Source organism: Tursiops truncatus, chromosome 2, assembly GCF_011762595.2.
Source record: "Tursiops truncatus isolate mTurTru1 chromosome 2, mTurTru1.mat.Y, whole genome shotgun sequence".
Classification (NCBI taxonomy): Eukaryota; Metazoa; Chordata; class Mammalia; order Artiodactyla; family Delphinidae; genus Tursiops; species Tursiops truncatus.
Window position 1 is genome coordinate 3,088,013 of NC_047035.1, and position 284,772 is coordinate 3,372,784.

Below are 284,772 nucleotides of genomic sequence, written 5' to 3' on the forward strand. Positions count from 1 at the left end.
GCTGGCAGGCGGGGCCGCTGTTATCCTTAGGACTCATCTGAGCTGTGTGACCAGGGCCAGGCCTTAGTTTCCCCTGCTGACTCTCTTCACTGCAAACCACAACTGTTTACCGAAGGGGACAGTGGAAAAGAAAGTGGGAGGTGCAACGAAGTGGGGGGCTGCCCTTGGCCCGGCCCACCTCAGCTGTGCCCCCTTGGCACCCAGGGACGGGGTGCTGCCCGCTCTCCCCAGGGCAGCCCCAGGCCTGGGCATGGAGCCCCGCGGGGACAGCGATGCGCTCAAGGTGACACAGCCGGGCCGGCATCCAGCCCCTGCGTGCTGGGAGGCTCAGGGACAGGGCCAGCCGGCCTGCCCCGCCAGTGTCCTGCCCCTGCCAGAGCTGGCCTCCCCCAGGAGAAGCCAGGTCTGAGCTCTGCGGGCCCCTGCCTGGGTGGGCTGGAACCTGGGCTGGGCCACGGCCGGGTCCCCCTTGTGCTCAGGGCTCCTGGTGCCTGGGACTCTGGTGCAAAAGAGATGAATCATGTACTTCCTGCTCCCCGCCCTCCAGGGACCGGCCCACACTCCCCAGAGGGTGACCCCTAGCCTGGTCAACTCCTGCACTTAGTCATCAGCATTTATGGGGCACCTACTGCCCCCCGCAGGGACAGGCTGTGGGCAGAGGAGAAACCCCCAGGAGCGCAGGACGCTGTGGTGAAGCCCGGAGAGGCTGGGCGAGCTCCTTCAGCCACGTGGCGCCTGAGGTGAGTCCGTGTGGACTTCTGGGGATGGGCCGTCCAGGCGGAGGGCATGGCATGAGCCAGGGCTCGAGGCCCTGAGGCCTGAAGGCCAAGGTTCTCGTGGAACGTGAAGGGGTCTGGTCCTGAGGCAGAGCAGGGGTTTTCGACTCGGGTGGGTGGCATCTTTGAGCAGGGAGGGCTCCTAGCAGAAGGGCTGAGTTGACTTGGATTTGACGGGATCCCCTCAGGCTTCAAGAAGCTGGGGCTGAAGCTGGAGCCTGGAGAGTCCAGGGCAGCCTGGCCCTGGGAGGTGGGATGGAGTAGCGAGGGGGGCGGGGTGGGGCGTTTGGACACAGAGTCCAGGGCATGATGTGAGGGGTGCAGGTGACTCCTCTTCATCTCAGGTAGCCTCCTCCTCCAGGAAGCCTCGCCTGCCCACTCACCTGTGATCCTCAGGGCAGGCTGCAGGGGCTTGTTCGTTGAATTACCGAGTTAAGCTGCTCAGAAGGGCTGGCTGACCATCTGAGTCCCCTGGCGAGGGGGACCATCTGAGTCCCCAGCCCACCATCCCAACCTGCGTCTGAGGCCCCTCCATCCTGTGAGTGGGAGACATTTCTAGCAGAACTTTCCTCAGCTTTCACAAGGGGTTGGGAACTCACGAAACCAAAGCCTTCCCTTCCTAGGCCCGGACGAGGCTTATATGCTCCAGCCCTGTGGGCAAAGCCCCGTCCCTTCTCCGAGCTTGTTTCCCTACCTGTAAAGTGGGCTGACAATGCAGCCTGCCTCCCCTGCGAGCCCACGAGAGGACGGCTGGGAGAGCACTTTGCCCGCGGGACATGCCTCTTTAAAAACTCACCTTAATTATGCAAATAGTATTTGAATATGTGTCCCTTGTGAATGACTCAAACCATAAAGAAGGTACAGAGAATAAAAACTAAGAGCTCCTTCCTCCTCCCCCCTCCCCCTCCCTGATGCTCCCCCAGGAGGCCCTGCCCTCCACAGATCAGTGTGTGGCTTCCAGTATTTTTCAAACAATTTGGGGGCTTCCCTGGCGGTCCAGTGGTTAAGACACTGCGCTCCCAACACAAGGGGCACGGGTCTTTTAACACTTTTATGTTGAAGTATTGAAAATTAATCCTAGGAGCTCTTTACTGCCGTGTCCTGCAAGAACTCAGTGCCTTCTCAGGAAGGCTCTCTTATCTCCTCTTGACAGAGGAGGAAACTCAGGCTCTCTATTGCCGCCTGCGTCTGCATGATACCTGGGCTGTGCGTTAGTCACGTGGCAGCTGTAGGTTTTACCTCCTAAACCAGGACCTGTTGAGAGTGAGGGGGACACTATTATCATTATGCTGGGATGACAAGGGCTGTCCTGAGCAAATACTCTTAAGGAGCCAGGAAGTTTTCAAGTGATAAACCCCTGTCTCCAACTGGCCTAATCCCCAAACTGGATTATTTAAATATTAAATAAAATTATTAAAGACTAAATATACTTTAATATAAATATTAAATAAAACATTTATTTAATTAATTAAATATTAAATTAAAAAATAAACAATTCAACTGGCTCATTTAATGAGGAAGCCCGAGTCCTCAGGCACGGCTCTTTCCAGGATCCTACATGGACCCAGAGACACCAGCGAGAGTCTCACATTGGGTTGGTGGTGGGGGCGGGTTTGAGGGAGATGCTCCCTAGGCTCCAGGCCGACACAAGGTCCTATCCAAGAGCCAGGAGAGGAGCAGTGCCAGCTGGGAAGGATGCAAAAATCCCAGCTGGGATGGATGCATCATGATTATTTTTGGTGTTCCCCTTTGGATGGTCACCTAGGAGGTTTCCGTTTTTTGGGTTTTTTTTTAAGATTTTATTTTATTATTTATTTATTTATTTTATTATTTATTTTTGGCTGCATCAGGTCTTAGTTGCGGCAGGCGGGATCTTTCATTACAGCGCATGGGCTCTTCGTTGCGGTGCGCGGGCTTCTCTCTAGTTGTGGCGTGTGGGTTTTCTCTTCTCTAGTTGTGGCGCGCGGGCTCCAGAGCACGTGGGCCCTGTAGTTTGTGGCACACGGGCTCCCTAGTTGAGGCGCACGAGCTCAGTCATTGTGGCGCACCGGCTTAGTTGCTCCGTGGCACGTGGGATCTTAGTTCCCTAACCAGGGATCGAACACATGTCCCCTGCATTGGCAGGGGGATTCTTTACCACTGGACCACCAGGGAAGTCCCAGGTTTCCAGTTTTTTATTATTAAAAACACAGCAGGGACTGTACCTCCTTAACAGTTGGTAGTTAACCTGTATTCTCTTCAAAGGTTTTACTCTGAAATAGTTAGAAATAAAATATGCGGGCAGACCCTCATTTTATTGTACTTTACTGTGCTCCACAGATATTATGTTTTTCTCAAATTGAAGGTTTGTGGCAACCCTACGTCAAGCAAGTCTGTTACCGCCATATTTCCAACTGCATTTGCTCACTTCCTGTCTCTGTGTCACGTTCTGGTAATTCTTACAATATTTCGAATCTTTTCATTGTTATTATATTTGTTATGATGATGTATGATCAGTGACCTTTGATGTTACCACGACAACTCACTGAAGGCCCAGATAATACTTAGTATTTTTACCAATAAAGTTTTTTTTTGAATTAAGGTATGTGCCTTGTTTTTTTAGACATAGTGCTATTGCACACTTAATAGACTACAGTATAGAATGAATTTACTTTTATATGCCCGGGGAAACCACAATGACAATCTTTGCTTTATGACAATATTTGCTTTATTGTGGTGGTCTGGAACAGAACCTGCAATACCTCTGAGGTCTGCCTGTAAAATTAAGGTTGAATTCTTTCATAAAACTGTAAAGAATTAAACAAGTGAACAAAACCGTAGCAGTGAGCATCGTACATGGAATTTGGCACTTGGGCCAGTATTTATCTGGATAAGATACCTACAAAAGAAACTGGTGGACCCAAGAGCACAAGCATTTTCCTGCTGGTGGTGCCTTCCAAGGTGCCCTCCCCTTCTCTACATGAGAGTGAGGGCTTGATTCCTGACCTTGTCAGTACAGGCTGTTTTTGGGATCCTCAGTTTTTGCCAATAGGCAAAACAAGAGCTTGTACGTTTGCCTATTTCTTACAGAGCTGAGCGTCTTCATGGGTTTATCGGCCAACCTGTGAATTGCCTATTCATACCCCTTGCCCATTTTCCTGGGTTAGTCTTTCTAACAGGTGCAGGAGCTCCTTATACATTCTGAATGCAGACCCTTGGAGGCCAGGTGGGCTTTGGCCCCGTCCAGCCAGGTAGTGGTAGTGCAGGACCCAGGAGAGGTGGCGGTGGGTGAGGGATACCCCTCCCCCCTCCCCTGGTCCTGGCCACTTCCCATACTGGCCTTGGCTAATCCTGTCCCCTGGAACAACTTCCTTTTGAGATCCGAAAATCCACCTGACTCATGTCACAGATAGAGACTGGCACTCAGACAGGTGCAGTCACGCAGCCCAAGTCCCACAGCTGATGAGTAGTGATTAGAACCCAGCTTGTCTGGCGCCAGCTTCCTCCCCCAGGAAGCTGCCCTCCCTCCTCTCTACCTGCAGCACAAACCCCAAGCCGTGCTCCCAGTCCTGGGCCACCTGCCGGATCCCCCCTGCTCTGATGACAGGCTCTGCTGGGCTTGCTGGGGGCAGCTGGGGCTCAGGTCAGGGAGGATCTCCCTGTGGTCAATGAGCCGCTCTCCTCAAGCACCGCCCTCCACCCCTTGTCTCTCTAAGCGAATGACCTTGAAAATAGAAGCCATCTGAGTAGACTTCTCTGACTCACCTTTACCTGTGCTCTCATTGGCGTCCATGCCCAACCCTCTGCCCCTCAGGAAAAACTGTCCATGCCCGTGGCAGGGGCCTTCCTTCCGCTCGTGGCCGTGCAGTCCCTGCTGGCCTCCAGGTCATGGCTCCATAGGTCCTTCCTGCATCGGTGTTTTGGCGCATCAGTGTGCTGCACACATGCACACGTGTGCAAGATGCAGCACACTGCACGTGGACATGTGTACACGCGTGCATGCACAGATGCACACGTGCCTGCATGCACACACACACGTGGCTCCAGGGTTTTTTTTTATTATTTAAAATATTTATTTATTGAGGTTGCACCAGGTCTCAGGTGCAGCATGCGGAATCTAGTTTCCTGACCAGGGATCGAACCTGGGCCCTCTGCACTGGGACCCCGGAGTCTTATCCACTGGACCACCAGGGGTGTCTCTCTGCTCTTTTATTCTTTAACCCACTTACCTCCAGCCCCCCTTTCCTCCCTACACATCTTTCCCAGTCCCTCCCCTAGCGCTCCTCTCCACATAGGCTTCTCCTGCAGTCCCATGACCTTCTGTAAAGGGCACCATGACCTCCATGTAGCCAAATCCTCCTGACCCGCTGGTGGCACTTGTCCCAGGTGGCCACTCCCTCCTCCTCCGGACACCTGGGCTCTTTTGACTTCCAAGGGCCTCTCCCCATCCCTACATGCTAGATGTTCCAGCCTGGCCTCCCAGCCTTCACTCCATTTTGTTTTGTTTTGAATGTTTTATTTAATTAATTTATTTATTTGGCTGCGCTGGGTCTTAGTTGCGGCATGTGGGATCTTAGTTCCCTGACCAAGGATCGAACCTGGGCCCCCTGCATTGGGAGCGCAGAGTCTTAGCCACTGGACCACCAGGGCAGTCCCCGAGCCTTCACTCCGGGTGTCATGCTTTCAGTGCCTTCTCTCTCCTGTGACCCCCAGCTGTATGTCACCAGCAGGGCTTCTCCCTCCACCTCCCGTTATCATGGACACCCCAAGGTGGCTGACAGGCATCTTCAGGGATGCCCCACCCCCTGCTCCTGCCCGACCCGGGAGGCATTCTAGACTGTTCTCTCCCTCTCACACCCACCCTAGTTGGTCAGAGTCCACACAGAATTCGCTGCTTGTCCCAGTGCCCTCCATGCCGCTCGCCCTGCCACCCCTTCCCAGGCCAGTCAGCTACTGGGGCTTCCACCCTCTCTTCCTGGGGTTTGCTCCCCGTGGTGAGAGGGAGCCTTAGAAAACCCAAGGCAGCCCCTGCTCGGAGCCCTGGCTCCCCCGAAGTCCTCCCACTGACCTTGGGGTCCGTCTGTATTTGCAGCCTCGCCCACTACCCCTCCGACCTGGCCGCACACTGACGCCACGAGCCTGCGGGGGGGGGGGGGGCGGGACAAGCTCTCCCAGGAGAGAGGGGAGCATGACAGGGTCAAAGGTCAAAGCCATACTTAGAAGGCTGTGCTGGTGAGCCAGGCCTGAGCCGGGCAGTCCTCTCACTCCCAGGCCCCCTTAGTCTCTCTGGGAATTGAGCCCTCTGCCCCTCCTCCACCCACTCCCCACCCCCACCCCCGTTCGCAGCCTCAGCGGGCACAGGATGCTGCTTCCTTAGGGGGAGCACTTCCCCCCATCACCGCCCCAGACTCTGCCACAGCCCCATGGAGGCGCGGGCAGGCTGTTCACAGCAGCACTGGGGGACCACACACGTGCTGGGCACAGGGGACAGCTTTCACCAGCAGAAGACTCAACAGAGATGACGTGTGACCCAGAGCGGCGGGTACCCCAGAGCGTGAGTCTAAAAGTGACCGCGGGAGAAAAAGGCAAGCTGCTGAGAGGACGCGCTGACAGCGTGATGGGGAGGGTTACAGTGTCAGCTGCCACCGTGGGAAAGCGCCGGCGCTGGGACTGGGCAGCAGGACAGGCACGCAGGCCTTCAGATTTCCCCACATGTTAGTTCTTAAACTGGCTCATGGGCTCCCAGGCATTTCAAAGTTATATTATCGTTTTGTATGCCTGAAATAATCCACTAACTTCCAAACCTCCAGGTCCTTGGACACACCCAAGCTCCTTGTCTAGCCATTCAAGGCCCTATGCTTCCCGGTCCCTCCCAATTGACCTCTGGAGCCTCCCTCTGCCGCTTCCAGACCTTTGCTGCAGCCGTGTCCGGGCCAGGAATGCCTTTCCTCTGCCCCACTTGGTCTTTCTGGCTAAGCCCATGTCCATGGGAAGCTTTCTAAGTAGTGGAGAAATGGGGTTGAAACCGTGCAGCTTAGATTGGGACTTGGACCCACAGGCTGGAACTCGAACCCACGGTCTTTTAACTGAGATCACACACCTGGTCTCAGGACTTAATGAAGCTCAGGTTCTTGATGTCTCATCGCAGAAAGAATTCAGTCAGAGACAAAGTGATGGGTAAGAAGTGGATTTCTTTAGAGATAAACACACTCCACAAGACAGAGTGTGGGCCATCTCAGAAGGAGAGAGTGGCCCCAGGGTACAGGGTTGTCGGTTCTTATAGGGGTGGGTAGTTTCACAGGCTAATGAGTGGGAGGAGTATTCCAGCTATTTTAGGGAAGGGGCGGGATTTCCAGGAATTGGGCCACCGCCCACTTTTAGACCTTTATGGCTGGCCTTGGAACTGTCGTGGCGCCTGTGGGTGTGTCATTTAGCATATGCTAATATATTACAAGGAGCGTATACTGAGGCTCAAGGTCTAGTGGAAGTTGACTCGTTCACCATCCTGGACCTCTTTGGTCCTAATCAGTTTGTGTAGTGTCCTCGGGCTGTGTCATTCTTTTTTTTTTTTTTTTGTGTGTCATTCTTTTAAAGGTTGTGCCCTGCCCCTTCCCTCCTGTTTCAGGGTCGGACTTGATTCTGAGAGAGGGCTTCGGGAATCCCAGCGAAGAGTGACGAGGGCACATCAAAGGGGGAGGCGAGGAGGGTTCGAGGGGTGGAGAGAAAACTGCCCCGAGGCCAGCTGCACACCAGGCACCTACAGCCGATGCCCTGTCACCCTCATTCCACCAGCAGCCATGGAGATGCTGTGAGGTCTCACTGCAGCCCTTGAAGGATATAATGGGGACATGGGAGCAGGGCAGCTAGCGTCTTGAGCCACAGGTAGTTCACCTGGGACACCACCTCCCTACGTTGTCTCCCAGGGTCTGGGGGCTCCAGAAGGCCAGTGTCAACCGTGCAACCCCAGGATTTCCATTCACTTTGCCCCACCCATCAGAGAGGTCTGGAAAAGGACAGCTGGGAGAAATTGTAGGGAGACTGAGGACTAAAGCAGGGAGGAGAGGACAGGTGAGGTGGGGCAGAGATAGACCCTGGACTCCCAGCCCAGTGTTCCCTGTACCCCCCCACCCCTGGCCCATGATCGTTTTCTGTAAATCTGGTGGTGATCATGGACCCCCTGAGAGGTATGGTAGGGCCTGCAGGGCCATGTTGCACTGAGGTGGGTGGCATTTTGGGTGGGGGTATCTGGTGGCTCTCCGGCACGTGTGTGCTCCACACTTTGGCCCCCTTGTGGAGAGGCCGGGGTGGTCAGGGCCCCATCCACCACAAATGTCTGAAGGAAAGAAAGGGAAGCGCCCAGCTTCCCTTTTAGCTTCTCCTCACTTGGAGGTCACCTCCCAGTGAGCCCCGATTTCCTGGCCGGTGAATTAGGAGTCATAATTCCCACGGCTACCGGTTGCGAAAATGAATTGAAATCAAGTATGTTTAGCACAGAGACTGGTACACACTAGGCCCTCATAAATGGCTGTCTGCATCCGTTCATCCATTCGTACCCTGGGAAAGTCAGCATGGAGCAGGGGCTCGAGACGCCCCGACCCTCCCGGGCAGAAAGCGGCCAGGGCCCTTAGGGGTGACAGTTCCTACGCCCCGACCCCTCCACGTACAGTCCCAGAAAAGTCCCGGAGGAGGTCATCCCCAAGGTCACAGAGGGTCAGCGTAAAGGGGATGTGGAATACGACTCGTGGGGTGCCGAAGAAAGTCACGCTCGGCGGAGCCGGAGCGCCTAAGTGCGCGCCCAGTCTCCCACTGAGCCGGGGCACAGCAGGCGGGGCCCAGGGGCCCTTCCCGGCGCGGGTCTCCCGTCGCCGGGAGCTCGAAACCCGGAGCCTTTTCTCGCCGGCCACTCGGGTTTCCGGGAGCCCCGCCCCGTTCACTCCCCATCGCGGCCCCGCCCCCCGCGCGCCCTCAAGTTTCTCCCAACTTTTCCGCGGGTCCCCCTGGGCGCCCCGCCCGCCGACCGGTGACGTAACAATGGTGCAGCGCGGCGGCCAATGGGTGGTGGCGGGGGCCGGCAGTGCGGGCCAATGGCGGCGGCGGGCGGCCCCGCGGTCCTGCCCGGCCGGGGCCGCACTGCGCCGCCCGCCGCTCGCCCGCCCGCCGCCGGCGCCGGCACCGCCGCCCAGCGGTCTGGCCGCGGCGGCTCAGAGCGCGGCTGCGGCGGGCGCGGGCGCCGGCGGCACCCTCCCGTCCGTCTGTCCTGGGAGCTTCGCCTGCGCGCCGACCCGCGGGGGGCCAGCAAGCTTTCCGGCCCAAAGCGGGGGCGGGGACGCCAGGCCAGCGGCCCCTCCGACCCCCACGGTGAGTCCCCCTTCCTCGGCCGGCTCGGCGTGTAGCCGCCGCCCCCCTCATCCCCCCCAGACACACGCGCACGCAGGTGCAGCCCTCGCTGCGCCGGCCACCGACCCGCAGACACTCTGGCCTCGACCCGCGACCCGCGGCCACCCGGGATCCGGCCGTGCCGCCAGTAGGGGACGGGGAGAAACTGGCGGGCGGCCCTGGGCGCGCGGCCTTGCCCTCGGTGGCCCAACCCCCCATTCACTGAGCCGCGACCGTGACTCGCTGCCCGGTGACGTGGGGCGGCTCAACTTTACGTAACCTGCCCCGCTCCCAGTGTCCACACAGGGTGCACCCGGGGCGCGGAGACCCAGGCGTGGTGCTCCAGTTACGGTGTCCCCAGAAGGGTGCTGTGGCTCCAGCCCCCAACCCCTGTGCCCGTCTCTGTAACTTAGTTACCCAGTGTGTGTGGACGCAGCTTATCCGCTGACCCAGGTCCCTTGTGACCAAGGGCTTACCCTTGAGAAAACGCAGTGGGGAGCTTGGGCCAGGGCCAGGGGTTGGAGGTCAGGGCTCAGGTTGGCGCAGGGGGCTCAGAGGGCAAGGTTAGGGCTCAATCTGGGTTCCCTGTGGGTTGGGGGTCCCCCCACTTCTGGAATGAGCCCGATATAGGAGTTAGGAGATCTGGGTTCCAGGCCTGTCTCTACCATGACTTGCCGACTGACCTTGGACAAGTTTGTCCCTTACTGGAAAATGGGATGACAGTACCTGCTTCTTCTAGTCATTGGGAAGACTCAGGGAACTAGCAGACCTGGAGGGGATTTACAGACTGTGAAGAGTGTACACGCCAGTTTCTAGGTTGATTTCATCCTCTTGCCTCCTCCCAGGAGCTAGGGGCGGTGACATCCAGTAAACACCATGTTTGGGTGGAAGGCTAGAGGCCCCCACTTCCTGCTATGGCTCACAGACTGCCTTCCCTCTTTCTTACAGATGAGGAAGCTGAGGCTCAGGCAACAGTAATACACCCACCTACACAGAACTAGGTAATCGCGGTGCGCTAGCCAGGTAGGTCTGAGTCTAGAGCTCTGACCCTGCCTGGCCTGGGGTAGGGCCCTCGACCGCAGTCGGGGGTCAGATGACAGAGTCAAGGTTAGATGGGGCTGGGGATAGGGAGCTTGGGCTACAGAAAAGATTTGCCTCAGCTTGAGATGTGGGATGCAGCTTTCCTAGTCCCCTACCTGGCTTTCCCCTTGATTGGAGTTGGGTGCAGCTCTCACAGGTGGGAGCAGGAACTCTTCCAGTGGGTCCCTGGGCTGGACGGGGTGTGGGGTTTCTGTGTGGCCTTGACGGTAGCTGGGGCTGTGAGGGCAGGGACCGGGAAGGGCATCTTTAGCAGAGGTACCGGAGAACAAGACAGTTTTGGGGAGGGCGACCAGGCGCAGCAAGATCAAGGATGTGGGAGGTGGTTCAGGGCCTGGGAGAGAAGGGAAACTGTGAGGAGTGACTGGGAGGGCCGGTCGGAGGCTGGGGGCAGGTACGAGAGAGGGCCGGACAGGTGGGGCTGTGTGAAGATTGGACGGGAGACCCCTCTCCGCCCGGAACTTCAACCCTCAACCCTCACCGCGCTTCCCTCTGCCCGCAGGTGGTCGGCCCCAGGCCCATGCCGTGAGACCGGGAGGCGCCGCCAGCATGCCGTGGGACACGCGGCGGCCTGGGGGCGGCGCGAACGGCGGGCCCGAGGGCGCGGGCGCAGCGCGCTCGCGGGCGCAGAAGCAGTGTCGCAAGTCGTCGTTCGCTTTCTACCAGGCCGTTCGCGACCTGCTGCCCGTGTGGCTGCTGGAGGACATGCGCGCTAGCGAGGCCTTCCACTGGGACGAGCGCGGGCGCGCCGCCGCCTACTCGCCGTCGGAGGCGCTGCTCTACGCCCTCGTGCACGACCACCAGGCGTATGCGCACTACCTGCTGGCCACGTTCCCGCGGTGCGCGCTCGCGCCGCCCAGCGCCGGCTTCCGCTGCTGCGCGGCGCCCGGGCCGCACGTGGCGCTGGCCGTGCGCTACAACCGTGTGGGCATCCTGCGCCGCATTCTGCGCACCGTGCGCGACTTCCCGGCCGAGGAGCGCGCGCGCCTGCTCGACCGGCGAGGCTGTAGCCGCGTGGAGGGCGGCGGCACGTCGCTGCACGTGGCCTGCGAGCTGGCGCGCCCCGAGTGCCTCTTCCTGCTGCTCGGCCACGGCGCCTCGCCCGGCCTGCGCGACGGCGGCGGCCTCACGCCGCTCGAGCTGCTGCTGCGTCAGCTGGGCCGTGATGCCGGGGCCGCCCCCGCTGTCGGGGCGCCAGCGCCCGGGGAGCCGCGCCAGCGCCGCCTGCTGCTGCTTGACTTACTGGCGCTGTACACGCCGGCGGACGCAGCCGGCCCGGCCCGCCGCGAGCTGCTGGGCGACCGGCCGCGCTGGCAGCGGCTGCTGGGCGAGGACAAGTTCCAGTGGCTGGCGGGCCTGGCGCCACCCTCGCTCTTCGCGCGCGCCATGCAGGTGCTGGTCACCGCCATCTCGCCCGGCCGCTTCCCCGAGGCCCTGGACGAGCTGCCGCTGCCGCCCTTCCTACAGCCACTGGACCTCACGGGCAAGGGCTAGACCGCGGGGGCACCCCGTGTGCTGGATTTTTGGAGAATACTATTTTTCAGAGCGTTGTACCCGGCACTTTACATATATTGTTCTCTGGACAGCAGAATCTCTGCTTTGTCTGTAGCGTGCTTTGGGGGCTGGGCCAGGACGGGCAGGCGGACCCGGAGCTGCAGGTCCTCTGGATCCGGAGGTGCTCGGCTCCCCACCTCCCTGTGTGGATGGAGCTGGGCTACGGGGTCAGACGACGCCTGAGAGCCGGGCCCTGCCCTCAGCTCACTACCCAGACCCTGAGGAGCGGCCTCCCATCTTGATTTAGAGCCTCTGGGAAGGTGTCCCAGAGGGAGAGACAGCTGAGCTGGGCAGGTGCAGGGGGGTGGACTGACGTGTCCAGGCAGGGGGACGGCGGGTGCAAAGGCCTGGAGGCCGAGGGAACCGCCCGTGGGCGCTGGGTGGAGGTTCTCTGCCCCGTCAGCAGGTGGGGCCTCGACTCCCCTGTGGGGCTGGGCCTCAGGTCCCGAGGTGTGGAGGGCAGGACCCAGGCTGTGCCTCCTGTTTGCCCCCGTCCCGTACTGGCCACCTGCCTCCTCCTCGGCTGTCACTGGGACCGCCCCTCCCCAAAGAAGCCCAGGCCTGGACTTGTCGCAGTCGCCCCATTGGCTCTCTCTGGCGACTAGCAGGTACCTAATCCTGGGGCTCCTGACGGGGGTGGCTGCGTCATCCCGTGGGTGGGCCCTCCAGCCTCAGCCAGTAGACCTGGTTTCCGCAGGAAGGCTTTGAAGATGGAGACTGGTTGACCCTTCAGGACAGAGGGACCCTGGCTGAGAAGCTGGGTCCGTGCCCCGAGGAGCCGTGGGATCAGGGATGGCCAGGCTGTCCTGCCCGGGAATTCTGCTGGGCCGTGAAATTCAACCCGCGCCGGCATGGGCTGGAGGGCCACGATGTTCTGCCAGGAGCAGAGGGCTAACGATCTGCCCGATGAACAGTGACCGCCTGGCTGGGGGCGCCCACTGCCCACCCTGCCCCCTGTGTCCCCGAGGGGGGCATGCCTGGGGGCCAAAGGGGCTTTGGGTGGTGGTGGCAGAGTCCAGGGTGATGGGCCGTCAGAGGGGGGCTGTGGAAGGGGCCTGGGCAGCGGGAAGCTCTGCCAGGGGGCCTGGTTCTGGTCTGCACCTGCCACCCACTCTGAGGGTGACCTTGGAGAAACCCCTGCCTTGGGCTTCAGTGTCCCCAACTGCTTACAAAGGGGCTTTGGAGCATCTCCAAGCCCCCTACCTGCCCTGGCAAGGATGTGACCCCCGTTGCTGGGAAGCGTGGGGTGGGTGGGCACACAGCCCTGGTGGGGAGGAGGGGGGGATGGAGGGGTGTACGGCCCGGTGCTGATCCTAGATTCTGGGTGGCAGCGAGGGCTTCTCCCCTCCTGCTGTGTGTCCTGGCCCAGTTAAACAGCGTTTCTGAACCTTGACACTTGGGGGCAGTGGATACTAGCATCTCTAGCTTAAAACTTGGGACATCAGGAGTCCCCTGGTTCTTAACCGGGGATGCGTTGCTGGGGGAGGGTGCATTCCTTTGGAGGAGGTGGAAAGGGCAGACCAGAGCAGCAGGTCTCCGTGGCTTCTGGGCTCTGGGCTTAGGGAGATGTTGGGAACTCTTGGTGCCCTCGTGCCCAAGCAGCTTCTGCCTGGAAAGAACCTGGGCACCCGACGGGGGACCTGGGCATGCGGACTTCCCCTCACGTCTCTCAGGTCCCAGCTCTGTCCTCTGTGGGGTCAGCCCTCCTGGCCCAAGGCCCAGGGCTAGGCCCCCATCCGCTTCCCTGCTAGACATACAGCTGCCCCTTTGGTGATGAACTCCTTTGAGCCCCCTGGGCTGGGGATGGGGTGATGCAAGGTTGGGGGGGCTCCCTGGCGGGGACCCCACAGAACCCATTGTCCGGGGAGCAGGAGGCAGCCCCTGGGCTGGTCCTGGCACGCAGGGCAGGATCCGGGCAGGAGTTGTTGTGGGCACCACAGCAGGGGGCCCAGCCCCGGAGCACAGCTCATAGCTTGGAGGGGTGCAGGGCAGGACGGCAGCGGGGGGCGTCAGCCCCGGGTGTCCTGGCCGCGGCCGGGTGGGACAGGGAGCCACAGGGAAGGCTGAGGAAGCCCTGTGGCAGCAGAGCGGGGCCTGAGTCCCACTGGGGACCCCTGGCCCAGGGCACCCCAGGCGTCCGTGGGAGCAGAGAACCCAGGGCAACAGTGCAGGGCGAGAAGCCTCAGGGTTATCTGGCCGCTGCTGCCGGCCGGCCGAGTGAGGGCGGGCAGGCGGGCCTCAGCACTGGCCTTATCGCTCCCCTGGGCCCTCCAGCACCCCGTCACCACGTCGCCCTGGCGATGAGCAGGGAGGCCTGGGGAGGGCGAGTCCGCCAGGAGACTCAGCTCTTGGCTGCTGGCAGGCGGCCTTGATGGCTCCTCAAAGGCAGTGGCTCTGCCTGGGACAAGGCCCACGTGTCTGGGGCAAAGCGCCTTGGTTCGTTTGTTCACTTCCTTCATTCCATGAACCTTGTCTAAGGAAAGCCCCACTCCTGCCAGTACTGCCCCTGCCATGCCCACCCAGGGGCCCAGTGAACTTCCAACTCTGGAGAGCTCGGGGGCCAGAATCCCTGCACCCCAGACACCTGTCGGGGAGGACAGAGAAGGCTGGGCCACTCGTCCCCAAGGTACTGTGACCCTGTGCCTGGAGCCCAAAAGGGACACACAGCCCTGTGATGGCCTGTGGCCACAAGGCCCCTGCTCTGCCCCCACTTTGGCCGTGTTGTGTGCTAACTTACCCCACTACCTCGATATTCCCACTGATTTCCTTTCCTGTCAGTTTCTTCAACTTTAAAATACTGTATTGAGAGCAGTTTCCTAAGTTACCTGAAATCCTGTTCAGAACAAGGGTGCTTCCTGAAGTCGGGATGGAGGGGAAACAGGCACGGCTGGGGAAGGCTTCTGCTCCAGAAGTGTGTGGGTGTGAAGCAGCCCTGCTCCACGGTGACTGGTTTTGTCCTGCTACGGTTTAACATTGAGGCATACTTGACATAACAAACGCACAGCCTTTGAGCGTGTGGTTTGAGGGTCGTGACCATGTCCACACGCGTGTAAGCATCCCAGCCAAGGCAGAGGCTGAAGAGATTTCTATCCTCAGTGATTTTTTTTTTTTTTTTTGCGGTACGCGGGCCTCTCACTGCCGTGGCCTCTCCCGCCACGGAGCACAGGCTCCGGACGCGCAGGCTCAGCGGCCATGGCCCACGGGCCCAGCCGCTCCGCGGCATGTGGGATCCTCCCGGACCGGGGCACGAACCCACGTCCCCTGCATCGGCAGGCGGACTCCCAACCATTGCGCCACCAGGGAAGCCCCTCAGTGATTTTTTTTTTTTTAAGCCACACCGTGCGGCTTGCGGGATCTTAGTTCCCCGACCAGGGACTGAATCCGGGGCCCAGGCAGTGAAAGCGAGGAGTCCTAACCGCTGGACCGCCAGGGAATTCCCACATCTTCAGTGACTTTTATAAAGAATTTCTGCTGATAGAATGCATGCTCATGGTAGAACGCTCGGACTGTGCAGAGAAATCCAGGGCAGGATGTGGCAGGGGCCCCTCCATGCAGCTCCCAGGTAAAGAGGCTGCCCGCCTGCCTGGAGGCATCCCACCACCCAGACAACCACTGCTACTAGCATTTGGTGTATTTTCTTCTGTTTTTCTCTATGTACATATATACATATGTTCAAATTTTTTTTCTATGCATACTTTTTCACATGACATCAGCTCAAATCTAGTATTTAAAAACTTACTGTAGAGTAAGCATTTCCGTTCACTGTAAAACATTGTGTAAATACGATTTTTGGGAAGCCTCTGGTGTTTACTCTGTGACATCTGATTCAGCTGGCGCTGATACGATAGAGCTGACGTTAGAGAGAACTGAGGCTTTAAAATGTGAACTTTATTTCTTTTTGGAATAAATAACACATTTACATGGCTCAAATTCAAAAGATACAAAAAGGTGCACACTACAGGGGACCACCATGACCAGCTGCTTGGGTAGTGTCTTTCCGCCCCTCCTCTGCGCCCTGGAATTATGAAAAAGATTGCAAACCCACCAAAAGTTAGCAGAGTACACCGTGTCCACTGGCATCATCTACCTCTCCCTGTAGGTATGATCGCCTACAAACTCACGTGATCATTACCACGCCCAAGAGACTTAACGCTGCTATGATGAAACTGCATGACAGACTGCTCAGAACGTACATCCCCCGGGAAGACACGTGCTTTCTAACATCTGCATATGGTTTCATGAGAGGAATGCTCCCGAATGTCAGTTGTTTTTAGTGTTTCACAATTACAAACGATGCTGCGCCGTATGTTTAACCCTGACTTAGGATTTGTTCTTGAGGACAGGCTTCCAGAAGTAGGAGTTCCGGGACTTGAGGGTTTTAAGGCTGCTGCTGGACCCAGTGGCTTTCCCAGAAGGGCCGTGCCAACGGGGGCTCCCCGCTTGCTCCATGTGCACGCCTGCCCTGGGTGTGCACTAAGCAGTGCCCTTTCATCTCCTTTGTCCATATGTGTGTCTTCGGTGTTCCTCCGACTTGTTGCAACTATTTCCCCTTCTAGTTTTATGCGGGGTTTTTAATTCACGGCATCTTTATATTTTGAAGAAATCAAATCTATATAGTATTTTCCTCTGACTTTTCCCACTACTTTTGAGTTTAGAAAGTGCTTGCCATCCAGAAATCAGATAGTTTTTTGCCCCCTAGTTTTAAGACTCTTTAATCCACTTAATGTTTGTCTGAATGGTTAAGTAGCGGGCCGCATCAGTTAACTGTGAAGTCACTGTCCCGTCCTCTCACCTGCGTGCCGCCTTCACCTTGTTAACTCCCCGTGGACCTCGCTGGGCTGCCTGACGTCACTGGCCCTTCCATCCACATCCCACTTCGTTTGCTGGCCCCTGTCATCGCTCCTGGCAATCCTCATCTGTTTCTTCTTCTCAAGACAGTGAGGTGGCATCAGACAGCGCAGGTCTGGAGTCCCACCGAGCTGGGCTCCAATCCCAGCGCTCCTTGTGCTGACTTAAGCAAGTTACTTCTCCTCTCTGGGTCTCACTGGGGCTAATGGTACTGACCTCTCAGGGCCCTACTGAGGACGTGAAGCTGCACGCGTGAGACCCTCACAGCATATCTGGCACAGTCAAGGGGGGTGTCGGTGGGTATGAACATTATTTTATGGGTTCTTCTCTGCCTACCCCCAACAAAGAAAATCCCAGTGGGGATTTTGACAAATTGAGGGAAAGCCATAAATGCCTCTGGGAGGACTGGTGTCTTTCTTTGCACAATGGCTGTGGTCTTCCATCAGGAACGTCAACTGCCTTCCCAATTCGGGCTCTCTTGGAAGTCTTCAGTAGAGCTTGGCCAGCTCTCGACCGAGTCTGACATTTCTTGTTCAGGCTGTTTCCCGGCACGTGACACATCCCGCTGCTGTCGTGAACGTGATCTTTTTTCCACGTGCTGGTTTCCACTAGGGCACTTCTGGTGTCTGGTTTTGTGTCCTGGATGAAGACTCAGGCCCAGGGTCTCGAGCCCCCAGAGCCTGCCCACAGCGGCCCTGTGCTCTGCCTCACGGTACAGTGTCCTCCCCAGGGCCACCTCTGCAGTGGCACTCCCCCAGGACAGCCCCCGGGCAAACTGGTCACGAAATGACGTCTGCCCACACCCTCCTGGCCGTGGGGCTGGGCTGGCAACACCAGCAGCAGATTCTTTGCAGCACCAGTGGGAACAGCCTTCCTGAGTGCCCACTCAGGGCACCTTCTCACCACTCAGACATCAGACTCGACTAGGCTCGGAAAAGTCTAGTTTATTGCACTGTCTCAAAGCACAACTTAAAAAAGAAAAAAGAAAAAAAAAAAAACTGTACAAAGCACTGAGGCTACAAGTAGTTTAAAAGTATCAAACTAACTAGACTGGGTTAATTGCACTAAAGTCCCGTGGGTTCAGGAGAGCTCTGCCATCTGAGGAGCCCGGCAAAAGGCACAACATACGCAGAAGAGGAGCCTCAGCCGCCTGCGCTCCCTCTGCTGTCACCAGACTTCTGAAAAAACGCATTCTATAAAAGTGAAGTAGTAAGTAAGGTCTGGGATTTCAGCATCTTGTCCTCATTTAGACCTGGAAAACCTCCATCCTCATGGCTAGCTGGGTCCTGTCAGAGAACAAATCTTATCGCTCTTCACCTGTGGCCTGGGGGCTCCCGGACACACCTGCTTAGTAGCAAACAGGCATTGAGTAACTGGGCCCCGGGCCAAGGGCAGGCTAAAAAAAGCAGCCAGGCTGGAGTCCTTCCGTGGGGCTGCCTCCAAGAGGGAGGGGTGGCGGGCTCAGGGCGGATGCCTGGCTGGGCTGCAGAGTCCTACAGCTCAGATGCCAGCGACAAGGGTAGGCACTGCAGGCCGAGCCCATGGACTGAAGTCTGACGTGGCCACAGCAGGCCCCAGTTTCAACCTCGCTGGGCACCCACCCAGATGCCCGCTGACAATGTCTGGCTGCCACTCGCAGCCAGCAGGCAGGTCCCGTGGCTGCCCCACACATCGAGGACACGCAGGGCGGTGTCCATCCTCTGAAGCTGCAGCCGAGAACAGTGCAGGCTCAGGATAAACCAGGGGAAGGAATCAAAGGCCTTCCCCTGGTTTCAGAAAATACATTTCTCTTCTAAATTTGTAAGATCTGATTTCAAGTGAGGTATCTCATGTAGGTTTGTAATACAACAAACAAAAAAGGCAAGAATTAGTAGATTCATCCTCTGAAGGTGCTTCTGGTTTTCACGACGTCGCCAGCAGCAGGGCTGAGTGTCACCCTATGACATTCCTATGTCACTAACATGGCTAAGGTTCCCACGCCCCACCACACCTGCCTCGGATACACACGCACACTTCCGTATTCCGGGTCACCCACTGGCCTTTCCTGTTCTGCTGGAGGCGAGCCCGGCCCCCTGGGAGCGGGCGGGGAGGGTGTGTGTGGCGTGTGCATGTCGCTATGCGTGTGTCCTCGTCCTGGCACAGCTGGCTTCCCATCTGGTGTGGCCAGCAGGGAATGGGCGCTGGGGCCTGCGTCTCAGAGAGGAGGTGGGGGGACCCTGTGGTGGAGACGAAGCCATCCCAGGAACACATTCGGCGGATGGACGGCACTGACCTTGGGCTCCACGGGCCCGGGAGCGGTCAGCGAGGGGAAGGTGACCACAGCAGACGGCGGTACCACAGTGCATGCAACTGGAGCAGCCGCCGTCCCACCTGGGGACGGCCTCAGCGCGAGTCAGAGGCCCTGCTGCTGCAGCAACGGCTCCGCACCTCTCGGCCAAGGCTGTGGGTTCTGGAATGAGACGGAAACAAATACGGAGGAAAGCAAGAGCGGAGCGTCCCACCTGGCTAGACGTGCCCGACAAGAGCGGGCGAGGCACGTCCAAGGGCAAGCGACTCAAAACCGCCCGTGTCCGCCACACGGGTCTCGGTGGCCCCCCTGCCGAGAGCTCCTTCAGATGACCTCCCACTCGTCGTCCAGGTCCTCGGGGTGGGGGGCGGTGGCCTGGCTGCTCGAGGCGCCGTGGGAGTGGCTGAAAGTCCTAGTCAGCCGCTGCAGGAGGGAGCCGGCGGGGCCCACTGCCCACAGCTCATCTGACAAGGTCACTGCAGGGACAAGAGCCAGCCGCACGCCTGTTACTCCCCAGCCCGGCTCCACGTCTGCACGCGCGCTGCCTAGCGGTGGGGCCCCGGGCACGCCCCGACCGGCACCTCGGCTTCCCTGGCCTTCAAGGGAGCGGCCCGGCGCCCCGTCCTCTTCCCGGGAGACCCTGGCAGAGTCCGGGTGCTGCGTGGCCCCCGGCAGGTGTGACCCTGGGATGGGCTCCCGTGTGGGTGAACCAGCCCTGTGGGAGCAGCACCGCCCCAGCCCCCGGCCAGAGCCCCACCCCACGGCCAGAGCCCCACCGACGCCATCCACGGGAGCGCCAGCGCCCTGGCACCTGCCTGTGAAACACGTCACGTGCCCGGGAATCTTCTTCCAGTAGTCTCCGGCAGGGTTTCTGTCGGTGACGCCGTACCGTCGGGCGAGATCCCCGTTGGGGCAGCGGGCCCACACGGTCCTGGCGCTCAGGGCCAGCTGGCAGGCTTGCAACCCTGCAGGCAAACGGAGCGTCTGTCTGCCCTCAGCCCCGGCCGCGGAAGGGACGGACCGACCCTCCCCGCAAGCCTGCTCTCGCCCTGGCTGGGCACCGAGTGGGAGCCCAGGGAAAGGACGCCCTGTCTGCAGGGCCGGCAAGGCTGCAAGAGCCCAAGACCCGAGGACCAGAGCCCAGGCGGTCCGGAAACGGTCATCCGACAAGGAACCCCAAGGACACGGGGCTGGCGCTCTGCTTGTGGGGTGCCCACGCTGGGGAACACTGAGGTAGACGCTTGCTGTCACCTGCCTCCCCAGAGCCTCAGAAACAAACCAGGCCCCAGTGTGGCCGCAGTGGCCACCGCCCACCCAGCGCCTCTACCTGGCACGTGCTCCCAGTCGGTCCCCACCGGCATCTCCTCGGTGATCCCAACTCGGACGTGCACGTTCCACCTGCTGTCCAGGGCCCACAGCATCTGGTCGCTGGGGCTGGAGTGGACGCTGACCAGGGCGACCCCGGCGGGCTGGAAGCAGGAAGGGCCTTTCCTCAGGGAAGGAGGTGGGCGCACATGATTGGGGAGGGCAGTTCCCGCACAGCCCAGGGCAGCCCGGCACGGCAGGAGCGGCGGGCAAAGGGGTGGGGGGACCAGGCCTGTCCCCAGAGCACAGCCTCACAGGGATAGAAACGCCCCGAAGACCCAGACTGAGGGACCTCCCACCAAGCAGGGAGCCCCAACTCTTCAGTGCTGCATGTCCTGGGGAACAAAGATAGGCCAGGTGACAGGAGAAGGAAAGGACATGGGGAGACCTGCGGGATGCCGGGCCAGGAGGGGAGGGCTGCGTTAACGGGCAGCGACAGACGGCAGGTGCCACAGGGGAAGGGGAGGTGGCCGGGGGCCTGGCCTGAGGGTCCTCACAAGCCCCTGTTCACAGCTTCATGCTCGGAGAGAAGGCAAACGTGGCCCAGTGTTGGCAGTGGGTGACTCTGGGTGGACCTGAGGCTATGGGAGTTACTGAAATCTGCAAGTTTTCCGTTGGTCTGAAGTTTTTCAAAATGAAAAGTTAAATTTTATAAGTTATGAAGGTAAAAGACACCAAAAAACGCAGTTGCCATTGAGAGTGTTGGGACAGAGGGTCCGCGGGGAGAAGGTGTGTGGACCGGCCCGGGAGCTCGATCAAGGGTGGCTGGGCAGCCTGGGGAGGGGTCGAGGTGGGTGTCTGTGGACATGGGTCTCCCCACTCACGCCCCCGAGCCCCCCTCTTCTGCTCTGCTTGGCATACAGACAGGGCCAGGCCGAGAGCCAGGCCGACTGTGCACAGCTGCCACGAGCTTCGCAGGAAACAGGAACCGGCAGGCAAGGCGGCCAGTGAGCCCGCTCGGCCTCGCGTGCGGGGAGGGGTGCCCTAGGCCCAGCATCCCCCCCCCCCCCCACCGCTCCAGAGAGGATGAGGGGCTGCGGGGAGCGGATGGACGGCCCTGCGATCGATCGGCACACCACGCTGGGCACAGACGCGGCTGACACGCCCTGTGTGCCTGTGGGAGATGCGATCAGAACTCATGGGCGCTCTCAGCTGAGGAGCATCCTAAATGCTTTCCAGGCAAGAACACAGGTTCTGAAAGCGCTCTCTGCTTTCCCATGGCTGGTGCGGCTGTGACTTCCGCTCTACGGAGACGGAGACGGGGGTCTGTGCCCCTCCCCTGGAATCCGCCCTCTCACTTTGACCAAAACAACATGGCGGAAGCATCCAGCTGGCAGGGCCGAGCCTGGTCTCGAGGAGCAGGCAGCGTCAGCTTCTCCTCTCAGAACTCAGCCGGCATGGAGAAGTCTGCGGTGCGGAGGCCCCGCGGAGGGGACAGAGGTGTGCGGGGCCCAAAGGCCCGGCCGTGGTGAAGCAGGGAGGAGCCGTCCATGCTGGACTCCGCCCGCATCCCAGCCCCAGAGTCCTGAGAGGTACGAGTAGTAAAGCGCTGCTCGAAGCCACGAAGTTTCCGGGCAGTGGTGCAGTGGGAAGACAGAGAAGACACTGTGATGCGGAGGCAGGGAAGAGCCGGCGGGCGGGGAGAAGCCCTCGGAGGAGGAGGAGGGCCGGGAGGAGAACCGCCACTGGGCGGCCAGGGCGGGTCGGCGCCCCTTCTCTCTCCTCTCCCTCCTTGGGCGCCCGTCATCTCCTGGACAGCTCTGAACCTGGACCCCCTCGGTCCCCCGGCCCCACTGCCCGGTTTGGGCACGGTCCTGCCTGCCACCCGCCAGTCACCAGGGTGCCCAGACACTGTGGGACCCCTCCTGCCTGCCCGCCTGCCTCGCTGCCACGTCTCCCGACTGCCCAGAGTACAGCGGGAACTCCTCGGCGTGACGCCCCTGCCTCCTCGGGGCCTCGGCCGGCCTGCCCTCCCCCCACACGCCCTCGTGCACAGGGCAGGCTGCAACCCACCCTGCACAACCCCACACAGCTCCTGGCCGGGGGAGCTACACCTGCCCGGGCTGAGGGGGGCATGGACACGAGGCTCCCTGCTTCCCTCTGAGGGAAGCCCAGCCCTTCACTTATTCTCATCCAATAAAAAGATAGCTTTTTACTGAAGGGTCACACACCTTTAAAAAACAACACAAACCCTAAGTGTACAGCTCGGCGGGCTTTCAGGGCATGAGGGCAGCCGCTGCCCCCCACCCCCAAACTCGATGATGTCAGGACGGGACTTGAACCTCACTCCCAGGGGAGGCAGCAGGAGGGGCAAGGACATAAGCCAGTTCTCAAAGGACAGGAGAGCAGAAGCAGCTGGAATACAAGCAGGGACGTTGCTGACTGCACATTACGAGGATGAGCAAGGCACCCGTATGGACACATCCTACGAGGGGTGTCATCCTGCAGCATTTCCCAGGCTGGGTTCCGCGGGACACCATGCCACCCCCGCAGCTCTCGGGTCGGCTGCTTCCTGGACACACACCTCCCCGTGAAGCCACGCGGTCATTTGCTCAGCAAACGCCGAGCACCTCAGATGCTGGGTGCCGGGGAAACCTCCCCGCATACAAACCACGCGCCTCTGTCCTCACAGAGCCTCCATTTCACCGGGGGTGGGCCAGGCAAACACACCAGGGCTGCGTCACGTGACGGGGAGAGAGGGGCCAGGGGAACACCACGGCAATGGGGTGGGGGTGGGGGTCCTTGACCCTGCCGCCCCAGCAGGGGCACGCCAGCCTGGAGGCCGGTGAGTGAGGAGGCGGAGGCGAGAAGGCAGCAGACGTGCTAAGGGAGGTGTGGAGAGAGAAGTGATGTGAGCGGACACCGCTGCTGCGAGGACCGCCCTCAGGGAAGCTGGAAGGAGCGGCGTCCCGTGCTGGAAGCCGGTGGAATAATCCAGGTGAGAGACAGCTCGGCTGGGGGCGCTGGGCAGGACCCAGGAGACGCTGTCCCCACTCTGATTCTCAGCACGGGCTGCTCACGCCAACCACCCGGAGGGCCCAGGCCTCGGCATTTGAGATGCCCCACTGGTCACTCTGGCGTCCAGTGGTGGTGGGCAGGTGGGGGCGGGGCTCTTTGAAAACACTTTAACTAACAGGATAATAAAGAAGCGGCGGGAAGGGCTGGGCAGTGGTAGCAGGTGTTACTCAGAGGTCAGGAGGAACACAAAATGAGCCCATTAGCAGCCCCTGGAAGTCTGCAGAGGGGCGGTGGAGGGCACAGCCAGGGCCGTTGAACCAGACTGCTAAGGGTTAAGAGGAGAAGAGGCCACAGGGCAGAACAAGGCTGCTGGGGCGCTACCTGAACAAGTCAGCTCGTGGGAGAGGGAGGGACGCAGGGAGGCGGGCTGTTAAGGTTCCAGGAGGGGAGGAGGGGCCGGTGAAGTCCTGGAGTCGCTGGGGGGTGGGAGGCAGGGAGAGGAGCAGAGGACTTCTTCCTCAGAGAAGGTCTTGTCCCGGGAGGGGAGAGGCGGCACAGAAGAGTTGTCAGGCGCCCCCGCCAGCCCCACACGCTGCCACCATCCTCTGGGACACTGGGTCCCAGCCCTGGCGATGTTCTGTGTCTTTTCCAGGTGTCTCAGTCACCTGTGTGTCCTGAAGGACAGTCACACAACAGGTCCCAAGGAGTGTTTGTCTGATAAAGTGGAGAGGAAGGAGGTTCTGGAAACTCACTGACTGGTGCTTCCCCGCCAGCCAGCCAGCCAGCCAGCCAGCCCGCCACTCAGCCATCATCCATCTACCTGTCACTGCCCACCCCGCCCACCCATCACCGCACCCGCCCATCCGCGCCTCCACCGCCCTCCCACCAGCCCCAACCACCCAGCAGGCGTTAGGCTGAGCGCCTGCCCCGTGCCGGGCACGGTGCTGGGTGCCGGGGATCAGTCTTCTTGACTCCTGGATTTTCAAGTCTGGTGAGAGACACGTCGTTAATCAGACAGTCACACGAGGACATGTAAGGCTGCCACAGGTAAGGGGAGCTACAGCGGTGAAGAACGTGGTGCTCTGAGCACGTACCTGGGGTCAGACAGGCGGTCAGGCAGAGCTGCCCTAGGAGCTGTCGGCGAGGTGAGACTGAAGGATGATCAGGAAAGAACCAGGAGAGGAGGGCAGGGAGGCGTGTGCCGGGGGGCAAGAGCGTATGCACAGGAGGGAGCGCGGCCTGAAGGGCCGAGGCTGGAGCGGGCAGGGCAGGGCCGGGCGCCACCTGCAAGGTCTGTCTCCTCAGCAGATCCCAGCAAGGGCTCTGAGATCAGAGGTGCTCAGACAGAGAGAGGTTTGGAAATGTATCCGAGGTCTGATGGCAAGAAACAAGACGCAATGAACAAGAGGACCTCCCAGCCGAGTCGAGGACTCAGTGCAGGTCAGACAGGCACACCACCCTGGCCTCCGGGAGAAGAGGCAGTATGGAAAAGACAGGGAGATTCCATAAATGTCACCCACCCTCTGCCACCCCGAGAGCTCCTGAACTCGGCCCAAGAAATGCTGCTTCACGAAAGTCGACTGGAACACATTCCAATGACCTTACTCCCAGAGGTCAAGCAGGGCCAAAATGCCAAGAGGGGGCTGAACAGGAAGTAGCTGTGAAGACTGCTCCTGCCCACGAACTGGCCATTTTCAAACTGGGAAACTCGCTCTTGCTGAACCCCAGACCCCTCCCTAGGGAAGGTGGGTAAGGCCAGAGTGGTTCTCAAACCTTGGAGTCCCTGGGACTCGTGGGGGACCTTGTTAAACTGGCACATTCTTGGGCTTGGGGCCAGACCTTCCACATCAGACTTTGGGGCTGGAGCCCAGAAGTGACTGAACAAGCCCTCCTTCTGTGCGCTCCCTTCTGTAAGACAGTGCTCTACACTGTGAAGTAGACAAGGCAATACTGCCCAAAGCGATCTGCAGATTTCAATGAAATCCCTACCAAAATCCCAGCTGGTATTCTTACAGAAATGGAAGAGCTGATCCTAAAATTCGTATGGAATTACAAGGGACCCTGAACAGCCAAAACAATCCTGAAATAAAAAACACAGTTGGAAGACTCACACTGCCTGATTTCAGAACTGTTACAAAGCTACAGTAACCAAACAGTGTGATGCTGACATAAGGACAGACATAGAAATCAGTGGGATAGAACTGAGGGTTCAGAAATAAATCTGTACAGCCAAGTAATTGTTGACAAGGTTGCCAAGATCATTCAATGAGAAAAGAGCAGTCTTCAACAAATGGTGCTAGGAAAACTGGACAGCACACACATAAGGGAATGAGGCTGGACCCTTAACTCACATGGTATATAAAATTAACCTGAAATGGATCAAAAATAAATGTAAGGGCTTCCCTGGTGGCACAGTGGTTAAGAATCTGCCTGCCAACGCAGGGGACACGGGTTCAAGCCCTGGTCCGGGAAGATCGACATGCCGCAGAGCAACTAAGCCTGTGTGCCACGACTACCGAGCCTGCACTCTAGAGACCACAAGGCACAACTACTGAGCCCACATGCCACAACTACTGAAGCCCAAGTGCCTAGAGCCCATGCTCTGCAACAAGAGAAGCCACCACAATGAGAAGTCCGCGCACCGCAACGAAGAATAGCTCCCGCTCGCCACAACTAGAGAAAGCTCACGCGCAGCAACGAAAAACAAAAACACAGCCAATAAATAAATAAATAAATAATAAATAAATGTAAGAGCTAAATCTGGCAATGGTTTCTTAGATATGGCACCAATAACAAAAAAGATAAATTGGACCTCATCAAAATTAAAAACTTTTGTACATCAAAGGACACCATAAAGAAAGTGAAAAAACCCATAGAATAGGAGAAAATATCTCCAAATCATATATCTGATAAAGGTCTAGTATCCAGAATTAAAAACTCTTTAAAAATCCAACAAAAACAACAACAAAAATAAAATAAAATCCAATAACAAAAAGACACCTGAACTTTAAAAAGGTCAAAGGACTTGAATGGACATTTCTCTGAAGACGTACACATGGCCAACAAACATATGGAAAGATGTTCAATGTCATTAGTCATTAGGGAAATATAAATGAAAACCACAGTGAGGCATCATTTCACACCCACTAGGATGGCTAAAAAAAGAAAATGGGAAACAAGTATTGGTAAGGATATGGAGAAACAGGAATTCTCACATATGCTGCTGGGGACGTCAAATGGTGCAGCTGTTGTGGAAAACAGTTCGGCAGTTCCTCCAAGGTTAAACATAGAATTACCATACGACCCAGAAATTCCACTCCTAGATATATACCTAAGGAATTGGAACAGATGTCCAAACAGAAGCTACACGAATGTTCATGACAACGCCCTTAACAATAGCCAAAAAGTGGAAACAATCCACATGTCCACCAACTGATGAGTGGGTAAACAAAATGTGGTCTTATCCATACAATGGAATAGCATTCAGCAATAAAAAGGAATGAAGAGGGCTTCCTGGTGGCGCAGTGGTTGAGAGTCTGCCTGCCGATGCAGGGGACATGGGTTCGTGCCCCGGTCCGGGAAGGTCCCACATGCCGCGGAGCGGCTGGGCCCGTGAGCCATGGCCACTGAGCCTGCGCGTCCGGAGCCTGTGCTCCGCAATGGGAGAGGCCACAGCACTGAGAGGCCCGTGTACCGCAAAAAAGAAAAAAAAAAGGAATGAAGTACTGATACTGATACAACATGGATGAACCTCAAAAACATGATGCTCAGGGCTTCCCTGGTGGTCTAGTGGTTAAGAATGTCTTGCAATACAGGGGACGCCGGTTCAATCCCCGGTTGGGGAACTAAGATCCCACATGCCGTGAGGCAACTAAGCCCACGCCTCTCAACTAGAGAGCCAACGAAAGATCCCACGTGCTGCAACTAAGACCCGACGCAGCCAATAAATAAATAAATAGTTTTTAAAAAAATGATGCTCAGTGAACGAAGCCAATCACAAAAGACCACATATTGTATGACTCTACTTATATGAAACATCCAGGAGAGAAAAATCCATACAGAGAGAAGGCAGATTAGTGGTTGCCAGGGGTTGCGGGGCGGGAGGAACCGAGAGGGACGCTACTGGGTGCAGGGCTTCCTTCTGGGATGATGAAACTGCTCTGCAATCACACAGTGATAAAAGGTACACAACGCTGTGAATGCACTGAGTGCCACTGATGGTAAATTTTATGTGTGCGTATTTTACCACAATTTTTTTTCTTTTAAATAAATTTATTTACTTATTTATTTTTGGCTGCGTTGGGTCTTCGTTGCTGTGCTGGACTTTCTCTAGTTGCCGCAAGCGGGGACTACTCTTTGTTGTGGTGTGCGGGCTTCTCACTGCGGTGGCTTCTCTTATTGCGGAGCACGGGCTCTAGGTGCGTGGGCTCAGTAGTTGTGGCATGTGGGCTCAGTAGTTGTGGCATGCGGGCTCAGTAGTTGTGGCTCGCAGGCTCTAGAGCGCAGGCTCAGTAGTTGTGGTACACGGGCTTAGTTGCTCCACGGCATGTGGGATCTTCCCGGACCAGGGCTTGAACCCGTGTCCCCTGCGTTGGCAGGTGGATTCTTAACCACTGCGCCACCAGGGAAGCCCCTACCACAATTTTTTAAAAAACAAAAAGTAGACAGGCTTGGTTGTGACAATGTACTATTGTTTTGCAAGATGTCATCACTGGGGGAGACTGGGTAAAAGGTACACAGGGTTTCTATTATTTCCTACAAATGCAAGTGAATCTGCAGTTTTCACAATAAAAATCTCAATGAGAAAAAGAAGCAGGCAGGCTAGAATTTTGGTTTATTCATATTCAAAACTTCATAAAAATGAAAAAAAGAAAGAAGGATGCAATTTGTAAAATGGAATAAATAAGGAATTTAAGATTTAACATCATTTGGAAATGCTAAAAAAATTATGTATAATCTTGGTGTGCTTCCAAAGTCTGTAGACAGTATGTGTGTGTGTGTGTGTGTACACGTGTGCAAGTGTGTGAGTGTGTGTGGGTGTGTGCCTATTCCTGCTTATTTTTAAGTGTCCTTTAAAGATAAGCTGCAGTGCAGGTGATGGGGAGGGAGCCACACCCCCTTTCTGGAAGCACCCAGATCACAGCCACCAACCTGCTTTGATATTTACAAATCAAAGGGGCTGTTCGTGACTATAAACACCCCATGTTCTCAAAAGATAAGCACTCAGTTACTCATTACTATGAACAAGTAACACCAGTGTTACAGGATATACCATTACTCTCTCCCATTAACTGAGAGACTCTCCACAATTTATAAACTGAGATCTTGACTAGACATGATGTTGAAGTTAAGGGGTGAAGTTTTCACGTGATGGACTGTTCCCAAACTGGGACTCCAAAGGTTCTGCTGCTGTGCACACCGGCCTGGGGGCCCAGAGTGACCGTTCTCAGGTTAAGGGATTCATCTTAGCTGCCAGATGCAGCAAAAATACAGCTGAGTTTAGATAACGTGAGCTGGAAATGTGGCAGGTTCCGTGTTTCCTGGAATCAAGACAAGCTTGTTTTCGAGTTACATACAGTACTTGTTAACTCTGACTCCAAGCTTCTCGTCTCGTATATTCCCCCAAGAATTCGGACTACAGTCACTAAGTTAGTTGTGGTAAGACCACACACTCTGAAGACCACACATACAGATGGCCAAAAAGCACATGAAAAGATGCTCAAAATCACTAATTATTAGAGAAATGCAAATCAAAACGACAATGAGGTATCACCTCACACCGGTCAGAATGGCCATCATCAAAAAGTCTACAAACAATAAATGCTGGAGAGGGTGTGGAGAAAAGGGAAGCCTCTTGCACTGTTGGTGGGAATGTAAATTGGTGCAGCCACTATGGAGAACAGTATGGAGTTTCCTCAGAAAACTAAAAGCAGAACTACCATATGACCCAGCAATCCCACTCCTAGGCATATCTGGAGAAAACCATAATTTGAAAGGATGCATGCACCCCGGTGTTCACTGCAGCACTATTTATAATAGCCAGGACATGGGAAGCAACCTAAAGGTCCATTGACAGAGGAATGGATAAAGAAGATGTGGTGCATATATACAATGGAATGTTACTCGGCCATAAAAAGAACAAAATAATGTCATTTGCAGCAACATGGATGGACCTAGAGATTGTCATACTGAGTGAAGTATGTCAGACACAGAAAGACAAATATCATATGATATCGCTTATATGTGGAATCTAAAAAAAGGATGCACATGAACTTAATTACAAAACAGAAATAGAGTCACAGATGTAGAAAACAAACCTGTGGTTACCAGGGGACGGGGGGAGAGATAAATTGGGAGATTGGGATTGACATATACACACTACTATATATAAAATAGATAACTAAGAAGAACCTACTGTATAGCCCAGGGAACTCTACTCAGTGCTCTCTAATGGCCTGTATGGGAACAGAATCCAAAAAAGAGTGGATATATGTATATGTATAACTGATTCACTTTGCTGTACAGAAGAAACTAACACAGCATTTGTAAATCAACTATACTCCAATAAAAAAAAAAAAAGACCACACACTCATAGGATAAATGACTCTGGTAATCACAGACAATGGAGAGATACAGCTGATGGCTCTGGTCACCGGTCACCTGCCCTCCGCTGGTGGCAGCTGAGGCAGGCAGAAGTGTGCAACCCAGAAGTTGTCCAGCCCTCCCTCAGCTATTTTCACTAACATTGGTTTTCTACCCAATTTCGTGAGACTGCAAGCTTGGCCCCTGTGGTGTGTGGCCTCAGTTGCTTCAGGGGCCTCCGAACTGGTCTCCATCCTACCTGGGGCTGCAGGATAGTCTGCACTGGGCATCTAACTGTCTTGCACTGTTGGCCACGGTCCCTGCTACCTGCAGGGTAACCCCCACCCCCCCACAGCCCTGCACCCTCTCCCAGCAGCACCCCCTTTCTGGCCTCACGGTTGGCCAGGCCCAACCGCGCTGGGCTTTGGCTCTAAGCAAACAGGACTTTGCACCCCACCTCTGGATTCCCCTTTGCAAGACTGCTGCGAAAACCCTCCCTGCTCACAAACTGCCTGCTTCGCTGGCCTCCTGAAGGACCCCCTGCCCCATCTCCCAGCCCAAAGGGGCCCCATCCAGGCTCATCCCACCAGGCCTTCCCCAGTGTGCCCCCCATACTCCACTCCCCTAGGGGCTGGGCAGACTCGGAATCCGTCACGCTTTTCCATTTTCACAGCCCGCAGAGCTCCAAGCGTGCCTGGTCTCACAGAGCCTCTGCTCAAGAAACCCTCATGCAACTGGCATATCGGGGGGCAGCAAGGCTCAGGAACCCCACGTGAGGAGAGGGAAGGCAGCACAAGCAACTCCAGCTCAAAAGAAAACACAGCCTCTTACTAAAAAGCTCTGGCTTTTCTGAATCAAGGTCTCACCAAAACCGATTTGGGGCTGGAAAGGATGCAGGAGACCGGCTAAGCCCAACCCCTTCATATCCTGGGTGAGAAAACTGACAAAACTAAGGCTGAGAAGTGAGGGTCCTGCCCATGGCTCTGGGGCTCAGACCAGAGTTCTCCAGACTTGTAGCAGACTGAGCCTTTGTCCCAAGAAACACACACACACACACACACACATACACACCTCCCTCAGCCAGAATGTGAATAAATCCAGGAGAAAAGAAAAAAAATTGAAAATTTTGCAACCAAAGGTAATGTTTATCTAGACAGATCCTTCTGGTATGGACTTTATGTGACCTTGGATAAAATGCAGCAGGAATGTTTCAGGAACACCAAGGCGGATGAATCGGAGAGCCTGCAGAGCAGCACAGACCACACCACAAAAGACGCCTTCTGGAGAGAAACCCTAACCCCTCACGGTGGCCAGTCCCACTTCCTTCCCCTCCAAGTTGTGCCCTCCCTCTGTCCTAATGAACCTTGAATCCACCTAACATTTGTGACACACGGTGAACTCTGCCTTTCCTTGAGGATTTGGGGTCTGGACCGAGCACCCCGAGGCCGCTGTAGGGAAGCCCTCAGGCTGTCCCTGGGCACGTGGCCCCAGAGTTGTTGCACTTTCTGAGGTCTGTCGGGTCATTTTAGTTCTTCCGCGTTTTCTCCTGTAGGGGATCCTTGTGCTGCCTCTGGTCTATTCCTTCTCATTTCACAAAAGCTTCAAACCTGGATACCAGTGTTAACAGCCTGTATTTAAAGTACCAGCAGGCTCTCAGACACTCTGGCCTTCAACTCAGCACGTGACCCGGGGCACACCCCCTCCTCCTCGGGCTCTGTGTCCTCAGCTGGAGGATGAGCAGGTGACCTGCGAGGCTCCCCTACCAGGTTTTCACGCTCTGAGTCTGCGACATGGCAGTTCTGGCTGCCCTGGGCCTGCTGTGCCGCCCAGTGGTCTCCCCCGAGACCTGCGAGCCCCGCTCTGCGAGCTGCCTTGGACCCCTGTGGCAGGCACCCAGGGCAGGTGCACGGGGGCAGCTCTGCCAGTACTGGTGGAACACGTTTGGCTGAAGTATAGGATTTTATCTGGAGAATGAGTTGCACTGCTAAAACTGCTGACCCAGCTGAGCGAGGCCACCAGATGCCAGGCTCTGGATGGGAGCAAAGTTCCTCTGCTTCTTTCTTCCTCTAGCTGGCCGACTGCAAAGCCAGAGGACCTCCCCCCTGGGGATTCCTGCGCCAGCTCCTGCAGTCTCCTTGGCCCCCGCATCTGGTCTGAATCCAGCAAGACACAGCATCTGCTAATTGCAGGGGGATGTGCTAAAGAAAAACACTCAGAAACAGGTTTTCTGGGCAGCTGTTATGTTCCGTTCTTCCTGAGCAGGGGCTGGTGAGGTCGGCCGTGATCACTCTTTCTGTTCACCACTGGGGAGTGGACCCCAGCCCGGATGGCTGTGCCCGTGGTCAGCAGCAGGGCTCCAGCGTTGCTGTGATACGAGGTCTGCAGAAACTCTATCCCAGGGTGCAGGTGCCTCCAAGAGCTTCTCACATTCAGCGGCTCGACTGAATGCCTGGTGCTGGGGCCCTGCTCACCGGCTGCTGCCCAGGCAGCCTGGGGCTGGCCGTCCAGAGCAGCAAAGCCCAGAAGGGAAAGGTCCCTGGAGGTGACCCTATGGTTTGCTCCCCTGGGACCGCATGCAGACCCTTCCTGGTACTAGCACACACCTGTCAGCTGGGACAGATCCCTGGGTGTTTTTGTTTTAATCTCTGGGTCATCGGGTGTTAGAGACTGGTGAGCGGACTGCTGCAGGGCTGGGGAGGGCCATCCGTACCCTGGCGGCCCTGGACTGGGGGTCACAGCCTTCCGGAATGAGAAGAAAGGTTTAGGGACAAATACCCCAGGGAAGGCTAATGTTTCTTAGGAACAGGGCTTGAAGGGATGAAAGCTCAAAACAACAGGTGTTCAAATGGAGCCATGGGAAAAATGGCGACGTGGGGAAAAAAGTAAAGAAGTGGCAGAAACCAATTGCCCTCAGAGTGGGGCCGCTCCGTCCAACAGCGTTAGACTCCATTTCTGGAGGTCTTCTCCCTCACCTGCAGGCAGCACCACTGTGTTCGTCAGCGACTCAGTGTGTAACAGAGAGCTCCACCGATACCTCGACACCACTCAGAGATGCTCAGAGGATTAAAGGAAAATGGACAGGAGGGAGGGGGCATCCTCTGAGGAGCCCTACCACCACGAGTGCGGAGTTGGAAGGGAGGACCTACACCATGGCTCTCAGCACTGGGTGTGTGTCCGAATCACCTGCAGAGCTTTGAAAAGTCCACAGCCTCCTGGGCAATCATAACAGAAGGAACACACGCATCTATCCTTGCAGTCCCTTCTGAAAGAAACAACACTACAGCGAGAGTGGAAGAGGTTTTTTTGTTGTTGTTTAAGTTCAGATCTCACAAGGATAATGACAAGAGGAGAAAACTGCCACACAATTTTGGAGGCTGGAAAGTGGAGAATGAGCAGGAAAGGACTCAGCAGCTGAGAGCAGGGACCCCCCCCCCCCCCGGCAAACCACACAGCCCGATCGCCGCGCAGAGACCGCAGCCAGCACGTCTCATGCACGCTCAGGGGCCCCAGCCAGGCTTGTGGGCCCCCCGCTTACACCAAGGTCACCGACGTCTACAGAAAGCCCCTGCGTGGAGAAGACAGCGGAGAGACAGAAAGCAGGCAACTCAAGGGACACGGAGACCACGCATGGGAATAAACTTCAAAAACGTCCTTGAGGGCAAGAGAAGACTCGACCACTGTGAAACAGCAAAAGGAGTGTTCAGAAATTTAAAATATAATCACAGAGGAATTCCCTGGCGGTCCAGTGATTAGGACTCCATGCTCTTACTCCCGAGGGCCTGGGTTCAACCCTGGTCAGGGAACTAAGATCCCACAAGCCTCACAGTGTGGTCCAAAAAAAAAAAAAGTGTATGTTTGTGTGTGTGTGTGTATGTATGTGTGTGTGTGTATATTTTTATAGAAATAACCCAATAGAGGGGTTGCAGGATAAAGAAGAAAGATAAAAACATAAAGAAAATAGAGAAAAGGTAAGAAAAGTAGAGGCCACTTTAGGAAGTCCACAGTACGAAAGCAGGACGCCCAGAAAGAGGACACAGAAATGGAAGGGGCAGAGGCCAGAAGGTGACTGCCAGCATGGGAACAGGACACATCCCAGAACAAACACCGTGAGCTCCAGGCTGAAAGGGCTCCTGGCATGAAGGATAAAACAGGCTCCCCCAGGCACATATCACTCTCTGCTCTCAGAACGCTGGGAACAAACAGATCTTACAAACTTCCAGAGAGAAAAAGCAGGTCAAATATCAAGGATCAGGTATCAGAATGGCTTCAAACTTCTCAACAGCAATACTGGACACCAGGAGATGACGGAAGAAGACCTTAAAATTCTAAAGGAAGTCTATTTCCAACCTAGACTGCTATACTCATACAAGGTCACGGATAAACGTGGGCAAAGACTTTCAGACACACAACGCGTCCAAAAGTTACCTCTACAGACCCTTCTCAGGAACCGACCGGAGGATAAACTCCACCAAAAAAAAGAGACAGAAAGAGGAAGACACAGGATCCAGGAGAGAAGGGATCCAAAGCACGAGCAAGGCAAAGGGGGCCCAGGAGGACAGAGTGATCAGGCCAGAGGGCCGGCCAGAGCATCCAGGACAGATGACTCCAAGAATGGGATGGAGCCCACACGCCCAAGTGTACGGAAGGGAAACGGACACAGCTGGCAGGGAGAGCCTGGGGTTGAATGTGTAAAACACAGAAAACCAGATGGGAAAAAAGACTACGATCGAGCCCAGGGAAAACAGAGAGTCGTGTGGACAAGCAAACGGAGTGCAGTTTACTGCCCGGCTCAGCTCTGAAGGGTGTGCGCCCCATCACAGCACCGCAGCTCCCGAGGATGGAAGCAGGGAGACGGGCGCATGGCTGGGGGGACAGGCACCCTTCCCTTCCAGCAGGAGTCAACCGAAAACCTCTAGAGCTAGAAGGACAGAGACGCAGCTCCCTATGAAGTTACTCAGGGAGATGACGCCAAAAGAAAGGAGTTCTCTAGACGGGGGATGACGGGCGGGTAGACGCGTTTCCTGTAGCACACCTGTAGAACCAGCTGACGTGTAGCCTGTATAGTTACGTGTGTGACTCTGATAAAAATAAGAACCAACCAACCAAGATGCCTGAGCCCCATCCCGCTGAGCTGATCTCCAGGGGAGGGACCCCGGCCTGGACATTCTCAGCAAGTACCTCAGCCGGTCCCCAGGTGGATGTGATTCTTCACTTTACTGGTCAGGAGATGAAGGGCCAGTGAGTTTGGACAACGTGCCCAAGGTCATTTGGTCTCATATGGAAAAAAATAACTTTTAGTTCAGGTTCTTTTTTTTTTTTTGCGGTACGCAGGCCTCTCACTGTTGTTGTGGCCTCTCCTGTTGCGGAGCACAGGCTCCGGACGCGCAGGCCCAGCGGCCATGGCTCACGGGTCCAGCTGCTCCGCGGCATGTGGGATCCTCCCGGACCGGGGCACGAACCCGCGTCCCCTGCATCAGCAGGCGGACTCTCAACCACTGCGCCACCAGGGAAGCCCAGTTCAGGTTCTTTTGACTTCAAATAGCAGACTCTGACACTGAAGGTCCTGGCTGGCAGAGCCCCAGGGGCCGCTGTGTCCCCTGCTGCTGAGGGGGAAATGCCGCCACACCCTCCCGCCATGTCAGCGAGACCTGATGCATCAGCAACAGAGCTGGCAGGCACAACGAGGGCAGCCAGTCTCGTCACCGAGAGAAGGCCTGGACCCCAACACACACTGGCTTCCTGTGCCCCAAACATTCGGCGTCAGGGTCCCCACTCACCTGCCACCCCAGCCCTGCGTCTCACAGATGTGCACTCTGGATTCAGGGAGCCAGGCCGAAGAGTTTCACGGCTCACTGCAGGCCTTCCTCGCCTAGAGCCTGTCGGGTCCCAGCCGTCGGGGACGCCCACTGCCCCTGGGGTCAACGGCAAACTCTCCAGGCCAAGGGCCAACTCCCCCAGAACCTGAGCCCGAGGACCTCTTGAGTCTCCTGTCACACGATGCCCTTCCTGCATCCTACCCTCCCAGAGGGTCTTGCTGGGTACGACTAGGATTTAGAGCCGAGAGGCACAAGAAACTGATGTCTCACCAGGCTGAGGATGGTCCCCAAGAATGGACCCCAACAACGAACTGTCCTGCCCAAAGCACCAAGGAGCAGCACTTTTCCCTACTCAGAAACACTGGGCCAAATGAATTATCTGCTGGTCACTGGAAGTGCCCACTGGGTCTGCCAGGCCCAGTTCAAGGACTACATCGTCCACAGGAGCCAGAGCTGGCAACCCTTGGTGACCTGGGTCTCCTTCCTGGCTGCTCCCCTGACCTACTGCCCCCTCTGCCTTTGGTCACCGAGCTTTCATCTCCCTCCAGGGGCGGCCTCCCTCACCCCTGCTCCCCGGCAGCGCCCAGCACAGCCCCGCGCACTCTCGCATTCCTTTACAATTTTTTACTGTCTGATACATTTTAAACAGCTCTGCAGGGGTGTGACTCACATATAATAAAACGCACACATTTAAAGCGTATGGTTTGTGGGAACTCCCTGGCGGTCCAGTGGTTAGGACTCCGCATTTTCACTGCTGGGACCTGGGTTCAATCCCTGGTTGGGGAACTAAGATCCTATAAACCGCGTGGCACAGCCAAAAAGGAAAAAGGGGTACAATTTGATCCCTGTTGCCATATGCCTACACTGCTGACACCACCCCGCACCCCTCCTTCATAACCCCTTCCAATCCTGCTGCCCTCACAGGTCCCCAAGCAACCACTGCTCTCTGGAACTACAGATGAGTCAGCATTCTCTAAATGTCATGTAAATTAATCATTATAATATGTATTATTTTTCCACCTGACTTCTTCACTCAACATAATAATCTCATCAAGTTCGGGTTATTTTCAGCCATATTTCCTCAAGTATTTTTCCTGTCACCTCCCCCTCTCTCTTCTCCTTTGGAACTCTGACTATACTTCTATTAGGCCACGTGAAGCTGTCCTGTGCTCACTCATGCCCTGCATTTTGTTTCCAGTCTCTTTTCTCTCTGTTTCAGTTTGGAAGCTTTTAATCACTGTGTCTTCGAGCTCACCAATCTTTTCTCCTGCGATGTCTACACTGCCGCTGATCACCCAGGGATTTGCATCTCAGGGATTTTACAATTTTTATCCCTGAAAGTTTGATTTGGGTCTTTTTTACGGCTCCCATTTTTCTACCTACCGTGTGCAATCTTTCCCCAGCTTCTAGAACATAAAGGATAAAGCCATAACAACTGTTATAATGCCCTGCCCATGCATTTTATTTATTTTTTGGCTGCTCTGCGTGGCTTGCAGGATCTTAGCTCCCCAACCAGGGACTGAATCCGGGCCCTCGGCAATGAAAGCACCAAGTCTTAACCCCTGGACCGCCAGGGAAGCCCCCATCCGTAATTATTATAATAACTGTCATTGTAATAATCTGCTAAGCAGACTCTTCACAAGGGCGGGTGCCACCCCTGCCTTACTGCCCTACGCAGCCTCGCTGTCTGCACTGCACACAGTCAAGCTTCCACTGTCATAAACAGCATCAAAACAAAGAGCTTTGGGAACATTTCTGATTATTTCCCAAGACTGATTCTTATTAGATTATTCAGTTATGAACTTACTCCATAAGTAATGTAAGTTCATTGCAAGATATTCACAAAATAGAAGTGAATTAAAGGAAGAAAAGCAATCAGGCACAACAGCACCACACAGCTATAACCACTGCTATCATTTTGCTGTATATCTTTATAGATTTTTTTCAATGTACACACAATTTTTAAAAAATATTTATTTACTTATTTTTGGCTGTGTTGGGTCTTACTTGTGGCACATGGGATCTTCTGTTGTGGAGCGTAGGCTCTTTGTTGCAGCATGCAGGATCCAGAGCACGTGGGCTCTGTAGTTGCAGCACACGGGCTCTCTAGTTGTGGCCTGCAGGCTCCATAGTTGTGGCACACAGGCCCAGTTGCCCCACGGCATGTGGGATCTTAGTTCCCTGACCAGGGATCAAACCCACGTCCCCTGCACTGGAAGGCAGATTCTTAACCATTGGACCACCACGGAAGTCCCGCACATAATTTTATTTTTTTTTAAACAAAAACAGAATCATCAGACATACTTGGTAACTGAGATTTTTATTCTCCATGGGAAGAAAAACCTCCTCTGGGAAGCATAGTTCAGGGGATGTCGCTGCCCATGCTGCACGCATCCTGCAGAACTCAACTTGGGCCTCAGCATGAACCCCTGGCAACATCCTCAGGAGCAGGGACCTCCTACACACGAAGCACGTAACTAGCAACGCTGCTCTCTTTCTCTTATTAAAAAAGCGGTACTGTCAGATGCAACTGTGTCTCATGTTTGGCACGCGGAGCTCTGAGCTCCCTGTCCCAGGATGCCGTGTCGTGTCTCCGTGTGGTATCGCTCACTGGGATGTGAGGAGGGATTTAACCCATGGTGCCCCAAATGCAGTGAGAGGAATCTGGTTTAATTACCCCCAAGGTCTTGTACTTTTATGTCAGGAGGGAACACGAGTCTTCAGAACACCCCAAAATTCTTAGAAGCAGGCAGCTGGTTGGACCTGCAGAGCTGGGCTTTGGGGTGTGGGTGCCCCGCTCCTTCTGCCATCCCCATCCCCTGTGTTTGTGACCTATGCCAGCTGCGGAGGAAGTATGAGCAGCATCCAGTGTTGCCCAGAGCCGCCCTGGACGGGAGCAGAGAGTGAGAGCCACTCTCCCTGCGCCCTGTGCGCTCCCGGTGCCCCGAGACAAGTCAGTGGAAGGCCTAGCAGGGGTGGGGGACTGCTCTAACCCTAACGCCTCTCCAACGCAAGCCTTCCTGACGCTAGCTGTGAACTTCTCTAAAGATCTGGACGTGTAAAGCAGCATCAAGTTCTGTGCCCGCTGGCAGCATCTGCGAGCACGGCATTCTCATGGGATTACCTGTTACCATGTTTGCATATTTATTTTGGGGTTTTTCTGTTCATATAGCTAAAAATACCCAAAGCAGCTGAGTTTAAAGTAAGTTTTTAAGTGTTCGTTTGGCCACTTACCAGTCATATTAGTCTTAGTTTTCCTAGTTTCTCTCTTTTCCAGGAAAAGCTATAATCCAGGCAGAGTAAACGACCACGGAGACCAGATGGGCCAGTCCACACAGGAAGAGTCAGCTGGAGGCTCCCATAGGGGAGGCCAGGACACTGGGCGGGCTAGGGAAGAGCAGGGGCTGCTCTGGAGGCGGAGGGGGCAGAGGGAGGGCAGAGAGGGTCCTCTGAAGGAAGAGGTGGGACCAGTGCGGGTGGGGCTAGCTGGACGATCCTCTTCCCCTCGGGCATACAGTGCCCCCAGTGCAGCGAATCACAGCATCAACTGTGCTCGCTTTACACACACCTCTACTATGGACAGAAAATTCTCCCACTGAAGCAGCAAACTCCAAAGAAAAGATGCTAAACATAACTATAAATATTTTCTCCAAATCCTTCCAAATGTTGGCAAGTCTGAAAACTGAGTCATTCGTTTTGAGTACTTTGTTAAAACTTCACCCCAAAACTCCTACAGGAGGGATGTTTTACCAGAGAAGAGAAAGGGACACAGAAATTGAGAAACCGCTGCTAATTTCAGAAGATCCCTGTGACTTCACTTCTCTGTGCCCTTTAGCATCTGTTACCGCTTCAGCTGCACACATCCTACCTGTAGACCAGGATGTGCATGCCCAAGAAGAAATAAAACAAACTAGAAAGAGGTCGAGGACTTCCCTGGCGGCGCAGTGGTGAAGAATCCACCTGCCAATACAGCAGACACGGGTTCGAGCCCTGGTCCAGGAAGATCCCACATGCCGCGGAGCAACTAAGCCCATGCGCCACAACTACTGAAGCCCGCGCTCCTCAACAAGAGAAGCCACCGCAATGAGAAACCTGCGCACTGCAACGAAGAGTAGCCCCCCACTCGCCGCAACTAGAGAAAGCCCGTGCATAGCGACGAAGACCTGAAGCAGCCAAAAACAATTAATAAATAAATTTTAAAAAAAAGAAGTCGATTATGATCAAAACATGGAAACCCCATTTACATTCTGATACTTGAATTCAACCAAACTGTCTTGATTTTCTAAATCTTTTTTTAAAAATAAATTTATTTACTTTTGGCTGCGTCGGGTCTTCGTTGCTTCACATGGGCTTTCTCTAGTTGCGGCTAGCAGGAGCTACTCTTTGTTGTGGTGCGTGGGCTTCCCATTGCGGTGGCTTCCCTTGTTGCAGAGCACGGGCTCTAGGCACGCAGGCTTCAGTAGTTGTGGCACACGGGCTCAGCAGTTGTGGCTGGCGGGTTCTAGAGCACAGGCTCAGTAGTTGTGACACACGGGCTTAGTTGCTCCGCGTCATGTGGGATCTTCCCGGACCAGGGCTCGAACCCGTGTCCCCTGCATTGGCAGGCGGATTCTTAACCACTGCGCCACCAGGGAAGCCCCTTTCTAAATCTTTTAACAAGGCCTCAACCCACCCCACTCTCACCCCGCCACTGAACTAGTCTTCTCAGGACCCTCTGCAACTTTAAGGTTAATTTGAAATTCAATTTAAAGGTAGGCTTTGTCCTAAAACACTGAGTGTGAGGCCACCGAGCATGTGACACGCTGCCTGGACACAGCGTTCCATCGCAGCTCCAGCAGACAGTGGCTGGCCCAGGCCTTGGTCCTCAGCAGGGCTTGGAAGAGTGCAGCAAAGGGCCTGTGCAAATGTAAGGCCTGTTTTTTGTCCCTACAGGAACCAACTCTCTATCTACAAATTCCACGGCCAAGTGCATTTCTTCTACAGCGCACTGAAGCTACTGAATAAGAAAATGTGGTCTCATTTAGTGGAACTACCTGAAATAGTTAATGTTTAACAGCCTATTTAGCAATCACTACTTTATTCAAAGCACAGCTTTGAGGCCCTTTCATGTGAATTTGTTCTATTTTGGCCATTTTCCTGGGCAAAGCTGTAGATCACCACAGTCAATAGAGTACTGCAAGTAAAGCTTTCTTCCCCCAGTTTTAGCTTTGCTTCCTAGAGGTTATTCTAGAATCTAAATGTTGAAAGGAAGAGGAATTCGCAGTTTCATGCAGTCCTTGATGTGACACCAAAAGCATAAACAACTAAAGGAAAACATAGATAAAATGGACTTCATCAAAATAAGAAACTTTTGTGCATCAAAGGACACCATAAAGAAAGTGAAAAGACAATCCAGAGAATGGGAGAAAACATTTGTAAATCATAATTCTTAAAAGGGTCTAGTATCCAGAATATATAAAGAAGTCTTACAACTCAATAATAAAAAGACAATCCAATTACAAAATGAGCAAAGTATGTGAATATTTTAGTTCTCCAAATAAGATATACAAATGACCAATAAGCACATGAAAAGATGCTCATTAGTCATTAGGGAAATGCAAATCAAAATCACAAGGACATGGGGATGTAATGTACAGTATGGTGACTATAGTTAATACTGTATTGCATATTTGAAAGCTGCTAAGAGAGTAGATCGTCAAAGTTCTCATCACAAGAAAAAAAAAATTCGTAACTACGTATCATGACAGATGTTTACTAGACTTATTGTGGTGATTATTTTGCAAGATATACAAATACTGAATCATTATGTTGTACATGTGAAACTAATACAGTGCCATACGTCAATTATATCTAAATTTTTTAAAACCCTATTGAGGGACTTCCCTGGCGGTCCAATGGTTAAGAATCCTCCTTCCAATGCAGGGGACGCGGGTTCGAGCCCTGGTCAGGGACCTAAGATCCCACATCCCCTGTGGCCAAAAAACCAAAACATAAAACAGAAGCAGTATTGTAACAAATTCAATAAAGACTTCAAAAATGGTCCACATCAAAAAAATCTTAAAAAAACAAACAAACCACAAAAACCAAATGAATTATAACAAAAAGTGCCAAGTTGGATCAGATCAGCTTTCCTTTCTCTACAGGTCTGTTCTAATATAAATCAGAACATTCAGTAACCCACACAAAAATTAATTTTTCCTGTTTCAATAAACTTTTTTACCCTGTTTTTTAAAAGAAGCCCACAATGAGATACTATTTTACAACTATTAAGGTGGCTAGAATTTAAAAACTGGGCAAGAGAAATTTTGCAGTGAGGATGTAGAGAAATTGGAATCCTCATACATTGCTGGTAGAATGTAGAAAGGTGCAGCCACTGTGGCAAACAGTGTCTGGCGGTTCCTTAAGAAGTTAAACATACGATCACCATATGACCCCACAATTCCACTTAAAGTTATACACCCAGCAGAATTGAAAACGCATGTCCACATAGTCTTGTACACGAATGTTCACAGCAGCATTATTCATAGTAGCCAAAAAGTAGGAACAACCCAAATGTCAATCAACTGATGAATGGATAAGCAAAATGTGGTCTATGCACACAATGGAATATTATTGAGTCATAAAAAGGAATAAAGTACTGACACACGTTACAACATGGATGAACTTTGAAAACATGAAGCCAAGTGAAAGATGGCAGATGAAAAGGCCACATATTATATGATTCCATTTATATGAAAAAGGAAAATCCAGAATAGGCAAGTGCACAGAAACACAAAGTAGATTAGTGGCTGCCAGGGGCTGAGGAGACAGGGGTTCCGGAAGAAAAGGGAGTGTCTACCAATGGGTAGGGGGCTTCTTTTCGGGGTGGTGAAGAAGTTCTAGAATTGGATAGCAGTGATGGTTGCACAACTTTTCGAATACACTAAAAACCACTGAGTTGTATTGCTGTAAAATGGTGAATTACAACTCTTTAAGAAATAACATAAAGCCGTCCGAGGCTGACAGCGCCATACCACAGGAGCAGGCAACAAGAGGGCGCCTCGTCTGAGGGGGCTTCACATCAGCAATGAAACCAGCTAGAGGTCGGCTTGCCTTCACCCTCGCTGCGCACCAGCAGAGCCCACAGTGCCCGCGACAACGCCTGCCCCCGTCGCCTGACCGTGGCTGTCAGCGCACCGCCGTGTGCAGACGAATGCGGAGCGGGCGTCTGCACGGCGCTTTCTAACTCACAGACGCGATTCTACTCGCTCTTCGCGGGACCCTGTGAGGAGGAGGATCCACGTGCAGCCAGCCTCCCCGTGGCCATGAGCGCTGACCGATGACCTCAAAGAACTCGGGACCGGACTCCTGCCCAACTGTAGGGTCTCCCAGCACAGGCCCCGTGTCCCGTGGGCAGGACTGGTGGTCCTCATGACCAGCCCTGCACCTTGACCTCAGCTGCCCCATCCCTGAGGGTTCAGATGCCCAAAATGTAGACAGTCATGAACACAGGCATTCACCCAAACACCTGATTTCCTTCTTGTCCCCGTTGAGCACGTTTTGTTCAAGGACTAACCACTCCTGCCACACTGCCACCTCTGCATATGGTAACTCTGCATATGGTAACTTCATTTTCTTCCCCAACAAAGTCACAAAGTGGAGACTAGCAACAGTTAGAGCAAATAACTCTCACTAAATCACAGCCCCCCATTTATAAATTTTAGCAGAAATATATTTAACATAGCAACCAGGCCCATCAGGTATTTAAGGGTAACTAAATAGTACACTAAAATCACACTCCCGCTTCTGATTCGAGTGGTGGAACAGTCAAAAAAAAAAGGAAAAACATTTAGGATACATGGTAAACTGAAATATGGCCGGGGTCGGGGGAGGGGACGGGGCGCACGAGGAGAAGAATTTCTTCAACAAACCAGGAAAGGCACTCACAAAATAATAATACATTATCTCTATGACAAGGTTTTAAAATGACTTTTACTTTCTTCTCTATACTTTTGGATATTGTTTGATGTTTTCAAAAATAATGTTCATTCTGTAAAAAGTTAGAAACGAAACACTTTGAGAAAGAAAAAAAGCAGCATTGGCTCAGATAATTGTTAATCTGTCCAGCCCTAAACTTCACAAATATCAAATTCCGGGTGTGGGATGCCAGTGAATGAGCGTGTGTTGACCTGGGGCACACCTTAGTCCCCAGGCTCCCTGACACGCCCCTCCTCCCCCAGTTGCTGGGAGGCCAACCTAGCAGGCACGGTCCTCTCCCCAACACCAGCACCCGAGCAGCTTACTGACGAGCAAGTTGGTATCAGTTAACTTTTGCTTACCTGGACAGGCGGTTCAATCGTTATCCAGGCTGGAAGCATCAGACTGGGATTCAGAGGCTGGGTACCCACGCGGAAGTAAACTCCACCCCTGGAATCACAGGCCCAGACGTGCTGATTTCCACATGCCAGGCTCATCAGTTTTACAGCTCCTATAGACAAATAGAGAAAAAGTACACACGTTAATTACTCTTATAAGATGACTCACGTTTCATTTAATCTATGAACTTTGATTTTATACTTCAAAGAAAGAGATGATGCTGCCTTTGCAGGTGAACTCTGTTGCTTGAGAACATTACAGTGCACGGGAGTCACCAACGCCTCTGGCTGCCCCGGCACCTGCCCCGCGCCACAGAGCAGCCCTTGCACACCACGGGCAAAATAATCAAGATGCCATCCGGACAGTGCCCTGAGCCACCAAGCCCGGCAATTAATATCTCAGTATGGGCCCCGTCATTAGCTTCATCAGATATGTGACTATTACCAGCAAATTCTGGATTTGGGGCAAGGGAATTCATCTTTTAGGTAATCTTTTTTTTTTTTGGCTGCGTAGGATCTTAGTGGCAACACGCGGTATCTTCATTGTGGTGCGTGGGCTTCTCTCTAGTTGCAGCGTGTGGGTTTTCTCTTTGGCTGTGGCGTGCAGGCTCCAGGGCACGCAGGGTCTCTCGCTGAGGCGCGAGAGATCAATAGTTGTGGCACGCGGGCTTAGTTGCCCCGCGGCATGTGAGATCTTAGTTCCCCAACCAGGGATCAAACCCGTGTCCCCTGCAGTGGCAGGCGGATTCTTTACCCCTGGACCACCTGGGAAGTCCCTCTTTCAGGTAATCTTGATCCTAATTAGAATTAAAATTAACTAAGCCTCCCAGGATCTTCATTTTTCTTTTTACATTTCTCCTTGTTTATTAAACCAATTTTAAGAGGAAAGGAAATGGGAGGAGTCTTCAAAGAGAAACTTGATTAATAGTTTATCTGGCAGAAAGAGCAACAGCCCATAGTTACTGACCTGCGCGACAGTGATGCACGGCTCTTGCCGCCCCAGCTCATGTGTGAGGCCGTCAGGACGCAGACCCCGGAAAAGAACGTGGAGAAGCCGGGAGGCAAAGGGCAGGCCGCGGCTTGAACCCAGGCCTGCCTGACCCTCCCCGCCAGCCACCTCTGACCTCCAGGGCCCCACATCCCGTGAACACACAGATCTTACACGGTCAGTTCCCTCGCTTTTGACAGATGAACATGCCTGGGCAACCCATGGCTTATCAAGTTATGGAATGTTTTCATTGCCCCAGAAAGTTCCCTCAAGCCCCTTCCTCAAGAAAGTTCTGCCCCTCTGCCCCAAGGCAGCCACTCTTCTGACTTCTATCGCCATGTATCTGTTCAGTCTGGTCTAGATGACTGTAGAAACAGAATCACAGGTATGCACTCCCTGGGCCTGGCTTCTTTCACTCAGCGTGATGTTCTGTTCATGACATTCATCCAGTCACTCCTTTTTACTGCTGAGTATGAGTCCACTGCATGTAAACACCACAGTTACTGGTGTATCCTGCTGATGGGCATTTGGGCCATTTCCACTTTTTGCTATTAGGAGTAAAGCCGCTATCATCATTCCTGCAGAAGACTTTTTTTTGTGAACATGTGTTGTTTTTCTTGAATAACACCTGAGAGTGGAGCTCTGGGCTATAGGGTAGGTATCTGTTTAACGTGGAAAGAGACCACCAGCCTTCCCATTTTACACGCCCACCAGCGGTGTGTGCTGGTGGCTCACACCCTCACGAGCATCCACTTCTGGCACCTCTGTCAGCCATTCTAGCAGGTGTAAAGTGGCATCATGGTTTTATTTGCATTTCCCTGGTAACTAGTGATGCTGAGAATCTTTTAATGTGCTTATGGGGGGCATCTGTATACCTTCTTTTGTGAAGCATCTGTCAAGTCTTTTGCCTGTTTTTTCAAGGTGAACGGTTTGTCTTCTGATGACTAAGTTAGAGGATGACTCATTTTGACTGTAAGGCAGGGGAAAAAGGCGGTGCGGCTACATTCACTGGCAGTGCTGCTCGTGGCCACCTCACACAGTTGTCACCGGTATCAGATGACAGCCCATGTGTCTACACCAAAACGTACAGGCGCGGATCCTGCTATGGGGAAATCTCGCCACATGTGTTTAGCTTAAAAGTATCAACCCACTACTACTGGAAAAATTCTTAGTATCCCTTTGTACATTTCCTGAAGATGATGATTTCTCTTATACTGAAATTAGCTGTATTTTTAAAATCTTTTATAGAATGTCTTACCGGGGAGTTAAAATAGACATCCTAGAGCTCTAACATTACCCATGAAAAGATTTGTAGCGATCCAAATAAAGGACTTTCAGCAGTAAATTCCAGAAACGGCTGAGAAACAAATTCTAATTTTAAAATGCTAATTAAAAATAATGTTATGTTGGAGTCGTCAACCTGCCCTAACAGGAACTACAGGTGGTAGCTGCTCACGTGAAGAGAGTTACATGGTGACAAAAACACACTGGGTCAGCATCTCAGAATTAGCAGCGAATAACACCACCACCAGTGAAACACGGAGTTCATATTACAAGGCAAGCGTTCTTTTAAAACAAACATAAAAGGTTGCTAGAATATACACTTCAGTGTATAAATCAGCTTATTCTGAATTGAAGAGACAGGTCAAAGAAGAAAACGTTTAATCGAGGGCTTTTCCGTAGTCTCCTACTTCACAGAGGGTCTCCCAGGCTGCCTGGGTGCAGGTGTATGAGGTCAGGGCAGGTGGCAGAGAACACTGGCCCCCCCAGCACCCCCTGGCTCGTCAGTGTCCCTTGGAGTTAAGCGGGGCCCTATCACTGGTTCTGGACAATGGGCTGTGGGCAGAAGGGATCTGTCACTTCTGAACTGAACCATAAAAGAGCTGGCAAGAGGGCCTTGCCTTTCGGCTGTCTCCTGCCACAGTGACCAGAGGGGCAGAGCCACAGAGCACCGCAGGGGGTCAGTAAGCCACCACCTGGGAACCACTACCACAACCATCGAAAGACTGACAGGTCAAGAGTCAACTTCGCGGGAGCAGAAAGCAACCTTCACTGTGTTACATGGCTGGTATTTGGGACTCGTTACTGTAACAGTATTAGTCTGACTAACACAGACATACTGCGATTTTCCTGTCTTCCCCCTATTTTGTTCTTCCCTCCCATTAAAAAGAAAAGTTTTAATTACTTTATTCAACAGATGAGACATTTTCCCTTTAGGATTACTTTTTAAACATATATTTTAGACAAAAAGTGGCATTTATTTGGTGTTTTACTATTTATAAGACACTTCTCTGCATAAATTACTATATAAGCCTATTTGTTATCTAAAGGCACGAACCGACACTGAGCATTTCTTCATTAAATGCTGTGACCGGATGTATTCAATTACAAATTGCATTAGTTTGCTAAACATTCCAATGCCTGGCATATGCATATTTATGCGTACTGGGAAATCAAACGTTATGAGCATATTAAGTATCTGCTAAATGACACAAATTTTCTTCCAAAAACTAGGATGGTCATAAATCATAAAATTCCATATTCAGTCTCTATAACTGGGTTCAGTAGCTAGACATTTAATTGAAGAATTCTCTTAATCTAAGAAATGGAAATCAAAACTACAATGAGATACCACCTCCCACCAGTCAGAATGGCCATGATTTTTAAAAATCTACAAAAAAACCCCACAAATAACAAATACTGGAAAGGATGTAGAGAAAAGGGAACCCTCCTACACTGCCGGTGGGAATGTAAGTTGGTGCAGCCACTATGGAGAACAGTATGGAGGTTCCTCAGAAAACTAAAAATAGAGCTCATATGATCCAGCAATCCCACTTCTGGGCATATATCTGGACAAAATTATAATTCAAAAAGACACATGCACCTCTATGTTCACAGCAGCACTATTCACAATAGCCAAGACACGGAAACAACCTAAATGTCCATCGACAGATGAATGGATAAAGAAGATGCGGTACATGTATATAATGGAATAGTACCCAGCCATAAAAAGACAAAATAATGCCATCTGCAGCAACATGGATGCAACTAGAGATGATCATACTAAGTGAAGTTAGAAAGAGAAAGACAAATACCATATGATATCACTTATACGTGGAATCTAAAATATGACACAAATGAACCTATCTATGAAATAGAAACAGAATCACGGACGTAGAGAACAGATGGATGGAGTGGGAGGTTGGGCTAGCAGATGTAAACTATTATATATAGACTGGATGGACAACAAGGTCCTACTGGATAGCACAGAGAACTATATTCAATATCCTGTGATAAACCGTAATGGAAAAGAATATTTAAAAGAAGAACGTAGGGCTTCCCTGGTGGTGCAGTGCTTAAGAATCCACCTGCCAATGCAGGGGACACAGGTTCGAGCCCCGTGTCCATCATCAAAAAGACAACAAGGGACTTCCCTGGTGGTCCAGTGGCTAAGACTCCGAGCTCCCAATGCTGGGGGCCCAGGTTCGATCCTGGTCAGGGAACTAGATCCCACAAGCATTGCACCAACTAAAGATCCTGCATGCCACAACGAAGGTCCCACACGTGGCAACAAAGATCCTGCATGCTGCAACTAAAACCTGGTGCAGCCAAAAAAAAAAAGATTTAAAAAGACAACAAATAACAAGTGTTGACAAGAATGTGGAGGAAAGGGAACCCTGCTGGTAGGAATGTAAACTGGTACAGCCACTACGGAAAACATTATGGAGGTTCCTCAAAAAATTAAAAATAGGACTATCATCTGATCCAGCAATTCCACTCTTGGGTATTCATCTGAAAAAAACGAAAACACTAATTTGGAAAGATACATGCCCCCCAGCATGCTGTTCACTGCAGCATTATTTACAACAGGCAAGATATGCAAGAAACACAAGTGTCCATCAACAAATGAATGGATAAAGAAGATGTGGGGTGTATGTGTGTGTGTGTGTACACACACACACAATGGAATATTACTCAGCCTTAAAAAAGAATGAAATCCTGCCATCTGCAACAATGTGGATTGATCTGAAGAGTGTTACACCTAGTGAAATGTCAGAGAAAGACAAATACTGTATGTTTCACTTATATGTGGAATCTAAAAAACCAAAATAAATGAACAAATACAACAAAACAGAAATAGACTCACAGATTCAGAAAACAAACTAGTGGTTACCAGAGGGGAGTAGGAAGGGGGGGAGGGGCAAAACAGATGAAGGGGATTAAGGGATACAAACTACCATTTAAAAAGCAAATAAGGACTTCCCTGGTGGCGCAGTGGTTAAGAACCCACCTGCCAATGCAGGGGCCATGGATTCGAGCCCCAGTCCAGGAAGATCCCACATGCTGCGGAGCAACTAAGCCTGTGCGCCACAACTACTGAGCCTGTGCTCTAGAGCCCGCAAGCCACAACTACTGAGCCCGTGTGCCACAACTACTGAAGCCCACACGCCACAACTACTGAAGCCTGCGCGCCTAGAGCTCATGCTTCGCAACAAGAGAAGCCACCGCAATGAGAAGCCCACACACCGCAATGAAGAGTAGCCCCTGCTCGTCGCAACTAGAGAGAGCCCGCGCACAGCAACGAAGACCCAACGCAGCCAAAAATGAATAAATAGATTTATAAAATTTTTTTTAATTTAAATAAAATAAAATAAAAAGCAAATTAATTACAAAGATGTAACATACAGCACAGGGAATATAAACAATAATAATAACTTTGTATGGTGTGTAATCTATAAAAATATCAAATCACTATATTGTACACCTGAAGCTAATATAATATTGTATGTCAACTATACTTCCAAAAAAAAAAAGTGCATCTGGGAAAGAGAAGTTTGCTACTGCACAGAACACTCACATGTAGAACCACAGTCTTGAAAAGGCTGTGCTTCCTTTCACTGCTGTGAGCACCACCATGGCCAACTTTTAAAAGAACAATGCAGCACCCCAGGTAACCCCAGGCAAGTAAGCAAGGCAGCATTAACGTTACCTGCGTTACTACACTCTGTTCACTACTCCCCAGTGAGTGCTGCCAGATGACAGCCTGCCATGGACACTGGCAGGGAGCACACACCTGAACTCAAAATCTGCATCCCCTAATATAAATAATACTTTTTTAAGAAACCTTGATTCACCGGTTTGTCCCACAGGCTACACAGACCATCCCTGGAAAGAGCCAAACAACAGAGTAGCTGGTGGCCCTGACCTGCCTTCCGCCGCCCCCCCACCCTGGCACGTGGAAGGCCAGCACCCCTCCTGCTGTTCCCTGCACGCCTCCCCGGCCTACCAACTCTGGACTTGCTTCGTTCTCCCAGGACGTTCAGAATATCGTAAAAGAAGTCTTTATCCATCCTCTCAGCAACGGCCAGTAACCCGGATAAACAAAATCCAGAGCTCAGGGCAGGAAAAAGACTAAGCGAGGCAGAGCTTCCTGGACTCGGCCCCCGTCATGCACGGCGCCAGACCCGAGCGAGCACCACCCCTCCCCCAGCAGCTTGAGGAGCTGGGCAGCTTTCAGGCCGTCACACCTGCCTGAGACAGGTTCCGTTTGCACATGATGCTTACTTGCATCACCTCTCTGGGGCGGGGATTGCCGTTACCATCAGAAAGGTGAGGACTGATGTTTCAAGGTAACCTGGCTAGCACTGCTCCCGCTGCCGCCCTGCCTCTGCCGGGAGCCCCAGTGAGGTGGTGAGGGCCCAACCACCTCACCTGCGGTCTGTGTGAGCCACTCCAGGCCTGGCTGGACTGCGGACGATTCTGCAGGCAAGAGGCAGGGCAGCTCTGTGAAAGCCTGCCGTTCTCGGCTCCTGCAGCCCTGCCCCCAGCACGCAGGGGGAGCCAAAGCACAACCTGGACTCAGGGTGGCCCTGCCTGGCCCCTCCCACTCTGAAAGGGAGACTCAATCCCACCGAAGCCCAGTCACTCCCCTTGAAAGAACGGCCACCGACCCCAGGGAAACCCAGCCAGCCGCCTCAGAGGCCTGTAACACTCTGGCTAGCGCACCAGCGCGCCAGCGCGGGAGGACTGGACTGAACGGAAGGGAGGCGTGAGCTGTGCGCCGGAGCCCGGAGGCCAAGCCGCGCTCGAGGCCGTTCTCTCGGCACGTGGTGCAGCACAGAGGCCTCCTCTGGGCGGTGGTACCGGGCAGAGCTCTGCTTCTGCCCCAGAGGGGGCAAGGGCAGGGCCCCCAGCGCTCCCAGGATCCTGTAGCAAGGAGGACACCAACCTCGCCCTGGCCTTTTTACCTCCAGAAACTCCCAAACTGCTCTGCTTGGGGGCCAAAGGAGGATGGCTCAGGCCCACAGGATCTCTGAACCAAGGAAAGGCTCCCTGGGGCAGGCGGGAAGACGGCCCCGCACTGGCAGGCAGAGCCATGGCCAGCTGCAGCCTCTCTGGTCCATCACCGTTGACGATGGCGGCTGGCAGGCACTCTCAGAAGCTGGACTGTGACCGGCCTTGGGGCTGGGATTAGGTTCAAAACACGGTGCGAGTGAGGCCAAAAGCATGATCAAAATGACCCTGGAAAATTCCTAGCTTTGGAACAAAGCTTACTTCTTTAGTGGAGAACCAACCTGCTTCTTTAGCTAAGCTGGGTTGTATTTGGGGGCCTTGTGGGACAAAAGAATGACGATACCTCTGCACGTCATGGGATGGTGAGAGGCCGTCAGCTGGAGACGCAGCCGGGGGCTGCCAGGGCGGGAGGTGGACAAGGCGTCCTCCCTTCCCTTCTGCCTTCTTTGTCCTTTTTTTCCCAAACGAGTACATGTGGTTGAATTCTCAAATGTTAACTGCTTGTAAAATTCAATTCTACCACCTAACAAACAAAACACTGGTTATCAGTTCACCAGAACGGGAAACTGCTGGGCATGGAAGTATTCCTAAGGCTCGCATGGACTCCGGAGCTGCCTGGCGCAGCCTGAACCTTCTGACAGCCACACCTGCCCATCTGCCCAGAGGATAACCTAAGGGCGTGGGCTCATTCCATCATCGTATTCCTTGGAACAGGAATGAATTATTTATAAATGGCCTCATGCTGCTTGGCTGCCCTGCAGCCCTGTAGGGGAGACTCAGGGAAGGGCGGCAGCGGGAGGCGGCACACACCCCTCCAGCAGAGGGAGAACTGGGCCCTCTCCAGGCTGCGGGCCGCGGACCCTGCGTCGGAAAGGGCACAAAGCAACTGCCACATTCAGACAGACCAGCAGAGGCAGCTGCATCCACAGCATCATCTCGAGCGTGTCTTACAGCAGCCTTCTCTGAGTTCACGCTCCTCCTGGGTTCCGAAAACCCTGTGATGTGTAAAGCGTGGGAAGAAAAGCTCCTCACAGGATTCTGAAGAGGCCCATTACCCTGCAAGAGCGGCTAGTCGACCTCCTGAAATCCAGCAACCGACCAAGCAGCCTACAAGAATTCACGAGGGTTGGACACAGGGCCCCGGGAAGCAGGTGAGACACCCCTCCTGATGAGGCCGGAAGGCAGGGCCCGGCGGCGGGGGTGGGCATACCTAGCTGCGAGAGGTCCAGCCTCGTCCAGTGCATGCCCGTGGGGCAGCTCGCGGACAGCGTCCGGATGAACACCTGGCCGAGGCTGTCCAGGGCCCACAGGGCGTCTTGGCAGGCGGCGTAGGCCCTCATCTCGGCGTCGGGGGGCAGCTGCACGGTGGACGGGCGTGACTGGGCGTGCTGGGCGCTGACGCGGCACAGGTCCTTGCTGCTCTGGCAGAGCCACAGGGAGCTTCCTGCGGAGAGGGCATGGCGTCACCGGCGAGCCTCTCGGGGCAGCCTTTGCCTTCAGAGGCTGGCTGCCCAGCTCCCACCCTCACTCCCCACCTCGGGGAAGGAGCAGCCAGGACTCAGGGGGACACACCGGGACCAGCCAGTTCGTAGGAAACAAGTCCGACACATTTAAAGAAATGAAAGGAAGCTGGGCTAACGAGACCTTAGGAGGCCCACAACGTTGCCTCAGAGGCCCGGACCTTGGACGTTGTATAATGGACTGGGAAGCGTTCAACTTGGTGTGTTAACTAGTGTCCTAGAGGGAGCAAGGTCAGCAATGCCTCAGAAGGACAGCACCGAGGACCCTCCCCTGTCCTGGGGGCAGGATGAGGGGAGGTCTGGCGGGGTGGAGGCTGCTGGAAAAGGCCCGGAAAGCTGGAAAGCCTTTTCCTCCCATCCTCACCTCAAAATTGCATGCTTTCATTCTCTCCCCCGTTTTTAGAGTCCTTCAGGTTTAATTCACTTTAAAATGCAAACCACACTTGGGGAAATTAAAACCTCAGTCAGAATATATTATCTAAAGTATATCGAAAACTTGGGACCAGTTATGGTCTGGAATTCAAAATTACCCTGGACCTTGAAAACATACGGTAATGGGTATGCCATACGTTTACGAAACAGCCTGGGAGCCAGGCAATACCCGCCCCCCACCTGCCCCCGCAAGAAGTGCAGCAACGTTCCTGCAACAAAACACGTCACAGTCGCAGGCAGCAGGACAGATGGAGGCAATAAGGAGCCTCCCATCAGCTCAGGTCAGGTTTTGCTGCCGAATGATTTGTGCCAAGCTTGGGAAAGAACCTATGGTTTGCAGAGCTTACTTATTGCACAACTGCGGTCAGAACGATCTGGGGAGGAAGCATTTTATTGTACTGACCAAGTTCTGCACATCCTAGTGGGACTACGAGCTCGAACTCACCAACTGCAGAGACCCCCGACATCTTCTCATCTGACTCTCAGCGTGATCCTGGGAGGCGGCTTCGGCCTCCGCTGGGGCCGCCTGACTGCCCCAGCTCTCATCTCCTGGGGTAGCTGCACTGCCTCTCCTGGCTCCAAACCCCGAGCTGTGGTCAGGGCTTTGGGAGGTCTGCCCTACCAGGGGCATGACAGTGGGACTTAGGCCAGCCAGAGGCTGTAAACCAGCCTGTGAGGAGGTGACAGAATTCACAGGGGAAATGGCCAGGCACCCAGAGAAGCCTGGTGCCTACTGGCCCTGTGCTATGGCCCTGAGACATGTCACTGAAGTCAGCAGCTGCTGGCCTCAGAGGTCACACTGTACACTCCCCTCCTTCGGAAGGACAGCTCACCTCCAGACCCACTCAGATCACCACACCAGACCCTTCTCTCCTGGGCAGGCCTATCCAGCTTCGGGGGCCCTCAGCTCAGCCAACGAGGGCTGCTGGCCTGTGACACCACCGCATCCAGTCCCTGAGGGCCCCACGGCCATGCTCCCGCCCCAACTAGGCCACGGCAGACCACAGTTTTAACTGTTCAGCTGCCAACCTGTGCACTGCACTCCCCAACCAACCTTCCTTTGTGGGAGCAGTGGAAGCCAACACAAAGGCCCACTTTGTGGCAGAAGCTGTCCCCCGGGGAACAACATTATTCCAGTAAGTGCCTAGAAAGAATAATGGGAAGAGTACGTTAAAGAAAGAAGAAAGAAAAACCATACATGCTTCAGAACTTTAGTTCTAGACCAACTGGTCTTCAAAACCCCTTACAGTTGGTTCTAGACTGTCCTCAAAGTAGGAGACCCAAGCCAGCACTGCAAGAGCCAGCCCGACAAGCAGAGCACCATCTAGCCCAGGGTCGGGGGAGGCCACGCAGGGGGAGAAGAGCTGGAGAAAATTCACAAAGCAGGGTTCACTCACAGAAATGAAGCCCCAGTGGGTAAATGTGGATTTACACCTACGTTTACAGATCTGGCCAGAGCCTTGCATGTTCAACAGTGTGGTCATTTTTTCTACTAGGCTCTTTAGGAATGGGAGGATTTTTTCATTTAGCTGGAAATTATTAACATAAAAATGAGCTCCATGTGCTCTTCTTGTAGCCTAATCGGTTCCTAATGGAAACTGATCGCACACCATCCAGACGCTGGTATCCAAGTCGTAGGAATGACAGACTAAAAGGAGGGAACTGATAGAAAGCAGAGGGAATGCCTCCATTCCAGACACTTCATACCACTGGCACTAAATTATCTTTTCCACTTGAGCTCATAAGGCTTTTCCTTAAATGCTGCCTCTAAGAGGAGCTGCCTATCAAGCCGGCGTGGAAATGAAGTGATTCACCCACCGATGAGGCTTCCTCTAGAGACGTGGATTTCATTCTTGCCCGAGGAGATCCAGACGCCGCTGCTGTTGACCCCTAGGAGGCTCGGCTGGCACTGGAGCTGCTGAGACCACAACGCCATGCGCAGTTTATCCGCCACCTTCTCCACAGGCACCTGGGCTGCTGTGGCCACCGAGTGTGTGGCGTGGATTATGGTCTGGAACAAGCTGCACTGGTCAAACACCACATAGTCTGTGATGCTCGCCTGCAGGGGAGACGGGCAGACACCCTGTCTCAGCGCAGCTACAAGCGCCTTCTGTATGCTCCCTGCCTGAGAGGTAAGGGCCCGACCCCACCCGTCAAACACCCAGATACCCACGTGCACATTTGTGTGAGGACTGGAGAGGAGTGTGGCAGGGCACCCCCCACTGCTGACTGTGATTACTTCCGAGGGGTGGACTCAGAGGGATGTAAGAAAATGTTCACCTTTTATTTTATACACTTTTCTATCACATGGACCTGTTACAAAGAGCATGTATTATTTTTATGATTATCACCCCCTCGCACCCTATAAGTCTTTCATTCTAATCAGTGAGAAACGATTATTTTGTTTTTAAAATTTAGGAATTTCTCATGGACAAGTGTACAATACTCAGGATCATAATACGGGTTTAAAAAGAAGCAATTCATGCCCTAACTGGGCCTGTTACTAATCAGGCCAGAAGGACAGCACAGACGGGAGCTGCCCTGGACGTGCAGAGTGCACCTGGGCTCAGACTCGAGACACGCTGCTCTCACGTTCCCGCAAGACGTCTTTCTCCAGGGTGCGCCCTCTGAGGAAGCCTCCCCCTTGCCGCCAGCGCCGGCTGTTAGAAAGCTCTGACTCTGCGGGACTCTCCACGCACTTCTGCCCTGCCGGTTGGGTTACAGAGAACGTCACCGCCCTCCGCCTAGGACAGCCCGTGCAGGCCACACTCCCAGGTCACGCACAGCGAAGTGCTGAGTGAAAGTGACACCACCTAGCATAGGGAACTTAACATATAATAAACAAAACACACAGAAAGGAAACTATCACAAAACCCAGCACTGTAGTGCATGTGCGATGCGGCCCTTCTTTTCTGTGAAAGGGCTCGCACTGACTGTGAGCTTCTGCCTGCACTGAGGCTTAAGCAAACGGTGTCAGCACGTCAACCCCGCGGCCCTGCTGCGGAGCCCGCGGCCCCGCTTCTCTTGAAGAGCAGAGCACGTGCCAGCCTGGCTAGGCGGACTCCATCAGAGCCCACAGGACACTGGGCAGGTACCTGGGGACCAGTGCCACGCTGCCGTGTGATGGCCCAGGAGCTCTGCCCTTGCTCGGGGTGTATGATGCCAGGCCACACAGAAAGTCGGTGACAGGCTCAGTCCCAGCACCCAGCATTGGCAGATAAGCAGGATGCAAATTAACAGAAAGAAAAGGAAGGTTTAACAGCCAAACATAATGCTGGCTCTAGCACTACAGAGAAATCAATCTTACAGTAAATAAAATAACTCTGTTTCCAAACACCTCAGAGATGATTCTGTCAAATTTCTCTGAAGACAATGTTCTAAATATTATGATAAAATGATAACTAGTTTTCTTTAGGTTACTTAAAGACAGAATTTAGTACATACGCTACACTTGAGTGTGTGTGTGTGTGTGTGTGTGTAAAACCATACAATACGGTTACAAATACAGGGAGGATACTTTTGAATCAATTGTATAACTTTTCAAATAGTACCTGGCATATTAAATTAGAGACTGTGTATATACACACATATTCATCAAAGAGCAAACACAACTTACTTTTCCACATCCTCATGTGAAAGACCTGAGAGCGGCCACTGGAAGACCTGCCCTCGATGAGGCAAGTCTAAGGCGACAATAACACCTGAACCAATCAATGGAGACAGAACACTCGAGAGCTGCTGTGTACCCCACAGCCGCCGATGCCAGCACAGCCTTACCTGCCACGCTGGGGAACCACGGGCGCTACGTTTACACTGAATGGTACCAAAAGGGCAAAAGTTAGCTTGATTATACCTTACTACTTCTTTCTTTTTTTTTTTTAATTTCTTTTTGTTTATTTTATTTATTTATTTTCGGCTGCACTGGGTCTTCGTTGCTGCGCGCGGGCTTTCTCTAGTTGCGGCGAGCAGGGCTATTCTTTTTTTTTTGACAAAGAAAGTAGGGTTTATTGGTGGGCATGGGTAGGCAGGGGGCAGCGCCAAGCCTCTCATGAGTGCAGGGCCCGCCATTTGTCCAGGGGGCCACGATTAGGGATGTACTTGACCCCACAGCCATATGGGATGAGCCACTTTTCTGCCACCATGTTTTCAAATTAATCTGCATTAAACTTAGTAAATCCCCACTTCTTGGAGATGTGGATCTTCTGGCGGCCAGGGAACTTGAACTTGGCCCTGTGGAGGGCCTCAATCACATGCTCCTTGTTCTGCAGCTTGGTGCGGATGGACATTATGACCTGGCCAATGTGGACCCTGGCCACTGTGCCCTGGGGCTTTCCAAAGGCACCATGCATACCTGTCTGGAGCCTGGATTGGGGACAGCACGCCAGTCATGAATGTCCACTGGAAAGGGCTGTCTCCAGGGTCCCTTAGGGCAGCCCACACAGGCAACAGGCCGCACACACTACCAAGGAGGCTGCTGTTTGCAGCCACTGCGCACCGGGCCCCCATGGGGAAAAGAGCACAGGCGGCTTAACTGGCTGCAAAGGGCTACTCTTGGTTGCGGTGTGCGGGCTTCTCACTGCAGTGGCTTCTCTTGTTGTGGAACACGGGCTCTAGGCATGCGGGCTTCAGCAGTTGTGGGTCGCAGCCTCTAGAGCGCAGGCTCAGTAGTTGTGGCGCATGGGCTTAGCTGTTCGGCAGCATGTGGGATCTTCCCGGACCGGGGCTCGAACCCATGTCCCCTGTATTGGCAGGTGGATTCTTAACCACTGTGCCACCAGGGAAGCCCCTACCTTACTATTTCTCAAAGTGTTTACTTTTCTGGGGGCATGTAGGAAAACTCCCCTTTCTTCGTTGAAATACCATTTACTTACGAGGGCTTTTGTACAAGCAGAGATAGTGAATTTTAATTGTGGGTTGGGTTTTTCACATCTATTGTCTAATCTCTCTTCTTCTTAGTACATTCCTCCAGAATTAATCATTATTATTATCTAGGTCTTCAGATGGCTATCAATGGATTTATTTGGCATATAATGACAAATTTCTAAATAACACCAAAATTAAAAAATAAATAAACAAAGCCTACATATTTAAGCAAAAAGAGCTTCACAAGTTATGTCCTGTGATGAAATTCCTGATAATTCTTTTTTTTTACATTGAAGTATAGTTGATTTACAATGCTGTGTTAGTTACTGCTGTACAGCAAAGTGATTCAGGTATACATATGTATACATTCTTTCTCTTTTAATATTCTTTTCCATTATGGTTCATCATAGGATATTGAATACAGTAGAGCCTTGTTGTGCCCTGATATTTCTAGTGTGCTCAAATACAGCAAAGTCTAACTCATCCAATAGTAAAAGCGAACACCGTTTATTTACTCCAAGCCCCCAATCTCTTTAGGGAAAAGAGAGGGGCTGTAAGAGGGAGAACAGAGCCCCCGACTCAGGGAGGCACCCAGACACGTGGCCCGAGAGCTCAACACCTACTTGCCACCAGTGGTCGTCATCCCCTTGGGGCTTCTTGGAAACGACGCCAGTTCTGAACCACAGGTGTCCTCGGACGTCCAAGGCCCACAGGGTCTGTTGGTCCCCAAGAGTGATACAGACAGGTTCCAAAGCCTGCCTTTCACTGGAAACGAGGAAGAGAGCGTGGAGTCAGCACCCGCATTCATGGCCCCCAGCGCGCCTAGGATGCCGGCATCAAGCGTCCTGGGGGGCTCGGTGTGGGACAAGAGACAAGTTCCGAGGAAGGAAGCTTGAGTTTCGAGTTAAACGACTGTGCGATATATACTGTTCCGAAGCGAGGGGGCGTCTGAAGAATTCCTGAAGGCCCAGGACGGTAGGGGGAGCTCTTAAGGGAAACTAACCCAGGGAAGAAGAGAGCAGGCTCATGAGGGATTTCAGGCCCCGAGTGGCCCATCTCCCCACCCCTGCCTTCACCAATTAAGCGAACAGGAACTCCGCAGCGTGCCAGGCTGTGTTGGGCAGCTGCAGCCTGGCAGACGCTGCCCACTCTGCGGGCAACGCCCTCCTCCCACCCAGCCGGTGACGTCCCCACCAGCTTCGAGGCTGAGGTGCGGGTCCACTCTGCACGGTGCCTACCTGACCTCTGCAGGGGGAGCCGAGGCGTCCTCGGTGCTGCTCGTCCCTCTCCAGCTCGGGACCATCTACACTAACTGGCGTTGGTTGCCCCAGATGGGGAGCTCTTCGAGGGCTGGGCAGGGTCACGTTCACTCAGTGCTCACAACAGGTGCTCACTCAAATTTACTGGGTTGCTCAATTCAAACCGAGAATATCCTAATCTAATTTTTCTAAAGACTACTGATAATTTCACACCAGCAAAATGATCTGACAGTAACTCTTTAATTAAAATTTTGACGGGTAGAAAGTAACCAAATAAATTGCAATTCAGAGATTAACTTCAACTGACTAGGAGGATAATAAAGAAAAATATTTGGCCTTAAGTCATCTGAGACTCTAAACAGAAACTACCTGACAATGGGCAGTTCTCTAGAAAGACCATCATGAGAGACTCGTGACCGTGTGGGGCTTGAGATTACACATGAGGGCAGTAACATTTTTAAAACTGAGCTCTGACCCAATGCCCAGTCTGCCAGTCAGAAGGAGGCACAGAGTGTCTTCAAGGTCAGGCTGCTGAAACTGGCTCTGGCAATCCCAGAGAACACCACGACCGTGGAAACCTTCAGGGAACCAGCTCTGCCCAGGAGAGGCTCACATGGGTCCCTTAAGAAGAGTCAAGTTGACAAAGAACAGACAGTGGGACAGACAGGACGCTGAAAATGTGTCTGCTCCTCCCCCGATACCTGACGATGTCACATTTCCAGCGCTCCCCTTCGGGACAGAAGCTGCTCACACCCTCCCGGTACAGCAGTACCCTCTGCTCCGTCAGCGCCCACACCACGCTGTTTCGGGCTGCGACCTGGGACAGTGGGTATGGACAGTCAACCTTTACGGCTCTGGCACAGGGGCGATCCACGCTGAGACCTGCCGGGGAGAAGGACAGGAAGCCCCCAAAGACACACAGTCAGGACTTCACACCTCATTTTCATTCTGTTTGCTTATTTTTCTTTTTTGGTATTTTGCTATATCCTTTTATAATAAGTACTTTCTCTTTTCAAGGTCTAGTCAACATAAAATAGTTAGATTGTGCTTAAATATAATATCCATCTGAACTGTTTTCAGATGCTCTTTGAAAACTGGAGGAATAACAATTCCGAATCCTCTGGTGTCCCAAAGTAGCTAAAAATGTTCCGAAAGAACGTGAAAGCCCAGTGCAGGAGAGCAGCCAGCTCCGGAGCCAGGAGGGTCCAGGCCCAGAGGAGCCAGTACCAAGGGACGTCTTCTGTGGCCACGCCCCTCGGAGCCTCAGCTGCCACTGGACCCACAGGGATCTGAGGGCTCCAGGCAACCTCTGCAGAGCACCTCCAACAGGGTGGTTCCCCTCCGCCTGCTTTGTACGTGGTACGCGGTGTTTCCACTACTAAAATGAAAACCCCGAAATTCCTAGATGGAAGGTGAGGGCCAGAGCTCAGGGTCCCCAACTCCCCATCCAGGGCTCTTCCCCCGCCTCTTTGCAATCTCTGTCTAATGAGCTTCAAGGCCACTCGTAAGGGAGCTGGCACAACAGCTGTTACCTAAAGCCCCATATTATTCCGCAGCCTCAGCCTGCGGTCAGGGCTCGGAACTCAGCATGCTCCCTGCCCGATCACAACAGCACCCTACGGTATCACAGCCCTTGGGCTGCATTTCCTCAAACTCAGCTAGGTAGGAATCACCTCCTGGACTTCTTACACTGCAAACCTTCAGGACAACCCTGGAGACTCTAAGCCAGTAGCTCTGGGTGGTTTGAGCTTGTCTGCAACCACTGCCCAGGTGACTCCTAAGGCCCTCCTCACCCCCAGGCCAGAAGCACCCTGTTTCCCCAGCAGGAACGAAACTCAGATGCCACTGGAAGTTGGACATGCGTATGCTTTTCCAGCTATTTTTCACTTTCAAGGGAGACATAGGAACCAGGCTGGAGAGACCAGGGCCGGCATGTGGCCCAGAGCTGGCCAGGCTGCCCTCTGGGCTCAAGCAGGAGCTGCTAGGATGCCGGCTCTCCCACATCTGAGAGCGAGCCAGATGTTCAAGGGCTTTCAATCTCAGAGAATCGAATATTTGCAAACGAAGCAACCGACAAAGGATTAATCTCCAAAATCTACAAGCAGCTCATGCAGCTCAATACCAAAAAAACAAACAACCCAATCCAAAAATGGGCAGAATACCTAAACAGACATTTCTCCAAAGAAGATATACAGATTGCCAACAAACACATGAAAGAATGCTCAACATCACTAATCATTAGAGAAATGCAAATCAAAGCTACAATGAGGTATCACCTCACACCAGTCAGAATGGCCATCATCAAAAAATCTACAAACAATAAATGCTGGAGAGGGTGTGGAGAAAAGGGAACCCTCCTGCACTATTGGTGGGAATGTAAATTGATACAGCCACTATGGAGAACAGTATGGAGGTTCCTTAAAAAACTATAAATAGAACTACCATATGACCCAGCAATCCCACTACTGGGCATATACCCTGAGAAAACCATAACTCAAAAACAGTCATGTACCAAAATGTTCATTGCAGCTCTGTTTACAATAGCCAGGAGATGGAAACAACCTGAGTGTCCATCAACAGATGAATGGATAAAGAAGATGTGGCACATGTATACAGTGGAATATTACTCAGCCATAAAAGGAAATGAAATTGATTTATTTGTAGTGAGGTGGATGGACCTAGAGTCGTCATACAGAGTGAAGTAAGTCAGAAGGAGAAAGACAAATACCGTATGCTAACACATATACATGGAAACTAAAAAAAACCCCAAAAGGTTCTGAAGAACCTAGGGGCAAGACAAGAATAAAGACGCAGACACAGAGAATGGACCTGAGGATGTGAGGAGGGGGAAGCATAAGCTGGGACAAAGTGAGAGTGGCATGGACATATATACACAACCAAATGTAATACAGATAGCTAGTGGGAAGCAGCCGCATGGCACAGGGAGATCAGCTCAGTGCTTGGTGACCACCTATAGGGGTGGGATAGGGAAGGTGGGAGGGAGACACAAGAGGGAGGAGATATGGGGACGTGTGTATATGTATAGCTGAGTCACTTTGTTATAAAGCAGAAATTAACACACCATTGTAAAGCAATTATCCTCTAATAAAAGATGTTAAAAAAAAAAATCTCAGAATCGTCCCTGGCTGACAGTTCATAACAGAGATTAAAACCTTCTCTTGGGGGGCTTCCCTGGTGGTGCAGTGGTTAAGAATCCACCTGCCAACACAGGGGACACGGGTTCGAGCCCTGGTTCGGGAAGATCCCACATGCCACGGGGCAACTAAGCCCGTGCACCGCAACTACTGAGCCTGCGCTCTAGAGCCCATGAGCCACAACTGACTGAAGCCTGCACGCCTAGAGCCTGTACTCTGCAACAATGAGAAGCCCTCACATCCCAACCAAGAGTAGACCCCACTCGCCACAACTAGAGAAAACCTGCGTACAGCAATGAAGACCCAATGCAGCCAATAAATAAATAAATAAAATAAATCTATTTTAAAAAAACAAACCTTTTCTTGGAATCAGCAATATTAAATGGTTAAAAGATTGATATTTACATAAATCTATTATGGCCTCTTGACATCCGAAAAAGAGCTCCTGCCCCGTAATCGTTTCCAGGTACTGGTGAATCACATTGCTTTTGGAAACCCATATCTCATTTTGCTGACAGTACGTAAACACTGACTCTCATTACAGTTTATTTTTAAAAAACAAGTCCCACTGTGTCTCTTCCAGCTGCTAAAGGTCCCCCCTCTCAGGGCAGTTTCCTAGGATGAGATAAACTCCTATTCAGAGCAAATTATCTCTCATTGTTTTTTCCTGACCCACGTGTAAATAAGCGTATAGAAGCAGGGCTTTGACCTGGCTGAAAAAATCCAGCCATAAGTTAAAGGGAAAAATGATTCTAATGCCATTTCTCTGTTCTTCTTTCCTCTTCAGATCTGATACTGCAGGATAAGGGATACGCAATGGTGAGCTGTAAGGAGAATAAGATTCTGTTTCTGTGCCTTGCCAAATAATTCTATTAATTCCTGCCCTAAATTTGTCCTGGGTTGAATGTGAGTCAGTAGCAGAAAACTGCTAATAGATTCCAACAGAAAATACTCTCTTTCCAGAAGTGTTTTCATTTAAATTGATTTCTAGCTTCTTGGTCACTGTCTCTAAGCACGTCGCTACCAAAGCACAATCACACCAGATCCCACGGGTGCTGGGGCGCCGGCTGCAGCTACCTGTCTGTAGGTACAGGTCCCCATTTGTCCTGATGATCCAGGCCGTGTCATCGCTCAGGGCCACAAACACCGCCTGGGGCAGAGCTTCGTACCAGTGACGCTTCCCCTTGATGGTCACTTTTCCACAAGCAAAGGCTCGGTTAGATTTCTGTTCAATCTTCCAGAGAAGGGCTCCTGTGGAAATAAAAATTATATTCACTGTCCAATAAATATTGAGAACTTTCACCCCCAAAAGTCCATTCTGGGTGCTGTGGGGAAGAGAGATTTCTACAACACGCACCCCCCCTTTGCTTCTACCCCGAATGGGGAAAGAGCCTGCGGCGCCGAGGTCTGAACCCCTGCCACCACCCCCCACCGTGTGGCTTGGGGCTCATGTCTCCAAGCCTCATTTCCTCATCTGTGAAATGGGATCATCTGCCCCGTACAGGCTGCTAGGAAGGCTGCAGGTGAGGCTGTATCAAGGACACAGCACACAGAGCGGGCGCATCAGAGGCACTCATCACACGGCAGAGAGGCACCACCAGCACTGCTAGGTGTGCCAGGTGAGGGCCCTAAACGACCTTCGGGAGGCACAGTTAGTGTCCTGAGAAAGTCTGAAAGTCCTACAGGGATTCAAAGGGAGTGGGTCAATTCTGGACCAGCCAAATGGATAAGGTGCAGATGGAAAGGAAGCACTTGAGCTGGGCTGTCCCTTTTTTCACTTAGAAAGGGACAAAGAAGAAGGGGAGGGAAGGAGAAGGGCAGACAGGAAGGTGGTCTATGCAGATGCAGGTGGCGTCTAAGAAACCATCAGAGTCACCAAGAGCACAGACGGCTGGACTAGAGGGTCTGGCACGAGGTGCCAAGGGAGGTGTGGGAAGCGAGGCGGCGGCCAAGCCCGCGGCCCCCGGGGTGCCCACGCTGGACGGGGCCCTCAGCCACAGCACCAACCCTGGTGGAGACAGAGCTCCTGCTAGAGTAGCGCGAGACTGAATCGTTTGGAAACACACAGTAATTCACATAATCAGGAAAAAACCGAAGTTTATAAATGGCTGGGGAGATGGACCCAAAGGTAAATGGGAGGAAAAGAATTAAAACCCATAATTATATAAAGCCAGCTAATGGGACAGGCTATTATCTTAGTCTCTAAGGAAAAATATTTTTCAAAGAGATAAAGAGATAGAACAAAACAACCCTGAACAAACTGGTATTTTACGTAGTGACAAAGACCAGGAGAGTTAGAGGAAATCCATCTCAAAGCACAGAGGGCGAGGGGAGGTCACAGGCTCAGTGTTGTCTGCCTTGCATTCCAATGTCCTAACAGTAAACCAGCTACGATACACATACACACTTCTGTTCCACTCGCCATCCCACAAATAGGTAAAGTGGCCAACATTGTGACAAACAAGCAAAGTATTCTGTATAGATGAGGGGGTAGAACCTCACCCAGGAAGCGTCTGCTCCAGCTCACTGAAAATGGCCTGATCATGGCATGAAGGAAGGAAGGCATTTTCTTTTCACAGTCAAGGAGTAGATTATTCACCCAAAGCATATATATAGCTCATTACAGAGTAATTTCTAAGAAAGAAACCAAACGATCCAAACTTATCCAACACAACCGCGGGCCCATCTTCATTAGTTCAGCTGTTTTAAAGCAACACTAAGGGACTTCCCTGGTGGCGCAGTGGTTCAGAATCCGCCTGCCAGTGCAGGGGACACGGGTTCGAGCCCTGGCCTGGGAAGATCCCACATGCCGCGGAGCAACTAAGCCTGTGCGCCACAACTACTAAGCCTGTGCTCTAGAGCGCACGAGCCACAACTAGTGAGCCCACGTGCCACAACTACTGAGGCCCGCGCACCTAGAGCCTGTGCTCCCCAACAAGAGAAGCCATTGCAAGAAGCCCGTGCACTGCAACGAAGACCCAACGTAGCCAAAAATAAATAAATAAATAAGTTATAAAACAACAACACTAAGAAATAGAAACAGATTTATTTTTATAAGGCATTTTATGTTAATATTTCTAAAAAAAAAAAAACCTCAAAAATGGAAGCTATTTGTCTAACTTACAAAACATGTTCATGTGTTACCACTGCAATTAATAAAAAACCAAAAACTGAACTGCAATTACACTATTTTCAGTTGATGTCAAATGCAGCAATCCGCGTTCTTTGGAGAAAACGCCTCAAACCTGCAGGGGAAAAGGCAAGTCTGCTAAATGGACTGGTCCCTGTGTGCTCGGGCCTCTACACCTGGGGCAAGAAGCAGGGAGCTGGGAGGCGAACCTGAGGGCGAGACTGCCACCTGCTGGACGGCATCTTCAAACTTCTGCCAGCGCAGCCCAGCGCCCGGCAACGCGCTGCAGAACAGGCCGCCTTTGTAGTCCAGGCACCAAATGTACTTCTCGGAGACCGCCAAGCTGAGAATGCCGTAGCCCGGCCCGGAGTAACCCATCCAGCTTTCTGCAAACTAACAAGGACAGAGCCTGCTGAGTTCTGCGGCAGAGGACACAGCTGCATGTGTCGTACTGTCGTCAATAAGAAAAGCGTGCAATCACTCAAGTCGGCCCTCTATCTCTCGACCAGCTCTAACAGAAACATTGTGAAGTGGGAGCGGCTGTCCCCTACAAAGACCCCATAACGTTCCTGGAAAACAGTCTGTCACAGATACTACAACCTCTTCCCTCACCTAGTGCTTACAGTCAAAGGATCTGGTTTTATTCTACAGGGATACCTCACTTCCCACTTGTATGCAAACTGATTTTTTGTACAGCTAATCATTAGAGATGTGTTAGGAGAAATGGCACTACCACTATCTTTGTTTTTTTCACCATATTGTTTTAAGCGCTGATCCAATCATCGGACACGTGGCACATTATGTGGTTGATGGAAATCTGGCCAAGACACTGCCTGACTGAATCTTGTAGACTAAGGTTTAGATGTTAGGGTTCTTTTAAAAATCAAAGCTAAATAAAGTGTGTACTTTAACAGCTTTCCAAAACTGCAAAAGAAACCCATGTATTTGCACAATCACCCACACATGGACGTTCACTGCTTCACAGAGTTTGGCACCCAACCCCTCTCGATCTGGCCCTGACTCACCAGGACACACCTTACCCACCCCCCAACGCAACAAAATGTGGCTTTCCAGCTCTCTGGAGGGGGACAAGGCGGGGAGCAGTGAAGGCTGGGGGAGGTCCTCAAAGTACCAGGTGCTCTCTCACCTAGGACTTTTCTAAAGTTCTGGTCTAGAATGCCAACTGCCCACGCCCTCGGCTCAGCTGCTTGGCTCCTGCCATGGTTGGTGGGCGCCGCGCCCCTCCTGCACTTTGCTCATCACCATCACCCGAGTTCCACTCAACTGGGAGGATCTGCACACGTGTCCAGGACTCTTGAGATCCACGACTGCCTGTCACGGGCACTGCAGCGTCCCCAGCGCCCGACGCAGAGCCTGGCAGCCGAAGGCACTCACGAAAGGGTGAATGCGCGGAAGACTGAGTGAAAGGGCATTCTGTCTTAAAACAAATAAGCAGGACGTTTCACTTTCGAGGTAGGACAGACAGCACAGCGGTTCGAGAGAGAGGGCCCTGGCCCCACTTGCCATGCGACCTGGTGAAAGCCATTTATCTGTCTGAGTCTCCACTTCCTCCTGTGAAACGGGAGCACCTAGTTTGTGGGTTTTGTTCTTCGAGCAGTATATGAGTTAAACTTGTAAAGTGCTTAGCACGGCACCTGGCACACGGTGAGAGCCGCCCCAATGTCACACGTCATTAGGACGCAGAGAATCCAGAGGCACATCTGGGGAAAGCACATGTGGCTGCATAAGTTCACACGCACGATCCACACCTCATCCACTTAGCAGAAAGGGTTACAGTACACAGTTAGCTCTGAACCCAAATACATCTACATAATAATTACTTGCTAAGGAAACAAGCACTTTTTAAAAGCCACTTTTTTAAATAAAATGACCAAGAACAGCTAATAATCGTCTTTTAATTGCACAGGCTAGGTAGAACCCGACCCAGGAAACTGGACGCTCGAAACCTGGTTTCTGTACAGCCTGCAGGGGAGCCCTGGCGCCGCTGCTTGGAGGTCAGGGAGACACGGCTCCTCGAGACGCTTGTCTGCGGGGCAGCGCCTTCCCCTCCACAAGTGGACGGGCCTCTCGCCACTGGTTTCTGGGAGCGGCCCCCAGGCCAATCCAGCCATCCTCTGGGATGACTAGCACTAGCTGCCCATGCTGGGCCGGCCCCGCCGGAATCAACAAGGAGAGGCTGCTTTTGTTGGTGAAGTGGGTAACTGAGCAGGGGTGACAGGTCAGCAGGAGTCCAAGCCATTCTAGATCCCTGCGCTGGAAATCCCCCAAAGGCAGACTTCCAAACACCTCTGGCATACGGGTTTTACAGTAGGAATATAATTTCTTTGCATAAACAGAAAAATATAATCAGTTCGCCAATGATTTCCCTTAAGAAAGGAGCACACATACCTCCTCTGACTTCAGCAGCCCGGGCTCGTCTGTGCCCGGCGGGTGCAGGTCCTGCAGGGAGCGGCTCCCTGCCAGCTCTGTCACGCTCGTCTCCGAGGATGAAGAGGGCAGCCCGTGGGCATAGATGTCCTCCTCGTCACTGGACGTCAACGCCTGGTCCCGTGAGGGCTGCTCATGGGCGCTGGCCACCGAGGCAGAGACCCAGCGAGGCCGTCGTCCTCCTGCACTCCCCAAGTCACATTCGGAAGCAGCCATTGCTTTCTGGCCTGTGTCATCGTCAGCAGCAGCGTGCCGGGGACTCGAGCCGAGGTGGCCTGGGGCCCCCAGGTGCCTCCGGAAGCCCTGCTCTTCACTGGGCTCCTCAGCGCTGGTCCCTGGAAGCCACCGCTCAGCACTGGGAGTCCAGCTGAGGCTGGAAGGCACCAGGGGGGAGCCCTGGAGGGGGGCCTCCGGAAAAGTGCTCTGGGGTTCAGCAGGCTCCATGCCCCCCACCTCCTGGGCCTCTGCTGAGCTGCCCCGCTCTCGGCAGGGTGACTGTGTGCTCCTTGGCCCACCGCTCACGGGACAGGGCTCCTCTTCGAGCTCCGCGATGTCATCACTCCCTTCCGCGTCCTCCCTCGGATGCCAGGGTGAACTCAACCCCCCGCTAGGCGGCTGCGTCTCGCCTGCGCCGTCACATAGTGGGATTTCGGTTCTTCCGTCACCTTCCTCATTCAGTGAGTCAGGGGCGGGGAAGGGCGCCTCCAAGACACTGAACGTTTCGGGGTCGCTGTATTCTGGCAGGACACTGCTGGCCTCACCACTGAGACTGCACTCCTGGTCCGGAGACCCTGTGCTGGACTGATCCACGGTGCTGCCCAAACTCGAGGTCGTGGACAGCAAGTCTGTGCTCAAGGACTGGGGGCTATCACCAGGACACTCCCAGCAGGGAGTCGATTCAAGGGAACTGGGGCAGGTAGTCCCGCTTCCACCTTCTGTTTAAAAGAAGAACGTTTAAGATTAGATATGAATCTAGTAAGACACTAACTAAAAAACAAAATTTGGGCTTAAGATAAAAGCGTTTTAAATGAAGGATATCTAAATGGTGAAGAATAAATCTCTAAAGTACAAATTATCCCAACGCAGGGATGTTTTAAATGGATGCAAATACTGTACACACTGATGGGCTCTGAGGCCTTCAAGAAATGTTAACTAAGAAAAACAAAGGAACAAATGGATCACAGACCAATTTCTTTTAATTATTAAAATGCTAAGGGATCTGGTAACATTTTCCTTCAATATCGCAGTGATCTTTAGCTAGAGAGGCTCAACAGGCACCAAGAAGTGAAAAATTTTTTTAAACTCAGTGTTAAATCCCGTATCTGGGAATTCCCTGGCGGTCCAGTGCTTAGGACTTGGTGCTTCCACTGCCAAGGGCCCAGGTTCAATCCCTGGTTGGGGAACTACGATCCTGCAAGCCATGCAGTGCAGCCTAAAAAAAGAAAAGAAAAGAAAAGAGAAAAAAAAGCCCATATCTGATGACATACCCTACATTAAACATAAATCGATCCATCTAAAGATTTCCATGACCTTCCTTACAGGTCTACAGAATCTCTGGTCTAATAAATGATGTACATGAATAAACAGAAATTTTTACTTAAATATTGAAAAGTATAACACCCAGACCTGTTAAGCAGGGTGGTATGTTACATTATAGTTTAATGCTTTATGTGTGTGTATAATGTATACGTATTTCACAGTAAAACTCCTTCGAGGAGGAAAGACATTCGCTTTCTGTGCTTTCCAGCGAACGGGCAGTGCTCACTCAGCAAGCAGCAGCCTTCCCAGAGAGTTTGGTAAAAGGCCCCACGGGGGCGGAAGGAGGTCGTGTGTGCTCTGCCGTGGATGGTACCTGTCTTCTTCTTCCTCTTCTTCTTTTTCACTTTGAGAGGCTTCACAATGAGCTCTTGGTCGAAGTCCTCCGAGCTGATCACACTGAACCTCTTCGAGGTGAGCTGGCCGCTCCTGCCCAGCTCGGGAGCCGCCTGCGGCCCGGAGCTGCTGTCAGTGGAGTTGAGTGAGCTGCTCCTGCTTCTGGGCTCGCTGGCCACGGAAGAGCCTCTGAGCCTCGTCTCAGAAGGCGTGGCCCCCGGCGCCTTCTCTGCACGCTGCCCATGGACTTGCTCTGGGCATCCTGACGGCTCCAGACCGTCCCGCACTGAGAAAGAAGAGTCAGTTTTACCATGGTTACTGGAGGGAAAGATGGAGTGCTCTTATTAAGGTTTGCCAGCCCTAAATACCAGCCTGCTAAATTCAGAGAAACCAGCGAAACTAAAAGAATTGTACAACAGGTTCCAACAGGTGGTTTTTGTTCTCCAGGAAGTTCATGTATCAAAATCAGTCAAATAACTCACAGCAGCTGTCTTCTGTAAATAACTCAAAGTAAGGGACTATCATAAGGTAGAGCATTTCTCACTTCAACTCACAAAATAATAGATAAAGGTGAGATGCCTATTAAAAAAGGGCTTGGAAAAAAAATAATAATAAAAAAGAAAAAAGGGCTTAGAGGGAATTCCCCGGTGGTGCGGTGGTTAGGAGTCGGTGCTTTCACTGCTGGGGCCCCCGTGGTACAGCCAAAACACTACTCCTCCAGGGACCTCTGAAAAACACACATGTACCTATAATAAAAATTCTCAAAGTTCAAGGAGGGAAAGGTCATTTTTCACCAGCGCAAACTCAAAACAGAGGAGTTCATTAAAGGAGTCCACATGCGAAAAGGAGAGAGAGCAGAGCAGGACTGGCAGTGGGCTGGTGGGCCTGGCGCTCTGTCCCCACCTCCATGGACACGTCCTCCTCTCAACACGACAGTAGGAGGTTCCAGCCACAGGACCCTCAACACAGGACTGGGGGTCCATTTTGATCCATCCAGCCATCCTTCTGTTACCGAGTACCTACCGCATGCCAGATGCGTTCTAGGCATGGAGACACGGCCCTTACCCAGACAGGTGGGCATTCCTGCCTCGACCGGGGGCCACAAGTGGGGACGAGCAGGGCAGGGAAGTGACTTGCAGAAGGTCACACAAGATTACACAGGCAGATCTTGGTCTGGAGCTGCACCGTCCAGTACAGTAGCCAGCAGCCATGTAGCTATTTAAATTCAGATTCATAGACATGAAACAAAACTTAAAATCCAGTTCCTCAGTTGCACTCAGCACATTTCGAGTACTTGGCAGCCACGTGTGGGCAGTGTAGTTACAGAGCATCTTCACGCCTGCAGGAAGTCTACTGGCCTCGTGGCTCCTGGTCACTTCTCCCCTGTAAGTGGCACTGCCACTTGGTGACACTGTTAAGGCCCCCAGCTCACAGGCTCAAGAGCAGAGCTCTCTCCGTTTCTATGAAAGTTACAACCCTGGAATGATGTTCGCCCCAACCTGCCCTCTGTGACTTAAGAGGTAATTCACTCTCTTCTTGCCATCTCTTGGGAGATTATAAATTCAGGACAGTGACAGCTAGTACTTCATTTTTGTCTTTTTGAGGCTAAATATCTGGCTAAAGTGAGGCTGTTTTTTATATTCTCCCAGCAGCCAAACCTTGTATTCTAAGGTTTAAAAGACAAACGCTATAGCCATGTCCCAGGCAGGCCGCTCCCTCCCGTGCTGGAGGGAGGGAGCCCCACTTCCTGCCCAGGATCTCCGCTGCCTCTCTTGAGGTCACTCAGACATTAGCTGACACTGGTCAGAGTAGAAACACCAAGGATGGCCCTGTGGCCAAGAGACCCGAGGAAAGCAGTGGCGTGCCCACAGCCATGGCACAGGGCGGGCCCTCCTGACTAACCTGGCGAGGCAGGGGAAACAGCGGCTGAAGCGGAAATCTGGACGGTGACTTGGGGCTTGTCACGTACTACCCCAATCCTCAATTTTCTAATCTGTGAAAGGAGGACACCATTGACTAACACGCTAGGGTCTTCTTCAAACCACGTGCTGTGTTAGGGCCACAAGGTGAGTCACGAGAGCCTTGCAATCAAAAATCTATTCTTGCGTAAGGTAAGTGGTGAGGCAACGACTCCGAAGTCAAGGAGCAGCAGGAAAAGGGCCCCAGGAACGCAGTGAGGAGAGACTGACTCAACTAAGGCGATTGGAGGAAGTTATCAAAAGTGCAGCGATACCGACCGAGTCTTGAATGATAAGGGGGAGGGGTGCACAGGGCAGCACCCGAGGAGGGCAGGCCTCGTCGGGGAGACCCAGGCAGCAGTGTCAGGACAGGCGCACAGCAAGCGAGGAAGGGCCAAGGCCGCTCCAGCCCCAGGGAGGAAGGTGGCCTGGTTAGGGAAAGGCGGGGGCAGGACGCCTGTGCAACTGCCCAGTGAACTTCAGAGGCCCCACGAGGCGCTGGCATCTGTGGGCACTGCCCTCACCTCGGGCGTCGGGCCCTCCCGCACGAGGCTGTTCGGAGGACTGGACGAGATCGTGAACGTTAAGTGCTTAGCAGAGTCTGGAAGGTGGTGAGCACAACGCAGTGATGACAAGGCGGGGAGGGGCAGCGGGGCAGGGGCCACACAGCTGTTGTTGCGACCACCAGGAACAAGTACATGAAGTCCCATGGTCGTGTGCATGCACGACAACACAGAGCAAGGTTCTTTACTCGTGAGAATTTGGGCTTAAATATGAATTACCCAAAAGAAGTCAGAAGCACAGAGAATAATCAATACCACAAGGAAGAACCATGTTAAAGGTAAAAACCGTGTCCCAGGTGACAGACTGACATGTTCTAAAATCTTACGCATCAATCCCACAGGCTGTCTCAGAGCGTCGGACGGAGATCAGTCAGGTGGGTGCCAAGTTCTCCTTCCTACTCACCCAACCTCCCTGACCTCCAGACCCGCAGAAGCAACTCCACCAAATGTGAGACCCTGGCTGATGTAAGCCTGAAAGCAGGTAACCTTCAAGAAAAGTATCACAAACCGTCTTTTCAGAATCAAAGGAAACCCTCTGAACACCTCGTTTCGAAAAAGCTACAATCATTTAACGAGCAAAAAAATGGTACGTTTTATACATCACAAACTGTAATTACATACATTTTATAACAAATTTTGTAACAAATACATTTTATAACATTTTACAAGAAATACAAACCTATTGATGCTAGTCCTTCAGGCCTGCTTGAAATTCTTATAATGTTCCTGTCTCCCTTTAAGAAAAATATTTCATTTTCTGTGCAGGAAACAGACACGATATCACCTGATCCTTCCAAACCAGCAATTGTGGCCTGTCCAAAAAAAAAAAAAAAAAAAAATCACAAAACCAGGCAATAGTAATAGTTCAAATCGTACAAGCATGTGTAGCAATCCAAATAAGTCAGACAACTGCTCTTCGTTGTCATGATTCTGAAACTCAGGGAAATTCAGTCAAAGTCAGGTAATACCTGACGGATGTGTGACCGAGTCACAACCCCTGCCAGTAAATTTATGAGACTGAGCGAGCAGTCTCTCCCCGCCTCTCGGCCACCCTCTGAACCGGTCCCCGCCTTGCTCCCCGCTCTCTGATCGCCCTTTTCTGGCTTCAGGTGCCTCAACTGGCCAGTCCAAACCCCAGCCCTGTTCCTCCACGACGTCACGCGCTCTGCTTGAATTCTTTTCCTGACCCTTGCTCACTGGGAGAGTTCCAACTTGATTCAGAGGCCGCCTCCTTGGGAAGCGTCCCTGACAAGCTCACCCTCCTCAGCAATGCCCAGGACTCTTCAGAGCTCACAGCACTTTACACAAACCCCCACCTGGCACGTCTCTCCTGGGCTGGAATGTGTGCTGGCAGGTCTAGGTCCCCTACCGTGCGGAGTCCTGTGGGAGAGACTAATAGGCATTGCAACCCTTGGTTTTGAATGAATAAGTGAGTGAGGGAGGATTCCCCTAACATCACCTGAAAGCAGACAGCAAACAAAACACAGGACATCCCTGACTTAAAAAAAATTCTTGCTTCTCAGTCAACAGTGCAAATAAGAGACTAGCTCATTATAGAAGAGAAAATGAGTCTCAGTCCTTTGTAAATTCTTAATAATCCTGACAGTAGTTTGAAAGCTTTTAATCATGTTGCCATGTAAAGACTCTCTGCTCATGACCAGGTCCTCTGTCTCCACTTCTCCATCTATAAGATGAAGTTAATTATACCTATTGGGGAAAGCCCTGGGTAAGTGCTCAGAAGAGAGGAACTGATGTACAATTATACCACATCTTGACCCTGCCAATTAACAAGTGCACATTAAGTTCAAATAGTACCCAGAAAAAGAAGAAAAGCTGTGTTCTCTACACCTGAGGAAGAATACAAAAATGTCTTTCAAAACGTTCCTTAAGAAAAGAAACAAACTCAGGGCTAAAAGGCATCTTGGTGATTCCCTAACCCAACTCACCAGTCCCCTCCCCATGTTCCAGGTAGGGAAACCAAGCCAGGCAGACGAGAGACTCCTGGTTATAGGTAGGACCAGACCAGAATCTCCCAGGAAGAAGAAAAAGGTCAGTTTTTCTTTCTACTAAACCAGTAGTACCAGGCATGGCTGATAACAATCATTAAGAAGCCTTGCAGACGAATTTCATTTTCTGTTCACACAACTAAGAAAACCCTTTGATTTCTACCGTGAAGTGCTGCTTATAAAGAAAAGGGCGTCTGTTAGAGGCCTGCTGACTTCAAGAAGGAAGAACGTGAGCAGGATGGGGGTGGGGGGTGGGGTGAGGAGATGACGTACAAAACAGCAAAAGCTCTGCTCTTAAGAATAAACTGAAACTACACAGCTTTGTTTTTTTTTAATTCCTAATTCCACCTCTGTTGGCAATAACCTCTTACCATCCTGATTTAAACAGAAATTGTTTCCTACCATGATTTAATAATGCTGGGGAAAAAAATAACGCTGGAAAGTTGTCCAAATACATCATTAAGTAAAGTGGGGAAAAAAATGGCAAAACCGTGTGGCTCCATTTGGGTAGGAGAAATAAGGGTAAAAGAACAGGGTGGAAAGAAAGCTAGAGAAAGAGCCCCCTGCCCAACTCAGTGTTGCCCTGCGGAGGCCTTGGGGAATGAGTCCCTATCTTACTGTTTCCGTCATGTTTGAGTTTTCATTTAATACCCTCACAGTAATTTGGTAGTCAGAAAACACGTGATTCAAAGAAATTATAAAGAACAAGTTTAATTTTGTGCTTAAATAAAACACACACAGGGCTTCCCTGGTGGCGCAGTGGTTGGGAGTCCGCCTGCCGACGCAGGGGACGCAGGTTCGTGCCCCGGTCCGGGAAGATCCCACATGCCGCGGAGCAGCTGGGCCCGTGAGCCATGGCCGCTGAGCCTGCGCGTCCAGAGCCTGTGCTCCTCAACGGGAGAGGCCACAACAGTGAGAGGCCCGCGTGCCGCAAAAAAACACACATACACACACACACACACACACACTTTCTTAGCAGGGGACAGGACTATGAATATTTAAACCAAATATTTTTTCAAATCTACAAAAACAACCAAGCCTTCATTTGGATTCCTTGACTGGCCCAGTGGAAAAAGCAAAGCATCTGAATCAACACTGTTCCTTCTATCGTCTGAGAAATGAAGCAGAACAGTCCATAAACATTCTCTTGCCTCTAGACACCAAAGACGTGGTACAATCACTTTACTTACCTGGTTGACGGTGTCTAGAAGGTAAATACTATATTCATTCCAACTCAACACCCAGCCTTCTTGAAAGAAACATGAAACAAGCCCCAGGTGTTTCTCGGGTGAGCTGCAACTTCCCCTGTCAGAGGATTCCAGGCGCGGGTAAAGCTCGAAAGGCTTGACTCCTCCAGCAAAGACATCTTTTAAGATAAACGTGGCCTGAACGGTCCCATGGATGTCAGCCTTCCACAGCCGGAGCCCAGGCCGTGATGCGTACAAGGTTAGATCACTTTGCTTACAAAGTCCTGGTATAAAACAAGCACCAAATTTCCCAGTGCTGAAATTACAAGAAAAAAAGGAGGAAAGAAAGAAAGAGAATGGACTGATTTAAAGTGCTAGCTGTCCACCCCCGATATTAACTCTAATAAGAATTTCTGGACTAAGCCAAAACAAGATTGATTCTTTTTCGAACCCTTTTCTACAGTGTATTTTTTGGTTAACTGAACCGCCTGGCCAACACTGAGGCCACAGAGGAGCCAGTCTCTGTCTTGCACTCCCTACAGCATCCTCAGAAGTGTGCACCCCGCTAAGCACACGCAACAGTTACTGCGCACAGTGTTTTTTTAAAATCATGCTGTTATAGTTTTTAATGTATGAAATCTGAAACAATTTAGATTTATCACTGCCAAAGTGATAAGTACATACCTAGATCAGTTTCTTAGGTTAAGTTGTGGCTAAATTGACTTTTACGTTCAAGGTTCTAAGTGACTGGGGGAGTCCTCTGTACCTTGAACAGCCTTCTGTCCCGATGAGATGAGCCCCTACTATAACAACCTGTGCTAATTCCATCATATTTATCACACTGTATTTTAATTATCACTTTATCAGTCTCCCATCAGATTGGGGATTCCTTCAGGGAGAGACTACCTTGTTCACTTTGTCTTGAAATAGGTACCAAATTATTTGACAAATGAGTAATGAACAACACTTCAAATGGCATGCATTTATCCATAATTATTGAGTATTAACCTACAAATATTCTATAATCCGATTTTAAATCCTCCAATTTATACCAAGGCTTTGATTTAGCTTATGCTAATTTTTAAAACGTGTAGCTTTGAGGCGTTTTATTATAAAAGCTGGTACTCATATACATAAATGAGTAAGAACTTAACATTTATCATACATTTACTTCACTTTTTAGCTTGGCCTTCTAGTAAATCTTTAGCCTCATTGATTTTGGCTGCTATATAAGGAGATCCTCCCTCGTCTGGGTGATTTAAAAGCATAATTCATCGATGAGCATCTCTTATGTTTCCCTTACTGGCAGCAGGGCTTACACCTAGTATTAACGATGCTTCCCGTTTTGTCATTTTGGGCTCAAACCCACCTCTGTAATAGCCACCACTAAAGGCAGATTTCGGTAGACTTTGAACAACTTGTTTTACTTGAGGCTCCATATGCTTCATGGCCTGCGAAGCATAACCCCCTGCAAATCCCGCAGCAGCAATGGTCAGTCCAACCGCTACCGCTGTACTGGCCGTGGCTCCCGCTCAGCTCCCCGGCCCCGCCTGTAGCACGGCTCATCCCACCCCACCAACTCTATGCCTCTACCCTGCACGCAGTGCTTTATCTCCACTCTCCTTTAACCCTCAACACAGCCCTGTGAGGCAAGTATCACGACTCCCGTTTCAGAGAAGAGGAAACGAAGGCAGAGGTGACAGACCCAGGACTGACCATCCTCTCCCTGCTCTGAAATTCTGTTCCTTCTGACATCTGACTGCTGTGCTCATCCCAACATGCCAGTGAATGAGCTTTATGTCCAGAATTGGGGCAGCACTTTCAGAATTTCTCTTAAACCCATCACAGGGACCAATCTCCATTCTGATCCTCCGGCTTGGGGTTTTTTTCCTTCTATTTTTAGTATCATGAAATATCTAACACAAACAAAAGAATATATATGCTTTGAAGCCTAATAATGAAATATACACCCAGGAACCTATCCCTCAACTTTGGAAATAAATCGGTAGTCACATCGCTGATGCTCTCTGGCTCCAAGAGTCCCTGCCCACTCCGTTCTCATGTGTGAGCCCTGAATTTTGTGTGCATTATTCCCTTGCGATTATCGATAGTTTAACCACATACCTACGTACTCCTAAACACCACATAATTTAGTATTGTTTGCCTTCCATTTGTATAAAAATAATAGTACGGGGCTTCCCTGGTGGCGCAGTGGTTGAGAGTCCGCCTGCCGATGCAGGGGACACAGGTTCGTGCCCTGGTCCGGGAAGATCCCACATGCCACGGAGCGGCTGGGCCCATGAGCCATGGCCACTGAGCCTGCGCGTCCGGAGCCTGTGCTCCGCAACGGGAGAGGCCACGACAGTGAGAGGCCCACGTACCAAAAAAAAAAAAAAAAAAAAATAGTATGATGCTATTTGCATCCTTTTGCAACTTGCTTTTAACTTAACATAATATTTCTAAGATTTATCCTTGTTGATAAAAAAAAAGCTGTAGCTTATTCATTTCCACTGCTATAAAGTGTTCCACAATTTATTCTCCCTCTTGCTGAAGGGCATTTGAATTATTTCCACTTCTTCGTTTTGAATAGTGCTCATTATGAGCATTTCTGCAAATAACCTCCTAGTATTCAGGTCTAAGAGTTTGTCAAGGATACTTCAGAAGTGGAACTGTTGGATTGCTGGGTAACTGCTGGGCTGCTGAGTAAAAGCAGATTCAAGTTTGGAAGACAACTTCAAACTTTTTCCAATGTGTTTACACCAGCCTATACTCTCATCAGCAATCTATGAGTTCTCATTGCTCCACATCTTTGCCAAATCTCAGACGTCCACCAGAATTCACATATTAAGAGTTTCAGTTTGGGGGCTTCCCTGGCGGCGCAATGGTTAAGAATCCGCCTGCCAATGCAGGGGACATGGGTTCGAGCCCTGGCCCAGGAAGACCCCACACACCGTGGAGCAACTAAGCCCATGCGCCACAACTACTGAGCCTGCACTCTAGAGCCCGTGAGCCACAACTACTGAGCCTGTGTGCCACAACTACTGAGCTCGTGTGCCACAACTACTGAGCCCGTGTGCCACAACTACTGAGCCTGTGCTCTAGAGCCTGTGCTCTGCAACAAGAGAAGCCACAACAATGAGAAGCCCGCACACCGCAACGAAGAGTAGCCCCCGCTCACCGCAACTAGAGAAAGCCCACACAGCAACGAAGACCCAATGCAGCCAAAAATAAATTAATTAATTAATTGATTTAAAGAAGAGTTTCAGTTTAACCCTAAGTCCTGCTGATTCTCTCTCCGAAGTATTTCTTTGATTTTGAATGGTAGAAAGAGGACTGGCTTTAGGTCGACACCTGGGCTCAATTTCCAGCCCTGACATTTAATAGCTACGTGGTATGGATCTCAGTTTCCTCGTCTATAAACCAGGGATAATAATTCCCATCTCAAAGGCTGATGTGAGGATTGAATGACAATCTATGAAGACAAAAGAAAGCAATGCTTGTGACACCGTAAGTCCCCACAAACGCTCAACTGCCTCTAATTCCACCCCTGTTACCATCGTGTGCTCCTGTGGGTGCTGGGCCCTCTCCTCACCCTCACTGCACACACAGCACACCCGACCCCCAGGGAGGCATCCACAGGGCCCATCTCACAAAGGCACGCAGATAAAGTTATCTGGGTGTTTCTCTGCACTTCAGCATCTCACTACACCCCTTTGGCACCTCAGTAACTAAATCCTTCCAGACAGGGTCCAAGGAGGACACCAAATATCGAATTCAGCTTTGAACTGAAAACTGTTAGACTAACCAAGAATCAAGGTCGTTACTAACCTAACACTGTAGATCGTTCATGGACAGCTCCATAATCAGCATCATGCTCTGATGATTTTCTTTAGTGATCTGTTCTGCAAAGCTTCTCTAAACAGAGACACCCAAAGAACTCTGGCACGGTAGCCTATAACCTCTTCCTCCTGCCTTTCCTATCAAATCAATTTCTATTTGGTGATCCAATTTTCAAATCTATATTTCTCCTACTAATAAAGTCCTCTTAAAAATCTCTTATCGGACTTCCCTGGTGGCTCAGTGGTTAAGAATCCGCCTGCTGGACTTCCCTGATGGCGCAGTGGTAAAGAATCCACCTGCCAACACAGGGGACACGGGTTCGAGCTCCAGTCTGGGAAGATCCCACATGCCGCGGAGCAAATAAACCCGTGCACCACAACTACTGAGCCTGCGTTCTAGAGCCTGTGAGCCACAGCTACTGAAGCCCGCGCGCCTAGAGCCCACGCTCTGCAACAAGAGAAGCCACTGCAATGAGAAGCCCGCGCACTGCAACAAAGAGTAGCCCCCGCTCGCCGCAACTAGAGAAAGCATGCGTGCAGCAATGAAGACCCAACACAGCCAAAAATAAATAAATAAATAAATAACTATTTTTTTTAAAAGCTCCTGTCACTTCACCTCAGGTGACTAAAGCGTTCATTTTAACAAACATTTAGTGAGCTCCTGAACCATGTAAGAGACTCTGCGCTGCAGGCAACGTGAAAGATGCATAAGAGGAAGGTCTTGGCCCTGTCTCAGAACGCCCTGCAGCAGACGGGCGTCCGCGAGGTGCCATCTCTGAGGCTCAGAGGGCTGCTCGAGGACTACAGACAAGGGGGACACGTTCTGACCTGGGCATCAAAGGCTACACCTCGGTTACTGAGTGGACAATGACCAGACTGAGAAAGGGGAACGGGCACTCCAGGGAAGGGCAGGCTGAGCGGGGGCCTGGCGTGGGGCTGCCTCTGAGGCGCTGCGGAAAAGTGTCGGGAGCGGGTTGGGAGAAGGCAGTTAAGTTGGGGATAACTAGCCGCAGCCGGGTGCAAACTGTCCTCTACCCCAGACTCGGCCACCATCTGCCTGCAGGGCGATTCTGCAGCACTTGCTGATGTCATTCTGAATCAGACACAACTCCAACTTCTAAGGTCTAAGCACTGCAGGATTCTAAAATCATAAACACATTAACTTAGTTTCTTAATTTTGGTGGAGCTGATTTCTAGAAAGACCATTGATGACTTTACAAGACACCTTAATTCCCTTTATGAGCCACATTAATATGAAAGAAGTGTTGCCGGTGATCAAATTCTAACCAGCAAATGGTGTTTCCTAACTTATGTATAATAATGCTGAGCACAGACAGAGAGCCTGAAACGGGAGAACGAGTCAAAGCCGGGACAATCGTCTCCACAGCCAAATGCCCAAAGGCCACCAGACGGGCACGATGTGGCTCTGGCGGGGGCGCAGGCTCCACAGCCCACACCCGGCCTGGACTGCAACACGCAGGCGCTGCCGACCCAGGACAGTCCTCCCAACTGGACTGCAGGACACAGCGATAGGCACGGGGAGGGCGCCAGCATACACACAGAGGAGAACCGAGACAGAACACACGTCGGGGGATGGCTGGGGACTTTGAGATTTTTCTAGGAGAAACATACACGCTGTTCTGTCAACCTGAGGAGGTTCACAGACTGGGTCAGGAGAGGACGACCTTGTCTTCCGGCACTCCCTGTGCCTGTCCCCGAGCCCGGCTTCCCCGCCGGCCCACAGCAGCCGCCCAACATGCCGCCACACGCTCCATCCAATGTCTCGCCAGCCCGCACGGTCCCTTCCAGGCACCCGCTAGTTCTGCGTTCCCATCTACACAGAAAGAGTCCTGCCTACACTCACTGCCCACTCCCCCTCCCTCAGCCCTTCCAATGCCACGGCCTGTGCCCCACGAGGGTGGGCACGCGCAGCCGCCACGTTGCCAGAGACAAAGGCCCGGCTCAGCCCACCTCTCGGGGCCGATCAGCGGCTCCGACACGGCTCTCTCTGACACGGAAGCAATGGAGTGCCCCAGAATGCGAGGCCTCCCCGTTCCCTAGTGACACTCACTCCCCAGGTGAGCTCTTCCGTCCCAGAGCTTTGAACACTGTCTATCGGCTAACGGCCCCCCCCCCCCCCCCCCGCATGCACAGCTGCGGCCCCACCTGCTTCCTGAGATCCCCGCGGCTCCTCTGCCAGCCTTCTCGACACCAGTAGCCGGCAGCCCCGCCTAGCCAAGTGCTCAGGCCACCATCTCCAAGGGATCATCTCTCTCACACCCCGGAGCCAATACACCAGTTGGCCCTGCCTTCAAAGCGCCCCCACCACCCCGGCCTGGCGTGAGGCCCTGCTCTCACCTGAATCGCCTGGGAGCCCCCGCCAGCCTCCCTGAGCAGCTGCCCTCACCCCCCTCACGCAGCAGCAGGACTGACTCCCCGGGTCAAGGCCGCTCACGACTCTTGATGGCAGTGGCGTAAAGCAGCCCCTGAGCAGGGCCCACAGGATGGGCCGCCCCCAGCGCCCCTGCTCCCAGCGCCTGGTCTGTGCTCCTAGACCCTCCGTACAGGCAGGGCTTCTGCCGCCCCTCCCATCCTCCCTCAGGAATCTGCTCAGACTCCACCCACCGGCCTGCCCTAAACACACACCCGCTAAGGCAGGCATCCTCGCTAGCTCCATACCCATTCGTTACTACTGAACATTCTAGAACACATTTAATGTCTGTCTCCCTCACAGGACATGAGCTCCTTAAGATCAGAGCTCTTGTCCCCCTTGTTCACAGCTGTCTCCCCAGACTGAGAAGGGCGCCTGGCACACAGCAGAGACTTAGTAAGGATTTTCCAATGTTGAATGAATAAACACTCTCCCTGGGTGACCTCATCCAAGGCTAGGGGTCTCAATGTCACCTGCATCCGATGACCTCATTTTCATTTCTGGCCAAAACCCCTTCCCTGAATTTCCAACCTGTGTATGTTACGCTGGACTGTGATTCCTGCTTAGTTACCTAACAGGCATCTCAGATGCAACAGCCCCAAGACAGAATTCCTGAAGCCTAGACCTTAACCCTGGTCTTCCCATCTCAGTTAAATGGCTTCACCATCTGTCTAGTTGCTTTAGCCAAGGGCATGGAAACCCTTTCTTATTGTTCCTTTCTCTCCGTTTTCCCCTACATCCGATTCACCCCATTACCCTCCATCCCCCTGCCCTCTCCTCTCCATGCCGGGTACCCAGGCGAGGCCTCCGTGCTACTCCTGGGCTCCTGTGGCAGCCTTCTCACTGTTCCCTGCCTGACCGTCTCCAAGTCTCCAGGCAGATCCAGGGTAGCCCAGATAGTCCTTCTCCTGCCTGAAGCCCCCCACTGGCTTTCCGTCTCACCTAGAATAACGCGGTTGACAGCATCCCTCGCCTCACGCAGGCTCAGGCCCTCCTTTTCAGCACCCGGCCCACTGGTCTGCAGCCACCCCAGCCCCCTCCTGGCTCCTCGAACGTTCTAGGCCCTGGCCCGATCCAGGGCCTTGGCATGTGCTGTCCCCTGAGACCAGAACGCTCTTCCCATGCTTTAGGCTTCAGCCCACAGATCTCTTACCCAGAGGCCTTTCCTGACCATTCTAAGAGAGGCCCTGCCCCCAGCTGACACCTCACCCTGATGTTGCCTCTATAGCACTGACCGCAGCCTAGACCTTTATCTTACTTGAGGGCAGAGGCCCGTCCCCTGGCTCACCGCTGTCCCACCGTGTGCCACCCAGAGGGACACTGTTGCATGGGGCACCACTTCCAGGAGGCAGACATGGCCGACGTCCTTTTCTAACCACAGCCTAACACAGCACACGACAGACACAAGCCTTCAGGACACAGAGGTTAAAAATGTTTCCGTTCATTCTGTCATCCCTCACTTCTCTAATACAGCTCCCTAGGAGAAACGGGACCCGTTTATCTGTTTCTACATCCTGAAACGGTGCCTGGCAAGAGTATGCTTCTAACGCAAGCTGCCGAAAGACTTGGCTACACAAACGCACCAGGAGACGTTCACGCAAAGGTGCTCAGGTTTCACACGGGAGGTTACAAGGCCAGGTTTGAAGAGAAAGACTGTTGGGTATACGATCCCCATGGAGGTAACTGGTTTTTAAATCTCTCTTTTTACACCCCACCTTCCTTCCAAAGACACAAGGCAGTAAGACACTGACAGACAAGCCAGGACGAGACGTCAAGCAGAAGACTGGGACCCTGGCAGAGGGAAAGCCACGACCAAGTTCTGCACACCACTAAGCCCAAGCTACAGATTCTGCTGAGCGTTCCAGGGGCCGACAGGGAGATTACTGTTATAGAGACACCAGATTGTTGGTGGAATTAGGGGGGTATTCAGCGTGGAAAGTAGAAGCCAAAGGGGAAGCGCGAGTGTCTTTTAATAGCCATGGACCGCCACACAGAAAAAGAATAAACTTGCACTGTGCTGCTGCAAAGCCCGGGACACAGCACAACGGACGCTGAGAAGACCGGAGGCTGGCACCCCCAGCACCACCAGCTGGCCCTCACTGACGCCCGCCCACCTCCTGCCCACTCTCCAGCACCACGCCACCCAGGCCCCCGCGTGCCCCCGGCCCACATGCCGTCCTGCCCCTCCGCCTCTCCCCCGGGCAGGCTGGGACTGGACCGACCCTGCTCGCCGCTGTTCGTCCAGGGAGCAGGTCAAGGGAGGGGCCCTCTCCCGGCCAGGAGCCCTGACCCCTTCCAGACCCGCCCCCTCCCTCAGGACGCCTCCCGGCCCCAGGCTGGGCTACAGCCCATGTGAACTCTTCCCGCGCCCCCCGCTCGGCTCCACAGCAGGTGACACAACTGGTAGCACCTCCCCTGCCGAGGTCACTCCATTTTCACGATGGCGCGGCATGCGGAGGGAGTGAGGGGCAAGCTCCCACCCGACCCTGAGCCTGACCCCTGACCTCCTACCCGGGCTGTGGAGGAGGGGGCCTGCAGGGAGCAGACTGCAGCAGCCACATGTGGCGGGCAGGCTGGGGACCTGCCTGGAGCCGCGTCACCACGAGCCTCGACACCAGCAATGCTCACCTTTTCCTTGGCTGTGTTCCGATTTGCTTGACAGACTTCTCCTCGGTGTAGAAAAGCAGACTCCTCTGTAAAGTCGAGACCAGCAGCACCTTCTGGCTGTAGTCCAGTTGCACGATGGAAGCCGGCTCCTCCAGTACCAGGTGGGAGTGACAGATGCCCTGCGGAGAGACGCCAGGTGAGGCTCACAGGTGAGGCACACAGAGCAGCAGGCTACAGTGACCCCCACGTCAGTCTGAGAGGACTGGCCCGTGTCCCTCCTGTGCCTGACATTGACTTTGGTCAATGTCTACCTTAAAACGAATGCTTTAATTCTCACTGGATTCAATGTCAACCCACTGCAATGAAATTATTTGCAAAAGTTCTCACTAATGAGAAAACAGTCAGGGTTACCATCTATGTCAGGCTACATCAAGTTGGCCAAGAAACATTTACAAATTCTGTATAATTTTTTAAAAATGTTCTCAGTACACGGTTCAAAGAAGAATCCATAAAGATTAAGCAGAAATATGTTGCACCATGTGTATTATTAATTCCAACAGAACACAGTGGGGCTTTCTATAATATTACTGTGACAACGGTCAAAGTCCATATCGCACTCCTCCTCCACAAAGGGTTCAAAGCAATCGTGGGGACATTATATCCTTGCCTACTGAAAGGGTCAGAAGAAACAGGTTAGAAAGAAATTAAAATGGTATTAAGTATATTGAAGAACAAAGTAAAGTTCTAGAAGGCATTTTACTGCTAACACAAACTCTATTTCTTGGTGTCAAATATCTGCTGCTATAAGCCCTCTTCTCCTGAACCTGTTTCTTTAATTGTTTAGAAATACTGATGCAATGTCATAGACCTTTGCAGGGAAAGAGGGAGCAGCAATCAGATCCACTGGCAAGATGTACATACAGTAAAATTCACTCTTTTTCGATATACAATTCTATGCATTTTGACCAATGCATTCAGTTATGTAACCACCAGCACAATCAAGACGGAAATCCCCACTACCCCGCAAACATCAAGGACATCAAGCCAGATTTCCCTCCCACCTTTGCAGTTATGCAGGCTGTAGCTTTTCAATTTTTCACTTAGCTTGTAATGGAATTAAATTTATTGTACCGTATTGTGCAAAAACACACGTCTTTTTTGCAAATCTCATGAAATACCTGTGTCTCCAAAAAACAATGATCAGAACCTCAATAAAGCTGGGAAAAGAATGATCAGCACGCTAAGGATAGTGCTTTCTGCATGTGATTTTTCTCTCCATTTCCTGACATCATGCATGAGCAGTGTCCCCTCTGTGCAACTCAGGCTGGGGGAGTGACAGCAGGAAAGTACAAATATGGGGACCCTTAAAACCTTAACAAAATGTTTCCCTGGAGAGTAGCAGTTCTCAAAGTGTGGTCCACAGTCCCTGAGGGTCCCCAGGCGAGGTCAAAACCATTTTCATTATAATACTAGGTTTTATCTGCCTTTTCCACCAAGCTGTGGTTTGTACTGATGGTTGGTAGAGCTACTGAAAGCTCAAACGGGCCCAAGATGAGCAGGGCACCAAAATCCGGTAGCTGCCACGGTGCCCTTAGCCACTGTGCACTTGCAGCAAAAACATGAATTTCACTTCAGAAGGTCTTTGACGCAGGAAAATGATAATTCCATCTCATCTTGACTCTTGTGTACGCCTATCTTTGTATTCTGTGTGACAAAACAGGGCACGCACGCAGCCCTCCTGCTGATGCTGAAGCACTTCAGTTCTCAAGGAGGAAGCACTTGTGCGGTCGTATGAGCTGTGAGCTCAACCAGCTGCTTTTTTTCACAAAATACATTTTTACTTGAAATACTATAATTATTCAAACTTGGGTATTTGGCAGGCATTTTCTCAGAAAGAACAAAGTAAGCCTGTCAATTCAGGGGAAATAAGTGACAGTATTTGTTGCTGATAACAAAATGCAAGTTTACAAGTGAAGATTAGAATTTGAAAACTTGTATCCACCCTTGTGAACCTGACAGATTCCCAACAGCTAAAGACTTTTCTCATCAGAATGATGGCGATATTAACAAAGGTGCTTTCTTTGATATTATATAATTAAATGTTTCAACATTTGGAAGATGTGCATCACTCAGTAGGTCAGTATTTTCCAAGTGATCAATGCAAGATGTTACAAAATCACACGTGGGTCAAGGAGCCATTCTAAGTGCAAGACAGACCAATAGATTTCACTGTAACAGAGCAAGAAAAATTCATCTATATGCTTTCAGATTCCACGTTGTAACCAACCTTTAAAGAAACTACCATTAGTCAATTTGGGGATGTGGTTAAAGAATGTCCACAATTCTCTGGAAGGGCTATTAAAATACTCCTCCTGTTTCCCACTACATGTCTGTGCGAGGCCAGATTTTCTTTACATACTCTAACCAAAACAATGTATTGTGACAGACTAAATGCAGAATCCAGCTGTCTTCTATTAAAGCAGACATTAAAGAGATTTGCAAAAATGTAAACCCATGCTACTCTTGCAAACAGCAGTAGAAGTTTTGTTTTGCTTTGTTTTGTTTTTTTCAGCCGCGCCGTACGGCTTGTGGGATCTTAGTTCCCCAACGAGGGACTGAACCCAGGCCCTCGGTAGTAAGAGTGCTGAGTCCTAACCACTGGACCACCAGGGAATTCTCAGCAGTAGTTTTGAAAATAGTTATTTTCACAAAAGTATGTTATTTATGTTAACATATAATGAGTTCATTGTTTCAAAATAAAATTAATAAAAATTTTTTAATTTCTCTGTTTTAACTTCTAACATAGTACACTCAGTAGATATAAAACCCATACAAACAAAACCTCTTTGGAATCCTCTTTTTAAGAGTGTAAAGTGTAAAGGGGTCTTGGGACCAAAATGTTTGAGAACTACTGCTAGAGAATATTCGTAGAAGACAGGTCAGTCTTGGATCAGAGGGACTAAAAGTCATCCAGCTAGTAACTGCTGAATTCCTAGACGCACTAGGAATGATGGCTACAAATAAGAAAACGAAAGGACCGTGCCCCCAAGGGGTTCATTCTAACTGAGCAGAGGTATGACAAGACAAAGCACAGGCAGGCAGAAAGCCACATGCGCGATGGGAGCACACCCTAGGTTTGAAGTTGAGCTCTGCCAGGCATCAGCTCATGACTGGATCCCCTGGAGCCTGGGTTCCTTCTCTACTGACTGAAGATCAGCACACACAGCTTAGGGCTCTGTCGTGAGGCTTAAATAAAAGGACAAATACGAGGGTGGGGCTAGGTTCCCTGCTGCCACCAACCCTCCTCCTTTCCCACCACTCTATCCCACACAACCAGAGCTTGGCTGGGGGTGAGCTCACCACCCACTGGAAGCACTGACCTCTGTCCACAGTGTGGACAAAGAATGCTGCCCGCCATACAGACGAACAAAGGATGTTGCAGCTATCAGCCACTGCAGCCTCCCCCAACAGTGCAGCTGAAGGGGTTCAAGACGGAAAAGAACAGGATACTTACTGGCCCTAGACAGTTAAGGTGTATATCAAAGGAATGATTTCAATGAGCCCAGACTCTGGTATCTTCCCATACATAGAAAAGCGCTAAAGTCATTAACTTGAGATGTTTGTTTTTTCTTTAATTAGCAGAAATCTTGATGTTCAACTACCTGGTTTGTGCAAAACTCCTATATATCCTGGCTCTTCCCTTATCTCTTTGGAGCAGTCCCTCAGAGTCATGTGAGAGACTGTCTATCGGGCTTAAGTCCTCAGTAAGTCCGCGGAATAAAAATTCTCGACTTTTAGGTTGTGCTTTTTTTTTTTTTTTTTCAGTCGACAATAGTCATGACTGTAAACGCTTCACATCCTCCTACAAACTCTCCAAGGAAATACGTTTGATAGTGGCTACTTTTCTAATTGGTAGCAATAGAAAACAGGAGAATAAAAAAAGTGTATGTTCCAGAAGAAACAAAGGCCAATTCTTTAGATACAGAAGTAGAAGCTTATAAAGCATTAGAAAAGCCCTTGAAAGAAAATGTTACAAACAACAGTTGAGATTAGAAAGGGACAATGGGGAGTTCCTGGTGCCCTAGAGGTTAGGATTCCACACTTTCACTGCTGTGGCCTGGGTTCAGTCCCTGGTTGGGAAACTGAGATCCCACAAGCCAACCGGCACAGCAGACAAAAAATAAATAAATAAATAAATAAATAAATAAAAATTTTAAAAAGGGACAATAACCAAAAATTCAAGTTGACCAACTTCTCCAAATATAAGACAACCAATATTTCTGAAAATAATTTTACCTGATCTAGATCCAGAGAAGAATAGACTATTTTCCCTTTGTCATCTCCAGAGAACAATTTCATTCCATTGGGGCTCCAAGCCAGAGCTGTTATGCTATTCTTGTGAATACCAGTGACGTCAAACCTCCGAAGCTATGAATAAACGATGAAAATACACACAAGAAAAAGACAAGGATAAACACTGTGAGATGTGAACAAGGTGGTACGCAATCCCTCCCGTTTATGGAAAAGCTGGTGTTCCCAAGTTGTTTCCATGCAAAAACCTGCACAAGGGTCCACCTTTAAAACTGACAGAGAAGAGCCAGAGAATATTAAGCAAAATTACCCATATATGCTCTTTGCCAAGTGTCCTACCAGGAACAAAAATGTCACCTGATTATAAAGAGCACAGAGCGAGGCTTTTCTGAGCAAGTGTTTTCTTGGCACGTGAGGACTCCTCATTTTAAAAGACATGAGGAATTCGCCAAGAAGTTAAGAAATGCTAAAATGATTAGTACTTACCTGTCTATTTCTTCCTGGCAACGAGGATACAAGTTGAAAGACTGCAACCCTCCCAGAGGCTGTGCCTGCAGCCACCAGGTCATCAAAGCAGCTCAGCAGTTTCACCACCGTGATGGATTCCGTTTTCCCCTGAAAGAGGAAACATTCAAAAACAAATGGGCCATAATTCAAAGAGTCATGTACCACAATGTTCATTGCAGCACTATTTGCAATAGCCAGGACATGGAAGCAACCTAAATGTCCATCAATAGATGAATGAATAAAGAAGACGTGGCACGGGCTTCCCTGGTGGCGCAGTGGTTAAGAATCCGCCTGCCAGTGCAGGGGACACGGGTTCAAGCCCTGGTCCGGGAAGATCCCACATGTGGTGGAGCAGCTAATCCCGTGCACCACAACTACTGAGCCTGCGCTCTAGAGCCCGTGAGCCACAACTACTGAAGCCCGCACACCTAGAGCCCGTGCTCCGCAACCAGAGGAGCCACCACAATGAGAAGCCTGCACACCGCAATGAAGAGTAGCCCCCGCTCGCCGCAACTAGAGAAAGCCCACGCACAGCAACGAAGACCCGATGCAGCCAAAAATTTAAAAAATAAAGGATGTACTCCAGCAAGAAGGAGAATGGCTGCAAAGGGAAGAACTGAGATGTAACAAGGGATGGTGAGTAAAGACGTTGGCAAAAGTGTGAGGGAATCTAAACAGTGACTATAAAATATAATAATAATAATGTCCAACTTGAGTAGTTAAATATAGAATGAAAACACTAGATATGTGTATAATAAGAAAGGCCAGACAGAAACATCATAAGAAAGCTACAGACCAATATTCTTCCATGAATACAGACACAAAAAATCTGAACAAAATATTACTAAAAGGAATACAGCAAGATTAAAAAAAAAAAAAGGATAATATGGAATTCCCTGGTGGTCCAGTGGTTAGGACTTGGTGCTTTCACTGCCAGGGCCTGGGTTCAATCCCTGTTCAGGGAACTAAGATCCCACAAGCCATGCCACGAGGCCAAAAAGAAAAGGATAATATATCATGACAAAATGGGGTTTAAAAGATTAATGCACGGTTGGAATAATAACCAAAACTCAATTCATGTAACATAACACATAAATAAAGAAGGAAATAAAGAAGTAAATCATATCATCACAACAGATTCAAGTGAATATCTGACAAATTTCAATACTCATTCATGATAAAAACTCTCAGAAAACTAGGATAGAAATAAACAGAAATAAAAAGCGTCCATGAGGAATCGATAGCTAATGTGGTCTTATCCATACAATGGAATAGCATTCAGCAATAAAAAGGAATGAAGAGGGCTTCCCTGGTGGCGCAGTGGTTGAGTCCGCCTGCCGATGCAGGGGACATGGGTTCGTGCCCCGGTCCAGGAAGATCCCACATGCCGCGGAGCGGCTGGGCCCGTGAGCCATGGCCGCTGAGCCTGTGCGTCCGGAGCCTGTGCTCCACAAAGGGAGAGGCCACAGCAGTGAGAGGCCCGCGTACGGCAAAAAAAAAATGGTCATAAAGTATTGTTTGGGAAGGGCACTCAGGCCATATTCTAGCAAATCAGAAGTAAATTACCCCATCCTGGAACTCACAAGCATGTTAAACATTAGCCAGGGCTCACACATGCTCAGGTGAGGACAAGCAAGACTCACCTCGAAGTTGTACTTCTTCATCTGGTTCAAGTGCCGGCAGTACAGGTAGAGCATGCCAATGCTGCTGCCCACGGCAATGTAGTCCCCGTTGGCGTCCAGGGCCGTGAGGTAGACCACTATGGAGCGGAACCCCTTCTGGATCTTTGTGGGAATGGCATTGAGGAGATAGTACAAAGGGCAGAACTCTCTGAATGTAACAGACTCTGATACGGATGCCATGGCCAACGTTTCCACAGATGATCTTCAAGCAGGACAGGAATTTTAACGGGCATCTAGGGAAACCTGGGGGCTGAAGAACAAGGCATCATAATGCTTTCAACATGTAGTCATGCAAAGATAAGTCAGGTATAATAGTGGGAACGAGGAACTTCCAGGTGGGTATGAATTACCAAGTGCCATTAAGATCACTTTTGAGCATTTTAATTCAAAACTCACTTCAATATGTGCTGGCCCCTGTAATTTATATTGTGATAAATGCTATGGAGGGAAAGGGGTGGAAAAAATATTAAAAACAGTTCTTAATCTCAAGTAGCTTATGATCTAGTTAGGGAGGCAAAAGAAACTGTGAAGAGACATAAAACCAGATGTGATTAGGTGCTAATCTGTGGGTCTCTATCAGAAGAGGGAGAGAGCAGTGTGGACTAGAGAGTGGAGAAAGCTTCACTGGAAACATCCAAAATTCTGAAGCCCACCAGGAAGGACAGAATGTGGAGAAGAGGAATTCCCTGGCAGTCCGCCCTTCCACTGCACGGTGCACAGATTTGATCCCTGGTCAGGGAACTATGATCCCGCAAGCTGCATGGCCAAAAAAAAAAGTGTGTGGAAAAGAAACAGTAAAGACACTGTACTAGAAGAACAGTGGACCAATCCAGACGTAGGAATAAGCTCACTGTGTCGAGGTGGTGGAGAAACGTGTCCCCCGGCTGGATAGCCACAGCCTCCACAGCACTCAGAACACCAGCTACACAACACCTCCTATCTGTTCTGCACTGACACCCACACCTCTTGAAAATTTGGATTCAAAGCTTCCCTCAATAAAGGGAAGCGTGTTATATATCATCACACAGCGTGTTATACTTTATGAAGTGTTCATTCACCCATTTAATCCTTACCCTACAGACTTTTACATGGGTTTGGAAGTCCCAGCCACAGCAATCAGAGAAGAAAAAGGAATACAAATCGGAAAAGAAGTAAAACTGTCACTGTCTGCAGATGACATGAGACTATACATAGAAAATCCTAAAGATGACACCAGAAAACTACTAGAACTAATCAATGAATTTGGTAAGGTTGCAGGATACAAAATTAATGCTCAGAAATCTCTTTCATTCCTATGCACTAACAATGAAAGATCAGAAAGAGAAATTGAGGGAAGAATCCCATTTACCATCGCAAAAAAAAGAATAATATACCTGGGAATACACCTACCTAAGGAGACAAAAGACCTGTACTCAGAAAACTATAAAACACTGATGAAAGAAATCAAAGATGACGTAAACAGATGGAGAAATACACCATGTTCTTGGATTGGAAGAATCAACATTGTGATAACGACTCTACCACCCAAAGCAATCTACAGATTCAGTGCAATCCCTATCAAACTACCAATGGCATTCTTCACAGAATTAGAACAAAAAATTTTACAATTTGTACGGAAACAAAAAAGACCCCGAATAGCAAAGCAATCTTTTTTTTTTAAATAAATTTATTTATTATTTTATTTTTGGCTGTGTTGGGTCTTTGTTGCTGCACGTGGGCTTTCTCTAGTTGGGGCGAGTGGGGGCTACTCTACATGGTGGTGTGCGGGCTCCTCATTGCTGTGGCTTCTCTCTTTGTGGAGCACGGGCTCTAGGCGCTGGGGTTTCAGTAGTTGTGGTACGCGGGCTTCAATAGTTGTGGCTCATTGGCCCTAGAGCACAGGCTCAGTAGTTGTGGCGCACGGGCTTAGTTGCTCCATGGCATGTGGGGTCTTCCCAGACCAGGGCTCGAACCCATGTCCCCTGCACTGGCAGGCGGATTCCCAACCACTGTGCCACCAGGGAAGTCCCAGCAAAGCAATCTTGAGAAAGAAAAGCAGAGCTGGAGGAATCAGGCTCTCCAACTTCAAACTATACTACAAAGCTACAGTAATCAGGACAAGTATGGTACTGGCACAAAAACAGAAATATAGATCAATGGTACAGGATAGAAAGCCCAGAGATAAACCCACGCACATATGGTCACCTAATTTAGGACAAAGGAGGCAAGAACATACAGTGGAGAAAAGACAGCCTCTTCAATAAGTGGTGCTGGGAAAACTGCATAGCTACATGTAAAAGAATGAAATTAGAACACTACCTAACACCATACACAAAAATAAACTCCAAATGGATTAAAGACCTAAATGTAAGACCAGACACTATAAAACTCTTAGAGGAAAACATAGGAAAAACACACTTTGACATAAACCACAGCAAGATCTTTTTTGACCCACCTCCTAGAGTAAAGGAAATAAAAACAAAAATAAACAAATGAAATGGGACTTAATTAAATTTAAAAGCTTTTGCCCAGCAAAGGAAACCATAAACAAGATGAAAAGAAAACCCTCCGAATGGGAGAAAATATTTGCAAACAAAGGAACAGACAAAAGATTAATCTCCAAAATAGACAAACAGCTCATGGAGCTCAATATCAAAAAAACAAACAACCCAATTGAAAAATGGGCAGAACTAAACAGACATCTCTCCAAGGAGGACATACAGATGGCCAAGGGGCACATGTAAGGATGCTCAACGTCACTAATTATTAGTGAAATGCAAATCAAAACTACAATGAGGGGACTTCCCTGGTGACACAGTGGCTAAGAATCCACCTGCCAATGCAGGGGACACAGGCTCGATCCCTGGTCCTGGAAGATCCCACATGCCACGGAGCAACTAAGCCCATGTACTTAGTTGAGCACTGCACTCTAGAGCCCACGTGCCACAACTACTGAAGCCTGCACGCCCTAGAGCCCACGCACTGCAACTACTGAGCCGGTGTGCCTTGAGCCCATGCTCCACAGCAAGAGAAGCCACTGCAATGAGAAGCCCGCGCACCACAACAAAGAGTAGCCCCCGCTCGGCAACTAGAGAAAGGCTGCACGCAGCAACGAAGACCCAACTCAGCCAAAAAAAACCCAACCAAACAAAAAACAACTACAATGAGGTATCACCTCACACCGGTCAGAATGGCCGTCATCAAAAAATCTACTGGGCTTCCCTAGTGGCACAGTGGTTAAGAGTCTGCCTGCCAATGCAGGGGACACGGGTTCGATCCTTGGTCCAGGAAGATCTCACATGCTGCAGAGCAACTAAGCCCATGCGCCACAACTACTGAGCCTGCGCTCTAGAGCCTGCAAGCCACAACTACTGAAGCCCGCGCACCTAGAGCCCGTGCTCCACAAGAGAAGCCACCACAATGAGAAGCCCGCGCACCGCAACAAAGAGCAGCCCCGCTCGCCGCAAACAGAGAGAGCCCGTGGGCAGCAGCAAAGACCCAACTCAGCCAAAAATAAATAAATAAAATAAATAAATTTATTTTTAAAAAGTCTACAAACAATAAATGCTGGAGAGGGTGTGGAGCAAAGGGAACCCTCTTGCACTGTTGGCGGGAATGTAAATTGATACAGCCACTGTGGATAACAGTATGGAGATTCCCTAAAAAGCTAGAAATAGAATTACCATATGACCCAGCAATCCCACTACTGAGCATATACCCTGAGAAAACCATAACTCAAAAGGACACACGTACCCCAGCTGGTTCATTGCAGCACTGTTTACAATAGCCAGGATATGGAAACAACCTAAATGTCCAAAGACAGATAAATGAATAAAGAAGATGTGGTACATACATACAATGGACTATCACTCAGCCATAAAAAGGAATGAAGTTGGGTCATTTGTAGAGATGTGGATGGACCTAGAGTCTGTTATACAGAGTGAAGTAAGCCAGAAAGAGAAAAACAAATATTGTTTATTAACGCATATACGTGGAATCTAGAAAAATGGTACAGATGAACCTATTTGCAGGGCAGGAACAGAGACGTAGACATAGAGAATGGACATGTGGACACAGGAGGGGAAGGGGTGGGTGGGACGAACTGGGAGGTTAGAATTGACATAAATACACTAACAAGCATAAAACAGATAGCTAGTGGGAACTTGCTATAAAGCACAGGAAGCTCAGCTCTGTGATGACCTAGATGGGTGGGAGGGAGGTCCAAGAGGGAGGGGATATATGTACACATACAGCTGATTCACTTCATTGTACAGCAGAAACTAACACAACGTTGTAAAGCAATTATATTCTAATAAAAAAAAACTTTTACATAAGCTACTGAGGGCCAGAGGGTCACAAGACTTGCTCAAGACCACACGGGCAAGACCTGAATCTAGGCCGTTGCCCTTCAAGTCCTCAGCCCTTTCCAAAGGACTCTCTATCACATCCCCACCCCCTGCTTCTCTTTCTCCACGCATCCTCTTCCTCTCCTGTTGATGGCCATCTCTGCCTGGTCCCCTCCACCACTGGTCTGTATGCCCAAGAGCAGAGGCCACATCCACCTCACTTACCTGTCTAGCCCCTGGAACCTAGAAAAGGGTCAGGCACATCGGAGGCACTAAGTATTAATTAATTAGTTTTTTTATAAATTTATTTATTTTATTTATTTTTGTATTTTCAGCTGCATTGGGACTTCGTTGCTGTGCACGGTCTTTCTCTAACTGCGGCGAGCGGGGGCTACTCTTCATTGCAGCTTCTTCATTGCGGGCTTCTCACTGAGGTGGCTTCTTTTGTTGTGGAGCACGGCTCTAGGTGTGCGGGCTTCAGTAGTTGCAATGTGCGGGCTCAGTAGTTGTAGCTCGCGGGTTCTAGAGCACAGGCTCAGCAATTGTGGCGCATGGGATGGGCCTAGTTGCTCCGCAGCATGTGGAATCCTCCCGGACCAGGGCTCAAACCCGTGTCCCCTACATTGGCAGGCGGACTCTCAACCACTGCGCCACCAGGGAAGTCCCACACTAAGTATTTATTGAATATATGAATGAGTTATAAAAAAAGGAAAATCTGCAAGGAAGGAGTGAGTTCAAGAATGGAAAAGAAACAAAATTTCTTCTTTTCTCCAATATGGCCCCAGTTCAATGCTGGAATAAAAATCCTCTATATCATTTTCAGACTCCTATTTCATTTGACAGTCATGATAGACAAAACATACAGTGAAGCAGGCAGGGTAACTTACAAACACCTTTCCTAAAGGTAAGTAAACAGTAATAAGTCCCTCTGCGATGGTTAAGAACATTAATATACCCTCTTTTAGCAGAAGTTGAAGCTCTGGGAGGTTCAGAAATTTGCCCAGGGTCATATAATTTTAAGTGAAATTTTGACGGTGAATGTTGATCCTGTCCATACAGCAGCATACTTCATAAATTTACAACTTTGTAAGGTCAAGACTGCCTTGGCTAAAAGATATCCATGCTCCCCAATCTTTGGTTTGTACAAGTACTCCAGAGAGGTGGGCAAAACCCACATGACCCCGAAATCAAATGAAAATGAAACGGCTATCAGGCAAACACAAGCGAGGACAGCCACAGTCAGACACCTTGGGAAAGCACGTAGATCATTTTAAGGAGGACACTAAAGCCAAAATAACAATGAAAGTAGCAACAGTGGTAACAGTAAACACTATTACTTAACAGAAACTGTTTTACACATGAACTCATTAAATCCTCACAAAAAACCTCAGGAGGTTGGCACCACTGTTATCTCCACTTTACAGGCGAGAAATGTTCTCATTTCAACAGTTCCTCTCCACCTTCAAGCAGAAGGGCATCACAGGAGCAGGAAAAGATGTATTTCCTTGATGGGTGTGTGCACACAAACACTGATGTGCCACAATTTACGTGATGTTTTTAAAATAAAATTTTATTTTTATAAAAGTTATAAATGTTCGCTATCAAAAACATAGCAATATAGAAAAGTACAAAGAATGAAATAAATGCCACTCATAATCCCATCATAGAGACATGTTACATATATAGATAGGGTATAGCTACATGTGTGTAAACACACACAGGGTTTTTCACTTAATAAATCATGAGCACTTGCCATGTCATTAAATACTTCCCTAGAATAAGATTTTTAGTGACCATATAAAAAAACTGCAGAGAACACACTATAGTCATAAACCAAGAGAACACGCTATATTCATAAACCAAGATTTTCTCAAAGTGTTTTAATTTCCACTTTAGCTGATGAGATCTCCTAGGAAGCAAGCAGAGGAGAGAAGCACTTCACAAATGTCAGCTGATATTAGTTCCTCCTTTAAAAGTCTTTTTCCTCAAAGTAGCCCTGTCAAATTATGACATTTAGATTTCAAAAACCCATTCCCTTGAACTGATACTATTCACTGAGAGTTCCATCATCTCTACACAGAGGGGGCTTTGAGGTTGCAGTCTGGTTAGAAGGGGGCAGAGGACTTGCCTTGAAACTGCACTGGTAAAGCAGGCACACTAGTCTCACTTAGAAAATATGTTTATTTGAGGTGGCGTAGGCAGTATTAGAGGAAAATATGGAAGGTCAGAGTCTCTGGAACCATCTCCTTGGCACAATCAGTGATCATACAACCAAAAGCAATTTCAAATGTGTAAGAAGGGAGTGCCGGACTCGCTGGCCAAACTCCATTAAAAACTTTCATAATTCTGTAGCAGGTAACAGACAGCATAATCAAATTTTGGATCAAAATTATTTAAGCTGAAACCCTATCATTCATCCATGATTTCTCCCTCTCCCTCACCCCTACAGTAATCCCTCACCTTGTTCCATCAGCTCTATGTCCTAACCTACCTCACAGCTGGCCCCTTCTCACCAACTCTGTGGCCATGCCTGAGACAAATCCAGTACACTTCTCACGTGGACCACCGCATTGTTCTTGTAACAACTGCTCTCCTGCTTCTACACCTGTCCCTGGAATCCGGATTCATACAGAGCAGTCAGAATAAGCTCTCTGACTTCAACAAAATTAAAAACTTTTGTGCTCTGAAGGATATCATCAAGAAAAGTAAAAAGACAACCCACAGAATGAGAGAAAATACTTGTTAATCATACATCTGACAAAGGACTTGTATCCAGAATATATGAGAAATGCTTAAAACTTAATAATTAAAAGGGTTTTTTTGTTGTTGTTTTGTTGGGTTTTTTTTTTGCGGTACGCGGGCCTCTCACTGTTGTGGCCTCTCCCGTTGCGGAGCACAGGCTCCGGACACGCAGGCTCAGCGGCCATGGCTCATGGGTCCAGCCGCTCCACGGCATGTGGGATCTTCCCAGACCAGGGCACAAACCCGTGTCCCCTGCATCGGCAGGCAGACTCTCAACCACTGCGCCACCAGGGAAGCCCAAAAGGTAATTTTTAAGTGGGCAACAGATCTGAATAGACATTTCTCCCCAGAAGACATACAAATGGCCAATAAGCACATGAAAAGATGCTCAATATCATTAATCATCAGGGAAAATGCAAAACAAAACCACGAGATATCACTTCACACTCACTAGGATGGCTATAATCAAAAAGACAGATAAGTGTTAACAAGGATGTGGAGAAACACATACATTGTTGGAACATTGCTGGAACCCTCATACATTGTTGGTAGAAAATAAAATGCGGCAGTCACTGGCAGTTCCTGAAAAGGTTAAACGTACAGTTACCATATGACCCAGCAATTCTACTCCTAGTTATATACCTAAGAGAAATGAAAACGTATGTCTACACAAAAACTTGTATACAGAATTTCATATTACTATTCATAAAAGCCAAAAAGTAAAACAACCCAACTGTCCATCGACTGATGAATGGATAAACAAAACATTGTATATCCATGTAACTGACTATTATTCAGTAATAAAAAGGAATGAAGTACTGATATATGCTACAATATGATGAACCTTGAAAACATTATGCTAAGTGAAAGAAGCCAGACACAAAAGACCACACATTTGCATGATTCCATTTATATGAAATAGCAAATGGCCAGAATAAGCAAATCTACAGACAGAAAGCAATGACTGCCTGAAGCTGAGAGAAGAGAGTGGGGGTGGGCATGACTGCTAAAGGACACGGTGTTTCTTTTTAGGGTGGTATGTCCTAAAACTGATTGTTGCATAACTCTGTGAATATACTAAAAAACACGGAATTGTACACCTTGAATGGTTAATATATATGGTATGTGAAATCTCAATGAAGCTATTACCCCAAAAAAACACACCAAAAAAACCCAAAAAACAAAACAAACAAGAAAAAGAAGAATCAGCTCTCCAACATGCATTCATGACAAAAATTTCAGTAAACCAGAAACAGAGGGGAACTTCCTCAACCTGATAAGGAATATCCACAAAAAAAACCTAACAACTAACATTACACTTAATGTTGAGAAACCCAGAGCTTCCCCAACTGGGCTTCCCTGGTGGCGCAGTGGTTAAGAATCCACCTGCCAATGCAGGGGACACAGGTTCAAGCCTTGGTCCAGGAAGATCCCACATGCCGCAGAGCAACTAAGCCCATGCGCCCAAACTGCTGAGCCTGTGCTCTAGAGCCCACGTGCCACAACTACTGAAGTCCATGCGCCTAGAACCTGTGCTCCGCAACGAGAAGGCACTGCAATGAGAAGCCCGCGCACCGCAACGAAGAGTAGCCCCCGCTCAACGCAACTAGAGAAAGCGCGCGCGCAGCAACGAAGACCCAGTGCAGCCAAAAATAAAAAATAAATATGTAAATAAATTTTAAAAAAAAAGCTTCCCCAACTGAGATCAGGTACAAAGCAAGGATGTCCCCCTCTCACCACTCCTTTTCAACATTTACTGGAAGTTCCAGCTAATGCAATAAGACAAGGAAATAAAAGGTATACAGATTGGGAAGGAAGAAATAAAACTATGTTTGTGGATGACATGTTTATCTATGTGGAAAATCTGAAAGAATCAATAAAAAAACTCCTGAAACTAATAGGCAATTATAGCAAGGTTTCAGGATACAAGATTAATATACAAAAGTCAATCACTTCCCTATATACCAGCTATGAACAAGTGGAATTTGAAATTAAAAACACAGTATCATTTACATTTGCATCCCCCCAAACAAAACACTTAGGTATAAATCTAACAAAATATGTAAAGAGCTATACAAGGAAAAGTATAAAACTCACATGAACAAAATCAAAGAACAACTAAATAAATAGAGAGATATCCCATGTTCACAGATAAGAAAATTCAATATTGTTAAGATGTCAATTCTTCCCAACTGAATGTACAGATTCAGTGTAATCCCAATAAGTTATTTTGTGGATACCAACAAAATAATTCTAAAGTTTGTATAGAAAGACAAAAGACCCAAAATAGCCAACACAATATTGAAGGAGAAAAACAAAGTTAGAGGACTGATACTACCCAACTGCAAAACTTATTATAAAGCATCAGTTATCAAGACAGTGGTACTGGCAAAATGGATCAACAGAACAGAAGAGAAAGCCCAGATATAGACCCACATAAATACAGCCAGCTGATCTCTGACAATGGAGCAAAGGCAATACAATGGAGCAAAGACAGCCTTTTCAACAAATGGTGCTAGAACAACTGGACATCCACATGTAAAAAAGTGAATGTAGGCATAGACTTTCACAAAAATTAACTCAAAATGGATCACAGGGGCTTCCCTGGTGGCGCAGTGGTTAAGAATCCACCAGCCAATGCAGGGGACATGGGCTCCATCCCTGGTCCGGGAAGATCCCACATGCCACGGAGTAACTAAGCCCGTGAGCCACAACTACTGAACCCGCGTGCCTAGAGCCCATCCTCCACAACAGGAGAAGCCACCACAATGAGAAGCCCAGGCGCCGCAATGAAGAGTAGCCCCACTCGGAAACTAGAGAAAGCCCGCGCGCAGCAACGAAGACCCAACGCAGCCCCAAAAAAGGATCACAGGCCTAAATGTACAGCACAACAGCTGTAAAACTCCTAGACGGCGACACAGGGGAGAACCCAGACGACCCTGGGCGTAAGATGCCACTGCAAACAATATCACCAGAGGCACGGCCCAGAAAGCAGCGACTGACAAGCCGGACTTCATTAAAACTTAAAACTTCGGCTTTACAAAAGACAGCGTCAAATGAAGGAGAAGCCAAGCCACAGATTAGGAGAAAAACTGCAGAACGGACCTATCTGATAAAGGGCTGTTATCCAAAATATACAAAGAACTTTTAAAACTCAACAACCCAATTAACATACAGGCCAGGGCTTCCCTGGTGGTGGTGCAGTGGTTGAGAGTCCACCTGCTGATGCAGGGGACACGGGTTCGTGCCCCAGTCCGGGAAGATCCCACATGCCGCAGAGCGGCTGGGCCCGTGAGCCATGGCCGCTGAGCCTGCGCGTCCGGAGCCTGTGCTCCGCAACGGGAGAGGCCACAACAGTGAGAGGACCGCGTACTGCAAAAAAAAAAATACAGGCCAAAAATCTTAATAAACACCTCACCAAAGAAGACATACAGATGTCAAATAAGTCTATGAAAAGATGCTCCACATCATATATCAGGAGAATGCAAATTAAAACGAGATACCACCACACACCTGGTAGAATGGTCAAAATCTGGAACACTGACAACACCAAATGCTGGTGAGAATGTGGAGCAACAGGAACTCTCATTCATTGCTGGTGGGGATGCAAAACGGTACAGCCGCTTAGGAAGACAATTTGAAGGTTTCTTACAAAACTAAACATAATCTTACCATATGATCCAGCAGTTGCAGCCCTTGGTATTTATCTAAACGAGTTCAAAACTTATGCCCACACAAAACCTTCACCAGAATGTTTACAATATCTTTATTCATAATTGTAAAAATCTGGAAGCAACTAGCACATTAGTAAGTGAATGAATAAATAAACGTTGGTACATCCAGGCACTAGAATATTATTCAGCACTACAAAGAAATGGGCTATCAAACCATGAAAAGACGTGGAGGAACTTGAAGTGCACATTACTAAGTGAAAGAAGGCAATCTGAAAAGGCTGCACGCTGTATAATTTCAACTCTGTAACCTTCTGGAAAAGGCAAAGCTATGGAGACAGTAAAAAGATCAGTGGTTGCCAGGGTTTGTGTGGGGGAGGGAAAGGGATAAGTAGGCAGAGCACAGAGGATTTTTAGGGCAATAAAAATACTGACACCATAAAGATGGATACATGTCACTATACATTTGCCCAATGCTACAGAACGCACAACACCAATCCTAAGGTGAACGATGGACTCTGGGTGATTATGCTGTATCAGTGCAGGTTCATCAGTTGTAACAAATGCCCCACTCTGGTGGGAGATGCTGATAAAAGGGGAGGCTATGCACACGGGTGGGGCAGGGAGTAAACGGGAAATCTCTGTAGCTTCCCCTCAGTTTTGCTGTGAACCTAAAACTGCTCTGAAAAAAAGTGTCTAAAAAAAAGAAGTTCTTTGAAAGAGAAATGGGTGGATCTCATACCACTCACCCTATTCAACATTCTACAGTGGTTCCCCAGTGCTCTGAGAATAAGCAAATACCCTTCTGTGGCCTACAGGCTGTGTGGTCTGACCCCTTCCTGGCTCCCCCATCACATCTCCACCTCTCTCCACTCATCCCCCAAGCTCTAGCTCCACTGGTCCACTCTGCCCTCCTCAGGCTTCAGAACTGACTACTCCCCCTACGATCGTTCATCTCTCTCCACACACCAGGCTTCAGAAAGGCCTTCCCTGATCAGATCACTTACAGTATCCATCAGTCCCCTCCTCCTTCTAACATATCATCTTGTTTATGTCCTTCATAATTCTCATCACAACCTTTAATTACTTTATTTGATAAACAGTTTAATGATCATCTCTCTCATGAGAATGTAAGCAACATAAACCCTCTCTTGTTTACCAATGAAAAGCCTCGTACGTTAACAATATCTTTGGCACGGAGTAGATGTTCAGTAAAGATTTGTTGAATGAATAAGTAAAATGTTAACTTCAGGTCTTACTGCAAAAAAATATTCTCAATCTAATCTTTAAAATCAATAATGCTTCCGTGGTTCTGAATATTTCCATTAAAAATATAAAACATCAAAACATTCTTCTTTGAGGCAGGATAATTCTCTCCCCCATTAACACCACAATCCCATACACCTGGAAGGTGGGAGCTGACCTTCATGCTGACTGATAGCACCCAAATGCCTGATGGGCAGTTTTATAAACTGGAGCTAGGACTAGTAACACACAGTCTAAATCATCCACTTAGTACAACGATCAGAAGTTGCCAGAGCCCCCTGACAGCTCTAATGGTTTAAGGGGTCTCTCCAAAATCTCTAGGAAGTGACAGTCACTCCCTGTTGCAGGGTCTTTTTTTTTTTTTTAACATCTTTATTGGAGTATAATTGCTTTACAATGGTGTTTTAGTTTCTGCTATACAACAAAGTGAATCAGCTATACATATACATATGTCCCTATACCTCCTCCCTCTTGCGTCTTCCTCCCATACAGTCTATTTTTAAAGTCTGGCTACAACATCCACCGTTCTTTTAAATGTTAAAATCTTATGGCTGAACATAATGAGATGGAGGCAGTCATTTATCTTCCAGATGAGGTTTTGTCACTTTTCTGATCCCAAGCCCGCTGGCTAGCCAGTGCTCAGAGTCTAAAGCCTGATGACAGCATGAAGTTGAGCAGTTCAACAAACCAGTCCGCATCCAGCTTCATCTCAGGCCACTCTTCCATCCACATACTCCACACTGCAGCCACAGTGAGCTTCCCACCACAGTCCCTGAACACACCATGACCTGTGTGTCTTTGCAAAGTCCCTTTCATTCCTTCCCCGTCCCCCATACGCATCTTGTACGAACAAGTTCTCCACAGGAAGCCTTCAGCCTCCCTCTTTCACAGAACGCTATGAGGGCAGTTATCACAGGGCACCATCATGATTTGTTCTCTATCTTCCTCAATGGCTTCTTTCTAGTCTTCATCTACATCCTGTTCATCCACAAATTTGCAGCGGCTTCAAAAGACCAATAGGGAGTGTGGTACAATCAACGCTCAACACATATTTGTTGAATTAATCTCCCTCAAAACACTGTGCCAGAATTCCCCAAGTATGACAGAACAAAATATAAAGCCACTCTACCTCAGTTACGTCCATGATTATGCAAAAATTCACTGGTCTCTTATGTCTGGATCCAAAGAATACGTTCATTTAAAATTGACACACACTTGGAACAACAGCTCACTTCCACCTCAGCAGTTCACAGAGCCATCAACTACTCCCTCTGGATTCTATCAAGCTCCTTGAGCTCCACTATATCTAGAAATCTCTCCATGCTTGACTCCGAAGCTTGTCTTCATTATGTGTGCAACAGTTTCCTCATCTGTTCTTCACTTATTCTAAGTTTAATTGACTGCCTGCCTGACGCCTGTTTCCTTCCCTTTTTCCTCATTAAGTTCTAGGAGCTATTTTGTTCAAACTACATACAAGCTAATAAGAAATGAGACCTTCCTCAAACTTGAAGTGTAATTTCTCTAAGAGAAAACTGAAAACAAATCCAGTAGGAGCCAATCTTCTATTGAAAAAGACAATGTGACAACAAAATAACTTAAACCTAACAAAAGCTGCTTACTAGTCACTCCTTCAGGAGAGGACTTTCCTTATCCCACCACCAGTCTCCAAGCCAGTCCTGAAAACTCAAATAGAGCATCCCCTGTATCTATGCCTGCTGGTTCTCAAGTTTGAAAGCTCCCTGAGGGCAGGGACTGGGTCTGTCTGGTCCACCACAGCATCCCTAGAAGCTGGTATGTGGCTGGCATACAACAGGCCCCAAATAACTATCTGCTGAATGAACCAACAAGAGATGTTGGGAAAAAAAAAAAAAAGCAAGGTCAGAGCTTTGTCAAGGTACATTGTAGCTGGGTGAGAGAAAGTACAAAATGCCTTGCAGCTCTTGCAGGAGTCACTGGTGACCACAAGGGCTGCAGTGGCGTTATTCCCAGATCCTGCCCATGCTGGGATCTGGGTTTGGGGATTTCCAGAACTCCTTTCCTTAAAGTTCTCAAGACCTTGGCTACAAGGAGGAAGTTAACCCCAAGGGCAACTTATCACTCCAGCAGGTAAGGCAAAGGTGCATGCATGCTGGTACCCCACACTCTGCCTACAAATGTTAACAGAAGCAACAGAACAGAATAAAATTCCTGAATCTCAGCGAGAAAGTGAGGAAGAACAAAGGGAAGGGAAGAGAAAAGGAAGTAGGGTATGTGGGTAAGGAGAGCAGGGGCTAGCCTTTATTGAAATGGACCGCGTGCCAGGCACCGTGCTGAGCAATTCACACGCACTGACCCATTTAATCCTTCCACCAAGCCAGAGCTAGAAACTATTACCATCCCTACTTTACTGATGATGAACCTGAAGTTTAGTGAGACATCACTTGCCCTGAGCACACAGCTAGGAAGGGGCAGCGCTGTGAGCCGGGTCTGACTCGAGGGTACCCCACTCTTCAACCTGCACTCACTATTCTGCCTCTGAGGCCTTAAGGCAGGACTGGGAGACGAGTCGTTCATTTATCCATTTAACGAACACTTACTGAGCACCTACTGGGTACATGCCAAGGCGTGGTGCCAGGCGCTGGTGGGCGGATGAAGGGACGGGGACTGAGAGGGTCGGGGGATAAGACGCAGCGTCAATCGTAAGACCACGGAGCTCGGCGCCTCGGGCCCGCGGCGCAAAGGGGATGCCAGGGTGCGGCACAGGGGAGGGAAAGCGCGGAAGGGGAGGGGCGAGCGAGCCGGGTCGCTTGGGGCGGAGGGCCCGCGGGAGGCGTCGGCCGACCCGCGGCGCCCAGGAGAGGTGGGCGACGACCACTCCCTCGGCGGACTGACAGCTTCTGCCGGGCACGGAGCCCGGCGCTTCGTGTGCCATGGCATTCGGCCTCGGCGGTCCGGCACGGGCGAGACGGAGTCCGGGAAAGGGAGGGAAATGGGCAATGAGACCCTGAGGCGAGGGAGAGTGGCCCAGGGGCTGCGTGAGCGGCGGCGGGAAGGCCGAGGGAGGGGCGCGGGGCCGGGCGGTGGGGCGGGCGGCGTCGCGGGCGGCGTCGCGGGACTCACCTCCCGCTGCAGCCCCTCCGGACTCTTCGGCCCGGCCGGGCCGGAGGAGGCGGGGATGAACTCCGAGCCGCGGGGACTGCCGGGAACCCGTTCCCTGGGCAACGGGGCCGGCACCGACGAGCGGCAGCTGGCTCCGCCGGCGGCTAGAGCGGCAGAGCCTCAGGAGGCGGTGGGCGGGACGGAAGTGACGTATAGGACTTCCGGCGTGCGTGGGCGGGGCTCCGGGTCTCTTTCCTGGGATCTCTGCAGCCAGCATGGAAGGTGCGTGAGAAGGGCAAGGTCCCCCAGGCAGGGAGGGTACCATTGTTATAGTTTGATCTTCGGGCTGAATGGCGGTCCGTCCCTTGCCCCAGCCCAGCCCGCTGGCCCCGATCAGGCTCTGCGGTCAGCCCGGGAGTCAGTTTTGCCGAGCCTCGATTTTTTCATGTGTAGAACGAGATGATGCAAAGGAGTGTTAGCAGATCCTGACACTCAAATTGTAATTGTCGTTATAAATTAGCACCAGCGGAGCACTTTCCCTGAACTCCCCTCAGAATTCCCGGCTACAGAGCTTTCTGCTTGTAATAAAAGCTATCATTCAGCGAGCACTCACTGTGCGCCAAGTCGTGTTCTAAGTACTTTCAGTGGATCAGCTCGTTTGAGGCGCACAGCGATCCCATGAAGTAACGTCAGCAGGTGGGGAGTCGAGGCTCGGAGGGGATAAGTGACGTAGTCACTATGCTACTGCCCTGCCCTGTGATTGATAGCTGATCTCTTTCCCAGCTAGACTGTGAGTTTCTTGAAGTCAGAATATTGGTTTTGGTTCCTAAATATGTGCTGGGTATGGGTCAGACACGATGAATCACACGTGGTCCTCGCCCGCAAGGAGCCCCTACTGGCGGAGGGAAACCCTTAGAAGATTATAGTACAGGTGGTAAGAGCTTATCTTCCGTTTAACACATTCTAGTCAGCACCTACTACGTGCTGAGATTATGAGAGGGACCAAGACAGTCTTAGTCCCTACTCTGGTGGAACTTAACAGTCTATCAAGGAATGTACTAGACATTAAACACGCAAATACACTACACTGGTGAGTGTCATGAATGAAGCTGAATGAAGTACAGCGTGTTCCAGATATATAGTGCAGTGAGTCCTTACCCAACCTGTGGATCTAGGAGGACTTCTTTGTGGAAGTGACTTTCTAAAAACCTACATCAGATCATGTCACTTCCCAACTCAAAGCTTACTGTTTGCTTTCCATTGACTTGGAATAAATCCAAACTTATTATCTTGGACTATAAGTTTCTAGCTGTCTGACTGTCTCCTCTCTCTCCATTTCATTCTAGCCACACTGGTCTTGTTCTTTTTTCACACTCACCAAGCTCATTCTCACCTTAGGGCCTCTGCTGTTGACTTCTCATCATTCAGGTTTCAGCCTAAATGACAACGTCTCAGGGGTTCACGCTAACACAAGACCCTGTTTTATTTTGTGGCACTTATGATCTAAACTGATGATCATCTAATTGTCTGTTATCCACCTCATCTTTGGAAAGTAAGTTCAATGAAAATGGTCCTGGTCTATCTAATTTAGTCACTTCAGCCCCCACAGCTGGCATAATGTAGGCACTTGGCGAATATTGGTTAGTTGTATAAGTAAAGAGTGAATGAAAAATCAATATGATATTTAAAAGAGGAGCTCCTAGGTAACGTAAGGATGGGGGCTGGTTGTCAGGGGAACCAACCATGTGATTAGAGAGTTGGAACTTTCAGTCCCACCCCACCAAAGCCCCATCTCCAACAAGGCAAGAGAGGCTGGAGGTTAAATCAGTCACCAATGGTCAGTCATTTAATCAATCCTGCCCATGTAATGAAGCCTCCATAAAAAAACAAAAGCAAAGGGTTGTGAGAGCTTCCAGGTTGGTGAACAGGTGGAGACGCAGGGAGAGTGGCACTTGGAGAGAGCTTGTCAGCTCTGTACCCCTGCCCACGTACGTTACCCTATGCATCTCTTCCATCTGGCTCTTTCTAGTAATCTAGTAAGTAAAATGTTTTCCTGAGTTTTCTGTGAGCCACTCTAGCAAATTAATCAAACCCTAGGGAGGGGGGTCTTTGGAACCTCCGACCTATAGCTGGTAGGTCAGGAGCACAGGTGACAACCTGGACTTGAGACAGATGTCTAAAGTGGAGGCGGGGGAGGAGTCTTAACAGGACTGAGTCATTAACTTGTGGAATCTGATGCTGTCTCCAGATAGATAGCGTCAGCATTGAATTTACTGCTTGGTGGCAGTGGGAAAAACACGTTGGAGAGGCCCTTGTGGTAATACATCCTATGCTGGATACTTGCCATGTGCCAGGCCCTCACACCCTCACAGCTTTACACATATGTATATGTTTTATTTGGGGATTTTTTTGGCCGCGCTGTGTGGCGTGTGGGATCTTAGTTTCCCGACCAAGGATCGAACCCGCTCCCCCTGCAGTGGAAGCGTGGAGTCCTAACCACTGAACTGCCAAGGAACTCCTAGCTTCATATGTATTATCTGATCTTCACATCAACTCTTTGTAGTAGATATATTTTATCCCCATTTTACAGATAGGCACTTTGAGGCTCTGAGAGGTTAACTAACTTAACCCAAGATTGTACAACTGGCAGTGACAGAGCTGGGATTCAAACCCAGTCATTCTGGTCTTCAGAGTCTAGACTCCAAACTATACTGCCATTGTGCGTCCTGGATTCCTTAAGGGGCCTCTCTCAGAATTTGGACCTTATCCTGTGGGCCATGAGACGCCTTTGAAGGATTCTAAGTAGAGAAGAAGAGAGGGCACAGGAGGGCTGGGAGGGCCCAAACAGCCTGAGTGGTCTGGGTGTTGCTTCCCACAGGAGCTGGGATCTGGGTGAATCCTGGGGTATGGGCAGCGTTAGCCCGAGGAAGGAAAGAGCTTTCTAGCAGAGAGAACTGCACATGCAAAGGACTTTTCAAGAGCTGCCAGTAGTTGACTTTAGCTAGAGATCGAGGGGCTTCAAGGTCGGGGTTGAGGTGAGTGTTGAGGCAGAGAAGTAGCCGGGTCCTGAAGGACTTTGGACCTCCTCCTGCATTCCTAGCATGGAGATCGTCACCGCATCTCCGGGGTTCAGCTTGTCAGTGTGTTGGAGTGGTGAGCTCTGGTGACCCACAAAGCTCTGAGCAAACGTCAGGTATCAAAGTTCCAGAGACTGGAGAACGGGCGCGGTAAGGCAGGGACATCGGAGCCTCGCGGCGGAAAGTCACAGTTCCACCTCCTTCCCAACCTTTGAAAGTGGTCAGAGTGTTCGGGGTAAAACTTTGTGGAGCCGTTAAGCTTCGAGAGGATTTGTATATCTGGTGAGACCTAAAAACGTAAAAACAATTCTGTTTTGTCTTGTTGCAGCGACTTTCACATTCATCCACACGTCTTCATTAACACTACGTGTTTTGTTCAGTGGATGTAGTGTTGCCGATAGTTTTACGGTTGCAAATTAGAACAGTTTGGGTTTTCCCCCCAACCGTGATCATGAATTTCATAATATTATGTTTCTTTTGCTCCCTATCAGCAAAGACTCTTGGAAGTGCAACGCCCAGAAAACCTGTCTTATCTGTCAGTGCAAGGAAAATTAAGGACAATGCAGCTGATTGGCATAATTTAATCCTGAAATGGGAAACCCTCAATGATGGAGGTTTTGCTACTGCAAATAATATTGCCAACCTGAAAATCAGTTTATTGTAAGTACCTACAAAGTGTGCTCTGTGTGCTTCACCCTTAATGATTGGGCAGAAATTTCATGGCAGTCTTTTAGAATGGGAAGGGTAGTCTCTAGGAACATGGATAAATTATATAAAGCGAAAAAGCAAGTGATAAAATAATGCATGCAACTATGAACTGTGTGTGTACATTTTAAATGCAAAATTATACTATAAATTGTCCATGGTTACATCTGTATATAAAATTATAAAAACGGATTAGAAGGATACAGACTCAATTCATGACACTGGTATCTTCTAGGAAGAAGTATCACTTCATAATGCTGCATTTTATTTCTGTGGTATTGTGATTTATAGTAAAAAAAAATATATGTTTCGTCTTTGTCCCTTCCTGACACACGGCTCTTAAAACCCTTATAATTTCCTTAGGGACATGAGCAGTGGGAGAATCTTTAGTTAGGCTGAGATTTCTTCTTTTGTTCTCCAGTTCCTGGACTAGCTCCAGAGTGGTAAAGGGGAAAGGAGTCTCTTGTTACCATAACAAACCCCTTTCTACCACACCTGAGTTCGTGTTAATGAGGGGGCTTCTGGAAAACCCTAAGGAGGGAGGCAGTAACCACGTGACTAGAGTTGGCACAATCAGCCCCACCCCCTTACCTCACCTCTAGGGAGGTGAGAAGGGCTAGAAGTTGAATTAATCACCGATGGCCAATCATTTAATCAATCATGCCTTCATAACGAAGCCTCCGTAAAAACCTAAAAGGACGGGGGTTTGGAGAGCTTCTGGGTTGGGGAACCAGAACGCTTCCATGTGCCTGAAGGGAAATGTACCCCAGACTCCTCAGGGACAGGAGCTCCTTTGCTCAACCTTCCAGACCTTGCCTTGAGTACCTCTTGTCTACAGGTATATGAATAAAGGACACGAATAAAGGATATTGGTCTCCTTTAATATCCTCTGTAATAAACCAGTAGTCCAGAAAGTAAACTGTTTTCCTGAGTCCTGTGAGCTGGTCTAGCAAATTAATTGAACCCAAGGAGGGGGTCGTGGGAACTTCCAATTGACAGCTGGTCCGTCCTAAGCACAGGTAACAACCTGAACTTGTGATTGGTGTCTGAAGTTAAGACGGGGGCAGTCTTGTGGGACAGAGCCCTTAACCTGTGGGATCTGATGCTGTCTCTGATAGATAGCATCAGGATTGCGTTACACTGTAAGACACCCAGCTGGTGTCTGGAGAACCTGAGAATTGCTTGGTGTGGAGAGGCGCCCCCCTCCCTTTGATGACCAGGTGTCGGAAGTAGAGAGGGGTATTCAGAGCAGAGGAGACACACAAGAGCATGTTTTCCCTTAGCAAGTTCTTCTAAAAAGACAAAGGAGTACAGATGGCCAACAAACACATGAAAGGATGCTCAACATCATCAATCATTAGAGAAATGCAAATCAAAACTACAATGAGATATCATCTCACACCGGTCAGAATGGCCATCATCAAAAAATCTAGAAACAATAAATGCTGGAGAAGGTGTGGAGAAAAGGGAACCCTCTTGCACTGTTGGCAGGAATGTAAATTGATACAGCCACTATGGAGAACAGTATGGAGGTTCCTTAAAAAACTACAAATAGAACTACCATACGACCCAGCAATCCCACTACTGGGCATATACCCTGAGAAAACCATAATTCAAAAAGAGTCATGTACCACAATGTTCACTGCAGCTCTATTTACAATAGCCAGGACATGGAAGCAACCTAAGTGTCCATCAACAGATGAATGGATAAAGAAGATGTGGCACATATATACAATGGAATATTACTCAGCCATAAAAAGAAACGAAATTGAGTTAATTGTAGTGAGGTGGATGGACCTAGAGACTGTCATACAGAGTGAAGTAAGTCAGAAAGAGAAAGACAAATACCGTATGCTAACACATACATGGAATCTAAGGAAAAAAAAATGTCATGAAGAGCCTAGGGGTAGGACGGGAATAAAGACACAGACCTACTAGAGCATGGACTTGAGGATATGGGGAGGGGGAAGGGTAAGCTGTGATAAAGTAAGAGAGTGGCATGGACATATATACACTACCAAACGTAGGGTGGATAGCTAGTGGGAAGCAGCCGCATGGCACAGGGAGATCAGCTAGGTGGTTTGTGACCACCTAGAGGGGTGGGATAGGGAGGGTGGGAGGGAGGGAGACGCAAGAGGGAAGAGATATGGGAACATATGTATATGTATAACTGATTCACTTTGTTGTAAAGCAGAAACTAACACACCATTGTAAAGCAATTACTCCAATAAAGATGTTAAAAAAAAAAGAAAGGGGTTATGGAAAAAAACTGTTGACAGTTGCCAATTCTAATTGGAAGATTTGCTTTACTGTTCTTGCACTTTCCTATATATATGTTTTTGTTTTTTTTAATCAGCTTTGCTTATGCAAGGCCTCAAAAAATTTAAGCAAGACTCAAGCTTGTTCCTACCCACGAGAATCTTTAGCAAAATGCGAAAGATTTATATGATCTGAAGAGAAACATGAGTATGGATCTATATATGTGTAGTTTTAATTTCTCAAAGTTGTAATTATATATTTGTATATCTTTGTCTACTGGCCAGAGTCTAGAGTCTTAACTTTCTGGCCTGGGTCCCTGGCTCTTTCCAGTTCTTTCAAACATATCACACACGTCGGCCCTCTGCCGCCTTTTCCTGCTTAGCAAGTTCTATGAAACAGTTCTTACCTTACTGCATAAGATGCTCTCTGATATTTTCTATTCTAATGTTTAATTTTTTTCCTTAAATTTCTTTTTTTTTGGCCATGCTGCACGGCATGTGGGATCTTAGTTCCCCAACCAGGGATCCAACCCATGTCCCCTGCAGTGGAAGCGCAGAGTTTTAACCACTGAACCACTAGGGAAGTCCCTAATTTTGTTCCTTAATTGTTGATTGTGGCCCCGCTAGATTTATTTCAGGTGCTGTGGGTCACAGCCTTCCGTTTACAAAACGCATTCCTAGCTGGTGGACTCTGAGGAAATGATCCGTGTCTTACCCCCTTAGGATGCCACAGGGCTGGATTGAATTGACTTGTTCTAGGGCAGAATTGAGTAGCGGATGGACATATTCGTTGTATATGTAAATAACATGTAAATGTGATGACGTGAAACGACGCCAATGGAAAAAGTCGATGATGACCTAAGTACATGGATATTGAGTTTTCGAGGGTTCATCACAACGAAATGAAGCGAGCCTGTGGAGTGTATTTTGTTCCCACTCTTTTCCATCTTGTCCAGGAGCAAAGACACGATAGGATTAGAGAGCAGCAGCCTGGCTTCTGATGAAAATGCAGAAAAGGAGCACCCAGAATACAGCAGGGAGCTCGAGATGCTGTGCGAGGGGCTGCAGACCACCCTGGATGCTTTGGTAAGGTGCAGGGATCCTCGGGTGTCGCGTGTGCACAAGCACTGTGCAGCATTCCACGTGGTTGGTCGTGCTTTCCTTCACCAAGCTTTCGTTTTTCCTTCCTCAACCTCCTCCATTTGTCTCTCTCGCTCTACGTGTCCCATAAATCTTGTTTCCCAAGAGGCTGTCCTAGACCTTGGTTCTTTTGGTTCTGCATGTTGCCAGGGCAATTTCACCCACTCCCAGGCTCCACAGGAAGTGTGTCAGGCTTTGGGGACCCGGCAGGCACTCTCACGTCTACTCATCGACAGTACAGAGGCGAGTGGGTGCGGCTGTGTTCCCATAAAACTCTATTTATGGATGCTGAACTTTGCATTTCAGATAATTTTCACGTGTCACAAAATATTCTGCTTTTGATTTTTTTTTTTCAACCACTTAAAAATGTAAAACCCATTCTTAGCTCAAGGGACACACAGAAATAGGCTTTGAGCTGCATTGGGCCTGTGAGCCTTGATCTCGCACATAAGAGATGCTCTTATATGTTTGTTTAAAGTCTGGATGTCAGTACCCACCATGCTGGCCACCACATGTGCACGAAACACCTCATCTCAACCAGACACAGGGATAAGGTTTTGCACATCTTTGAACTAACTAACTAAAGCTTCCCACAAACATAGAAAGTCTGTATAGTTTAACCTTTCTTGATGGAAATGTTTCTAATGTTTTACATGCTTCCTTGCCTTTTTAAACAGAATATGTCAAATATAATTGTATTTCTTCAAGATACCACTTATTCAAAGTTAGGGTCCCACGTATTATGAGGCAGACGATAGGTTTAAGAGTTTTTCAGGAAAGAAGCACTGCCCTTTTAAACATCACATCCATTGTAAGATGTAATGCTTTCTGAAACATTAAAATGAGAAAAATAAATAGTGCATTGAGAACATTTTGGTGATTTAGCCTTTTGTTTGCTTGAAATGCAATATTGTCTTCAAGATATCTTGCCCTGTATGGGGCTATTTGTCTCCTCTAAATAAATGATTAGGTTTTTGTAGTCGTCCCGTCTGTTTTGTGATGCTGCCTGTGGGTTGTGCTGTGATAAGGAACACTTGCTCCCCCTGCCCAGGCTCTCCACCTGGTGCTCAGGCAGGAACAAGACAGGCCTGGGTCATCAGTCACTTTGTTTTAAGCCCCACTCACAGGAAGGCTGGAGGATAAGGTGTGTGAGCTTGGTGTTTTCTTTGTTTTATCTCCAGGTTCACAGCTGTGCCTCCAGTAGTTGAGTTCTAGACCTAGACTTCTGGACCAGTAGAGAATTAACACAGGCAGAGTAATCAATCAAAATTTCCAGAATGACCCAATTGAAAACTGACCACATGTATGTTTTTTCCCCAAATTAACCCATTTGATTATGGCAAGTGGTTTTGTTTGGACCAAGCATGGGCACACATATTGTTTGAAAGAGAAGAAACTGAATGGCTAAGTTCCTATATTGAAATATTTTATTTATTTATTTCCTGGTCACACTTAGCTTTTTTTAAAATTAATTAATTTATTTATTTTTGGCTGCTTTGGGTCTTTGTTGCTGCGCACAGGCTTTCTCTAGTTGCGGCGAGTGGGGGCTACTCTTCCTTGTGGTGCGTGGGCCTCTCATTGCAGTGGCTTCTCTTGTTGCAGAGCACGGGCTCTAGGCGCGTGGGCTTCAGTAGTTGTGGCTCGTGGGCTCTAGAGCGCAGGCTCAATAGTTGTGGCACATGGGCTTAGTTGCTCCGTGGCATGTGGGATCTTTCTGGACCAGGGCTCGAACCCGTGTCCCCTGCATTGGCAGGCAGATTCTTAACAACTGCGCCACCAGGGAAGTCCCACACTTAGCTTTTAATTGTCAGTTTTTGTTGTTGTTGTTTCACTGAAGTATAGTTGATTTCCAATGTTGTGTTTCTGGTGTACAGCAAAGTGATTCAGTTAGACATATAAATACATATTCTTTCTCATATCCTTTTCCATTATGGTTTGTTACGGGATATTGAATATAGTTCCCTGTGTATACTGAAATACTTTAAATAGCCAACAAAGTTAAACACACGATGCTGGGCTCGGTCATTTGTTGTTAGATGTGGCAACACTCCCACCAGAACCTCTTCATCCTTGACCTTCCATCTTCCTTTCTGGCATAAAACACTTCACAGAGGGCTTCCCCGGTGGCACAGTGGTTGAGAGTGTGCCTGCCGTTGCAGGGGACACGGGTTCGTGCCCCAGTCCGGGAAGATCCCACATGACGCGGAGCGGCTGGGCCCGTGAGCCATGGCCGCTGAGCCTGCGCGTCTGGAGCCTGTGCGTCCGGAGCCTGTGCTCTGCAACGGGAGAGGCCACAACAGTGAAAGGCCCGCATACCGCAAAAAAAAAAAAAAACATTTCACAGAATCCCCAAACTGGGTTAAAATGAGAAACACTTTTGACATATACTAATGTGACTTTTATAAAATGTGAAAACCCTGGGAAGGATTTTGTTTCTAAATGCCATTTGGCTTTCTTTAGTTCACAAGTCCTCATTTATAACTCTGTACCTATGCACACCTCGTTAGGGAAGAGCGCCTGCGCGGGACGAGGGGGAAGAGGTATTTTGCCTTCCATTTCAGGCATGTCAGGAATGACTGACTGGTTTTACTTGGCCATCCTTGGCTCTCCCCATTCTTAAGTGGCTGTCTGGTACCACGGGACCCCTTCCTCAGTCCCGCTGACCCGCACGGAGGAGGGACGGCCTGGGAGGATGTTAGGAGGTAGAGTCAAGGTCCAGAACATCCAGCCAGTGGCTTGATGGACTGAGCAGTAACAGGTGACACGTCCTGGCCCTGGTCCCTCTACCCACAGCACGGGTCCAGGGTGAGGGGGTGTGGCCTGGCAGGGCAGCTGAAAGTGGCTGCAAGGTTTTAGGTGACTGCGTGCCCATAGTGACCTGCGTTCCCAAGGTCTTCAGACAAAGCCTGGGCTGACCATGGGTGCTAGTTGTCAGGCCCCAAAGTTCTGCTCCAGTGAATTTATTCTATTTTAAAGTGGTTTGAGGGACTTCCCTGGCAGTCCAGTGGTTAAGACTCTGCACTTTCACTGCCGGGGGTCTGGGTTCGATCCCTGGTCAGGGAACTAAGATCCCGCAAGCCGTACAGCGCGGCCAAAATATAAAGTAAAATAAAGTGATTTGAGAATTAGTTCACATTCTTAGGTTCAAAACCAATGTTGATCCTTAAGGATACTGATATTATTTTTCCTATTTTCCTCCATCCTTTAGAGAGAATGGTTTCCCGAACTTGACTTTGTCTTGAATCTGAAATTGGTAGAGGGTGGAGGCACCCTTGTCCCTAAGTTGGACGAACATCTCGAGGCGTGGGCTGTTGGCTTTGGGAGGGGACGTGGAGCTGAGAGCGTGTCCAGCTGCTGTCACTTTAGGGCTGCACGTGCATGAGACTTTGGTATCGTCATTGATGAATGAGCCCCAGAATGCGGCTGGCACCTCTGGCCCGGTGGTGTCAAGCCTCCAGGATCTTCTTGGCTCTCCTGACCTTTATCAGCTTTTCTTAGCATTAGGTGGAGCTGCTGCAGGACAGAGGAGAGAGCTCAGGATTGGGTGTCAAGAGACTTGGGGTCGGAAAGCGTGTTATCAAGTCCTGGCCTCGTGCTTCCCTAGCTCAGCAACCTAGAGAATTTTCCCACCTGTGGTACGGAAATGATGAGTCCTGCCTCTTGGGGTTGGGTCAAGTGACATATCGAACCTGGAAAGATTTGGGAAAAGGAGTCTAGTCCTTTAAAAATTAATGTTCGCTAAATTTAGTGCACGCCTCTTCAGATGTAATTGGAGGGTGGTTGAAGGACTAAGTGCAAGGAATTAAGATTTTGACGATTTATATATCTTTGCTTATACCCCCTGGGTACATAAAGCTAACTCCATACTTAGGACCTAGACTTGTGGTCTTAGTAGACCCATGCTACTGATATCTGGAATCTCTGTTACTTCACCCATTTGTTTTACTTAACAAACCCTTACGTAGCTCTGACCAGGTGCTCCACAAGTACTAACTTAGTCCCCCGACACCCCGTGGAAGCAGCCACTTTGTGCCGCAGCACAGAGCCTGGCGTACGCTGAGGCACCGTCCACGTCACGTCCTCACCACTTCCTTCCTGTGTGAAGTGTGTAGGGCTGCCTTTCGTTATTACCATTTTATAAACAAGGAAACAAGCCTCAAAGAGGTTTCAGTAAACTGGAAACAGAGCAGGACCCTGTGGGGCTCCTGGGCACGGAAGCCTTTCCGTCCCCCGTTTCTTGTTTGTAGACAAGACTCCAGCCTCCATGACCTTCCCTGAGTTCCAAAGGGCAGGTTCAGACAGTTGCTGAGCAAAGCAAGAGCAGCCAAGAAACCACCTGAGGCGAGATTAAAGGGACCCGAGAAGCTCATCAAGATTAGGAGAGGGGCTTCCCTGGTGGCGCAGTGGTTGAGAGTCCGCCTGCCAATGCAGGGGACGTGGGTTCATTCCCCGGTCCGGGAAAATCCCACATGCCGCGGAGCGGCTGGGCCCGTGAGCCATGGCCACTGAGCCTGCGCGTCCGGAGCCTGTGCTCCACAACAGGAGAGGCCACAACAGTGAGAGGCCTGCGTACCGGGGGGGAAAAAAAAAAAAGATTAGGAGAGGACCATTGGTGAGACCAGATTAAAGGAGTGCAGGCCCCACACACACTCGAATCTTATCAGCAACCCCACCCTTGAACTGTTGCTATAAAACCCCTCATCAGATCCTCCCGGGTTGGGGACACATAGTTTTTCAGGGCAGGAGCCCGCTGTGTCCCCCTTTGCCTGGCAAAGCAATAAAGCTATTCTTTTCTGCTTCACCCAAAACTCTGTCTCCAAGATTTGACTCGACACTGGTGCACAGAGGCCGAGCTTTTGGCATTAAACTCAAAGGCAGTTCATAAGAGTCAGAAATGAGGGACTTCCCTGGTTGGTGCAGTGGTTAAGAATCCGCCTGCCAAGGCAGGGGACACGGGTTTGATCCCTGGTGTCCAGGAAGATCCCACATGCCACGGAGCAACTAAGCCCGTGAGCCACAACTACTGAGCCTGCGCTGTAGAGCCCGCGAGCCACAACTACAGAGCCGGTGCACCTAGAGCCCGTGCTCCACAACAAGAGAAGCAACTGCAATGAGCAGTCCGCGCACGGCAATGAAGAGTAGCCCCCACGCGCAGCCACGAAGACCCAGTGCAGCCAAAGATTAATTAATTAATTAATTTTTTAAAAAAGAGTCAGAAATGAGCTCATTTAATGCCCCTTCTCCTCTCATTCCATAAAAGCGAGAGCCTGCCTTGCCACCCCTCCAGGTCTTTGGTGCTAAAAAATTAGTGATGTTCGGAAAACTTAATGAAGCGGGACCCAGCAAGCTTCCTCTTCTCCAGCACTGGAGATGTGGGCTTTATTACTGAAGTCATCCAAATTAGTGAAATCGTAGCAACTGTCAGTCTCCTTCTCCCTGGAAATTTGCTGCACATGGAGTTAATGTTGTTGATCACTGGACTTACGATCTCAGCAGACTTACATTTCTTAGCTTTGAAATCTTAGAGTTATTGAATCTAAGAGAGGATTTCAAATAATAATCTCATATTCTAAATTAATATCTTTTCAGACCAAAATACAGATGAAAATGGAAAAGCTGTCTTCCACTACCAAGGGGATTTGTGAACTAGAAGATTACCATTATGGGGAGGAGAGAAAACGGCCCCCCCTGTTCCACACGTGGCCCACAGCCTATTTTTGTAAGTAGTTCTTCCTGCGTTGATTTTCAAGGGTAGGTTATGAGAGCATTTGGTGTCATTTAGATCTGGCCCTCTAAGAAGCTGACAGGCTTTGAAATTCAATTGAAGAGGATCCATTGGGAAGGAAGGAGATGAGGACATCTTAGAGGAGTGTTTCTTCTTGCCTTTAATTACCCACTAATCAGCAAAGAATATTAAATGTAATTAGAGACCCATGAAGCAAGTTGCCATTATTAGCCCTTTAAGGCCAACGGGTAGAATGCACTTTGCCTCCTCTGTAGAGGCAGAAATCTCGTTTTTGTTTTTCAAGAAGGATGGGTTTTTGCTTTGTTTTATTTAAAAAGTACATGGCGGGGGGGTGGGGGTCACTTCAGCCCACCCCATGGAAGAGGACCGCTGGGAAAACAAACTCCATTACATAACTAAGCTGTGAGGTAAGGGCTGTGTTTTTGCTTTATTAGTTTAAAAGAAGGACTAAGCTATTTGATGTTGCTTTGAGGCTTAAATAAGGGAGAAAATCACCTCACGTAACGTGTTTATTGAACATTGTCAGTTTGAGGTCAATCTGCTATGTATAATGATTGCCAGTTCCTAAGAGTCGAGTGGAAAGGTAACAGGTACTTTTTAATTTCATGACACTTATTTACCATGTTATCTGATTCTAATCTGCACTGGCTGGAGCCCTTCTTCCTCTTGTGCTGTCGCTGACTCTAGCTTTTAAGGAGGAGCTTTGCAAAGTCCCTGGCTGTCCAGTGGTTAAGACTCAGTGCTTTCACTTCAGAGGGTGCGGGTTCCATCCCTGGTCTGGGAATTAAGGTCCCGCAAGCTGTGCGGTGTGGCCAAAAAAAAAAAGTGGCGGGTCGTCCCTAGTCAAGGGTACCCCCTTGAATGCCACTGTTCAAGGACGGCTCGCGTTCCTTTCAGACGAGGTCTCCCGCAAGCTCTCTGACATGTACGGCCGGGAGCTCCGCCTGAAGCGCACCGTCGTGGAGCAGCTGGCGCACACGGCCGACCGTGACCTGGCCCTGAGCTACCTGTCCATGTGGCTGCACCAGCCCTACGTGGAGGGCGACAGCAGGCTGCTTCTGGAAAGCATGCTGCTTGAAACCGGGCACCGAGCGCTGTGACCTCCCAGTGCGGCTCCGCGCTCCTCCGGGCTCTGGACCTCAGCTTCTGCAGCTCCCACGGCGGACGGTCTTTCGGGTGGGCCCTGTGCCGCACCCTGATCACGCCCCTGCCGCACCCCGGGATCACGGCCCCTGCCTTACGCCGGGGTCACGGCCCCTGCCGCACCCCAGGATCACGCCCCTGCCATACCCCGGGATCACGGCCCCTGCCTCACCCCGGGATCACGCCCCCGCCGCACCCCGGGATCATGGCCCCTGCCTCACCCCAATCACGGCCCCTGCCTTATGCCGGGGTCACGGCCCCTGCCGCACCCCAGGATCACGGCCCCTGCCGCACCCCGGGATCACGGCCCCTGCCTTACGCCAGGGTCACGGCCTCTGCCGCACCCCGGGATCACGCCCCTGCCTCACCCCAATCACGGCCCCTGCCGCACCCCGGGGTCACGGCCCCTGTCGCAACCTGGGATCTCACCTGTGCTCTGGCTCAGCCACCCACTGACCTTAGGATCTTCCAGACCTGATCATTTCACCAGCTCTCTGCGGTTATCGCTGCTGCCTGCCGTCCACCACTCAGCGTCATCTGCACCTACTGTGAATTTGTCACTATGAAGACTTCTGCCCGAAATAAATGAATTCCTCAACAGAATGACTAAGTGATCTTGTTTTTGTAAATTAGGTGTATTTTACATAGATTACATTTACTTAGAAAATCCCTGGTTTAATATTTTTGCGTATTGTTTAAACTGTGGGACCGTATTAGTTTTGTAATCACAACTAACCTTTAAAGTACCGTAGAGTCACTGAGCAAAGACCAGCATCATGGAAATGAAAACTGGCTACCAAAACATTACCCCTATTTTTGTACTGAGGCTGCAACAGGCCAAGTGAAGTGTCTTCCATGTCATTCTCTGGGCATAAATCCTATAGTTTGGCAATATTTGCAACCAGATATCCAGGGTCAGTCCTGCCATTGCTCCCCAGAAACAGAAATCTAAGAAACTTCATGCTGTGTGATACAGGTTGTAGCCTCATGAAACTGAACTTCTAGCATCCCAGGCAAAGAAAGAAAATATTCCCAAAATAAAAGACTTTATATATGATGGGAATGTATTTTGAGCGAAAGGATATCTCACTGTGTAAGTTGGCATAGCCAAAGCATTTAAAGGCAACATGTCTTAGAATTTCTGTTTCCTTTGCAGTATTTATTAAAATCTAACCATCAGAAAAGCAGCCTGTCAGATGTCCTGCTGTCTGGAAACCGCCTGGTCAGCATTCGGCAAAAGTGGCACCCTGCCCCCTGCGTCCTGCGGCTTAGACAGCAGGCTGCAGTCCTGAGCCAGACAGGCGGGACGGGGCCCTCCGAGGCACGAGGTCAGTTTTATGTTTGGGGTGGGGTGTGGTTACTTAAAGAACAAATGCTCTTCAGAGGAGACCCTGAAGAATTTCTAGCCCTTTCTAGGACATTTCCTGTGTTCGTGATGCCTCGTCCTCGGACACCCAGGTTGCCCAGAAGAACTAATGGAAACGATCAATGCTGCTGATGCCAAAACCCCACCTCTGTGCACTAGCACTGAATTGAATCTCGGAGATAGAGTTTGGGGTGAAGAAGAAAAGAATAGCTTTATTGCCTTGCCAGGCAAAGGGGGCAACAGCGGGCTAATGCCCTCAGAACTGTGTGTCCCAACCTGGGGTGGGGTTGAGGATAAGGATGAGAGTGTGTGCAGGGCCCCCGTTCCTTCAGTCCAAATATCTGGCATCATCAAACTGTGGCCTTTCTGGAATAAAGAGTGCTTCATCAGGTAGTTAACGTCTTCTGTTTGTTGGGGGTTTTAGCTCTGCAGAAGAGCTCAAAGGTATTGTTCTGTGTATCCCTTGAGGAGGAACCAGGACCCTGCCCTAAGGCTGCACTATTGTTTCTTGACTACTCCTCTTGTCTCTGCATCCCCTCCATTCCCTGATTAGCAGCTGTTTGAACCTGCCCTTTGGAACTCGGGGAAGGCCATGGAAGCTGAATGAAACCAATCTCCTACTAACAAGAAATGGGTGACATGGAAGGACTTGTGCCCAGGAGTCCCACCGGGTCCTGCTCCGTTTCACTGCAAAGGACAAACAGTGAATGAGCCAGGTGTCCAGTGGCATTAGCCCAGGGGTCCCTCACGCAGCGGAAGAGGCATCAGATGGATGGAAGAGCTCTCGGCTGTTGAGTTTGCTGAGTTCCAAAGTCATTACACAACTATAGGACAATTTCTATCTGAAAGGAACAATGAAGCCATTGGAGAACCCATATTGGACTTCTAAGCATAGTGGATTGATCACCAGATATCTCCTCTGCCTCTGGAAATCTTGCGAAATAGACAGTAAAGAAATATTAACAGGTAGAATCCACAAAAACAGAACTGGGATGGGGAAGCAGTTCAAGATGAATTCACGATAAGTACATTTAATGAAAACTAAAAAAAAAATTCCCTCCCTCTCTCTTTCCAGGAAACACAAAAGCTTAGACAAACCATGAAAGTAATCACAAGGTACCGAACACAGCACAGCTGTGAACAACAGTGATAATGTGACTTCTGTTGATCAACCACTCACGCTATTCACCAAATACTCCCAGACTCCTGCCTTCCCGGCCCATGGGAAGCCTGCACTTCAGTGCCCTTGGGCCTGGGTGGGACCATGTGGCCACCGAACTGCCTCTCGTGGTAGGTCTAACCTCTCCCGAAGCTCTCTCCCTCTGGTGGCGTCACCAGCAGTGCTTGAGATGTGGCTGCCCCTGCTGGGTCCCCCGCGACCTCTGAGTGACATGACTTGTGAGCAGGAGACGCACACCCCTTTGTTGTTTCGAGCTGCTACTACCGCCTCTCCAGACTGACCCGAAGCAATTTTAACCACTCTAGGGGGAGGCGTTTGGCGGGTCCTCCTTTGGTGTTGATTCTCTGCTTCATGTAAGTGTTACCTGGCTATGGCTACCAGTTTAGGAGGAGGTTTCAGAGCCTTTTTTGCAGCAAGGTGCGGCCAAGGACCAATGAGATGTGAGCAGAGGCCTTGTGTGCATCTCCCAGATCGCCACCCTCACAGGCTCCTCTCTCCGGGGGATGGAGCAGACACACGGGGCAGCAAGCCTTCTGAGACCTCTGGGAAGAGGGCCACCCTAGGTGCGGAAGCGACCTGGGTCTGGACCACCTCTGGAGCAGAGCCACTCAACTCCCTGAATGCCCACCGGCTCACATTTTTACTTGAGAGGTGCCATGCTCTGGATGTGTCCCCCCAGGTTCGCATGTTGATGTCCTAACCCCCATGCTCCAGGCCCCCAGGACTGGACCCCCAGTGGTTTCGCGCAGCTCTGGGTTCCCGAGAAGTGCCTGGTCCACAGGATGTGCTGAAACCGAGCGGGTACTGTGGGGCTCCCGGGCATGGAGGCCTTGTCCCCCGTTTCTTGTAGGCAAGACTCCAGCCTCCGTGACCTCCCCTGAGTGCCAAAGGGCAGGTTTGAACAGCTGCTAATCAAGGGAGGAGCGGCCAAGGCTAGGAGGCGAGATCACAGGGACCCGAGAAGCTCAGCAAGGCCTCGAGAAGCTCAGCAAGGCTAGGAGGCCCGCGCCTGAGACCCCGCGGCCCCTCATCTTGTCAGCAACCCCGCCCTTGGGAGGTATTGTTATAAAACTCGTTATCAGATCCTCCCGGGCTGGGACACATAGTTTTTCCAAGGCAGGAGCCCACTGTGTCCCCCTTTGTCTGGCAGAGTAATAAAGCTGTCCTTTTCTACTTCACCCAAAACTCTGTCTCTGAGATTCGACTGGGCACCAGTGTACAGAGAAGCTGAGCTCTCGGCATCAGTGCCATGGCCTGACCCTCGAGCCCGACTCTCCTGAGCAGCTGTGGTTTACTCATTCCATCCCGCAGGGACGCCCACCCTTCTGTTCCTGTTGGACCCGCTTTGACATCAAGTTAGAGGACAGGAAGACGCCCCCAGTCACTTGAGAGGGCTGTAGGCAATGTGGCCCCCAAGAATAAAGCCCGCCCCTCCACAGCGGGCCTGACGGGAGCACAGCACCAGGGGGTGCAGCCCACAACCCGCAGCTCCGCCTGCCCGGGGCCTCTGCTGACAGTCTCTGCCAGCGGGGGCAGAGGTCAGCTGTGCCCTCTTGATGCTGTCATCTGTGTGTGGGCAAATGGCCCTCCCTTTCTCTCCCTGTAATAGAGCCAAGGAAAACGTTCCATAAAAAGAGAGATCTTGATAAATGACTTTACACGTGGGACATCAAAGGACTGGGGGTCCCATCCCTATGCCTCACTTTCCTCATCCATAAAGTGTCAGTAGAAACAACTTTCTTTCCTACTTCCCAATAAAATGCTGCCCAGATGGCAAGCTTATGTATTTATTTTTTTATTGAGCCCAAAAGAAGCTTCTAGTATGGACCAAGTCTGGTGAAAGAGCAGCATATCACCGAAGAGAAAGGGGGCGTAGTTTTTTGGAACTGGGGAGCAGGGGAGATTCAAGAAACAGTGTAGTGGTATTAACTGCAATAGCGGTCAAAAGCTCCTACCAGTTAGATGTATCGGGAATTTGTTATCAGGTAACTATCTGCCATTATTACAATGAGAAAGATGTAGAAAAAGGTAGACAGTGGGGTAGAAAGACATTATTCTTTATAAATAAAATGTTCACTTGTGTCAGTATTCACATTAGAAAAATAAACATTCCTTGGAGTAGACCTCCAGGTAAAATACATACAAAGCTAGGACTGCGGTTCTGCCTCCATTTCACTGACAGGGCTCCGTCTCCATGGTTTCCAGAGGAACTCCTTCCGGGGGGCCCGGCTGCAGGGCAGGCCCCTCTGTGTCGGTCACTATGACAATGTCCCCCTCCCCAGACACTATGGAGCCTGGATGGGACAAGGTATGCCCATCAGAAGTCTGGATAAATATCTGCTCCTGTCGCTGGGATGGCAACGTGGGACCCCCACTGGCATTTTCGAAAGCCATGGCTTCCCTGACGGCAGTGATGCCCTCCAGCTCCCTCCGGTCAGCGTGTGTCTCGGTCCCGCAGGGCGACTGGTCCAAGTCCCCTGCGTGGCCTGTGAGGCCTCCTTCAGGACCCAGCAATCCACCCTGGCTGGGTTGAGGCCCCGGCTCGGACGTGGTGCCGTAGGCATAGCCGGCTGGCATGACGTCCACGGACCATGCTTTCTCCTGTGGCGGGGCCGCGGCCTCCAGAAGCAGGACCTCGCCGGGGCCGGACCGCGGGCTGCTCAGGTGGGAGCCGCGCACCTCGCGGAGGCTTCCCGCCTCTGCATTTCCAGGCCGGCCAGGCAGCAGGGCCATGGAGGTGCCGCAGAGAGCCCGGCTTCCGTGGCCGTCCCCAGCATCCTGTCCTGACAAGTGTTCCTGGGCCTTCTCCCCAGAGGACGCTGCCACCTGGTCTTGGGCCAGAGACCCTGGTTCTCCTAACTGAGTATAAACCCCCAGCCCACGGGCTTCTCGAAACAAGAGAGCAGGGTCTGCAGACCCACTCCCGGCGGCTGAGTCAGCAAATGCTTTCAGCTGCTGGCCCGCCTGTGCTGTGCTGCTGTCGAGCTCAGAAACCGGCATCGTGGGACTTTCTTCAGGTAGGTGAGACGCGCCCCCATTCACTCCAGGGGCAAAACCTAAACAGTTGGGAAAAACAGACAATCATTTGTGTACTGCTATGGCCGGTCACTGTACTCACTATGCAAAACAAGCTAGTCCAAAGTAATTTTCTTGCCCAAAAAATGAAAACATAAACCCTCCTTGTTACTTGGTAGCTTCCAAGAATGGATGAAATTAAAAGAGGAAACTCAGACTAGTTAGGGGAGAGGAGCTGTGTTCCAAGCAGGTGCCAGAGGGTTTTCATGGTTCTCAATGAATAAATCTGCCCTCCCCTCCGGAAGAATTAAGTAATAAGTTCTAGAAGGGAGAATGCCTCTTTAAATTAGAGACTTCAGGATCAGGCGAGGTATCGGGCGGCCCTGATAAGATTTTAGAAAGTTGTATAACCATTCTCAGCGTGCCCGCCGTACGTTCGAGCTGTCTCATTGATCAGTTCTGGTGAAATAAAGCCGGAACACGTCCCATTTTCGAACGTTAACTCTCAGCTGGCACTTAGAGCCAAGGCTCACGAAAGCCAAGCCGTGGACTTGGTGTGTCCTTGGGACCTGTCCCTGGTCTCAGGTCTGCCTAACTTCTTGGGACCCCCGCCAGGTACAACCGACTCAGTACCACGAGGCAGGTCTTCGTTTCAAGAAAGCACCCAAGAAAACCCCAAAGACCCCAAGACTCATGGGGAATAAACATGGAACCACAGCACACTGGGAGGTTGGGGTAAAACTCTTGAGAAACCAGAGGGTTCTCTGAGATGTGGCCATAGGGGCACCCACCCGAGCAGCAGGCCTCTGAGCCCCAGGGTGCACCCCGCAAAGAGTGTTTTACCCGCACTGGCAGCTGGGGCACACGAGGCCAGCCTCTGCAGGCCTCCACCATCGGCAGAATACTCTGTGGTGTCCTGGGGCACAGTTTCTCTTCTGGTCCTTTTCACCGAAGCCAGCCTGTCCTCTGCGGTCTAGGAAGAGAAGATGCAACCAGCTAAGACTAGGGAGAAGCAGGCCATCTTGCACCTTTTCTTCCTGGAAAACAGTGTTGTGAGTTGAAGAGATCCAACCCCAATAGTGCAATGTGGAGCAGACAGTAGCCGGGCGCCCCTCAGGGCCACGCCCACCTCATTCTCCCTCTTCTGTGGGCCAGCACCCTCCAGGTCCTCCGGGTCATCCTCTCGGCTGCTGCGCTTGGGAGGAGTGCAGTCCGTGTGTATTTCTTTTTCCCTCAGGAATTCTTCTGTGATTCCTAAGGACTCGGCAACCTGAGCAGAAAGGGGCCCATAGAGACAGTCCACTCAAAACACAAGATTCGGAATCATGTCAACACTTAAGAACAAAGGGTTGAGTTTAAATCTATGAAGTCCCTTTGTACAGCAAGGTACCACCTAAACAGTGGGAAAAATGAAGATAAATTGTCGTCACAAGCTTCATAATGTTAGTCTGACACCATGGTAACTTTCTTGCCCATTATTCCTCCTTTGCTGAATTCTCACTGGTATCTTCAGAAAGATAATCCTGCCTATTCTGGGACCAGATCTCCTTTCCCAGTTGGTGGAAAGGATGTGGGTTTGAGAGCCAGAGCTGGACCCCAGCACCTCTGCTCAGAACCTGGGTGACCTTGGAAACCACCTACCTGCTAAGTCTCCTTATCTTATGAGGGAGACCACAGTTGCCCTGAAGGGACTTTGTAAAGATTAGATTAGACTCCCTATGCAAAACCTACGTAAAGCACTGGATGTTAAGGTAATAACCAACAGCTATCATCACTGATACCTGGACAGCATAAAGAGAACACCACAGAGCAGGCAAGGGGTGGGGAAGGAAGGAAGGGCAGCAGGTCAAGGTTAAGCTAGAGAACAGGGGTCGGCAAGCTTAGTGCCCAACAACCTGACAGTGTCCCCTGCCAACAGAGCCACTGTGTTCGCTCCAAAGAGGCTGCGTCACATCCCGAACTGCCCACAAAGGGTCCCAGTGAGCATGCACAGCGTTCGTGCACGTCCTGTCTGCTCCGTAACAGGATGGTACCCACACCGGCTTAACCAACAGTCTATAAACAGGTAGGTGACCACTGCCAACTGGGGCATCTATGGGAGGTCTAGCAAAGAATCCACTGCATTTTAAAAATATATGATTTAAGAAAATAAAACACAAGAATTTATTAGGTTATATTAAATATTGAATTTGTATAAAACTAATGATCATGGCCAAAAAAAACCAAAAAACAAAACCCAAAAAACCCATGTATTATATTACAGTGTAGATTAAGACTTCTTGCTACAGAAGCAACTAACTGCTCGTACTGAGAAAACACTCACCTTTCCAATCACAGACAGGCAGCTCCATCGTCAGTGTAATCACATGTTAGGAGCAAAGTCAACATGGCCTAAGCAGTCTTCATTGTTGTGTGAGTGATTTTTTAGTAAACCTGACACCACTTATTTACCTTCTGACCTACTTACTTACGTACCTGTATTCACTAGCTGGTTGTATTTCTTAGATCCCGCATATAATTGATGCTATACCGCATTTGTCTTCCTCTGACTTACCTCCCTCAGCATAATGCCCTCCAAGCCCATCCGTGTTGTTCAACAGTCTGGCGAAACCAGACTATTACAGCCCCGGCACGTGAGAGCCGGAAAAGCCCGTGAGCTCAGTGCTGCCCTTTGGCAGAGGGGTGGAGGGTGCAGGGACTTGCCGGGAGTCAGTGAGCTGCTCAGTGGAGGCACAGACCTGAGTCTCCGTGCTGGACACAGTGAGAGGCCCCTGGTGACCTGACCACGGGCCACACTCTGCCCAGCAAAGGGTTTGATCCGAGACAAGTAAATCCTCATCAGCTCATGACATCTTTTGGTCAAGGACCCAATATAGCTAAAGGCAATGACACGGAAATGAGAATTCTGTCGACACAACCGCAAAAAATAACTACTGGTCCCTGTGTAACTCAGCCCTTTGCAAACACCTACACACTGAAGAAAGACACAGTCTATTCACTGTGATCATTGGTGAGTGGGAGGATTATGGGTGTTTGCAATTTTCTTTTAGCTTATCTGCATTTCCGAGTTTTCTGAAAAAAGCATGTATCGCTTTTACATTAAGAAAAAAAACCTGCACTTGACAGTAGAAAAAGCTAGAAGAAGCTGACTGGGAAGATGTCACTACTAAAATAAACATCCTCCTTTTTAATGGACAGCCTTCTTTTGGCTATAAGAGCGAGTCTCTCTTGTGAGCTTGTTACCTTACTGTTGTTTATTTCCAGAGAACAGGGACCAGAGCTATGGAGGTAATCTTGACACATTTTCTTAACCATTTTATGCAACTCTTCAAATTCCTTGTACACAGCTGGGAAGAAAGGTTTTGCTAGATGACCTTTTTCAACCTTAGTGAAGATAAAGATGACAAAAAAAATGTTTAAACCCAAGGCAATGAAATGGAGAATACAGAGAGAAATCTGAAAGAGGAAGGACTCAAGCTCCTCAGCCCTCAGCAGCCATGAACACAGGCACTGCCTTCGCTCCCCAGCGACAGCCTATGTGCCCAGCACTGTGCTCGGCAGGGCACCAGATGGGCCTGGGAGAAGCGGCCCAGGAAACAAACCAGCCCAGATGAGGGCCACAAGAGGATGGTGGCCAGGGGAGCGGTATGGGAAGGCAGAGAGGCCCTGAGGACGAAAATGGGCACAGTCCAGGGCCTGCAGGCCAGGGAGGGCCAGGCCTCTGCTCCGCGGGGCGCCTCCGGGGAGCGTGGGTGCCGGTGGTGAGGCCGCATCTCAGAGCGGGCTTATCGGGGGCAGAGCTGCAGTGGAGGAGGCTGGCAGGTGGGTGGGAGCCAGGAGAAAGGTGACTGTCGCTCCTCCCACACAAAGTGAAAACAGTCACGGGTCCACGAGCGGCCTGCCTGAGAGCCGTGTGCTGGGCATCCGGGCAGGACCGGCAGGCTCACTTTAGCTCTGTCCTGGGGCAGGGAGAGGATTTCCAAGGGCCTGGCTCCTTCTAAGTAAATATGAAGGATGCCTTTCTAAATAACTTCAAATCATCCCCTCAATCACTTAGAAACACTAAGGAGACTCACCTTCATCAGAAGAAATTCAGACACGGTCACGACCTGAGCCAGCAGAGGCAGAGCCAACTCCACTAGATCCTCCCGGTCACACTGGTGGAGAAACTACCAGAAGAAAGCGTTTGACATCTTTGACAGTATGGAAAGAATTTCCCAGCAGCCAACGAGTTGTTGTAGCAAAGAACACAGAAGGCAGAAAGTTCCCTAAATTCTCAGTGATTACGCGCCTCTCAACTGTAAACGTTCTGCCTTGTTAAGCATCGCACTTGCTCACCCGCTGACAAAGCCCCGTGGTCAACGGTGGGTTCAGAGTCTGGTTCCCGCGCGACAGCACTGAACGAGTGGTGGGCGCCAGGCCCTGGAGAAGGACACAGCGGTGGGGAAATGTGCTTCCTGCTCTCCAGGGCTCACCAACTAGTGCCCGAGACGAAAATGCAAGCAAATCCCGGGGCAGCCCTCCGCCAGGAGACCACCACCAAAGCACATGTACAGGCAGGACAGACGAGGAGACTAGGACCCAAGGTGGGGGGGAGGGGGAGAGGATGCAGGGAGGGCACCATCCTCAGTCCTCAGGATGGGGGAGGGGTGAGTGAAGGGGGAAAAGAGGAGTCATGGGTGCCTCTGGGCACCCAGCTGAGCACCCAGGCAGCCCCCTGATAATAGGGGGTGGGGCAGGAAGCCAGCCTGTGGGCTCCGGCAGGATGTGGAGGGCTCTACAGGACAGCAGGTGGGGATGCCTGAAATCAGCTCTGAAGCTCGGGAGCGGTCTGGACAGAAGTACAGGTGTGAGAGTCAGCAGATGGAAGGTGGTTTGAGAAACCAGGAGGATGAGTGAGATCACCCAGGGAGGCAAGAATGTCAGGGCAAAACCGACACTTCCTAGAAACAGTCATACAAGGCTCAGGGAGGTGACGGGCTCAGGGCTTAGGAAGGGCCATCAATTGGGAGCTGCAAACTGGCAGGGGTTCCAAGGAAGCCACAGATGGTCATAAAACAGTCAAAAAGCAAAAGGAAAACCTTTTCATTTGCAAGATAAAAATGTCTAATCGTGACTTTCAAGAGCCCTTAGAGCAAAACGACCAGGTGGTTTCCAGCACTCAGGAGGCGTGAGAAGGTGGGCGTGTGGGGCATGGCCCCTCTGCGGTCTGGCCCACGTCCGGACGTCCAGGATGCGCATCACAGCAGCAGAGAGGGCACCTCCTCAGTTCCCCGCTTCCCAGCCACGCGCACCTGGCCGTGCTGCCGCTGACTGCTCTGGCCGCCACCTCTCCCCTTGCACAGCGTTCCCACCCAGCCAGGACAGGGCCCGTTACTGGACAGACACCCAGTTCCTGTATAAATGAATGCCCGTTTCTGGGGAGACTCCCATCTGTAAGATCAAGAGCGGTGCTGTTCGGAGCAGTCCTCGACTCTCAGTATGAAAGGTGTGGCACTGCGAGTCAAGGTGACGTGTTAGGGTCACCTCACTGGTCTCAGATCCAAATTCTGGATCCGCCACCGACCTGCGGGGTGACCTGGTACAAGTTAACAGCCCCTGTGAGGTTCAGGTTTCTCACCTAAGTGGAGCTACTATGGTCAGGGACTCAGTGAAACGAGGCACAGCAGCTGCGCCGCTGCGGTGCCTGCGGGAAGCCCGTGGTCGGAGCTGGGAGGCGGGGCTGCTGACAGCAAGCCACTCCTTCTGGGGCCAGTTGTCTCACTAACTTATCTCGTGCTCTCTCTTGCTGTTTTTCACTTCTTTTCTTTAAGATACTCATCCAGCCATTAGCAGGCAAATAAATACATCCTAGTCAAAGACAATTCGGGTAAGTTTGGGTTTCCGCTTTTCTAAGCCAATCCAACTAAATTCGATAAACTTACTTTCAAGGGGGTGGAATGGAGATTCTAGAGTTCAAAACCTGAAACATGCTTTTATACCTTGAAACGTTTTACAAAAAAATAGAAAACCATTTCTGTTGTTTTCTAAACTGCTTCCATGAAAACACAGCTTATAATTATTCTAAAACTGAAAAAGGCAAGCCGCTCTATATTTAAGGCCCTCTGGTCATTTCAAACAGGTACACCTAGGAGTTATTTCAGATAATGCTGTCTTTGAATTTATTACACACTTCGTCTAATTACACATCAGGTAAACTGCTTAGTTGACCTAAACTGGGTATTTTACTTCTAAATTCAGAAACCTAATAGTGAACTGCCACGTACCATGCCAGAGACACAGGTTTCAAGAACAGGGTTCTAAGAGCGACGCACCTCCAGGAGCCTGGCTCTGCTCCTTGCCGGGCCCTGTGCACACGCTGCCCCAACGCCCACCTGCGGGCCAACCGCTCCACTCTGCTCCAGGACGGCTGCGCTGGGCTCTGGGAGGGCCACGGAGTAGCCGCTTCTTCTAGGTCCGGGGTGTCTCTCTGATCCCAAAAGGGCTGAAAAACTTCCATTTTTTGGTTCAGACACCAGCGCCTCTTCAGCGTCTACAGACTGACCATTCTAGATAGGGTTGCACACCCAAACAAAAATAAAATAATCATGCTTTATACACCATGATGAAAACCTTAAAGCAGAAAAACGTCAAGTCAAAAGCAAGGAACTTGCTAAATTCTTCTTCTTTGCATAATTAAGACACATAAACTATAATCAATGCATCTTACAGGTAAACCACGTATCCCTTTAAGACACCAGACGAATACTACCCTGCAGGTCAGGGCTGACAAACCCTAACCCTGGGGTGTTGCCCAAAATGAAACAAAAGACTTTTCTGATGTCACTACCATCTTAAAAATTGACCTGAATTTTGTTAATTCATAATTTACCCATGACTTTTAGATTTTTTAAATTATTTTTTATTGGATATATTTCAAATACCATAAAGTTCATCCTTTGGAAATATACAATTAGGTGGATTTTAGGATATTCACAAGGTTGTGTAACCATCACCACTATCTAATCCCAAAACAGTTTCATCATCCCCCAAAGAAACCCTACACATTATCACACATTCCTCCCTCCCCCCAGACCGAGCAGCCACTAATCTACTTTCTGTCTCCATGGATTTGCACAGCTTTGTGAAAAGAATCGGGATCTAACACTATCTAGCTATTTCCTCATTCTGTGCCAATTCCCTCCTCCTCTGAAAATAGGAATAATACACCTACATCTCCCAGGACTGGTGGAAGGTTAAATACAAGGAAAGGTAGCACAAAGTGTGTCCTCTTAAAGAGTTTTCCCTCCAAATCTTCATTAAAATGGAGCCTCAGGAGGAACGCCAGGTCCGCCTGTGGCTTTAAGCACCACGTGGCCATCCACGGCCGACTCAGGAGAGGAGACGAGACATAGTTCTGGCTGGAGGGAGCCGCTCTGGGACCCCACGGCCTCAAAGCCGTCTGGAGCAAGGCTAGGTGCCTCAATTCCAGAAGTCAGATATCCAAAAGCTGCTTTTGCTGTGGTGTAAGATTTCATTACTGAAGGAAATGGAAGTGCCAGCCGACCTGGTCCTCCAGTTTGTCTGAGGCAGTCCTGGCTGTGCCTGCTGTCCCTTGGAATGATTAATAGTGCCCCTTTCATTCTCAGAATGTCCGGGTTTGGGTGACAAACTACATGGTCATGCTGGTCCTACTACAACTTAAGAAAAGTTAGAGGTCTCTCAAAAGTCGCCCTCTTGCCAGCTGTGAGATGCGTAGAAACTCCTAGCAGAGGCAACCGGGCCTAGAGTGCAGGCTTTGAGGTCAAAAGACCTGGGTCTAACCCCAGCCTGGACAGAGTCCTAGGCGTGCCTCGACGGGGAGCCCGTCATCCCCTCTGAGCCCCATGCGCCTCGTCTCCAGTAGGGACTCCTGCACCTGCCTTTAGGGCTCTCACAGGATGAGAAAACGTATGTGATGTTCCTGCCCAAAGCAGGCGAGCAATAAACGGTATTACTGTTATTACTATTATTACTGAGGCTGCAAGGTGAGACAATATTTTTGAATCCTAACACAGGGCTGTCCCATGGTTCTACCACTAGGCCTCACTCAGTACAGATCTCCTGGGCCCAGGAGGTGTCTGTTCAGGCCCCAAGGAGCGGATGTGAAAGCGGAAGCAGCCGCCGGCCTCAGCCCTCCCGCAGGAACCCTGTCCGCTGCTGGGAATGAGGTCGCCACGAGCAGGCAAACATGCATTTTCAACAGCTTCCAGGTCCCTAAAGTCACAAACTCCCATCAAGTAGTCACATCAATTCCAACGCCGGTTTCTCTATTTAATGTCTGAAAACTACAAATAACGAACAACAGCTAACACAAGTCAAAGGAAAAGGAAGGAAGCTTAAGACAAAGAGGGATGAGGGCGACCACAGAGGCCTGCCACTTGTTAACGTGATCCACCTGCTGTTTTTTAAATAACTGACCTACTGTACATGGCACACAAATGCTCACCACACATGTTGGGTAAGTTAAAATTTCAGTAAATAAACGTTGACGTGGTGATGCAAACTCATGGTGACTCGTATCTGCTTTGTCCGATTGAGTTTCGGAAGGGGCAAAGCAAGGAGAGAACACGGCAAGCAGACGTCTTACTGCGGATGCCCCAGGCAGCAGCCCTGTGGACTGGCGCCCCCCACTTGGACCTTTCCCAGGCCCACAGTCATGTCAGCATGAGCCGAGAGTGGTTGCGATTAGTTTTACTGACCGGATCTACAGGACTGGTGCCTGCGTTCCCGTCAGTAAACCGTCGGCACTGGACGGAAGACACACTTCTCCTCGATTATCTGGCAGCAGTGCAGACAACGTAAAGTTAATTTAAGGATGATGGGCAGGGGACTTCCCTGGCGGTCCAGTGGTTAAGGCTCCATGCTGCCAATACAGGGGGCGTGGGTTCGATCCCTGGTCGGGGAACTAAGATCCCACATGCCGTGCGGCATGGCCAAAAAAAGATTAAAAAAAAAAAAAAAAAGGATGGGCAGGAATCCGGACGCTATCACCAGACAGAAACGTTACCTGCAGGCCACCCCGTGCTGAGCGGGCCCCTTCCTCACTTAGAAGCGCTGGCGTGGACAGCTCCCGGGATGCCAGGCTGGTGGTCCTGCCCTCCGTGGGGCCCAGGATCATGCTCCCATTGGCTTTCTTAGACAGCAACGTCTCAGGCTCCAGGTGGCCATGGCCTGGATTCAGCTTAAAGTGCCGGGCGAGCCCCCCCTTTCCTATATATGACTTTTCACAGGTCTGACACTTAAAAGTTTTGGGCCTCAGAGAGCAGCTCGATAAATCAAAGAGCGCCTGCCTTCCGCTGTGGTCTTCATCTTCCTCCACGCTCAGTTCTGAATAGTCGTCAGAATCTGAGGGGTGCCCACCGGCCAAATCCTCTGTTTTTATGAATTTATAATCTTTAGCTTTATACTTGGGAGGTCGAGATATCCGTCCAGAACGTGTTTTCACTTTTAAAGATTTTTTTAGTTTCTTGGTGCATTTTGTTTGCGAGTTGGAAATAAATAAATTTGCTGGACTGGATGAAACAGATGTTCCTGCTGGTGGGTCAGAGGCTGACAGAGGGGACAACGTGGTGCCTTGTCCACTCAGGGCCTCAGAGGCCAAGACTCTCTTCGCAGGGTCTGGTCGGAGGGCGAGCAGTGGCCTCTGGACGAACACCTGAACAGGAGGCTGAGGTGAGTGACTCAGGAAACGCGGCTGTGGCCCGGTGCTCAGGAGGGGCTGCGCCCCGAGCAGCTGCGAGCTGGTGACGCTGAGCCCCAGCGCGCTGCAGTGTCTCCCGAGCGGCTGGCTCGGCCTGGCTGTCTTGGGCTGGATGGTGGCCAGTGCAGGCATCGGCTTTTCCTGACCTTTCGTCCCTCCAGATGTAACCTTGACACAGATGGCTTCCAATTGCTTAAACACAGAAAGAGAAAAGAAGGACTATGCTTACCAACATTTCTACAATTTTACTCTCATCTTAAATCCACTGTTGAGATTTTTTTCTAACTTATACATCTTACATAGAAAAGAGTCTATATAATGTATCTGTAGTGTTTACAGTGGTGCTTCTCAACCCTTCTGCCCAGTCCACAGTAATCCATTTTACGTCACACCCCTCGTGCTTACAGAAACATTTGCATATACATAACAAAATAAAACGTTCACGCCCTTACCACTCCTGCAGAAAGGCCTCTGACAGCATCTACTCTACATCACTTTAAAAAAAAAATACCAGTCAAGATCCAGTAATGAGCTCATGAATATCCTTCTTTATAGTTTTACCATATGTGTGTTAACCTGGAGTTCTTAGTACTCTAAATTGGACTCAATTCAATATGTGGCCTCTTTTTTAAAAGTTTTCAGTGAAATTCTGGAAACCAAAAATGCCATAAAGAACTATGTAATTCAGGTCGCTACCACCTACCTTACAACATGCAACATTACTACCCGGGGAAAGCCCTCTGCTATGCCCCCAACCCGCATGCCTTTTTCTTCACCCTGTCCTGAATCTGCTCTTTACCATTCTCATGCATTCTTTATATCACACTTGTAGATATCCCTAAAGATATGCAGTTCTGTTTTGATGTGTTTTTGAGCTATAGGTAAGTGAATATCATCTCCGGTATCTTGTTGGGGCTTTTTCCTCCCTATCTTGTTTGTGAAATTCATCCATATTGAGGTGTGCAGCTCTCAGGCGTTCATTTGCTCTGCAGCATGAGATCAATGTTCTCCTGTCAGAGGACAGGTGGTCACCAACCCTGCGCTCTCTGGTCTGCTCTGCGCTGTGATGTACGTGTGTGTATACACGTGTGAGTTCCTCCAGGGCACACACCTAGGAGCGGGGCTGCATTTCTTCACCAACTTTTTTTTTGACATCTAATGAAGTTTTAAATGCATGTGCTTTTTTTTTTTTTTTTTTTTTGCGATACGCGGGCCTCTCACTGCTGTGGCCTCTCCCGTTGCAGAGCACAGGCTCCGGCCGCACAGGCTCAGCGGCCACGGCTCACGGGCCCAGCTGCTCCGTGGCATGTGGGATCCTCCAGGACCAGGGCACGAACCCGTGTCCCCTGCATCAGCAAGCGGACTCTCAACCACTGCGCCACCAGGGAAGCCCCGCATGTGCTTTTTGATCCCCAGCAATCCTGCTTCTTGGATCCCAGAAGAAACACTGGCACAGGCACAAAGATGTATGTCTGGGAGGTTCAAGGCAGCACTGTCTGTAACAGCAAAACACCCACCAAAGGGAAGGAATGCTGCCAACAAGGTTCCACAAATACTGAGCAGTGACCGGATGCCCGACACAGCGCTTTACGGAGACTAAATGCTGTCATGGGCTCGGGGGAGGGGCAGCAAAACAAGGCTCCTGCCCTCACCAAGCAGAAACAATGAGCATCTTTCTCCAGGGAGAAAAGACAGACAAACCTCATCACCCAGAGCCGGCTTTCTCAACTGCAGCACAACTGACATTTCGGACCAGTAAGTGTGTCGTGGCAGGTGTGCTATGCACTGTTGAGCACCACCCCAGCCTCTACCCGCCGGATGCCAGTAGCACTCCCCAAGCTGTGACAATCAAAAATGTCTCCAGACAGCGCCAAACGCCCCCCCGGGGCAAAACTGCCCCCAGCTGAGAGCCACCGATTTGGGGTCACCAACAGGCCCTCTTTGGACTCAACCCTCTACCAAGTAGAGGGTCAACAAAAATACCACACAGGACAGAATGGAAACCCTTGAAATCAAGCTGGGGTGTATCTGTCTGAGTGCATGTTATACACTTACTACAAACAGCAGAGACAAGTCAACATATTGGTTTTTGAGGAAGGGTACAGAGCTGGTCCTGGGCTACTGTGAATCCAATGACAACTAGATTTACTTGCACATCTTTTAAGAATCACATTTGTTTCACTTTACTACCAATCACTTCGAAAGTGTCTCTAAGCTCTTGGGGTATTACCAGATAATGCCATTAAAGACAGACAGAACCCCCCCACCCCCCAGGCCAAATCCTATTGTTTTAGAATTACCACAAGTGGCCAAGGTGGTCTAATTCTTTCATCTGCTTTCCAGACCAGTTTACCAAGTGGGTACTATACTTGATACTTTGTTATATGTCTATTTCATTCAACAGAGTTTTACTAAGTATCTCTGGGTGCCAATACACAAACAAAAGTTAAGTCCCAGCCTCACCCTTGCGGAGGGGGTGTTTCCCCTGCCCCACCTCAGTCATCTACAAACTTGCTGACTCAGGATATCCTGCCTCAAAATCTGTACTTTCAAAACGCCACTGATGATTCTGAAGGCAGAGTAGGTTTCCTAAGGAACACCGATAGGAAAGCAACACCAAGGTGCAATGGGTGCAGTAAGAGGGGCAGGAACAGTTCAGGCCTGGTAGGCTTCCCAGAAGCGGTGACCTCCGCGGGGGGCCTTGAAAGCTGAGTAGAATTTTTGCCAGATGGAACACATATTCTAGGTGTAAGGAAAAACGTGTGAACGCAGGGATGCATGAAAAAGGGCACGTTGTGTGGTAGGAAACTGGAAATGTTTCTGTGGGGCAGGAACGGGAAGGATGGGAGGGATAGGGGCTGACCTGTGGGAGTGTGTCCACTTGGTCTGTGCCTTCTAATCCACACCACCCCCGACAGAGAACCACAAGGCCTGGGATCTCCAAAGGCACACCCTGCCCCACCTCTAGCACTGCCTCTCCTCTCCTGTATTTTCAACTTGGACCCACCCTGCAGATCTAGTTCAGATGCCACCTCTTCTGATCCCCTCAGCCAGAAATAACCTCTCCCTTTCTCTCAATGCATTTAGTTCTTTATCGTACCTCTAGATTTCTGGCCTTGATCAGAAGTTATCCTGAGTCATGTTTTACCTGCCTGGTAACATCATAACCTCCCTAGGGGCAAGGTACACATCTGATTTGTCTTTGTGGCCTCCATGGCACAGCTTGGGGTGGCGGGGGGGGGGGGGGCGGGCGGGCAAAGAATATTAGCTGAACAGACTGCAAAATTACATCGTCGTGAATGCAGGTAGAATTTATAGCATTCCAACTAGATTAGCTACCGAACACGATCATGCTACCTAAGTTTGCTTTCATTTTCTGGAATACGTCATTTTTGGACTCTTTCCTAAGCTACCAAACCCAAAAAGCTGTAGCCACATTCAACAGGCCCTGGAGAGTAGCCACACCTAGGGGACCCCGGGCAAAAATCACTCAACCCCTTTGAGCTAGTTCTTCACCTGTAAAACGCTGATAAAAGCACTTCTGTGTGGCTGCTGAGAACCAAGCGGCTCAGCACAGTGCCAGGCACGGAGCAGAGGCCAGCAAATGAGCCACTGGCACCCTTCGGACTCCACAGACCTGCTGTGCAGGGCTTATGTGAGAGGCATCTGTTTCAACAGCAGAGTACGAGCTGGAAAGCTCACCCAAGGAGCCAAACCTCCCACAAATAAGGAAACTAAAGCCCAAAGAGGTCGCGTTACCCAAGGTCACACCTCTAAGAAGTATGGCATTTGAGCAGGATCATACTTGTCTTCCCAAACTTTAGTGAGACCACCTTTCCAGTCTTGATGACCAACTGGATATGACCCTAAACTGTCAAAATCACTCAGTCAAAAACAAAACCGGGGCTTCCCTGGTGGCGCAGTGGTTGAGAGTCCGCCTGCCGATGCAGGGGACACGGGTTCGTGCCCTGGTCCGGTAAGATCCCACATGCCGCGGAGCGGCTGGGCCCGTGAACCATGGCCGCTAGGCCTGCACGTCCGGAGCCTGTATTCCTAACTGTAGAGGCCACAACAGTGAGAGGCCCGCGTACCGAAAAAAAAAAAAAAAAAAAAAAAAAAAAACCGTAAGTGGAAACCCCGTGAAGATCGCTGATTCTATTCTCTACCTATTTATTCTAGTGGAAGAAAAATCTATGGCAATTTTGAAGTAAGAAGCAGCGTCCTTTACAGGCCCAGTGCTGAAAGGGGATGCCTTTACACGGAATGGGAAGGACTTCAGGCTTCAGGTGCCACACCGGACCCTCTGGGCTCGGAAGACCACGTTCTAGATCCAGCTTCCCTAGCAGCCAAGAGCTGTGTGACGGGAAAATAGCGCCGCTGAGAAGGGATGTTGGCTAGTATACAGAGTGCTTTCACGTGTCTCATTCATTAAGCGAATGTCGGGCACGTGCTGGGCCATTTGTAACTGGGGTTACAAACACAGGCACTGCCACAAGCCTGCACCAAGTTAGTGTAATGTACTTAATTCTGTCCCGAGTCTCGTCCGTGCCACTTGCAGCACCTTCCACATGGAAAATTCTCCTCTTAATGTCCTTCTAACCCATTCTGGTCTCCACTCCGGTGTCAGGCCTAAGGACTGCTCACTCTCCAGCAGCCCCCGTGTCAGGCCCACAACATGTCTCACATCCTTCAGGGCTGTGGTCGACGCTGCGCCTCGGGCAGGGCCCGGAACACCGTGAGTGATCAAGGCGGAATGAACGGACGAAGGCCTGGGAGAGGAGCCAGGCGGCACGGGGGAGCCCTGGGCAGGGCTGGGTCCCAGGCAGGGGCCGCCATGGGCACAGGCTCCGAGAGCCCGGAGCGGGGGAGGAGTTGAAAACGCTGGGGCGGTGACAGGTGCGGGTGGCCTGCGGTCCCCATGGAGCTGAGTGTGGGGACGCCCTGAATTGTAACGCGGGCGGACACCGGTCTCTCGGGCTGGGCAGCTCTAAGGCCTAAGGGGGGAAGCGCGGGCGCGGGCTCCGGCCTGCCCGCCGCGAGACCTCGTCCCACTCCGGGCCTCAGTTTCCCCGGAGGTCCCTCCCGGCGCCTCACCTGCGGCGGTAGCAGGCGCCGCGGGCGCGGGGGCTCGGCCCCGGGGCCCCGCTGCAGGGCGGCCTGCTGGGCCGCGTCCCGCAGCCGCCGCGCCGCGTCCTGCAGCACGAAGGGCGGCGGCGGCGGCTTCGCGGGTGGCTGCGCCTTCGTCACCTGCTCCAGGACCCGCCGCAGCTGCTCGGGGCCCAGCGGGGCCACGCGCGCGGCGCTGCCTCTCTGGCCTGCGGGAGCCCGGCGGCCGCCGCCGCCGCCGCCATCCTCACTGCCGTCCTCAGCCTCAGGCTCCGCGTCCGCCATAACGGCCGACGCGGGGACTCGAACCCCGGTCACTGAGCGCCGACCGCTCAAATGTGCGTCACCTGGGAAAGGGGGGCAGCTACGAGTGCCCCGCAGGCCAAGACACCTCGGAAGGCGAATGCATCTGACCGAGCAGATCGGTAGGCGTGGCCTGAGCCGGCCCGGCTCTGCCACCGCTTCACCAACAACAGGAACCGGCCGAATTTTCTTATGGCTTGTCGTAGACGTATGTATCGTTCACATATCACCTCCTCCAGGAGCTGTCCGGGAACTCTCAGGCAAAGGTCCTCGAGGTTCCAGAGCCCCGGCCCTAACATCACCCTGGCCAAATGTTCTCAACGTCACGTGAAGACCCTGCCTGGACGTAGACTCCTAGGCCCCACCTCCAGACCTTCCGATTTAATATATCCGAGAGGTGGTTCGAAGTGTGAATTTTTTTTTATAAATTTATTTTATTTTATTTATTTATTTTTGACTGCGTTGGGTCTTCTTTGCTGCACGCAGGCTTTCTCTAGTTGTGGTGTGTGTGGGGGGGGCTATTCTTCGTTGCCGTGCGCGGGCTTCTCATTGCGGTGGCTTCTCTTGTTGCAGAGCACGAGCTCTAGGCGCACGGACTTCAGTAGTTGTGGCTCGCGGCCTCAGTAGTTGTGGCGCACGGGCTTAGTTGCTCCGCGGCATGTGGGATCTTCCCGAACCAGAGCTGGAACCCGTGTCCCCTGCCTTGGCAGGAGGATTCTTAACCACTGCGCCACCAGGGAAGTCCCTCAAAGTGTGCATTTTTAACAAGTGTGCTCCCCAACCCCGAAACTGTTTCCATGCCGGCCCCCTCCTCCTACCCACTCACCCAGGCGGGGCGCACCTCGAGGGTGTAGTTTTACTCATTCAGTGTCCAGCGGTGCACGCTCAGGCAATGAATGATGGACGAATATGAATGAATGAACAAACGAGCGAATGAACAGCCCCACCCCTCTTCACAGCTCAGTCCGCAGCTCTACCGCCCCCACTTCTTCGGCCCATCCTTTCCCAATCTCCCCTCCTTTTACTCTCCTGATTCCGCGTGTCTTGTAGCCGCTAGTGCGTGCACCTGTCTCAAGGGGGCAGTAGAGCCATTGGTCAACAAACACTAAGAGCTTGTTGGGTGAGTCATCATCGCTGCCCTCTGTATAGAGTCTAGGCTGGAAGAAGGAAGACAAAACCAGCATTTGCTGTATGATATGATGAATGCCATGATGCTCATGGTGGGGGCAGCTGGGGGCCAGGCTGGTGTCTGAGAAGTTTCCAGTGAACTTGCTGATCATTTTTCTCTCCACAGGACCACCATCGCATCGTCATCATAGTCAATCTTGGCGTTCGCTATGCTCCCTGCAGTGTCTATCATTAGTGGCCTCACTAAGGATTGGCCAGAGGGGAGATTAGATTTGTGGAATTTGTTTCAATTTCTTTCTTTCTTTTTTTTTTTCCCCCTCAATATTTATGTATTTGGCTGCGCCGGGTCTTAGTTGCGGCACTCAGGATCTAGGATCTTTGTTGCAGCGTGCAGGATCTTCCTTGAGGCATGCGGGATCTTTAAGTTGCAGCAAGTGGGATCTATTTCCCCTACCAGGGATCGAACCGGGGGCCCCCTGCATTTGGAGCGCAGAGTCTTAGCCCTTGGACCACCAGGGAAGTCCCTGTTTCAATTTCTTAATCCTTCTGTTTTCTTTCTTTCTGTCTGTCTTTCTCTTTTCTTTTCTTCCTTCCTTCCTTCCTTTCTTTCTTCTTTTTTTTTTAAACTTTTGAAAGAAAGATCTTTTCATCCTTCCATCCTCAGATGTCAGAAAGATCCTCTCTGATCCCTAAGTCAAGAACTGCCCCTCATCTAGAACACAGTATCCCATTTATCTTTCTGAGCCTGGAAGGGAGGAAAAACTTTTCCTCTATCCTCTCAGGTTCAGTCTCTGGGGGAGTGTGAATTAAACTGACAAAAGACAGATTAACAAGAAAAAAGACCATTTTTAATAATGTATTTTTATTCATGTACCTACAGGAATTCATGGAAAAATGTGACTCCAAGAGGCAGTTAGAATGTGGGGCTTATACAGTATTATCTTAACAGGGGAGGGGATGGGTGGAGAGGGCACTTACCGGACAACAAACAACTTAGGAAAGAGAAATAGGCTCTTACCTAGAGTAGATGGGAGATAAGATAGTTTTATGACAATGCCTGTTTAGGTGATGCCAGCTTCTCCTCTCCAGTGATAAAAGTCAGTCTTGCCTGATTGTTTCCTGGGATTTGTGACAATTGAATTCCTCTGAGTCCTTTTGGAAGGTTCTACTTTAGGCAGATGAGGGTTTCCAGGAACTCAAATGGCTTCTGCTCAAAATAATTTTTATGCCACAGAGGTGTATTCTGGACCCCTTCAAGCCCTTGTTTAGGAAAGTACGGGCTCTGAGGGCAGTAACCTCGGCTGGCTCCTCCTCTGCAAGGTCCTCGCATCTAACAGGGTGCCTGTAACACACATCCAAGGTGCGAAATGCAACCAGTGTACAGGTGTCTATTCTAGAGGTCAGCAGCCCTAGGTTCTCCTTCTAACTGTTCATAATAACAACGGTCCCATAGCTGGCATTTAGTGGGCACTTTTAGTACACACTGAGCACTTACCAACGGCTTTAAGCCTGTGGTCTGTGGCTTTAAGCCTTGAGCCGTTACAGATTTAAGTCAGAGCTTAAGACCTATTTGAGAAAAGAATGAATGATTGCCCCCATGGCCCCGTGACAAGCTGAGAACAACGCCCTCAGGGTCCAGTGGTTAGGACTCGGTGCTCTCACTGCTGGGCGGGGTTCAATCCCTGGTCTGAGAACTAAGATCGAGCAAGCTGCAGGGCTTGGGAAAAAGAAAAAAAAGAATGAATGATCTAGTAGATGTTCTCATTGGAGATTTTTCAAGCATGGTTGTGAAATGGAGCAGGACTGTATGGTCTTTGCCCGCCATGTCCTCCGCCTGCCTTTTGTCTGTAGAAAAACTTTAGTCAAAGAATGAGAGTAACCAGAGAAGTGAGAAAATACAGAAGAAAGGAAAACAGTCAAACAGGACAAAACAATAATAGTTTAGTCAGTAAGCAAAGTCAAGGAGATTTAGTTCCTCCTCAAGGGCTATACATAGTATTCTGAGCCGTATCCTGGGAGCTGTCTTGTAGGTACTGAAATCCCCACCAGGTGGAAGAAAGTAACTCCATGATGACCAGACCGTAGCCATGACATAAGCTGCCACAACTCCGAGAATCGGCCTCAAAGGAATGGGAACAAACCGACCCTGGAACTGAAGATTAACTGTACTGAAACAATCAAGATGATGCTATCAGAGCACCGCACAACAAATTTCAAGATGACTGTCAGAGCTGACTGTGCTGTTTCTGCATGCAGCCCCCTCCCTCTGTCTATAAAAGCTCTTGCCCACTGGCTGTCAGTGGTGGGGAGTTGGCCTTTGGACAGGACTCCGGCCTCACTCCCCGCCACATCCCTCCCCTCACCGTCGGCATCTGAAATAAAGCAAACTTTCCTCTCCACCAACCTTGCCTCTTTATTGGCTTTTGAGCAGCGAGCAGCCAGACCCCACTTTCGGTTACAGTTGGACCCTGATATAATATGGCATTCACCCTTAAAAGCTAGACTTTGTTAAACTAAAAATGCCTGACTTGGATTATGAGTGAGAAATTCATCCAGCTGCCCCTCTGGCTACACACTGCAGAACCGGGAGGAAGAAACGTGAAGTCTTAGAGCTCTCTGAAAAACAAAAAAGCAGCAAGAGGTTTCCAGATGCTTCTGTTACCCAAAAACTGGGTTCGCCTCTTGGTGGGTGTGGAGCCAAAAGACAACCAAGCCAAAAATTGAGAGAAGGAAGGATGTATTACTTGCAGAGAGTAAGGAGAACACCAGGGAGCTCTCCCAAAGCGGTGTCAATCCAAACAGCAAAATTGCGGAAGGGGCTTGGGTGGTATATGTATATTCATGAAGGGTCTTGGGTGGTATATGCATATTCATGAAGGGGCTTGAGCAGAGGAGAATTCAGCCTAGAATTGGGGCAGAGTTGTTGATTGAAATCACGAGGGTCAGAAAAGGTCAACATCATGAATCTTTAGGTTCCAGTAGATCTGGTGAAGAAAGTTTAAATTCTGCAAAACAGCTCAAGAAAGTGCTTCCGGCTAATCTTTACCACTGAAACAGAACTGGGAGTCTTTACAACTGATTTATTATCTTTGGTATTGTTACTTCTCTAGCCCAATAACAGTTTGTTCTTTCGTTCCCTTAAGATCGTTGTTACTGAGACCTGTTCAAGGGCAAGCATTGTGGCCAGGCTTAGATCACAAAATGACTTAGGCCTGAAAGGGCTTCTCCCATGTCAAGAAAGCCATGCCCAGTTCTCTTCCTCCCGCCTGCTGCCCAATCTGCTTACACTTCCACAACCAGAAGGGCCTCACTAAAAACATGGCAGTCATTGGCTGGTCACTGTCTCCATGTGGGTTGGAATTTGTGTCTCTCATTTACTGCTCCCTGCCTAGACTAGGGTGCTGGACATGCAGAAGGCTCTCCGTTAACATGTGTGGAATGGGGCTCTCTTCGGCAGCACATATACTAAAACAGGAAGGATACAGAGAAGATTAGCATGGCCCTCGCGCAAGCATGACACTCAAATTCTTGAAGCGTTCCATATTCAAAAAACAAAAAACAAAACCACCCCAAAAAAAAAAAAAAAAAAAGATGTGTGGAATGAATGAATTCCAACCCTGGATTTTCAATTCTAAGAACTCCAGAAAACTGAGGTCTCCCCGCGAGGGCCCTCAGAAGCTCTGCATTAGGTAGCAACCGGCGGTGGCAACTGAGAGCATCCTAAAAAAAGACCCAAAGTGGGCTGCAGGCTTGCAACGCGCGGGGACTTGGGGTAACCAGTCAAAGCCCGAGCCCGCGCGGGATCCTGCCCTCCCTCCCTACCCGGCAGCCTGCCCCAACTTCCGGACCGAGTCCAGAATGATTCCGCGACTCCCTCCTGTTTGCACGCGGCTCACAGCACTCAAAAGGCATACTTTCCAAAGCCAGTTACAGTTGTAAAACAAACCCATAACGTGGGGGAGGGAAAAGGAAACCGGCACCTGTGGCCCGTACGGGGATCGAACCCGCGACCTTGGCGTTATTAGCACCACGCTCTAACCAACTGAGCTAACCGGCCACTGAGCGCACCAGCGCCGCCGGCATACCTATGAGATTTCTCCGCCTGCTCCAGGCCGTGAGCCGGCCAAGCGCCTCTAGGCGGAATCAGCCGTGCTGACTCCCAGCCGGCTCCCGCGAAGGGCTGTTGTCATCCCCATTGGCCAGATGAAACAACTGAGACCCGGGACCTTTAAGGAGAAGAGAAGTGACTTCTTACAGCGAATCGGAGGCTTTCGCAGGGGAAATGCAAGCTGATCTTAAAATTTAACTCGGGAGCAGGATTTTCCAATATTGCAACTCAGTGCAATTTTTATTCATCTCTGAGAATCCTTGCAGCATGGAAACTTCGTGTGTCAAGAGCATTTGGCGAGGCTAAATACAGCTTGGAAAATGCAGAAAACCAGAGAAAGGACAAAAGAACCACCGAATTCCCCACCGCCCCGAAACAACGGCTACTGGAGACTTGGCATCCTTCTGGCCAATCTTTTTTCACTGTACGGTGTATTAAAAAAAAAATTATATATATATATATGATTCAATTCAACCTTGTTAAAAAGAATATGATTTTTTTTTTTGCGGTACGCGGGCTTCTCACTGTTGTGGCCTCTCCCGTTGCGGAGCACAGGCTCCGGACGCGCAGGCTCAGCGGCCATGGCTCACGGGCCCAGCCGCTCCGCGGCATGTGGGATCTTCGCGGAACGGGGAATGAACCCGTGCGCCCTTCATCGACAGGCGGACTCTCAACCACTTCACCACCAGGGAAACCCTGAGAATATAATTTTTATGTTGCTTTTTGTACTTAATATTCTATTACAAGCATATCGTTCAGTAATTGAAAATGTCATTTTAAATGGTTCCTCAGTGTTTCTTCAAGTAGGTAAGGCATAGTTCTTCCTTCCCCCTCCTTCTGGAATGTCTGGAAATTGTTGTCATTTTGTCCTCTCTTGCTATACAGCACATGAATAAATCATAAAATAGGGGCCGAATGGGCGATATGACAGCCACTGCAAAGGGATAGGGTCTGTACGCAAAAAAAAAGGAGAAAAAATGCTGGAAAGACAAAACTCAAAGATGTCCATTCCCCCACCTGTATGTCCCAGGGATCTCTTGGTCTCTGAGAGGCCCTAGCCGCCTGTGCTGCCGGGGCAGATGCTCCAGGAGTACAGGAGAGAAACACCAGCTTTTCACACTGTCCACGGCTCTGGTCTGATTACTCCAAAAAACTGTAACCATCTCCCACGGCAGATGTCTCATCAAGGTTCCCTGTTGCGAGCAGCAGAAGCCGACTCTAGCTAATCTTAACAGAAGAGATTTAACTGAAAAGATGTGAAGTAGCTCACCCCACCACCAGGAAGGCTGGAGAACCAAGTGCAGACAAAGAGCCACTCAGTCAAAATATACTCATTCACCCTGGCAATGCCCTAACCCCAGGGAATCAGCTGTGAGCAAAACAGGCCGAATCCTGTCCTCACTGAGCTCAGTTTAGCAAAGACAGGTGTTAGAGTGAGTGGAGAGGTTTAGGTGCTGTGCTGTAAGTAAACTGTGCTGGTGGTGGAGGGTCCTGGAGACTGGGACACTTGACTGGGACAGATAAATGTAGGCCAAGGTGGTAGAGTGAGCTGCCTGTGACGGAAGCCATCCTGTCCATTTTGCTTACAGCTGAATGCCCAGAGCCTAGCACTCTGTCTGCAATAATATGTGTTTAATAAATAGGAATCAGATTGTTACCGAACCAAACTTGGGTCCCCTCGCCCGTTCACTGTAAAGCCCATCTACTGACCCCCAGTTGTGGTGAAGGAAAGCGCAGCGTTTATTGTAGGGCACTGAGCAAGGAATTCAGGAGTGCGAGTGCTCAAAACACCCCAACTCCCCGATGGGTTTCAGCAAAGCCTTTTTAAAGGCCAGGTGAGGGAGAGGTGTCCCAGGGTACGTGATCAGCTTGTGCACAATTCTCTGGTTGGTGGATGGTGGTAACAGGATGGTGTCACAGGGCTTAACGTTATCCATCCTTAGGCACCAGTAGGTCTGGGGGCTTCATGCTCACGGTCATCAAGTAGTTAATTTCTTCCATTTGGTGGTGGTTTTTAGCACCTGTAAAACAACTCAGGAAATGTGCATCGGATACTATTATCTAGGTACTTCCGAGAGGAGCTGGAGCAGAAGATATGGGGGAGGGGTCTGTTCCGGGAAGGCCCCATAGGGTTGCGCTCAGTTACAAAATGGATGAAATAGCTAATTCCAAAATTACCTTACACTTTAAAGCAAGGTCAGATAGGGACTTCCCCTGGTGGTCCAGTGGTTAAGACTTCACCCTCCAGTGCAGTGGGTGCAGGTTCAGGGAGCTAAGAACCCACATGCCTTGGGGCCAAAAAGCAAAACATAAAACAAAAGCAATATTGTAGCAAATTCAATAAAGACTTTTAAAATGGTCTACATCAAAAACAACAACAAAAAAGCAAGTCAGATAAAGTTATTGTATTCTGTTCACACCTTCCCCTTCTGGCCCAGCCCCGATAGGGTTGCCAGATTTAGCAACTAATTTAGCATAGTAAGTATGTCCCATGCAATATTTGGGACATACTTGTTAGTTGTTGATCAGGAATTCAACTTCAACTGGGCATCCTGTACCGTATCTGTCCATCCCGCAGCCACAGTAACAGCCGTTTGAAAGTCCCCACCTAACCAGCTCCTTTCCCCCACTCCCTCTGCCACCATCACCCTCCTTCCTGGTGTTCCAGCCGCATGTCCTGAGTAGGCGGGGCGCTCCTGGCCAAGTCTATATTCCAAGACCAAGACCCGAGGTTGGGGAGACACAGTGACTGAATATAGACGGCAGGGGGCACCCTAGATCTACGTAGTCAGCTCCGCACCTGGGCGCCCGGCCTCCTCGGAGCCGGGTGCTGACGGAGGGCTGGGCCTTAACCCACCGCTGTTCTCCAAAAGTCTCTGAACTTGTCCGGCTATTCTCACTCCATCTTACAGGACTTCCAAGACAAACAAGCCCTAATTTTCATTCTTTGAGTTAGGAAAACGCAAACATACATGATCAGAATTAAACGGTATTGAGTATCATTACTCGGGTTTTCAAAGGTCCGGGGTGGGGGCGGGACTTTGGCTCATGCCGCTACCTTGGAGTTTAAATAGTCATTTGCTTTAAATTCAACTTATAAAACTTGTCATTCTGCTTATAAGTTGGATCCTTTGGTATGAAAATAAAGGCACACTGTAGTCGTTTCCTAGAGCTGCCATAGTAAAATACCACGAACTGGGTGACTTAAACAACAGAATTATTCTCTCACAGTTTTGGAGGCCAGAAGTCCAAGATCAAGGTGTCCTTGGGGTTGGTTCCCTCTGAAGGTTCTGAGGAAGCATCTGGTCCATGCCCCTTCCCCAGCTTCTGGTGGTTTGCTGGCAATCTTTGATGTCCCTCCGCTTGTAGAAGTATCAGTCTGATCTCTGCCTCCATTCATGGATCCCAACTTCCTACAACAGTGCCAGGCACGTAGGACGTGTTCAATAAGTATTTGTTGAATGAATGTTAAATTCATTGTGCTGAGCATCCCACGGGACTTTTCAAGTTGGAAACATGTCCTTTCATCCTGGCAACATTTCCGATGAAGAATGTTCCTGAAGGAGATTTGACCATCTCCTTCACTTCATATGCTCTCTTTTCTTTTTCTGGAACACCATTCTTAGAGGTCAGACCTTCTGGGTTGATTCTCTAATTTTCTTCTCTCTTTTATCTGTCTCCTGGACAATTTCCTTGAATTTTTTTTCAACCTTCTTTTTACATTTTTATTTTGACTCGGGGCCCTGGTACACACAGACAAGGAGAAAGCAAAACACTTTCATTATTGAAGCTCACTTCCTGCCAGTTGATTCTGGAAAAAAAGGAAAGAAAGGGGGGGAAGAGAAATGAAATGCTTCATTGTACAATATGTACTATGTCAAAGCTGTTATACAATACAAAAGAAAAATAGACAAAAAATAGAAGGGTTTTTCAAATGTTGCTTCTAATTTGCTACAACAAATCAGTTGGTTCCGGGGACTTTAAAAAATGCACTTCTGGGACTTCCCTGGTGGCACAGTGGTTAGGAACCCACCTGCCAATGCAGGGGACACCAGTTCAATCCCTGGTTTGGGAAGATCCCACACCCTGTGGAGCAACTAAGCCCGTGCACCACAACTACTGAACCAGCATGCTGCAACTACTGAATCCCGCACGCCTAGAGCCCATGCCCCGCAATAAGAGAAGCCACCACAATGAGAAGCCCGTGCACCACAATGAAGAGTAGTCCCTGCTCACCTCAACTAGAGAAAGCCCGCGTGCAGCAATGGCCAACGCAGCCAAAAAAAAAAAAAGGATAAATAAAATAAATTAATTTTAAAAAATGTACTTCCTCAGAGTATGTACAGTGATTGCAAAGCTTTTACAAAGGTCTCTTTTAGACACAAGAGACAGCTACAGAGACACAGCGAGCTGGAAGACGCAGACTTGGGTCAGAGCCCTGGGTGGCCACCAGCAAGTGGGTGATCTTGGCAAAGCCCTTCCCCTCTCTGGGTCCCCAACAACAGGCCACATGGCTTCTGCACCCTGTCAGTCTGCCTGTTTCATTCTTCCCTATCAATGATTAAAGTTTGTCCTAGATGCTCAATTATCAGTGAAAATCCCCTTGCCCCTGTCATAGAGGAATGACAGAGCACGTGACAGCTGATGATGTTTCTTGATTAGTCAACAACATCTATTGAACATTTGCTCTGTGCCAGGCCTGTGTTAGACTTGCTGTCGAATCTGGCCTCTGTACACCGATACCAAATTAAACCTCGTAGACAGAGTTTTGGGTGAAGTAGAAAAGAATAACTTTATTGCTTTGCCAGGCAAAGGGAGCCACAGTAGGCTAATGCCCTCGAAACTGTGTGTCCCAACCTAGAGAGGGTAGTTTTCTAGTAACGGTTCACAGAGGGCGTGATCAGCTAGTGGACAATCTTCTGATTGGTTGGTGGTGAGGTAAGTGGGTGTCGGCATCATCAACCTTCTGGTTCCAACTGGTCTGGGGTCTCCGTGCTTGCGGGCAGCAGACAGTTAACTTCTCCCGGCTGGTGGGGGTTTCAGTATCTGCAAAACGGCTCAAGATATTGTTATGTGTGTCCCTTGAGGGGGAACCAGGACTCCGCCCCAAGGCTGCACTATTGTTTCTTTTTTTTAATTTATTTTTTATTGAAGTATAGTTGAATTACAATGTTGTGTTAATTACTGCTGTACAGCAAAGTGACTCAGTTATACACATATACACATTCTTTTTCATATTCTTTTCCATTATGGCTTATCACAGGATATTGAATATAGTTCCCTGTGCTGTACAGTAGGACCTTGTTTATCCATCCTATATGTACCGGTTTGCACCTGCTAGTCCCAAACTCCCAGACCACCCCGCACCATCTGCCCCTTGGCTTGACTGTTCCTCCCTTGTCTCCGAGTCCCCTCCCTTCCTGATTAGCAACTGTTTGAACCTCCCCTTTGTAATTCAGGGAAGGTCGTGGAGGCTGAGTGAAGCGTATTTCCTGCAAACAAGAAATGGGGTACACAGAAAGACTTTTGTGCCCTGGAGCCCCACAGGTTCCTAGTCAGTTTCAGACTATGGGCAAAAATCAAACAGTATTGTATAGTGCACCACGGACATGGTATTTAATCTTCACCACCACTGTGTGGAGACTGTATTTTCATCCTCATCGTACATGAAATGAGGAAACAGTGGTCCTGTCACTTGGCTGGGGTCACCCAGTGCGATCCTCACTCCCCCAGCACTTTAAGAACTTTTTTTTTCTTTGGCTCCACCCTGCAGCATGCAGAACGTCCCTGCCCAGGGATAGAACCTGCGCCCCAGCAGTGGAAGGGCTGAGCCTTAACCATTGTACCACCAGGAAAGTCTACATTTTAAGAACTTTTCTATTCTCCTTCTAGGAAAACTTTTCTTGCATTAAAAAAAAAATCTATTGTTCCATGTGCCTTTTTGTAAGAAAAGTGCATAGACGTCTCTCTAGCCTGACATTGGGCCTCTTTTGTTTTTGTTTTTTTTTTGGTGGGTTTTTTTTGCGGTACGCGGGCCTCTCACTGTTGTGGCCTCTCCCGTTGTGGAGCACAGGCTCCGGACATGCAGGCTCAGCAGCCATGGCTCACGGGCCTAGCCGCTCCGCGGCATGTGGGATCTTCCTGGACCAGGGCACAAACCCGTGTCCCCTGCATTGGCAGGTGGACTCTCAACCACTGCGCCACCAGGGAAGTGGGCCTCTTTTGCATCCACACTAGACCACAATCTCATTCATAGTGTTTGGTTAACCACGATTCTTCGTGTTAATTTGAATGTCTAATGTTCTTCTTGCTCTTATTTCATATTCCTGCTCATGCTTAGTTTCCTCTGAGATACATTTATTATTATTATTACTATTATTTTGGCTGTGTGGCCTGGCTTGGGGGATCTCAGCTCCCCGACCAGGGATTGAACCCGGGCCTCATCAGTGAAAGCCCAGAATCCTAACCAGTAGGCCACCAGAGAACCCCCTATTATTTTCTAAAATGAATCTAATTTCTAATATCTGTAGGTAGATTTGCATTTTACCCACCTTACCAAGGTTAACATGTTTGAAATTTCTGTCCTTCCTAATTTTTCTTTCTAACTTCTGCCCATTTCCTGGTTTGAACGTAATTAAGATGCTCAGCAGAAACAGATTGTCTGCTGAACATAGCCTAATGGCTGAATCTCTTGACATCGGAAATTAGGGAAAAGCTAATGCTAGGATACAGGATGAACTGTCTGAGGAACAGTTTTAGAATGAGTCAAAAGTGCAAGTGGCTATAATTAGGTAGTGTTCAGGCAGAGTTTGAAAAGCAGAGCTCCTAGGATGCAGGCTGGCTCCATTTCACAAGCATCTTTTGAGCACGTAATATATGCCTGGCTGCTGGCACTGTGTGCGCTGGGCGAGCAAGGGGCTCAGGGCGGGGCCCTCCCTGGAGGAGCTCACAGCCTGTTATTTCTCATCTGTCACTTTTTCTTTTGTCATTTAGGGCATGAGTGGTCTAAGGAAGCAGGTTAACCAGGCCACACAGCTGAAACCCGAGAAGGCTGACCCCTCTGTCTATGAACTATAGGGAGAGACCTTCTTCAGCAATTGCTTTTCGGAGTAACATTTCCTAGTCTATTTAGAATTAAAGAAAGAATAAGGCTGGGAATTCCTTGGTGGTCCAGGGATTAGGACTCAGCGCTTTCACTGCCGTGGCCCGGGTTCAATCCCTGGTCGAGGAACTAAGATCCCGCAAGCCACTCAGTGCGGGGGCGGGGGGGGGGGGGGGAGTGCAGCAGCAGCATCACCTGGGATTCTGTTAGAGACAGGAAATTTCAAACCCCACCCCAGAATGACAGACTCAGAAGCTTTGGGTGTGGGGCCCTGCAGAATCCAGAGTCCCCTGAAGGCAGGTGATTTCCGTGCAGGCTAAAGATTGAAAACCACTGCTCTGGGCAAAATCTCACACCAATTCCCTTTTTGTCTTCCTGCTAAGGTCCCTGTTTGTATCCTTTGATCTTCCATTCCGGAGGCCCTTCCACGTTCCCTCTCCCAGGGCCTCCAGGTACGAAGTGCAGGTTGTGGACCAGGGTGCGGTCTGCATGGCCCTTGAGGGCTGAAGTCCACTAGCCCCTGCTCACCTGGGGAGGCACACCAACGCTGCGTCTACTTACAGGGGGCGCCTTGCTCTAACGCCTCCTCAGGATCAGGACCCACCTGGTCTTCTTTAGGATTTCACTACTACTTGTCCACAGTGAAGGTGAACAGAAAATGCACATTGGAATCGATGAGGGAGGGGCTCACCTGCTAACTGCATTCGCCTGTTTAACAGGTAGTCAATGAATATCCAGAAACTGGCTCTGCCTCCAGAAGAGATGAAAGACAGGTGGGTGGGCTGCCCAAGGAGCTTAGAACCTACCTGGGTGGCAGAAAGGAACATGAAAGAGACAGTGAGAGAAAGATAAATGTGACTTAAAGACAAGTCCCCACATAAGGGGAAAGACCACAAGGAGGTAAGAAGAGAGAAATCAAATTGCAGTGATCTGGAGAGATTAGATGTGGCTTTTCAGAGCCAACAAAGACAGTACCATCAACAATAATAATACCAGCAATAACCACCCTTTGTTTTTTTCAATTTACTTGATAAAATTCACATAACATACCATTCTATTTGATATGTACAATTCAGCGGCTTTTAGTAGACTTACAAAGTTGTGCAACTATCACCACTATCTAATTCCAGAACATTGTCAACACCACAAAAAGAAACCCCGTACCTGTTAGCATTCACACCCATTCCCCCAGCCCCTGGCAGCCATTAATCTACTTTCTGTCTCTATTCATTTGTCTAGTCTGAGAATATCCTGTAAATGAAATCATACAATAGGGTGGCCTTTAGTGTCTGGCTTCTTTCACTTAGCATCATGTTTTTGAGGCTGATTAATGGGTTTAGGGTTTCATTTTGGGGTGATGAAAGTGTTTTGGAGCTAGATAAAAGTGATCGTTCCACAACATTGTGGATGTACTAAATGTCACACTTTAAAATGGTTGATTCTACATTATGTGAATTTTGACTCACATTTTTTTTTATAATTTTAATTTTAATTAATTAATTTATTTATTTTTGGCTGTGTTGGGTCTTCGTTGCTGCACGCAGGCTTTCTCAAGTTGCGGCGAGCGGGGGCTACTCTTTGTTGTGGTGCATGGGCTTCTCATTCTGGTGGCTTCTCTTGTTGCGGAGCACGGGCCCTAGGCACGCGAGCTTCAGTAGTTGTGGCACATGGGCTCAGTAGTTGTGGCTTGCTGGCTCCAGAGCACAAGCTCAGTAGTTGTGGAGCACGGCTTAGTTGCTCCACAGCATGTGGGATCTTCCCGGACCAGGGATTGAACCCGTGTGCCCTGCATTGGCGGGCAGATTCTTATCCACTGCGCCACCAGGGAAGCCCTTGACTCACAAGAAGTAAAAAAAAAAAAACCAAGTTAGATATGCATTGACTCAGCAGCTCCACTTTAGGAATTTCTCTTATGGGTACACATAAACGTATAGGAAATGATGCATATTCAGGGCTGGTCACTGCAGCAGTGTTTGAAAGATCAGGCTATTAGAAACAACCTAGGGCTTCCCTGGTGGCGCAGTGGTTAAGAATCTGCCTGCCAATGCAGGGGATACGGGTTCGAGCCCTGGTCAGGGAAGATCCCACATGCCACGGAGCAGCTAAGCCAGCGAGCCACAACTACTGAGCCTGGATGCCACATCTACTGAAGCCCGCGCGCCTAGAGCCCATGCTCCGCAACCAGAGAAGCCACTGCAATGAGAAGCCCGTGCACCACAAGGAAGAGTAGCCCCCATTCTCCGCAACTAGAGAAAGCCCGCGCGCAGCAACAAAGACCCAACACAGCCAAAGATAAATAAAATTTAAATTAATAAATTTAAAAAGAAGAAGCAATCTAGATGACCATCAGTAGGGGACAAGTTAAATAAGGGATGGTACAATCATGAACTAGTATAGCCATTAAATAAAATAATAAAGCTCTTTGGGTACTGGTAGGGGAAAATCTCCAAGTTAAAGGGTCAAGTAAAAAATACAAAACAGAGCAGAGTCTATACTATGCTACCGTTGGTGTAAGAAAAAGGGAATAAAAGAATAAAAGATCTCATATAACATGAGATCTTTGGGGAGATCTACCCTATGGGGAGAGGAACTTCGGACAGAGGGGTGGGAGGGAGGATTTCCACTTCGTTGGCTCTGTTTTTGTTATTTTTGAATCTTGAATCATGTGAATGTATTACCTATTTTATATTAATATATTAAAGTTAGTGGATGTTCAATAGTAAGATGAGAACAATACCTGCAAAGAACAGGTATCAGCTGAAAATTATTTAGTGTGTCCCAGCCCAGTTACAGCTCAAGGCTGTTGTCCAGGCGTTAGGTCCCAAATCGCTAAATTCTCAGGACCGCTGGGGTGAGCGATCCCGGGGAAGGCCGTCCACACAATAATTTAGGCAGGGAACTGCCTGAAGCTGCCGGAGATTGCTTAGCAACTAGAGTGAGGAGGCGGGCCGCAGTGCGCACGCGTACACGTAGGGCTGGCGGGCGCGGACAGGGCGTTTTGCGCACGCGCGGGCTAACGGACTCGAGGAGTTCAGGGCCAGACGGTTGCTAGGGTGACAGGAATACAACATGGCGGCCGGATCCTAACGCTCTCCATCTAGGGACCACCGCGGAGGTCCTAGTTCGGGACCCTGCCCCAAAGGAGTGGAAGCCAGGGGCCACCCTTTCTGTCCCTTTCTTCTCCTTCCACTATCGGCAAGGGGTTATCGCCGGCTTGCGCATCCATGATGAAGAGTTGAGTGGGGCTGGGGAGGGGCGGGACGAGAGGGAGAGTGGCGGCGGGACGGGGGCCGGCTTTCGCAGCCGCTCAGAGGGCGGTGGGAGGCACCGAGGGTGGGGACCCCAAACCTCCCTGGGCTGTTCGAAACCCCAGCCTGCTGGGGTAGCCCGAGGGGTTCGGGGCTGCTCTGGGGGCCGTGAGGGGTCCCACAGCGCCGACCCGAGTCCAGATGAGACTTATTATGATGCGAGGTTATGTTAGAGTTTGGGGAGCTGACTGAAAAAAAAATTTTTTTTAAAGGCTGGATTGAACCCGAGATTCTTTTCTTGAACATTCGGCAGTAATGTAGTGAGCGGTTACTGTGTGGCTTCCTGCCTTTCATTGACATTGGTTTAGTGGACAATTGAGAGGAAAGCTGGGCTGTGTATTTTCTTTTATTATTATTTTTGGGTCAAGCAGTAGTGTTTTTATCGGAACTTCCTTATAGAAATTTTGAAACAACTCTTTAGTGAAAGAGTGTACTGGGAAGTTGTGAAATGAGGTAGGGGTAAGACATTTACCTGTGCTTCGATTTGTGGATTATGGACAATCCAAGTGTAACAACTAGAATGGTCTTCTTTTTTTTTACATTACTTTACAGATATAATTGTCATTTACGCTTGTGAGCCAGAGGTGCAGAAAAATTCCGACCTCTCTTGCTGTGAAAAGATTACATTATGTTAGGTGTAGTTATAATGTTTAATTTGCATTGCATTCTAATTGTCAGTTGGTAGTTGGTATACGGCATATACCAACATAAAGTGTGGACTTATACACACATTTTTTACGGTACTCCTTTTTTCCTTCCCAACTATTTATTTTGAAAAATTTCGAATCTACAGAAAAGATGCAAGAAGAGTACACTGCATATTCATACACCCTTCACCTAGGTGCACCATTTTGCCTTATGTTTGTGTGCCATCTCCCTTGTGCTCTGGCATTTTCTTTCTCTCTGTCTCTCTCAATTATGTGTTTATTTATTTTCGCTGAACCTGTTGAGAATAGTTGTAGACATCATTTCATTTCACCACTAATAATTCAGCAAGTATCCCCTAAGAAGAAGAACATTCTCCTACATAATCACAGTACAAATAACATGTTGATACAATGCTGTTATGTAATATGCAGTCTATATCTCACATTTTCCCAGTTATCCCAATAATATCCTTTACAGGTGTTTTTATTTTTTCCAGGATCCCAGTCAAAAATCGCAAATTGCACTTTGTTGCCACATCTTTTTGGTGTCCTTCAGCTGGCACAGTGTCTTGCCTTTTGTGTCTTTGATGACAACATTTTTCCAGAATCCAGGCCATGTGTTTTGCAGAATGTCCCACAATTTGGATTTGTCTGATAATTTCCTCATGATTAGCTTTATTTTTTTTTCTTTTTTCCTTTAACATCTTTATTGGAGTATAATTGCTTTACAATGTTGCGTTAGTTTCTGCTGTATAACAAAGTGAATCAGCTATATGCATACGTATATCCCCATATCCCCTCCCTCTTGCGTCTCCGTCCCACCCTCCTTATCCCACTCCTCTAGGTGGTCGCAAAGCACCGAGCTGATCACCCTGTGCTATGCAGCTGCTTCCCGCTAGCTATCTGTTTTGCATTTGGTAGTGTATATATGTCAGTGTTACTCTCTCACTTCGTCCCAGCTTACCCTTCCCCCTCCCCATGTCCCATTCTCTACGTCTGCGTCTTTATTCCTGTCCTGCCCCTAGGTTCTTCAGAACCTTTTTTTTTTTTTTTTTTTTTTTTGCGGTAGGCGGGCCTCTCACTGCTGTGGCCCCTCCGGGCCATGGCTCACGGGCGCACGGGCGCAGCCGCTCCGCGGCATGTGGGATCTTCCCAGACCGGGGCACGAACCCATGTCCCCTGCATCGGCAGGCGGACTCTCAACCACTGCGCCACCAGGGAAGCCCCCTTTTGTTTTTTTTTTTCAGATTCCATATGTATGTGTTAGCATACGGTATTTGTTTTTCTCTTTCTGACTTACTTCACTCTGTGTAACAAACTCTAGGTACATGCACCTCACTACAAATAAATCAATTTCATTTCCTTTTATGGCTGAGTAATATTCCATTGTATATATGTGCCACATCTTCTTTATCCATTCATCTGTTGATGGACACTTGGGTTGCTTCCATGTCCTGCCTATTGTAAATAGAGCTGCAGTGAACATTGTGGTACATGACTCTTTTTGAATTATGGTTTTCTGGGTCATATGGTAGTCCTATTTTTAGTTTTTTAAGGAACCTCCATACTGTTCTCCATAGTGGCTGTATCAATTTGCACTCCCACCAACAGTGCAAGAGGGTTCCCTTTTCTCCACACCCTCTCCAGCATTTATTGTTTGTAGATTTTTTGATGATGGCCATTCTGACTGGTGTGAGGTGATACCTCATTGTAGTTTTGATTTGCATTTCTCTAATGATTATTGATGTTGAGCATCCTTTCATGTGTTTGTTGGCAGTCTGTATATCTTCTTTGGAGAAATGTCTATTTAGGTCTTCTGCCCATTTTTGGATTGGGTTGTTTGCTTGTTTGTTTGTTTGATATTGACCTGCATGATCTGCTTGTATATTTTGGAGATTAATCCTTTGTCAATTGCTTCATTTGCAAATATTTTCTCCTATTCTGAGGTTTTCTTTTTGTCCTGTTTATGGTTTCCTTTGCTGTGCAAAAGCTTTTAAGTTTCATTAGGTCCCATTTGTTTGTTTTTATTTCCATTTCTCTAGGAGGTGGTTCAAAAAGGATCTTGCTGTGATTTATGTCATAGAGTGTTCTGCCTACGTTTTCCTCTAAGAGTTTTATAGTGTCTGGCCCTACATTTAGGTCTTTAATCTATTTTGAGTTTATTTTTGTGTATGGTGTTAGGAAGTGTTCTAATTTCATTCTTTTACATGTAGCTGTCCAGTTTTCCCAGCACCACGTATTGAAAAGGCAGTCTTTCCTCCATTGTATACTCTTGCATCCTTTATCAAAGATAAGGTGACCATCTGTGTGTGGGTTTATCTCTGGGCTTTCTATCCTGTTCCACTGATCTATATTTCTGTTTTTGTGCCAATACCATACTGTCTTGATTACTGTAGCTTTGTAGTGTAGTCTGAAGTCCAGGAGCGTGATTCCTCCAGCTCCGTCTTTCTTTCTCAAGACTGCTTTGGCTATTCGGGGTCTTTTGTATTTACATACAAATTGTGAAATTTTTTGTTCTAGTTCTGTGAAAAATGCCATTGGTAGTTTGATAGGGATTGTGTAGATTGCTTTGGGTAGTATAGTCATTTTCACAATGTTGATTCTTCCAATCCAAGAACATGGTATATCTCTCCATCTGTTTGTATCATCTTTAATTTCTTTCATCAGTGTCTTATAGTTTTCTGCTAACAGGTCTTTTATCTCCTTAGGTGGGTTTATTCCTAGGTATTTTATTCTTGTTGCAGAGGTAAATGGGAGTGTTTCCTTAATTTCTCTTTCAGATTTTTCCTCGTTAATGTATAGGAATGCAAGAGATTTCTATGCATTAATTTTGTATCCTGCTACTCTACCAGATTCATTGATTAGCTCTAGTAGTTTTCTGGTAGCATCTTCAGGATTCTCTATGTATAGTATCATACCATCTGCAAACAGTGACAGCTTTACTTCTTCTTTTCTGATTTGGATTCCTTTTATTCCTTTTTCTTCTCTGACTGCTGTGGCTAAAACTTCCAAAACTATGTTGAGTAATAGTGGTGAGAGTGGGCAACCTTGTCTTGTTCCTGATCTTAGAGGAAATGGCTTCCGTTTTTCACCATTGAGAACGATGTTGGTTGTGGGTTTGTCATATATGGTCTTTATTATGTTGAAGTAGGTTCCCTCTATGCCTACTTTCTGGAGAGTTTTTTTTTTTTAATACATTTATTTATTTATTTATGGCTGCATTGGGTCTTCGTTGCTGGGCATGGGCTTTCTCTAGTTGTGGCAGGTGGGGGTGACTCTTCATCACAGTGCACGGACTTCTCACTGCAGTGGCTTCTATTATTGCAGAGCACGGGATCTAGGTGCACAGGCTTCAGTAGTTGTGGCACACAGACTCAGTAGTTTGGCTCATGGGCTCTAGAGTACAGGCTCAATAGTTCTGGCACATGGGCTTAGTTGCTCCACTGCATGTGGGATCTTCCTGGACCAGGGCTCGAACCTGTGTCCCGTGTGTTGGCAGGCGGATTCTTCACCACTGTGCCACCAGGGAAGTCCCTGGAGAGTTTTCATCATAAATGGGTGTTGAATTTTGTCAAAAGCTTTTTCTGCATCTATTGAGATGATCATATGGTTTTTCTCCTTCAATTTGTTAATGTGGTTTATCACATTGATTGATTTGCATATATTGAAGAATCCTTGCATTCCTGGGATAAACCCCACTTGATCATGGTGTATGATCCTTTTAATGTGCTGTTGGATTCTGTTTGCTAGTATTTTGTTGAGGATTTTTGCATCTGTGTTCATCAGAGATATTGGCCTGTAGTTTTCTTTTTTTGCGACGTCTTTGTCTGGTTTTGGTATCAGGGTGATGGTGGCCTCCTAGAATGAGTTTAGGAGTGTTCCTCCCTGTGCTATATTTTGGAAGAGTTTGAGAAGGATAGGTGTTAACTCTTCTCTAAATGTTTGATAGAATTCGCCTGTGAAGCCATCTGGTCCTGGGCTTTTGTTTGTTGGAAGATTTTTTTTTTTTTTTTGTGGTACGCGGGCCTCTCACTGTTGTGGCCTCTCCTGTTGCAGAGCACAGGCTCCGGACGCGCAGGCTCAGCGGCCATGGCTCACGGGCATAGCCACTCCACGGCATGTGGGGTCTTCCCGGACCGGGGCACAAACCCGTGTCCCCTGCATCGGCAGGAGGACTCTCAACCACTGCGCCACCAGGGAAGCCCTAGTCTTTGTTTTAAAGTCTATTTTGTCTGATACGAGGCTTGCTACTCCAGCTTTCTTTTGATTTCCGTTTGCATGAAATATCTTTTTCCATCCCCTCACTTTCAGTCTGTATGTGCCCTAGGTCTGAAGTGAGTCTCTTGTAGACAGCATATGTACGGGTTTGTTTTTGTATCCATTCAGCCAGTCTGTCTTTTGGTTGGAGCATTTACATTTAAGGTAATTATCGATATGTATGTTCCTATTACCACTTTCTTACTTGTTTTGGGTTTGTTATTGTAGGTCTTTTCCTTCTCTTGTGTTTCCTGCCTAGAGAAGTTCCTTTAGCATTGTTGTAAAGCTGGTTTGGTGGTGCCAAGTTCTCTTAACTTTTGCTTATCTGTAAAGGTTTTAATTTCTCCATTGAATCTGAATAAGATCCTTGCTGGGTAGAGTAACTTGGTTGTACGTTTTTCCCTTTCATCACTTTAAATTCTCCTGCCACTCCCTTCTGGCTTGCAGAGTGTCTGCTGAAAAATCAGCTGTTAACCTTATGGGGCTTCCCTTGTATGTTATTTTTTGCTTTTCCCTTGCTGCTTTTAATATTTTTTCTTTGCATTTAATTTTTGATAGTTTTATTCATATGTGTCTCGGTGTGTTTCTCTTTGGGCTTATCCTGTATGGTACTCTCTGTGCATCGTGGACTTGATTGACTGTTTCCTTTTCCATGTTAGGGAAGTTTTCAACTATAATCTCTTCAAATAGTTTCTCAGTCCCTTTCTTTTTCTTTTCTTCTTCTGGGACCCCTATAATTCAAATATTGGTGCATTTAATGTTGTCCCAGAGGTCTCTTAGGCTGTCTTCATTTCTTTTCATTCTTTTTTCTTTTTTCTGTTCCACAGCAGTGAATCCCACTGTTCTGTCTTCCAGGTCACTTATCCGTTCTTCTGCCTGAGTTATTCTGCTATTGATTCCTTCTAGAGTATTTTTAATTTCAGTAATTGTGTTGTTCATCATTGTTTGCTCTTTAGTTCTTCTAGATCCTTGTTAAATGTTTCTTGTATTTTCTCCATTCTGTTTCCGAGATTTTGGATCATCTTTACTATCAGTACTCTGAATTCTTTTTCAGGTAGGTTGCCTATTTCATTTTCATTTATTTGGTCTTGCTCCTTCGTTTGTAACACATTTTTTTGTCATTTCATTTTATTTTTCTTCTCTTTTTGATGGGTGGCACTCTCTTCCTGTCTTACTGGTTGTTTGCCCTGAGACGTCCAGCACTGGAGTTTGCAGGCAGTTGGTTAGAGCCAGGTCTTGGTGCTGAGATGAGGACCTCCGGGAGGCCTCACTCTGTTTAATATTCCCTGGGGTCTGAGGTTCTCTGTTAGTCCAGCGGTTTGGACTTGGAGGTCCCACCACAGGAGCTCAGGCCTGATGTCTGGCCTGGGAACCAGGATCTCACAAGCATGTTAATAAGGCATATATAACACATATTAATATGTTAATAAGGTTTGAAGGTAGCAGCGACGGTCCTTGTGCCCTAGGAAGCAAACAGCTAGTGGTTGTGACTCGTGCTAGGCTCAGAGGACAAGGTTTGCACGACAGCCATGGGCACTTCCAGTGTTCTAAACCTCATGATTAGCTTTAGCTTAAATGTTTTTGTCAGGAATATGTCAGGGATGAAGTCGTGTCCCTGTCACTGTGTCTCATCTAGAGTGTCTGATGTCAGAGTGTCTTAGTTTTGTTGAAGCTAGGTTTGATCATTTGATCGTTCCATTTATTCACCTTTGCCTCTTAGACCCTTCGTGCTTCTCTTCCTAGAGTCAACCACTCTTACCAGTTTCCTGTGCGTCTATATATATGTATGTATGCGTAAATTATTGTGTATCTAGCCTCTTTTAAAAATACTGATGTTAGCATTTATATATATACACACACGTATATATACACATTGATATATATGTTAACATTTGCATTTTATGATTTATATCCTTTAAACTTCTGGGGTTTTACAAATCTATATTACGTGTTATTTGATATGTTATTTGAGATGTGGCCATTTTGGTGGCTTTATTACTTGGTTTAGTGGTGCATCCTTATTCTCCCTTCTTTCTACCTTAAAATCCAGTCTGAGAACTGGTGTAACCTATTGTCCTTCAGGTTTAAGTCCTGATCATTAAATACTGAACAAATAGTCAACAGTGGAGAGAATATTCCAGAAAAGAACGTCACAGACACAGAGTCTTGGAATTAGAATGAACAGGAAGAGTGTGTAATGGTGAAACTGGACTTGTAGCTGAGGTCACTGAGTGGGGCTGGGAGTGCTAGATGATCATGCTCGTCTTTATTTTGCAGTTTTCTAGATGTATTTTCTTTTTTTTTAATTTTAATTTTATTTATTTTTTTTACTGTGTTGGGTCTTGCTGCACACAGACTTTTCTCTGGTTGTGGAGAGCAGGGGCTACTCTTCGTTGTGTTCCGCGGGCTTCTCGTTGCAGTGGCTTCTCTTGTTGTGGAGCATAGGCTGTAGGCGCACGGGCTTCAGTAGTTGTGGCACATGGGCTCAGTAGTTGGGGTTTGTGGGCTCTAGAGCACAGGCTCAGTAGTTGTGGCGCACGGGCTTAGTTGCCCCACGGCATGTGGGATCTTCCCAGACCATGGTTCAAACCGGTGTCCCCTGCATTGGCAGGTGGATTCTTAACCACTGCATCACCAGTGAAGCCCCTAGATGTATTTTCTTATTTGTTTTCCAGACAATGACCAAGTGCTTGGGGATATATTGATCATTCTGTGGATTATTCCTGACCACCTCCTTTTTGCTTTGCATCATTTTCAGTAGTAGGGACCAAGGAGTAACACAGCTTAGTTGCTAAGAGTGTGGGCTTTGGAGCCAGGCAGACAAGGTATCCTCTGGCAGGTTACCGACCTTTCTTTTCTTATGCTGGTTTTTCTTCATCATTCCGGTTTTCTGCTGCTGTGTAACAAATTACCCCAACTTGGTGGCTTACAATAACAATCATTATTCTCTCCTATGGTTCTGTGAGTTGCCTGGACCCAACGAGGCAGGTTTCACTTGGAGTCTCTCATGTGGTTGCAGTTAGATGGTGGCTGGAACTGGAGTCATCTCAAAAGTTTCCTCACTCAAGTGTCTGGTGGTTGATGCTAGCTGTCAGCTGGGACCTCAGCATGGGCTGTCAGCCAGAACATAACACTCAGAATCTCCATGTGTCTTGGGCCTCCTCACAATATGGCAGCTAGGTTCTGCAAATAAGCATCCCGAGAGTTTGAGGTGGGAGCAGCATTACGTTCTCTGATCTAGCCTCAGAAGTGGCATAATGTTACTTCTGCATCCCTCAGATTTGAGAGGAGAGAACATAGATCCCACCTCTTGATGGAGGAGTGACAAAGACACATAGTAAGATGAGCATGTGGGATGGGATATCTAGAGGCTGCCATCTTTGGAAAATAAAACCTTCCACACTCATCTTTAAACAGGCATAATAATACTTATTTTATAGGATTGTTTCAAAGTTAAATGAGATAATCTACGTAAAACTTACAGCATAGTGTCTGGTACATGGTAAAATGTGAATGAGTTATCATTTGCTATCCCAGTGGATGGCAGGCAAGGATGTAAAAGGGGAAAGAATGGCAAACATCAGTCAGATCCTTACTTTGAAAAAATTTACCCTTACCTAATCTAATGCGAGTATCAATTTTTTTCCTGTCTGTACTTTTTAATGGATTATTCAAAACGTATCTATAAAAAGAGAAAAGACTACATATTCTGAAGGCAGTAACCGTTTGCGATTATATCACAGAGAGAGTTTAAAAAAGTATCTGTTGTAATTGCAGTGAGGTTTAAGCTTTCTGTCCCTCATAATGTAACTGAGCAGGACCCTATGGGGCCTTCCCAGAACAGACCCCTCCCCCATGTCCTCTGCTGTAGCTCCGCTCTGAAGTACCCAGATAATAGTATCTGATGCACATTTCCTGAGTTGTTTTACAGGTGCTAAAACCACCACCAAATGGGAGAAATGAACTACTTGATGACCATAAACAAATAGCTCCCAGACCTCCTGGCGCCTAAGGATTGATAATGTTAACCCCTGTGACATCACCCTGTTACATCACCATCAACCAATCAGAATTGTGCATGAGCTGATCACATACCCTGGGACGCCTCTCCCTCACTGGGCCTTTAAAAATGCTTTGCTGAGGGACTTTCCTGGTGGTCCAGTGGTTGGGACTCCACGCTCCCAATGAAGGGGGCTCGGGTTTTATCCCTGAAGGGAACTAGATCCCACATGCTGCAACTAAGAGCCTGCATGCCGCAACTAAAAATACCACACATGGCAAGGAAGATCCCGCATGCTGCAACTAAGACCCGGTGCAGACAAATCAAAATAAATAAATAAATATATAGAGAGAAATTAAAAAAAAATTTTTTTTTAAATGCTTTGCTATGCATTTAAACCCATTGGGGAGTTCACGTATTTTAAGCACTAGCTCTCCTGGACTTCTTATCTAGCGCCCTACAATAAATGCTGTGCTTTCCTTCACCACAACCTGGTGTCAATAGACTGGCTTTACTGCGAACTGGCGAGCGGACCCAAGTTTGGTTCGGTAACAATTTATGTCAGTATTTTTATAGAATCGAAGTTGCAAGGTACTTCACATAATGTTGTTCCATGCTCTCCTTCCTAGTGTGCATATCACCTTCTGTTTTATAAATAGATGCATCAACTAGCAACTTTTTCTCTTTAAATAAAACAAAATTAAGGAAAAATAATCGTAGCTTTGTGATAAATTCAAGCAGTGAAAGGTTTTAAATTAGTCTCAGGACCCTTCCCTACTGGGCAGAGTCCGTCCTGGTTAACATTTTCTTAGATGTACGTCCGTAAATTTTCTGTGCATATTGTGTTTGTGTGTGTGTGTGTGTGTGTGTGTGTGTAGGTATTTGTTCTAAAATTAGATGTGATTATATTAAATATGTTGTACTGTAGCCTGTTAGGATGATGCTTCAATGAAGATGTTTGAACATAGATCTTTGAGTAATTCATGTTTATCAGTGGCGTACATTGATTGGGTTAAAGGGTGCAGTTTAAATTTTAAAGTCTAAGTTTTTTTTTTAAGTATAATTGACCTACAACACTATGCTAGTTCCAGATGCACAGCACAGTGATTCAGTGTTTCTGCACATTACAAAATGATCACCATTTTTATGAGTTTATGAATACTTTTACGTCCTTTTGTGTTTTCACTATGTTTGGTAATTCAGGTCACAATTTTCCACACTACAGCAAGTCATTAATTGGGCACAGCCTTCTTTATTGAAGGTTCCTGACCTTGTTTTAGTGATTTGGTTTGAATTACTTAATCTCTCAGGGAGAGTGGGAATTACAAACTGAATCCTCTTCCTTTTAAACTCTAGTTGAGGGTTATACTCGCTAATTAACCTCCCTCAATTCTTTTCACCCCTCCGCTGGTGAAGCCCCATCGTTCTGATGCTTATCACCTGCCTTGGTTAAAATCTTTAGAAGCAGTGTTTGAATACAAATATTTGGATTTGGGTGTGACGGGTTTAGAATTTCACAAAAAATGAATCTGAACTCCATTTTCACGCTTTAAATAAGGCTTAAATTCCACTTAAACAAGCCTTGGTTTGGTAAAAATGAATAGAATCTTAATTAATATGAACGGACTTATTTATCCTCCTTGTTCTATCTACCCTGTTTTAAAAAGTATTCATTTTATTAAGTCTTGACCCTTGAGTTTGTCTTTTATTATTAGTTTTTTAATATTTACTTGTTTGGCCACACTGGGTCTTAGTTGCAGCATGCGGGATCTAGTTCCCTAACCAGAGATTGAACCTGGGCGCCTTGCATTGGGAGCACGGAGTCTTAACCACTGGACCACAAGGGAAGTCCCTCTCTACCCTTGTCATATAGCTATGTTATTTACACTTTTCTTTGTCCTTGAGTCTGGGTGCTGTTTTGGTTGGTTTGTTTTTTAGTGATTGTTTACTCTCTCTATTCCCATTAATGTGGGGCAGCGTTTCTTTTGCTAGCATAGCTCTGTATCCTTCACAGCTTTGTGCTGTGCTTTGTGTTCATCTTAACGTTTCTTATCTAACAGTAAAGGCCTGTGAAAATATGCGACATCCTGTTGGAGAGAATAGGAAGATACTTTTCCTAAGTAAGTGTTTTCTCATAGGGGTGTTTCTCTTTTTCTCTCCCCTGCCTTTCATCCTTGTTACGCCCAGACCCTTTGTCTATTGGAAGAGCCATGGAGGAAACAAGTAATTCTTTATCCCCCCCGCGGCTCTCTCCAGGGCATGGGTTCCATTTATTGCTGGCTGGCCATGAGGGTCTGGAGCCAGCTTGGAATGCTGGCACACACGTGGAGTTTGTACTTAAACCACTTTAAAATGCAGAGTTGGGAATTCCCTGGTGGTCCAGTGGTCAGGACTCGGCACTTTCACTGCTGTGGCCCGGGTTCAATCCCTGGTCGGTGACTAAGATCCTGCAAGCTGTGGGGCTTGGCCTAAATAAATAAATAAAGTGCAGAGTTGACTTTTTTTTTTAAAGCAAGTCTGCATGTATATGTATTCGTATGATCACCGCCGTCCTTTTTTCACTTAGTATTAAATTATGGATGAACAATTTCTTATATTGTTAAATGTTATTTGAAAGCATCATTAAAAAAATTTATTTTATTGAAGTATAGTTGATTTACAATGTTGTGTTAATTTTTACTGTACAGCAAAGTGATTCAGTTATACATGTATATTCTTTTTTTTTTTGGTTGGGGGGCTGCGCAGGCCTCTCACTGTTGCGGCCTCTCCCATTGCGGAGCACAGGCTCCGGACGCGCAGGCTCAGCGGCCATGGCTCACGGGCCCAGCCGCTCCGTGGCATGTGGGATCTTCCCGGACCGGGGCACGAACCCGTGTCCCCTGCATCGGCAGGCGGACTCTCAACCGCTGCGCCACCAGGGAAGCCCACATGTATATTCTTTTTCATATTCTTTACCATTATGGTTTATCACAGGATATTGAATATAGTTCCCTGTGCTATACAGTAGGACCTTGCTAATCCCAAATTCCCCATCCATCTCTCCCCCACCCCCTCCCCTTGGTAACCACAAATCTGTTTCCTATGTCTGTGAGCCTTTTTTTTTAGAGAGTATGGAGAATTTGTTAGAGTAGCTGCAGGTTTTTTTTAAGATGTTGGGGGTAGGACTTTATTAATTTACTTATTTATTTTTTTTGGCTGTGTTGGGTCTTCGTTTCTGTGCGAGGGCTTTCTCTAGTTGTGGCAAGTGGGGGCCACTCTTCATTGCGGTGCGCGGGCCTCTCACTATCGCGGCCTTTCTTGTTGCGGAGCATAGGCTCCAGACGCGCCGGCTCAGTAGTTGTGCCTCACGGGCCCAGTTGCTCTGCAGCACGTGGGATCCTCCCAGACCAGGGCTTGAACCCGCGTCCCCTGCATTAGCAGGCAGATTCTCAACCACTGCGCCACCAGGGAAGCCCGAGCCTTTTTTTTTTATAGATAATTTCATTGTGTCATATTTTAGATTCCACATATAAGTGAAATCATATGGTATTTGTATTTCCCTTTCTGACTTACTTCACTTAGTATGATAATCTCTAGGTCCATCCATTTGCTGCAAATGGCATTATTTTGTTCTTTTTTTATGGCTGAGTAGTATTCCATTATTTATAGGTACCACGTCTTCTTTATCCATTCATCTGTCGATGGACATTTAGGTTGTTTCCATGTCTTGGCTATTGTGAATAGTGCTGCTATGAACATAGGAGTGCATGTATATTTTCGAGTTAACGTTTTCCCCAGATATATGCATGGGAGTGGGATTGCTGGATCACATGGTAACTCTATTTTTAGTTCTTTGAGGAACCTCCAAACTGTTCTCCATGGTGGCTGCACCAACTTACATTCCCACCAGCAGTGTTGGAGGGTTCCTTTTTCTCCACACCCTCCCCAGCATTTATTATTATTATTATTTTAAATATTTATTTATTTAGTTTATTTATTTGGCTGCTCCGAGTCTTAGTTGCGGCATGCAGGATCTTTTAGTTGCGGCAGGCAGCATCCCTGACCAGGGATCGAACCTGGGCCCCCTGCATTGGGAGCGTGGAGTCTTAACCACTGGACCACCAGGGAATTCTCATTTACCAATTTTTAAGTGTATTGTGGAATAAGGATCTAACTTGAATTTTTAAATGTGAAATCTCCAGATTAATCAGCTTTATTGAGGTATAATTTGCACCCAATAAAATTCACCTATTTTAAGAGTATAGTTTGATGAAATTTGGCAAATATAGACAGTAGTGTCTCCACAGTCAAGATATAGAACCTTTGGGAATTCCCTGGCGGTCCAGTGGTTAGGGCTCTGTGCTTTCACTGCCGAGGGCCCGGGTTCAAATCCTGATCAGGAACCTGAGATCTAGCAAGCTGCATGGTGTGGCCAAAAAAAAAAAACCCAGAAAAACAAAAACAAGATATAGAACCTTTCTGTCACCCCCAGAAGTTGTCTTGTGCTCCTTTGCAGTCAGCCCCCTTTCCCTACTCCTGACTCCAGAGATCATTATTCCACTCCCAGCTGGAGCTGTGCTTTCTCTGCTCCTCACACCGAAGAATGTGTCCCTATGCCATTGGCAGTTGGGGTTCCCAGATTCTGCTTTTGTCATGGACCTTGTCAGCTGAGCCAGTTACTTTGGAAAGGATCTGTTACCGTGGTCACTGCTCTTATAAGTACATTTGTGTGACTTTATCTGTGTCTCCTGGGCAGTGTTCTGCTCAGGGAAGACAGCAGTGGCAGCGTGGTTGGGAAATGCTTCTGGGGTCAGACTCCCTGTGTTTAAAGCCTACTGCTTATTGAGGTGACCTTGGGCAGGCTACCTAACCTCTCAGTGCCTTAGTTCCTCATTTGTAAGATGGATTAATGGGATACCTACTGCATGGGATTTTTGAGATGATTAAGTGAAAAATGGTGCCTGGTACCTAGTGTTCAGATCTTGGTGTTTAATAAATATCTTTTTCCGATAGAAGGAGCCAGGGCTCCTTGGTGAAGCGGCTTATCCTAGGACGGAAGCAGGAAATGCATAAGATTTTGTAGTGCTAGAAAGTGAGAAAGTACTGAAAAAGAAACAAACCCCTTATTGATGGGAGCATGTCAAAGGGACAAAGGAGCCAACTGAAAGAGCTCCCTAAGGCCAAAGCTGGAACAATTTGAAGCAACAAGATAAAGTAGTATTAGATTATCCCGAAGGATAAAATAAATATCCATGGAGCCATACTAATATTAATGAAAACATATCCTAAAGACAGTTTGGAGACTTCCCTCGTGGCGCAGTGGTTAAGAATCCGCCTGCCAATGCAGGGGACACGGGTTCGAGCCCTGGTGCAGGAAGATCCCACATGCCGCGTAACAACTAAGCCCATGCACCACAACTACTGAGCCTGCGCTCTAGAGCCCATGAGCCACAACTACTGAAGCCCGTGCACCTAGAGCCCGTGCTCCACAGCAAGAGAAGCCACCGCAGTGAGAAGCCTGCGCACCGCAACGAAAGAGTAGCCCCCGCTCGCCGCAACTAGAGAAAAGCCCGCGCGCAGCAACGAAGATCCAACGCAGCCAAAAATAAATAAATAAATTTATAAAAGACAGTTTGATTGCAGGACTATGAAGTTCATTTAAATAGCATCCTTCCAGTCATTTTATTCTTCTTACCCTTCTAATCTTACTGTTGCATTTATGTGGCTGGTCTGACCTGGGAAAGGAGGTAACCTAAGGAACAAGAGTTCTCTCTCACTGTGATCAGAAATACCCAATATTTAAAGACAGATGAATAAAAAAGTGTTGGTTGCCAATTAGTCAATAGTAATAATTTTGTGATTCAGTTATCAGCAAAGTTCCCCCTGCAGTATATGTACGGGGTATTATAGGAATATTAGATTATGGGGCATGTGACCTGACATTTCCTCTTTGATTCATTTGTTGAGTATGTACAGGGCACGAAAGAGAATAGATAGTAGGCTTTGCCTTTAAGAGGCTTATGGCCCTATGGAGAGAAGGTGCAAAGCGGACCACGAGCAGGTCTGTGACAGAGGACAGGGTACGTACAGAAGGTGGAAAAACATCTGCTCTAACGCCTACCTACCAGGTTGGTCCTGGGGGATTAGAATCTACAGCACCAGGTACTCAATTTTGGACACCGTGTACTCATTAATTTGGCCTTTAATATTATCTAAACAGGAGCGTGGCTCTCTCCCCTGCCTCTCTCTTTTTTTAAAAATTATTTATTTATTTATTTACTTATTTTTGGCTGTGTTGGGTCTTCGTTTCTGTGCAAGCGCTTTCTCTACTTGCGGCAAGCGGGGGCCACTCTTCATTGTGGTGTGCGAGCCTCTCACTATCACGGCCTCTCTTGCTGCGGAGCACAGGCTCCAGACGCGCAGGCTCAGTAGTTGTGGCTCACGGGCCTAGTTGCTCCGCGGCATGTGGGATCTTCCCAGACCAGGGCTCGAACCCGTGTCCCCTGCATTGGCAGGCGGATTCTCAACCACTGCGCCACCAGGGAAGCCCCTCCGCTGCCTCTCTGGGGGCCTGGGAACACACTCTAAGTCCTCAGTGTGAGGGATTGTGTCTTACTGATCTTTGTGTCTTCAGTGCATGGCACAGTGCATAGCTGATGCTAATAAATCTTTATTGACACCCACAGTGATGTAGTCATACCACCAGGGATGTTTAATTCATTTAGGCTGAAGTACAGCATAAATTGCGTTGGGGGGGGAGCGGGTCCCAAGATGACCCGTTGGTTCCATGATTTGCTCGGAGGACTCACAGGACTCAGGATATGCTCATACTCATGGCTGCGACGTACTCCAGTGAGAGGGTACAGAGCGAGATGCGCAGAGAAAGGGACATGGGGCAAAGTCTGGAGGAAGCGCATCGCAAGCTGCCAAGAGTCCTCTCCCAGCAGAGTCACACAGGACGGACGCGCTTAGTTCTTCCAACAGCAAACTGACAACACGTGTGAAATATTTTCTATAAGGGAAGCTCATTAGAGCCCCAGTGCCCAGGATTTTTATTGGATGCTGATAACGTAGGCACCCTCTGCCCAGAACATAGCAAATCCCAGCTCCCAGGAGGAAAGCAGATTCAGCGTAAACCCCATTGCTCGCTCCGACGGTGTGAGTCGGAGTGAGTCGCTCTTATTGTGCAGGGGCTGGTGGAAACCCTGCCCAAGGGCCAACCTTGCAAGCAGACGGAGAGCGGTCTTAGGCCTGCCATGTGAGCTCTTTTCTGCACAGTAATAGACTGTGTCTCCTTTCAGGGAAATTTCTGGGCATTCTAGTCTAGTCCATCCAAGAGAAGGGAAAGGGTTGGTTCCAAACTGGACAGATTAGTGGTAAGCCACAGAGCCTGTATTTTGTTCAGTTTGTTTTGAAGAAGCTTTTCGGGAGATTCACCCAAGAATCTTACATGTCTTGTTTCCAGGACTTACTGCGCAGGTTACCTGTTTTAGAGAGGCTCTGGGATTCAGTTTAAGCTGTGGTTGTCAAGCAAGTTACAGCTTCTGAGTTTTATCAGCAGGGATCTGACACTTCAGTCCTGAAGACTCCACCAGGGCTGAGCCCTGCCTTGCTCTAGCCAACTTCTCTTAGAGGGCGAGCGGGGAGGACTGTAAAACTGGCAGAATAGCTCTGAATCCTGCCTTGCTGGGAACTAGACCAGTTAATTTTTTATTCAGGGAAACGTGGTTAAGAGGGATTCTGCTAGCTTAGTTTAAAGGTCTTCAGTTTGCGGGCATAGAGCGGCGCTGGGGTATTAACTGGTATTCTTGGGAGACATGTCTGCTTGCACACAGCACACCCCTCCTGTGTGCTGCTTGGTGCCCTGGAGACACACTGCCTTTTCAGAGAGAAGTACTGAGGTCTGTAGTCAAACGTGTTTCTCTTTATTTAGCCCTGCATTTCCTAGATTTATTTGCTCATAGAACCCCCTTTTGTGGAATACCCATTAGTGTTTGGGGGGTACTAGTGTTTTGAGGAACTCAATTCAGAAAATGCTAGTCTAGAGATTCAGCACCCTCAGGTGGTTTTCCTGCTGATGACGTGCAGGGAGGCCCCTCCGGGCGTGATGGCCCACCCTCTTCTCACACAAAGCACAGGCTTGGCTTCCATCACGAGGCTTGGCTTCCATCGCAGTGTTTGCTGAGGGCTGTGGCTTGTAGTGTACAGATTTCCTTAGTTATGAATGGAATGGTCTTAGTACTAAAGTCATACTCCATCGCCCCAAGCATTCTTTGTTTCTGCTGTTATTTTTATGTGTTTCTTTGTCTTGGTGCAATGTAGTTTATCTCCAACTCTTGTTAGTTGCCAGGACTAAGAAATGTTAGTGCTGGGGCTGGCAGTCCTTCGCAGAGGGTTTTCACTTAGGACAAAGGAGCCACCTGGGAAATAGGATGGAGACCTGTTGCAGGGAACCAGAAGAGGCTCTCTGAAGCTAACCATGGCAGAGGATAACCAGTCTCCCTGTTGGGGGGGGTCTGTTGAAGAATATACGTGGCCCCTAAACTTTGTTCTCATTCAAGAGGTTGTTTTAGTCTGCTTCAGTTGTGAAGACCCGTAAGTCAGACTACAGTTCCCAATATGGAAGCGTATTATAATTATAACAGTCAGTTAAGGGTGAGCTTGAGAACAGGAACACTCTAGAGCAGGAAGGCCTGGCCCTCCTGGGAGCCAGAACCGTGGTGAAAGCACCTCCTTGTTGGGTCTCAGCAGTGGGAATTTGTGGATGTGGTTATTCCGACACTAATATGATCTGAATCTGTTTTTCTTTGGGCCTTTCCTTGAATATATTCTTTATTGTATATCTTTTCTGTTCCTCATACTTCCTGCTTATTCCTAACTTTGGCTTGCTTTTTTTCTTCCGATTTTTAAATATTGGAGTATAACATACATCCAGAAAACTGCACGAATTACAAGTACAGGTTGGTGAATTTTCAGAAAGTGAACCTGCTTGTGTAACCTGCTCCAAGATCAAGGAACAGAGCGTTACCCGTGTCCTGGAAATCCCCAGGGTAACCGCTGCTCTGACTCAGGCACCACGGATTTGTTTGTTTTAACAGCTTTATTGAGATACAATTTACATACTCTAAAGTTCACCCAGTTAAAGTATACAATGCAGTGATTTTAGGTATTTTTACTGAGTGGTGCAACCATCATCATCGTCTGTTAAAACACTTTCATCATCCCCAAAAGAAATTAGCATTGATTCCCCGTTTCCCCCAGACCCCACCCACCCTAGGCAACCACTAATCTACTTCCGTGTCCGGGGATTTGCCTATTCTGCACATTTCATGTAAATGGCCTTTTGCGCTTGGCTTCTTTTACTTAGCGTAACGTTTTCAGGGTTCATCCATGGGTCTGTGGCTGAATAACAGTCCGTTGTATGGATAGACCATATTTTGTTTATCCGTTCATTAGCTGATGCACATTTGTGTTGTTTCCACCTTTGGCTATTATGAATAATGCTTCCGTGAACATATGTGTACAGGTTATTGTTTGGACATATGTTTTCATTTTTCTTGAGTATATACCTAGGAGTGGAATTCTGAGTCATGTGGGACTCCATTTAATATCTTGAGCTGCTAAACTGTTTTCCACAGTGGCTGCACCATTTTGCATTTCCACCAGCAATGTATGAGAGTTCTCACTTATCCATAGCCTCAGCAATACTTGTTATTATCTATCTTTTTGAGTCTAGCCATTCTAGTGGGTGTGAAGTGGTGTCTTATGTTTTTGTTGTTTTTAATTTTCTTGTCAATTATTTTATATTTCATAAATTGCCACTTTCTTTACGACGATATTATATAAAAATAAATATACTTAGCTTTTAATCTCAAATGCCATTTTCCTTAAAGGAATCACAAAGAAAATCACCCTTTAAAAATTGTTTTTAATTACTTTAAAAAATTAATACATGGGCTTCCCTGGTGACGCAGTGGTTGAGAGTCCGCCTGCCGATGCAGGGGACGTGGGTTCGTGCCCCGGTCTGGGAAGATCCCACATGCCGCGGAGCAGCTGGGCCCGTGAGCCATGGCCGCTGAGCCTGCGCGTCCGGAGCCTGTGCTCTGCAATGGGAGAGGCCACAACAGTGAGAGACCCGCGTACCGCAAAAAAAATAAAATAAAATAAAATTAAAATTAAAAAAATAAAAAATTAATCCATATACAAAGTGTAAAACAAAAAGAAGCACAGACTTATATATAGTGAAAAGTGAGTCTCTCTTCCGTTCCTGCCCTCCCACCCATCTAGACCCTCCCCCGCAAGGTAACCACTGTGGCACTTCCTTGTGTTCCTTCTGTGTATAGGTTAGCAGAAATGTGTGAGTGTTGTGTGTATAAGTTTTTTATTGCTGCTATAACAAATTGTCACAAACTCAGCAGCTTAGAACCACACAACTTAAACGACTCTCCCTGGACTGAGATCAAGTTGCTGGCAGGTGGCGTCCCTTCTGGGGGCTCCAGGGGAGAATCTGTTTCCTGGTCTTGTCCAGCTTCCAGAGGCCACCCGTGCTCCTTGACTTGTAGCCTCTCCTCTGTCTGCAAAGCGTCACATCTTCCCGTCTGTCCTCCGTCTGCAAAGCGTCATGTCTTCCCATCTGTCTCTGATTCTGTTTCCTCTGCCTCCTTCTGCCACTGATGAGCTCCCTGTGGCTGACGCATTGCGCCCACCCAGTAAATCCAAGATCATACCCTTGTTTTAAGGCCGGCTCCTCAGCAGGCTTAGCCGTTAACTCTCTCTTGCTGTGCAGCCTGACATTCACAGGCTCCAGGGATTAGAACATGGACATTGTTGGGCGCCGTCATACTGCCTGACACAGTGTGTAAACTGTTTTGAAAGCAATGTTAACACGGTTTACACACCGTTCTTTCGTTTGTCTTTTTCATTTAATACTATATCTTTTTTTTTTTTTTTTTTAACATCTTTATTGGGTTAATACTATATCTTGAAAGGATGTTCCCTGTCAGAAGCTGAAGAGCTGCCTTACCCCTCTTTATCTGCCATATAATAGTCCTTTGTATGGCTTTTTCATAATTGAGTTAACCATTTTTCGGGTGTTTCTTGAGGTGCTAGACTTTTAAATTTTACGTAGTCAAATAAATCAGCCTCTTCTGAGTGACTTCTTACCTCGTTATGCTTAGAAAGGCTTTTTCCTTTAGTGAAAAAAATGAATGTTGTCCTTAGATTAAAAAAGATATCCGTTACCTTCTATGTTAAATTTCCGGGGCTGCTGCAACACTGTCACAAATTTGGTGGCTTAATACCACAGAAATTGCTTCTCTCCAGTTCTGGAGGCAGAAGCCTGAAATCAAGGTGTGGGCGGGGCCACGCGCCCTCCGAGGCCGCCAGGGCAGGACCCCGCCTCCCACCCCCCACCCCCACCCCCCGTGGCTCCGGGCGTCCCTTGGCTTGTGGCCGCGTCCCTCCAGTCTCTGCCCCTGTGTTCACACGGGCTCCTCTTCTATGTCTGCATGTGTGTGTCTCTCTTATTTTGTTGTCGTAAAAATCACATAACGTGAGATCTACCCTCTTAATAAAGTTTTAAGTGTATAGTATCGTTAACTGTGTGCACATTGTTGTACTACAGATCTCTACAACTTTTTTATCTTGCATGACTGAAACTCGGTACCCATTCAGTAACAACTCCCCATTTCCCCCTCCCACCAGCCCCTGGAGCCACCATTCTACTTTCTCTGTGTGTCTCTTATAAGGACCCTTGCCATTGGACTTAGGACCCACCCAGAGAGTCTAGGACGTTCTCGTTTCAAGCGCCTTAACTTAATCACACCTGCAAAGACCTTATTTCCAAATAAGGTCACATTCACAGGTTCTGGGGCTTAGGACGAGGACATGTCGTTTTGGGGACCACCATTCAACACACTTCACACTCTCAGTGCTTTTATTTTCCTCCCTAGAAATCATCTTTGGAAAATAAATTTTTGTGTAAAGCTTTTTTTTTTTTTTTTTTTTTTTATGCGGTACGCGGGCCTCTCCCGTTGCGGAGCACAGGCTCCGGACGCGCAGGCTCAGCGGCCATGGCTCACGGGCCCAGCCGCTGTGCGGCCGTGTCCCCTGCATCGGCAGGCGGACTCTCAACCACTGTGCCACCAGGGAAGCCCTGTGTAAAGCTTTAAGAATTATTTTCTTCAAACCTTCTCTTCAGGAGTTGTTGGGCATCTACCATATGCACAGCAGTTACAGGTTCTTCTTTCTTCCTGTGACAGTTACTACAGACTGGTACTGGTATACGGTATTTTGAATGGTAATAACATGGTTAGATGCTGTTTTTGGGGAAAAGTAGTTTTTCCAGTTTCTACAAATATGTGATTACAAATAGGATTTTCTTATTTTGCATGGCCTGAAGCTAGTATATATGAAAATGTACACTGAAATTGTTATTTTTTAGTAAGATTAAAAAGCGGCATTAGGGGGCTTCCCTGGTGGCGCAGTGGTTGAGAGTCTGCCTGCTGATGCAGGGGACACAGGTTCGAGCCCTGGTCTGGGAAGATCCCACATGCCGTGGAGTGACTGGGCCCATGGGCCACAACTGCTAAGCCTGCGCGTCCAGAGCCTGTGCTCCACAACAAGAGAGGCCACGATAGTGAGAGGCCCGCGCACCGCGATGAAGAGTGGCCCCCGCTTGCCACAACTGGAGAAAGCCCTTGCACAGAAACGAAGACCCAACACAGCCAAAAATAAATAAATAAATAATAATTAAAAATGAATATCTGCTAAAAAAAAAGAAAAAAAATTGGCATTAGGGACTTCCCTGGTGGCTCAGTGGTTAAGAATCCGCCTGCCAATGCAGGGGACACGGGTTCGAGCCCTGGTCTGGGAAGATCCCACATACCGCGGAGCAACTAAGGCCGTGCGCCACAACTACTGAGCCTGCGCTCTAGAGCCCGTGCTGTGCAACAAGAGAAACCACCGCAATGAGAAGCCCGCGCACTACAACAAAGAGTAGCCCCTGCTCGCCGCAACTAGAGAAAGCCTGCACGCAGCAACGAAGACCCAACGCAGCCAAAAAAGAAGAAAAAAAAAAAGCAGCATTAAAATCAATATTACCTATATATGAATTTTTATAAGAGTAATACCATACCAAGTACCCTGTATCAGCAAAACTGGTTAATGTAGGTATTAAACTGTAATGAACCATTGGGAAAACAATTTGCCTCAGGCCCTGAGCTTCCCTGCGTGTTCTTGCTGGGTGTGCCAGATGGCAAGGGCTATTCATCTTGTTTACTGCTTGTTGAAAAAGTGCTGGGCCATTGGCCCTAGATTCCTCTCCTGTAAAGCAATCCACTGCGTGTGCAGGTGTCACCTGGGCCCATCCTGTCACCCCTGTGGGACTTCGGGGCAACGGGAACCAATGCTAATATGCTGATGCTCATATATGTTGCTGCACCATGAGAAATGAAGTCCTTTGTCTCTGACCCAAGAGGCTGTGTCTTCTGCCAGCATCCATGAAACAGTGGCAGGCTAAGATAGTAACTTACAAGTGGGATAAAATCTCAGACAAATATAAACAAGTGAAATCTTGCAAATACAAATTCTGAGAAGTCTACTGTTCTATATGTTTTGTAAATTATGACATTTATTTATATATTAGTATGTTAGGATAATGCTTACTAGATGCTGTAATGGTTAAACCCACAATTCTCATGGCCTTTATACCAGAAAGGTATTTCTCTTGTTCGTATGAATGTCCTACGTGGGTATTCCTGGTTGAGAGTCTTTCCTGGCACCATCTTTATGTCATGGCTCCCAAGGTCTCCTGGAGGTCGTTTCTATTCTGGCTAGTCACAAGGGGGCATCGACAGGGAGGATCCTGGAGGAGGTTTTGCCCTTTTCTTTTAACTTTTCATCATGGAAACTTTCAAGCATGCCAGAAGTAGAGAAATTAGTAGAGTGAATGCTCTTGTGTATCTGTTACCTAGTTTCAACAGTGATCAACATTTTGTCATCTTTACCCCCATCACTTTTTTTCCTGGAGTCTTTATTTTTTATTGTTGTTTTTTAAATAAAATAGTGCTTTCATTATGGAATATACCTGACTTAGATAGTGAAATACCTGCAACCTTATCCCTCAGAGCAGCCACAAACTGGTGTGTGCGTGTGCGTGTGTGTGTGTGTGTGTGTGTGTGTGTGTGTGTGTATTGCCTTTAAGGACATTATTTTTAAGGATCTGTGTATCTGTGTCATTCTTTCAAATATATTCAATACATCCCATTATATAGATAAACCGTATTTAATTTATACAGTTTTCTGTTTGGGGGCATTAGTTTTTCCCTATTAAGTAATGTTACGCTAACATTCTCATCTCACATATACTTGAGCAAGTATGTTTTGCAGGATAAGTTGTAGAATTCGAATTGCTGGGTCAAAGGATATACACATCTAAAATATTTAATAGATATTGTCAAACTGCCCTCCAAAATGACTATACCAGTTTATACTTCCAGCAGAAGTGAATGGGAATGTATAGACTTTTAAAGCAAATCTAAACATAATATCATTTCATCCTAAAACAGTTTAGTACTTCTTGCTAACAGAAAAGGACTTTAAAAATCTTTAAACATATCATTTCTAAAAAACGTTATTCTAAAAACAGTTGTGCCTTTTTTCTGTTGGTTTGTTCAAATCAGAATTCACACAAGGTGTTAAAAATGTGCTCTGTCTAAAAGAGGTGTTGAAGGGGAGGCCCTCCTTTGGAGCGGGGACAGTTTTAAAAGCCTGCTCTGTGTTGATGTCGGTTTGGGACCCAAAGGTGATGGGCTCCTTTTGGTCCAAGTTTGTTTAATAGGTTTCTGATCTGTTTGCTTCTGGTCAGGTCCACACTCAAGGTTCTTTTCTAAACATTCTTCTCAAGCCTGTCTTATTTCTTTGGGGCCTTGCTGCTTTGCTTCTCCGTCTCAGTCTGCAGGAGCCTCCTTCCTCTCTGAGGCAAGCGCCTGGGTTGGGTGGGGAGTGGCTGCCTTCCCGTGACCTTGGTGCAAGGCTGACTAGGTTGTTTGTCAAGTCTCACAGCTGCTTTCTGTCAAGATTTTTTTGGTTTTATCCTCCTATTATTTGGGCTGCGGAAGCTTTTCCAACCCAAAGAGACTTTTGCTTTCTGGACTTCTCTCATTGCTTCCATTTCTGCTTGGAAAGTAGCTGTTTTCTCCTGAGCTCACTTTTGTCCTGAGATCTCTTGCCCAGGCCGTCAGTAGTGTTCAACGCATTGTCATTCTGACTCTTGCCGCCACTTTCCCTGGGCCGACAGGCTCAGTGGATGCTTGGTCTGCGAGCATCTCGTAGGGGAGCTGAGCCTTTCCTCGCTGGTCAGGATTCAAGTCATGTGGTTCCCCGCTGCACGAGAGGGAGCAGAGACTGCGTGTTGCCAACATACAACCCAGTCTCTCTTGAAATGAGGGAAACACTGAACCTTAGAAAACATAGGCGAAGTATCCTCAATATATTGCCATTGGATTATTTTACAGATAAAGACGTCTGCTATCTGGAAGTGAGTACAAAACAGATGCATAAATAAACTTTTATTTTTATAATTGTTTTCATTTATAGACTATAAAGCAATTGGCAAAATAGGAGAGGGAACGTTTTCTGAAGTTGTGAAGATGCAGAACCTGAGAGATGGAAACTATTATGCATGTAAACAAATGAAACAGCACTTTGGAAGGTAGGCAACGTGAGACCTATTTGAGACTAAATACAGACACAGGTTTTGGTTTTCGTTTTTTTTGAATTTTATTTTATTTATTTTTTTATACAGCAGGTTCTTATTAGTTATCCATTTTATACATATCAATCCCAATCTCCCAGTTCATCCCACCACCACCACCACCCCTGCCACTTTCCCCCCTTGGCGTCCATACGTTTGTTCTCTACATCTGCAGACACAGGTTTAAATCGATGAGAGCAACTTAATGGGGAAATTGTATTCATGTGATAACATGTCATATCAGAGTTCTTTGGGCAGTGAGGATTATAGGCTAATTTTATATTATCGTACTGGAGTTTGTTCATGTCCAAGTTTACTACAATATCAGTGATTGATGTTCACAAAGAGTTTAAGTGGTAGAGGTATGCCTCACTTTAAACAGTTTATATGTTCCTAAGAGTTGTGTATATGTTGGATTTTTATAATTGAAACCTTAGATTTCAGACATTGGAGGTCCGGGGACTTCCCTGGTAGCCCAGTGGTTAGGACTCTGCCCTTCCAATGCAGGGGGCGCGGGTTCGATCCCTGGTCGGGGAACTAGGATCCCACATGCCATGTGGTCAAAAAAAAAAAAAAGTTAAAAAGAAAGATATTAGAGGTCCTTGTGATTTAATTAGTTGTAAATCAGTTACTATTGAATATATTGAAAAATAAGTTTCAGATAGGGTTAGAGAAATGTATTCCCTGGGAGTGACCAGTTGCAGTTTGTGGAGAGGGCAACTCTCCGGTTCTAGATCAGCCCCTTGGAGACTGCTGGGGCTTCTCCCACAGAGCAGCCTCCTAACGTGCTTGAGCTTACAGCTGCTTCACATGTGTTACACTAAGGAGTCCAAGACCAGATGTGTTTCGGAAACTCTGTCAGAATAATGAAGTAAACAATGGCTTCACTACAACTGTTAAACTTTTCAATAAAAACGTTTGGGGCTTCCCTGGTGGCGCAGTGGTTGAGAGTCCGCCTGCCGAGGCAGGGGACGCGAGTTCGTGCCCCGGTCCGCGAAGATCCCACATGCCGCGGAGCGGCTGGGCCCGTGAGCCATGGCCGCTGAGCCTGCGCTTCCGGAGCCTGTGCTCCGCAACGGAAGAGGCCACAGCAGTGAGAGGCCCGCGTACCGGAAAAAAAAAAAAAAGGTTTGAAACTCTGGCTTCAATTTTTTTTTTTTTAATCTCAAAGGAATTGAAGCCTCTAAATATCTAAAGCAAAGTTTTTAAGAAACACAGTAATTGCCCTACATTGATGTAGAGCCTTCCGAAGTGTTTTGGGGTATAGACCTTGATTTCAAACTCTTAGTATGAAAGATAGTTTTTCAGATCAGGAAGGAGTATAGGCCAGTTAACCGTGTCAGGGAGTATGGAGAACAGTAATGTCAACCTCGTGACATCCCCAGACGGTAGGCGTAATCACGTGAGGAAAGGTGGTTAGTGATGTGAAGTTACTAGAGAGTTGTCACTCTAGGTCACTAGGTGGGCAGAGCCAGGCCAAAGCATATGGTGTTTACCTACCACTGCCAAGACTCTGAAGTCCCTGGGGCTTCTGCTTTTCCTCTCTCCTACCGTGGCTTCCTCTGTATTCTGAATTCTTTGCATTTCTTTATCTCCCGCCTCCCCCCACCCACACTCCGTCTTTACCTTTAAACTACTCGTGGTAGAGAATTCGATGCACAGTGTTCTGATGGTCCCATATCCACAGAGGAGACAGTATCACTGATAAGTATCAGTGATACTTTACTTTTTTTTTTCAAAGTTTGTGTGTGTGTGTGTTGGGGGGGGAGTTATTGTCAACCATTGTCACGTATTTCCTTTACTTAAAAGGAAATGCACTTTGAGCTGGTGGTGGCCTGTGGCCCTTTGATGTCCAGAATCAGGGACAGAGTCTCCAGCTTGGTTCTGATAGGTGTCTGCTAGCCTGTGTAATCTAAACCCACGGGGAATTGGATCTTGGGTTTCCTCTTGTGAGTTCTCACTTGCTCTTGATACACATGTCCAAAACTGTAGGCGATTATAATCCAGTGCCATCATTATTTGAGAATTGTTCCGCTCTGGCCGTGGGGAGCACTTTCACGTTGGCTCCTATGTTCCTTTGACATCACCCAGCATTTTCTTTTTTTTTTTTTTAACACTTCTTTACTTTTTGGTACTACAAGATTCTCTAAGCTCATCTTGTATTTTCCCTGCCCCTAGAATCCTCCATTTCTCAAAGGAGTTTTGGTCCCTTTTATCAGAGAAAGGTATTCAGAAAATCAGACCTTGGCACCAGGTATGCTCATTGCTCCTGCAATGTCAGCACGTCTGGGTCCTCTGAGCAGACAGAGCTAGTGGGTATGTATACTAACCCATGTGTGCACCTCTCTCTCTCCCTCTTCATTCAAATAACCATGAGTGCATACTGATGTAAATAAATGGCCGAATGAATAAACAAATTGGGATGAGGGGAAAATTCTTCCTTACAGAAGAATTCTAATTCATAAATACAGAGGAATGAGGGAAATGGAAAATCATCATTAGAATACGTAGTAATAATTTCTGCAGGCAAGATAAACTGATGAATGCTAAAATTAGTAAGGTGAAACTTTAAAGAGAACAGGATTTCTGGGACTTCCCTGGTGGTCCGGTGGTTAAGACTCCGATCTTCCACTGCAGGGGCCACGGGTTCGATCCCTGGTCAGGGAGCTGAGATCCTGCATGCCCTGTGGTATGGCCAAAAAAGTTTAAATAAATAAATAGAACGGAATTTCTGCACAGCCTCGAGTGATCTCCTCCCAAATATTTATTAATCACTGTGGTGGTTTTAACTTATATCCACAAATTGTTTGATATTCCTTCTTCCAGGAGGTGGGGCTTAATTTCCTTCCATTTGACTGTGGGCTGGACTTGCTAACTTGCTGATAAAGAATAGAAAATAGAAAGGGAAAGATAGTAGCTTTACAATGAGAGACCTGGTAGATACCAGCTTAACTAAATGATTAAGATTAACATCATCAGTAATAAGACATATTGATATCATGTACCTTCTGATAAAGCAGCACGGGAAGAGCATGTCGCCTCCGTGGTGTTCTTTCCCACGGATCCATAATCTCGGCTGAATTATGAGAATACATCAGAAGAGACCAAACTGAGGGGCATTCTACAAAATACCTGCCCAGTACTCCTCAAAACCGTGAAGATAACGAAAAGCAAAGACAGACTGTGGAGCTGTCGCAGAGTGGAGGTGACTGAGGGGACATGACATCTTAATTGCAGTGTGGTCTCCTGGATCCTGGAAGAGAAAAAGACATTAATGGAAGAACCGGGGAAATCCAAATAAAGTGTCTAGAGTAGTTAATAGATTTGTACCAATGTTAATTTTTAGTTTTGATAAATGTTATGTAAGATGTTAACATTAGGGGAAGCTAGGTGAAGGGGACTTCCTTTACTATTGTTGCGACTCTTCTGTTAGTCTAAAATAATTTCAAAATTAAAAGTAAAAAACAAATCAAAACAGGACTTCCCTGGTGGCACAGTGGTTAAGAATCTGCTAATTCAGGGGACATGGGTTTGAGCCCTGCTAATTCAGGGGACACGGGTTCGAGCCCTGGTCTGGGAAGATCCCACATGCCGCGGAGCAACTAAGCCCGTGCGCCACAACTACTGAGCCTGCGCTCTTGAGCCCGTGAACCACAACTACTGAGCCCGCGTGCCTAGAGCCCGTGCTCCGCAACAAGAGAAGCCACTACAATGACAAGCCCGCGCACCACAACAAAGAATAGCCCCACTCGCTGCAACTAGAGAAAGCCCGCACACAGCAACGAAGACCCAACGCAGCCAAAAATAAATAAATAAACTTATATAAAAAAAACAAACAGAAAATGACCAGAGAGGGTCCGGAATGAGTCATATTGCACATAGCTTCTAACGTTGAAAAGGGTATTTCTGTTATTTCTGATTTACAGGAAGAAATGACTTTATAGTTTCTAGAAGAAAGTTCTAGAAGAAAGACAACTGCTTTTGGTGTCATTTCTAGGAATATTATTGCTAATAATTTATTGGATGGTCCAGTGTCACTGATCCTTGATCCACAAGTTTTATGCTGTTCTTTGGTTTTATTTTTGTTTTTCAACTGTGAAAATAATATCTCTAGCTTTTAGAGTTCCAGAGTATCTATCATCATTATAAAACAGTTTAATCTTATTCACTTGAAGAATAATTTTAGGTTCCTTTAAAAATCCATTTCTGCTCTGCTTATCGTTGCCTAACTGAACCCTCAGTCACCTCGTGCCGCTGTGTGGGTGATGTGAGAAACAAGAGTCAGTAACGGGAAAAGCACGCTGAGTCACACAGGCCGGAGGAGCTTGGTTTTGGAGCCTCTGACCCCACCTCCTCCCAGAAATTGATGGCTTTTGCAGTAATCTTTGCTCATATGAAGTCCGGGTAAGGTATAATAAACCAGTGCATTAGTATTGTGTCAGGAGGCGTGCTTTCAGCTCCTGAGGACCGTTTTCCTCAGTGGCTCAAAGTCTTAGTTTGGAGATAATGAAGTTAGTTACTTGTGTAAGGTCTGCAACATGACCCAGTTGTTTTTCTTGTTTGTTTTTTTTTTTAATAAATTTCTCTTTTTCTTTCTTTATATTTTGGCTGCGTTGGGTCTTCATTGCTATGTGCAGGCTTTGTCTAGTTGCAGTGAGTGGGGGCTACTCATCGTTGCAGTGCGCGGGCTTCTCATTGCGGTGGCTTCTCTTGTTGCACAGCACTGGCTCTAGGCGCATGGGCTTCAGTAGTTGTGGCATGTGGGCTCCACTAGCTGTGGCTTGCGGGCTCTAGAGCGCAGGCTCAGTAGTTGTGGCTCACGGGCTTAGTTGCTCTGTGGCATGTGGGATCTTCCTGGACCAGGGATTGAACCCGTGTCCCCTGCATTGGCAGGTGGATTCTTAACCACTGCGCCACCAGGGAAGCCCCTGTGATTTTTATTTAATCTATACCTCCACCCAGTCTCCTTCCCCACTTGGTTATTATTATACAATTCTTTTTAAAAAATATTTATTTATGTATTTGGCTGCACCGGGTCTTAGTTGGCGGCACGCAGGATCTTCGTTGCAGTGTGCAGGATTTTTCAGTTGTGGCATGTGGGATCTAGCTCCCTGCCGAGGAATCAAACCCCAGGCCCCCTGCATTGGGAGTGCAGAGTCTTAGCCACTGGACCACCAGGGAAGTCCCAAATTTTTTTTTTTTTTAAAGGCAAAATTTGCATATGTTGCGATGCACATTTTTTTTTTTTTTTTTTTTTTTTTTTTGCGTTAAGCGGGCCTCTCACTGCTGTGGCCTCTCCCATTGCGGAGCACAGGCTCCGGACGCGCAGGCTCAGCAGCCATGGCTCACGGGCCCAGCCACTCCACAGCATGTGGGATCCTCCCGGACCGGGGCACGAACCCGTGTCCCCTGCATCGGCAGGCGGACTCTCAACCACTGTACCACCAGAGAAGCCTGGAGATGCAAGTTTTTTAACTGTATAATTTTGCCAAGTAGATATCTCCATGTAATCAAGACATAGAACATTTCTGTCACCCTCAAAAATTCCTTCATATTCCTTTTTACTCAGTTCTCCATCCCCATCGCAGGTAGCCACTGTTCTGGGTTTTGTTTTGTTTCCCTGTATCCTCTTCTAGAAATTCAAATGTCTACATTTTAAAAATATATATTTATTTATTTTTATTTTGGCTGCACCGGGTCTTTGTTGCGGCACACGGGATCTTCATTGCAGCATGCAGACTCTTAGTTGCGGCATGCATGTGGGATCTAGTTGTCTGACCAGGATCGAACCCAGGCCACTTGCACTGGGAGCGTGGGGTCTTACCCACTGTACCACCAGAGAAGTCCCTAGAAATTCATATTAAATGGAATCTCACAGTCTGTGCTCTTGTGTCCAGCTCCTTCAGCACAGCATAAAGTCCTTGAGATTCATCTGTCGTACCAGTAGTTCATACCTTTTTACTGCTGAGTAGTATTCATTCCAATCTATGACTACAAAACAACTTGTTTATCTGGTCTCCTGTTGAGGAACTTTTGGGTTTCTGGTTTTGGACTGCTCTGAATAAATCTGCTGTATAACTTTACACTAGACTTCTTGTGGTTATATGTTTTCATTTTTTAAAATTAATTTTATTTATTTTTGGCTGTGTTGGGTCTTTGTTGCTGCACACGGGCTTTCTGTAGTTGCGGCGAGCAGGGGCTACTCTTCATTGTGGTGCATGGGCTTCTCATTGTGGTGGCTTCTCTCATTGTGGAGCACGGGCTCTAGGCGCGTGGCTTCAGTAGTTGTGGCTCACGGGGTTAGTTGCTCCATGGCATGTGGGATCTTCCCGGACCAGGGCTCGAACCCGTGTCCCTTGCATTGGCAGGTGGATTCCTAACCACTGCGCCACCAGGGAAGCCTGAGTGTTTCTTTCTTAAATGTTTAAAATAATTCACCAGGGGGGCTTGAAGTTGACCTGAAGTTGACTGAATTATAAATTAGTTTTTTATTTTTACCTACACCATAGTATTGAGCAAGTGAACAATCTACGAGAGATACAAGCACTGAGGCACCTGAATCCACACCCAAACATTCTTACCTTGCACGAAGTGGTTTTGTAAGTATATATGGGGCTTTAAACATTATCTAAAATTGATGATAATTATTAAATCTTTTTTTAAGAAAGAAAACCATGGTAGGCATTTTAAATATTTGCTTTGTAGCTCAGAGAATAATAATTTTTATTTTATCTTAAGTCACTTACTTATTTGGACCAGTGTCTGTATCTGAGTCCTAACGTGGAAAGGCCTTCATTTCAGTGACTCCACATGATAAAAGCAAACAACATTCAAATAGTTCCTCTCCTGTAGCAGTTGGGCTTCTGTGTAGACGGTGGTGGCCCTGGGCATCCGAGTGTGAGTTGTGACCTACCGGGAAAGGCCCTGTTGTCCTCTTTCAGGAGCTGTACTTTATTGCTGCCACTTGCCATCTCTGTGTGGTCTCATGCAGCCTTTCTTACTACAACTGACATAATTTCAGGGGACTTTTAATTTCTCTTCTAATTATAGAGTAGCTTCCGTAAGGTTTACCTGTTGATCAAGAAGGCAGAGCACAGCTTGTCTGGAGGGGCTTGTCTGCCAGGGGCTGGGGCTGGGGTCCTGGCCTGGAGCTCTGAGAAGGCACCCCTCAGCAGGAAGCCTGGCCTGTACAGCCAGCCGAGAAACCGCAGCCTCTGACCCTTAAAGTGCAGGAGATTTTAACTGTTCAGGAGGCTGAACAGTTCTAAACTCAAAATGCAATGTCTTGTCATGGCTGTGTGGCGTCCTGGCCCGCGTGCTCTGAGCCATTAGTTGGGGCCAGATCCAGAGACCGCAGTCTGCGTGTGACGGTCACAGCACTGCCTGTGCTGAGGGTGCTTTATGTGCACTTTGCAAAGCACTTCTGTGCACGGTTGCACGTGGGCCTCCTGACAGTCCTGAGTGACAGCGGGGACCCCTTCCAGCCCCACCAGAGGCGCCTGGAGCAGGGTCCGGGGGTGACACTGCAGGGGTGTGATGTGACTCATCTTCCTCCTTTTTGCCTCGGCTGGATTTTTGGTTTTGCTCCCTGCACTGGGATGTATCCCAATCACATGGAAGTAATTTAGGTAAATTAAAACTACATTTGCAGCCACAGAGCATGAATCAAATCCTGCTTTCTTTGTTTTGCTTCTACAACTCCTCAAACCTCATTTCTTCTTTCTGCTGATAGTTAACTTTTCGATTTTCAAGACACTTCTCTTTAAAAATTGTGGGGAGGGGGGCTTTTAGAATTTTTGCCTGAAGTAGAGTTTTACTATTATTTAAATTATTTTTGCCTGAAACATTGATTAAAAATCAAAACTTCTGCTGTTTCAATCATTACACTTTAATCTTTGTCTGATATAGGAGTGCTTTGTGTTTATCAGAAGTGTTTACAAATGAATTAAATATTTGGTTATTTTTTCTGATGAAGACAAGAAAAAGAAAACATTTTAAAAACCTACTTTCTTCTTCAGTGACAGAAAATCTGGTTCTCTTGCACTAATATGTGAACTTATGGACATGAATATTTATGAACTAATACGAGGTACGTAGAATAATTTCAAAGCTAATCTAAGGTCTTTTAGAGCTTGTAGTTCCCATATATTTGTTTTAGTTCTCAAAATCATTTGTGCAGTAGTTTCATCTAAATATACGGTACTGGGCTGTACACGTACAGTACTCATGGGAGGTGTTTTTCTGGCAGTCTTGTCTGCTCAGAACTCAGCTGCAAACGAGCAAAGCCACGAGGCGTTCAGGCCGGCTGGGTGACGTGGTGAGGAGGGCGCAGAGGGCGGCGGCGGCTCAGCCCTTCCTCAAGCCTGTCCCCTTCTAGCATCTTTCCCGGCTCTGCTGCTCGACATTCTACTCTATGCTTCAGAATGAGGCAGGGCTCCCTGCTCAGATAATCCCTCTGAGAGGGAACTTCCTTCTGTTCGCATTCTTATGAAGTCCCCTGTATTGCAGAGTGCTCATTCATTTCCTTTCTCTCTTTTTTTTTAAAAAATAAATTTATTTTATTTATTTATTTTTGGCTGCGTTGGGTCTCCATTGCTGCGCACGGGCTTTCTCTAGTTGAGGCGAGCGGGGGCTGCTCTTCGCTGCGGTGCGCGGGCTTCTCAGTGCGGTGGCTTCTCTTGTTGCGGAGCATGAGCTCTAGGCGTGTGGGCTTCAGTAGTTGCAACGCGCAGGCTCAGTAGTTGTGGCTCATGGGCTTAGTTGCTCCGCGGCATGTGGGATCTTCCCAGACCAGGGCTCGAACCCGTGTCCCCTGCCTTGGCAGGAGGATTCTTAACCGCTGCGCTACCAGGGAAGCCCATCCTGTTACTTTTAATGCAGGTGCTTCTGGGAAGGGCCGCTCCAGTTTGGCTGTGTTGACGCAGCTTGGATGTCCCACGTCAACACACTGGGTAGAGCATGCGCAGTGCCGTGTGCATTTCATGATGGTCGGTCCTGGTTAGGCCCTTTGAGCCTTAGTCCTTGTCTGTCAAATGGGGATAATCATAGTGTCTGACTCTTAGGGTTGTTGTGAGGAGTAATAATGTGTGAGGTGTTTGGCACAGTGCTGGCTTGTGTAGCCTTCAGTCAAGGTCAGCTGCTGTCATTACCATCATCATCGTTATGACTTTACAGTTTATAGTGTGCTTGCTCTGTGTCCCTGCATTTGCTCTTCCCACTCTGTGAGCTCAACTCCATTACAGAGGTGAGGCACTTGAACGTCCAAGAACTTAGAGCACTTGCCTGAGACGAGCCAGCTTCAAAGAGCAGAACTGGGAGGACCCCTCCTGGAATTTTGTCTTGCTGAGAGAGGGGTGCTGGTGACGGCTCCAGCTCCATGCTGCGCCTGACACCCCACCTGCTACCCTGTAACTTCTCTCAGAACAGTGTGCCAGCAGGCAAGGCTCTCCTTTGGAAGACACCGATGGCAAACACGTGCTCACAGGGCATAGCCTCTGGGCCCAAGTGTAGACTGTGGGCATTTGGCTGTGCATGGTGGACCCAGAATGCACCCCCAAGCCTGGCCAGGAAAGCCAGGCGCAGGCCTGGGTACAGGGTCTCTTGGGAGAAGGCAGTGTGCTGGATATTCTGTTGCAGTGCTGGCTGCACTGGAGGCCCTCTTCCTTCTGTTGGTACTGACAGCCAATGCCATAGTTGATCACTGTGTTCACTTCAGATTTTTTACATTGCTGGTATTGTATATGACATTTTTTAGTACCTTCTTAATGAGAATATTGGGTAAAAATTAACTTGGGAACATTAATTTGGTCGGGAGAGCCAAAAGAGAGAAATACTGTTTGCAGTCTGCTGGCATCGGTAACGGGTCACACCAGGAGCTTCAGAGTGGTTTATTAATTGCACTATGTGTGTGTGTTTCAAGATGTTTGTGAGCAAGCATCTGGTGGGAACCTGGCGAGTTAGGATCTTGTTTTGGGAAAATAGTGTGGAAGTCCGCGGTCAGTCCCCTCCTTGTCAAGGGTGTGGACTCCGATGGTTCAGACCAGTGGCCCACATGGCTCATGAGGGCCCCTCTGTCCACCTGGAGCCCCCGTGTGCAGGCAGGCGCTCTCACGGAGGACAGGGGAGGGAGTCGTGGCCTTGCCCCACGGCTGTGAATGGGGGGAGCAGGGGAGGCCCAGGAGGAAAGGAAGGGCAGGCATCCCAAGAGTCCTCCGCCACTGGGGACTGAAGGCAGCCAAAAATGCAGATTCCTGGCCCACCTGCCTGGATTTGTGATTCACTGGGTCTAGGTTTGGGCCTTGGAATCTACTTTTTCGAAGCTCCCTAGGTGCTTATGAAGGTTGGATGGATTAGACCTTTCCTAAAAGAGTCCACCTTTTCTGAGTTCAAGTTCAGATGACTGTAACGGCAGTTGTACGCTATAAGATGTGGACGTGTGGACATGGCTGGGAAGGGTGCTTCTAGGAACAGAGCAGCGTGAGTACAGGATGCAGCAGGAGAGCTTTGGGGGCGCGCAGAAATGTCCCCGAGTGAATGTGGCTGGAGCCTTCTATAAACAAGCAGGATGTGATGGGGTGCAGTTCCTAAGGGGAGGGACCGGGCCTGGCGGCCCATTCTGAGAACTTGCTGGAAAGGCAGCTTCTGGGGCCCCGCCGCAGACCTACTGAACCAGGAGTGCCAGGGCTGATGATGGGGCATTCTGTATCTTCACAAGCCCCGGGGACTCGGGGGCTCCTGGGTCCTGAGAGCCCTGTGCTGGGAGGGAGTCTGCCAAGGGGTGTCTGGAGAGCCGGGCTAGTCAGTGGGCAGCGAGACCCCCTGCCCGAAGAGGGCCGAGCCTCACGAAGGTTCGTCCAGCCTCGCATGTGACAGAGAGTAGAAATTTTACTTTCTTTTCACCTTTATGTAGATAATAATTTGATAAAATTCCTCAAGTGGGGGGAAGCTGACAAAGTCTTAGTTTTAATTCTTTCAATTTAAATTCTGGAAAACTGATGATAAATTACGTGAAACAGAATAAAAGGATTATAGCATGTCATGGAAAAAATTCATTGCACTTAGACGCTTTGTAATTTAAATTACTTTCTATTATTAACATAAACAGTCTTGTTATGCGAGAAAAAGAATACATTGATTTTTCGACAGAAATTGCAAGCTTAGGATGAAAAATGTCTAGAGGGATATGTGCTCACGGAGGGAGGGGAAAGTGGTTTTCTGGGTTGCTAGGTGAGAGTGGGTATTTTGCAGATTTAAAACCTAATGGCCTAGAAACACATACCTCTGATATTAAAATCAAGTAAAATGTGACACCTTCGAGAGCAAGGGCAGCTCTGACGCTGGAGTGTGGTATTAAGAGCTTTGGAGCATCCTGAAAGCTGCAGGAGGGGAGAAGGTGTAGCTTACAGGCTGCTGCAGGGCGCTGTCAGCCGGCGCCCAGTGACTGCTTCCTTCTGCGAGAGAGGAACGTGCGGCTGTGCAAGTGAGAGCAGCCATTGGTCTTCTTGGGTTAAGAAAACGTAATCCATCCCCTTAAAGACGGAGATCTCCACGTAGCCAGGAAGCCGAGGAAAACCCTGGATTTGAGCTCATAATCAGCGTGAAGGAGGGTGCCCGGGAGGCCCACCCGAGGCTGTGTTAGGACCTCCATACCGAGCTGCCCTTGCGGTGATCCGCTCAGCACTGTCCTGACTGCAGTCAGAAGGCCTGGCGCTCTGTGATTTTAAATGAAATCATGCCAGCATGTAGGATTCTAAATGGCATATTTTGTAGGTAGACTCCATACTTCCTAGAACTACTCCGGGTTATTTTCACTGAGGAAGTTAGATTTTCACACATTGCTAAATAAAAATGGATTCCATCTTTCGTTTCGAAAAAGCGGATACGGATCATTGGTAACCATATCTGGCTATTTCCTTGACTGCACAGGGAGAAGACACCCATTATCGGAAAAAAAAATTATGCACTATATGTACCAGTTGTGTAAATCCCTTGATCACATGCACAGGTAGGCACTTGGAGACCTGGCAGCTTTCAAGTTAATAAAATGTATTACCGTTCATTAAGAATATAGTATAAAAGAATTGGAATGAACGAGGCACAATTAATTCTATCCTTCCTTTTATATTGAATGCAGAAATGGAATATTTCACAGAGATGTAAAACCAGAAAATATATTAATAAAGGTAAGAACTTTTATATGAAAAATTGATATCAGAAGAAAGGTAGAATATAAAAACTTTTCCCTGGATACGTTTTCAATCCCAGTGGATACCATGTTTGTTATAACATGTTTGGTTCTTTCCTTCCAGTTTGGGAACAAATGGTTAATTTAGTAAATGCCATCAGCATAACTGTGCATCTGGAAGAAGGCGCCCTCCTTATACTATATACAAAATAAACTCCGCTCAAATCATCATGCTAAACACTCTAAAGATAAAAGTGGGAGAGGCAGGATTTGAGCTCTGATACGTCTCACTTGAAAGCCCTTCAACTATGCCTGTGTACAATTTGCTCCGTTTGGGCATATGCGTACACCCACGAATCCATCATCCCAGTCAACTTCACAAACAAATCCAAAACCCCTGAAAGCCCCCTCTTGCCCTTTGGTAATCCTTGCCCCTGTCCCTTGTCCCCAGGCAAAGACGAGCTAGAACGTTCTATAAGTGGAATTACATAGCATATACCCTTCCTTGGTCTGTTTCACTCAGCATCGTTATGTTGAGGTTCAACCACATTGTCGTGTGTGTGCCACGCCTTTTGAAATTGTCCCACAGTTCTTGGATGTTCGGTTTTGTTTTTGACGTTCCTCTATTGCTTGGCATTTCGGTTTGGGAAGTTTCTATTGGCATATCTTCAAGCTCACTGATTCTTTCCTTGGCTGTGTTGAGTCTATCAAAGTCTTTTAAAATTTTTGTTACAGTGTTTTTTGTTTGTTTGTTTTTAATTTTTTAAATTTTTTGCTGCGTTGGGTCTTTGTTGCTGCATGCCAGCTTTTTCCAGTTGTGGCGAGCGGGGGCTACTCTTCGTTGTGGTGCGCAGACTTCTCATCGTGGTGTCTTCTTTTTTTTTAAATAAATTAATTTACTTATTTTTGGCTGTGTTGGGTCTTTGTTGCTGTACACGGGCTTCCTCTAGCTGCGGCGAGTGGGGTCTACTCTTCGTTGCGGTGCGCGGGCTTCTCATTGCGGTGGCTTCTCTTGTTGCGGAGCACGGGCTCTAGGCACGTGGGCTCAGCAGTTGTGGCTCACGGGCTTAGTTGCTCCACGGCATGTGGGATCTTCCTGGATCAGGGCTTGAACCCATGTCCCCTGCATTGGCAGGTGGATTCTTAACCGCTGTGCCACCAGGCAAGTCCCTGTTACAGTGTTTTTTATTTCTAGTGTTTCCTTTTGATGTTTTCTTAGGGTTTCCATCTCTCTGCTTACGTTTCCCATCTGAACTTTCACGCTGTCTTCTTTTTCCATTAGAGCCCTTAACAAATTAACCATAGTTATTATAAATTTCCTGTCTGGGAATTCTAAAATTCTAAAACCTGCGCCATATCTGAGTCTGGTTTTGATGCATGCTTTGTCGCTTCAGACTGTTTTTTCTTGCCTTTTAATATGCCTTGTAATTTTTGTTGAACGTATTGGGGAATGGGAACAGAGGTAAAAGGCTGTTAGGGTAGGTTTCTTGGTAATCTGGCTAAGAGAACTGCTGCTTAATGTTTGCTCTGGCTGTAGGTGCCCGAGGCTTCAAATTTATCGACGGCATGAATTTTATTACTTGAATGTGAGAGGTAGAGAAGATGGAAGAAACACCTTGAAACCTGTTTCCCTGGGCTGTCTGACTTCCTTCAAGGATCCCACGTGGTGTAGGCCAGGCCCCCAGCCTCCCCCGAATGGGAACCAAGCTTCCAGAAGCACTGGACGCGGTGGGGAGTTTGAGGCATAACAGGGCATGTGACCAGGGTGTAGAGTTCATCTGTAGACTTACGCTGCGACTTAAAACTTTCCACAACCTGTAGACGTTTTGAAATGTCTGTTCAACATAGCCAGAATATTCGCAAATGTGTTCCGCTGAAGAGAAATCCCGCTTCCTCACCTGCTACAGGCTACTTCAGGCGCTTATGCAGCCAGTACTTTATGTTCTACAAGCTAGTTATGTGCTAGGAATTTTCCCGTTGGTGCATAAATATTTGAAATGGTTTGTATTACAGTCGCTGCTTGATGAGATGTTATTTGTCCCTGCTTCTCTCCCCCCTTGCAGCAGGATGTCCTGAAATTAGGGGACTTTGGGTCCTGCCGGAGTATCTATTCTAAGCAGCCGTACACGGAATACATCTCCACCCGCTGGTACCGGGCCCCAGAGTGTCTCCTCACTGATGGCTTCTATACCTACAAGATGGACCTGTGGAGCGCGGGCTGCGTGCTCTATGAGATGGCCAGGTGGTGCCCGAGTTGCAGCTGCTGCTGGGCCGGGGGGCTGCGTCAGGGTCCTGAGGCCGGTCCACGCGGGGCTCGGCCGTCCAGTGGCTTCGTGCCAGTCCCTCCCTCTGCGGTGCCGAGTTTACAGTCCTGGTGTCATGGTGGTTTTTTAACTCGACAGGAAGGGTGTCAAGCGCTTGTCCTTGCTTTCTGGGTGTGGAGGAAAGAACACTGTCAGTTACTTCTTTCCCACTGGCCCGCCCCGGCCCTGGGTCGGTGGGCCTCTCCAATTGGCCCCATCAGCGACAGGATTGATGAAGACAAATGAAGGAACAGAGTCGAGGCGTGCTTACTGCCACCTCGTGGGGCCTGCCATGGGGGCGGGGTGCGAGCGGTGCCCCCCGGTCTACCCTCAGAGTGCAGTCGCTCGGGTGGGGTGCTCTGGCCCCGGGAGTGAGGGCGAGCTGGATGGAGTCCAGGAAGCCCCAGCCCTAACCGTCCTCCCCTCCCCCAGCCTTTGTGCTTTACCGCTGGGCGCAGCAGGGCCAGGGCAGAGGCCCGGGAAGGGAGGAGGGCCTGTTCCGTCCACCGGCGGCGGGGGCACTGGGTGGAAGAAGCCCCGGGAGGAGGTGGGGCGGCACCTGCTCGTAGTGGGTCATGCAGGACGGGTGGGTGGGTTTAACCTTGGGGTGATGCACGTCAGGATGGTACAGCCCAGCGCAGGCAGGACCCGGGTCGTCCAGTCCCGCCTGCTCAACTGACCCCTTGATAAATACAGACGTTTGGGCCCTTCGGGACACGCCTTCTGATTCTAGATCATTCGTATTGATAAGTGACTGTTATTTTTGGAAAGGAGAGTGGTGATTTCACTGATACTAAAGTACCAACAAATGATCTTTTCTCCCGTGCTAAAATCCCTGAGTCAGTTTGGAGGGATGTCAGAGGCGCTGGTGCTGGCGGCATCCACTCAGGGCATTGGGCAGCCTACGCTGAGCCTCGCTGACTGCACTCTGTGCCCGGCCTGCCGCACCTCAGAGGCGTCCAGCTCCTCTGCGTTTCCTATTCTCCCCTGCGGCCTGAGCTCCTGCCGTTTTCCCTGAATAGAAGTCATCTTACCGTCAGAGCTACGTTTTTTTTGTTTGTTTTTTTTTTGCGGTACACGGGCCTCTCACCACTGTGGCCTCTCCCGTTGCGGAGCACAAGCTCTGGACACGCAGGCTCAGCGGCCGTGGCTCACGGGCCCAGCCGCTCCGCGGCATGTGGGATCTTCCCGGACCGGGGCACGAACCCGTGTCCCCTGCATCGGCAGGCGGACTCTCAACCACTGCGCCACCAGGGAAGCCCAGAGCTACGTTTTTAAACTCTTCTTTGTGGCCTGTAATGTGTATGGGTCTAAAATCTTCTATCCACAATTCCCAAATCCGTGACCGCTCCAGAACCAAAACGCTCCTTGGACCTCATTTGTCTACACAGCCCGACCTGACCCAGCCTGAATTTTTGTCAATTAAACTCCCCGGGCCGTAAGGAGGCTCTGGGGGCTTTCATCTCTCAGCCGGCAGAGGCACCTGCTGTGCAGATACGGGAGTGTGGCCCTGTCCCTTAGAAAGACACCGACCCGTAGGGACAGTAGGAGGAGGAAGGCCCAAGCATGGGCGGGGGGGCTGGAGGTCCCTCTGCTGGGAGGCCGCCGCCCTGACCACAGCCCTGGCCGCCCGCCCAGCCTGCAGCCCCTCTTCCCCGGAGCCAACGAGTTGGACCAGATCTCGAGGATCCACGACGTCATTGGCACACCTACTGGGAAGACCATCACCAAGTTCAAACGGTAAGTGCAGCCCACAGGCCGCCCCACCACCGCGGACCCGCCCTGCCTCTGTCGCCCCCAGGGGCCTCTTCACAGCCCCACGAGCCCGGCACGCGGGTTTTGTCCCGGGAATGTTCACTCAAGCCACAGAGGTCTTTGGGTGGGAAAGGCTCCCCAGCACAGGCTGCACGCACAGACCCTGCAGAGCCGGCAGCTTGGCCACCCTGACCCCTCAAGGGGGACTCGGGGGCGTGGGCAGCACCCAGCAGCTCCCAGAACCCTAGGGAGGTAAGGAGATGACAGCCATGCTAGATTTTTTTCTTTTCCTTTTTCTTTTTCTTTTTTTTTCCAGTACGCGGGCCTCTCACTGTTGTGGCCTCTTCCGTTGCGGAGCACAGGCTCCGGACGCGCAGGCTCAGTGGCCATGGCTCATGGGCCCAGCCGCTCCGCGGCATGTGGGATCTTCCCAGAACGGGACACGAACCCGTGTCCCCTGCATTGGCAGGCGGACTCTCAACCACTGAGCCACCAGGGAAGCCCTTCTTTTTCTTTTTTAAAACTTTATTTCATTCTTTTCTGGTGGGAATGTGGTATTAGTCTTCTCAAGAAAAAGTTTTCTTACACTTACAGCGTAACAGATTTCACGACCTCCCACCCTTTTTAAAAAAACAGACTTAATTTTTTTAGAGCGGTTTTAGGTTCACAGAAGAACTGAGCGGAAGGTACAAAGATTTCCCATCTACCGCCCGGCCCCACGCAGTGCACAGCCTCCCGGCCACCAGCACCGGCCCCGGGGTGGCATGTCTGCTATCATCAAACCTGTGCTGACACGTCATTCTCACCCAAAGTCCACGGTTTCCACGAGGATCTTGTATTCTATGGGCTTTATGCCCCCCCGCCCCCTGCCCTTTTTAGATTGTAAGCTGTTACCTTCAGTGCAGGTCCCTGTAGGGTCGTGATGCTGGACTGGCCACGTGCTCTAAATGACGGCGTGATCGTTTATTATCATTGGGCTTTCAATACAGGTCGAGAGCTATGAGTTTTGATTTTACTTTTAAAAAGGGATCAGGAATACCTCTACTGACAGCCAGTTTGTCCCCGCAATGCCTCTCCCTCCTGCACGCAATGGTGGCCTATGATCCCGATGAGAGAATCACTGCCCACCAGGCCCTGCAGCACCCCTACTTCCAGGAACAGAGGTAGGCGCCTGCTGGGTTCCCGTGGGCCACACGGATGGGTGGCTGCTTCCTGGGAACAGTGCCGGTCCCTCTGGGAACCCGCACCTTGCTCCTTTCTGGTATCTTCCCCCGAAAGGAGGCGATTAGTGGCATCACGGCAGGGTGGAGGGAGGGCCTGTGGCCGCTTTGCGGTTGATGCCAAGGCTGTGGTGTTGAGCCCTGGAGGGTCACGTGGCACACAGCGGGGGGAGCGGGCTGAGCTCGCTCGCTGTGAGGTTCCAGGGCGCGTGTGTTGGGCGACACCTGCCATTGGAAGTACCTGCCCTGAGGGCTTCGGACTCCACCCCTCTGTCCCCTCGTGCGTGTGTGACGTGGGGGTGACGTCTGACCCGAACCTCGAGTCACTGGGCAGGGCTGGGCCCACGGCTCCGGAGCCCAGAGGCTGTCAGGCTGAGACAGGAAAGGAAAAGAAAAGCTCCTCGGGTGAGAGGAGGGGCGACAGGCACAAGCCCACACTGGGGACAGAGGAGGCCGACAAGCCCTGTGGCGGCCAGGTTCTCAGCAGAGGCGCCCCTTGCCCCTTCCGTCCTGTAGGGCAGCTGAGAAGCAGGCTCCAGCCAGGCCCAGGAGGAAGGCCTCTGCTCTCTGCCCCAAGCGGCCGGTGGCACCGAAACTACTCAGTAACAACTGGCAGCCGGCACAGGAGGGCAGCAAGCAGGTACTGAGCGATCAGGCCGTCTGAGCTGGGACTGGACACCCTCAGGGGCCCGTATCTCTCTGACGCAGATGCCACCTGGGGAGGTGCCACATCTGCCTGGAAAATGCGCCCGTCAGCGACCTGCCGCCACGCCAGGTGGTACCTCTGCGCCCCCGGCCTTTCTGCGCCCCCAGCTAAGGTCCACAGTGTCGCGAGCTGGGATCCTCCCAGCCGCAGGGCCAGGCCGGTGCCCAAGCACGTTGTGCCCGCAGAGGACCCTAGCCGGGCACAGGAAGCCAACACTGGCCCAGGTGACCGTCCCTACTCGGCCGCTGAGCCCCTGCGAGAGCAGCAGCCCCAGAGGAGCACTGTGCCTGGCACAGAGGTGGCCTTGCGCGCTTCTTGGTGTAGAAAGCAGAGCTGCATCCCGCGATAGCTCCCCCTTTCTCTCATGTGCCGCGGGGCCCCCTTTGCTCGGCTCCCCCAGCTTTACAGTTGTGGGCTGGCACCGAGCTCTGTGGTAACCGTGGCCTTCCATCGTTTCTCACTCAGCCCAGCATCTGTTGAGTGTCACTCTGCGCTGAGAGCCGAGGACGCAGGTATACCTGCAGCCAGGCTGCTTTCCAGAAATCCGGACCCCCGTGTCCAGACACCTGCTTGACGGCTCCAGCTGAATGTCCAAAAGGCAGACTTGTTCAAACCCGATCTCCTGTCTCTTCCCCCAGACCTGCCTCTGTCCCCGTGCCTTCCCTCTAAGGGCGGGTGAAGGCGGCTCCCCTTCAGCTGCTCAGGCCGCCAACCGGGGACGAAGCGCCCCCCCGCCCCCCCGCTGAGCCTCCCTCACTTTGCCCCTAACTGCCCTCCCTGCCGGGCCTCCTCTCCCTCTTGGTCAGCAGTTGGCACCCGCCGCGGGCGCCCCCGCGGCAGAGCCGAGGCGCACGCTGTCTGCCAGGGCCCCGGAGTGAGGGTTCAGGCTGTGCCGGCCATAACGTCTGGCGCGACTGCCCACTATTCTGGCCGGTGGCGCCGCGGACCATACGTAAACGAATGGTTGGGGGGGCTTCCCTGGTGGCGCAGTGGTTGAGAGTCCGCCTGCCGATGCAGGGGACACAGGCTCGTGCCCTGGTCTGGGAAGATCCCACATGCCGCGGAGCGGCTGGGCCCGTGAGCCGTGGCCGCTGAGCCTGAGCGTCCGGAGCCTGTGCTCCGCAACGGGAGAGGCCACAGCAGTGAGAGGCCCGCGGACCGCAAAAAAAAAAAAATGAATGGTGGGGATGGGTTTCAATAAAACTGTGGACCCTGAAACTGGAGTCTCATAATCACGTGCCGTGAAATTTTCTCCAACTATTAGAAGATGTGAAATCCATTCTTAGCGCACTGGCCACACAGAAGCTGGCTGCAGGCCGCTTTGGCCGACCTCAGGGAATCCGAGCGGGAAGCGTCACCGTGGCCTCGGCCCTTGGAGCTGCACGTGCGTCAGCGCGGCCTCCCCCGCTGTCCGCCCTGGCCCCGGCCCAGGGAGCGGCCACCGCACATCTAGGGGGCTGGGACGCGGTACGTGTTGTCCAGTCACCACGCCGTCACACCTCACGGTCAAGAAATTGTATGAGGCAAAAGTAGTACAAAAGAGCCCCCTTTGCTTTTCCTAATTCCCACAAAGTGGAAAGCATTGTATGTTCATCTGACCTTTGCTTTATTTCTAGAAACAGCCCCTAAAGCAAGAGGAGGACCATCCCAGGAGACACGGACCAGCCTACGTGATGGCACTGCCCAAGCTCAAGCTATCGGGAGTGACCAAGCAGCCCTTGTACTACAGCCCAGCGCTGCAGTCAGTGGTTGCCCCCGGAGCGACCCGGAAGGTCCCGGTGCTGAGACCCCCGAAGTGTGTTGGCCCGAACCAGAAGGTGGGCGTCCCACCGGTTCCCCTGGCGCCGCGCTCGCGCCCATCCCGGCCTCTGCTGAGTGTCTGTCACTTTCTTTAACAGACAGACACACAGAAGGACATCCAGCCTAACCTGAAACAGTACCGCCGGCCCACAGTAGAGCGGAGAGGTGGAGGCTACTGAGTGGCGCTGCGGCTCCCCTGCTCGGGGTGACTCCCACCCGGCCGGGCCCCAGCGAGCGTCCCGGGAGAGCTGCCCCCAGACCAGCACCAGCACCTCGGCTTGGAGCCTGCCGGCCCGAGGCTGCTTGCGTCCTAAAGGCAGCCGTACTGTAGGTTCCAGTCTCAGACCTTTGTAAAACCACCTCTTTCTAGGGTTTCGGTTCCTTTCCGTAACGTAAGAATTTGGGGCAGGGAATATTTTGTAATTTTTTATATGAATCAAAACAGAAATTATACTTCGTTATGGATTATTTAGGCCCGGTTTCACCGAGGCTCTGCACACGGTGCCTTCCTTAGTGCATCCACCAGCAGTGTCCTAGCACGTTTGGCTTCCAGATTATACCTTGGAGACCCTGATTTTTATTAAACAATAAGCTGTCATTACAGTGTTGCATCTTAATATATCTTGAGTTAAACATGTGTCCTGATTAGCCATTCCTTTATTGTGACTTTCGTGGGCGTATCAGGGGCATTGACTTTGTTGGGACACTTCGGTACAGCTTCACTGTTCACTTGACCGTCCACTGAGGAACGACACGGGCTGGCGCTCGGCCCTCGGAGCCCCCGGGTGCGGGCCGCGGGCAGGTCGCCGGTCCAGCTCCCAAGGCCCAGCTTCCTCCGTGAGTAGAGGCCGCTGCTTCCCGATGGCCTGCGGGCGTGCCCAGCTTCGTTTCTGGGGTGCCAGCAATAAGCGGGCACAAGAAGAAACCTGTTTCCCGTGGGGGAGGGAGGGGAGGTGGCAGAGCATTGGTGGCGCCGGAAGGGGCAGGGCAAGGGGCCAGGAGGGACAGGGCGAGGGGCTGGGGGAGGTGGACCCGGGGCGGGGGGTGGAGGGCAGGCCGTGGCCAGCATTTCCCGGTGCCCGGGAGAGGGGGAGCCATGGGCGCGGGAGCGTGCGGGCCCAGGGCGGGCAGAGCCGGTTCACGTGGGGAGACCTGGGGGGCTTCGGGGACGTCCCGGGTGGAAGTGGCGTCGGGGCGGGGCGGGCAGAGGGCTGGGAGCGCCGCGTCCCGGGGGCGCTGCGGGCTCGGCGAACTCGGGAGAGGCCACGGACAGGCCCGCGCTCTGAGCGCGGCTCCAAGTGAGGGCAGGTGCAAGGACAATTTAGGGAAATCGTCCCCCCCTTTAAGTATATAAACGCGAAGGGCCTCTCTAAAGTTCTTCGGAGCTGTACCTTTTTGTGAAGGAACCCTCCTCCCTGCGGGCGTGGTGCCCTGGGCCCCGTGGGCCTCCGCCTCGGTTTCAGGGGGTGGGTCCGGTTTCCCCAGGGGCCCCTGCGTCCACTAGGTCTCTGTGCCCTGTGGGCCTGGCGACGGGCGGGCGCTGGCCAGGCTCTGGGGGCACAGGAGGCCGCCGGGCCCTGCTGCCAGAGCGCTGGTGGGTCTCCGTGCACCCCAAACCTGACCGGTTGCGAGGCCGGGCGGCTGGGCCATCTCAGCCTCCCCGGGGCCACTGGAGGGCCCGTCTCCACAGACCCGAGCAAGGGAGCTCCCTCATCACCACCCCGACCGACGCCCTCGTCCACGTTTGAGACGCGGTTGGGGCCGAGGTTGGGGGCAGAGGCCGCAGGCGGACACCCCAGTCCAAGGAGCCCGGCCCTGCCGGCTGTTGATGTAAACCTGCTCCCGAGAAGACAGAGCAGGGGCGACGCTGCCGAGGGATGAGGGCGCTCCAGGCGAGCAGTAAGAGCCGACGAAGCGTACCGGGTGCGCCAAGCCGACCCTCCGTGGCTTCCGAGAGGAGGGGTGGGCGCCGGCCTGGGGACCCTCTGCCCTGGGCCTGCGGCCGCGGGGCGCGTGCTGGCGGGGCGGGCGGGGGCGGGTAGGAGGCCGGCCGATTTTGGAAGCCATCTTGGAGCACTTGGCCAGGGACCAGCCGAAAAAAGAAAAAGATGCGTTCCCAGCACGGATGCATCTCGCAAACTGCACCGCAGAGTCGCACGGAGGGCGGTGGGCGGAGCTAATAGGGCCGGAGCGACGTCAGCCTCGGGGCGCCGAGAGCTGGGCCGCGCCCTGGGTCCTCGGACCTTTCACACTGCTGTTGTCCTGGGGCCGCCAGGTACCCACCCGTCACTTCCTACCAACAAGCAGGAAGTTCACAGGCAAAGGAGTCGACCCAGAAGAACCGCAAGGCTCAGGATTCTGGACTCGAGTTCCAAGGCGGCCTTTTCTGATCTCCAGAAATACGTGTGGCTTCCTCGTAGGCCTTCAGTGTGATGGGCAGCACTTAGTGACCAGTGCTTTGACTAGGATGACGAATACCAAACTATCTAAAACGTGCTGATGTTTTCGTAGGAAGGGCATTCTGAATGTGTCCAACATATAAATCCTGCTTCTTTCACTTACAGCGAGAGGGTGTCCTGGTGTGTGGTGGTTTCCACCTTTCTCGAAGGCTCCCCGGCCCTGTGACGGAGTCTCCCCGTGGCGCAGCCCTCCTGGGCCGGCGGCTGGTGAAGAACTGGCTCCCTGACCCTCCTCTCCTCTGAGAAGGAAGCCAAGACCCAGGCTGATGAGAATTTTTCTGCAACCGTAACATTATCCTGTTGCTACGTTCACAGAAATGATGGCAACAGAGCGTGGACACATCTCTTCTAGCCTAAAATCACTTAGACGCGCCCCCAGTTCATTGGGATCACTTAGAGAAATGTGTTTTAGGCACTTCGTGGTTTAGAGTCTGACCACATAAAAAGGCCTTCAAAGGGTTCAACTGTGTATGATTTTTTTCAACTGAGAAAAGTTCCTGTACTTGGCAGCTACACTGTCATGATTCTAGTCCCCTGTAGTGCCTACAAGTAGGCGTGGGCATGACCAAGATGCTCACCAGCTGGCTTCAGCCAGATAAAAATCCCATGTAATTGTCATCAGCCTTTTTTTCTCTGCATCCTTAACAAAGCACTTTCACACTCACCGTACAGAGTCGTGTGTGATCTTCCAACAACAGAAGGTGGACTCGTGGACTTGAAGCTGTAAGGAGAAAACTGTTCCCTGAGACCGCAGTCCGCATGCATGGGCAGCTGCCCACAAAGGCCAAAGATGGGGAGACAGCAAGAAGGGGCCAGAGAACCGCAGGGCTCTCCGGACGAGCCACGGTCTTGAAGAGCCTGCCTCACATCAGGGCTGCAAGGGACATGGTGTAAACATTTAATTCAACAAAAACAATACAGTAAAAGTTGAGCCAATTTAACAGAAGATAAACAAATGTTATATTCAAGCAAGTTTTAATTTTTTTGTGAATTAGAAATATCACTCTTAGAAGATGAAAAGTACTACTGAAGCAACCATTTCCCCAACTGCAGAATGACATTATTTATACATATAATACAGAGCCGATTGCATTGGAACAAGAGTGTTAAATGTTAACAGATTAAAAAGGGCATCTTCACGCCACACCTTGGAGGCCCGCTACACCCATACTCAAAGTTATTATTATTTTTATTTTTTTTGCGGTACGCGGGCCTCTCACTGTTGTGGCCTCTCCCGTTGTGGAGCACAGGCTCCGGACGCGCAGGTTCAGCGGCCATGGCTCACGGGCCCAGCCGCTCCGCGGCATGTGGGATCCTCCCGGACCGGGGCACAAACCCGTGTCCCCTGCATCGGCAGGCGGACTCTCAACCACTGAGCCACCAGGGAAGCCCTCAAAGTTATTTTTTAACAGCATTAAACTATTTCAAGTGCAAACAATTTTTAAAAACCTTTGCGCGCAGCATCCGTCTTCCTGAATTACATATTTAAGCCAGAAAGTAACAACTTTCTTGATGAGTGCATTCCAGGTTGTCTTCTGACACCTAAGGTGTTAAAAAGAAAATCAGCAAAAATAGAGTGAAGTACTATTTTTAACAGTTGGATTTAAGGGGATTTCTTGTCCAAGAAACATTTTATTTCACACTATGTATATATGTATATATTACATAAATATATATAACATTTTTATTACATTGAGTTTTAGAGTAAAAAGCAAGAAAATCTCATTTCTTATTTTTTACTGCAGCCCCAAGAGAACGATTTAAAAATGGAAACAGCTTCTTTGGGTGAGCGGCGCCGAGCCCCGCTTTCCTCTTCCGCGCTGCTCTCCACGCGGGCGATGCCTGCCTGCGGCCGGGGCCTGACGCCCACGCGGCTCACGTGCGGCCCTGGGCTCCGTCGTCGCTCCCTCAAGACCCGGTCCGGGGTGAGAACCTCCGAGCAGGAGCGGGCTCGCTACACTATAGTCCCACCTGGAGAACTGGCCTGGTTTGGGGCTGACATTAAACCCTGCAAACAAAGCAGTTTACATTAATCCAGCAGAACACGGGGCCGCGAAGAAAGTCACAGTCGCTCATCCTTTGCAGCAGTTTCACAGGAGCACAATTAGCTTTCTGTTGGTTTGGAAGCCAGGGTTTTAACAGCCCCTCCGTGTCCATCTACTTAATTCCTAACTCATCGGAATCCTGAGCCTGCCCCGCCCCCACACCTCGGGTGGCACGCTTTGGGCGGGGCTGGCCTGGGGGAGAGAGTGGTCTCTCAGGGCCAGGGTTCCTTGCAGCATCACTGCCCAAAGGCCAGGGGCACCTCCCAGGGGGGCTGTTCACTGCCCTCCCCAAGGGCTGCAGCTCCGGGCCACAGAGGGGTCCCCCCGGCTCCGAGGCCAGCTCGCCCAGTGAGGCCAGACAGCTGCACGCCCAGTCCCCCAAGGGCCGGGGTGGCCGCCAAGGACAGAGTCTAGTGACATTTTTGAAGAGGCGTTTTCTTTGCTCTCTCTGATGGGTGGTGTGATGGTGGTGCCCCTCTGGCATTAGCGCCAGCCCACCGGGCCCAGCAGGTAGAGAAAGCAGGATCCAGTCACGTGGGTGGGGCGGCTCAGGACAAAGGCTGCCGCTCGGCTGCAGTGGATCTGGGGACTCTCTGCACCAGTAAGGGGTGGTGTCTGTCCCTCTGGGCTGGCTCCTACGGAGAGGCAGGAGGCTGTCACGGATCTCTTGCAATACAGGCGTGAGCTTAGGTAACCCTGAAAGGGTTTTTACCTCTTGTACAGCAAAGAGCACTTACATCTCCCTGCATTTGCTGGGATGCACGTAGTTCCAGCACAGTCGGGCATTCATTTATTAAGAATAATTTTAAGGTTACAGTATTGCAACACTGAAGCTACAGATTTTCAGTTCTGTGAACACAAGCATCCTTAAGCTGTCCCCCAAAATGCTGCCTTTAAGCAAACACGGCTGCGTTTTCACACCTGGCCTCGGGCTGGCACAGATGAAGGGTGACGATCTGAAACTGACCCTCAGCTTCGCCCACGCCTTGTTGGAGGGAAGCCTGGAAGCACGTGGTCCCGCTCCAAGTCACTTTATCTCGTTTCTCACCTTAAACCCGAAATCCGTTCATCTAGGCAAGATCAGGAAGCAGGGGCGAACGGAACTTAGCAACTCGCCCCCGCTCAGAATCTACAGGAGTGCTTTTCCTTGACCTTGGAGTTACTGCCGGAAAGGCACACAGCCCTGTCTGATCTCCACGGCGACGGGCAGCTTCTCACTCAAACCCCTCAAGACAGCGTGGATGGAGCCTGACAGAAGAGGTAAAGCTCTGGCCGGCCCAACGGGAGGGAGGAGCTCTTTTGGACACTGTGCCCGTCCCGGCCCAGTCCACAGAGCGGAGGACGGCTGGTTTACCGCCTCGGTGATGAAGGGAACCTTTGGCCAAGTGATGAGAAACGCTCCCCCCGAGTCTGAACTGAGCTGCAGTGAGGCCGCCAGGCCCAAATCCCTGTCCATCGCGGACAGTCTGGAGGGAAGAAGCCTGTAACATCACAGATGACCTCATCCGGTCTAAGGTGTCTGAAGCAAGGGGACTCTGACCTTCGCGGGTCAGCCACAGGCAAGGAGAGGGCGGCCCGGGACTAAGCTCCCCGGGGTGAGCAGAGCAAGGCCTCAGGATCTGCTCGGTGCCCGGCACGCAGGCCAGGAGCCTGTCAGGGGGCGAGGCCTGACCCCTGTCCTCTTCCCAGAGATGGAATTGTTCTGCAGGACAGACACACCGTGGAGGCATCGGGGGAAACACCACTATTCAAAAGAAAATGTGAAGAGTAACCTTATTTCTGGAAGCCTGTGCTTTAGTTTCGAAGTTGCTGGGTGATGATAAGAAAGATGGAAGACACACTTGCAGGCCTCCATCGAAGACTCCAGAACACTCTTAGGGGGAAGCCTGGCTGGACACGTTAACCTAAGGGCACAGTTTGGGGCAGGTTTTTCAGCGAGGAGGACCCGCCGCCGTCTGCCCCGCTGTGGCTGCCCGTGAGGGCGGCCTGCCCTCTGACCGCATCCTCCCCGATGACTTTCTCAGGGAGGATCAAGCGCCTGGCCTCAGCGACCCTGCTGGCTTCCAGCTGTCCAGGCAGCACGGTAGCTGCTGGTCTCTCCACCTGACGCCGGACAGCTGGCAAACGAGGGCTTTACATACATCACTCAAGCAAAAGATTTCTCCAGCCAAGAACCTGCTTCATGTCCCGTTACCCCTCCAGGAAGGAAGCCTATCACAGAAATAGTGGCAGCTCTTGGATCTAATATTTAATAGGTTGTTCTGTTCTCACCAGAGTTGCCATTTTATTCCTGCTAGAGATTTCATGTGAAAATTGATAAAATACCCCAGCTCTTAGTTTGGGTTTGATTATAATTTATAATACTAAGCTAACAGAATTAAACCTTGTTTCATAAGAATGTATATATAGAAAAAGTAATATTTCGGCTAAAAAACAATTTACAACAAAGGAACATGTCTTTGTTCATGGGTGCTGCCGAGATCAGAGACCCTGACAGCAAGAAAAGACCGTGAGGGTCTCAGAGGCCCTCGTCAGAGAACGGCCTCGTCCTGAAGTCCCGCTGGGCCCACGGGAGGCCTCCCCATCCGACTCCGGCTACCATGGACTCATCTGGAAACGTGTGAGACCGCAGACCCTCGAGAGAGTGGTCGTGGGATGGGCATCCGGCGCTGTTCAAAGCCTGGTCAGTCGACGCCCAGAATCACCCTCTTCACCCCAGACGAAAGTGACGTGCACACTGGCCCCGGGACAGGTCTTGCTGCAGACTAGCAGCCTCTCGAGACCGGCAGAGAAGTGCTACAGGAGGAGCTCAGCGCTGCTGCGGCCCTCGGCCAGGTCAGCCTCACCTGGAGGGGTGGCCCTGCACCTGCCACAGAGCACTTAACCCTGGAGGCTCCGGTTCCAGGCAACCTGCCAGGAGCTCCCCCGAATTATCTCACTTCACTCGGAGACTAAGAGGTAAATATTTGCTAAGTGAGGCCCTTTTAGAGACGGTACACAAACGATGAGAACCGTCACCCGGCTAACTTCCTCAGGGCCGCTTCTAGCTATGGATACATTCTCCTTATTTCATCCACAAGAATCCCGCCACTCACACTGCCCAGGCCGCTGCATAAAAGAACCATAGAAGAGCTGGACAGAGGACCTCCCATTTCATTCCAAGGCGCGTGAGGCCCGGACTCAGTGAGCCAAGTTTAGGAAGTGGGTGCGGGCTGGGAGGGGCCCACTCCACCGGCGTGTCCTCTGAGCCATTCTCTGAGCATCTGGACCCCTCCCTGCCCCAGACCCACTGTTCACGGCGGCCTGGGACCTTGGCTCCACTAGGCAGCTGCCCCTTGGCCGGCCCTGACCTGCCCGCTGACTGGCCACACTGGCGGTGACACATTTCCCCAAAGAGGCCACTCAACCTGGGAAAAGTCGCCCAGGGAAAACGATCGTGGTGTTTTCAGACACCTGCGAAAAGTCTTTCTTAGGGCACAACCAGTCAAGGGCTCCTGCGAGAACCGTGCTGGGGAAGAGAGCCTCGCCCACGGCCTACAGGCCCTCCCGCCGGGTGACCCGCTGAGGCTCTGACATCCTCTCTGCAGGCCGGGACCTCCAGTGTCTTCTAGCTTGAGTCCCGTCATGGGGCATCCACGTGAAGGCTGGTTTAGAGGTTACCAACACCAGAGGGGGTGGGGCTGAGCACCCCTAGATGTTCTGTCCCTTTCAAGAGATCTGCTGGTCCAGAACCGACTGTTTCAAAAGGCAGCCACACGTGGGAGAATGGACTTATGTTTTCAAGGTGTACAAACTAGTTATCTTTAAAAGATCAAAATGCTGTGCCTGTGTGCGTCTTTTTAGACTTCCTGTCAACCTACTAGCGTTCAGGGCTTAAAATCCCCTCGCGCGCTAAGGAGACAACGTGCAGCTCCTGTGGTAGTAAAGTCCAAGCAGGTCCCTCTGAGGGCGGAGCATCGGACCGTCTCTTCTGCTCTGGAAGCTTCGAGTCAAAGGCAAGAGCCCAACACCCTGCAGCACGGGCGGCTCAGGAGGACCAGGAAGATTCTGGAGTCCACCGAGAAGGACAGGCGGCCAGGAGGGGCTTCCAGAGGCTTTGCCAGCCCCGAGCTCCAGGCCCAGGCGTCTCACGAAACGGCAGGGACGCAGCGGCTGAGTGGGAGCCCCAGGGCCTGACGAGGCCTCTGACCCGGGCAGCTCACTGCTGCCCCCACGAGCCCCAGGCTGAGCGTGCGGGCCGAGGCCTGGAACTCTTGCCATGAAGGTTCTTTCGGGGCCGGAGGTGCCGGCGCTGCCGAGAGCGAGGGGCGGTCCAGAGCAGGCCAGTGCACATCGCTTCTGCTTCCCGCCCCGGGAGGACCGGCTCCCACTGCCCTGCTCACGGGGCTCGTCCTGCACCGGAGCCTCGGGGCCCGGGCGCGAGGCAGGACCACCTCCACGGCGATGACAACGCCTCCGGCAAACGGAAAATGACAAACCCTCCTCAGGAGAAGAGCTGCTACAGCGTCGCCTGCCCGCCGCCTGGGAACTCAGCGCGCGCTCCACACAGAACCGGCACCAGCTCGGCCGCAAAGCCAACCCACGGTCCTTCCCCACATGGGACTTGGCTCAGAGGAAGGTCACAGAAAACAGGGAATACCTCCCGTGCTCAGAACAAACATCTCACTTAGAAAGCTTCTAATTCGGAAAAACTCAGCATCAGTAATAAGAGGTAGCAATTCCTGGGGCTCTTCGTTCTATAAACATTAACAAGGCCCTTGATTTTACAGCATTTAGAAGCTTTTCTTTTTCGGTTCACTGAGATTTTTTTAAAGCTCTGATGTGAAAGTGACTACTGAAAATTTATCTACATTTACGGTTCATTCACGCGTTTATTTAACGTCATTATACAGAGGACAACCCCAAAGTTCTTCAGAATATCAAGTATGTAGTAAGTCTCTAGCTGTGACAGTGACAAGGGAACAGCTAAAAACCAAGGCGGTGAAACAGAAACACGATTTTCTTAAAATTATAAAGTAACAATACTGGTATTAAAGCTTCATTAATTATTGCAACAGTTAAGAACTTAATTTACCAACATTTCATGTTAGGAAGGCTCTTTATGAAATTTATTCAAGTTTTCAAGAAATTAGATGAGAATGTAAAAAAGGAAATACATATGAGTTTTGATTTTCATTAAGGGTAAATATTCATACAATTTTACACAGTGTCACCTAACACAGTGACCTTTAATAAACTTAGGTATACAGAAATCAAAATGCAGAGCAGTTTTCTTTTACATATTCAACTCGCGCAACAGCGATGTGACCATGACACAAAGTCCACGTAACAGAGGCAGCAATGACTAGAAAGTACCCGTGGAAGAGCTTCCCTCTCCCGGAGGCGCTTCTACACACAGCTTTGAACTTGGCTCTGAGTTTCAAAGGGAACAGCTGGATACAAGTGCCTTGCAAGAGGAGCCCTGGACTCCACCCTCCCAGACCGCCCCTCTCACTGGCCAGCACTGGGGTGGTGGGGCTGAGCCCCCTGACTACCTGAACAGGTGACAGTCCCAAGCAGCCCAGCGCGACAGGTGTGCTCTGGACAAGGAGGGAGCCTTTGCCCATTGTTCCCTGCCGTGGTGCCCGAGGGGGACATCTCCTCCGGGTCACTTATCAGGCCTACACGTGAATGCGGAGGAAGGAAGCCCCAGGAGTGGACACGCCCGGCACAGCGGGATGACCCGCACAGGAGGCCAACCGCTGCCCCTCGTTCCCCTACGCGCAGGGGCTGCGGCCAGTCACCCTGGGCCAAGCCCTCCCGCAGAGAACGGGACGCGGCGCGCCGTGTGTTTTTCCCGGGAAACCACGGTCGACCTCTGCTTCTAGTTCCTCCTCGGACAGACAGGTCCACGAACGTGGCCTTTGGGTTTTCAAAGGATTCCTTCCGCGGTGCTCCCCGGCCCTTTGGCTCTCCCCTCACACTTTGAGCTTCCTCAACCAGGAAATCAAAGCTCTCCCTCCCAAGCAGGAGGTAACGAGAACCTTGTACACGGGTGCGGACATCGATAAAGCTGCTTCACCAACTTCAGCACAAGTTCAATACTTGACAATTTCTTAAAAATTCAGGATGTACCACAGGAAGTGGAGGAATCGGGGAGAAGCGGCTGCCGGGCCACCTGCCAGCCTGCACTTGCACGTGGCTGTGGAGCCCAGCGGTGGAACAGAATACTGGGGGCACGCGTGTTACATGCCTGTAAAAACTGAGAAAGCTTCAGGGCCTTTTGTCCCTCATGGTTTCTGGACGTCTGAGGCAATAATCACTGTCAGAGCTTATCCCTGTATTTCCACTCCTCTCTTCTTTTTCCATTAAGGCATTTATCCTTAGTCCCAAGTCAACGGCTCACAGGAGAACCCTTCAAAAATGTGAGAAGGTCCAGTCAGCACAAAAAACAAAATTAAGATTCTTTACCACTATTTAAATCAATTTAGAACCCAAAGCTACTGGTTATTTTTAAAGAGTCTGCCTACTCTCTTTTCCACATTTGCCTTTAAAAGAAGGCCAAAAATAAAAATAAAAATAAACTAAGAGGCCAGGTTTTCCAAAGGCTTCCCACCCCAGCTCTCCCAGCGGAGGAGAAACAGAGAAGGGCTGGGGCTGGGGCAGCCAGTGGATTCAGAAGCCTGCATCGCCCAGGTCACAACACAAACCCAGCTCTGGAATTGCCAGAAGCTTTAAGGGGCGAGCCAGGGCAGGGCAGGCAGAGAAGACCCCACAGCCTGGCTAATGCCCTCCGAGGGGTCCTGTCGCCGCAGGCGGGCAGAGCCACCTCTTGTTGGGGGGGGAGCAGCTCGGCTCACGTGCTACCCTGAGCACTTTATTTCTCTGCTTTTCATCGATGCGTCTCAGTGCATGGTGGAAAAATCGTGCTGAGCGAGTAGGAATAACCTCTTGTGGCCACAAGCTGTTTTATTCCAGAGGTTAGGTTAGAAGAGATACTCTTGCTCAGGATAACGTTTAAGCTGAAAAACTGAAAAGTTTCAATGAGGAAGCTCAAAATGTGGGGAGAAAACTACAAAAAAACACTCCCCAGATTTCCCTTAGTGGCCACGGCGCCTTATATACCTGCGACTGGCGCCCTGGAACCCCTCGAAGCAACCCCCCCTCCTGACCCCGGCCTGCAGGAGCCCTGGCGCCCCGAAACAAACCCGAGGGTGGAGGGGAGGGGCCCGCCCGCCCCCTCCCTCCCGTGCCCCCTCTCCTCAAGCTGCCGGCGACTTTAATCCTGGTCTTGGAGAGGACCTTGCGCTCTGCCCTCCTGACTGCAGGAGAACGGTGCTGCTGGCTGTCACAGAAGGGCGGAGGCATCAGAGAGGCAGAGCGGGCGGAAGCAGCGTCGCCCTGCCGTGTCCGAGCAGCCCCTCCCCGGCACCTGACACTCAGCCAGGGCCCCGGCCAGACATCAAGGATACACTCACCAGCAGCAGCTGGAAGACCGAGACTGTGACCAAGCCCCAAACCCCAAACTGTGCAGGGACCACGGAGGTTTAATGTGGGGGCGGCGTGGAGGAGATGGAGCCCGGCTTCGACGAGCGCGTTGCGGGGCTTGTTTTTTAAGGGGCCAGTAACACCCTCCTCTTGCCTCTCCCACCCCCGCTCCGACCCACAGACCGCGCCCTGGGTAAGCTGCCCCAGCGGACGCTGAAGGACAGAAAGAACCAGAAAGGGCCCCCGTCGCACAAGCATCAGCTACACGGGCCCCACCCGTGGCTTTCCTGCCCGCACTGAAGGAGCACAGCGCTCGGAATTGGAAGGTTGTGCGCGACACACTCCCCCGTAAGGCTACTTACCTGGGATTCAGCCACTTGGGCCAATTACAAAGTCCTGAATTTTGAAACTGCATACTCAATGCCTCAGAAGCATTTGAAACTGAATTTCTAAAACTATGCAGGTACACAAAATTGCACATGGAGTGCTGGTTCCTGCTCTCCACCTGACAGCCCAATTTCCTAGCCTCCAAAGCTGCAAGAGTCCACAAGCACGGCTGTCTTTGCTACCTCAGATCAGTTAACATTTAGGAACAAAGGACCATATCTTAAAGGCAGACAGGACACTAACATCCCCATGGACCGCGATGCATGAACACCCCCGCTGTCACAGGTCGCAGAAACCACCACACTAATGAGCACGGGGGACACAGAGTGAACGGCTCGGCCCGGACGCGTGTGGAGCGGGGAGCCGGCCTGGTCTTCCCAGGAGGGCGGCTTTAAGAGCACGGAGCTGCCCCATCAACCAGAGCCTCGCACCCGACACACTGGAGCCTCCCGGTCGGCACTTTGCTGAATCGCGTTCACTACTCAAACCAGTATAAATTATCAGTATCTCTATATTTAATTACAAAGGCGTGCACAACAGAAAAACAAACCTAAGTGACCAAAGTGAGCTAACAAATGAGATCTTCATCATCTTGACACGAAACATATGGGTCAAAGAGCCCTCTCATCCACTGTGAAAACTAGAATTTGAAAAGCAACTCGTCTGACAGCTGATAAGGATCTGAAGGAATTAAGAGTCGCGGCTGTCTGGGCAGAGGGAGAGCCAGCCCTGCCCCCAGCAGCCACAGGCCCCCAGGGGCAGGCGCTGGGGTAGGGGATGGCGTCCCTGAGACAGAGGCCAAGGGCATCCCGAGAATGATCCGGAAGATCCGGGACCACGACTGCCCTCCAAGGAGAAGGAGCAACCTGCACCTGCCCTTCCCCTCTGGTGGGAACACAAAACCCAAACGAGGGAAAAATTTCAAGTTCTCTGAACCTTGGGGGCCTATCAGTCTTCACAAACAAGGCTGAGGAGTCTGCCTAGGGCCTAAGGTCACGTGCCTTTTTGACCAAAAAACAAAAACCCACACCAAAAAATAAAAAATAAAAAAAAGGAAAAGAAAAGAAAAGCTCCTTCCCCTTGTTGGAAAAAACGTTAAGCAAATCACATCCACCATAAAAGATCTTGGCTTGTGTGGCAAGAGGCACTTCTGACAACACTGCTGGCGCCCTCAGCCCGCAGTTCGCGGTAACTGTCCAGGCTCTGAGAAACGTGGGTATTTTATTTAGTGCACAGAGTCTCAATCAAAGTGCTACAAACTGCTTCTTTGAAAAAAGATGTTTATTAAACAATTTTAATTGTCATAAAATGACTAAAATGGGTTTTAAAAATTAAGGCTCTTCTCTTTCTGTGGATTGCCAGAACGATGTAAAAATAATATCAATCAACCCTGCTGAACACTTTGTTCCTAAAGTTAAATTTCATAGATTCCTAAACATTTGATGATTAAGATAAAAAGTTGGACTATAAATGACAATTAATGGCCGTTCGTATTGAATACACACTCTGATCAGGTGTACAATATTCTAATTGAGTAGTTAAGCAAAAATATTCCAGTTAAAGCAGAAATTTTAATTTTAGCATTTTAAAGTCATTGTTTCCCCACACTGTCATGATTTTCCTAAAATCGAAATAGTCTAATACAGGAGCGCTAACCTTGGGACTCTATATACTCCCAGGAGGGTGACTGACTTGGCTGGCCATTAGTTTGATTACGGTTTTTAAACGTTCTACGGTGAATTAGCAAACGATTCAGAACTACATGGCATGCAGGATCCAAAATTATGGCTCTGATGCATTTAGATTTACATTAAGAATAAGAAGTGTCATTCACATTCATTGTACACCCCGCCCCTCCCGCAAGAAAAAAATCACTACCTATTCAAGTTCTAGATCTGGTGCAGCATTAAGGGTTAAAACTTACCACTTTACCAGGCCTCCCCCATGTGCAAATAAATCCCTCCTGACAAGCAGTGACTATGCAGTCCTCAAGAAAAATTAACACAGTCAGTCTTTCATGTGCTATCTTTTTACAGATGAGCGGCTCTAACAAGGGAACGTCTTCCATCCGAGGACACAGGGGCGTCCCCAAAGTTTTAGCTGGGTCCGTTTTGGTTTTAGTAACTAGGTTCAGTTTGTCGCTGCTCTTGCTAGAGATGTGTCCCATGCTATGGTTTCGTTTGTGATCTTTCTCATGGTGCCTGTCCTTCCGGTCGTGTAGTGAGAGCGTCGCGAATTTGCTGACCCCGGAAGCGATGGCCCCGTCCGCGATGCTGCCCTTGCTGCCGGTGCTGGAGACGGCGGAATGCGGGAGGCTGTTGGACCGCGGCAGGGGAGGGGGCGCCGAGTTGCCGGGGGTCGTGACGCTGTTGCCAGTGCTTCCGGCAGGAGGACTCGTGGCGTTCATGACGTTCGTGTGCGTCCTTGCTCTGGAGAGGGGCTGGTGGGGGAAAAGGATGTCTTCCGTGAGGTCCCATAAGCAGAGCTGCGTGTCCTGGCCCACGGAGCCGAACCGATACGTGACACTGACGGGGCGGCTCTCGGTCGAGTTCCGCTTGGACAGCCGGGACTGGGTACTGTTTGCTCGGTCTCTCCCAAAGTGAAGAAGGTCCTGGAAGTCCTCGTCGCTGCCACTTAACTCCATAGGGTCGCTCTCTTCCACACTAGTGGTGTAGGGGTCAAACGCCACCACGCTGACCCAGGATTTGTGCCCGTGGCCCCGCGCGATCACGCGGCAGTCTCCAAAGGACCAGACGGTCACAAGGTCGTCCTCTCCGCCCGTCACGACGTACTTGCCGTCCGGGCTCCAGCACACGCACAGCAAGCCTCCAAAGTAGCTTTTCATGGTGCCGTGCAGCTCCACTGAGTCAAAGTTGAACACCCGCAGGAAGCCGTCCTGGCTCACGCACGCCAAGAACTTGCCATCTGGGGAGAAAGCAAACTCGTTGAGGGCCCCCTCGCCCACCGTCCACTTGAGGAGAGGGTTCCTCGTGGATTTGCTCTTGCAAGTGTGCACGGCAAAGCTCTCTCCCTGCTTCAGAAGCTGGTAGTGGGGGGCTGTGGTGCCACAAGCGTGCTCCACATTATACAAGTACATGTTCCCACTTGAATGGGCTACTAGGAAAAGGCTTTCCGAACCAGGAACCCATTTGACACAGGTTACTCGTGACTTGTCTATTAGTCTCTGTGAAGACAAAGGAGAACAAGTTATCACAATGGAGAAGTTTTAAAGGTTTACTTTTCCAGCAAGAAAACTTGTCTGCTTCTCGGTGAGAAGGGACGCGTCCATCCAGGCACTCCACGTCCTATCCCGCGGTCAGGCCAGCGAAGGCATTTTGGCCCCTTGTGGAATTACCGTCTAGAACTGCACCTGGGTGTCAGGCCACTGAGTTTCACCGAGTCAGTCATTCAGCAAACACTGTTGAGAGCCTAGTATGTGCCCGACAGATACTATACCAGGCGCCGGGACACACCGGGGAGAGGGACAGCCCCGGGCACTTCGCACGTCTCACGCCAGGAGCGGCTGGGCCTGTGACTCCTGCACCTGCACAGGGTCCTCACTACGATGTTCCTGGGAAAGTCTCGCAGTCCCCACAGCCGGGAGCCCTGGGCCCCCAGGGGCTCTCTGCACTGCATCAGCCCTGCGTGCCCCGTGCTGACTACCCCTGCCTCTTCCGGCTGCTGGGCGGGGGTGGGGGTGGTTAGTCCACGTGCAGCCAGCAGCACCCAGGACAGCAACGCACACCTCCCTGGGCTCTGCCTCGGCCCTGATGCACCGCAACTTCCTCACTCACAGTCGCTGTCACGTGTGTATCTTTAGGAGCCATTCCTCCATCTTCTTTGGAACAAGGTGGTGTTTAAAAAAATAAACAGATGATTAACACTCAGGAGTATGTGCCTAATCACTGCCACTCTACTCCACGTTTATTTTTGATCCACTGACCAACTGTTTCTTTAACAGGCACAGGTCGGGAGTCTTGCCTTTAAAAGAACAAAAGGCAAAAGGAGAAACCCCTCAAAAGGGACGACCACCCCCCGAGTACGCTTCCCTGCTTGCAGACCTTTCGTGGGGCTCACTGGCACAGCGGCTTCCATGAGGCTGCCTGGTCCCCAAATCACAGCACCAGAAACCATCTGGGAGTTCCCAAGACCCCTGAGTTCTCAGCAAGTCCTGCTGCCAGACGCTCTCCACTGCCAGCCTGGCAACCGGGTGCCTCGGGAGCCCGGCGGGCTTCGGTGAGCTACATGCTCCCACTTCCCTCACGTGCTTGGGGTTCCCCGACTCGAGCCTCAGAGGGCCACGGGCCACAGGGACGGGAAGCCCACCGGGACACAGGGCCTCCTGCCTTGTCGGCCTTGCACTGTGTGTCTGCTGTGTGTGCTGCATCTTTACAGAAAGTCACAGAAAATGAAAACACTTGGTTTCTTCAAAAAGACTAATGAACCATGCAAACTGCTGCAGAAAATTAGGCCCTGGAAGGGAGGTGGCCAACAATGGTCCCAGCCAGGGAAGAGTGGAGAGGCCTGACCCTGCCTGGCATGAGGGCCCGGGGCTAGCAGGCCCGGCAAGGGTTACTGAGCAGCAGGGATCACTGCTGTCGCTCTGCAGTGTCACAGCCGCACTGTCACCCCCTGCCTCTTTCCTCTCCTGCCCGGTGACCTTCCTGTATACGGCCGCTGACCTATGCTAACGCCAATAACCTGGAAGCCCAGTGCTGCTCTGTCAGGGTTTCCACGAGACCGTCACCATTTCTTCCACAGAGGTCAGAGGCACCTTACGAGGCCAGGTCAGGGCTTTGGTCTTGGGGGAGCCTACCCCCACCCAGCAGACCTTGCTGTACCCACCGGGCTCAGGCTGCCCCAGCACTCCTGATCCCTTAACCAGGACTGGTCTGCTGGCTTAGTGTCCAAGGGTGGTGCCGGTTCACCCCCATTGGTGGCCTCACTGGGCGGCTACAGAAGCGACCTCAGGCTGAGAAGCCAGGCTGCTGGCCGTGCCCTGGCACGGTGTGTGGCTTTCAACCCCTGCACCCCACATTTCACCACAACCAAATCTAATCTCAATTTTCCCAACAGCTCTCCACCGTTACTCTATCATGTGTGGAAAATTTTAAGGATGGACATAAAAACTTCTAGCACTATGGTTAGGAGAAAAATTTTATTTTTGGCTTAAAAAGGCAAAACAAAAATAATTCCATTAGAACTCAAAACTGGAATACTGTCAAGTAAAAACGGTATTTCCCTGCAACTGTGAGGAATGGAGATAAATAATCATAGCACCATTATTAAAATACATGTTACTGGGGTGACGAGACACATTTAAAGACTTTACTCCACGTTAAAAAGGTGCATTGAGCCTGCTGTAGTGGACGCGTGGATGTAACTTACGGACAAAAACCTGAGCCCACCTTCTGCGGCCCTGCTGGGGCGCCCACGCAGACACGCCACCTCAGCACTTGGGAAGCACGCACAGCGGCTAAGCAACTGCAAACCAAAACCGTTAACGGACCACATACCAACGCTAACGCGGGAAGGCTTTCTCAGTTGTTCTACACCATCCGTTTTCCCTACCAGATTGTGTGCTCAAGTGCAGGGAAAACGTCTGCTTCATCGTGGGGTACGTGGCAGGCATATCAGGGCAGCCGTGCTAGCTTCCAACCTGAGGATCTACTCTGTGGCCAAGCACTGACCAGTGGCTCTGCACACATGCTGTTTCATCCTCAACATAACCCCACAACGTAAGCTTTTATTTTTTTAATAGGTAATACAGTCATAATTCATATATATTAATAAAAGTATCCAGTAGAAAGCCTCACTCACACCCCTTTCCTCCATCCCAGATCCCTTGCCCCCAGAATTACTGTCATTAGCTTCTTGTTTATCTCTGCAAGTGTCTTCCTGTGTGGACAAGACAAACACAGATACAAGTTTATCCACACTCCTTTTTTTCACTGTCTGCACCTCTGTTTTCTCATGCAGTCACACACGTGCGTCTCTCTGTACTGGTACGAAGACAGCTTCCTCATTCTTTTCTACAGCTGCAGAGTACTCAATTACATGGATATACTGTGGTTTATTTGAGAAGTCCCCCACTGAAGGACATTTGTATAGCAAAGAATAACCTGCACATATGGCAATTTTCACATGTATAAATATACTTGCAGGATAAATTCCCACTGGAATAGCTGGTTCAGGAGGTACATACATTTATAATTTTTTACAGATATCGCCAAATTACCTCCCATACAGGATGTAACAATTTATATTCCCACCAGCAGTGTAAGTATGAGTGCTCATTTCCCCATAGGAAGGTAGGTGCTATTGCCGGTTACCCACCAAGAACAGGATCAGAGAGGTCCGCAAGCTCGCCTGTGGTCCCTCCCGCTCGCCACTCACTCATGTTTCGCTCATTCCTCCTTCCATCCTTTACTGAATGTACACTACACGCCAGGCACTGACAGCGCCAACAGACAGACATCCCTTCCTGAGTGGAACTGATGTTCAAGTGGGATGAAAAGGTAGTGAAATTGACAGGATCTGACGGTAAGGAGTGCTGTACTGTGAGCAAAACCCAACCAGGGAAAGAAGACAAAGGGCAGGAGGATTAGAGTGATTCCAGTCTCAAGGAGGAAGGCCTAGAAAGGCCTCTATCTCTGGGATGAGGGCGCGCTGAGCAAAGAGGTAAAGGGGCAGCAGAAGAAGCGGGCTGGGAGGAAGCAGGTCAGAGCATCCTCACAGAGGGGACAATGGTGGGGGCGCTGATGGGGGAGCAAACCAAGCGCTCTTCATCCTAGAGACACGGAAGGCGCTGGTGCAAGGGGGATGGAGCGGGTAAGATGACACCCGGCACAGGCCCGTCAGCCCCAAAGTGGGGCTGGCGCCTTCTGTGCCACTGACAAACGTCAATAAACCAGGGCGCCCCCCCCCTGCAGACCCCGGGCAGTGGGAGGCACAACTTCAGGGCTAGCTCGGAGTCACTGAAGTAAACTGCCCTGGGCTATCACTTGGTTTGGGTTTAGCAAAAAAGTTAGAGAACAGAAATTAAAAAACAAATACCTAGAACATCTTATTCAATAAATATAAAGAATGCAACCCACTTTCTGCACCATAAGGGTATATTTTTGTTCCAGAAAATGTCTAATAAAAAAAGTAAGGCATCTTGGTCAGTTCTCAGAGCTAACTAACAGGATTTCCCCGCCGGGCTTGACTTCTCCAGTGTCAGTGGGGCCGTGATCTGGATGATGCGTTTGAGTATGTTGAAAAAACACCCTTGGCAAAAGCCCAGGTCCCCTGAGGAGCTCCCGAGTACAGGTGGGGCCGGGCCTGTGCTGGGGGCGGGCGGCCAGATCAAGGCTCAGCACAGTGCAGTTGGGTCTGCGGATGTGCACGGTAACCGTTTTGGCTGGAGCACCTGAGCAGGGGCAGGAAATTAGGTCTGGAATCGCTAGCTGGGACTCAAGGACATGCAGTACCAGGCTAAGGGGTCTGGGCTGTGACCTTGAATCCCTGTGCTGACCAATCCCACAGCCCCAAGCACTTGAAAGTGACTGGTCCAAAGTGAGACATGCTGTGAGTGTAAATTACACACTAGATCCTGAAGACTTGAAAAATTATGGAAAGTATCTCATTCATAATTTTATATTGATTATATGTTGAAATAATGTTTGGATGTATTAGATAAAGTAATACATTTTTTTTTTGGCTGCATTGGGTCCTCGTTGCTGCGCGTGGGCTCTGTCTAGTTGCGGCGAGCGGGGGCTACTCTTTGTTGCGGTGCGCGGGCTTCTCATTGTGGTGGCTTCTCTTGCTGCGGAGCATCGGCTCTAGGCACGCGGGCTTCAGCAGTTACAGCGCATAGGCTCAGTAGTTGCGGCGCATGGGCTTCAGGAGTTGTGGCATGAGGGCTCAGTAGTTGTGGCGCTCGGGCTTAGTTACTCTGCGGCATGTGGGATCTTCCTGGACGAGGGATTGAACCCATGTCCCCTGCACTGGCAGGCGGATTCTTAACCACTGCGCCACCAGGGAAGTCCCAAGATAAAGTATCTTAACTTCACCTATTTTTAAATTGATGTAATGTGGCTATTAGACATTTTAAATTGAATTTGTGGCTCACAATATATTTCTGCTGGCTGTACTGCTGCAGACAGTAGGGGCACTGAAGATTTCTGAAAAGGGAAGCACCAGAATGAAGTGAAGTCTCCCGTCAGCAGGTACAGAATGGTGCGGGTGAAGAGAGACCGGTTAGGAAGCTGTGACAATTGTCCGTGGATAAAAAGGTCTTAAACTTGACCAGCGGTGGTGTGGCAGGATGGACTGTTTAACAGTGGGCTAGGCTGGATGTATTAGGAGGTGGGGTGGGGGTGAAGGAGGCGTGTGAACAGACTCCTAGGTTTTGAGCCTGAGTGACTGGGAAGGGGGGTGACAGAACAGAGAGGAGGGGTGACCATGCTGGGGAGAAGTTCAAGTGTCCTCATCGAGCAGGCAGCTGATGAGAATGACTGTGGAAGATGAGGAAATGGGCTGTGAACTTATAAGAGCCAGATCTGTGACATCCTGAGCTCTCCAAGGCAGAAGGTGTACAAGGAAGAGGAGGAGAGTGTGCAACTTTGGGAAAAGACTACTTATAGGGAGCAGGACAAAAGTCAGGAAAGCAGAAGGAAAGCCGAGAAAACCAGCCAGAAGTCCCATGAGGAGAGGAAGGAACTGACACTGAGTGAATGTCGGACAGGCCAGGGGCTCTGCTCCCTGCATCACGATTCCCTCCATCCCGTCACAGGGTCTCTGGGGGCGGCTCTGTGCTACAGGCCAGGAGGGGAGGCAGTGAGGGAGCTGGGCGGGGGTCCAGGAGAAGAAAGCCCCTTGCTCCGAGGCTGAGGTGAGGCCGCCCTGGCAGGAAGGGCAAGGAGAGGAGAGCGGGGCAGGTCTCAGGGAAAGACAGGCGCTCAGGTCATCTGGCAGGACCACTGAGCTTTCCATTAAGGAGGGAAATTCCACAACGCTCAAAGGCCTACTTTTAAAATCACTTCCATAAAAACCAAAACCAAAATCTGGGTATTACTATGCCAGGTCTGTACGTCAAGCCACCTACCCAGGAAGCGGGCTCCCACACCCACTTCTCTCCCTGGTAATCACCCATGGCTCCCACATTCCCCCTTCTGAATGCAGAAGACACTGCCTCATTTCTAACATCAATCCAGTCAAAGTCCAACAAACACCAAAACTACCGTCCTTAATGGCATTCACAAACAAGACTTCCTAACTATACTAAACTAGTCTAGAGGAAGCAAGAATAAAAACAAATCCCTAACCACGTTAAAGCACCGCGGCTACAATGAAGCTTTCCAAGGCACATACTTTTTAATTTTCTTTTTTTCACTGCTATCAACATGATAAGCAGGAAAAAATTCTTGGGGGGTTGCTGGGTATGCATTTTACAATGCAGATATTAATTTATAACAGAAGTACTAAAAACAAACAATTCCAAAACCACAGCAGCTGCTGGAAAAGCCGTAATGTAGCCACAAAGTAATGTAGCCACAAGCAAAAACGGTGACTAAGGGCTTTGATTCTGTAAAGGCATTTAAAGACAGCTGCTTCTTCCCTCAGGAAGTTATTAGGAAAAGGTATTTCAAAGCCCTGTGAAAGAGGATCAGATGTCATTTTTATCCATGTCAAAACTTTAAGGAGAAAAAAAAAAAAAAAAAAAAAACTTTAAGGAGTAGATCATTAAGTGCTCATTTCCTTCCTTTGATTAAAAAAAGCAACAACAAAAACAAAACTAACAAGATGCCCAGAGCCACTTTCTCGTTAGAGGACTAGACAGAATATTGCGAAGCTGGGCCTCCTCTCCTCCCCACTCCTGGGGGCGCTGCGTGTAGAGGGAGCCTGCAGCCTGGGATGAAAGAGCAGACACAGCCTCAGGCAGCAGCAGGGACAGGCGTCCACGAGGAGCCTACAGCCTACCCAGTGCGCTGCCCTGGCCTCACAACCTGCGAGAGAGGAGAAAGTCAAGAACAGGGGGGCTCATTACACGCCAGGGATGAAGAAGCCGAAATGACAAGTTCTTCTTAGATTTTACATCCACCCAATAACCAAACATACTTAAAAATCCTTTGAAGTTACTGTTCTCTGGATACAACCCAGATATAATCAGAATTTTTACAAAGGCAAACAAGGCTGAGTTCATTCCCACACAGAAACTGCCCCTTTATGACTTTCTCCCCAGTACATCGTAACCGTTAGTGATGAAAAGTGGACCCCTCACCCCTTCCGGGCGCTGACCAGGGTACCTCTCCCTCCCTGGTGACCCTTACCATGAAGGTAGGCTCCACGGTCTGGGAGCTCATCAGATGTGCCGTTAGATACCATCAAGGGCATAAAACATACAGAACACTACACACAGAGACCTCAAGTCTACTCTAAGGCTTGAGAGAAAGCAGTGTCTCAGGGGATCTAGGCTATCATTCCCCAAGGGACGCTAGCAAGGACCAGCCTTCCTCCGGGGCTGAACTGGTGCAGCAGCCAGGGTCTCAGTATGACTGGGACGGCCCGGGGAGCAGGGCTTGCCTCTGCTATCTGACATGAACTGGATGGACTGAGGGCCAGACCAGGAGGTGAAGGTTGCCAGCAGCTCTAATGGAAGGTGTGAATCTGACAGTTCTGCCTCATTAAAAACATAAAAAATTACAAAGACAATAAAGTTAACAGTGAGCAATGGGATTTCTAGGTGATGTTTTCCCATCTTCTTTGTACTTCTCTATGTCCCAATTTTTTCTATAAACAAGTATTTTAAGTTTTTTAATCAATGGGGGGAAAAAATCACCTTTTAAGATACACTCTATTCCCAGATAGAAATTTTCACCTATCTTTGGTCTAGTGTGGATTTCTGGAACTTACAATTTCTTTTCCATTCACCTACCCACCTATCCATCCATCCAAACATTTACTATACTTTCATGCACCAGACACCTCCAGAAAGGAGCAAAGGTCAGAGTAATCAATAGTGGAGTGTGTGCACGCACACGTGCATGTGTGTAATGGGAGGCTGAGGAGCTCTCTGGTGAGTAAGACAGACAGACGCCAAACAGTCATGATAAACAGTCCCCATCGTCTGCCTTACTCATGTTGCTTCTCTGTCTGGGTTGCCCTGCTCTTACCTTCTTGTCCTGGAAAATCATTTGTGCTTCTCCTTCAAAACTGCTGGTATCTCACCTCCCAAGAAGCCTTTCCTCCAACCTCTAGTGAAAGAAACCCTCTGAGTTTCCCCTCCACCTGGAACTTTTCTCCCCAGGGCTTGCTCTCCAGGCCCTCTGCTAACATCTCATCCTCACCACACCTCCAGGCGGGGACCGCTCTTATCCACTTTCTGGCTGAGGAGAAGAGATGAAGTAAAGACCCACATCCTGCAGGCAGTAAGTGGCAGAAGGGTGTCTGAGCTCTAGGCATTCGGGTTCAAGGGTCTATGTTCTTAGCCACTGGGCTGTGAGTCTGTAAATTTCATGGTAATACACTGACGGTTGTAAGTGCTCCTTTGCGGGCCATGAGCAGATGACCAGAATCTTGGAGTATAAACAGGGCTCAGCCCCAGACACGTCTAGGACTTAGCAAAGACTCGTCTTTGCTCTACTGTGCCTTCTCCACAGGCCTGCCGTCTAATCTCAGGGACATGATTACTATTTATATGCTGACAGCCCCCAACATTCACCTCCAGTTTTGTGCTCCTATCCAGGTATGCAACCACCTACTGGCCTCTCGAGCTTAACAAGCACAGAACGGACTCTGTTCCCAGCACCTGCTCCTTCCCCGCCTTCCCCAGTGCAGTAAGTGGGCCACAATCTCAAGATCTGTTCCCTCGTCTCTCCAGTTCCGTCTCCAAGAAGCAGCCAGGGTTATTTTCAAAAACATCGATCTGACCACCTCTTGCTCCCGTCTGTGAGCTCCCACAGCTCGAAGAAGCAAACCCGGGTCAGGTCCTGAGTGGCAGGGCCTCCAGACTCATGCCCTCTCACTTCACAACGCCCTCCCAGGTCCACCGTCCTCTCTCAGGTCTCTTGGCCCCAAGCTCTTCCCTCCAGGGGCCTTCACCGGCTCTCCCTCTGCAGGGGCGCTCTACCTCCAGCTCCTTACCTGGGGGCCTCCTCAGGCTCAGCTCAGCTCAAAGCACTTCACTTCCTCCAAGAGACGGACGCTCCCCACGTCCCCGTAAAGCAGGCCTCCACGTCTGTCTCTCCTTCAGGCCCTCTATCTCCTCTGACATCACAACAAGTCACCACCATCTGCCGTAATTGTGTGTATGTGTGTGTGTGGTGCTGTTCACACTTCTCTCCCCTCTCTCTGGAGGGGAAACACAGGGCAGCTGTTATCTGCCGCTGCAGACCCAGTGCCGGGCACGTGGTAGGCTATCAAGGTCCGTCAAATGGATGAGGAAATGGCCACAACCCTAGTTCAAGTCCTCAGCTCTCACCTGGACAGTTACTAGAGCCTCCTCACTGGTCTTGCTACCTTCATTCTCTCTTTCTTCATTCCAATCCACCTTCCACAAGTGCTGACAAGAGTTCTAAAAAAATACATTTGATCCTGTCACTCCCTTGATTAAATAAAAGCCCAAAGGTCCCCCACAGCATCCAGTGTCAGATCCAAATCTCCCAGCATGTGATCAAAGGGCTTTTACAATCTGGTTCCAGCTCATCTGTCTGGCTTTAACTTCTGCCACTCCAAGACCCACATGCTGTGGTGTGGCCACCCTTGGCCTCCACATGCTAAGCTGTTTTCTCCAGCTTTGAAGGCCTTTCTCATCCTCCTCCAACTCCTATGCATCTTTCAAACCCAGGTCAAATGTCACCTTCTGGAAGCTTTCTCGAACTGTCCCCACTGAACTTAACTTTTGTTTTTATTTTATGATATCTGATACATACTGAGGAATGCAATTAATACATTATTCCTTGGTACTTTGTTCATAACACTGGGATAACACACGTTCCAGTATCCTTTTGGTCCATCTCACTAAACTGTGAGCTCCTGGGGAGGCAAGAGCCCATCTGGCAACCACACACGGTGGGGCTTACAATCTATGACCAATAAGAGCTCATGGAATTAATTTCTGGATCCAGCTCTATCATCGAATTGTTACCTGATGTGGACAATTCACTTACCTTCTCTTTGACTATTTCCTCATCTGCGCACAATGGAGACAGCAACCCACCCTCCCAAGCCGAGGAAAGAGACAAAACACTTTGAAACCTCCACGTCCCATACCAATGCAAAGCACAGCCTACGACAGCTTCGACCACCATCCCTGGCACTCTCTGAGAAACAAACCCCTGATGACCCTTTCTCTTAGACATCCTGAGCAAAATCTGATGAGAATGTTACCCATACAAGCCGAAGAATGTCCTTACTGCGAAGGGCAATCAATGTCTGCCTCAAGTTGTAAATGCCAAGTTGGTATTAAGCCATACACAATCCTAGAACCTTGAACAGCCATTTTTCAAATAAAATGTAAAAAGAGTAGGAGGTAACTCATGCTTCACTCATTAAGAGTGAGGAGCTGCTCTCCAGCCCGTGACTCCCAGCTGTCCCATTCCTGTAAGGAATGGGTCTAGCTGATGCGTCCGAGTGCTCTCAGGGCCCTGTGGTCTCTGCTGCACCCTCCCCCAGCGATGACACACAAACCCTTCTTGTTCTCTAAGTGGCATTCTGTGCCATCCTCAGCCGATCAGCCTCCCGACCTTGTTTACCAACAGCCCTTTACATGGCTCCAATCCCTTCCCCCTCAAAAACACGTCCCCTACCTAAACACAAATAAAACCCCACAGTGACGCCAAATTCACAATTTCTATTAAGAATGCAGAGCAGTCTAGTTTTGTGCCCTCACTCTCCCCACCACTACCCCCCAAAAAGATCATCCAGCTACTTAGAAGTCACTCCGTCAAATGATGTTAATAAAATGTTTAGGTAAATAGAATAATTTTCTGCTTAAGATTTTTTTTTTTTAACAGAAAATGGGTTTAAATACTTCTGTCAATCCAGACGGCAAGTTTTGTTTCCAGTCAACCCAGATGAAACTAGAAGAAGAGATGGCATGGTTCAAAGGATTTCACCAAATCCACTGGCAATGCCAACCAGGAGCACCGTGGCTGGAGACTGGATATGCATGGACAGCATATGCCACGGGGACTGCAAAAAGAGTCAGAATTTTAACTGCAATTTGTGGAGTATTCTTCCCCAAGCAAAATTATTTCTTAAAAATCAGAATTTATAATGCACTTCTGTTCCAAGTTAATGACTTTAAAACCATGCAACAATCAAAACCACTCGCCCTTCCTGAGAGGAATCCACGTGACCCAGCCCCTGTCACACCAGGGCTGAGGCCACAAGCAGACTGCAACCCAGGGCTTCTAACTCAGCAAGACTGCCTCATCTTTTCCATTTACTAGGAAAGTCATACAGACACAGAGGAGGAAGTACGTCAAATATGTAATGGCAATACTTGGGGCTGAAAAGCCACTTCAATCGCTTATAAAAATACAATCTGTTTGGCAACTTACACCTACTATGTTTAATGGTTGACATGTTCCTGAATGGACAGCTCAGATATCTCAGGCTCCTGCCAGAATGAAACTGAAGACACTAGAAACCCCAGCACATGCTACAACACTGGCAAAAGCTATGTCATAGGATCCAATTTTAAGTGCCAGGATTTCTAACCATGTCAAAGGTGATTTAATAGCAAACACTTACAAGAGCAAGAGAACAAATTCTCAGTCAAACGCCTGTCAAACATACACACCAAATTTTAGCTACAACTTAAGCAACCTAAGGAAATATTATCAAGTTCTTTGATCTGCATGAAATTTTCTGGTGATGTGAATAAATTCTTTATTTTCTTATTTAAATTATAAATATCAAGCTACAAGTCTCATCCCTATCTCCATTATAAAAAAATTTTTAAAGCACCTGCTATAGACACCTGAGCACCTCCATAAAAAACGCACAGAACAGTTAGCCCAAAGGAAGAACAGGTAAAAGTCAACGAGGCAACGCACCACATTTAAACTTGGGTAATACTAGGTAGGACATCTGAGAATGGAAAACGGGCTTCGCTCACAGTGTAAAACAAGGCCCACTACCCTCGGTAAGAACGTATACATTCTTAAAGGGATTCTTAACAGCTAAGACAGGGTGCTACTTACTTCCTCATTAAATAGTTTGCTAGTTTCTTTTTTGATTGGGTCTATAAGCTGGACTTGGCCTGCGGAAAAGCCCACTAGGAGAGAGACACTTTCTGCTGTGGCTGTTAGGTGGTTGAAGTCATGACAAGTAGGCTGTGTTCCTTTGTATATCCTTTTATCTATTGGTTTACTCAAGTCAGCAGCCTGGAGGAGAAAGAGAAAAATACACACGGTAAACAGCACATTGAGATGAGAAATCTAAGTTACACTATTTTATACTCCATTATGATGTTCAATCTTAAAAATAAAAAGTATTAAAATATTTTTGCGGTTTTTAGAATTTTATAAAAGCACTTTCACATACCTCAGCCAATCTGATATTGTTTGACTACCCATAATATGTTTATAACTGTTACTCTCGTAACTTATTATTCTTCTTCAAGTATATTTAACAAAGACTCCTGGACTTCAGGAGGAAAAATCCTTGAGATACCAAATTCAGTATTTGCGAAATGCATTCCGAGCGCTTTCTAACAAAGTTAACTTTAACCACATAAAAGCTCGGCTTTCAAATACAGCTACAGCACCTAAATGCTCATCGGTGAGTTCACCTGCAGCCCAGTCATTCTCAAAGCGTGGTCCCCAGACCAGCGGTAGCAGCAGCAGCATCACCTGGAAACTCAAGAGATGCAAATTCTCAAGGCCCACACCACACCAAATGAATCAAACTACAGGGGGCAGGCAGGGTGGACCCAGCAAACTGTAGTTAAAACAGTCTTCCAGGTGATTCTGACACCTACCCAGGCTGAGAACCACTACTATGGCCAGCTGTACACAGGCAGTGACTCCTGTACTGGGTCACATTCTCTCTTCTGCATCAGCTTCCAAGTAACTCTCACTCGTCGAGCCCGTACCCCAAGTCTGGTACATGCATCATCTTTAATCCTTACAATGATCCTTCAAAATAGATAGTATTTCCCCCATTTTACAGATGAGAAAACAAGTTTAGGGAAGTTAAATAACTCAGCCGAGGTCACCATACCTACCTAGTAAGTGGAAGGACTGCATTTGGAACACAGGTCGGTTTTACCATAAAGGGGATGGGGAGGAAACACACCACACACACTCCAAATTCTGACTCCTGACTTGGGCTAAATGTGATTTTTCAAAGTGCCTCACCCCTTTTAAAGCAGGATCTTCTCTTCATGAGAAACCTTCTGTGCAATCCAAAATGCTGGGCTGTTATTGTTGAAATAAAGGAAACCCAACCCCTCCCACTGTCATTTGAAAATCACAGGTGGAGACAACTGAACACATCCTTTAAAACACCCACTTTGGCCCTGCGTGCAGTTCCTGGGTTCACAGCTCTGGTTCTCTACGGACCATCCCCAGGGTTAGGTTCTGAAGATTTTTTTCTTCCAAAGAGACCTGTGACACTGCACTGAGAATTCTAGATTTTTCAGATAACAAATACTGCATAAAAAAAGAGGACCTCAAGGGCTTCCCTGGTGGCGCAGTGGTTGAGAGTCCACCTGCCGATGCAGGGGACACGGGTTCGTGCCCCGGTCAGGGAAGGTACCACATGCCGTGGAGCGGCTGGGCCCGTGAGCCATGGCTGCTGAGCCTGCGCGTCCGGAGCCTGTGCTCCGCAACGGGAGAGGCCACAACAGTGAGAGGCCCGCGTACCGCAAAAAAAAAAAAAGAGGACCTCAAAATGACAGGCTCAAAATCTGAGCATTTGGCAGTCTGGACCTGAGTGGCACAAGTGACCCTGGGAGCCCTGGCAAAGGAATGAAGATTCATGCCATGTGGACACTCTCCCTGCCTCACCTCAGTTAAAATGGGGATGAGAATCCGTTCTACCAACCTCATGGTACTGTCTGGAGGATGAAATAAGAGAACATATACACGAAAGAGCCTTGAAAAGTGTAATATATAGTATGATGCAAAACAAAAGGAAGTCCTGACTTTGGAGCAAGGAGAAAAGGGACAGTGGGCAAGGAAGTGGGTGCTCAGCAGAAGTCGGATGCCAGAGACAGGAGCCCCTTCACTGCTGACAGTCTGCCTGGAGGGAAGCAGCTCCTGGGCTGGGCCCTAAGGGCAGGGAAAGAGAAGTCTAGGCTAAGGGAACAACACAGCAAACGATCTCAGTGCAAGGAAACAGCAGCAAAAGTAAAAATGCTCAAAATATAAGATAGAGTCAAAAATCAAATTTGAAATATGAACAACTAAATCATTATATGATCTCTATATCGGTGTATGTTAACTCGAGACTTTTTCTTTTTAGTTTGCTTAAGCAACTACCCCGTGGACTTCCCTGGTGGTGCAGTGGTTAAGAATCCACCTGCCAATGCAGGGGACACGGGTTCGAACCCTGGTCCAGGAAGATCCCACATGTGGCGCCACAACTACTGAGCCTGCGCTCTAGAGCCCGTGAGCCACAACTACTGAGCCTGTGTGCCACAAATACTGAAGCCCATGCACCTAGAGCCTGTGCTCCACAACAAGAGAAGCCACCGCTATGAGAAGCCCGCGCACTGCAACCAAGAGTAGCCCCCGCTCACCGCAACTAGAGAAAGACCACGCGCAGCAACAAAGACCCAACGCAGCCAAAAATAATAATAATAAATTTATATTAAAAAAAGAAACTACCCTGTGAAAGAATATACATAAAATTATGCACCAAAATATAAAAATCAATTCAAAGGCAAACCAAACATTAATAGAGAGAACAAATATAACTTAAACGAGCAAAAGAAATACAATGATTCTCAGAACAACAGAGAAAGTTTAAAGCACCAATTTTTCCAAGTATTGCTACTAGTTTTAAACTTATGGATCCCTTACAATAACAATGTTAGCCTCAGTTCTTGGTATATTTCTCTCACATTCCTGCCCCCTAATATGGAACTTTACTGAAAAGACGTCATTTGTCACAGATGTCATTGGATCACACAGGAACACACATCTAAAGTATTTTAAATGCCAACTGAAAGACAATTTTTACTCTTGAATCATGTATCTATTCCAAAAACGTCCTGTTACTAATTTGCTTAACAAAGTTTCTCCCTAGATCATTGCTCTCAAGGTGTACCAGACCATGAACAGTCTGCTAGCCTGCAGTCAAAATTAAGTACACACACACACACACACGCACACACGCACACACACGCACGCGCACACACGCACACACGCACACACGTGCGCACACACACGCACACACACACTAAGTACACAGATTGAGAACACACATTGAGAAACTTTTACGGCAATGTGACAGAGTGATTTTATACCTGTTGAATCCAATAATAAAAAATTCAAGTTTGCATTCTCCATGTCTTTTTCAGGTTTTCTAGTAATCCTTCTTTTATTTTACAAAAGTATCAGCCCAGATAGACTGGAAATTTTAAGAATTGGTCTTTCAGTACTGGTGGGAGAAACACTGTCCTAGAAGGCATAAAAGTAGACCTAGGCCCAAGGAACACAAAAATATCTCTTACTTAAGGTCACTGCTTCCCCCACAAACCCCCAATGGCCCTGATGGCACTACAAGAGCAGAACGTTAGCCAAGCAACATGCCACTTACACCCAGCAAGACCTACTGTGAGCCCTGTAGTGACTGCGAGGGGTGTACCCACAGGAAGTTATTCTTCCGAGAAGCCTGGGGACTCCCCCAGCGGTGCCTGGGCTTTTTGGAGCCCGACCCCAGGTGCAGGGAAAGGTGGGTCCACCAGTGCCTGCCTTCATTTCTAACAGCACCGTCACCTCCAGCTCATCTCGTCCTCTTTCCTCTTACAGCCAATCACCGAGTCCTGTCTCTTTTTCCATTGCTGTGCCGCTGTCTTCTTTCCTCTTCCTCCTCCTCCTATTTTCCTAGGAGGTGGGGTGGGGGTGTGCCACTGGGAATCCTGAACCCACCCCCCTTTCAGTAGCTGTAACAACGACCTGAGCCAGCCACTCCTTCCCCGTGGGGTCGTCAGCCCCCTGACAGATGGCTTCCCAGGTCAAGGCAGTCTGGTAGGAGGAGAAAGAGCCCAGACTTTGGAACCAGGCAGGCCTGGGTTCAAACCTCGCCTTCCCTCTTGGTAGCTAGGTGGCCTTGGCCAAGGTGCTTGTCACCTCTCCCAGAGCCGCAGAGAACAAAGTCCCCTAGCTCCACTGCAGGGTCACGGAAAGGCCCGCAGGTAATGGATATAAAGCACAGAGCACGCATCAGCACTCTAACGGGAGCTACCATTATTAATTTATCCCTGTCACATCCTACCTGGGGGCAAATGTCTCAGTGGCTTCCTAATTTCCATCACATCAGAATAGGACAACTCCCAAGCAGTCCTGCCCTTCGTGGCTGGGCCCCATCCGTCTCCCCAACAGCAACAGCAACAGCAACTTCTGTCCGCTGAACACTTTCTATGCACCAGGACGTTCACACTTACCATCTCGTTTAATCTCACAGTCCGCCCCTCAGAGTCGGCACTAATACCATCCATGTTTTACGGCTGAGGAACCTGGGAAGGAGTTAAGGGGTCGAGGGCCATGTCCCACCACTCCACCTTGTTCTACCGTCCCACCCGTCCTCGCCCCCAACCAGGTGTGTTGAGTCTGGTGCAGGCAGACGTCCTCTCTTCCTGGCTTCATTAAGTCGCCCCCTGGGTTGGGAGAGTCTCCTCTGCCCCTGTTCCCAGGAGTATTACCCATCAGTTCAAGTCCCGCCACCTCCAGCAAGCATTTTCCCAACTACCGTTTCCTGAGCTGGCCCCTTTATCACAATTCTCAAGTACTTAGTTCGTTGCACAAAATTTAGTATTTAATCACTTACGTGATCACAGTATTGTTTTATGTCTGTTATCATCAATTAGAATTACGACTAAAACTACAACAGAAACTTCCTTAAAAAGCAGAACGTCTTTATTAGGCAGTTACTATTGTTATTCCACAAAACTACTTCTGTTTCTCAGCTTTCTGGTAAATCCTGCATAGACAGGCTACAGATACTTTGGTATTTTTTTAGTGCTTTTGCATCCTAATTATTGCCAATTATCTAAATTCTTAAATGTGAATTTATAGCAGAACCAATTTATTTAAAAGTCTTACCAATTTTAAGAATTTTAAGAACTGGTAAGAATATCTGGTTATTCAGCCCCAACAGAGTATCCAGTTTGTCACAAATGCTCAATATCTGTTTAACAAATGAAACTGCGATTGTTCCAAACTTTTCAATTTTTCAATTAAATTTCATCATTATGCTCATTAGTTTCTGCATAAGGAGTTATGATTACAATTAATTTGTCAGTGTCTCATTCTCAACAGAAAAAATTTAAATGATGGTTTAAAAATTCCTACTACAGAAACAGAGCTGGTTAACCAAAATCCTGTCAATAAGTACGAACTTTAAAAAGTCATGTTTCTTTTTTCCTTGGACTTTTGATCCTTAAAATCCCTGGAATTCTCTTCATGACAATACTGTCAAGACATGAAGTCAGCTCGGTGGGTTTAGCATGGAATTAACGAACATTTATCACAAAGGTCTGCAAAAGAAACCAAGCTGCTGCAGCCCACACCTTCACCCCAGATCCCTGCCCGGCCCCAGGGAATGCTGGGGAGCCGACAGGAACATGGAGGAGGGACTGAACCAGCAGGGAATGGGCTCCCACAGGCGCCCTGTCACAGCCATTCCAGGAGCTCAGAGAAGGCACACGGTGGGCCCGGGCCGAGCCCTTGTCATGGGAACCTGCTTCTTGATACTCTTGAGTGCCCAGAAGCATTTGATGTGATGTGGAAAATAATCTCAGAAAGACCTCTTCTGAAAAATGTATGCCAGATGATGGTATGTGGGAAGCATGTAGGTACTAAAGGGGGGCTTTATTTTCCCTAAATGTCACATTCTCCCTCCCCTTTAGAGAATCACCTCAGAGAGAACCGTCTCACAGAACTTGCCAGAAGAGACTCCTTTTACTGGTCTAGCTAAAAGCTGCCCAATGTCCACCCAGACCAGAAGCTCACCCCGTCTACACCAGAAATCACTCTCTTCCCTCCGCAGCCCCTCTCCCGAGCTTTAAGCCTGTCGCCTTGGCTGGGTCCCCCGCCTGGCGCCCCCCATGCCAGCTCAGAGCCCTGCCAGCAGCCTGTCCTCCTCCAGGCCCCCTCCTGGCCTAGGGGCAGATTACGGGTTTAGCACCAGGCTCCTTCCACCCATTTCTACACACCTGCCGCTCTTCCCCCACACTTGCCAGATTAATCCTCATAGAGACTCAGGTCACTCTCCCACTCCAAGCCTCCTCGGCTCTGCCGGCCGTACCGACGGCTAAACTGCTTAGTTGGCATCCACAGGCCTTCCTCTTACAGGCCTCACCATCCCCTGCCCCTTCACACACACTACCCGCAAGGGCAGCACGTGTTCACACGCTGCCTGCGCCCTTTGCACCTTCCTGCCTTTCCTTACATTTCCCCCCTCACTTATAATACTCCCTTCCCCCTCCCCCCTCCATCACACAAATGCTGCTCACTGCAGCGCCAGTGTCATTTCCTCCTGATCTCACCCTGGGAGGCAGGCTTTCACTGGGCCTCCACTGAGTGCCTATCCCCATGTGCCACATTTATTAGCGGTAATATGTGAACTGTACTCCATATATTGTGAAAGGCCTTTCAGAAACAACAAAAAAGTCAGGAGGCTGCTCAGTCACTGACTGCCTGAATGGATTAGCCCAAAACAGCAGGAGCAGCTCCAGTGGCATCAAAGGTCTCCATTATGCCATTTGAAAATCAAAAGAGAACTGCTGTAGTGCTTTCTATTACCGTTCCTTTTGACCACAGCTCAGACAACCAAAACAGGAGCCAGAAGTGGACAGGGGATTACTTCCCAGTGCCCCAGAAGATCACCGAGTTGGAAAGAGGAGGAACACCTGGAGTCCTATCTCAAGACCTGGGATCCAAACCAAACCACATTATAAAGACTGTTCCACAGTTTTTCCTGGGGGAGACTTTTAACCTAGTCAGGCTTGGGGTTTCTAATGCCTGCGAGGGATTTGTCCACAGCCTGGGGCTGGACCACACCTAGCTGGTCATCCTGGGGAAACGCCTCCCGGTCACAAGAGTGAATGAAATGAGACTCAGACCACTCTGAGCTGTTATATTTGCTTTGTGAACAAAGATCAATGTACTATTTAATACAAATATTCTTCAGCACAGTGGAAAATAACCTGTGGCTGTCATGACCAAATTACCAAACAGTGATTTTCAAACATCTTCACTGCCCAGGTGAGCAGTTTAAAACTCAGGTAAGAGTCAGTTGTAAGGCACTGCACAGATGCTGATTCCACAGTCCAAGCCACCTGCCCTTGAAGTAGACACAAAACCAGGCTAATCTTGTGAAATAGCCCCATAACTCATCTTTCTCAGAGTTTCTTCAGTTCAATAGTTACATTCAAGATCTCTGCATAATTGGCATTAATGGTATTTAGAGTCTAACACATTAAAAAAAGAGATATCAGGGGTATTAGGAAGTCAGGTTTGGGATAACTTATCCCAGTAGGAAAAAAAAAGGTCACTCAACTGTACCATTCCAGCGTTTCAAAAAGGCCAGAAGCATGTCTGTCTTACTCGCCACTCTACCTCCAATGCCTACTAAAGCTCCCGACACACAGAAGACGTTGTTAAGTATCTGCCGTAGAAATGAAACAATTCCGAAAACAGGAAAGAAAAGTAAAGTGATGGGAACCAGAAGAAACTCAGAGCCAGACATATATATAAAAGCAAATATATAATCCTTCTGCTGACCAAAAGCCTAACTAACAACTAATGCCTTCTTGGGCGCCCATCTATGAAAGAAAACAACCTCCCTTAGCAAATACCGGAAAGTCACTTGACGGTTTACAGAGCACCCTCAAGAGGGTGCACCCTCAAGCATCAATTCTTCTGACCATCATTACGAACCTGTGCACAGAAGAACTATGGCCACTCCCATTTTATAAACAGAGAAACAGAATCAGCTGTCAAGCAGCAGCAAGTGGGAGCTGAGGCCTCTACATTCCAGCCCCTGTGCTCCTCCTCCTGCATCATGGTGCTATGACAGGAAGTTGACGAGATAACACCAGGTAGCACCTAGTCTACAATTCTGTTACTGTGTGACCCCAGGCCCCTATGCTCGCTGGGGTGGCGATCGGATACCCCAGCCTTGCTCAGTGTGGCCCAGACCCCCCTTCTCAACGCATTTGCCTTGCAGGGCCGTTCTCTTAAAATGGAGATAATCCCAAGCATAATACCCGACAGGTAAAGGGCACTCTAGAAAAGTTAGTGAAAACTCACATTTCTCCTTTTGAATACATAAGGACTTGCTGCTTACCAGAGTGGCTTTGAAAATCCTCATCATTCGTTAATACTTTCAAAGAAATCTAAATAAGGAAAAACAGGGATATTTCTTTCTGCCCTAAATTTCCTGGAGAAAAACAGCAGAAGCCAAGTTGAGAGCATGTTTTCCTTCCAATATAATTTTCCAAAACAAGACAGTACCTTTCCTTCCTTAGTCTCTATTCCTCCTTCATTGTCAGACATACTAGCACACGCCCACACTTGCACTGGCACACCAGACCCACTCCCTTTACTGAAAACAACTGTCAGTCGTCTGCCAGCAGTCTTCTGCCAGTCCTGACCCCCGAATGAGCACCCAGCGCTCACATTCCAGAGCTCCTCTCCTGTGCACGACAGCAGCAGCGAGGCCAGGAGAAGTGGGGCAGGGAACTCCATGCAAGGAGAGAGAAGGGACGAACAATGCCATCCACCATCAGAATACAGGCAAATAACAAGACGTAAAATGCGAGGGGCGCCACCTTTAGGTCATTCCAAAATGGGAAGAGATGCACAGTCACAAAATGCATAAAATGTGTTCATTCACAGCTACGATCTGTGGAACTGCGTACTGTTCACCAAAGAAATACTTCCCACAGGAGCCAGAGAAGGCTCCTCCTTTGGAACTCTGTTTGGGGCGGGGTGGGAGCAGCCACCCAGAGGAAGCAGGGCTGAGATTATGTGAAGCGTCTTCTTCTCCCCTGGCCCAGCACTGTCAGTCAAGTGTCTGCTGAAATAATAAACTTCTGTTGTTATCACATGCCATTTTTTCCCAAGGCAGTCTGTCACTTAAAAACTGTTAGCTATGTAAACTCTACTCCTCTTCCCCCAGAGTGATTTTTCAAAAATGAACTTGATAAGCTACTAAACTGCAACATCTTCGCCATCTCTTCGTTTTCTTATGTTGCACTCCACATTCAGGTTAAGGCTCTTATCACAATGCGAAACGCTACAAATGGTTGTCCTGGTGCTTCATTTAGGCTAATGAAATACTGATTTCTTCATTAAAGGAAAACTATGAATAAAAATTAGATAAAATCAATTTGCACACATTCTAACACCAGATCTCACCCCATTAAAATGCTGACATATTCAAATGGCCTATTTTTATTAAACCCTTCTGTTAAATATGCAGACATATGCATTCCTATTCCCAAGGGAATACCAACATCTCAAGTGGAAGAAAAGGCAAGAGGCTTTCGTTTCTGCAAAAGATACTCATTCCAAATTCTTAGAAAATAGGTATTTTTAAAGTTTCCCCTAAAAGGGGTGGGGGTGGGGAGAAATTCTGTGACCTTCTAAAAGTGCTGTGACAACACTGGTAAAGTAAAGACCACTCCAAGACAGTGAGTAGTTCCTGTATGCTGCTTAGCTGCTATCCCACTGCCTTCCTGGCATTTATATGCCCATGAGCTTCGTATGTTTGGCACGGCACACAGATGATTTTTCAATTTTCTCAATCAAGGTGCTGAGCAACACAAGCAGCGCTCTGCAGAGGAGATCCCGTTCGAAGGGGGAAATGCCCTAAATCTCCAATTGTGTAGAGGCCCTGCAATTTTCTGACACTCATTTCCTTACCCTACATTGAAACTGAGGCCCAGGGAGGGGTGGTGATCTGCCCAAGGTTGCACAGACCTTAGAACTGTGCTTTCAGTCACATCAAGTTGCTACCTTTTCAATCACCCAACTTCAAGTGGAACAATGAACTACTGAATCTGTAATATATGAAATTTCAAAACATGGCACTGATGTATACCAGTAATTTTACACCAAATGACAGTACTTTGGAACCAGTACATTGCTGGGTTTTCAAATAGGAAGCAAGAGAGCCAGAGAGCACATCAAACTTATCTTACAATGAAAGGAGACCAGACACTAAAATCGACGGCCAAAACACTGGATTTGGCCTCTGTAATTCAAATAGTTATTTTCTGATCCAGCCAGGCCTCAGGTGAAGAAAGCAGACTCAATTCAATGACAGTTACAGAGAGCTGACCGATTTCTAAATACTACTATGCAGAAAAGCTTTGCTCTTTCCTTCATCTAAAGTTTTACAGTATCACTGGAACTACTGTTCACTTGGCACTTCTGCTGTTTGTCATGTCTTATCTCCCCAGCTAAATTTTGGGGGGACATAACTGTCTTATAGGCTACCTCAATGACAGCCACTCAGACATTTCTGATGTTTCTTCCCCTACCAGATTAAAAACGCCTTTTGAGGCACCTGAAATGTACCATGCACTGGTACAGCACTAGTAATGCAATAGCAGCCAGTTAAGACTAGCGCACACACGGATGTGGAGGGGCAGGCCTCACCTAACTGTGACGGGAGTGTGAACTGGCCAGCCTTCATGCAGAGCAATTCGCCAGCACGGAGCAAAAGCCTCCTTTCCTTTAAACACAAATTCAACTCCTAGGAATCTGTCCTTAGAAAATATTTTCCAAGTGTGTAATCTATCTGTAATAGCCCAGAGCTGGCCCAACACAAATGCCCATCCACAGTAGGCTAGGTGAATAGCAGGCTATACATGGAATACTACCCGTGGAAGACATGCACTGAGAAAAAACATGGACAAACCTCAAAAAATAATCTTGAGTGAAAGCAGCCAGATATAAAAGAAGCATAGCATATACTAAATAATTGTACTTACATAAAGTTCAAAAATAAGGAAAACTCATGTGATGCTGGAAGTGAGGACGGTGGCTACCCCTTCAGGAGTGTGGGAAGGGGTCACAGGGAGGCTCCAGGTGGCTAGGAATGCTGTTTCTTAACCTGGGGTTGGTTCTACTTTGTGAAAAACTAATAGAACTTTACATTTATACACATTTCTGTTTGGATGCTATCCTTAAGTTAAAAAATAATTTTGGGCTTCCCTGGTGGCGCAGTGGTTGAGAGTCCGCCTGCCGATGCAGGGGACTCGGGTTCGTGCCCCGGTCCGGGAGGATCCCACATGCCGCGGAGCAGCTGGGCCCGTGAGCCGTGGCCGCTGAGCCTGCGCGTCCGGAGCCTGTGCTCCGCCACGGGAGAAGCCACAACAGTGAGAGGCCCACGTACCGCAAAAAATAAATAAATAAATAAATAATTTTAATGATCAAACACACATACAAAGACAGTCAACTCAGCTTTGTTTCTAACAAAACATTATTAACATCTTATGTGTTTGAAAAATGAAATGGGTAAATATATCATGCAGCCTTTTAAAATGAAGACATTTACTTACCAGCAAAGAAGGATGTTATATGGTATAGCATTAAGTGAAAAATGCAACAATAAAACAATAGGACTCAAAAGATTAAAAGAGTTATAAAGAAATCTTAAAACTGTATTCATACTGTAATCATATTGTTAGCAATAAGAGTACATTGTTACTCTTTTATTTTGGCTGTGCCGTGCGGCATGCAGGATCTCAGTTCCCTGCCCAGGGATCGAACCCGTGCCCGCTGCGCTGGGAGCATAGAGTCTTAACCACTGCACCATCAGGGAAGTCCCAGTATATTGTCATTCTCAATGTCTTGTAGAATAAAACAAAAAATCAATTATATGAATGTCATTAGGAATTCAGATTTTCCACATAAGATGTATTAAATGTATAGAAGCAATGAGCAAATGACAAGAGGAGACCCTAGTGCCCAGACTGTGTCACGAATGCTATTTTTCAAAGTTATCAAGGCTCCCATATACTTGATACCAGGTATGGGGCAGGAAGTGCACAAGATGAATCTGGAACATCTTTCTGTACCGCTGAGCAAGAAAGCTATCAAAGACTACTGAAGTTGTGTCCAAAAGATTCAGGGGCTGGACTTCCCTGGTGGTGCAGTGGTTAAGACTCTGCGCTTCTACTGCAGGGGGCGCTAGTTCGATCCCTGGTCGGGGAAGATCCCACATGCCGCACAGTGTGGCCAAAAAAAAAGACTCAGGGGGCAAAGCAGAGGGACTATCATTGGTCAATGATGGGACAATTTACACATAAAAACAATACTACAGAATTATCATGGAATAAAATAAGAATCTGAGTTCACACTAATATCAATAAATGGGGAGAAAAAAAAGCTTTCCCCTACAGTAGACTAACACCTAATAAATGTAGAAGGAAAAAATAATGGAGTTTGAAAATCACCATTTTATAACCATCACAGTAATACAGTAATAACCAATTCAGCCAAAAATCATCAATGGATGCTAAAACTAGTGGATAACGGTCTGAGGAGAAAAACGGTATTTATGTAGTCCCAAAGTATCCCTTCACAAATTACATACCAATTACAAAGAGAAAAGTGAAACTTGACCATGGATTAATTTAGCAAACACAACCTTAGTCAATGTTCACATCACCACTGTGACCAGAACAAAGCAGCGTCCTGTGTCTCCTGACCTGCTGCTCCAAGAAAGACACAACAGTGGTTCTGTGGTGCCCCCCCAACTGTAGACTATGAATCTAATCACAAAAATATCAGACAAATCTAAACTGAGAGATTCTACAAAATAACTGGTCTGAACTCTTCAAGACATCAAGGTCGTGAAAACAAAGAAGAAACTACTGAACACTGAATGAGACTAAAGAGCCTGCAACTACCTGTAGTCTGTGAACCTGGACTGGCTCCCAAACCAGGGGAAAATGGTTCTTAAAGGACAGCATGGAGGTAACTAGTGAAATTTTAATGTGAACTGCAGATCACATCAGTTATATTTAGATTCTGATAAATGTACAGTACTGGGGTTATGTAAGAGAAAATCTTGTTCTTGGGAAATAGAAACTGAGGTTTATATGAATAAATGGACATGATGTCTACAAATTACTCTCAAATGATTTGTATTATATATGTACATACATACACATGGAGGGAAGGGAGGAGGAATGGAGGAGAAGAGGGGGAGGGAAAACACAAATGATAAAACAAATAGGCAAATTTTAAATAATTAGTCCATCTGAGGGTTCTTTGTACTATGATTGTCATTTTCTGTAAGTGAAATTACAACCAACTAATTTTTTATTAAAAAGAGATTTAAGAGGCATGGACACTAACTGCAATGTGTGGTCCTTGCTTGGAAACAAATTTAAACAAACCAATTACAAAATTAATTTGAATAAACTGATTATGAAACAACACTTATTTGTGGCAGTGGTTACATGAATCTACACGTGGGATAACACCGCATGGAATATACACAGACACACACACACACACACACACACACACGATCCTAGTGAAATCCAAATGCGCTCTGCAGACTTCACAATGTCAATTTCCTGGTTTTGATATTATACTATAGTTATGCAAACTATTACCTTCTGGGGGAAACTAGGTGACGGGTACATGGGACCTCCTTGCACATTTTTTGCCAGTTCCCATGAATCTTTATTTCAAATTAAAAAATAAATAAAATAATTAAAAGATCCTTATGTATCAAGAAACCAACTGTAAAAAATATTTATGAATCTGTCAAAGAACAGACTTTGATCGAATGTAAATTTTTTACATGTGAAAATATGGTTTTATTTCTCCAGTCTATGAATTGTAGAAAAAGTACAGAAGAAAACAGATGATGTTTGGGGTTTGCTTTAAAATAATGCAGTAAGGGTGAGATAATAGATGAAATGAGACTAGCCATATGTCGACAACTGGTGAAGCCGGGAGACATTCTCTCTACTTCTGTGTAAGTAAATTTTCCGTAATTAAAAAAGTTTCATTCCGTTTGAGATGTATATGTTTGCAAAGAGAATAATTTGAAAAGATATTCAGTAAAGTATTAAAAGTGGTTACTAAAGGGGAGGGTAGTACTTAGATGACCATTTTTTGCCTATCTTAATTTCTAACTTTTCCTCAATAATTATATATTACTTGTGTAATTTTTTAAATAGAAAAAGAAGAAAACACAGGCCAAAAAACCAACTGAAACTATTTGAAAATTATTCTGGTAGTTTAAAAGCATGTCATGGCCTAGCAGAGAGTCACAGGAAAATACATGCCTTGTGAACAAACAGTAAAATTCACCATAAAATGAAGCCTACGGTTACACGAAGTAAATGTATGAGCAGGGATGATATATCGCCAAGAGGTGATGATATATTTTGAACTGGCCAAATCATAAGTTTCACACCAATTACGACTGCTGGTGTCTGTTAATAATATTTCTGTGGCACCAGTGATGTCACTCAATGAGATGAGACAGGACAGGAAAATTCTTTAAAGAAGCCAACCATTCAGGGGACAGATAAGGAGGCGGTGGCTGGTTCTATTGTTTCACTCTTCAAATAGTACTACAGTGTGAGAAGCATTCACTGTGTGCTCCTAATTTGCTACAGTGGCAAATACAGATAACTTTTCCCAGAGTCCTGTTTGGGAAATTCAATCTGTTCCAAGTTTACTTCCCAATTTTGCCTCCAATGTAGGTCTAAAATTGAATCCCCATCTTTCTCACAAGAATTGAGCTGCAAATTTATCATCAATCCCATGATTTTCTAGAGATTCTAGGCCCTAAATTATCCTCAATCCAGAAGAAATAGCTAAAAGGGTTACACAGTAGAATTTCTCCTTTGGTATTCGGCAATATTTTAACATTTAAAATCTGGAGGCCTGAAATAAAAATATTAGGCTCAAGAGGGACAGTATTGTATTTGTACTCTCCATGGGGACACTACTGCATTTTAAATGTAGGTTAGCAGGCCAACCAGCTGAATAAGCAGTTTCAAACTGAAGCCTGAAATCAACCATAATCCAAAAGGTAGCACTTGGCGACAATCGCACATCTGCTTCACTCTAAGCACTTATCATTCATCATCTCACATAATAAAACATACATAATTTAAAACTTGCAACTACTAGCTTAAAAAGTTAAATATGAAGCTATTCACAAAGAAGTGGACTGAAGAAGCAACTCATTTATTTCCCAGCATGAATAATTCTGTAACATATCTCTATAGACACTGGTCTTATGCGAACATAGGTAACCTAAGTCTCACATTCACGGAATCAGAAAACAGACAAACAGCTGGAGCGGAGCTTTAAAAAAGTCACATTTGCTCTCAAGATGTTACAACTTAAGACCGAGGAAGTAAATTGTCTAAAATCACAAAATCAATTCATACCGCAGCTGAACGTGGAGCTCTATAACTCAGGAAAAGCACTAGAGTAGCCTAACCCAACGCCCTCATTTCCGTCTCCTTTCCTTTCACCTGTGGTCTTCTTGCTTCTACATCAGACGTAATAACTAGCTGTCAGAACTTGAAATTACATTATTTATAACATAGAGTGAAGAAATACACAAGACTTCTCAAAACTCATTAAGCTTAGCATAACCAAATGACGCTCATTTAGTTGGCACCAAGTTCCAACTGCTGCGAGCCTTCTCCAGGCTGAGAAGGGAGGAGGGAGAAAGGGAGCTGCTTGCCTCTTGATAAGTCAAAGCTCTGGAGCTGCTGTGTCCTGAGCAACTAAGGCCAATACCCACTCCCACAGCTCTTTCCAAAGCCCCTGACTGTCTTCCAGAAAATCTTCCCTCTGCAGCCAGGTCAAATGCCCACTAATAAAATTCTGGCCAGCAGGGATGTACCCAAATTTTGTATGCAAATACAAGAAGGATGGCAGAAATAGGCAGCAATTTTAAGCTAGGCTGCATAGACACTGAAAGCTAAGAAATGCAGGCCAGGAGCTCAGCTTGGTGGTACCCATGGTTATGACAAAGGCTGAGGCTCCAAATACCAGCAGGTCCAATAAGCAGCATTTATAAGTTTATAAGTGACCATAAACTAAAAGGCAGTCTTCAGGGTGGTATGGAAAGACCTCATCTCTCCTCCATGTAGAGTACTGCCGCTAGATTTGTCTTTAAATTAGAAGAGACACACAGTAACATGACATCCCCAAATTTTCTTGTTGTCCACAGCAAGTCTGAGTACTTGTGCTGTTCTCACAAAATTCTCAGACCTCAAGCACATACATGCTCGTCGGGCGGTGAAAAACCACGGCACACTCAAGACCCCAAAGGAGGGAGAGCATGGCAAAGCACAGAGAGCCAGCCAGGGCCCGTCCTGGTGCAGGACGAGGCTGAGAAAGGCACTGGGAGACTGTTTTCAAGCCTGGTGTGTCCCACTCCAGAAGGCCACCTGCCTTCAGCACAGCCTGTGTCCCTAGCAAACACCTCAATTATTTGACATTTTTGAAGGGCCTAAATTATTTCTCTATGGAAGCTCACACATCAATCCCATCCTCCACACAGGTCCTAATGCAGGAAAACAAAAACACTGAATAGGGTACCATTTCAAAAATGTAAAGTGACATGTTACTGAGAAAGCTCTGGCTGAAAATCTACACTACACTTTGAGGAGTGATTAGGAGCGCAGACTGTGGAGCTAGGATGCCTGGGTTTGATTTGGGTTCTGCCACTCCTAGCGCTGTGAGCTTGGACAAGTTATTTAGTTTTCCACACTACTGTTTCCACAAAATGGGGAAATGGGGATAATACAATAGTTCCTACTATATACAATGTTTGAGGATTAGGGAGTTAAAATATGTAAAGCGACTGGAATAGTGCTCACTCAAAAAGCTACCCAAGTATTAGCTATTATCATTATTAAGTAAATAATATCAATTCACATTTGATAAATGCATTCAAACCAAAAAGTACAGTGAGTAAGCTTGGAAATAAGCACTTAACTCCTTGTAGGAATTTTAAAAATAAATGTATTTTTCTATTCAACTGCCTGTCCAAAAATGTGTTTGGAGGGGTGGGGGTTTGGAAGTGAGGGAGCGAAGGTCAAAGAGGTGAGAGGAGCAAACAGCCTAAATAACAAGGCCTCTCCCCTCACCAGAGACGGCAGCTGTCTCCTGGGTCAAAGAGGTGCTCAATCTGCTAACACGCGCTCACTTCACTTTCATAACACAGCGGGACTAAAGCAAAGCCAGCAAAATTACTTTTCCCAACCAATTAAAATTTTTCTAAGTTCAATGTAACATATTTTTTTAAGTTGCAAAAATAATACAAGTGCACAGGCCAGAGTTGTGTCGTATACCAATTTATACCTCAACAAAAATACAAGTTGATTTCTGAGACAAAAATACTGAGTAGCACATATAATGTAATGACTAGATGTGTGAAAACATAGAGGCTGGACTATGATCTCAAAGTCTCTTTTACCTCCCAATTCTCTGATCTACTGTTAAGTAAATGAATATTAAGAAAAGGAAATAGAAGTCTGTGTTTCTATTAAAAAAAAAAAAAAAAAAGCTAGGGCTTCCCTGGTGGTGCAGTGGTTGAGAGTCTGCCTGCCGCTTCAGGGGACCCAGGTTCGTGCCCCGGTCCGGGAAGATCCCACATGCTAAGGAACGGCTGGGCCCGTGAGCCATGGCCGCTGAGCCTGCGCGTCCGGAGCCTGTGCTCCGCAACGGGAGAGGCCCGCATACCGCAAAAAAAAAAAAAAAAAAAAAGCTAGAAGGTTGTTGCTTAGTAGATCAGGTTAAGAATGTGAGGGGAGGGCTTCCCTGGCGGCGCAGTGGTTGGGAGTCCGCCTGCCAATGCAGGGGACACAGGTTTGGGCCCTGGTCCGGGAGGATCCCACATGCTGCAGAGCAACTAAGCCCACGCGCCGCAACTATTGAGCCTGCGCTGTAGAACCCGTGTCACAACTACTGAAGCCTGCGCACCTAGAGCCCGTGCTCCGCAACAAGAGAAGCCACTGCAATGAGGAGCCTGCGCACTGCAACGAACACAACTAGAGAAAGCTCTCCACAACTAGAGAAAGCCCGCATGCAGCAACGAAGACCCAACGCAGCCAAAAATAAATAAATAAAATAAAGTTATATAAAAAAAAAAAGAATGTGAGGGGAGAAGTCCAGAATCATGTGCATTACAACCATTTTTTATATGACGTGACAGCCACAGACTCACATGTACTCTCTGGGAACAAGGTTTTATATGAAAGGCAGTGTGATGTGCCAGAAAGGACATAGGCTTAGGAGTCTGACAGACCCACTGAAATCTCACGCTGTCACTTACCAGCTGTGTAGCCAGCCGCCTTGGCAAGTTACTGCATTCCTCAGAGCCTCCCCTTTCTCATCTATATATAAAGTGGGAAACACCACTCCCTATTTTGCAAAGTGTTTGTGAGGATGAGACAATGTATGTGAAAGCACCTAGTTTAGTGCCCAGCACTGAGTAGGTGTTCAATAAATGATAACTGTGATGATAAACAAATTAATCAATGGCTATTAATATACTCCACAAATTAAATGGCCAATAAGCTTTAACTGAGTGTTAAAGCTATGAGGAGAGCCCTGAATTAGATCCCATAAGGCAGTGGTTCTCAAACTTTAGTGCATCAGGGACTTCCCTGGCGGTCCATTGGTTAAGAATCTATCTACCTTCCAATGCAGGGGACGCGGGTTCAATCCCAGGTCGGGGAACTAAGATCCCACATGCCCTGGGGCAACTAAGCCCACGCACCACAACTACTGAGCCTGCGCACCTCAACTAGAGAGAAGCTGCGCGCCACAACGAAGTTTCCGCATGCTGTAACTAAGACCCAATGCAGCCAAGTTAATTAATTAATTATTTTTTTAAAAAACAAAACTAGCACATCAGAATCACCTGCTAGTTAAACAGAGTGCTGGGCCCCACCCCTAGAGTATCTGATTCAGTTGGTCAAGGGGGAGGGCAGAGATCTGCATTTCCACAAGTTCTGAGGAGATGCTGATGCTAGTTGAGGACCACATGTAAGAGAACCTCTGATGTAAGGGAAGAGAGAAGAGGAACCCTTCTGTTTTTGAAAATGTGACAGGTCAAATATTTAGGCAATGGTATAGCTGAGCAAAAAGGTGTGGGATGGCACTTGAGAAAAGACCAAGACAGACAGACAGACAAAACAAATGTACAGGGACAACAAGGTGTCAGCTTGGCCGGTTAAGTATCTCATTACGAGAACTGTCCGAAAGATTCTGAAGAGGCCATTGGTAGGCTAAATTTCTTACTAGGCTCAGCTTGGATTTTTGATAGTTTAGTAAAGTGAGCCATTTACAAACCTTGAAAAAGTTAACCACATGGTGAAAATGGCAACTTCAAGCAGAGATGCAACAATAGATAAGGCCAGGCAAGGTGGCATAGAAATAGGAAGAAAAGAGCAACAGTAGTGAAGGACCACCATTGAGTCTATGCAGGTGATCCCAAAGCATCCTCCTTCACTTACAGCCAGGACCTTCAGAGCCTTCAGTCTGCGAGATGATCACCCATAAAGGGAGCCTACCAGACATAAGAATCAAGCCCCAGGAAACCCTATTTATTAACGCAGCACAGCCATGCATTAATCAAGGAAGCCAAGAGACCTCAACCACGACTCACTCAAATGAGAGGGTAAAATCTCTTACTTCTTTAGTTTTATATCATTTACTAAACGTGTTCCTTTAGTGTAGCACATGATATTAATTAGCTATCATTATACCTATTATTACTAATCTTTTTTTTTAAACATCTTTATTGGAGTATAATTGCTTTACAATCGTGTGTTAGTTTCTGCTGCATAACAAAGTGAATCAGCTATACATACACATATATTCCCATATCTCCTCCCTCTTGCATCTCCATCCCACCCTCTAGGGGAACACAAGGCACCGAGCTGATCTCCCTGTGCTATGCGGCTGCTTCCCACTAGCTAGCTATTTTACATTTGGTAGTGTATATATGTCCAACTAATCTTAATTTACCAACTGAAAATCCTACAAAATTTATCTCAAAACAATGCTCACCAATAGACTATACTTCAATCATTATTTTTAAGTCAACATTGGTAAGATAAAGATAACTACAACTTGGGAATTCCCTGGTGGTCCAGTGCTTAGGACTTGGTGCTTTCACTGCCAGGGCCCAGCTTTAATCCCTGGTCGGGGAACTAAGATCCTGTAAGCCACGCAGTGCCCCCCCCAAAAAAAAAAGAAAAAAAAGATAACTATAACTTATAATGAAAAAATACACAGGACATCATGATCTACTCAGAGTTCAGCAGAAAACTGCTGACAGATTATTTTCCACGTAAGACATAAGAAATAAAAAAATGCTAAGACTGTTGTAAAAAATAATAATAATAAGGGGGGGTTGAAACTCCATCTCACATCTTATTCCCGAATAAATCTCAGCAGTATCAAAGAGATGTCAAATGTAACTAATGAAACTTCAGAAGTACAAGAAGAAACCATGAGGATTTTAAAAAAAAAATTAGAAGGGCTAATAAGTATGACCCCAAACCCACAGCCAAAAGGGAAAAGACTAATACGTTTTCCTCTAAAAAATAAAATTTCTACCTAGGAAAAACCACCACGAGCAAAATCAGAAAACAAATGACAAATGGAACCGAATGTCTGCAACTCAGATCACAAATTAAGGGCTAATTTACATAAAGGAGAGCTCCTACAAGTAAAAAAAAAAAAAGAAAGAAAGAAAGAAAGAAAGACCAAAATCCTAGTAGAAAAATGTGCACAGGATATTGACAACTCACAGAAAATATAAATGGCTCTTAAATATATGAAATGATGCTTATATCACTTATCATTTATCAAACTGGCAAAGATCAACTAATAGCACACTGTGCCAGAAGTATAAATCGGTACAACCCGTGTAAGATAATCTGACCGTGTCTATCAAAAGTACCAATGCACATTCCTTTGACGCAGCAATTCCACTCATAGGAATTTATTCCTCAGATATACTAGCAACAGGGCAAAGTGATATATGTACAATGTTATTTACTGCAGCATAGTCCGTAACAGCTAAAGACTGGAAACAACTTCAATGTTCATCAAAGAAGGAACTATCGTACAGTCATACAATGGGATATTGTGCAGCTATTCACAAAATAAAGAGCTCTTTACACACTGACAAAGAATAATCTCCAAAATATATTTTATAAAACAAAACAGAAATAAGGTACAAAACAGTACAGATGCTAAAACTTACATTTTTTTTTAAAGGAGGGAGGAATATATCTGTGATTTTATGTGTAGAACCATAGCCTGTCTCTGGAAATATACACATGAACATAACCCTGGTTACAGGGTGGCTAGGGGACAGGGTATGAGAGACGTTTCACTGCATGCCATTTGAACTTTGAACCACATGCATGTATTACCTACTTAAAAAATACAATATGCCTATGAGAAGTCAGAATACCTATGCTCTTTTTTAAATTTTTACTTTATAGTGGAGTATAGTTGATTTCCAATGTTGTGTTAGTTTCACGTGTACAGCACAGAGATTCAGTTCATATGTATACACATATATCTACTCTTTTTCAGATTCTCTGCCCATTTAGGTTATTACAGAGTACTGAATAGAGTTCCCTGTGCCATACAGTAGGTCCTTGTTGATTATCTATTTTATATATAGTAGTGTATATATGTTAACCCCAAACCCCTAATTTATCCACCCCCACTCCCCCCTTCCCCTTTGGTAAGCATAACTTTGTTTTCTAAGTCTGTGAGTCTGTTTCTGGTTTTTAAATAAGTTCATTTGTATCATTTTTTTAGATTCCACATATAAGTGATATCATAATATGATACTTGCCTTTCTCTTTCCGACTTACTTCACTTAGTATGATAATCTCTAGGTCCATCCATGTTGCTGTAAATGGCATTATTTCATTCTTTTTTATGGCTGAGTACTATTCCATTGTATATATGTACCACATCTTCTTTACCCATTCATCTGTCGACAGACATTTAGGTTGCTTCCAGGTCTTGGTTATTGTGAATAGTGCTGCTATGAACTTTGGGGTGATAATACCTATGTTCTAAATGAAGATTTTCTCACTAGGTTACCTGAGATAATAAGTTCCTTTCACTACTCACTCAATACTTATTGAGTTCTACGTGTGCCAAGCACTGTTGTAGGCACTGCATCCCAGCAGGGAAGACAGATATACCCTCCTCTCGTGGACTTAGGAGGGATGCAGCCAGTAAACAAATAATCAACTGAGCATCAGAGTGGAAAGGGCTATGAAGAAAATTCAGTCAGGAAAAGGGAGTTGTGGGACTGAGGTGGAAGGGTGATTATAGAGCCTTTCTGGGTAGAGGTGTCGGAAAGCTTCTTTGACAGGGACACACTTCAGCAGAAATATGAAGCAGTGAGGGAGCCAGACCTGTTGGCTGCCCAGGGCAAGGATTCTTGTCAGAAGGAATGCATAATGCACGCAACAGCACACATAATGGCACTGAGGGTGGGATGTACTCCCCTTCAAGGAGGAGAACGGAGGGAGTGAGAGAGAGCGTGGCAGAAAATCTCATTGGGGGCGGGCGGGAGGTACCAGATCATAATAAGGAATTTAGGTCTTATTCTAAGTGATATGGAAAAGCATTAGAAATTTTTTAAAAAATATTTATTTATTTGGTTGCACCGGGTCTTAGTTGCAGCAGGCGGACTCCTTTAGTTGCGGCATGTGGGCTCCTTAGTTGTGGCATGCAAACTCTTAGTTGTGGCATGCATGTGGGATCTAGTTCCCTGGTCAGGGATTGAACCCGTGTCCCCTGCATTGGGAGTGTGGAGTCTTAACCACTGTGCCATCAGGGAAGTCCCTAGAAGTTTTTAAACAGTGGAGAAATGTGTTGTGACCTGTATTATTTAAAAGATCCCTCTGGCTGCCATTAGGAGAAGAGACCGTAAGAGGCAAGGGTAGACGAAGGGAGCCCATGGAGCTCACTGTAACAATCCAAGTGAGAGATGGTGCTTCCTCAAACTAGCAAGGTAGTGGGTGGAGGTGGGAAGTGATCAGGTTCTGGATATAATTTAAGGCAGGGCCAACAGGCTTTACTGAACGGTTGCAAGTAGACTAAGAAAAAGAAAGAAGTCAAAAGTGACTCCAAAGTATTTACCCAAGCAACTTTTTACAATGATCTAATAGGTTCATTTAAAAAAAAAAAGTCACACCTTCATACAAAGCTCAGCTACTCTAAAATGGGTTATAAATACCATCAACAAAAAGCAATGCTTATCTACATACTAAATAGAACATACACCTGGGTCCATTCTCTAAATACTTAATGAGCATTTACACTGTGCCAGGCAGAGTATTAGGTACTAGAGACCTAAATTATATAACTGAGCACCATAAAAGGATTGGGAGGAAAAACACCAAAATATTAATAGCTGTGGCATACAGGTTTTTTTTCTTCCTTGAATTTTCCAAATTTTCTACCATAAACATAACTTACTTTTAACTTTAAGGAGGAAAAAAATCTCTCCTTTTTACTGCTGCCAATGAAGGAAAAATTCCTACAGGGCAAGCTTAGTAATTTGAATGATCGGCAGACTCTCCTTCTAAGAAAACCTTTTTTTTTTTTTTGCGGTACGCGGGCCTCTCACCGTTGCGTTCCCTGGCTGTCCAGTGGTTAAGACTGCGCTCTTCCAATGCAGGGAGCACAGATTTGATCCCTGGTCGGGGAACTAAGATCCCACATGCCACGCGGCCAAAAATTAAATAAATAGGACTTCCCTGGTGGCGCACTGGTTAAGAATCCACCTGCCAATGCAGGGAACACCAGTTCAAGCCCCGGCCCAGGAAGATCCCACATGCCACGGAGCAACTAAGCCCGTGCACCACAACTACTAAGCCTGCGTGCCACAACTACTGAACCTGCGTGCCACAACTACTGAACCTGCGTGCCACAACTACTGAAGCCCTGGCACCTAGAGCCCGTTCTCCGCAACAAGAGAAGCCACCGCAATGAGAAGCCCGCGCACTTAGTGAAGAGTAGCCCCTGATCACAACACCTAGAGAAAGCCTGCACTCAGCAACAAAGACCCAATGTGGCCAAACATTAATTAATTAATTAAAATAAATAAATAAATGAAAGTGTGGCTCAATAAATAAATAATAAATTTTTTTTAAAAAAACACATGGAACATTTTAACTAGGTTACAAGGAAAAAGATCATTACGTTTCAAGTAACTGGTATCAAAAAAACATACTCTATGACCATACCATGTGAATAAGTTAATAACAAAACTAAACACCATGAATAGAAACAAAAAAAAAATGCTTGTTTAGAAATTCAGGGTTAAAGAGGGAAAAAAATGGAAATTACAAAATATTTAGATCTTCATGACAATGATATTACCACATGTGTAACATATGGGTGACTGTTAAGGCAATACATAAGAGGGATTTCTACAGCCTTGAGCACAGCATTAAAAAGCAAGAAAGTCGGGCTTCCCTGGTGGCGCAGTGGTTGAGAGTCCGCCTGCCGATGCAGGGGACATGGGTTTGTGCCCCGGTCCAGGAAGATCCCACATGCCGCGGAGCGGCTGGGCCCGTGAGCCATGGCTGCTGAGCCTGCGCGTCTCCGCAACGGGAGAGGCCACAACAGTGAGAGGCCCGCGTACAGCAAAAAAAAAAAAAAAAAAAAAAAGCAAGAAAGTCTAATAACCTATGTTTTCAATTCAGAAAGCTATTAAAAGAATAGAGTAAATCTAAAGAAAACAAAGGAAGTAAAGATAACAGATATTACAAAACAGAAAACAAAGAAACAGCTGATTCTGTGAAACAAAATTTTAATTGACAAATTCTTACAAGTCTGTTCAAGAAAAAATTAAAATATGAATGAGGGGTGAAGCTCAAGCTGGTGACTGAGGCCAGTAGCTGCCTAAGAATGGCAGAAACATGAGTGTCCCAGTGACTCCACAGCAGGTCCCTCTGCAGAGGGGGCCACAGTTCCAACCCAGAGATGGCCACATACATGATGGCTGACAGATGCTCCAGAAAGCAAAAGACAACAGGAGCAGAAGAAGGAACTGGCAAAAGGCACTATCAAGAAGGAAGCTCTAGAGCTGACAGTGACAGAGACGGAGCTTTGCTGGAGCGCATGTAGTGTGAGTTTTAATTGCCCTAACAAACGGATGTGTGCTTTCAGGGGAATACCCACTGGATTAATTTGCTGCAATAAATACTTTTTCCTTTGGGGCGGTGAGAAAAGGCACAAGCAAACAATTTTAGGTACAAAAGATACAGATACAGAGGAGTATCTGTACTCCATATAATGGGAGTAAGAAAAGAAAAGGGAATAGGACTGAGCCATAGGGAAATCCAGTTACAGACTAGGTAGAGCAGAAGGAACGGACAGAGGTGAAGTAGAGAGTGGCCAGAGGCACGTGGACCAGAGAGGGAGAAAGGAAGTCAAGGTTAAAGTGTCACGACAAGGAGGGTTTCAATAAAGAGAAGATGATCACCTGTGTCAAATGCTGCTGAGAGGTCAAGGAAGCTGTGGGCTGCATGGTGTCCAATGGATCCGGCAGCGTGACACTGAGTGACCTGTATCCTGAAGAAATTAGAGCAGTGGGAGCCAAGGGCACACTGGAGCGGGGGGACAACTGTTTCCATCTGAATTAGTAATTGTGGAGCTGAAGCCATGTCAGCTGATGACAAGACCCAGAGTGTCACCAGAGAAGAGAGCGCCAGAGGTGGACTACAGGAGGTCACTTGGGGTGGACGTGGAGGACAAGAAATCGAGATGCCAAGGTGTCTGATGGGTTATGCAGTGGATAGGAAACCACCCAGGACGGTGGCAGGAACTGGAGTGGAAAGGAAGGCTGTGAGGCAGGGACCAAGGTGTTCAATGAGCAGAGGCGGCTAGGAAGTCGGCTCATGGCCGTGAGGAAGAAAGAGAAAGGTGGCACGAGTCTAAGGGCAGAGGCTCCAGAGAGACGCCAGGAGCAGTGGCAAGTGGACCTACTCCTCGTCTACTGTTGTGCACGGTGCAGCGTAGTAGTCAGGACTCAGCGGAGCCTTTCCAGTGCAGCCCGCATGCACCCCGCCCTCTGAGCTCTCTGGGACTGCAAACAAGTAAAGTCCTGAGCGTAACACCTACCAATTTTTAATTAGCTGAGCTAATATCGCCCTCAGTCTTGCTAGCTACATGTACACCTATTCCAAAATCCAGAGGGGGGAAAGATGTAAGGAGTTGTACAATTCCTAGAATTAAGTGGGAAGTAAGAAGGGACTGGGAGGGAGAGTTTGAGCACTTTTTTCCAGGACACCAGGAAAAGGAAGATGTCGCTTCTGAACAAGGCTAGCACCAGGCAATCAAGACACCAGATGAAGCTGCCTCCTGGGCTGCCCAGAAGAACTCTAACAGCACAAGATTCGAGGCTGTGACTAACTTCTAAGAGCCTCTCAACCAGTGAAAAGGGGCTGGCAAGCCTAGCTCTATGAGCTTTAGTAACAAACACTAACCATGTTTGTCTTGTGACAGGGATTTTGAGAGATTACTGAATTTACTCCAGTAAATCCTTAGGGGACTCTAAGTGCAACCAACTCATTCATTTAAAATCAAACACAATATGCCTACCATGCACAGGCACTGCAATGGATATAACATGAATAAGATGATTTCTGCCCTCAAGATTCACCGTTTTGTGGAGGAGACAAAGATTCAAACAAAAAATTCCAACACTGTGAAAAGGTGGGAGGACATTCATAATAGTCCAACAGCAAGAGCAAGGGAAAGAGAGGTTTCTAAACCACGCAGAAGCACCACACAGCCCAAGCTGTGCTCCGTGTGCAGCTGCAGTGGGTTGTATTCCTTCCTTGCTTTACTGATTCATCTCACCATGAGCTCTTCTCTTGAGGAAAGAGCTGTGTCTACTATGTCTGGATCCCCAATACCTAACACAGTGTAGGACCTTCGGTGTAGTTTGCATCTCTTGGTTGCCCACCCAGTATTGATCTACAGATCTATTCTCCTGGCTGGTATCTACCCACACTGCAGCTCCAGCATGAGCTCCAGAGCAATCAGGATATCAGATAATCCAATCCCCATGCTAAAGGTGTGGGTTAGCCAAGACTCCCGGTCAAACACTGCAAATTTCCTTGGCCACAAGAATGGGCTGGTAATCCAGTTTGGGGCAATGAGTCAAAGGAGGTTTGCTGGGGGCTTCTATGAAACAATCTTCTTTATTCTTCTGAGAAACTGATTAGAAGAACTGTTCATCCTCATCCTGGGTACTGGCTCTCAATGTGGTCCAGTGGCACAGAAATGTGAAGCCTAGCACCCCACCACTATTCTGCCACCGAAGACAGGTTGATACACAGTAGAAAGCAAAACCCGGAGACTCTCAGCAAAACAGAGCTGGTGTCACAATCAATCCACATCTGAAGCTCACCTTACCTCCGGAATTTTCAATATCATAAGTCAACGCATCCCCTATAACGTTTAAACTTGTTTGAGTTGGGTTTCCTGTTACTTGCAAACCAAAACATACCTAACATTATAATATATTCAAGGTGTGCTAAACCCCCAAACCACTAGTGAATCGCTGCCCACCAGCTGCTGTATAGCACATCCTAATGTTCATCTCTTGCTTCCAGAAAAGTCTGTTAAGGCTAAATTTTAAAATGTAAATCTTTTCCCTCTTATTTAAACCTTGGAGAAGGGCAACTGGTTAACACCTAAATAATAAAACTGTGGCTCAAAATTATAAAAGAATTATAAAAGGAAATTTACAAATTTATAAACTTAACTATAAAAATATGAAACTTCTTCATAGCAAAAACAAGCAAGCACAAACATACCTACACGTGCACAGCCCTGAGCACAGTTACAAGACAGGGGACAAACTGAGAAGGAAAAAATCTGTTCATTCATTGTCACAAAGGACTCATCTCCCTAATGTATAAAGAGCTCCTTAAAAACAAAAAAACCCACCCAAGATGTCCAAAAACCCAACAGAAAAATGGGTAAGGGATACGAAAGAGTTCATAGAAAAAGAAGTACGTTTCACTCTTAATATATAGAAAGATGCGCAACCTCATTTGGTACAAGGAAAAAACCAAACTTACACTAATTTCTCACCTACCAGATCAAATGCAAAAGTCTGGTGACACGCTGTTGGTGAGGCTGTGGCTGTGATGCAACACAAATTAGTATAACCCCTCCCTGTGGAGGGCAGTTTGATGATATCTATTGAAAACATATACACATTTACCCTTTGACTCAGCAGTATCTCCTCTGGAAATACGTACTACAGACATACCTGCTGCTGTGCAAAATGATATACACGCAAAGCTATGCACTGCAGCATTATTTGTAATTTAAAAAATATTAAGTCGAGAGTCATCTGGTTAAATAAACTATGGTACATGCACAGCATGGAGTATAAAGCAATTATAAGAAAGAGTGAAGAAGCTCTCTATTTACTAATATGGAAAGATCTTCAGTATATACCATTAAGCAGAAGAAAAGAAGATGCAAAATACCATACACAGTATGCTCCTTCAATTCCTTCAAATCTGTGCTCAAATATCATCTTATTCTTATAATAAGAGAAGGATGAGTCAGAAACAAATAAAATGACTACAGGGAGAGGAAGGGAACTGAGTGAGGGGTCGGACAGAAATGGAAACTTGAGGTCTCTGAATATCACCTTGTTTTATATTTCCGATGTTAGAGCCACATAAATGTTTTACATAATTAAAACACACAAAAAATGTATTTTTGACAGCTTTATAAAGGTATAATGATATACAAAGAACTGCACATGTTGAACGTGTACGATGTGATGAGCCTGGACATATGCAAGCACCCATGACACCATAACCACAATCAAGGTAACAGACATACCTAACACCTCTCAAAGTTCCCTTGTGTCCCTTCATTTTTGTTTTTTGTAGTAAGAACACTAATGAGATCTACCCTCTTAACAAATTGTGATGTACACATACTGTACTGCTAACTACAGGCACTATGCTATACAGCAGATCTCTAGAATTCATGCATCTAGCATAACTGAACTTACACAAAATTAAACTCTAAAAAGATCTCTCACATACTAAAACTGGATTACAGTAACAGTTGCACGACTTGGTAAATTTACTAAAAAAAAAAAAAAGAATTGGACACTTACAATAGAGGGCAGGAAGGTACAATAATTTGACTGGATTAAGTCTGAAGAGGCAGTAAAAGAGAGAAAGCTGTAAAGACCACCGCCTCTCCAACTTTAGTGAGCACATGAGTCAGCTGGGGACCCTCCTAGAAGGTGGATTTGGATTCAGTAAGTCTGGAGTGGGGCCCAGTTCTGAACTTCCAACAAGCTCCCAGGTGACGACGCTGATGGTGCTTGTCTGTGGACCACACTTCGAAGGGTCCAGACAAATAGAGGAGCTTTGCTCTAAGCAGCTGCTGAGAAATGGGGCAGTAGCTGCCCCAGACAAAGGACCTGTAGGGAGTGGGTGGGGGCCAGAAAAGGGTTCTCCCTTCCTTTCTTAAGATGGAGGGAATAACAACATGATTGCTGTAAAATTTGATTCAGTCAGGGCTAGAACAGAGAGTGTGTGCAAAGGAAGTTAAAGTGATTAGCCACAGCATTTAAGATAGGAGTGTGCTGGAGACAGCAGTGGGTGGCAGGAGAACTGAAGGAAAGTGATGAGGGTCCAATGACAGGTGGTGGTGACACAGTCTAATAGGCTGAGTCCTGAAAGAGGATAATACACTAGGAATCCTGAAGGAGGATAATACACTAACATAGTACATCACCTCAGAAGTAGTACCAAAAGAAAGAAAATACATTTAAAAATATCTTTAAAAAAATCATACTGAAAGTTTTAGAAGCTAGGATATAGCCAATACTTAAACGATCACCACTAACGAAGATAATCTTTTTTTTTTTTTTTGCGGTACGCAGGCCTCTCACTGTTGTGGCCTCTCCCGTTGCGGAGCACAGGCTCTGGACAGGCAGGCTCAGCGGCCACAGCTCACGGGCCCAGCCGCTCTGCGGCATGTAGGATCCTCCCGGACCAGGGCACGAACCCGTGTCCCCTGCATCGGCAGGCGGACTCCCAACCACTGCGCCACCAGGGAAGCCCCAAGGAAGACAATCTTATCCTCCCAAGACCTGCACAAGCTTCAACCCTCACAGAGCGGCTCACGACTTTCAGGAGGAGCCATCAAATGCCACAACCTTAGGCCTTGGGCTTCTAGTTCCCTAGTTCAGAATCCTCTCCTCCTTCAGTGCACCCACCCATAAGAATTCAGTTCAAAGGTCACCTTGTTAAAACCTAAGTTCCCACTGCGTTTGAGACAAACAAACATTACAATGTAATCAATCATCTGAACCAAAAGGAACACAGAGTCAATCTGGTAGAGCAGTTCTTGTATTTCTCCCTCTATTTAGCACGGCATGGGCAAAGAATGAGGAGGAGGAAAACGAAAGGAAGCACATGGCACAACCAACTCAGAATTCTACATATTCAACTGCTTTGTAAAATATTACACCACCACAAGCACCACAAAGACCTCTCCACAGAGCTAAAAGTTTCACCTGACAGAAGAAACCAGTTACCCTCCTCGCATTCAATCACACACATGACACTAAAGAAGGTAAGCCAAGACATCTAACCAGGGTGCTGAAACTTTCTGTGCGTGGACTCCTTCTCAAAATGATGTTTTTAAATACAAAAGATTACAAAGGAGATCAATTATATTAAAATACAGTTGTACTACATTAAACAAATTTAGGATTTTTTAAAGTTTATTTCACACTGAAAGGCTCTAGCAGCAGATCCACTAACTACTGTAATTTCAAAGCAGTGATGAGTACAAATGATATTTGATATGTCTGCAACAACCATAATGTGATATGCAAACATCTGTGATTTTCACTGGTGATAAAGTCACAGGTCTGTTACTACTGTGATTTGTTGCCTATATTCATAATTGAAGAACATGTTAAAATTCAGTTAGAAGTTCAGTTAAAAATAAGGATGTAAAATATTTCTTTCCATCTAGGTTGACATACCTCCTAAATTCTAATCAGATTAAGAAGCCCTAGGGAATTCCCGGCAGTCCAGTGGTTAGGACTCGGTGCTCTCACTGTGGAGGGCCTGGGTTCAATCCCTGGTCAAGGAACTAAGATCCCACAAGCCGCATGGTGTGGCAAAAAAAAAAAAAAAAAAGCCCTAAGAAGTGAATACTGTCTAAAATAGCAGACACCGTACATCTCACCACTATTTACTCATCCATCTTCCCACTAGATTGTAGTCACCTTAGGCCAGGGACTGTCTTATTTGTCTTTAGGCCTATACATCCAATAAATGTTAGGTGGATGGACAAGCCATTTATTATTCTACTGGACTGTGAACTCCCTGATGGCTGAGATTCTGTCTCAACAACAATATAGAGCAGGCACTTGAATCTTGTAGAATAAATGAGTGTGTGGATATCTTGCCTCCTTGGTTAGAAGATATCCTCTTAAGGTCAGGGATGTCTTATACTTCTTTGATTTCCCATAGTCTAGTATACTGCTTTTCACATAAAACCACTCAAATATCTATTAAATGAAGCATTAAGACATGACAGAGCCTCTGAAACGAAGATCAAAGTAAGTAGAGAATGAGCACCTGTACCAGTTTTGCTGCAGCAGGAAAACAAAAAACACACACAGCCCAACAGTGAGCTGGCTGTGAACCAACCAAAGGAAAAACAGCTTAAGGTCACAGGGATAACCTACAATTTGGTTACTTGAAAATATATTAAAATATTCCTATTCTTACTTTAAAATACAAAAACCTTAAAAATTCCTTCCTCGTGAATGGTTCTTGCTTCTTTCTCATAAATTCTATAGTTTCAAGTACATTTTCCTACTGCTACAAAACAAGATAAAATGTAGCACAGACTTATTTGGCCTGTTTTTAGTACAATATACCCTACTTTTAAAAATTCCATACTACCAAATAGAATTGACAATGCAAAACATTACTCAGTTCACAAATTACCAATTGGAAGAGAAGCTGTGAAGTTGAGAAAAATGCTATAAGAGTGGGGGGGAGGGATAAATTGGAAGATTGGGACTGACATATACCACACTACTATACGTAGAATAGGACTTCCCTGTTGGCACAGTGGTTAAGAATCTGCCTGCCAATGCAGGGGACATGGGTTCGAGCCCTGGTCCGGGAAGATCCCACATGCTGCGGAGCAACAAAGCCCAAGCGCCACAACTACTGAGCCTGCGCTCTAGAGCCCATGACCCACAACTACCGAGCCCACGAGTCACAACTATTGAAGCCTGCGCACCTAGAGCCCGTGCTGCGCAACAAGAGAAGCCACCGCAATGAGCAGCCTGCGCACTGCAACGAAGGGTAACCCCGGCTCACCGCAATTAGAGAAAGCCTGCGCGCAGCAATGAAGACCCAACACAGCCAAAAATAAATTAATTAATTTTAAAAAAAGATAACTAATAAGGACGTACTGTATAGCACAGGGAACTCTACTCAATACTCTGTAATGGCCTAGATGGGAAAAGAATCTAAAAAAGGTGGATATGTGTATAACAGACTCACTTAGCTACATACCTGAAACTAACATAACATTGTAAATCAACTACAGTCCAATATAAATACATAAATAAATGGAAAGTGGGGAAAGGTAAGAGTAACTGCCAAGTAAGGCTTAATCAGAAATGAAGATAAAACATTTCTGAAATTAGAAATACAAGGCTGGGCTTCCCTGGTGGTGCAGTGGTTAAGAATACGCCTGCCAATGCAGGGGACACGGGTTCGAGCCCTGGTCCAGGAAGATCCCATGTGCTGTGGAGCAACTAAGCCCGCGTGCCACAACTACTTAGCCTGTGCTCTAGAGCCCACGAGCCACAACTACTGAGCCCACGCGCTGCAACTGTTGAAGCCCGTGTGCCTAAAGCTCGTACTTGGCAACAAGAGAGGCCACTGCAATGAGAAGCCCGCGCACCGCAACAAAGAGCAACCCCCACTCGCTGCAACTAGAGAAAGCCCACGGGCAGCAACGAAGACCCAACGCTGCCAAAACTAACTAACTAACTGAATAAATAAATAAATCTATTTAAAAAAAAAGAAAAATACAAGGCTACCCATTTGGAAATTTACAAAAATGTGATCTGTACACAACATTTTGGGACAAATCATCTAGTTGAAATCCAACCCAAAATTCTTCCACTAGGCAGAGAAATACCTCTTCATTTCACCTTTACTCCTTAATTCCACCTGATGCCTATACTGCTTATGCCATGTGCTGAGCACACACCTACTTTACCTTACAATTATCAAGACAAAAATACAAGCTCCTTACAGACAAGGAGTGTCTTAATTTACCCTCACATCACCCACAGCAGACAGTAGTAACTTGCATGTAACAATTCAGCAATAAACACTTGATGAATGAGGATTACTTTTTTCAAAGCAAGACGCATCTTGCACTCTATTATGAAAAGTAGATGCCAAATGTTCAGAGGATAACTTGTCATTGATATTCTGAATTTTAAATGTCCTGAAAATTAAAACTGAGAATGTCTGCCAATTTATTTCTGTTTTTGATATCTATTCCTGAATAAACAAATAAGACATTTGATATTTCTGCACAAACTAACCTAGCTGAAATACAAATAAAACTGTTCTCTAAGACATCAAATATCAAACTACAAAAATCTTTACATTTACTTTTATTAAAAAATTTGTTTTTCAATTTATTTATATATTTTTGGCCACACTGGGTCTTCGTTGCTGCACACGGGCTTTCTGTAGTTGCAGCGACTGGGGGCTACTCTTCATTGCGGTGCACGGGCTTCTCTCGTTGCGGAGCACCGGCTCTAGGCACGCGGGCTTCAGTAGTTGTGGCACGCGGACTCCAGAGCGCAGGCTCAGTAGCTGTGGTGCAAGGGCTTAGTTGCCCTGCAGCATGTGGGATCTTCCCGGACCAGGGCTTGAACCCGTGTCCCCTGCATTGGGAGGCGGATTCTTAATCACTGCACCACCAGGGAAGCCCTACATTAATTTTAAAATAAGGCTCTTTAGGCATATAGCCAAAGTACTCAGTGACAAAATCCACTAACTATGTTTTGATTCTTGCTCAAGTTTTCTACCAGAGCACAATAAACAAATAAAGGCACGAGATGATTAACTGAATGTTAATAAATATAGGTGACAAGTCTCTTGAGGGCAAGACTTTGTCTATACCAAGCATCTAAAACATATCTAGTACCTCATATCTGGTAGGTGTGCCCCACAAATATTTGCTGAAAAAATGACATTCATGACTAGCTCATGGATCTCACTGACACACTCTGGGAGTTTACCATTGCTTACATCCATCCATGGAGTCTCTCAAAATCTCATCACCATCCTCCTCTTCAAGGTCAAGAGAACCAAGGTATCATATGAAAGTTTCTCAAGCCTGCTTTAAGGGATAAATTAACATGCTTTTCCCTCAGTATAGAAGATGCTAGTCAAATAACTAAATCTTTATATCAATACTTCAGAAGTCATTAAGTGGCCCTTAATGGGGAAAACAAAACCAAAACAAAACAGATTCCCATCCAATTCCACATATGCCCTACTAAATTAGGTACAAAATTTCTTAAAGTGAATTTGATATAAAAAATTCTAGACTTCTAAGCCTTTTTCTAAATAATAAATGGAGAGCAGAGAGATGTGAAAATAACAAATGGGCAGAAGGGTGCGAACATGATCCTCTCTGGAGCAATGCAGTATCTAAAACTAGTCTGTGGGTAAAAACCTTTAAAAGGCATTTAAGTTCACCCTCCCACACAAAGCATGAATCCCTCAGTCACCAACAGGTAGTCCTGCAGTCTTTGATAAAGAGACAGAATATTTCCTATATGGAATGCTCATTCTCTCTCAAGTCAACCCATTACCCTCCTGGATAACTCCAGCTCTAAAAATATTCTAGCTGCTATTTTTTTTTAATTTTTATTTATTTACTTCTTGGCCGCATCTTGCGGCATGTGGGATCTTAGTTTCCGGACCAGGGATTGAACCCGCACCCCCTGCAGTGGAAGCACGGAGTCTGCTTCCACTGGACCGCCAGGGAAGGCCCTTTAGCTGTTATTCTTAACTGGACTTCTGGCCCCAGCTTCATCTCAGCCTGGTGAGTACCCAAGCTTTTTCCAGCACAAAGACCTAGAGTCACTATGTGTTCAACTTGCTTTCACAACACACCTCACTCTTCCCAATTCCCATTCAGAGAAGTAGGCAAAGAATCCAAGACATGAAGACATCTCCCCAGTACAAAGATGCATTTTCATTTAAAAATTACTGAGCACAGAATTATACAACCTTAAGGGTTGAAAAGGCCCTGGACACCATCCAATTCTACCTTTCATCTATTGTAGGAATTGCTTCAATCTCTGGACAGTGTATTTGTGGCCTAGAATGTTAAGATGGGGGGGAAAAAAGTAAAGGCTCTTTGATTTGAATGTTAAGTAATTCTGAGTATAGCTTTAAAAAGTTTCTTGATTCAATTAAAAAAAAGGTGGGGTCATGGAGGGTTAAATTAGGAGTTTGGGATTAGCAGATACAAACTACTATATATACAATAGATAAACAACAAGGTCCTACTGTATAGCACAAGAACTGTATTCAGTATCCTGTAATAAACCATAATGGGAAAGAATATGAAAAGGATATGTATATATATATATGTATAACTGAATTACTTTGCTGTACACCAGAAACGAATGCATTATAAATCAACTATACTTCAATAAAACAATTTCTTTTAATTTGAAAAGTTGTTTGACAGTACATAGATCTGGTAGGTAACATGGTTTGACAGAAGTAGATCAAAAGTAATCCGCACCATTTGCCTACTTTCCACTACTTCACTGTCTCTTGCTACATAATTTCCCAGTTATAAGAAGCTAAATTTGTTACCAATAATTTTAAATGTCTTTTGTGAATTCCCTGGCAGTCCAGTGGTTAGGACTTGGTGCTTTCACTGCCAGGGGCCTGGGTTCAATCCCTGGTTGGGGAACTAAGATCCCACACGCCATGCAGCGCAGCCAAAAAAAAAATTTTTTTAATTAAATAAAAATGTCTTTTAAAAGATGTGAGCTACTAAAAATACCTGTTACTTTTGGGCCCAAAATTGAACAGATTTTTAGCTCCTAAAGATCTTTTTAAAGTAAGACATAGATGGACAGAGATGCTTTATCCAGTCATTCACTCAACAAATTAACAGTAGGGGTCTACTCTATGCTGGATGCTGTGCTGGGCACCAGGAAGACAGAGAAAGCAGAAAAGACATCCTATTCTAAGGGAGCTTTGTTTACAGAAGAGACAGAGAATTACAAATTGAGAAAAGTGCTAGAAAGGCAAAGTACAGGATGCTATAAAAACGTGTAACAGGGAAAACTGATCCAGCCTGCGAATTCAAAGGACATACTGAGGAAGTGATGTTTAAACTTAGATCTGAATGGTAGCCATTTGCATTTACGTAAAAACAGATCTCCATAAAATGAAAGGGTTGGTACAATAAGCCCAGCACCTTTGGCATCTTTATCCTAAAACCACCTCTTTTTTAAAAAGAGGAAAGCAAAGTATGCTATAAAGAGATCTGAAAGCTAGTAGCTGAAAGTTCTTTGGGAGGAGGGGCAGTGTCTCACTCATCTTTGGTTACCCCACATCCCCTTGGTAGTCACTCAAATCTTTGCTGAAATGCTGAGTTCACCTCCATATTAAATCAATGTTCATATTATTTTTAGCTCAGCAAAAAAAATTCACAAAACTAGATGTCCTCACACAAGAAACCCTACTCCGAACTTCAGTTTTGAAAAGAAGATGCGTGATGAATTGGGAGACTGGGATTGACATATATACACTAATATGTATAAAATGGATAACTAATAAGAACCTGCTGTATAAAAAAATAAATAAAATTAAATTAAAAAAAGAAAAGAAAAAGAAAAGAAGATGCTTTCATCTACCTCACAGGATTGCAAGATTCAATGAGATAACATAGGGTAAAACGCTGGGGTAAATTCTGAAGTGCTTGGAGTATACAGTTATCTGTGTAACCAAAAAGCTAGATCAGTCTCTTCTAAGACAGTTCTTTAGATTCAGTTGTGCTTCTTTACAATGAATTCTTTACTATGAGAAAGAAACTGCATCACAGGTTTGCACACGCTCTCTAGCCTTGGCTTTCTCTGAAGGGTGAGACTCCATAAACTGAAGGTGCCTTCTAGCTCTAGAAACTGACCTGTAAGTATTTTAAAGGGACGAAGATTACACTCCTTAGCTTAGATTTTAGACTATCTCCTAAATCTGGGATTAAGAGATACAAACTATTATGTATAAGATAGACAAGCAACAAGGATATATTGCATAAAATGGGGAATTATAGCCATTATCTTATACATTTAATGGAGTATAATCTGTAAAAATACTGAATCATCATGCTGTACACCTGAAACCAATATCATATTGTAAATCAACTATACTTTAATAAAAGAATAAAAAGACCTAGTTTCCACTCATTTCACATGCAGATTTAAGTTGAATGTATTCATCCAATTTAAACCTTCTGAATGTTCTAAATAATCTGATTAATTGTTGTAAAACTTTATATGCCCCAAAGAAAAAAAAATTTTAAAGAGTCAAAACGACCAAATGTCAAAAACGGATTTATAACTCCTAACCCCAAAAAGTAAAATTTGGTTTTTTGATTAAGGAAAAGTATCTGCTCTGTTTTAAAATCAGAAAAAAAGTCACAAAAACAATCACTTGTATTCAGAAATAACAAAAAATAAATGCAAACTCATTCATGGAAAACGAATTTTTTAAAAAATTACAGTGGCTAGGAGACAGTTGAAATGTCCACCATATAATGCAAATATATCTACAAGATACTACCATGAAACTTTACAAAAAAGTTAATGTGCTCAAGTAAATTATGCAGCTGAAGGCAAATCTACATGTTTAAGATTTGTCTTGTTTAAAATAATTTTTTGCTGTAGCTTTTAAAAGCTCTCCTAGTTTATTCTTCATTCAATAGTATCCCACTAAAAGAGGACACTATTATGATACTTCCAGGCAAGAGACGTGTTTTTATGATGCAAACCAGAGCTACCAGATCCAGATAAGGTTTGCCACTAGAATGCTTCAGAAATAATATACTTTAAAAGAAAACTTGTTTAAAAAGGTAACACCTACACTAGTAATCATTAATATATTTAGTTTTTATGCACTTTTAAATTTTTATGTAAATCCATTTAATAACTTAAAATTTTAAACTGGTCACCAGAGAAAAAGCTGATCCTTTCAGTCCTTGTATCAATGTCAAGATAGCAGCTCCTGTTTGACAGATGCTCTTAATGACTATTTTAACTATATTTTACATCTACTGAGTGTTTCGGGGCTTTGAAGTTCATTACAGTCATTATGCTATTAATCACAACGGGTGCATCGCAATATTCTCTTTCTAAAGAGCTGCAGATAGAAGTTAAGCAACTCCTCCAAGGTCACAGAACAAGTCAGTGACAAAGTTGGGGATAGGACTAAAACTTCAGCTCCTAGACTACTAATTACTTCACACTTTTCCAATTCCGAAAAAGTAAAGTCAAGAGATTTACTTTCAGTAATTTACATCAAGATACCTCAAACACAGTAGTACACTTATAAACACTAACAAAAAGACTCACCTCGAACAAATGAGACAACTTGTTACATTTAGATACCACCGTCACGTCCCTAGTTCTTGTAACCAAGCAAAAACCTACTGCTTCTGGATACAGTAAATCCTGGAAAATGTCCACTCTTCAATATACACAATTTATTTTCACACTAACTAACTATTTATAAATTAATCTGTTATCACCTTCTCCCACGTCCAGGTACTGTGGAGGGCATTAATCTCCTCACTCTTTCAAGAGTCAACTCAAAGACCACATATCTCAGAAGTAAGCAGTTCTCAATGAGAACAAAGTTACGTAGCCAATGAAAGAACAGCTCTAATAAGTTGCTTCTTTTAAAGAGATATTTTTAAAGGATGATTACATGCTTGACAGCATTCCTGTTAAATCGCCCGCCAAGAATAATGGTTCTTGTGAAGTAGCTTTTAAGGCATATCCCTCCCTGTTTGTGACACAGTCTGACTTGTTGGACAAGACTGATCTGGGCACGCTCACACACAACCCCTATGAACCAGCCCAGTCCACTGGAAACATCGTTTGGACCTCTTAACTGTAGTAGTACTCAGCCCTTCCCATACCTATAAGGGACAGAAGGACCCTCTTTAACATTCTCTCAGGAGAAGGTTCCCTTCGAGGAGGCAGTGACAGCCGTCCTCCCTCGGATGTTTTCGGAAACAAAGTGTTAACACCAGAAGGAGAGGCTCCTAGGAAGTGTCAGTGTGGCAGCAGGTGGAGTAGCCCTTCGTGCCGAGCAGGTCCTTTCTGACCTAGTCTCAAGTCCTCCGCTTCCCAGACCCGGTTCCGCCTTACAGATTTTCCCAAGCCGCCCCGCGCCCCTGGTCTCTAACCCAGAGCGAGACTCTCCACCCTCCTGGGAGGCGAGGCGGTCTCAGCAGACCAGACGGCCACCCCACCTCTTCCGGGGACTCGCAGGCCCGCTCCCGGGCCGTGTCAGAGCCTGACGGACCCGCAGGGGCGGCAGCCGGCCCTTTCTGGGGCCTCCCAGCCGGAGCCCCGCGCCCCGCGGTCCCGTTCCACCGCCTCCCCCCGAAACACCACCGCCACCACCCTCCTCACTCCCGAATCCCCCTTCCTCAGGAGCACTCCAGTGGAGTTACCGGCCCACTCAAAAGTAAGAGCGACGGCCAGCCCATCGGTCACCCTGGCCCCCGCTGTCACCGCCCTGCTCCTGGCCTCTGCTCACGCCGCTGGCGAGCCCCGGTGACGCCCGGGTCGGTACCTTGCGGACCCCCTTGTAGATATAGAAGTAGAGCTCCCGGCCCACATTGAAGCAGAGGCGGTCGCCGTTGCCAGACTGGTCGTTGAGGTTTACGAAGGAGACGCGGACAGGGTTGGATCCCTGCGAGTTGAAGGGCACCCGGTTGGGCCGGCTGTACTCCGAGTGCGGCAGCAGCTTGTACAGACCTTCCCGGGTGGTGAATTGGGTCTTAATCTCGTTCATCTCCTTCCCTCCTCCCTCCGTCGCCATCTTGGAAAGCAGCGTTCATCCTGCCCTAAGTGCCCGGATCACGCCCACCGCGCAGGCGCCGTCCCGGGCTCTCGCCCTCCCCCCGCCCCTTCCTCCTGGCCCCTCCCACCCGTGAGCCGGCCCCGCGGAGGCCGGCGAGGAGAAGGGGCGGGCTTGTTTACGGCCCGACTGCGCAGGCGTGCTCACCTGGCGCGCTCCGCGCTGCAGGGTGTCCGCAGGCTCCTCCCGCGGGCGGGGCCTCCGGGCCACCCCGCTGCGGCGCAGGTGTTGCTGTCCGGGGTCCGAGGGCTGCCTAGTGGTGCCGCCTACTCCGCCGCCCGGCGGGCTGAGCCGGCAAGGGGAAGCCGCAGCGGGCTGCGGTCCGCGCCGCTGAAGGGAGCTCGCGGCGGCCTCCTCGGCTGCCTCGTGCCCTGTCCTGAAAGGTCCCGGGACCCCGAGGAGCGGAGGAGAGAGCCGCCTCTAACAACGCAGATTCTGGGTCAGCACGTGGGGTGCCGTGAACCGAGCGCTCAAGCCCCAGTGTTACACCCGCAGGAGGGTGCGGGGGAGCCCCGAGTCCGGGAGAGGGCCGGTCCCCCTGTTCTGGGGTCTCCCCTCGGCCACCCCGCACAGTCGTCTGGATGCCCGGGTCAGGAAACCCCTGTGCACCTCCCCGAGTCATTTTCCGAGAAGGTACTGAAGGACCTCAGTTTTCCGCTTCACCATGTTTTGTTTTGTTTTGTTTTTAAGGTAGGGTGCAGGGGGAGAGGAGCGTATAGATTACACAGCATCTGTGTTTGCAAGTCAAATATCTGAATACCTATCTGTAGTGAGCATTGGCTAATTTTAAGGAAAGCAGGTTGTGTTGGCGCTTCTGTTTCTTAAGTTTGTCTCCACCAGGTGTTTAGAGAAGGGAGGGTCGGGTCAGGTCGGGAAATGGCTTTGGGAACCAGAGGCTGAATCTAAGCATGATTCACTTCTCTTGCTCAACAGTTTATGAAGAGTTCTTAGTGAAGTTTGAGGCTGTTGATTTTTTTTTTTTTTAAGGCTCAAGTGGAATCTGCAGAATTGTTCACTAGGCATAGTTGTGTGGATATACTGTACTAGGTCTAGATTGTAAGGCAGAAAAACAAATTTAAGGCCGGCACACGTGTTGCAGATTAAACAATCACCGTTTTGTAGCTGGGTTTCTTGGCATGTTGCAGTAGAATACGAAAGTTTCTAAAGTGACAGAAACATCCTGATAGAATTTCAGGTGGGGGTGGTGGGGAGCCAACATCTGTTACACCAAGAATGATTTATCCCCCGAAGTACAAATCATAGCTGGAGGGTCACAAAAGAAGTAGAGGGCGGTAGGTTCTAAAGAGGAGTCCGAATCCTAAACATCTTATATACATAAGCAGGTAATGACAGTGGAAACTGTGCCAATGATGTAATAATGCATTTGACAGTAAAATTCTGTATCCTTTGTACATACTGGCAAAAAAGCAGTGGAGTAAATCCTACTTAAAGAATAGATACCTATGGGCTTCCCTGGTGGCGCAGTTGTTAAGAATCCGCCTGCCAGTGCAGGAGATACGGGTTCAAGCCCTGGTCTGGGAAGATCCCACGTGCCACAGAGCAGTTAAGCTTGTGCACCACAACTACTGAGCCCGCGCGCCTAGAGCCTGTGCTCTGCAACAAGGAAACCACCGCGATCAGCTAAGCCCGTGCCCCACAACTACTTAGCTTGTGCGCCTAGAGCCTGTGCTCCGCAACAAGGAAACCACCGCAATAATCAGACCGCTCACCGCAACGAAGAGGAGCCCCGCCCGCAACTACAGAAAGCCTGTGCGCATCAACGAAGACCCAACGCAGCCAAAATTAATACATAAGTAAACTTTTAAAAAAGAATAGATACCTAAAACACCTAAAATTTTGTGTTACAGTTGTTTTGATGTTATCTGTCTTCTGCTAAAGGTCAAAAAGATATCAGAAGCCTTTTAAAATGACCAGGATGTATTCTGCGGTCCCATGGATTTATTCAAATTTCCTATAACCATGTTATTTTACATTGGAAATGTGTATACTCTCCTTGAGGGATAGTGACATCCTGAATCATCTAAAAGTAAGTCAGCTGTGTTCCCTAGTTATCAAGGAGAAAAAAGCGTAATAATACATTTTGGAGGGAAAAAAAAACTCAGCAAGCAAAAATTAAAACATAAAAATTAGGGCTTCCCTGGTGGCACAGTGGTTGAGAGTCCGCCTGCCGACGCAGGGTACACGGGTTCGTGCCCCGGTCCGGGAAGATCCCACATGCCGCGGAGCGGCTGGGCCTGTGAGCCATGACCGCTGAGCCTGCGCGTCCGGAGCCTGTGCTCCGCAACGGGAGAGGCCACAACAGTGAGAGGCCCACGTACCGCAAAAATATAAAAATTATATTAGCAGCCCTCAAATTAACTACCAACTTTCAATTACCCATAATACCTGTATACCTTAGTCTTCTCTTAAGGTTTTATTCTACATAAATTTAACATTTTACTGAGATCACAGTAATAATAGGCTGTTCACTTCGTCCTATCCAAAGCCTTTGAATAATCTCTGTTCTTAATACTTTTTCTCTTGTCATTTTCCCCCCCACACTCATAGATTCAATAAATAACACCAAATTTATATAACTGGGCCTGACCTAAAGTTTATTTCTGATTTTCAGTTTCAAACCAGGCATTTCTACATGGATTCGTGCCTCAAATTCACCTTATCAGTTCCCTTTCCACATCTTCAAAGTTGAATCATTATAGCTTCATGAGTATTTCCTTAATTTCACTTTTTTCTCTCAACTTCCATCCTATAAACAACTACCAAATTAATTTTCTTAAAACAATGCTTTAGACATTACATTCTTTTGCCCAAACACTCTCAAAGACTTTGAATATCCATGTTATTTAAGTCATACACCGAGCAATTCTCAGCCTGTCCTTACGTTTTGCATGAATCCTCAAGTGGGAACAGTGGGACAGTGGGACAATCCAGGAGGTGGAGGAGAAGAGGAGGAATATTTGTTGATGAAAAAATACGATTTTTTTGCAATCCAGCAAGTGGGAACAGTGGGACAATCCAGGAGGTGGAGGAGAAGAGGAGGAATATTTGTTGATGAAAAAATACGATTTTTTTGCAGCTTAGTACATACGGAGTATTCACTTTAGACCAAACTTACTGTTTTTCTGATTCAGAGATTAATTCATTAAGATGCTGAAAAGCTTTTTTTTTGTAACCTTGAAGAGAAATAGTGTTTGCCACAGTGACCTTATAAAGAGAAACGGGCATAGACGGGTGTCTTTAGGAACCACATTCGACTTCTTTACTGACTCATTATGTACAGTAACCAATCTCCCAGATTTATCTTGGTGGATGAGTTTATTCTATTAGTACATAATGACTTGGTACTTCCTTATAACAGCGTTGTGAGACTTGAAAACAAATTTGGAAAACATCGCATAATATAGTGTCCTTAATAGAGCGCTCCAGCTTTCTGCTTCAGATTTGCAGAATGGTTAAACTGACACACCACTGGGATTGTTCAGTTATGGTATGTACAAAATGATGTTGCATAAAGCATCTTATTTCTTAATCATTATTAAGTGGATGCAATACTTAATATTTCACACGTCTTGCAATAAAAGTGCTTTTTAAAGAGCTCGTTTAGGGTTTTCCAATACAGCTCGTTTGGGGAGCGCCTACTATATGGGCATTATGCCGAGTGCTCACGCAGCCTCTGGTCTTCATGCACAAGCTGGTGAAGGAGGTACCCTTATCTCCTGTCCACACTTGAGAAAAGAGAGTGATGAAGTGACTTGTCCAAGTTACTACCCTAGAGTTAGCTATTAGCAGAAACAAAATTCGAATTCAGGTCTCAAAAGAGAAACTTGTTGGAGTAAAGTAACAAAATATACTGTTTTTTAAAATTAATTAATTAATTAATTTGGCTGCATTGGGTCTTCGTTGCTGTGCCCGGGCATTCTCTAGTTGCAGCGAGCGGGGGCCACTCTGTTGTGGTGCGCGGGCTGTTGGCGCGAGGGCTTCAGTAGTTGTGGCATGAGGTCTCAGTAGTTGTGGCTCGTGGGCTCTGGAGCGCAGGCTCAGTAGTTGTGGCACACAGGTTTAGTTGCTCCACGGCATGTGGGATCTTCCCGGACCAGGGCTCAAACCCATGTCCCGTGCATTGTCAGGTGGATTCTTAACCACTGTGCCACCAGGGAAGTCCCAATATGCTCTTTTTTTTTTTTCCAATATGCTGATTTTTAAACTATACATTATTAAAAGGGGAAGAATAGCAATTCAGATGAAGCAAACACGTTTTTTTGTTTTTTTTTTGCAGTACGCGGGCCTCTCACTGTTGTGGCCTCTCCCGTTGCAGAGCACAGGCTCCGGACGCACAGACTCAGCGGCCATGGCTCATGGGCCTAGCCACTCCGCGGCATGTAGGATCTTCCCAGACCAGGGCACGAACCCGTGTCCCCTGCATCAGCAGGCGGACTCTCAACCACTGCGCCACCAGGGAAGCCCCTCAAACATGTATTTTTAAATTAAAAAAATTTTTTTGAAGTATAGTTTATTTACAATGTGTTAATTTCTGCTGTACAGCAAAGTGATTCAGTTATACATCTATATGCATTCTTTTTTATATTCTTTTCCATTATGGTTTATCACAGGATAGTGAATATAGTTCCCTGTGCTATACAGTAGGACGTTGTTGTTTATCCATTCTATATATAGTAGCTTACATCTGCTAACCCTAACCTCCCACTCCATCTCTCCCCCACCCCTCTCCCCCTTGGCAACCACAAGTCTGTTCTCTAGCAAACGTATTTTTTTAAATTCAAAGGTTTTCTTTTTAAAAAATTCAAAACTAGAAAACACAACCCAGAGAATGGGAGAAAATGTTTGCGAATCATATATCTGATAAGATACTTGTATGTAGAATGTATAGACAGCTCCTACAACTCGAAAAACAACCTAGCTTTTAAACGGGCAAAGGACTTGAATAGACATTTCTCCAAGAAGATATACAAATGGCCAGTAAGCACATGAAAAGACGCTCAGCATCATTGTCATCAGAGAAATGCAAATCAAAACCACAATGAGATCCCACTTCACACCCACTAGGATGGCTGTAATCAAAAAGACAGATAGGGCTTCCCTGGTGGCGCAGTGGTTGAGGGTCCGCCTGCCGATGCGGGGGACACGGGTTCGTGTCCCGGTCCGGGAGGATCCCACATGCCGCAGAGCGGCTGGGCCCGGGAGCCATAGCCACTGGGCCTGCGCGTCCGGAGCCTGTGCTCCGCAACGGGAGAGGCCACAGCAGTGAGAGGCCCACATACCGCAAAAAAAAAAAAAAAAAAGATAATACCAAGTGATGAATATGTGGAGAAATTCAAACCCTCATATCTGCTGGTGGGAATGTGAAACAGTGCAGCCACTTTGGAAAATAGTCTGGTATTCCTCAAAAGTTTAAACAGTTACCAATGACCTAGCAATTACACTCTTAGGTATATTATACCCAAGAGAGGTAAAAACATGTCCACACAAAAACTTGTACACGAATGTTCATAGCAGCATTAGTCATAATAGCCAAAAAGTAGAAACAGTCCAGATGTCCACTGACTGATAAATTAATAAACAAAATGTGGTCTATCCACACAGTCGAATATTATTCAGCCATAAAAAGGAATGAAGTACCAATGCATGCTACGACATGGATAAACCTTGAAAACATGCCGAGTGAAAGAAGGCTGACACAAAAGGCTGCATATCATGTGATTCCATTTATATGAAATGTCAGGAACAGGCAAATCTATAGAGACAGAAAATAGGTTAGTCGTTGCCTAGAGCTGGAAGGGTGAGGGGGAAGGAGGACTGACTGTTAATGGGTACAGGCTTTCTTTTTAAAGTGACAGAAATGTTCTAACATTGATTGCAATCGTTGCACGATTCTTTTTTTTTTTTAATTATTTATTTGGCTGCATCGGGTCTTGGTTGCTGCACGTGGGATCTTAGTTGCAGTGCGTGGGCTCTCTAGTTATGCCACATGGGCTCATTAGTTATGGCGCATGGGCTTAGTTGCCCCAGGGCATGTGGGATCTTAGTTCCCTGACCAGAGATCGAACCTGTGTCCCCTGCGTCGGAAGGTGGATTCTTAACCAATGGACCACCAGGGAAGTCCCATACAATTCTGAATATACTAAAAACCACTGAATTTTATACACTTTAATTATTTTATTTTTGGCTGCATTGGATCTTCATTGCTGTGCGCGGGCTTTCAATAGTTGCAGCAAGTGGGGGCTACTCTTCGCTGTGGTGTGTAGGCTTCTCATTGCGGTGGCTTCTCTTGTTGCGGAGCATGGGCTCTAGGTGCGTGGGCTTCAGTAGTTGTGGCATGCAGGCTTGGTAGTTGTGGCTTGCGGGCTCTAGAGCGCAGGCTCAGTAGTTGTAGCGCACAGGCTTAGTTGCTCCACAGCATGTGGAATCTTCCCGGACCAGGGCTCGAACCTGTGCCCCCTGCATTGGCAGGCGGATTCTTAACCACTGCGCCACCAGGGAAGTCCCTATACACTTTAAATGAGTAGGTTGTATGTGCTATTAAATCAAAACTAGAGCAAACTACACAGGGCCCAGTTTATTTTTCGAACAGCCACTAAATTATTAGGAATAAATACGTATTGGGTTGTTTGGACACACCTAATAAACAATAAACAGAACTGTTAGGTGTTCTTTTGGTCTAGGGGTGAGGTGAAGAAATTACTGAGACGCTAAGGGCTCTGAGAAACAAGAAAGTTTGGGAATCTGCCATGAGGCATGAACCTCCCTCAATTTCCAGGTTGTACCTGCATTTTTATCTCTCTCTGAACGCATTCTTACTCTTTTCTTCAAGAATCAAGGGAAGAGGCATCTCTTCTTTTCAAAACAAATTTCTCCACCATGCTCTGGTAGTGAGGCCCTCTTGTGCACTCCAGGACAGCATGCTTCAGCAGTGATGTTCCCTGTCTCCTAGACAAGTTCCCACACTGCTGCTCCACTGCTTCCTTCCATGCAGTGCAAATGTGCTAAGCAAGGAATGCTAGTCAACAGAAGTGCTCTTTTTCTCCACTTAAAAACGAAACACCTCTATCTATTGCCCAGTCTCTCTACTCCCAGCCTTAAAAGACTCACAGCTGTCTCCCCCACCTCATATAAATACAATTCCATGTGTGCTGTTTTAATTATCTTAGACTCTAGAGAGAAGACAGAAATGTGGGCTCCAAACCATAGTAATGAAGGAAAAAATATAGGAAGAGAATGAGAGAATCAGTCATCACAAGGCTGTGACATTCTGTCACTCACAGACACAGAACCAGTTGAATTATTTCTTAGAGTATTCTTAGAACTGCACCCAAATTAAGACATCGCTTTTCATGGCTAGAACTTGAGCTAGCTTTGTTTTTCATTGTGAACCTCCTCCAGTTACAGATTCAATGACAACCTGTCCAAGCAGCCCAATGAACTTTGTGGGTTTTATCTCTTTAGAGATTAGAGTGAGGACCTTCAAGCTTAATAGCCTCAGTAACAATTTCTAACTTGTTGTCTGAGAACCTTAAACAGGAAAGAGAGAGAAGGAGATTGAAAACAAAAGAGTTGGTATGCTGTATGTAAAGAAAAAATTAACAAGCTGCTTATACGTGATTAGTAGAACTTCTCAGCTACTCTCTGGGGTAATATTACTGGGCTGTTGAGAAGCAGCCAGTAAAGTTGAGTGATTTCTAGCCATAGGCTTCTGTAGAATAGTGGTTGGGGGCCTGTGATAGGAAGTAAGATGCATTTGTTAAGTTAAAAATCTGTTTTGGGGCTTACCCTGGTGGTGCGGTGGTTAAGAATCCGCCTGCCAATGCAGGGGACACCAGTTCGAGCCCTGGTGCAGGAAGATCCCACATGCTGCGGAGCAACTAAGCCCGTGCGCCACAAATTCTGAGCCTGTGCTCTAGAGCCCGCAAGCCACAGCTACTGAGCCTGCGTGCTACAACTACTGAGCCCATGTGCCACATCTACTGAAGCCCGCACGCCTAGAGCCTGTGCTCCGCAACAAGAGAAGCCACTGCAACAAGAAGCCCGCGCACCACAACAAAGAGTAGCCCCCGCTCCTGCAACTAGAGAAAGCCCGCATGAAGCAACGCAGACCCAACACAACAACAACAACAAAAAAGACATATAATAGAGTTGGCAGGGTTAATTTAATAAAAGGTACTGGAACAACCAACTAGCCATTTATAATGAAATAAATATGGATTCCTAATTCCTTAATCCAAAATAAGCTCCAGATGGATCAAAGATTTAAATATAAAAATTAACCATGAGTCCAAAAAGAAACTACTTCAATAAATATATTGGTAACCGTGAAATAGGGGAGTCTTGTCTGAACATCACCCCAAACTCACAAGTCTTAGTCTATTTTTATTCTATATTTTGCATGGCGCAAAACACCGCTTAAAAAGATAACAAACTTGGGAAAAAATATTTGTGACACATATGGCAAGGGGACAATGTCCCTAAAAATAAAAATGCTTCTTTAAGTCAATGAGAAAGGAAAAATAACACAGTTTAAAAAATAGGCAAGGGACATAAGTAAGCAATTCACAAAAGTTGCATTTATCAGACTTTTTGTTTATGACTTCTGAGTTTCCTGTCATGCCTAGAAAGAACTTCCCTGCTCCAAGATGCTCAACTTTTCTAATAATGAAAGAAATGCAAATTAAAACAAAAATTTCTTTACTGTCACGTTGGAAAACATAAATTATCAATAAAAACTTGATAATAGTGTTGCCACAGATTTTTGTGTTGGCAAAAGTATTAAGAAAAAGGCACTTACAGTCCCCGTTGGTAGGAATGTAGATTGCTATTATCTGGGGGACAGTTTGTTAATCACTATCAAAATACCTGTTGTAGTTATGTGATTTGACTCAACAACTCCAATTTTAGGAATTTACCTGCACAAATGTGCAAAGTTTATATTAGGATTTTCACTGAAGCATTGTTCTTAATAGTGAAAAATTGGAAATTCCCTAAATAGCCATCAGTAAGGAATTAGATAAATAAAATATGGAAATGCCATACATAGCAGCTGTTAAAAAACAAATACATAGGACTTCCCTTGTGGCGCAGTGGTTAAGAATCCGCCTGCCGATTCAGGGGACACGGGTTCGAGCCCTGGTCCGGGAAGATCCCCCGTGCTGCAGAGCAACTAAGCCCTTGCACCACAATTACTGAGCCCGCGTGCCTGGAGCCCATGCTCCGCAACAAGAGAAGCCACCACAATGAGAAGCTGGTGCGCTGCAACAAAGAGTAGCCCCACTCGCCGCAACTAGAGGAAGCCCAACGCAGCCCAAAATAAATACGATAAATGCATTTATAAAAAAAAAAAAAGGAGGAAAACATTTCAATGCTGTTATGGGTTGACTCGTGTCCTCCCTAAAGAGATGTTAAAGTTCTAGCCCTCGGTGCTTGTGGATATGATCTTTCTTGGAAATACAGCTTTTGCAAATGTACTTAAATTAAGATGACACTGTTAGGGTGGGCCCAGATCCAAAATGACTGCTGTCCTCATGAGAAGAAGAGACAGAGTCAGGGGAGGGAGAACACCGCGTGAGACAGGCAGTGAGCAAAGTGCTGCAGCTGCAATTCAAGGAACCCCAGGATTGCCAGCAAACCCCAAAAGGTTGGAAGAGGCAGGAAGGATTCTCCCCTGCAAGTTTCAGAGAGAGCATGGCCCTGCCTGTACCTTGATTTGAAACTTCTAGCTTCCACAACTGTGAGACAGTAAATGGTTTAAGTCACCCAGTTTGTGGTACTTTGTTGCAGCAGCCATAAGAGACGAATACAGATGCTAGAGGTAATCAGGATATCTAAAAACAAGTGAATTTCAGATATGAAAAACTCACAAATTAGGGGAAAAGGTAAAGTTATCATTATTTACAAATGATATTTGTTTGGAAAATGCAAGAAAATGAATGGAGAAACCATTACAAACAGTAAGCAATTTCAGTAAGGTAGCTAGGTACAAAATTACTGTGCAGAAGTCATTATGTACGCAAGCCACACCAGTTAGCAGAGATATAAACGGCTTTATTTTCAATAGTTATGAATAAGATAAAACACCTAGAAATATACTTAATAAGAACTGCAAGATCTTTATGGTAGAAACTTTAAAATGCTACAGAAGGACTCCAAAGAACAATTGAACAAGTGGAAAGGCACACAATGTTCTTGAACAGAAAGACTCGACGTGATAAGGGTATTCGTTCTTCCTAAATTAATCTATAAATTTAATGTGATTCCAAAATTCCAAACTGTATTTGGAAACTAGACAAGACGATTTCACCGTTCAAGTGGAAAAAGTAAAAAACCAAACAAGGAGACCCATGAGAGTTCTAAAAGAAAGAATAAATGGGGAATCAGCCTTATCAAATATTAAAAGTTTGATAAAACTATAATAAAATAATGTAGCAAGGCACATGATCAATGGAGCAGAACAAGAATTCCAGAAATAAACACAAATACACGTAAAAATTTTGTATGTTTTTTTAAAAAATATTTAAAATCTGTAAGTAAAAGATGAATGTTTGATAAAGAGAATTAGGACAACTGGGTAGCCATCTGGGAGAAAAAAGTCCAAATAGATGAAAAATTAAAATATAAAAAAGAAAAAATAGGGACTTCCCTGGAGGTCCAGGGGTTAAGACTCCATGCTTCCAATGCAGGGGGCGCAGGTTCGATCCCTGGTTGGGAGACTAAGATCCCACATGCCGTGGGGTGTGGCCAAAAGAAAGAAAAAATAATAGAAGCAATGAGGGGAGGCAATTTTAATCTCAGAAGTAGAAGATCTTTCTCAATATGACACAAGACTTGGAAGCCATAGAAGAAATTTGACCACATTAAAAAATGCTTTTCCCCCTCAATACAGTTGACGCTTAAACAATTCAGGGGTTTGCTGACCCTCTGCACAGTCAAAAATTCAGTGTAACTTTACAGTCGGCCCTCTGTATTGCCAGATCTGCATCCTTGGATTCAACCAACCACAGATTGTGTAGTACTATAGTAGGTATTTATTGAAAAAAAAATCTCGTAAGTGGACCGGCCCAATTCAGACCTGCGTTCTTTAAAGGTCATCTGTGGTGGACGCTGTCATCCCTACTGCTGTTATGGCATTTTGGTCCCTTCCCAGCCCAGGAAGGGGACTTGCAGGGACCTTTCCCTCCAAAACAAAATAAACGGAAAAAAAAACAAGGAAAGACATGATTCAGCACAGGCAGTTTTCTTCTGCTCCCCCTGTATCTAATACCCCCAAACTCAGATGTGATAGATAGAGCTCAGGCTAGGCCCAAAGCCCTGCTAACTGGGCACCTAGGGAAGGGCAGGCACGGTGGAGACTGAGGTTCCCATCCAGTCGGCCACTCCCACCAGGGAAAACAGAAGGCCCAGCAGGTGCGCCTGATCCCACGGCTGTATCACGCAAGCTGCACTGGAAACTCCCCGGTCAGCTGCCCCTCTCCTGCCTTTATATGAATTCTCTGAATCACCTTTGCAGAGAAAAGTGTTTGCTTTATTTAAAAAAAAAAAGTTTTCCTTTTGATAAACCACTGTAAGCAAAATCAACAAACAAGAAACTGGAAAAAGTAAAGAGCTCCTAGAAATCAAAGAAAGGCTAACAATCCAGTGGGCAAAAGGATGTGAGCAAACATTTAAGAGGAAACAAAATGGAAGTACGTCTCAAGCATGAAAAGATAATCTCAGACTTAAGAAAAATGTAAATTAAAATAGCATAGATAGGGCTTCCCTGGTGGCGCAGTGTTTGAAAGTCCGCCTGCCGATGCAGGGGACACGGGTTCGTGCCCCGGTCCGGGAAGATCCCACATGCCGTGGAGTGGCTGGGCCCGTGAGCCATGGCCGCTGAGCCTGCGCGTCCGGAGCCTGTGCTCCACAACGGGAGAGGCCACAACAGTGAGAAGCCCGCGTACCACAAATAAATAAATAAATAAATAGCATAGATAAAATATTTTCCATCTGTTTTCAAAGTGAAAAAGTTTGCTGTTTACAAGGTCTGAAGAAACAGATGCTCTCATATCTTGCTGGTCGTGGTGTAAATTGGTACAAGCTCAATAGAGAATAATTTGGCAATGACTAATACAAATCTAAAACTTATGTACTCTTCAATCCAGCAATCCCACTTCTTGGAGTTTAACCTACATATACCCTTGCAAATCTAGATTCCCCCTCCTAGCAGAAATCTGAAAGTTTGTTCTCTGGAAAAGGCAAAACAAAGAGTTTCTGTACAGGGGATTCTAAGCCAAATTAAGGTCACAAGTAGTGTCTTGAATATGATTAAGTGAGCATGTGACTACTGAGGATGCCGAACCCTCCTTCTCCCCACTAGGCTCCCAGGATATTGGCCACCAAGCCTTTACTCTCAATACAGAAATTTTAGAGGATTCTTTTCTGGAGAATCTGGCAGTTCCCGAGATACAGGCATAAAAGCTTCCCCCAAGAAATGGCCCATGCCGATTATCCTGCAGTGAACCCCAAACTCTGAAAGTCCTAAAGACCATGTGCTCAGACCTACCAGCTTTTTAATCTCCGTCTCTTAATCGTAAGCAGACCACCAAGGATTATCCGTACATCCGAGAAACAAATGAACTAAAAGAAGCATTGTTGGAGAAAACAGGTCATGCAAAGAGATGAAATTTGAAAACAAATGCTAGTATTCTTAGGTAAATAGATACTGTATCCATGAATCAAAACCAGGATAACCTTTTTTGTAAGAAACGTCAGAAAATAAGGGACTTCCCTGGTGGTCCAATGGTAAAGAATCTGCCTGGCAATGCAGGGCATGAGGGTTAGATGCTTGGTCAGGGAACTAAGATCCCACATGTCGCGGGGCAACTAAGCCCTTGCACCACAACGACTAAGCCTGCGCTCTAGAGCCCGCGAGCCACAACTACTGAATCCTCGTGCCACAACTACTGAAGCCCACGCGCCTAGAGCCTATGCTCCGCAACAAGAGAAGCCACCGTGAGGAGAAGCCCACGCACCACAGCGAAGAGTAGCCCCTGCTCGCTGCAACTAGAGAAAGCCTGCAGTGAAGCCTGAAATGAAGACCCAACGCAGCCAAAAATAAAAGAAATAAATTTATTAAAAAAAAATGTTTTGGGACTTTCCTGGTGGTCCAGTGCTTAAGACTCTACGCTCCCAAGGCAGGGGGCCTGGGTTCATCCCTGGTCGGGGAACTAGATCGCGCATGCATGCCACAACTAAGAGTCCGCATGCCACAACTAAAAGATCCTGCATGCTGCAACTGAGACCCAGTGCAGCCTAGATAAATAAATAAATATTTGGGAAAATAAATGTGTTGAATGAAGGAGAACAGTGGAGAAATACTTTCAAAATTCTGAGGAAATACTCCTTCCAGCCTGTAACTAAACCCACGCCAAATATCAATCAAGTATGAGAGCAGAATAAAGACATTTTTGGACATGGGATTTACCCTCCCTGTGCCCTCTCTCAGGAAGCAATGAGAGGATATGTCCACCAAAAGAAGAGAGTAACCGTAGAAAGGCAAACAGTACGGGAAATAGGAGACCTAACGCTGGGGGAGAGACATGAGAAGCCCCTAGGAAGACGTGAAAAGAGATCCCAGGATGAATAGCTCTGCATCTGATGTAAAGGACAACCAGTTCAGATGGGAGCAGCCTCCGAGATGCCCACCAACATTGTAGTACCATTTTGCCTGAGAACAAAGTGCTCTGGTTATCTTGACCCAGACTCTTATCTGTACTTAGCTGCCTGGACCATGCACTGATGAAGTTCTCGCCCTCCCTCCCATCCCCTGCCACCTGAATGAACTGAGAGCATTCATTTCGCTCCGTAGAAATACTCTTCCCTGAACTACTCCTGAGAGTTGGAGGTTGGCCAAGACGAACTAAGAAGCAGAAAAATACAGCAAATCCCATTCATCTTGACATCGGTCACGAGAGACATCCTGAAACTGACCCACCCTATAGTCCAGTCAAATGCTCCAACCTCAGTGACACTTGGGTTTCCCAGCATACTTTCATAACCCTACTGTGTCAGCTTCCCCAAGACCACCCCCATGTTTGGGGTTTCACTAGGAGGACTCACAGGGCTCAGCATAGTGTCGTACTCGAGGCTGTGATTTATTACAGCAAAAGGATACAAAGCAGAATCAGCAAAAGAAAAAAGGAAAGGGCATAGTCCAGAGGAAACCAGGCATGAGCCAAGAGTCCTCTCCAAGTGGAGTCACAGAGGCTACCTTAATTCCTCCAGCATCAAATTGTGACAGCTCATGTGAAGCATGTCAACCATGGCAGCTCATCAGAGACTTAGTACCCAGACTTTTGATTGGAGTCACCCTCCACCTAGCACACACCAAACTTCCAGAGTCCCAGAAGGAAAGCTGGTGTTCAACACAAGCCGTATTGTTTGCATAAATAGTTTACACACACGAACCACACTTATCGCTTAGGAACTGGTGGAAACCCTCCTGAAATCCAAGTTCCCAGATGCCAGCCAAGGGCCAACGTTGCAAGGGCCAACCTTTCTTTCTAAGGAAAGCAGTCTCAGGCCTGCTCTGTGAACTCTTTTCTGCATAACTGCCCACTGATCTTACCCAAAAGGGGCTCCTGTAAACAATTCCGGAAGCTGAAGCCAGGCTATGACCTAGAACCTCTCTTTAGTTTATATTTTCCTGGAAACCTTCCATTGGATCACGGTAACATTGTCCTTTCTTTACACAGCCAGGTATCTCCTTGCCATTTAGTTTTCTCTTTGTTTTATTTACTGAAAGATATTGTTGCAAGGTATACACCCAGGTGATAAAATCTCAAAACGTATTCTCCCCTTCTCCCCTGGTAACAGAGCTGTGATTGGGCACAGGGCTGTCCAGGTGGACTGCATTTCTGAGGTGCTGAGTGTGTGACTACGGTCTTGCTTATGGGGCCTAGTAGAAGTGATGTGCTGCTTCTGGGTCTGGGTCTAAGACTTTCGGGCGCCCCGCCCCCACCTTTTTTACCATTCCTGCCGCTGGCGCCTGCAAGTGCCAGTGACAGCTTCAACCATACAGATGGTGAAATGCCCTAGTGATAGCGGAAAACAAAGATGTAAGGAATCAGGTTCCCAGAATGACCACATAAAATAAGAGCTGCCCCACCAGCCTGAACTGTGCACGTCGGACTGGCATGGGAAAAACTTTTTTTAAAAAAATATTTATTTATTTATTTATTCAGGCTGCGCCAGGCCTTAGTTGCGGGATGTGGGATCTTCACTGCGGTCTGCGGGATCTTCATTGCGGCCTGCGGGATCTTTCTTGTTTTTTTTTTTTTTTAGTTGCGGCTTCTTGGTTGCAGCCTGCGCGCAGGATCTAGTTCCCCAACCAGGGATCGAGCCTGGGCCCCCTGCATTGGGAGCATGGAGTCTTACCCACTGTACCACCAGGGAAGTCCCCAGAACTTCTTTATTTCTTAATGCAATGTTGAATATCTTTATTTCATCACTTTATCCTCTCCATCCCCCAACTAATACAAAATGATAACACAAAAGACAAGGTGGTAGCTACCTCAGGGAGAGGCACACAGGGAGCTTCTAAGATCCAAAAATATTCTGGTTTTTAACCTGAGTGATGGGTACAGTGGTATTGATTGGTTTTATTCTTATTCTTTTAAACACACACGCACACTTTTGTATGTATATATGCATGTATGAATCATCCCACAATTTAAAAAAGTTAAAAATAGAGTAATAGGGCTTCCCTGGGGGCACAGTGGTTGAGAGTCCGCCTGCCGATGCAGGGGACACG

The 284,772-nt window shown here is 48.4% G+C and overlaps 6 protein-coding genes, 2 long non-coding RNA genes, 5 other non-coding genes and 1 pseudogene across 49 annotated transcripts; 6 read left to right on the forward strand and 8 right to left on the reverse strand.

Moving 5' to 3' along the window:
* The first annotated feature begins 8,889 nt into the window (after positions 1–8,889).
* On the forward strand, positions 8,890–11,820 carry ANKRD9 (ankyrin repeat domain 9). 3 transcript variants are annotated; one of them, XM_019952072.3, is made up of 3 exons: positions 8,973–9,113; positions 10,080–10,154; positions 10,732–11,820. In XM_019952072.3, the coding sequence occupies exon 3, from the start codon at positions 10,779–10,781 to the stop codon at positions 11,721–11,723; it is 945 nt and encodes a 314-aa protein (XP_019807631.1). In that variant the 5' UTR covers positions 8,973–9,113; positions 10,080–10,154; positions 10,732–10,778; the 3' UTR covers positions 11,724–11,820. The 3 variants fall into 3 exon arrangements, with proteins under 3 accessions (XP_019807647.1, XP_019807631.1, XP_019807638.1); XM_019952079.3 differs by having other exon boundaries at positions 10,080–10,132; XM_019952088.3 differs by lacking the exon at positions 10,080–10,154 and having other exon boundaries at positions 8,890–9,113.
* A 3,830-nt stretch (positions 11,821–15,650) lies between these two features.
* Positions 15,651–106,301, reverse strand: TECPR2 (tectonin beta-propeller repeat containing 2). Of its 5 annotated transcripts, XR_012329822.1 has the most exons (21): positions 106,149–106,301; positions 91,007–91,295; positions 89,343–89,471; positions 88,842–88,973; positions 84,567–84,724; positions 75,672–75,984; positions 73,155–73,287; positions 69,935–70,240; positions 68,044–69,017; positions 65,844–66,027; positions 63,582–63,755; positions 60,051–60,231; positions 58,714–58,855; positions 55,046–55,286; positions 54,282–54,371; positions 52,486–52,719; positions 43,958–44,106; positions 20,246–20,387; positions 19,734–19,883; positions 18,904–19,394; positions 15,651–17,599 (listed from the first exon to the last, which is right to left on the reverse strand). XR_012329822.1 is itself a non-coding variant. In XM_073800021.1 (20 exons), the coding sequence occupies exons 2-20, from the start codon at positions 91,223–91,225 to the stop codon at positions 19,243–19,245; spliced, it is 4,170 nt and encodes a 1,389-aa protein (XP_073656122.1). In that variant the 5' UTR covers positions 91,226–91,295; positions 106,149–106,301; the 3' UTR covers positions 15,651–19,242. The 5 variants fall into 5 exon arrangements, 4 of the variants coding, with proteins under 4 accessions (XP_073656122.1, XP_033706480.1, XP_073656123.1 ...); XM_073800021.1 differs by having other exon boundaries at positions 15,651–19,394; positions 55,046–55,253; XM_033850589.2 differs by having other exon boundaries at positions 15,651–19,394.
* Positions 20,386–41,515, forward strand: LOC141277920 (uncharacterized). Its single transcript, XR_012329823.1, has 2 exons — positions 20,386–23,221; positions 23,894–41,515. It is a non-coding gene; the product is annotated as an uncharacterized lncRNA (long non-coding RNA).
* On the reverse strand, positions 57,634–57,768 carry LOC117311391 (small nucleolar RNA SNORA70). Its single transcript, XR_004525596.1, has one exon. It is a non-coding gene; the product is annotated as a small nucleolar RNA SNORA70 (small nucleolar RNA).
* Positions 75,991–81,858, reverse strand: LOC109552920 (mitochondrial import inner membrane translocase subunit TIM14 pseudogene; annotated as a pseudogene).
* A 5-nt stretch (positions 106,302–106,306) lies between the features above and the next one.
* Positions 106,307–122,529, forward strand: CINP (cyclin dependent kinase 2 interacting protein). Of its 5 annotated transcripts, none has more exons than XM_073800027.1 (7): positions 106,307–106,409; positions 109,696–109,864; positions 113,124–113,253; positions 118,897–119,026; positions 119,951–120,806; positions 121,353–121,952; positions 122,116–122,425. In XM_073800027.1, exons 1-5 carry the CDS (start codon positions 106,403–106,405, stop codon positions 120,151–120,153), a joined length of 639 nt encoding a protein of 212 aa, XP_073656128.1. In that variant the 5' UTR covers positions 106,307–106,402; the 3' UTR covers positions 120,154–120,806; positions 121,353–121,952; positions 122,116–122,425. The 5 variants fall into 5 exon arrangements, with proteins under 5 accessions (XP_073656128.1, XP_073656129.1, XP_073656130.1 ...); XM_073800028.1 differs by having other exon boundaries at positions 121,353–121,524; XM_073800029.1 differs by having other exon boundaries at positions 121,353–121,524; positions 122,119–122,425.
* On the reverse strand, positions 112,264–112,379 carry LOC117311460 (U5 spliceosomal RNA). Its single transcript, XR_004525659.1, has one exon. It is a non-coding gene; the product is annotated as a U5 spliceosomal RNA (small nuclear RNA).
* ZNF839 (zinc finger protein 839) lies at positions 119,951–141,201 on the reverse strand. Of its 7 annotated transcripts, none has more exons than XM_073800023.1 (8): positions 140,932–141,201; positions 134,786–135,670; positions 132,072–132,305; positions 129,834–129,926; positions 129,001–129,141; positions 126,887–127,027; positions 126,601–126,730; positions 119,951–125,798 (listed from the first exon to the last, which is right to left on the reverse strand). In XM_073800023.1, the coding sequence occupies exons 1-8, from the start codon at positions 141,184–141,186 to the stop codon at positions 124,915–124,917; spliced, it is 2,763 nt and encodes a 920-aa protein (XP_073656124.1). In that variant the 5' UTR covers positions 141,187–141,201; the 3' UTR covers positions 119,951–124,914. The 7 variants fall into 7 exon arrangements, with proteins under 7 accessions (XP_073656124.1, XP_019807696.1, XP_019807690.1 ...); XM_019952137.3 differs by lacking the exon at positions 140,932–141,201 and adding an exon at positions 140,573–140,912 and having other exon boundaries at positions 132,132–132,305; XM_019952131.3 differs by lacking the exon at positions 140,932–141,201 and adding an exon at positions 140,573–140,912.
* Positions 141,202–145,456: 4,255 nt separating this feature from the next.
* On the forward strand, positions 145,457–145,563 carry LOC117311275 (U6 spliceosomal RNA). Its single transcript, XR_004525499.1, has one exon. It is a non-coding gene; the product is annotated as a U6 spliceosomal RNA (small nuclear RNA).
* A 435-nt stretch (positions 145,564–145,998) lies between these two features.
* TRNAI-AAU (transfer RNA isoleucine (anticodon AAU)) lies at positions 145,999–146,072 on the reverse strand. The gene has a single exon. It is a non-coding gene; the product is annotated as a tRNA-Ile (tRNA).
* A 10,202-nt stretch (positions 146,073–156,274) lies between these two features.
* On the forward strand, positions 156,275–201,774 carry MOK (MOK protein kinase). Of its 7 annotated transcripts, none has more exons than XM_033850592.2 (12): positions 156,275–156,459; positions 181,014–181,128; positions 187,680–187,769; positions 189,189–189,259; positions 193,096–193,174; positions 193,304–193,352; positions 195,418–195,596; positions 197,296–197,397; positions 198,402–198,575; positions 199,149–199,272; positions 200,955–201,155; positions 201,237–201,774. In XM_033850592.2, the coding sequence occupies exons 1-12, from the start codon at positions 156,450–156,452 to the stop codon at positions 201,315–201,317; spliced, it is 1,275 nt and encodes a 424-aa protein (XP_033706483.1). In that variant the 5' UTR covers positions 156,275–156,449; the 3' UTR covers positions 201,318–201,774. The 7 variants fall into 7 exon arrangements, with proteins under 7 accessions (XP_033706483.1, XP_073656131.1, XP_073656135.1 ...); XM_073800030.1 differs by having other exon boundaries at positions 195,421–195,596; XM_073800031.1 differs by lacking the exons at positions 156,275–156,459; positions 181,014–181,128 and adding an exon at positions 182,417–184,375.
* TRNAW-CCA (transfer RNA tryptophan (anticodon CCA)) lies at positions 169,472–169,544 on the reverse strand. The gene has a single exon. It is a non-coding gene; the product is annotated as a tRNA-Trp (tRNA).
* A 2,707-nt stretch (positions 201,775–204,481) lies between the features above and the next one.
* On the reverse strand, positions 204,482–268,945 carry WDR20 (WD repeat domain 20). 15 transcript variants are annotated; one of them, XM_004328052.4, is made up of 5 exons: positions 268,671–268,919; positions 228,688–228,870; positions 225,960–226,052; positions 215,421–216,680; positions 205,183–205,605 (listed from the first exon to the last, which is right to left on the reverse strand). In XM_004328052.4, exons 1-5 carry the CDS (start codon positions 268,917–268,919, stop codon positions 205,552–205,554), a joined length of 1,839 nt encoding a protein of 612 aa, XP_004328100.2. In that variant the 3' UTR covers positions 205,183–205,551. The 15 variants fall into 15 exon arrangements, with proteins under 15 accessions (XP_019807743.1, XP_019807748.1, XP_033706486.1 ...); XM_019952147.3 differs by lacking the exon at positions 205,183–205,605 and adding an exon at positions 210,733–212,036; XM_033850595.2 differs by lacking the exon at positions 225,960–226,052 and having other exon boundaries at positions 205,182–205,605; positions 215,421–216,421; positions 268,856–268,945.
* Positions 268,927–273,487, forward strand: LOC141277921 (uncharacterized). The gene is made up of 2 exons (XR_012329824.1): positions 268,927–269,591; positions 273,256–273,487. It is a non-coding gene; the product is annotated as an uncharacterized lncRNA (long non-coding RNA).
* The last annotated feature ends 11,285 nt before the right edge of the window (positions 273,488–284,772 follow it).

What these genes read in the sequence shown, in the direction of transcription:
- ANKRD9 (XM_019952088.3), top strand. Translation starts at nt 10,779, where the DNA reads ATGCCGTGGGACACGCGGCGGCCTGGGGGCGGCGCGAACGGCGGGCCC.
- ZNF839 (XM_019952131.3), bottom strand. Translation starts at nt 140,869, where the DNA reads ATGGCGGACGCGGAGCCTGAGGCTGAGGACGGCAGTGAGGATGGCGGC. An exon ending in GCAGAGCCAGGCTCCTGGAG is followed by an intron (nt 129,927 to 132,071) that starts GTGCGTCGCTCT and finishes TTCTTCTGGTAG; the next exon opens with TTTCTCCACCAGTGTGACCG. An exon ending in CACAGAAGAGGGAGAATGAG is followed by an intron (nt 126,731 to 126,886) that starts GTGGGCGTGGCC and finishes TTCTCTTCCTAG; the next exon opens with ACCGCAGAGGACAGGCTGGC.
- MOK (XM_033850592.2), top strand. An exon ending in TATTTATGAACTAATACGAG is followed by an intron (nt 189,260 to 193,095) that starts GTACGTAGAATA and finishes TTGACTGCACAG; the next exon opens with GGAGAAGACACCCATTATCG. An exon ending in CCCTACTTCCAGGAACAGAG is followed by an intron (nt 198,576 to 199,148) that starts GTAGGCGCCTGC and finishes TCCGTCCTGTAG; the next exon opens with GGCAGCTGAGAAGCAGGCTC.
- TECPR2 (XM_033850589.2), bottom strand. Translation starts at nt 91,225, where the DNA reads ATGGCATCCGTATCAGAGTCTGTTACATTCAGAGAGTTCTGCCCTTTG. An exon ending in TGAAGGACTAGCATCAATAG is followed by an intron (nt 70,241 to 73,154) that starts GTTTGTATTTCT and finishes CTTCTTTCTCAG; the next exon opens with TGCGGGACGGTCTGGAGCCG. An exon ending in GGTGGCAGTCTCGCCCTCAG is followed by an intron (nt 63,756 to 65,843) that starts GTTCGCCTCCCA and finishes TTATTTCCACAG; the next exon opens with GAGCCCTTCTCTGGAAGATT.
- CINP (XM_019952123.3), top strand. An exon ending in AGACCACCCTGGATGCTTTG is followed by an intron (nt 113,254 to 118,896) that starts GTAAGGTGCAGG and finishes ATATCTTTTCAG; the next exon opens with ACCAAAATACAGATGAAAAT. An exon ending in GTGGCCCACAGCCTATTTTT is followed by an intron (nt 119,027 to 119,950) that starts GTAAGTAGTTCT and finishes CGTTCCTTTCAG; the next exon opens with ACGAGGTCTCCCGCAAGCTC.
- WDR20 (XM_004328052.4), bottom strand. Translation starts at nt 268,919, where the DNA reads ATGGCGACGGAGGGAGGAGGGAAGGAGATGAACGAGATTAAGACCCAA. An exon ending in GCAAACTATTTAATGAGGAA is followed by an intron (nt 226,053 to 228,687) that starts GTAAGTAGCACC and finishes GTATTTTTTTAG; the next exon opens with AACTCTTGTCAGCACTTGTG. An exon ending in GGGGGAGGCCTGGTAAAGTG is followed by an intron (nt 205,606 to 215,420) that starts GTAAGTTTTAAC and finishes CTTTGTTTGCAG; the next exon opens with GGTTTAATGTCAGCCCCAAA.